This window comes from Trichosurus vulpecula, chromosome 3, assembly GCF_011100635.1.
Source record: "Trichosurus vulpecula isolate mTriVul1 chromosome 3, mTriVul1.pri, whole genome shotgun sequence".
Taxonomy (NCBI): Eukaryota; Metazoa; Chordata; class Mammalia; order Diprotodontia; family Phalangeridae; genus Trichosurus; species Trichosurus vulpecula.
In genome coordinates, this window is record NC_050575.1 from 161,431,858 (window position 1) to 161,714,752 (window position 282,895).

General features: G+C 44.9%; 11 protein-coding genes and 1 non-coding gene across 28 annotated transcripts in view; 6 read left to right on the forward strand and 6 right to left on the reverse strand.

Moving 5' to 3' along the window:
• Positions 1 to 5,823: 5,823 nt before the first annotated feature.
• Positions 5,824 to 10,297, reverse strand: NAIF1 (nuclear apoptosis inducing factor 1). The gene is made up of 2 exons (XM_036748367.1): positions 9,513 to 10,297; positions 5,824 to 8,225 (listed from the first exon to the last, which is right to left on the reverse strand). The coding sequence occupies exons 1-2, from the start codon at positions 10,009 to 10,011 to the stop codon at positions 7,753 to 7,755; spliced, it is 972 nt and encodes a 323-aa protein (XP_036604262.1). The 5' UTR covers positions 10,012 to 10,297; the 3' UTR covers positions 5,824 to 7,752.
• A 901-nt stretch (positions 10,298 to 11,198) lies between these two features.
• On the forward strand, positions 11,199 to 45,084 carry SLC25A25 (solute carrier family 25 member 25). 2 transcript variants are annotated; one of them, XM_036749313.1, is made up of 10 exons: positions 11,199 to 11,438; positions 37,262 to 37,388; positions 37,538 to 37,625; positions 39,264 to 39,375; positions 40,251 to 40,409; positions 41,319 to 41,471; positions 41,757 to 41,864; positions 41,985 to 42,152; positions 42,442 to 42,592; positions 42,699 to 45,084. In XM_036749313.1, the coding sequence occupies exons 1-10, from the start codon at positions 11,199 to 11,201 to the stop codon at positions 42,881 to 42,883; spliced, it is 1,491 nt and encodes a 496-aa protein (XP_036605208.1). In that variant the 3' UTR covers positions 42,884 to 45,084. The 2 variants fall into 2 exon arrangements, with proteins under 2 accessions (XP_036605208.1, XP_036605210.1); XM_036749315.1 differs by lacking the exon at positions 11,199 to 11,438 and adding an exon at positions 33,581 to 33,836.
• A 25,369-nt stretch (positions 45,085 to 70,453) lies between these two features.
• On the reverse strand, positions 70,454 to 78,304 carry PTGES2 (prostaglandin E synthase 2). The gene is made up of 7 exons (XM_036748428.1): positions 78,018 to 78,304; positions 76,165 to 76,359; positions 75,804 to 75,862; positions 75,136 to 75,285; positions 73,309 to 73,509; positions 71,790 to 71,907; positions 70,454 to 71,137 (listed from the first exon to the last, which is right to left on the reverse strand). Exons 1-7 carry the CDS (start codon positions 78,273 to 78,275, stop codon positions 71,009 to 71,011), a joined length of 1,110 nt encoding a protein of 369 aa, XP_036604323.1. The 5' UTR covers positions 78,276 to 78,304; the 3' UTR covers positions 70,454 to 71,008.
• Positions 78,305 to 81,868: 3,564 nt separating this feature from the next.
• C3H9orf16 (chromosome 3 C9orf16 homolog) lies at positions 81,869 to 87,345 on the forward strand. Of its 2 annotated transcripts, XM_036748048.1 has the most exons (4): positions 82,125 to 82,212; positions 82,356 to 82,589; positions 82,767 to 82,836; positions 86,730 to 87,345. In XM_036748048.1, the coding sequence occupies exons 2-4, from the start codon at positions 82,491 to 82,493 to the stop codon at positions 86,918 to 86,920; spliced, it is 360 nt and encodes a 119-aa protein (XP_036603943.1). In that variant the 5' UTR covers positions 82,125 to 82,212; positions 82,356 to 82,490; the 3' UTR covers positions 86,921 to 87,345. The 2 variants fall into 2 exon arrangements, with proteins under 2 accessions (XP_036603944.1, XP_036603943.1); XM_036748049.1 differs by lacking the exons at positions 82,356 to 82,589; positions 82,767 to 82,836 and having other exon boundaries at positions 81,869 to 82,212.
• A 611-nt stretch (positions 87,346 to 87,956) lies between these two features.
• On the reverse strand, positions 87,957 to 112,797 carry CIZ1 (CDKN1A interacting zinc finger protein 1). Its single transcript, XM_036752799.1, has 16 exons — positions 112,647 to 112,797; positions 112,009 to 112,117; positions 111,188 to 111,303; positions 100,661 to 100,818; positions 99,320 to 99,455; positions 98,329 to 98,395; positions 97,570 to 97,628; positions 96,639 to 96,712; positions 94,206 to 94,388; positions 93,003 to 93,133; positions 92,270 to 92,357; positions 91,378 to 91,491; positions 91,057 to 91,224; positions 90,362 to 90,431; positions 89,797 to 89,918; positions 87,957 to 88,420 (listed from the first exon to the last, which is right to left on the reverse strand). The coding sequence occupies exons 2-16, from the start codon at positions 112,113 to 112,115 to the stop codon at positions 88,085 to 88,087; spliced, it is 1,929 nt and encodes a 642-aa protein (XP_036608694.1). The 5' UTR covers positions 112,116 to 112,117; positions 112,647 to 112,797; the 3' UTR covers positions 87,957 to 88,084.
• Positions 112,798 to 126,295: 13,498 nt separating this feature from the next.
• Positions 126,296 to 189,280, forward strand: DNM1 (dynamin 1). 11 transcript variants are annotated; one of them, XR_005009902.1, is made up of 22 exons: positions 126,296 to 126,691; positions 145,047 to 145,120; positions 145,455 to 145,604; positions 145,881 to 146,084; positions 146,189 to 146,287; positions 146,376 to 146,536; positions 157,387 to 157,529; positions 157,757 to 157,892; positions 159,156 to 159,223; positions 162,575 to 162,713; positions 167,227 to 167,313; positions 167,694 to 167,764; positions 168,169 to 168,220; positions 168,677 to 168,688; positions 172,015 to 172,128; positions 177,779 to 177,888; positions 178,279 to 178,390; positions 179,387 to 179,398; positions 179,856 to 180,026; positions 182,290 to 182,505; positions 182,834 to 183,049; positions 187,938 to 187,986. XR_005009902.1 is itself a non-coding variant. In XM_036750613.1 (22 exons), the coding sequence occupies exons 1-22, from the start codon at positions 126,531 to 126,533 to the stop codon at positions 188,005 to 188,007; spliced, it is 2,607 nt and encodes an 868-aa protein (XP_036606508.1). In that variant the 5' UTR covers positions 126,296 to 126,530; the 3' UTR covers positions 188,008 to 189,280. The 11 variants fall into 11 exon arrangements, 10 of the variants coding, with proteins under 10 accessions (XP_036606508.1, XP_036606510.1, XP_036606512.1 ...); XM_036750613.1 differs by having other exon boundaries at positions 182,290 to 182,531; positions 187,935 to 189,280; XM_036750615.1 differs by having other exon boundaries at positions 182,290 to 182,531; positions 187,938 to 189,280.
• A 1,077-nt stretch (positions 189,281 to 190,357) lies between these two features.
• GOLGA2 (golgin A2) lies at positions 190,358 to 208,275 on the reverse strand. 4 transcript variants are annotated; one of them, XM_036749325.1, is made up of 27 exons: positions 208,073 to 208,225; positions 206,300 to 206,422; positions 205,590 to 205,670; positions 201,773 to 201,889; positions 201,423 to 201,466; positions 201,236 to 201,299; positions 200,263 to 200,322; positions 199,996 to 200,076; positions 199,046 to 199,084; positions 198,851 to 198,913; positions 198,681 to 198,774; positions 198,417 to 198,523; positions 197,973 to 198,031; positions 197,474 to 197,615; positions 196,371 to 196,460; positions 196,169 to 196,276; positions 195,943 to 196,030; positions 194,715 to 195,052; positions 194,153 to 194,266; positions 193,312 to 193,536; positions 193,156 to 193,231; positions 192,794 to 192,879; positions 192,372 to 192,584; positions 192,178 to 192,280; positions 191,842 to 191,948; positions 191,508 to 191,676; positions 190,358 to 191,393 (listed from the first exon to the last, which is right to left on the reverse strand). In XM_036749325.1, exons 1-27 carry the CDS (start codon positions 208,118 to 208,120, stop codon positions 191,167 to 191,169), a joined length of 3,066 nt encoding a protein of 1,021 aa, XP_036605220.1. In that variant the 5' UTR covers positions 208,121 to 208,225; the 3' UTR covers positions 190,358 to 191,166. The 4 variants fall into 4 exon arrangements, with proteins under 4 accessions (XP_036605220.1, XP_036605221.1, XP_036605222.1 ...); XM_036749326.1 differs by having other exon boundaries at positions 194,715 to 195,049; positions 208,073 to 208,166; XM_036749327.1 differs by lacking the exon at positions 205,590 to 205,670 and having other exon boundaries at positions 208,073 to 208,275.
• SWI5 (SWI5 homologous recombination repair protein) lies at positions 208,172 to 225,793 on the forward strand (the record flags this gene model as incomplete). The annotated part of the gene is made up of 5 exons (XM_036749864.1): positions 208,172 to 208,548; positions 209,104 to 209,152; positions 218,055 to 218,176; positions 220,547 to 220,641; positions 225,400 to 225,793. Coding segments are annotated over 5 exons (708 nt in total), but the record flags the coding sequence as incomplete, so codon positions are not given.
• A 2,916-nt stretch (positions 225,794 to 228,709) lies between these two features.
• Positions 228,710 to 248,033, reverse strand: TRUB2 (TruB pseudouridine synthase family member 2). The gene is made up of 8 exons (XM_036749329.1): positions 247,900 to 248,033; positions 243,765 to 243,896; positions 240,222 to 240,296; positions 239,238 to 239,299; positions 237,855 to 237,936; positions 236,238 to 236,310; positions 233,048 to 233,184; positions 228,710 to 232,511 (listed from the first exon to the last, which is right to left on the reverse strand). Exons 1-8 carry the CDS (start codon positions 248,006 to 248,008, stop codon positions 232,240 to 232,242), a joined length of 942 nt encoding a protein of 313 aa, XP_036605224.1. The 5' UTR covers positions 248,009 to 248,033; the 3' UTR covers positions 228,710 to 232,239.
• Positions 248,034 to 248,116: 83 nt separating this feature from the next.
• COQ4 (coenzyme Q4) lies at positions 248,117 to 257,829 on the forward strand. Its single transcript, XM_036749330.1, has 7 exons — positions 248,117 to 248,221; positions 248,377 to 248,604; positions 253,039 to 253,135; positions 254,240 to 254,342; positions 255,992 to 256,121; positions 256,845 to 256,938; positions 257,140 to 257,829. The coding sequence occupies exons 2-7, from the start codon at positions 248,388 to 248,390 to the stop codon at positions 257,324 to 257,326; spliced, it is 828 nt and encodes a 275-aa protein (XP_036605225.1). The 5' UTR covers positions 248,117 to 248,221; positions 248,377 to 248,387; the 3' UTR covers positions 257,327 to 257,829.
• A 7,832-nt stretch (positions 257,830 to 265,661) lies between these two features.
• On the reverse strand, positions 265,662 to 265,754 carry TRNAR-UCU. The gene is made up of 2 exons: positions 265,718 to 265,754; positions 265,662 to 265,697 (listed from the first exon to the last, which is right to left on the reverse strand). It is a non-coding gene; the product is annotated as a tRNA-Arg (tRNA).
• A 484-nt stretch (positions 265,755 to 266,238) lies between these two features.
• Positions 266,239 to 282,895, forward strand: part of SLC27A4 (solute carrier family 27 member 4) — a 17,387-nt gene continuing 730 nt past the window's right edge. The window contains exons 1-13 of one of the 2 annotated variants that reach the window (XM_036748017.1): positions 266,239 to 266,374; positions 268,809 to 268,975; positions 270,890 to 271,284; positions 271,991 to 272,149; positions 273,857 to 273,926; positions 274,024 to 274,115; positions 274,354 to 274,463; positions 275,523 to 275,732; positions 276,044 to 276,170; positions 278,324 to 278,461; positions 279,658 to 279,822; positions 281,806 to 281,952; positions 282,434 to 282,895. The exon at positions 282,434 to 282,895 is cut by the window's right edge and continues 730 nt beyond it. In XM_036748017.1, the coding sequence (XP_036603912.1) occupies positions 268,815 to 268,975; positions 270,890 to 271,284; positions 271,991 to 272,149; positions 273,857 to 273,926; positions 274,024 to 274,115; positions 274,354 to 274,463; positions 275,523 to 275,732; positions 276,044 to 276,170; positions 278,324 to 278,461; positions 279,658 to 279,822; positions 281,806 to 281,952; positions 282,434 to 282,591 (1,932 nt within the window). In that variant the 5' untranslated portion in view covers positions 266,239 to 266,374; positions 268,809 to 268,814 and the 3' untranslated portion in view covers positions 282,592 to 282,895. Of the gene's footprint in view, positions 266,375 to 266,434; positions 266,626 to 268,808; positions 268,976 to 270,889; positions 271,285 to 271,990; positions 272,150 to 273,856; positions 273,927 to 274,023; positions 274,116 to 274,353; positions 274,464 to 275,522; positions 275,733 to 276,043; positions 276,171 to 278,323; positions 278,462 to 279,657; positions 279,823 to 281,805; positions 281,953 to 282,433 lie in introns of those variants that run through there. The other variant, XM_036748018.1, reaches the window with a different exon arrangement.

The window sequence follows — 282,895 nt, forward strand, 5'->3', positions numbered from 1 at the left end:
TAGAGGATTCCCAGCATCAAAACTCCTTTCGCTAATATAGATTGATACACATTGGTAACTATCTGTAACATCATGTTTTAGAAAGTTGCCTGTCTCACTGGGAGGTTGAGTGACTTAACCATAGCCAAAGAGCAAGTATGTATCAGAGCCAAGACAACCTAAGCCTTCCTGACTCTTAGTCCTCTGTCCACTATGTTTGACTGGTTTTCAATAACTGAAAGTGATTTGAAAAATGTCAAGTACCATTACCCAAATCCTACCAGTCCTTCCTTCCAGTCGCCCTTCAATGACTTGCTTAGCGCCAAGTACATACTGAGAGTGTCCTTGTGTTTTCTAAAAAAGAGAGGAGTAAATTAAGGCTATAAGAATCTTTTTTCCAGCTTCTTCTTGCACTGCCAAGTCTAGCCATTGTTGGTGCTTCGGGATCTTGCCATATGCATTCTTTGCTCCCCTACCTCCACTCCTTTTCATCCATGGGTGGCCGGGTATTTGGCCAATACTTCTTCCAGGTCTTGCACCTACCTAAGATTGGGATACCATCTGGGAGTAACTCAAGACAAGCCTCTCCTTCAGGGGCTGAGTTCTTTGCTTTCGCATCAAGCAAGGGAGCTCCTACAACTTTTCTGTAGGTGAGGGGTGGGGCATGAACAGCATTGCATTCCTTACACCTTTATGGCTACCTGGGGTACATGGGGAGTTGAGGGAGGGCCAGCACCTCTGTTGTGAGGACTGTCGAGCCCTTTTCAGGGTTGCTCATCCACCTTTGGTATCCACCTGTCTTCCAATTTTCACCCGTGGCTCCAGGAAGCCATAGCATGCTCAGGGCTGTGGCCACACCCTGGTAAAACTATCTCACAGACAGGCTAAACCAGGCTGAGGGTAACTGACAGACCTCAAACTCATCAGTGAGGTAAGGGAATGTCTACCCCAAGCATATAAAGACTTCCCCCAGCTGGAATGGGCAGATGGGAACAATTTGTTCCAACAACCATGACAGCTGCTGAAGCAGGTGCCGTGATGTACTTAGAGCTTGGTTGGGCATCAAAGATGCCAAGGTCATCCCGCTGCATCCCAGGCCATCACCAGTCATCCTGATTTTTGTCTTGCCATTGGACTTTGATGACTCTGAAGAGAGAACGAGGCTGATGACTTTGCAACTGTGCCTCATTTAAATCCAATTCACTCACAAGTCAGGATACCGAGTCTTCAAAAATGAAGGACAAACAACTTACTTTGGAGTGTTTTACACAAAACACCTTCCCCCCTCCCAACTGAAGGACCAAGATTCAACTTTATTGTTTTTGCTCAGTGTATACTGGAGACTGACTCAACCCATCTTGGAGACAGGGATCCTTCTTGAGATCCACCCCATGAGTCAATGACCTAGGCTAACTCTGAGTGACACAGCAGAGTCAGCAAAGTTCTTTTGGTGGTTTTCCACCTACCCTCTAGAGCACTTCAATGAGATGTCAAGGAGATCTAAGTTCTAAAACACATTAAGAAGATTGTCACCTTGGAAAAAGTCTTCTCCCCAAAGTCTTCTCCCCTCTCCTGGTTCAATTTTCACCTCTATGCAGATGACTCCCAAATCCCCATATCCAGCATTCATTTCTCGCCTGAACTCCAATGTATTTCCAGCTGCTTATTGGCCAGATGCCAAAGTGATATTCCTAAAGCACGGATCTAATCATGCTCAATAAGCTCCCTGGGGCCTCTAGGATCAAGCACAAATTCTTCCATTTGGCATTAAAACCCTTCAAAACCTGTTTCCAACCTACCTTTCCAGGCTTATTATACATTACTTCTTTTTATGCATGCTACAAGCCAGCCTTCTTGTTGGCCTTGCTGCTGTTTTTCACATGCAAAATTCAATTTCCTGTCTGTATGACTTTGCACAGCCTTTGAGCAGACCTGGAATGCATTACCTCCTGACTTTTGCCTCCTAGAAGCCTGAGTCTCATTCAGAGTTTGGCTCAAATGCTACCTCCTGCATGCTGCTACTTTGTATTTTTTGTTTATATATTCGCATGTGTATATATGTTTGTATGAATCTATATGTATACACACACACACACACACACACACACACACACACACGCATTTGTGGTTTTTACCAGATACAATATAAGCTCCCTGAGGGCAAGGACTTTCAAGGTCTTTGTAGCCCCAGTCCTTCGTATGGTGCCTGACATTTAGTAGGCATTTAATACATGCTTATTGATCAGTTAGCCTTCTCTAACTGGATGTCTTCTTGGCACCTCAAAATCAATATGGCTAAAACATAACTCATTATCTTTCACCCCCAATCTCCCTAATTCCTGACATACTTCTTTCTGTGGAGGGAATCAGCATCCTTCCAGTCATTCAGGTTCAAAACCTTGGAGTCATCCTCTACTCTACCCTTTCCCTCATTCTCCATATGCAGTCAGTTGTCTGGTCTAATCAAATCTATTTCCACAACGTATCTCACATCTGATCCCTCTCTTCCATTCACACCACTAGTCACCTGATTTGTTCAGAACCTCTTCCACTCTAGCCTGTAACACTGTGATAGCTTCCTAATTAGTCTGTGTTGCAGGTTGGGACTGACACAGGTCAGTCTGATGTTTCAGGTAAAGATTTGGAACAAACTGATATACTCATGTACCATCTGACTAGTAACAAAAGATTTATTTAGACATAGGAGAGAAAGTATATTCGGGAAGGATACAGCAACACTGAATCAGTTGGGAGCAGCATCCCTGCCTGTGTGGTGGCCACTGGTGAGAATCGTGGACTGATTTTTCTCCTGTGCTGGATTTTGCACATAAGCTACTAGGAAGTTATATTCTCTTGGCCAGTCAATTCATAAGGATGGTTTCAGCACATCTTAAGGAATAACTAGCTTAGCCTTTGTGGCCTATGGTCTTAGGATACTGCTCCTGCTGTAGTTTTCTGTTCTCCAACATCTACTCTCTCTAATTCATCCTCCCCATAGGTACCAACTTAACAGTCATAGGCACTTGAAAAGGGAATTGATCAGAGGAGCCCCTAAACAATTTGATGAATCCTAAAATCAACTCAACAAGACACCTTCAAGTCTATGCCTGAAGAGCAACTTCAGTGAAAGTAAATGTGACCTTCCTGAGAGGACATCTAACAATGGAGACCTCTCTAATTGGTTCCTAATGACTATGACTACCTAAAGGAGGTTGACTGAGATTTAGAGGGGAAAAGACTCTTGTTGGAAAAATCATTCCATAACCCATCGATTCCCCCACCCCCCCGATAAAATCCGGCTGAAAAGTGGCTCCAGCCCTTTCCCTCAGGCATTCTCTCCTTTGGACTTTCAGACTTGAATGTTGAAAAGGAAGGAGGCAGGGATGGCTCTTCTGACAAGAGTCCATCCCTGCTCCCTCTCAGGTATCGATCATCTTGGGGATAGTCACAGTCACTGGAAACCAATCAGATGGGTCCTCTGTATCCTCTCAGCAAGGAGTCGAGGCACATGTACCTCCAATGGAGGAGCCCTTCAGACAAAGGTCTGTGCTTAATCTGATCAGACTGATTGAAAGTCTCATCAAATAGATCAAGGGCCACCCAGATCAACCTGCCTTACATGTACTTGACCCTGTTACTCTTGTATTCAAGAAACTTCAGTGGTTCACTACTGCTTCCAGGATAAAATACAAATTCTTGTTTGGCATTCAAAACCCTTCACAATCTGGCTCCAACCTATCTTTTCAGAGTTACTGCATCTTAATACCCTTTGTATACCTTTACATTACACCCAAATTGTCTTTCTTGCTGCCCTTGGGACATGACATTCTATTTCTCACCTTTGCAGACTGTCTTCCATGCTTGAAATGCTCTTCCATCTCTTGGAATCCCTCCTATATTAAAGGCTTGGCTCAAATGCCACCTCCTATCTAAAGCCTTTCCTCATCTCCCCAGGTGTTAGTGGCTCTCACCCCTCCAAAAAATTACTTGGCACATATTTTGTATTTACTTATCTGGGGATGTATTGCTTCCCTTAGTAAAATGTAAGCTTCATGAAGGCAGATATTATTTTTATTTTTTGTTTTGTTCTTGTAGCCCCAGCTCTTTCTGTAGTGCCTGGCACATCATTAAAATTTGGTGAATTAAATTAAATTGAACTTGGGCCTCACTTTTCTCACCTTGTAAAAGGAGGGACTTGGAGTAGATGTCTAAAGAGCCACCTAAGCTCTAATATCTATCTTACCTATGTCCTTAGATGAAAACATGACAATAACCATGTAGCTATAATAAACAGAGAAGGTCATTCATTACCTGATGAAACTTGCCATTCCGGTCATGTTTACTAGGCGGCAATTGCCAGTTTACTGTGGGCAAAACTGGCCAGATTCCTGTGAGGAAGCCTGTTCTTTAGATCTTTACATTCGACTTTTAAAAGGAGTTACCCAGAGGTCTTCATCTGTGAAACAGTGGTCTTGTTTCTGCCTTGGATTCTTTATCGCCCAAAAGCAGTTGGTTCTCTGGATACTCTACCCTTGTCAGCATGAAGTTCCAGGTAAGCAAGGTCAAGTCATCAGGCAGCAGTTCTGTCTGGTCCTTTTCAGAGACCAAAACACGAGTATCACCATGCCAAGGATGGCGCACCGCCAGCAAGTTGGGGATAAGCAGAGCACTTTGAGGGATAGAAGAGACAATATTGGATGGATTTTTTCTCTTTGGCCAGTCTTGTTAAAACTCCCTCTCTAGCTTCACCTTTCTGCAATGCTTCTTCCTCAGCCTAGTATACCAGTTTTTACCTCAGTGTATGATTTTAATCAATGTCAATGAAAATTTATTAAGTGTATAGAGGGCGCTATGTAAATTGCTGGGGCAGAGAGGAGATGAAATACATTACAATCACTATTCTTGTGAACAAGACACATTGGAGATGGTCAGCTTTGCTTTGGGGGTAGCTTTCCAATGCAATCTAGAGAGGAAAACTCAGGATGGGGAGGTCAAGATAATACGTTCGATTATGTTCAACATAGTCTAAGAAGGAAAAGTGATAACATGGTATGTTTCAGAAATGCTTCTATCAAGATAATGAAATATTTACTGAATTGAATTTAATAAATGAATGTCATTGATATTCTCTCTAAATGGAATCTACCATAATCTGACTTTTCAATATGGAGGCCAAGAGCAGAGTAAGGCATTGAGAAGAAAAAGCAACTCATCTGGAGGCCTTCAGTTTATCAACTCCTCGAATTTCCTCCAGATTATATCAAATCTCATCAGCACCAAATTCAAGGGCATACATCTGAATAACAGGAAGTGAGCTGATGATGACAATGACAATTACTTTATTGAGGCTGGAATTCTTCTAGAATGACAGGTCAATGTAAGAACAATTATTCATAGCTAGCATTAGACCTTCATTCAGACTTTTAAAAAATTTTTTTCATTATAAGCAATGATAAGGGTACTTCAACACAGTAAGGTGGAAAGAGCTCTGGACTTGTAGTTTGAGGTTCAAAACCTGCCTCTGCCATTTACTATCTGGGTGGTCTTAGGCAAAACACTTAATCTTTCTGGGCACCATTTCCTTCATTTGTAAAATGAGGCAAGTGGACTAGAGAACCCCTAAGATTTCCTTTAGATCTAAATCTACATTCTAAGATCCTTTAGCTGTTTAGGAGAAAGACTCTAGGGAATTAGGCATTAAATACAAACTTATTCATCATTCTATGCAATCTTTTCTAGGGATACACCAAAGAGATGGCAAGTTCTTAGCAGATCTAACTTCACAGATCCATTGTTTAAATCCATGACTATTTTATATGTGAACAATAAGTAAGCAGAGAAGCATTATGTACAAAAAAGTGGGCTTTTATTATTAAAAATACTTGGAAAGAACTAGTCCAAGTGACCCCAGAAATCTTCTTTGTACCCAGTCAATTGGATCAGACACAATACTGGCTCAGACTTCAAAAATGGGTAAAATCCAGCTGAGCTCTCCTGTGTATAAATGTTCAAAGAGGCCACTGCAGTTAAATCCTGATGGAGCTGCTGGTGCCATTGCAACCAAGGGCTTAGGGGGTGCTATTAGTCACCCATATCTTCAAAAACTTTTCTTGTACCTCCATCAGTGAGCCCAACTCTTTACTGGGACTACATACATGGCTCTGCAGAAAAGCCATCAGCATTACAGAAAAATAGAACTGGGGAATGGGGGGCAAGGGAGTGTCTCTCTTGATTGCAATAGCGGAAGTTAGCAATTCTAAATGCAAATGCCCACAGAGGCAGCATCTTCCCTTTGTAAAGCTAGGGGCTGGTACCTTGGGTTGCAACCATGGGCCACATCTGGTCAAGGCACATACAGTGATACTGCCCAACCTTGTTCATCAAAGGTGACATGGGCTTATGTAGCTGCAAGGGCCTCAGTGATAGGTGAAAATTTAAAAACTAAACCAAAAACAGCCACTCGATTAGAATTAAACCTTCAAAATTTACAGTGGCTCCTGAAAATAAGGTGAGTAGATTCAAAGGACTGAATAATGAAGTCCAACTCTAAGTATTTCAAGGTACTGTCTCCTTTCCAAAAGGCAGGGATTTTCTCAATGCAGAACAGTTTTCAAAGCAAGGTTGAGATGGTCAAATTTCCAAGAATCCAAAAGTTCTGTTCTTCACAGTAACCTCACCCTACTCTTCTCAGTGACTCAGTTCAGTGTCAATCATAGCTTTGGATTCATCCCAGCTGGAGCCTGGATATCTTGCAGCAATACTATGGAGCAACTTAACATTTTGGGGATAAGTGCTCCAGAATAATGCTGCTACACAGTTTCTCTGCATTTAACTTCTGAGGGTTGAAGGAAATAGAAAGGAGAGGGAAGAATCTGCACTGCAGATCTGTATGCGTAGAAGTGGACATGTCTGATGGAGCCCATTCAGCTGTAGTCAAAAATTTAACACAGGTCTGAGTAAAGGCAATCCCTGAAGGCTAAGAGTTGAGAGCTAATGATCCTCTATTCCTCTGCTTATCTTCCCCAGCAATTACTAGTACAGAACCTGAGCCTGGAACTAAACATACCACCCAACTAGAGGATGTTGGAAAAAAAACAGGCACCAGAGGAGTGGTGAGAATCTGGAAGACATGTTGGCAACCAGAGACACTCCCCTCCAACTGAACCCCTCCTGAGCAGCACTGGTGGAGTTTAGCTTCAAGTCATCAGAGTCCTGGGGAAACTGAGCAAGGGAATCTGCTGTCCTGTGGGAGAATACATTACTAAATTCCCCTGGGGACCTAGGCACAGTGAGAAGAGGGTGCAATTTCATCCTCAATCCCAGTGATACTGCCTCTTAGAGGATAAAGGTGGTATTGCACAAGTGTCAGCACCATTATCATCATCATTCAAGATAGCAACACCTGGGATTCTCACTCTTTCTGTACTACTTCCAGTTATGACCTTCTAGACACAAGATCAAGTCACATAATGTTCACACAGCTATGCCTGGTCCTTGGAAAGGAGATGCCTTGGCCAACCAGTCTTCCAGCTCTTGGGATAACAGTAGCAGGCTTCATAGAGAAGGCAACTCTGGTTCCAAGAAGCTCAATAAGTTCCACATCCCAACTTCCTCCAGTTCTCAAACACATTATGCACCAAGAGCATTGAATTCCTATCTAATAGGAAGTTATCCATGTAGTTTATCCTATCCTAAGGACAACCATAGGACCTGCCTGAAATACAATAGAGAATCCATTCAGTCACAGAAGAGGGAGTTCAATTAATCCTAATGTCATTGGATAAGACTATCTTGTTGTCCATTCTGGGTCACCTGACCTGGATCAGACGGTGGAGCAGGATTTGGCGTATTGCTCTGCAGATATCGGCGGAAATCTTTAATCATGGGACGGAGGATCTGGATGAGGACGCTCAGGGCTGCCTGGGTCCCTTCCATTGCTTGGGCCTGGCGCTCCTGAGCACAAGCCTGTACCTCTTGTGAACGACGAATCATCTGCAGGAGGTCGTTCTGTTGTTCTAAATGCTGGGCAATTTCCTTTACGTGTAGGTTGGTGACCCGCTGCTCCTGTATGAGTTTGGCTGAGTTAAGTGCAATACGGCTTTTCAGTGCTTGAGGCTTGACAGATACATCAGCCTGGTGGGCCATCATCTCCACAGGTGCCTCAGCAGTCACTGTCGTGGGTGTCTCTGTTGTACAATACTCTACCACTCCATCCTCCAAAGTATGATAAGTGGTCTCAGAGGGAACTAAAGGATAGATTAAAAAAAAAAGTCAAAGGACTTCTAGGAAGATTAGTATCTGCTCCCAAAGTAACCAGCTGGAATTTAGAACTGTATAAGAAATGACATGTTTGAGGTGAGGCCACAGAAAAGAGTCCCTTAGTAGGGGGAAAAAGCTAAAAGGTGACTAAAAGTTTTTATGGGAACAGGAGATAAAATAAAATACAAAGTATAAACCTCATCCTAGGTAGATTTATTGTAGCCCTTCTTATCAAATCTCTCTTGTGCCTTTTCCTCCATCTTTTTTTATGGGAACAGGAGATAAAATAAAATACAAAGTATAAACCTCATCCTAGGTAGATTTATTGTAGCCCTTCTTATCAAACCTCTCTTGTGCCTTTTCCTCCATCTTTTTTTTTTTTCTAAGCAGAATATGGAAGCCAACATGATTATTTGTCAAGACGAAGGAAGCCACAGTGGTAGTCCAATTAACATACAGTAAAGGATACTGGGTTGAACCAGTTGGGTAGAGGATCTAGGGAGGCCAGGATGGCATACAGTGATACTCTCTTATAGCTTCAATATTTATGACTAGTCCATGGAACACACATAGATCACTGTTCTGCTCCCTTCCTAGAATAAAAAACAGTCATCAACAGAGAGGTTAAATGACTTGTCAAGGATGTGTCAGAAGTTAGATTTGAACCCAGGTCTTCCTGACTCCAACCCCAGCACTCTATCTACTATACTTCCTCTAGACATATGAGAGGAAACGGAGGTCCAAGAAAGGACATTGTAAATAGTCACTAGACCCAAGTGCCCATCTATAGTGGAGACCAAAAGAATAACCACAGTGGGCCCTTAAAGCAGCTGGCATTGAAGTTTTGGGTTCTTTTTAAAATCAACAACCCTTCCTAAAGAGCATCTAGCCAAGCTGCTTAGGACTTCACAAATGTGGGAAAAGGCCTGGATCGACAGTCAGGAGACTAGGATTCTAGACCCAGTTCTGCCACCTTCTGCCAGGACTTTCCCTCTGTGGGCCTCTTGTTTCCTCTTCTATAAAAAGTGGGGTGGTTGGACTGAATGACCACTAAGTGACCTTCCATCCTATTCTCTGTCCTGTTTGACCCAAGGTCATCAACCTTAGCAGGACATCAACCTCTAATGGCCAGTTTATCCTCTTCTGTAAAATTAGGTTGTTGGCCTGAATGATGCTCTACGGTTCCTTCCAACCTTGCCATGCCATGATGCTATGGCTTCCCAAAGACCCTTCCCGCCGACCTCCTGCCCTCCAAGCGCTATGGGGCCACTCACTCTGTGTCAGGGTGACAGTGGCCGCAGCTGTGGCTGCCCCTAGGGCCACGGGGTGGATCTCAGCTGCGCCTGGCAGGCTGATGATGGTGGCCTCACCCAACAGGTTACAGATGCGCTGCTGCATGGGGGTCAGCAGGACAGGGGCCACGGAGGGGCCGGCGCCTCCGGGGCCTGGGCCAGGGCCACCGGGGCCACCCTCCTCTGGCCCGCCAGGGGGCTCACTGCCCTCCACGGCAGCCCGGACCTGGGCCACTTTGCGGCGGACCTCGGTCTTCAGGTCCGACCACTTCTTCTTGACCTCGGGCAGCTCCCGGCGGCATGTGGCCACGGCGTTGACCCGCCTCAGGATGTTGTGCCAGGCTGCGCTTTTGGCTGCCAGGGGCACGCCTGCGTTGAAGTGGTTGATGAGCAGGTGTTTCTGGCGCTCTAGCTCCTCCACGATGATCTCTACCTCACGCTCTGAGAAGTTCATCTTCCTCTTCTTGGCTGGTACCGCCATGGCCTCCCCAAAGCCCCCTTCCCCAGCTCCCACCTACTCCTCCTCTTCTTCGGCCTGCCGCCCCCAACAGGGGATGGGCCTCCCCTGCCCACTGCCAAGGCCTAGGCCCAAGCCCAGGCCCTTGACAACCTCCGGCGCTACGCAAAGTGCGTACGGCCCGGCTTCGGCCGCCCGAACCTCCGCCAGGGAGCTGCGTAATGGCTTCCTGAATCTGCCTCTTCCGCCGGGGCGTGCGGAGCTCTCCCTCCCTCCCCTCCCCGCTGGGGCCGAGCGCCGGCTCTTCTCCAGGGTAACCTCGCGTGCCGGTTGGACACGGCGCGGAGTTAGCTGTTCCCATTGGATAGTGTCACTGTCCGTCACGATTGCGAGCCACCCTACTCCTAGACTTGGAAGGTTCATTGGTTAGTAGTCATGTCAATCGAGTTAGGACGCCATGCCTCCTGTTTTATCCTGCTTCTCTATTGGATATATTTTCTATCATTCATTCACCAATGTTCCGCCAGCTTTCTGGATTTGTCCATTTTATTGGAGGACTGCGATGTTAGCGTACAAAATTCGGACTGCTTCAGGGATTATTGGCAAAGGTCCATGCCAATTTTACCCTTGGTCCCGCCCACAATCGTAATTCTTCTTTGCCATTGGTTTTGACGTTTGTTACTCAAAAGATAGCGGCTTCCAGCTTGGAAGCTACTCTTTCTCCTTCGTTTACTTTTTTTCTTTCTGCAAGTTGGAATTTTCCTGGGGCCAATCCATTTGCTGATCACGAGAATTCGACCCATTGTTGAGAAAAGCCCACTTCACAAACCTAGTCAGGCAATTTGGAAACCCCACTACTGTTTGAATCTCCCCCTAGCAAAACCTTACGCTTATTGGGCCAGACTCGGGGGTGGGGCGTCGACCCCTGGCACCTCCCCCTAGACCCCGCCTCATGCCGGGATAGGGGTTGGTGATTGGTCGCTGAGGCTGGGTGGGGAGGAGGTGAGTTGGCGCGGGGCGGGGCTCCCGGAAGCGCGCGAGCAGCCTGTCGGAGCCCGGCCCCGCCCAGCCCGTTTGCCGGCGCTTTTTCACTTGAGTAGAAGCCGGCGAGTTCCTCCAGGCGCGCGCGAGCTGGGGCCGGGAAGCCGATCCCTGCGGTTTCTGTCGTCGCGCCCCCTCCCCCCCAGCCCCTTCACCTAGCCCAGCACCCGATGGTGAGCGACGTGCTGTGTCGCTGCGTGGCCTCCCCACCGGCCCCCGGCGCCGCCCCCGCCCAGTCGCCAGCCGGGGACCCGTGTGGCGGCGCGGTGTGCGGGGGTCCTGACCATCGCCTCCGCCTCTGGAGCCTCTTCCAGGCGCTCGATGTCAACCGCGACGGCGGTCTCTGTGTCAACGATCTGGCCGTGGGTCTGCGGAGGCTCGGCCTGCATCGCACCGAGGTCGAGCTCCGGGTAAGGATGCCGCGGCCTGGGGCCGTCCGGGACCCCGAGGGGCGAGAGCGGGCCCTTTGTCTCCGGCCGGGAGGAACCCGAGGGTGGGAGCCGCGGGTAGCCGGAACTGGGGCTTCCGGCGGGGGGCCGGCACCTGGGAGCTTTGGCCCCGCTGTCGGGTTTCCGGCAGAAGACGGTCGCCGGGCTTGGGTCCCAGCGCCTCGTGAGGCATTTCCTCTACGCAGCTGGAGGGAGTCCCCGGGAGGGACTGCGAGGCCAGAGGCTCGCGGGGGTTCATTCTCGCTCCCGTGGAGATGTCTCACAGACAGCCTCACGACAGCCCCGAGTGTGATTGCCCCCCCTCTGATTAAAAGAAGAGCGGTGATTTCATCGTCTGGGGGCCCCGTCCACGGATGCAGATCGTAGCTTCTTGAGTAGTTGCTGCGGCTGAACAAGATAGCATCCCCCACCTGTTGGCCCAGCCCTTGGTGGTGAACCTCTCCAGGCTTAGCCAGACTGAGGAAGCTCGGAGTGTAGATTGGAGTGTGGGAGTAAAGACGGAGGAGGAACCTGAAGCTCAGAAATGGCTTGCCCGTGTGAGCGAGAACTTGAATCCAGATCTTATGACATCCTGTCACCGCGGAGGTTTGAAGCTGCACCACCATGCTGGCCGTCTTTAAACCTCGATTTCCTCATTGTAACATTGCGAAGTTCTTGCTTGTATTCAGGGTGTAGTTGTGAGGATGTAATGAGACAAGTGTGTGAAATCACCGTGTTGTGTTAGCTGTTATCATCCAGGGGGATTTAGGCTTGTGTTTGAGAGCTAGAGCTCTTACATATACTGAAAATGGGATTCTTCCTTACCCTTGCCTTTGTGGTGGTGGAGTTGTGCCTGGTACTTTACCAGAGGTCTTTTTCACCGCTCTGAAAACTCCCTTCATTTAATGTGAGGTCACCTCTGGTTGCAACAGGGAGTAAGTCCATCAGTATTAGTTCAGCAACCTATTTCTGAAGTAGTTCTTTTGTCCTAGATATGCGTAGAACCATTAGTGAATTATTTATTACCAGATGTTTGCTATAACCAAAATGAATTTAACCAAATGGGTGAGGTGTGCTTCTTTTTAGGATGACTTTTCAATAACGAAGGCTATTTTCAATACTTAGGATCAGCTTGGATGAATTTGTTCTAGCTGAAATCTGAGATAGTAATTAGTCCAAGAGACATGATGCCAAAAAAAGATCAATTTAACATAAAGAGGTGATAGAATTGAGCTCTTTCCCCGGCCTGCTGATGACATTGACTGTCTAGTTATATCAAGGGTGCAGTCAATTGGTGCTTGTAGTGATATCTTCCTGAGAAGAATAATACTTTCACTACCTGCCTCACAGAGTAGTTTTGAGAAAAATGAACTTTAAAATACTTTGTCAATGTGAGTCTATATCCATTTCATGTTGTCAACCAGTAGATCTGAGTCATTTGTCAACAGGAGGTAAATTATATTTTTATATTAGGATTTGTGGATAGCTGCTATAATAAAGGTCAAGATGTACTCTTAATTCAAAGCTTATTTGCTATCGATTGTAATCTATATCTTTTGGCAACTAATTTCCAAGGGTAAACAGTGCAAAAAACCTTCCATAATTTGTATACTCTAGTCAGTTTTCTTTTCCAGAGCTGAAAGATGTAGCTGAGCCAAAATCATGCCCCATAACTTACATGAAACTATTCTTGTATTAATACCAACTGTGTATTCTGAAAGCATTTGTGAGTCACAGCTACAGATGGGTTAAATTGTAGTACAAGAGAGCTATTGAAAATGATCAGTAATAGACTGGAGAGCACAGAATATGTTTTTATCTTACTGTGTACCAAGGTACTATGATAGATTTTTAATAAATATTTGTTGGATTTATGAGTAAAAAAATTAAAATTAGCCTTTAGGCAGATTTTCAAATATCAGAGAAAATATCAGCTTTGTAATTGACTGTGCAACAAGAAGAAATTTCTGTGCCATATTCCTCTTCCTCCTCCGTCTCTGCCCCCTGCCTTTTATTTTACATTATTCCAAAGCGTGTAGTTTTAGATTTCTACTATGTTGCAGTCTTGTATCCAGAGATGAAAAGAGCCAGTCAAGAGATCATGGGGTTGGGGTGAAATGGGCAAATTCCTATAGAAGTAAAAAAACAAAAGTAAATTCAACAGCTTCTGAAAGCTGTTTAATGTGATCTATTCAAGAAGGTAGGCTTGGAATAGGAATCGGTTGTGAGGGCTTATCAGAATCAGTGAATCAGTCCAGGCCTTGTGACTGTACTCTCTTGTCTGTGTATTATAGCAGCTTGTGGTAAGTTTTCTTTAAAAATAAACCCTGGGACCCATCTTTGTTGCAGAAGAGATTTTCAAAGGAAAATTGCTTAAAATGGAAGTGGTCAGATAAACTTGTGGCAGCCTGCCAAGGAAACTTCTTTGGAAAGGGAATGTAAGCAAAGAGCCTTTTCTGGAACAAAAGGAGGGAAAAGGTGGGGAAGGAGGTGTAGAGAAGATTTTTTTTTAAAGATGATTGTCTTGAGAAACTACTACATCAAAGGATAATTTTAACATTTTATTATGCTACATAATTGTCACCTTCGTTGGACCAAACCAACTCTTGTCTTGTTTGGTAATAAATTCTTCCTTTATGTATTAATCTGACAGGTAAACCTTTCTAGGCTCCCCTAATTTGCTTATGGTATCATCCTTTATTGTCTAAATCATGTACCCATTTTGGCCTTGTCTTGGTATATGGTTTGATAACCCTTGTCTTAAAACACATTTAAAGCATTGCATTAGTAACTAGTCAGTTAGAATAAAGATATAAAGGAAGGGATCTAGGACAGGCAAACAGGTTTTGCTTTTGAATTGGACCTTTGAAGGCTGGGTAGAATTTCAGCTGACAGATAAGGAGTTAGGAGGGGTAGAGGAAGGAAGGGGATTCCAGGGTATTGCGTAGCCTCAGTAAAGTATGAAGAGGGGGGAAGGTGGTATCATAATTTGGAAAAGTAAGCTAGAGCTAAGTTATAGAGGGCTTGAAACGTCTAGCCAAGAAATTTGAATTTTATTTACTAGGCAGTGGGGAGCTATTGAAAAGTTTTGAGTTGGAGAATATACAGAGATATGTTGTTTTTTTTTAAGAGGCCTAATCTGGCCAATTTTAGCATAGATGTAGAGATTTTGGAAGGGACCTTAGATGTCATATGGTCCAACCAGTTTGTTTTACAGATAAGTCTTGCCTAGAGCCACATAAATGGTGAGTGGCAGAGCCAGAATTCTAACCTAGGCCCCCTGACTCCAAATCCAATACTTTTCTACTATAGGAAGTTTTGGAGGCAAAAACAAATTAAGAGACTATTATAATGGTTCAGATGAAGAGCTAATCAGACCTGAATAGGATGGTAATGATGGAGAGGAAAAGGATAGACTTGAAAGATATCAAAAATTGACCACTGACCAGGATTAGGTGGTAGGAAGGAAAGAGTGGAAAAGATGACCCTAAGGTTTGGAGCAGAGGTAGCTAGGAGATTGTATCATTAACAGAAATAGGAAAGTTGGCGAAAGAGAAGCAGTTTTGGGGGAAATGGATATGACCCAAACCTTTATTCCTGAAAATCTATATGATTTCTGGTAATAGATCAAAGAACCAGCAAGCCATTCTGCCCTTGTTCCTCTCCTTGACCTGAGCAGTATAAATGGAGCAATTATCTATTGACACAGATAGTTAGAAGGTCTTTATGTTAAGCCAGTGTTGCTTAACTTAGAAAAAATGTTGGACTATATACTGTGGACATAAATTTGGTAATGAGAGGAGGGGAGTATATAACCCCAATCAGCTGGGATTTTTATATAATAATTGGCATTTGTATGGTACTTTAAAGTATAAGAGGTCTTTATGTACACATGTATCAAATTTATGTCTCAAATGAAATAGTTGATTCTCACAACAATCCTTGAGATAGATGTTGGCGATTATTCCCATTTTATATTTGAGGAAACTGAAGTAGAAAGAAATTATGTGGAGGGGGGTGGAGCCAAGATGGTGGCTGGAAAGCAGGGACTTGCCTAAAGCTCTCCCCCAGGTCCCTCCAAAAACCTATAAAAATGGCTCTGAACAAATTCTAGAGTGGCAGAAGCCACGGAATAGCAGAAGAAAGCAGGGCTCCAGCCCAGGACAGCCTGGATGGTCGCTGGGTAAGGTCTATTGCATGAAGCTGGGAGCAGAGCCCAGTGTGGGCCGCACCAGGAGCAACCAAACCAGGAGCTGGGCAAAATAGGCCGTAGCATCCTGAATCAGTGAGCTGTGGCAGTTACCAGACTTCTAAACCCACAAATGCCAAAGACAACAGAGAAGGTTAGTGGGAAAAACTGTGGGGACTGAGTGGAAGGAGTTTGCGGTTGGCCACCACCCCAGGGACAGCAGAGGTGGTGCAGCTCTGAGGCAGCTTCCAGAGCTACAGCTGCAGTTGCTTCCTGCCCCAGGCCCACCTGGTAGGAGGAATTAAGTGGGGGACCAGAGTGGGAGTGCAGAGCCTGCTTAGATCTGAGTCACGGTCTGGGTTGGCGATTCTTGGGGGAGGAGGAGCTCTGGTGTGGAAGAACTTGCTGTGTAGAAATAGCTCTGAAAACAACAGCGCAGCCCCTCAAGCTTGGGACAAAGTACTCTCTACAAGCAGTCATACCCCAACGAAAAACTCAAGGGTCAAGTAGTTGGCTTGGAACATGGCCAGGCAGCGAAAACAGACTCAGATTCAGACTCAGGCTTTGGAATCTTTCTTTGGTGACAAAGAAGACCAAAACATACAGCCAGAAGAAATCAACAAAGTCAAAAAGCCTACATCAAAAGCCTCCAAGAAAAACACGAATTAGTCTGAAGCCATGGAAGAGCTCAAAAAGGATTTGGAAAAGCAAGTTAGAGAAGTGGAGGAAAAATTGAGAAGAGAAATGAGGGTGATGCAAGAAAACCATGAAAAACAAGTCAATGACTTGCTAAAGGAGACCCAAAAAAATACTGAAGAAAATAACACCTTAAGAAATAGACTAACTCAAATGGCAAAAGAACTCCAAAAAGCCAATGAGGAGAAGAATGCCTTGAAAGGCAGAATTAACCAAATGGAAAAGGAGGTCCAAAAGACCACTGAAGAAAATACTACTTTAAAAATTAGATTGGAGCAAGTGGAAGCTAGTGACTTTATGAGAAATCAAGATATTATAAAACAGAACCAAAGGAATGAAAAAATGGAAGACAATGTGAAATATCTCCTTGGAAAAACCACTGACCTGGAAAATAGATCCAGGAGAGATAATTTAAAAATTATAGGACTACCTGAAAGCCATGATCAAAAAAAGGAAAACTCCTAGGAATATTGTCACCAAATTCCAGAGCTCCCAGATCAAGGAGAAAATACCGCAAGCAGCCAGAAAGAAACAATTTGAGTATTGTGGAAACATAATCAGGATAATACAAGATCTAGCAGCTTCTACATTAAGGGATCAAAGGGCTTGGAATATGATATTCCAGAGGTCAATGGAGCTAGGATTAAAACCAAGAATCACCTACCCATCAAAACTGAGTATAATGCTCCAAGGCAAAATATGGATTTTCAATAAAATAGAGGACTTTCAAGCTTTCTCAGTGAAAATACCAGAACTGAATAGAAAATTTGACTTTAAAACACAAGAATCAAGAGAAGCATGAAAAGGTAAACAAGAAAGAGAAATCATAAGGGACTTGCTAAAGTTGAACTGTTTTGTTTACATTCCTACATGGAAAGATGATGTGTATGATTCATGAGACATAAGTATTAGGGTAGCTGAAGGGAATATATATGTAGAAATAGAGGGCACAGGGCAAGTTGAATATGAAGGGATGATATCTAAAAAATAAAATCAAATTAAGGGATGAGAAAGGAATATATTGAGAGAGGGAGAAAGGGAGAGATAGAATGGGGCAAATTATCTCACATAAAAGTGGCAAGAAAAAAACAGTTCATTGGAAGGGAAGAGGGGTCAGGTGAGAGGGAATGAGTGAATCTTGCTCTCATTGGATTTGACCTGAGGAGGGAATAACATACACACTGAATTGGGTATCTTACCCCACAGGAAAGAAGGAGGAAGGAGATAAAAAAGGGGAATGATAGAAGTGAGGGCAGATAGGGGGAGGAGGTAATCAAAAGCAAACACTTTTGAAAAGGGACAGGGTCAAGGGAGAAAATTGAATAAAGGGGGATAGGATAGGATGGAGCAAAATATAGTTAGTCTTTTACAACATGAGTATTGTGGAAGGGTTTTGCATAATGATACTCATGTGGCCTATGTTGAACTGCTTGCCTTTTTAGGGAGGATGAGTGGGGAGGGAAGAGGGGAGAGAATTTGGAACCCAAAGTTTTAAAAGCAGATGTTCAAAAAGAAAAGTTGTTTTTGCATGCAACTGGGAATAAGATATACAGGCAATGGGGCATAGAAATCTATCTTGCCCTACAAGAAAGTAAGGGAAAAGGGGTTGGTGGGGAGTGGGGTGACAAGGGAGGGCAGATTGGGGAACAGGGCAATCGGAACATATGCCATCTTGGAGTGTGGGGGAGGGTAGAAATGAGGAGAAAATTTGTAATTCAAAATCTTGTGGAAATCAATGCTGAAAACTAAAAATATTAAATAAATAATAATTTTAAAAAAAAATCATGTGATTGGTAGATAGGAAGAAAGCAAGCATTTGTTTACATGCCTACTAAGCACCAGGCACTGTGATAAACACTTTACAACATTTGATCTTCACAACAACCTGAGAAGGAGGTACTATTATTGTGGGTGTTTTGTTTTTTGTTTTTTGTTTTTTTACAGTTTTGCAATTGAAGAAACTGAGGTTGACACAGCTAGTAAGTGTCTGAGGCCACATTCCAACTTGGTTCTTCCAGACTCCAGGCCCATTGCTGTCTTTGTTGTGCTAGGTATCAATCTGAGGCAGGCTTGGAATCCACAATGATCTGTTTGCCACAACATAGTGCATCTTATAGAAGGATGACTGATTTGTCCCCAACCATATCACTCTTTCTCCCTGAGTTCTTTAGCACTATAACCTCTACCACACTCTAGCACTTAGTTTTGTTTTTTTCCATATATTTTTTTTCATGCACATCCTTTTTTTCACTTTGACTAGATTATAAACTTGTATAATGGTCAGTGTTGATATCTTTGGTGTCTCACCCAAGTGTAATAGTGGTACATATCTCAATAAATACTTGACAAAATTTAGGTAATCAACGTAGACTATGAACGTACTATGTAAAGTACTATATTAAATGCTCTGGGGATATGGAAGAAATAGAAGGGAACTGCCCTAGCCTTCAAAAAGCTTTTAGTTTATGTAGAAGCTCAAAATATGAAAGCCAGCATTGTGTAGTAGAAGGAATTTTGGACTAGAGAGATCTGGATTCCAGTGCTGGTTCTGCTACTAACATGCTTTGTAATTTTGGGGCAATTCACTTAAACTCTCTGTGCCTCATTTTCCTTATCAATAAAATAGGTATAGATAACTCTTATTACCTACCTTTAATTTTTCACATAGATATTTAAAGCCTCAACAGAGACTTTATTTGGAATAATTCAGTGTGGCCAAACCATAAACTATTTGCCATGGATTTTTTTAGTCTGATGTGAATTAGGCAGGTTGTTAATTATATACCTTAAGTAGAAAACTTTTTGGGTTCATCATCAAAGTGAGATAGCGAATTTAAAATGAACTTGAAGGATGCAAATTTTGTGAACTATTTATATATCCATATTCCACCACAACAGGCAGTTAGGTGACCCATGGATAGAGCGCTATTCTTGGAATCAGGAAGACTTATTTTCAAGACTTCAAATCCGACCTCAGACACGTATTAGCTGTGTGACACTGGGCAAGTCACTTAACCCAGTTTGCCTCAGATTGCTCACCTGTAAAATGATCTGGAGAAGGAAATGGCAAACCGCTTTAGCGTCTTTGCCAAGAAAATCCCAAAATTGGGGTCACAAAGAGTTTAACAACTGAAACACTTGAACAGCAACAAAAATTTTACCGTTACCACCCATCTCCTCAATAAGAAGAATTTCTTTGTTTATCCTATTAGATTGTCAAGAAAAAAATGTTTGAGGCTCATAAAAAGCTTACTTGTCTCAGAAATGCCAATAAGTATGGTAGATCCTACTAATTAAGTGGAGAGTTTAAGTGTTATAGCATTGTACTGTATTCACAAGAAAATCCTAACTGAATGCTTAATCTGTTTTTTATAAAGTTACTTGTGATTTGCTAAAGGATGTCATCCAAACTACTTATTTCAGAAATTCCCTGGATAAGTCTTCATTCTTCATTTGTATAAAGAAAATAGATGGGAGAGCTTGTAAGGAAGCAAGCGTGAAATTGGAGACTAGTCTTCATTCATGCTGTTAAGTAAATTCTGCTTTTGTGCTGTTGTAAGTCTTTTATTTGGGCCTAGACACAGACCTTTCTCTACAAAGAAATAATAGTGCTTATCAACTTAATAAATATATATTAAGTATTTATAAATAAATATATAATAAATAGTAATTTAAAAATTAAGGTAACAGTATCAATGACAAGAAAAACATGACGCTGGTTGAAAAGTATTGAAGACACTTATTAAACTGATCGTACTATGTTTAATAACTTTGTTTCTAATAAGGCCTAACTTTCATTAAACTCACCAGGTTTTTTTTGTTGTTGTTTTTTTTTTAGTGAATTGAGCAACAGAAAGTCTTAGTAGGTGTCTTAACCAGATACACAAGAAGAAAGTAGCACAGCTAGGTGGCACAGAGCACCAGCCCTGGAGTCAGGAAGACCTGAGTTCAAATACAGCCTTAGATGCTTACTACCTGTGTGACCCTGAGCAAGTCACTTAACCCCAAGTGCCTCCAAAAAAAGAAGAAAAAAGAGCCTGAACCTGAATTTGGGTTAGGTGGTGGTTGTTGTTTTTGATCTCTTGAAGATGTATTCATTTCTGAAAATCTTGAGATAATATTTATGACATGCTTAGCACAGTACCTAGCACATACTAGGCACTTAATGCTTCTTTCCTTTCTTATAGAAACCCACTGGGGAATGATCTCAAGGGGCATTATGCTGGTGTGATACAGTGTGATCCAGATCAAACCTAATGTCTTCCTAGTGAGTTTGTGTTTTTATAGAACTTTATCTCCTTTTCCTCATTAAGCTTAAGAGTCTATAGACTCTTCTCATTCATTCTCATTAGACTCCTGTGCCCTCCACAGAATGTCCAAAAGAGATTTGAAGACCGTCTAGTCTGATTTTTTTATTTTTCCGGTAAAGATGCTCAAATGTTAAGTGGCCTGTCCAAGGACATATAGCTAGCGGGTGGCAGAGCTATAATTTTGGGGAGTCCTTTCCACTTTTCTTCAAGGCTCAATGGACTCATAGTTAGAACTTTAAGAGTTGGAAGAAATGTTTTAATTCATCTAGTCCAACCTGGAACCCCTCACTCCCTTACAGGAGTCTTTCTACAGCCTTCTGGACAGTCATTCAGCCTCTGCTTGGCTTAAACTTAGTTTTATGGGCCTATTGTGTTGTTAGATCACTACTTTTGTTAGAAAGTTCTTTGTCATAATGAGCAAAATCTGGCTCCTTAAAGCTTCTATCCATTAGCCTAGTTTTGTTTTCAGTAATCACATAAAAGAAGTCTCTTCTCTCCTCTACTTGATGGCAATCCTTGACTGACTATCTAAAGGACTCTGTTGTCTCCTCTTAGTTTTTTCTAGACTAAACATTCCCATTTAATTCAATAGTTTCTCCTTGACACGATCTCCAGACCTGTTGCTATATTGGTGTCCTTCCTGGACACGTTGAAGTTTGTCATTGTCCCTCTGAAAGTGCAATGTCAAATATACATCAAAAAGACCAAAGAAAGAGGGAAGGAACCCATATATACAAATATTTCCAGCAGCACTTGTAGCAGAGAACTAGAAGCAGTGGTTTCCCATCGGCTGAGGAATGGCTGAAGAAAATTGTGGTATATGAATGTAATAGAATATTATTGTACCATTCAGAGAAACCTGGAAGTCATGTGCGAAGTGATGCTGGGCAAAATGAACACAATGAGAACAATTTGTCCAATGACTACATTATAACTTTTGGAAGACTTAAGAATTCTCATTAATGCAGTGGTCAATTATAACCTCATGCCTGAAGCAAGCTTCCCACCTCTTGGCAGAAAGGTACAGAATGAGTGGCGCAGTGAGTAGAGCACTGGCCCTGGAGTCAGGAGGACCTGAGTTCAAATCCAGCCTCAGACATTTGATATACTGACTAGCTGTGTGACCTTAGGCAAGTCACTTAACCCCAACTGCTCTGCCTTCCCCCCTCCAAAATAAAAAAAAGAAAAGGTACAGAATGAGATGGACGTTTTCAGACGCAATCATTGTGTGAATTTGTGTTGCTTAATGGTACAAGGCGGGGCTTTTAGGCAGAAAGGACAAAGACTTGTTGGGAGTAGTGAGAGGCATGCTAAAAAGAAATAAAAACGCCAGTGAAACATTTAAAATATGTAGAAGAGATCAGAAGAAGGTCTAGAAGAGGACAGACTGCCAAGGCAGTGTCGGTACCATTTTGTTAAATTTCATGTATACTCTAAAAAGAAACCAGGCTATGTGTTGTAGAGATTCATGGCTTCATGTATATCTTTTTCCATTTTCTATTTGGAAATGATGTTTGTCAAGTTCTTGATTTTAGAAAAGAACATTTTCAAGTATGCAAGGTCAAAAAGTGAACCCAAGACTCACATATTACCCCAATTTGCAAAATTTAGGATAAATCAGAAATGAGAAATTTGATAGTGTAATAAATACAGAGTGAGTAGGCGGTGGAGCTGGGATTACCATTAGAACCTCTCTTACAGAGGGACAAACTCACAGGCAGATCTTTGGGGCTGAGGGAAAGGAAAGTAAAGCTAAGGACCTTGTAGATAAAAGAAAGGTAAAAATACCTTCAAACCTATGAAGCATTTTGAAAAAAAAATAGAGTGGAGGTATGATGTAGCATTATATATCACTGTAGTTTACAAACTGCTTTCTAATCAATTTTTATTAAAATTGACATTTAAATGGCACTTAGTGTTTTCAGAGTGTTTTCTGAACATTATCTCATTTGATCTTGCCAACCCTGAGGTGGATGGAATGAGTATTACTCCTGTTTCATCAATGAAGATTCAATAATTAGTGAGCATAACCTTGAGAGCTAATAGCAGACTCTGGAGTAGAGCCCAGCATTCCAGTCTCCTGATCTAATATTCACTCAGTATACCATATTGCTTCCTTACTTTTATGGGAATAGAAGTATAACAAAGCATAAACTGCAAACGCTCATGAAATTGATTTTGCTCATTTATAACACAATAGCCTGTGCAAGCCTAGTATCCTAGCCTTGAAATCTCACTGTAAAGCTTTCAGGAGTTCCCAATGATATTGGACAAGAAACAGGGAATAAAAGCAGCTGACTGAGGAATCATTCCTATGTAACAAGTTGGAAATACCCCACCAATTCATTGTCTTTTTAAAAAGATGAATTAAAGACTTAAAATGGCACTTTCCTTTCAAGTAATAGATGAACAGTAAAGGCAGCATGAGCAAATTTCTTATCTTTGTTCAGTTCTTGGCTTGGGTTTTGCGGGAAGCTTAGAAATGAGATGAGTCATTTGCTCATTTTCTACTGAAGCTGGATTGGGGAAACTGGAGATGGTGGCTGCTCTGTTCTCTTCGACTGTATTGGGAAGAAGGCAGATACCATTAGAGGCAGTTCAATAGACTGCTGGAGTGACTTCCTTCCTCTATCCCCGAAGCTTTCTTTGCTCTTGGAGCTTAATATGACACTTCTTACTGAAACACAAAAGAAAGCTGTGTTCTTAGTATGAGGAAATTCACAAAACTATTTAAATACTGGGAAAGTACAAAGATAGTTTGCCAAGAATAAGAACAAGCTATTTGCTTAATGCTTGCCTGTGGGACTAAAACAAGTGAATAGTCCTGTTGGATGGAGTCAGCCACAGTGCTGGGCTCCATCACCCACTTTGACTTTGTCTCCCGAATGTGTGAAACACTAGGCCAGTCACCGAGTACATCATTGTTGAGATATCTTCAAAGAGCTGACAGAGATTTCTAAAACTAAAAAGGATCTCTATTTGACCATTCTAGTTTTACTGAGAAAACCAAGTCCCAGAGAGGGGAATTAGTCTGCCCAATATCACACTGCTGATTTTGAGCATTGATTATAAAAGAACTTGTACATTAAAAAAGAATAGTCTTCATTGGATTGTTTGGTGATGAATTTGTGGACCTTGCTTAGTTTTTTTGTCTTGTTTTGTTTTGTTTTTGAAAACTCAGATCTGGTATGTGTTTTATTAGCCAGAACTTTTAAAAACCTAATCTGTACACAGTAGGCTACACATTTAGCTGCGTAGCTAAACGATTACTTTTAGAAGTGTGTTTTACAATTGTATTCAAGTAGTTAGTTTTAGATTTCATTCTCCTCTCGTTGGACAGAATTTATTTGACTATTCCTAATCAAAGTTAGTAGGATTTGGTGAGTTGCTATCAAACAACTTTGACAAATATCCACAGAAGGCAGTCTTTGCTGCAGTTTCACACATTTGCCTCTTTTTCCCCCCATACTGGAGTACTTCCTCTGTGTTAGAGTAGGCAGCTGGGGAATGCTGAATTCACATTTAGTGATTCAGATGCTCTCAGTTTTACTATGAGTTCCTCAAACCAGTGTTGAAAACTGAAAATATTTAGTATGTTATTAAGCCAGTAGTCTGTTTCAAAGAAGCCTCAGCAAGTACATCCGATAGGGTAACAGCTGTGGAAAGAGTGAATATAGAATCGAGAGACGAGTCCAAACCCTGGTTGTAGTATTGCCTAGCTGTGTGACGAGGCAAGTCACCAAACCTTTCTGAGCCTTTTGCTTCATATATAAAATGACAATAATACTTTCACTGCCCAGCTCTCACAGAAAATGATTGGAAAACCTTAAAGTGCTGTGTACAGTGAGTTGTGACAGAGGCAATTTAGTTTTCAAAATAAGAACTCTTTTGGCCCCTTCAGTTGAGAAAAATTTGGCTGACTCCATCGAATGGGCAGTTGGGCTGTGTCATGCTCACCTAATAAGCATATATATACCTTTTCCCCTGACAACTCAAGCAGACCACATTTCTAACTCAAAGAATGCTTCCAGTGATAAAAGGGAAAAGATAGAGGTTTGACCAATAGCAGATTCTTGATTGAGCAGAGAAATAGGATGTCTGAGTTCTGTTTCCTTAGAATTTGAACTTCAGTATTGCTTCAAATTTCTCTAAACGCCCTACAGATTGTGTTTTCTCTCAAATATGGGTTGATTCTAAACATTTGGTACCTCAGTGAGACTAGTTCTTTGCTGTTGAGTATGGATTGTTGAAGAAATTAATGATTCTTTGAGAAGTGTCTTTGCATTTTCTTATTAATTTGCCTTCTGTTCCAGCTACAGGAGTTCTTTACTGGAAGTTTTCTTCAAAGCTGGACTTTCCAGTTTCACTTCCTAAGACAGAAATATATCAGGGAGTTTCACCTTTTCCAATACCAAAGTTTTAGCATCATTGATTTCCTGGTTCCCTTTGTGGTGAATGGAGCATGTGACTGACTCCTCTTCATTTTTTCTCCAGGAGGATGAGTGACCTCACGAGGGTGATATCTTGACTTGCAAGTGAATTAGATTGAAGTGAGGCAGAGCTGTGCAGCTGTCAGCCTCACTCTCTCCTCCCAGGTCTTTTGAGTCTGGTGGCAAGATATAGATCAGAGTGACTGGAGATGTGGGCTGAATCACTTGGGCAGGAGTTGCTTTGCTCCTTGAAACTTTGCATATGTAACTCTTGGCTGTTTGTAGTTGCCCACAGTCCTAGAAATTAGAATAGAAAATACTGCTTTACTTCTATGAATTGCATATGCAATGAGGTATGCCTCCTGATATGTGTCCATGAAGTTAATATTTACACTACTTACCTCCATTTTATGATATATCCTCAGTGATCTAGCAGATTACTTATCTGAAGAAGTTAAACACTTTATAAATGGCCCTTCAATTTCCTATGGATATTTATGGTTCCCATTTATGTAGTACTTTGCAACTTAGAAAGTAGTTTACTCAAAACAATCCTGTGAAGTTCTTATTGTAAATAGTAGTAGCCTAATTTTATGGATGAGAAGAGAATAAGTGACTCTCAGGGCCACGCAGTAAGTAGTGTCTCAAGGATAAGATCTTCGGACTCCAAGTCTAATTGCTCTTCCTTCTTGCTTCCTCAGGTATTGCTAGCCTTGCCAACATTATAAGGTCTTTAAAGAAAATCACATAGTTTATTTTTCCTATTCATGTCAGGATTGATAGGGGCTTTTTACTTTTTTCTTTAATAGATTAGGAATTGAATCATATTTACCTGCTCTGCAACCCCCATATTTATTTTTCAATTTAGCCATATACAACAGAGCTGTTACAAGGAAAATACTTTGTAAATTGTGTAAATGTAAACTATGTCTATGTGCTATGGAAATGAAAATGATTATTAATTAATAAATGTTTGGTGACTATTTCAGCTAGTTTGTTTCCTGACTTTATAGTATTCACTACCAACTAAGAAGTATTAACCTAGTGTTTACTGTGTATCTAGTAAAGTTAAGGTTTTGCAAGTTACTGTAGTAAAGCCATATTTATATATATATATATATATATATATGTATATATATGTATATGTATATATGTATATATATATTATAAAGCATTATTATATGCTTTGACTCTGAGATGTTTTTAATTGATAAGTGATCAAAAGAAAACATTTGGTCTGCTTGCCCCACTAAATTTGATATTTCCATCAATAGTGTAATGGGTACTATGACACTAAAAAAAAATTAGTAACACCATGAGGCAGAGATAGAACACAAAATGTTTTTAAGTAAAAAAAAAAGTAAAAAAATATCCTAAAGTGTATAGAATGGAGCATCCTGTATCTTAACAAAATTGAGTTTCATATTCTGATCATGGAGACAAATCAAACACTAGCAGCCTGTCAAAGTTTCACCAGACTTTACCACATCTTGAATTTTTAGACACTAGATTTTTTTTTTCTACTACTATATTGGAACTACCTAGTTTCCTGACAACTTCTTCTAAGAATTAGATGAATATATTCCATGTATCAAATGCATGTACTGAATATGATAACAGCACTTTCAACTTTTATCAGTGAGAGATAGGCATTAAGGCATTTGGCTTGCTTTCCCATCCTTGTACTAGACATCTAGGAATGTGTATGAAAGCCATGATAAAATAGTCACTTTGACATCGAGAGATTTGTGCTCCAAAAGAAGTTGACCATTGCATTTATGTATCAGTGTGTTAAGAAGCAGATGGCTAAACATGAATTGCTTTTAGAGAAATGATTATGTTTCCAGTATTTAGAAAGAACTGTGTGAAGCAGCATGTAGGATGGCTCTCCAGATAAATATTACCAAAGAGATTCCACAACGAATGCTAGGATAGATCCCGAGTCAAGTTGTAGGGAGTTGAGTCTCTGCTAGTCATTCTCCTTGTCGATTCTTTGAGAACAGAACCTCATTGGGAGGTTGCAGGCACCACTTCCCTGCAGAATTGTTAGACTGCATGCAGGAAATCATCCGGCTGTGCACTCTTGTGATTGGAGGACTATTGCTGGTTTGAATAATGAACATGTTAGTGTCGGTAGAGGGGATTGGCCAGGCGCTGCTGCAGTGAGAATGCAGGCTGGATGCTCAGGTCTTCAGCTTGTCTGATCATTAGTTGATCTGGGGACAGCTGGTTAATTGGGAGCACTAAGTGGCTTCTATCACAAGGAAGGTTGTTTTCTTTGCCTTTTTTTAAAAATAAAGCTAAGTACTTTATCATCTTTCACCTGCAAGGGTAGGTTTTCATCTTCAGCCTTTTTGTTTTTTGGTGGTTTTTTTCCCAACAGCCTGGTGAAGCGTCTTACAGTAAGCTACTTCTCAGGCCAGGCACGACAGCAGTAACAGCAAATTTGAAAAGGGAGGAAGCAATTGCTGAAAGCATAGTTTCTTCAGCCTTGGAACTCCCAGGTCAAGTCTTTTCAAGCTGCTGTATAGCCTGTAACATTTGGTATTGTGGCCACATCCCTCCTTGAAAGTGAACAGTCACCAACTGCGGAGTTTTTCTTGACTGGGAGATTGGAGGGAGCAGTGATGCTGCAGATGCTCTGGCATTTTCTGTCTAGTTTTTTCCCTAGGGCTGTGTGCCAAGGCTCTACAGAGAGAAAAGATAATGAAGCCAAAGGCAAACAAGATTCTGCCCAGGGAGACCAGGTGTCAAACCTGTTGGGGAAACAGGACAGAGGGGCTGATTCCACGGAAAAGAGACCAACCATTTTACTAGTGGTTGGACCTGCAGAGCAGTTTCCTAAGGTAATGGCAATTCTGAGAGACTTTCCTGAATAAGAGGAGGAACTAGGGGCCATTTCCATGAGAGAAACCATCTAGGGAGGTTTGAGGCTCTGTGTGTGGGGGAGAGGGGCGTGTGTGTGTGTGTGTGTGTGTGTGTGTGTGTGTGTGTGTGTGTGTTGGAGGAGGTTTTCAGCAGAGAAGGAGAACCAATCTGAGGTAGAAGTCTGTTCATTAGGAAATTTTATAGCTCTTGTAAAAACTTGATTCTTCCAAGACGAACATATATATAGAAGTAAAGAAGTTGCTTTCAGTGGAAGCTTTGCCTCAGGATATGCCAGTTCAGCCCTAAAAGCCTTTTTAAAGTCCTGTAAAAGTATCTGAGTGTCCTAACCCATCTGAATGAGGTGGGGTAGCTGGAGCCAAAATGAGAATAGATTGTACTTTGAATGTTCAGTCTGAACTGGAGCTGAGGAGATCAGTCCTTAATTTTGTGTATCATAAAGGTCAGACTACCCTTGTCTTGGGCCTGCAGAAACTGTCCTCATCTTTAAAATCTAGGAGAAGAATAAAGGGATTAAAAGGGGTGGAAGGCTTCTGGATATTGAGATCCTCAGTAGAAAATAGTCAAGACAGTAAGATGCCAAGTCTGTGCTGAGAGCTAGTGATCTTTATAGAGTGTGGTACATCTGTACTTAAAAGCAGCTTAGTCATCTGTACATTTAAAACTATTAAGTGGTTTGTAGGACTAGGTGTTAAAATTGGCAAGTGATACAGGTTCCTACTTAAGGTAGCAAAATCCATGATCATTTATCTATTTGCTGAACTTTGATTTTGAAAAACAAATAAAATGCTTCTTTGACCCAATACTAAGTCAGGCTGAGAAGGAAAGGGGGTTTTGCTCTGTTAGAAGTGAAGTCATAGCCACCTCTCCCTGTGATGACTTTTGATGCAACAATTTTGCAAACAAATAGTGATTCTGAGGCAAAATTCTACCTTTCTGTTTAAATTGTGAGTTAGTTAACTAGGAAAATTTGATGGAGTTTATATGATAGTTTTGATCATATTCAAGCAATATGCCTTTTGATTACTGGAAGAGGTTAAGAACATAGTAGTTGTGTTATCTTTTGTGTAGTACTTTTGTCTTCATGGTAACCTCAGATGCCTGGCTAGCTGACTTTTTCAATTTACTGATTTTTCATTACTGATTAACTTCTATTCCTATAACCATAGTAGAACTTTATGCTTCTGCTTATACTTATATTCTTATACTTGTGCAGAGAAGTCCTTGTACTTTGTGAAACTGGAATAGTCAGAAAAGAGCATGAGTTCCACACTTTTTGGAAGGGGGTGGGGGTCGTGGGGGTGTGGTTAGGGAGCTGAGGGATTTGCTGAACTGGAGAGTAGTGAATTTGGGTTCTGGAGAGGCAGGGCTGGATTTAACTTGTATTTTTAACCACCATATCCCAAAAGATAATTTAAAGGAAGTAGGAAAGTGGCACGTTGGAGTTACAGAGTCCTGTCAAAAGCAGAGAAATCTAGAATAGAACTACTATTGCCTAAAATTTTCCCTTGTTGCCTGTGTATATTATGAGTAAATCTGGAAGTAGTTTAAGGTTGGGCTGTATTTTATGTTGCTGTGCCTTCTGGGGTCAATCAACCAACTTGAACTTTCCCAGAGCTCCCACACTTGGTAGTAGTAAGTACTGGGTATGGTACATGTAACATGAATATGTTAAAAAAAAAAAAAAGCCTTTCATCTCCAAGCCTTAGTTTCCTCATCTCTTTGTTGAGGGTATAAGAATAAATGATGATTTCTAAGGTAGCTCTAAATCTAGCTCTAAATTCTAGTTCTAAATCTCATAAATCTTTTTTAATTGATGAATTATATTTCAACATAGTTAAGACAAACCAAAAACACACACACATATGTATATATGTATATATATTCCCATAAACTAGTTTTAAAAAAAACTGCACAAAAAAGTGTTTGCAACAGATAGTTTATGCCACATTTACTTTTGTCATTTATCTTTCCTTAAAGGAAAAGAAGGTTCTGTACTTTAATTTTAATAAGATAGGACCAGCATTGTCTATTGCTAAATCCCATGATTCTATGAACACAAATTCTGTTTTACTTATAAACAAAGAGACTGGTAACTTTTAACCTGAGCTTTGCCTTTTTATCTTTTCTATGAAAAGAAGTCTCTAGAATGTTGAATGAACATTTATAGAAAAGTTCACATTAGTTCTTGGGGTTTAGAACTTCCAGAGACATTACTGTGCTTTGCTTCTTTTGCCATTCCCCAACTCTCCCCACTCAAAAAAACTGTTTAAATATGTTTGATATTGAATCTTTCTCATCTCTGAAAGCATTTGCCCCAGGAACTGTTCCAATTTTTCTCTATATCTTTGTCTTACAGTTAATCCTCAGTGGGGGGAAAAGCAGTTTTTCTGGAAACAGAGACGTTCTCTGTGGCTTTGGAGTGTTTTAATCCTGAAGGGCTGGCTCTCTTCTCAGAAGCTTGAAGAGTTCGCTTATTGTGTGTCTAATTGCTAAGGGTAGGCTGGTGTCATTGGAAACGCAGCACTGTGCAGTCATGGTAACTCGGTCATCAAATGATACTGCAGCTCTGGCAGCGAATGATGTGGGTTAGCCTTAAGGGTAGGTGGAGCTTGAACCAAGCCGATGGTTTGGCTCCTTAACTAATTAGTACTTCCGGAATTAAAGTGAGTCATTGCAAATTGGGGTGGAGGGGGGGGGGTGCTATTTGACCTTAACCTAATACTCCGAAAGCTACCTGTACCTGCCCTTTTTCTTACATGTGATATTCTGTCACATGCCTCACTGGTATGTGCAAAGGCAGTATAGCAAGTAGAAGCTGCTAGTGACATTAATTGGTCTGGGGGTGAGAAGATACCTGTGGGATAAATTACTGGTTTATAGGCCAAAGGAAATACACAGCTGAGCTCCAAGGGTATAGAGTTAGTATCATTGTTGGAGGAGCCTATTTTTTGATAGAATAAGCGTCAGAGGAGACTGATAACAACATAGTAAATTAAAGTAGAATATGACAGGATAGAGAAGAATCAGAGATAAGACAATTGGGGAGGAGTTATGGTTAGCTGGAATCTTGGCAAGATTAAATTTGGGTATGAATTGTCAATAATGGAATGTAAGTTCTATTTTTGTCTTCCTTTTTGTCCCTATTGGATATATGTAGAAAAGCTGCTACCATTTTTTAATCTTAATTTAAGTTTGACACTTCACCAAAACCCTTGTACCGCACAACTCAAATGACCTCTTACAAAGTAGCATTTTTTGGAAAGGATGTGTTTCGAAAGCTGGAACATGCCTTGTTGCTAAGGTTTCTGTAACTATCTTGCAGGCAGTTGACCAGTAAGGGACCCTATTCTGTTCTGAATTCTAAAATCCTTTCTTGGCAGTGCCTGGTCTTTGGCACTGTGACATGGTTGGTGTAATAGAAAGCGTACTGGACCGTATTATAGCCCTGAATCTGATGCTAACTAGCCCAGTGGCCTTAGGTAAGTCATTCCCCCTCTGGATTTCATTTTCCTCATCTGTAGAATTAAGGGATTACTCTTAAATGGATTTCCAAGGCACTTTACACTTCCAAAATTCTGTAGGGTTTTTTTTTTTAAGTACATCAGTTTGTTTATATGAACATTCCTTTCTGAAGTTTATGAAAATGGAGTTCAGAACTAGTTGTGAAGCTCAACAGCATTAGTTGTGAAAACAAACACAATGGTTTGTTCAAAAGAATACCATAGCACTCACCCTGAACATTTAAGCTATTGTGTAATGGAACCCTTCTATAAAACAGGTCCTTATAGGAAACTAGGCTTTAGAGCTAGAAAGTACCTGGGGAGCCATTTAGACAACTGATTTTTGAAGGAAAGGAGACTTTGCGGATGAGATGAATGCCCCCTGGCTTCCATTTTAACATTCCGACCTGTGATACATGTGCTTTTTTTAAATAATACATTATATTGTAATTGGAAAGGCATAAGTTCTTTTTTGGAAGTGAATTCTTATTTGGTATAAGTTTAATATGTAATCTTCATAATGCAGAGGTACAAATTTTATTTCTATAAGGTACAGATTACATATTCCAAAACAGGCTTGTTTTGATTTTTTTTTTCAGATGAATTTTGCAATTCTATCAGAACAGAGTTGCCTTTTATTTACCCAAACTATTTGAAGCAAAAATTTCACTGGGAGGTAACCCAAACATCTTCACGTAGATGTTTAAAATACTTTTTATTTTAGCAAACTAAAAGAATCCATTTAAAATTTTAACTCTTTGAAATTATAGTTATTGATTTCAGTTGTTGCCATTACAGGAATTAGATTATATTAAAAAGCACCACAAATGTGAACAGTTTCTCATTGATCTTCCCATTATGTGTAACTCAGTGGGATGAAGCGTACACACATCTGTCTAAAGAAGGAGTGGCATCGTTTCCGGTTGATGACATCATCTCTAATTCCTCCAGGGCCTTTCCTCTCAAGTCCTCAGAGCACAGAATCATTCAGATCTGCAATCTTCACCCAAAAAAGGATGAACTATATAAATAACTTTCCCCCACACTGAATTATTTAAAATGTTCTGTGCTGCAAATACAGGCTTGGAGCCTAGAACTCTGTGTCTTATATTTTTAGGCCACAGCTGGCTTAGATGATTCTGGGGAGACAGCAAACTGGAATGCCCCCGAATTCCATCATCACAAAAGCCATTTGTGTGTTTAGAGTCCTTGCATCCCCCAGGTAACTTTTTAAGGGTTGAGTTGTTTGTGATCTCAGGTTGGGGGTTTCCAGGAGGACTCCTGGAAGAAATTTGAAGTTCTGTAGGGACTAAAACTTAGTCCTTTGCAGGGTTTCTTTGGACCAGGAGCCAGCCTGAATTCTCCAGGAATGAATGCTTTAGGGTGACTGGGGCAGGGTAAGTCTCTAGCAACCCACTAGTGTTTTCTCTCTGTTCTAAGCATGAGATATTCTATCACGAAACTAAAATATGTAATAATAACGATTTTCTAGGATAAGTTCAAACTTTTCCTTAAACTCTGCTATTATGCAGTAAATTAAACTCATTCAATTAATGATAACTATACTGGAAATTATCAGAAGAAAAACATCCACTGGTCTTTGAAGCTTAATGTGATGGTGGTTTTTTGTAAGAACATTGTGTTTAAAAAAAAAAAAGAGTTAATTGACCTAGGCTGTTTATTCATCTTGGGGACTTGGATCTAGGTAAAAAAAGGTTAAAAAAAAAGGTTTACTTAAATAAAAGACAATAGATCACATCAGTGCTTTGGATGAGAAAGAGTTAATGCTGGGGAAGTAGATGAAGACTAAGAGACAGGCTGTTCATTTTGGGGATTGGGACATAGGGTAAAAAAGGTTTTCTTAAATAGATCACATCAGTGCTTTGGATGAGAAAGAGTTAATGCTGGGGAAGTAAGTGACGCAAAACTTACCCTGTACAAATCTAGACATTGAGCAATCTTTGGAAGGGTGTTCTTGTCATCAGGTTAGCTTTCATTGGCTGGTTGGAAAGGATTTACTGCGGACTTTTATCAACTAAGTAAAAGGGCAGGGTTTGAACAGCCAATGACAGCTGAGCATAGATAGCTCAAGCATGAGTCTCACTAGACAGGCACCGGCATTTCCATTCTTCATTCTGAAACTTCTCTCGGAGGATTGTTAAGCTGTTTCCTCCTTCAGTGGCTGAGCACCCAAGCTCATTATCAAAATGCTGTGCCTGTGCCTCTATGTGCCACTGATTGGGGAGGCCCAAACAGAGTTCCAGTACTTTGAATCCAAGGGACTTCCTGCAGAACTTAAATCCATCTTCAAACTTAGTGTCTTTATCCCTTCTCAGGAATTTTCCACCTACCGACAATGGAAGCAGGTATGTATGCATCATCAATTTTGGAAGTGAAGGGAAGAAATTAAGTGTTGGGAGAGGGGAATAACTTTTGAGGTGAGAAGGCAAAGGTAGATATAATATAAATATAAGGGATACAGTTTGCTTAAATGAAAGAATGTATAAAATACGAGACTTTTTTTTCAGTTGGGTTGGGCCAGCAGCCAGTTTCTGTTCTTTGTCATCAGAATGACTAACTTCCATGTGACTTAACTAGGCAGGCAGGAATTTCGGGGAAACCAACCTTTCATGTAAATTAATCCTAGAAAATAAATTATTGTGCTCCAAGTGATTTCCCTGGAATTGAGATACATAGGAAAAGGTCTGGGAGTAGCACCACAATTGCAAAAAATCTGGGTCCTTTTACAATTATTTACAGAAACAAAATACCTGAAAAGGTTAGTTTGAGGCTTATTGTAAAATACTATTTTTCTTTTGAAAATATTATTTATGTATTTTTAGCATTTTTTTTCTTTTTAAATTTTAAGGTCCAAATTTTCTCCTTCCCTCCCACCACCTCCCTCACCCACCAAGTAGGCAAGTAATATGATCAGCTGTACTGTATAGAGTTTTAATGATTTGTGTGATCCTGCTTCTAGTCACTTTAACTTTTTTGTGGAATCTTATGGCAAGAATGTTTTTCCTTACTTAGCACTTAAAAGCTTTCTTTCTCCTTCAATTTATAATCTAGCCAAGGGTAACGGATACGTTTGGTAGTTGGTTAAGTGAACTCCTAGTATGTCATTGGGAACTTGTCTGTCAGTATCTTGAAGCAATAGCATATATAAGAAACAACTGTTTGTTTACTGAGCGAATGAATGAGAATATAAACATCTGCTTGTTACTCATCCATCCTGTCAGACCTCATCATGATAGATTTAGGTGAGCTAGGTCCATTTGTAACGATTTAGTGTTGATGTCTTTCTAGAATAGGGTCTTTCTCTAAAGATAAAGAAACCCAGCCTCTCTCCAAAAAAGTGAGTAAATAATGAAGGAGCACCTTGGGTGATTCCCTTTGCACCAAACACCTGCCACCTGGATTTATTACCAGATTTTCTTGCTGAGATGGAGGTTATAACAGAGAGCCCCATTCCCGTAGTGTGCATTATGGCTTATGAAGTACTTTCCTCTCAACAAAGCCCAAAGTTAGGTTGGACTTTTATCCTCTTGTTACAGATGAGGAAATTGAGGCCCAGAAAAGTAAAATGACTTGCCCAAAGTCTTATAGCTAAGAAATGGCAGAGCCCAGACTTGAAAGACTCAAATCTGTTAATTCTACACTACAGGAGACTGGAAGTGTGCAGATACTACACCTAATTGTTTAAAACAGAGAAGCAGAGTTGTTTGGGAGCATTTTGAAATGAGCAGTGAGACATGGTCTGAATCACAATTGTCAGCTTAAGGAGATAGTGTTTTCTAGCACTTCATGGGATGCCTCAGTGCAAGCACTGAAAAGTTCTGTGGATAAGGTTTGCCGCTACCCTTGATGGAATCTAAATTCCATCTGGCCTCTGCTCTAAATCTAGTGCAGTAACCCTAGACGCATTGCATCACTCTTGGCTGGGTGAATGACTATAGACGCAGATAATAGCTGAAGTTTATAATAGCATCTCCTTGCCACCCCAGCTCATCTGCATTTATTCTTTTGGAAGAGTTTCTAAGAAGTAAGTGTCTTCATCAGCAGGGAGTCTTTTCTGCACCTTTAATTGTCTGTGCAGTCTTGTTGAGCTTTAGACTGGCTGCCAGAGGGAAATTAAGAATTGACTGTTCTAGGAGAATAAGCCAGCTAATAGGTTGACTAGCTTCAAACCTCAACTTTAAAAACCTGTTTCTGGTACTAATTTTCCAGTTAATGTTTAGGTTTAACTCTTAAGGAACAACCATTTATCTGTCTGTCTGTCTTATCTATCTATATATGTATTTTAGTGATGCTTGGCTCCAGGAGGTATGTTTCAGGGCCAGAGCAGCCTTTCAGGAGGTGCCACAAATTCCTCTGTGATCATCCTGCCACATTGGAATCTCTGTGATGTGTTCACTAACCATCTAAAAATGAATGCAAATGCTGAGTGCAGATAGCTTAACTTCACAGTAAGCTAAAGGCATTTGAAATCCCTTACTTAGCACATATAAGCTTCCTTTCTCCTCTAATTTATAATCTAGCCAGGCCAACTGATATGCTTGGTAATATGTCATTGGGAGCTTGTCTGTCAGTATCTTGAAGCAACAACATATATACATACAAACGTGTGTTTACTGAGTGAATGAGAATAAACATTTGCTTGTTACTCATCCATCCTGTCAAACCTCAGTATGATAGATTTAGATGAGCTAGATCATTAGTACAGGTGTCCTTTGGGAACAGGGAGGGGAGGGCCAGGAGTTATTCTTTCTCTAAAGGCAAAAGAAACCCAACCACTCTCAAAAAAAAGTGAGTAAGCAGTGAATCTTGCAGGAGCACTTGAAACACATGACTATTGAAAGGTTCTCTGTAAAGCAATATGAGGTTCTAATGTTTCTAAGGCATCAGTGAGATATTACCAAGTACAGTTCCCATAGCAGAGCATTAGGCTTTTAAATACCTGGCTGAGAGACCTGATATTACGTCCATCGTTCTTGCCTAAGATTAAGTACTGGCAGTACCATTCAACACATGCCTGGGAATGCTCCTTTTGGCCTCCTAAGATTGGGCAGTATCTTAGCCAAGCAAGAATTGCCAAGGTCCAGCAGAATTTTTAATTCCTCCGTGTTGGAGGGGGTAAGGAGGAAGGAGGAATGGGGAACCAGACTAGATTCTTCTTGGGCTAATTCTGTTTCTAAGGTTGGGTTAAAGAGAGGAGAGTTCCTTTCCCTTGAGGCATTCAAATTTGCTTAACTGTATAATCTCAAGGTCCAAGTCTAAACCTCCCATGGCTCTGTGGACTTGTCTCTATGAGAGCTTCTTCCCTCCTAGGAGCCGTACTAGGGTCAGTATAAAAGTACATAGCTGCCAGGTATCTAACTCGCTAATACTGGTTGTACAATAAGTTGGCCTTCAGGTCACTTCAAAGAAACCTGTACTTTTCCTTGGTGCTCTGTCTTAAGTTTCTTTCCCATAGTCTGTTCTCTCTTTTCTTTGCCTGTGAGGAACACAGGCTACATTTAGACAGTGGATTTGGGAGAGGTTGGCCAGAACTTGGTGACTTGTGTTTTTCATCTTAAGTAGTAGCTTTGAGAAACTGACAGGATTCCATAGACTGAATGAAGCTGTGCCTTTAAAGGAAGAAGCAGCATTCCCTGATAGCAGGGTAGTCCAAGTGTGCTATTTGGCCCAGCATTTCGCACTGATAGGTATTGCATGTGGCGGGGCACTGGGTAGGAGGTATTGAAGTGTAGTCTAGCAAAGGAATAAAACCATACTTTTCCCCCCACAGAAAATTGTAAAAGCTGGAGATAAGGACCTGGATGGGCAGCTGGATTTTGAGGAATTTGTTCATTATCTTCAAGACCATGAAAAGAAACTGAGACTTGTCTTTAAGAGCTTGGACAAAAAGAATGATGGTAAGTCTTAGGTTCATCATATTGGCCTAGTTAATAAACACCATTGCTGACCAGGTTGTTGGCACAGTTTCCACCTGGTATGCTTCTCTGCCCACCCCATTTGATTTTCTGGACATTTGTTCTTAGCTCACTGGCTTTTATTGTTGCAGGGCGCATTGATGCTCAGGAGATCATGCAGTCCCTGCGGGATCTGGGGGTCAAGATCTCTGAACAGCAGGCTGAAAAAATCCTTAAGAGGTAAGTAGTTAACCAGCCTCTGAATTCAGTTTAACACATGTGTGACAAAAATAACAAAAGACTTGTTCTGACATTAACCCTCCCTGTAGTTGTCCTCATGTGTTCTGACTGTAGCACCTTTCCTACTGCCACTCAATATCTGTTCATCTGTACTTCGACTTTTCATGATTGAAAAGAATGAATAAATAAGCCTATCTTAGAAGCAATCACCTCTTTTAGGCAAGGGTTATTGTTTGTGGGATCATAGAGTTAGAACTAGAATAGCCCTTCCTGGAAACCTAATCCAGCCCTCTCATTTTACACATGAGGAAGTAGGCCCAGAGAGATTAGGTGACTTGACCATCCATGGTCACATAGCTAATAAATAGCAGGGTGTGTCTTCTGACTCCAAATCCTTCACGCTTTTCACTGTACCACACTGTTGGGAGAAATCCTCAATAACCTAGAGCAGCGGTGGGGAACCTGCTGCCTTAAGGCCACATGTGGCCTGTCTAGGTCCTTAAGTGCAGACTTTTGACTGAATCCAAATTTTTCTTCTGTAAAATTTGGATTCAGTCAAAAGTCTGCACATCAATCAAAAGGCCACACTTAAAGACCTAGAAGGCCCCATGTGGCCTTAAGGCCACAGGCTCCCCACTGACCTAGAACGATTCTGCGTGTTACTAGTGAATTGCTTGACCTGCACACAAAGTAGGGAAGACTAGTTGTGAAAGGGGATTGCTTGGTCACATGAGGGGTCTTTGTGAATGTAGTGATAAGTAGTGTTTTGATACCATAAGAGGAAATTGCAGCAGAAGAGATTTAAGTTTCTTCCCAAAGAACTGAAATGTTAACTCTATTCATGGTTAAGATTGTTTTTTATTAGTAATGGTAGAAATTTCCTTTCCTGTAGAGATTTATTAGGATAAGCCATGATTTTTCTGTTGTGATTTAGTTGCTGTCCTACCTGGAAGCAATTGAAAATAATTTTAGTCAGCCCAATGACTTAATAGTTCTTTTGTTGCTAACCTCCCTCCATGAATCTGGAACCTACAACTTTGAGAATCTCTGTAGAGGCTGCCTCAAAAATCTCCATGGGATTTTAAGTGTTAATAGCTATTAGTTAAGCTTTTAATAGCTATTAAAGCTTAAAACTCCAAGGAGACTTTTGGGACAGCCTATATTAGTTGCTGGTAAGCCAGAATCTAATAGCAAGTCATGGTCCCTGAGGTTGCTGCTCTGGAGGGGAGGTTATCAGGTTGTCCACGATTTCTACACTGTTATCTGTTACTGTATGCTTGCCTCACTAACATCCACTAATGGGCACTTATTTGTACTGTTTTTTCCTCTCTCCTTTGCATCCTACCCTTGTCTGTCTGTCAGAATACGAACGGGCCATTTCTGGGGCCCTGTCACCTAGTAAGTATTTGTGTCACCTTGGTGACTGCCTTCCCTACCTGTTCTGTATGAAATCCTTTCATTTACCTTGAGTTCTCTTTCTGTAAGATTTGGGATATAGAGCCATAGGTCTTTTCTGGACCTTTCTTTGTGGTATTTGAGTTTGCCGGGGATGGTGGTGGAGGGGGTGTTAACTAACAGATGTAGCTTGTTGACGTAAAGAACTATTTCATATTTGCGCTTTTTGTTTTTGTCCTATAGCATGGATAAAAATGGAACTATGACAATTGACTGGAATGAATGGAGAGATTATCATCTTTTGCATCCAGTTGAAAATGTTCCTGAGATCATTCTGTACTGGAAGCATTCCACGGTACAGTCAATAACTCTCCTGGGTCGTGATCTTTATTTTTCCAGCTTAGTCTTAGTAATCCATGGTTTACATGGTTACCTTGATAAATGCTTGCCTTCTGCTTGCTCTAGTGTGACTTTTTTAAAAGTTGCAGGTAGAACTCTCCAGTGGAGAAGAGGGTAAAAGAGCAGATGATCTGGTTTGCAGGGATTGCAGCTCTAGAAGTCAGCTCAGAGCTGGCTTTGCCTTGCTCTGTACCCTGCCAAGACTAGAAAGTGATATGCACGCATTAGAGCTTCAATGATATTTGCTTAGGGGTTGCATAATGTTCTGCTAGTGTGATCTGGTTACATGTCAAGTTTCAGAAATTTTCCTCCCCACTGCACTTTGATCTGTACCTTTTGGACATTTTATCTGAGTTATGGGAATCTCAGGTAACCCATCTAGGAGTCCTAGACTGGAACATCTTGATATATTTATAATTGTTCTTAGCCTCTGGGTGTTTTTTTTTTCCTAAATGAGTTTTTAACTCTATAATCCTGTGATCTTCTATGACTATTTGGAGTATATCTCCAAAAAATTTAAGCACTTAAGAGAAGTTCTTTCATTTATGCTTCTTATATCTGAGCTGAATGGAAGGATATAAGTTTAGAGAGAAGAAAAATGTGTTGTCTAATCTCACAAATCAAGTAACAAAAATAATAGATCAACCTGGTGAATGACTAAGTTAGCCTTACGTCCTCATAAATACCAGGAAGAGGTACTTTGGTACTATTGAGTAATTCATGACTTGTCCCTGTTTGAGAAATAGAACAAGAGGGTTTGGCAGTGACATCCTTGAAAGAGTTCTGCTTGTGAGTGATCACTGTTTTGTCTTTTGTTGTCTGTCCTTATAGATCTTTGATGTGGGAGAGAACCTAACAGTCCCTGATGAGTTCACAGTGGAAGAAAGGCAGACAGGGATGTGGTGGAGACATCTAGTAGCCGGAGGAGGAGCAGGGGCTGTATCTAGGACCTGCACGGCCCCCCTGGACCGGCTAAAGGTGCTCATGCAGGTATGAAGAGAAAAACAAGCCTAGGAAATCCCAACACTTGCATCTGTGGTTAGCTTGCTGCTTTGATCCCATGGTTTCCTTGCCTAGTGAAACAGATGGAAAGGGAACTCTTGCCTCAGACAAACACAACATTCCACCTGGGTCTGAGGGAGATGTGGCTCATAGTTGATTTAATTGTATCTGAGTTATTTAAGAGCTAGTTTGAGCCATAGGACTTAGGCCATGAGTGTGATGATCACATGGTAGTGTCAGGAGCCTTTTTCCTTTGGCACCTCTTATGCAGGGTGCTAGGAAAGGAGCAGATCTTCATCTGACCCAGATGCCACCCAGATCAGTGGTTTTGGCAGAGCCCCTAACTCCACGTTGACAGGACCATAGAGAGATCACCTAATTGATGTCAGAGGAAGAATTGCAAAACTGGGTTGTGAGAGGACAGTATGTTGGACTTTGCTTGGTGTCTGTATTAACAGTGACCCATTGGTCTCTTGTCCTCCATCTCCCCAGCCTCTTACTCCCTGTTTATTTTCTAGCACCTTGTGTGCTAGAGTCCACTGTGGGCACAAGAAAGTCGTCATTTGCTCTATTTTTTTCCCTTGCCCTCTGTTCCTCTTCTTTGAAAGTCGGTTAATGAATAAAAATTAACTTGCTCTCTGTCATTTTGAAACAGAAGTGCTTGTTGGGTCTTTAGGATATTAAAATGGGGGAAAGTTCATTGAGCAACAACAAACATTTATTGATGATCCATGTCCAAAGTGCTTTACTAGGTGCTATCAAAAAATGAGTAAGGCACAGCGGGTCCTTGTTGCCATAGGACTTGCCTTCCCTGATCTTTTGTTGTACAAAAAAGAAGTCATCTATCTGATGATAAAGGTCTATGCCATTGGTGCTGACCAATTTTTCTTTCCCCAGGTCCATGCTTCCCGTAGCAACAACATGTGTATTGTTGGAGGGTTCACACAGATGATCCGAGAAGGAGGGGCCAAATCTCTCTGGCGTGGCAATGGCATTAATGTCATCAAAATTGCCCCAGAATCAGCTATTAAATTTATGGCCTATGAGCAGGTGAGGATTGCTTCGTTTCAAGCACAGTCAGGTGACAAATGTGTCTCGAGTACCTAACAATCTGAGAATTTCCGCAACCTTATACCTACCTACCCACCTAGAACATGGAGTAGAACCTAGCAGGCCCCTTCCTCATCTATAAAATGGAAATGACTGTATTGGAGTAACTAGAACTTGGCTGTTTAACCCAAACTGGTTATGAGAAATCTATAGGATGAGGACTGAGGTTGGGTGTAGATCTTCTTAATCCCTCAGTTCATTTTTCATCTGACTTCTTTTTTCCAGATCAAGCGCCTTGTTGGTAGTGACCAAGAAACACTGAGGATTCATGAGAGGCTGGTGGCAGGCTCTCTGGCAGGAGCTATTGCCCAGAGTAGCATCTATCCTATGGAAGTAAGGAATATTTTTGTCTATGTGTGTGGAGATGGGAGCAGTGATGTTGGTCTCTAGAACAGGGGGGTGGTGTTTAAGGAGGGAGCTGTCCTGATACCAATGCCCTTTTGCTGTTTTTAGGTCCTAAAGACAAGGATGGCACTGCGGAAAACAGGGCAGTATTCGGGCATGTTGGATTGTGCCAAGAAGATCCTGTCCAAGGAGGGAATTACGGCTTTCTACAAAGGCTATATCCCCAATATGCTTGGAATTATTCCTTATGCAGGAATAGACCTGGCTGTCTATGAGGTAATTGACTGCACAGCTATGATGGGGGGAAGCTGATTTTTTTTGCTCTGACCTTTTTTAAACCCTGGGGCAAATTTAATGCCTGTTGCTCTGGTGCCCTCTGGGGAGGGACGAGTAAAAGGGACTAAAATCTGTTTCACTCTGAAGTAATCCAGAAGAGAATCTGGGACACTTAATATCTCATGTCAAAACAACTTATCTATAGTTTTGTCTTGAATCCCCCTCCCCTATAATCTCTTCTCTGACATTTAGTGGCTTCTTGACTCATTCACCATTCTTTTTCTTCTAGACACTAAAAAATACCTGGTTACAACGGTATGCAGTCAACAGTGCAGACCCTGGTGTGTTTGTCCTCTTGGCTTGTGGTACAATATCCAGTACTTGTGGTCAGCTGGCCAGTTACCCTCTGGCTCTTGTGAGGACTCGGATGCAAGCCCAGGGTAAGAACACTTCTAGCCGCCAAAGAAATGCCACTGGGGGCCCAGAGGGCTTTGGGAGGTACCCATGAGAGGTCTCTAATGTTTCAATTACTTCTTCTCATTCAAGCTTCAATCGAGGGAGCCCCAGAAGTGACCATGAGCGGCCTCTTCAAACAAATCCTTCGGACAGAAGGAGCATTTGGCCTGTATAGAGGCTTGGCCCCCAACTTCATGAAAGTGATCCCAGCTGTGAGCATCAGTTATGTGGTATATGAGAACCTGAAGATCACCTTAGGGGTGCAGTCTCGGTGACGGGGAGGTTGGCTCCGGACTGTTGGACTTAAGGATCTTGGGCTAGAATCCCAGGATGTATAGCCATCTCATTCTGTGAATGTGTCAACACTAAGCTGACTTAAGCCAAGCTGTGAAAACCTCAGAATGTGTATGAGACATAGAAGAGGCAGGGGGAAAAGAGGTCTGAGCCTTTGGTTGACATGTCAGTCTTATTGTCCCAGATCTCATTGTAGACCCCTGAGAAAACCCCATTTGTTCCCTACAAAGCCTCCCTCAGGGGCCTAGGGATGGGAACAGGACCTGGGGCTTTCAAGTAAGGAGAGAAGTGCTCCCTGCCATGCCTGCTGAAAAACAGTCTTGGGAACTGGCTTACTTCCACCATCTTGCACTAAGCAACCAAGCTATTTGTTCCAGGGTGTCTAAATTAACCCTCTGGTTTGCTAAGGGTTTTCCCTTTTCAGTCTTTGCTCACTTCCTATTTGCTGTTTTAATTCTTAAAACACACTGTGATGGGACGGTCTATTTATCATGTATGCTCCCATGGTGAGAAAAGATTTAACCTTGAACTTCACCAATAGCATTTTCCAATGTACAGAGTAAAAGCTGCCCTGGTTCCTGCAGGAAAGAGAATGACCAACTTGTGTATTTGCTATAAGCAGAGCACCTCCCTCATCCACGAGACAGTTAAATGAACAGTGAACTGGTGCCCTGCATGTTTGTGTGCACGGCAAGGGTGGGTAAGGTTAATACCTTATCTGTCTTAACAGCCTCACATCATAATGCATGACTTCATGAGTAATATTGTTCAGTCCTTGGAACGGAAGGGTTTCTCCTCCCTGCTCAGCACCCCAAGGTGCCCCGAGCTGGCTCCCAGGCAAGAGCTGGGCCAAGTGTCCACTCAGAGCATAAGCCACTCTCTCCGAGAAGTCAGTCTGTAGCTTGGGATTGGGAAGGAGACTCTTTGGCCTGATTCTCTTCCCTGATGGGAGTTTGAGGCCTTAAATTCCGATGGAGTTGGAATAAGAAGTTTTACTTCATCAGAAAGAGAAATAGATGTGCAAATTCATCCTTTGCTTCTTTTACAGAGTAGGAAGAGGAAGTGGTAGAGGTATTATTTCTCTGACTACATTAAAGTCTGTTTTGGGTCAGGTTTCTAATCTAAAGCATTCTCATCCAACTCCTAATTGGGGCAGAAAGGGATCAGCCTCACATTCCACTGAAGCAATGTATTATACTGCTTAAAGCATATTTATTTTGTATTTATTTGAACAGAGTTATGTCCTAACTATTTTTATAGATACGTTTAATTATTAGCCTGTCCTATTTAGGTTTTTTTTATCCTTATTTATGTTCATGGTTGATTGCACCTTCTTAGCACTGTGCAGCAGCAGGAAAGCTATGGGGAAGACCATAAGCACGTGAAAGGAGCCCCATCATTCCATGTAGCCTGTGCTGTCTGCCTTAGGTCTACGAGATCAATCAGGAGAAATTTCTTTCTAGGCTGGAGCCTGAGGATTGTGAATGAGAGAAATAGGATCATGGTGGGGGAGAGACTTTCCTTTGGTGTCAGAGTCTAGGCTTGCTCTCCTGGAGTAGTGCATGTGATTAAAGAAGGGATGAGATTGTGTGAATGATAGACAGTTGGTGTTAGTGGGCACAAAAATTTATTTGGAGAGAAGGAGAGTGGGGAGGGAGAAATCTCAGGGATTTCCAAGATGAAAATCCAAGTAATTTCCCAGAATCAGGAAGAATTTCTTCAAAAATATTATTTCTGTTTGAAGTGACTATGACCTGACTCTCCAGGTACATGTGGAAGAAGGGGGAGCCTTCTAGTAAGGGAAGGCTTGGTTGGCTGAATGGGTAAGTGGGAATGGTTTTGCGGCTTGTCTGCCCCAAGGGTAAAATGGGCCTGTCCCCTTTCCATTCAGACTGACGTACCCCACTTCCTGTAGCCAGGAGAACAGCTGCTTTTTGGAGCCTTGGGTCTTGCTGCTTCCTTCCTCCCCCTTCTTGAAATAGTGGTTGCAAATCATTTGACTAGACAGTTGCACTTTCATTCCACCGGTATGGCCTAATGGGAAAAACACAGGATGCAAAGATCAATGCAAAATTACTGTCTTTTTAGTTATAACTGGAATTTGTCCAAAAGCAAAATTAAGCAACACAACATGGAAGTTTTCACTTAGAACAGCCTTCTAATAAAGTTATTTCAATGCTGATCTGTGGTAGTTCTGATTTGCGGCTTGGGGAATTTGAACAGATTTGTATATTCAGCAAGTTAGTCATCTCTGTCTTACTAGCCTGTATTCTTGGATTCTCTCCTTAGGACCCAATAGACATTTACTTTGGTTACACTGACTTTTGCACACGTGTAGCACATCACGGACATACACAAACCTCACTTGGCCAGTCTAGACCTGGAAGGACTAGACTGGGAATTAGGAGGCCAGCACTGTACAAAAGTCACTCTGTTCTCTGTGTAAAATTGAAGTGGTAGTAGTACCCCTATTTGTAACACTCTAGAAATAATATTCCGACCACTAATTCTTGACAAACAAGGCTCTCCTCACATTAGCTCCTCTATAGATGGGCAGTTGCCTAAGTTTTACCAAGGCCCTTCATACACATACCAGGCCAGTCCATGCTACAGTCCTAACCCCTTGGTTAGTTGTAGATCTCTAGTAGGAACATTGAGTTCTACTTTTTCCCTCTGCCACCCCTAAAATTCCATGGATGCCTCAATTCTGCAGACAGCCTCTTCTCTTTTCTTCATTATCATGGCCAAGTCAGGTGTATTCTCTCCTAGGTATGACAAAATCCTACTTCCTTTAAGTCCCCTTAATCCTGTCTTCCTGGGTAACCATCCACAAAAATTTGGATTTCAGGTTTGGGGATGGTGTTTCCTTCCTTTCTTAGGTATTTGGAAGGGGGCCAACTCCAGTCATCCTGATCTGTATCTGGCCACTGGACCCAGATGGCTTTGGAAGAGAAAGTGAGGCTGGTGACTTTGCACAGCCCTCCCTCACTTAAATACGATTCACTTGCAAGTCATGGCATCACCTCCCTGATGTCATGGTCTTCCTCTTTGAGAACAAAGGACAAGCAACAACAAAAGTATTTGGAAAGAAATCTGAACCAGGCCTAGCAGCAACCAAACCTTTATTTTTTGTTACGTCCTGTCTGGGTTTTTCTTAATAACATCTTCCTGCTTTCTGTATTGTGCCTAGAGCTTGTTCCATAGCCTCTAATGATCAAGTTACAGGGCTAGGCCATGTAACCTTAGGCTTCAGCCCCATGTCATACATGGAGGAGACAAACTGGGAAGCAGTTGGTAATTTTTGCAGCCCTTGCCTCCTCGACAGACCAGTCAATCTGTAACATGCAAATTCCATGGGATTAAGCACAGTCTTTGGAACAGATTGTTTTATCAGCTGTCACCTAGCGATAATCCTACTGCAGATTTCAGACAAACTTTTTTTGAGTACGAGATATGTTCGAGGCCCTGTACTAGGCTCTGGAATGTGGGGGTGATGTTACAAGGGTACAGAAAATGCAGGCATTCTCCCACGAGCCTACATAGTGCCTGGGACCACGAGGGGAAGATGGATCTCTTAGTTGGTGCTTAACCTGAAGTTCATATATGAATGAAGGAGAAAATGAATGAGCATTTATTAAGCATTTAACTATGTGCTAAGCACCGGAGGTGACAATGATGGCTTACGTTTGTATAGCGCCTGAAGGTTGGCCAAGCACTTTACAAATACCTCATTTTATCCTCACAACAACCCTGAAAGGGAAGTACTCTTATTATCCCCATTTTTACAGATGAGAAAACTGAGGCAGGAAGTTAACTATTACCCAAGGTCATACAGCTAGCATCTGAGACAAGATTTGAACTCAGGTCTTACTGACTCCAGATCCAACACTTTATCTGGCAATAGAGATAAAAACAGCCCTTGCTCCCATGGAATTCACTCTTAACTGGGGGAGACAGCGTATAAAAGTCTAGTTGTAGGGCAGAAAGAAAAGCTCAGAAGTCCTGAGGGTATTGTAGTAAGGCATTTGACATGGCTCAAGTATGCTTAGCATCAGTGTATACATGTAAGTGAGGTTGCCCCACATATAGGTGTTAGTGTTGACGATACAGCCAAGTATAGGAAGTTTTCTTCTGATGCCACTGCCCCCTGTATGGGCACTGGAGAAAGAACAGGTGAACACCATTAAGTGCGTATACAAATATGAAAAAGATGCAGTTCCTGCCTTCAAAGATCTTTCATTGTACTGGATACCAGGGGCTCATCTGAATTTTGGTCTACTAGGTTTCACTTTCATTCTAGGGTATAAAATGTAAGATTATATCACATTTCATAAATTTATCACAACTCATTTGTCCTCATTTCCCATTAAGATTCTTATGTCCTTCCCTATTTTGACCCAAAAGGCAAACATGCTTACACGTTATAGAATACATTTATTGTATAAAATTGAAATTTAAAAAGATACAGTCTTAAAACTTCCAAGCCTGACCTTCCATTTCTAATGAGTTCTGAACCCCTAACAGTTTACAACTTCACTTTTGCTGAAGGGGGCAGATGCTCCAAGACATCATTGGCAGAGAAAAACTATCAACAAATTACCCTCCCAGCATCACAGTTATAAATAGGAGAAAAAGTGACGGCCTTTATAGGTGAATGGCAGCACCTCTCCAACTCTGCTCAATAGAGCCGTCAAGATAAGCTCTGAAATCGAAGACCCCTGAGAGATCCCTCCTAACTTACCTGACAAGTTTACCATACATTCTGCTTCTCATGCAATGTTTTCCACATGTTTCAGTGACTAAGCTTTCGGGGGAAATTTCCTACTGCTCTGTCTCTGTCAGCATGATCACCACCCAACCTCCACCCAAGGCAGGCTCAAAGCTACAAAGACTCTCTCCCTGAGGCTTCTCTGGCATCCTCACCCATGATTGTCCTCACCTGTATGATATTATAAAGTAATTTAGGTCCCTTAGTCACCACGGCAGTTGATAACCTTCCCACAATTCCTCATACCCTCCAAATAATCTCCTTATCTTGTCCCTCTCTGGGGTTTCAAAATAGAAACTATATAAGGAGCATTTGAAGAAGACAGGGCTGCTAATTGCTGGTGATCATGTCAGTGTTCCATCACCCACGAACTCTGCCCTTCTTCCTTTCCATGCTATAGCCTGGCCCTTTGGAACTTTTCCTATTCAAGGCTCCCACTTCCCAACTCTGACCTTTGTAAATTGGGGGGAAAGGATCTGGATGATTGAACATGCCAAGGCAGGAAGGGGGAAAACTAGGGAAAAGCAAGACAGCCTGTGGGGGAATAAGGGTGAAGGGGGCCCAAAGCTGACCTGTGGATCTCAGAGAAGCAGGAACAAAGAAAGACAAGTCAAATCACGGTCCGTAGAAACGAGATGCTAGACCTTGGGAGAGAAGGAGGTCCCGATCATCAAGACCAAGGCTCTCATTTTACATTGATGGAAACAGAATCAGAGAGAGGTGGAGCAAACTGCTAGAGGTTACATCAGGGTTCAGTCTGTGTCTGTCTGTGTGCATGCACGTGCATACGCATGTATAAAAAAGGTGATGGACATTATTACTACTTAAGCTTTGAGGAACTATGTTCTCTAGTCTCCCACTTTCTTAAGGAAGAGAGAAAGAAGAGAATGAGACTTTCTGTGGTCATGCTGGAGCATTTCCCCATGACCACCCTGCACACACACACACACACACACACACCCCCTCCAAACCATGCATCAGGCCTGACCTAAAAAGCCCTTAGTCACTGTGTCAGTATGTGAATGTACAAATTCCTCAGTCTGGCACTCAATGTCCTAACCTTCCTTTCCACCCTTATTTCCTATGGTTCCCCATGAACATAATCAAAACTAACTATTCACAATTTCCTGGATATATCCTGTGTTTTCCTTCCTCTGCACCTGTGCTCATTCAATTCAACAGATATTCAGTGGTGCCACATTCAAGGCTCTGTGCTAGGTGCTGGTGATACAAATATAGTAGGCATGCTACCCCTTTCCCCTCCGGAAGTCTGAGAAGGAGAAATAGATTAGTGATCTAACCACCAAGAAGGCAGACAGATCCCCACATCCTGGAAATTCTTCCTTTGCCCTCAGGAAGACTTCTATTCAGTCTTTCAGATTCTCTCATTCAGAGAATGAGAGAGCCTAGCTGAAACCATGTACCCCATAGCCATGCTGGCCAGAAAACTGTCAGCTACTGTGCTCAGGCTGACAATTTTAAGCATAGCTGGAAAAGCCTGTGCCTTCAGTAACCAGGGAGAAATCTGGAGACCGGTACATGTTGCTCAAAGTCAGAAAGACTTGGGTTCAAATCCTGATGCTTATTACCCTAGTTGTGAGACCCTGGACAAGTAATTTTTGCTCTATGAGTGTCAGTTTCTATATCTATAAAATGATGGGGTTGGGCTAGAAAGCTAATAAGATCCTTTCCATCTCTAGCTGCATCCCAGGAATTTTGGTATGTTGTCCTATCATCCTCATTGTCTTTCTTTTTTGTGTGATTATGTTCGTTTATTATTTTTTGTAAATTTTTTTAATTTATTTTTTATTTTATGAAATGAGAAAAGGAAAAAAAGAACGTTGCCATGTTCACAGCAGACCATAAGATAGGATTTAATGTGAAACAATAAATTTCCATTTCAAGAAAATCTATATAATAAATACTATGCATTGTTTTCAAAGCTGCCCAGCTTTTCTTTACTTCCTTTTTTTTTCTCATCACGCCAAAGTCCTTTGCACTGTCAAACGCTTCAACATCAGAAACAGCCGTGATTTTCTCAGTGAAAATGACATTGAAGAGGCATGGCTGTCTGTTTTGCTGCTACCCCTTAAGGACCATGAGCCTTTTCCATCTGACTTGCAGCTGAAACCTTCCATGTGTGGCTTTCCCCCCAAGAGAATGTGAGCTCCCTGAAAGCAGGGACTGTCTTATTTTTTTCTCTTTGTATTCCCAGCTCTTAGAACACTACTTTCCTTATAATAAACACTAAGTAAATGCTTCATTAAATGTCTCTGTGCCCTAATACATGGTTAATTTTTGTAAAAAGGTCCTTGAGCGTACACTAACATCTTAGACTGTACATACACCAAGATAAGTTTAAAATGAGTACGTGATATAGATATAAAGGGTGACAGCATAAGCAAATTAGTAGAATGTGGAAAAAATTACCTGTGGGCCACCTATGGAAAGAAGAAGAATTCATGACTAAATGAGATAGAGAAGTTCACAAGAGGTAAAATCAATAATTTTGATTGCATAAAATTTAAAAGTTTTTTAAAAAACTAATTAATTTAGTTTTAGTTTTGAGCATTCACTTTTATAAGATTTTGAAATCTAAAATTTCCCCCTTGCTTCCCTCCTCCCTCCCCAAGACAGCATGCAATCTAACACGGGCTATATATGTACAATCCTATTAAACATATTCCACATTAGTCATGTTAAAAAGTTTTTGTGCAAACAAAAGCAACACAGCTAAAATTAGTAGAAAATCAAGAAACTGGGAAAAAATATTTTTGTATAAAGTTTCTCCGATACAGGTCTCGTTTCTAAGAGGAACTCAGTCCAATTTACAAGAATAAGAACCTTTCCTCGATTGATAAATGGCCAAAGGACATGAATAGGCAGTTTTCAGAGGGAGGAATCCAAGCTATCAATAGCCATATGAAAAAAAATGCTCTAAATCATTAGAGAAATGCAAATTAAAGTAACTCTGAGGTACTACCTCACACCTCATCAGATTGGTTAAGATGGCAAAAAAAAAAAAGAAAAGAAATGCTAGAGGAGCTGTGGGAAAACAGGTACATCATTATGCACTGTTGGCAGGGTTTTGAACTGGTCTAATCATTCTGGAACACAATTTGGAACTATGCCCCAAAAGCTATTAAACTGTGCATAGCCTTTGACCCAGCAATAGTCTTTGACCCAGCTAGTAAGTCTATTCCCCAAAAAGATCAAAGAAAGAGAAAAAGGTCCCAAATGCAGAAAAATATTTATAGCAACTTTTTGTTTTGGTAAAGAAATGGAAACTGAGGGGATGCCCATCATTTGGGGAATGGTTGAACAAACTGTGGTATGTAGATATAATGGAATAATATTATGCTGTGTAAGAAATGATGAAGGAGATGGTTTCAGAAGAACCCAGGAAGACTTGTAAGATGTATTATGCAAAGTGAAGTGAGCAGAAACAGGTAATACAGGTCATAAAACAGGTAATTACATGTCAGTAATATTATATAGATAATCAATTTTGAAAGACTTAGCAATTCTGATCAACACAATGACCAATCATAATTTCAAAGGACTCGTGATAAAACATGGGATCTTCCTCTAGATAGAGAGCTTATGGATTCAGAGTGCAAACTGAAGCATATTTTCTTTTTCTTTTTTTTTGGACAGTGGGAGACACATGATCAATGAGGAAATTTGTTTTGCATGACTACATATATTTGTGATTGGTTTTGTTTTTCTTACTTTCTCAGTGTGTGTGTGGGGAAGCAGAGGGACAGAATTTAGAACTGAAAATAAAACAAAATTGAATTTTAGAAATAATAATAGGTACATAAATTTATGAGTAATACATGTGTTCTTTAGTGGACCCATTTAGAAGAAGCACGTTTTTTTAGCACCAGTTTCTACAGCAATTTGTTCAGTTCTATATTTTCCCTTTCCTTTGCTTGTTGGTTAGATTTATACAAATCTGAGAGAGGGACAGTAAAGTCTCCTACTATTATTGTGTTACTGCTTATGTCTTCTTGTAATTCAGTTAATTTTTCCTTTATAAATTTGTAGGTTATATTATTTGGTGCACATGAGTTTAATACTGATATTGGTTTGATTTTATGGTTCCTTCCTGTATAACAAAATTTCTTTCTCCTTTTCAATTTCTTTTGTCAATTAGTGGGGTTTTTTTTCATTTTCTCACCTTTTTCTAGACAACATTTCTTTCTCTTGCTTTTTTCATTAATTCTCTTCCCTTTCTGTCTCTTTTCAACATTCATTTAAACATATTTCCACATTAGTCATGTTGTGAAAGACCTTTCTGTCTATTTTAAAGCTTTTTTCTTTAACTCGTGGTCTTTTTACTTATTTATAGCTTCTTTTGTTTCTTTGTATTCTTCTGGAATTAAACCTTCTAAAGTACCAATTTTGAATTCCCTCTTCTAAAAATTTTCTATTATTGCCTTGTAGATCTTCTGTCTTTTCTGTTGTGTTTCACTCATAAAAATGTCCATTTCTGTAGGTGGTGAGGATAAAGTATTACCCCATCACAAAAATTTGCCTGTGTCCCTGATAATATGGTACAGTTCTACCCTCTGCTATACTCATGATGACTTTCTTTCTCATTTGCCATGGAATCTTATTTCTGGGCCCATGCTCTCACCCTTTGAAGGCTAATTGCCCTCAGGAACTCCAATTTCCTTTCTACTGAGGTAGGATATTGTTCACAGAGACACTATGCTTTCATAGTAAGTGGTCTCTCAGCACCAAATCCTGGCAGATTATGCCCATTGGAAGATCCCATCTTCCACTGCAGAATATCTCCCCACACACCTATGGAAATTTTTTTTCGGTGGAACCCTTTTACCATTAAGTCAGAATCTCCACCATTTCAGTCCCTCCCTTTGCCCTTCTCCTGTATGCATGCTTCTTCTGAAGAGATTATAGGAGTTATTTTCCCCCTATTGCTTACCTTTGATTTGATCAGGATACATTCCCCTCTGTCTACTACCTCTTCTCTCTCCTTTCATGTAACCTCCCATTCTGCAGTTTAGTCATACAGAATACATTGGATCTACATAAAAATGCAATACATCCAGGGGGAGTTGTGAGGTTTAGTCCATGGTGTTTCAGGCCTGTTCTTCTAATGTCACTTCATAAATTTACAAATTATACAAATTTACAAATTAACTTACAAATCAAATAATCCACATATCTGGCTTTTTTTAAAAGAAATGCTTCAAATGTCTTTTTTATTAAAGGTTTATTCTTTTTTCATTTATGATTAGATTCAAGTATAGAGTATATCCTTTAGGGTTTCATTTTGAGTTCCTTTGTTTTTTGGAATATGTTATTCCATTCCCTTTTGTGGTTTCTGGTAGGTACAGAATAGTTTTACATTCTTATAATTTCTTTTTCTTCATATATTAATGTATTTTTCCTGGTTTTTTTGCAGAATTTGTTGTCACTGGAATTGTTAAAATTTCACTATTGCATTCTTGGACTTTGCAGCATAAAATTCTTTTCTGGAGGAAATCTATGGATATTTTCAATTACTGTTTTGTTTTCTATATTCAAAAGTTTGGGGCAGTTTTCTTATATTATTCCTTGAATTATGACATTCAAGCTTTTCAATTTGCCATGTTTTTCTGGAGGGCCTGTGTGTCATATTCAGTCCTTTTCCATTGTGTCTGACCTTTTTTTCTCTTTTAAATTTATTTATTTTTAGTTTAAAACATTCAGTTCCACAGGTTTTTGAGTTTCAAATTTTCTCCCCCCCCCATTTCCTCCCCTCTCCCCGCCCCCAAGACGGCATGAAATCCAATAGAAGTTCTACATACACCTTCACACTAAACATATTTTCACAATAGTCAAGTTGTAAAGAAGAATTATCACCAATGGAATGAACCACGAGAAAGAAGAAACAAAACAGAAACAAAAAAAGAGAGAGCGAGAACAAATAGTTTGCTTCAATCTGCAATCAGACTCCATAATTCTTTCTCTGGATATGGATCACTTTTTCTGTCATGAGTCTTTTGGAGTTGTCTTAGAATTGCTGAAGAGAGCAAAGTCTATCAAAGTTAGTCATCACAGATACAATGTGTCTGTAATTGTGTGATGTTCTCCTGGTTCTGCTCCCCTCACTCAGCATCAGTTCATATAAGTCTTTCCAGGTTATTATGAAGTCCGTCTCCTCCTCATTTCTTATAGCACAGTAGTATTCCATTACATTCATATACCACAACTTGTTTAGCCATTCCCCAGTTGATGGGCATCCCTTTGATTTCCAATTCTTTGCCACCACAAAAAGCTGCTATAAATATTTTTGTACATATAGGTCCTTTTCCCACTTGTATGATCTCTTTGGGACACAGCCCTAGAAGTGGTATTGCTGGGTCAAAGGTATGCACATTTTATAGCCCTTTGGTCATAGTTCCATATTGCTCTCCAGAATGGTTGGATCACTTCATAACTCCACCAACAATGTATTACTGTTCCAATTTTCCCACATCTTCTCCAGCATTTATCACTTTCCTGTTTTGTCATGTTAGCCAATCTGACAGGTGAGATGTGGTACCTCAGAGTTGTTTTGATTTGCATTTCTCAAATCAATAGTGATTTAGAGCATTTTTTAATATGACTATAGATATCTTTAATTTCTTCATCTGAAAACTGCCTATTCATATCCTTTGACCATTTATCAATTGGGGAATGACTTGTATTCTTATAAATTTGCCTCAGTTCTCTGTATATTTTAGAAATGAGGCCTTTATCAGAGACACTGATTCTAAAAAATCTTTCCCAATTTTCTGCTTCCCTCCTAATCTTGGTTACATTGGCTTTGTACAAAAACTTTTCAATTTAATGTAATGAAAATTATCCATTTTGCATTCTGTAATGCTCTCTATCTCTTGTTTGGTTATAAATTCTTCCCTTCTCCATAAATCTGGCAGGTAAACTATTCCTTGCTCTTCCAAATTGCTTATAGTATCAGTCTTTATATCTAAATTGTGAACCCATTTTGACTTTATTTTTGTATATTGTGGAAGATATTGGTCTATGCCCAGTTTCTACCATACTATTTTCCAGTTTTCCCAGCAGTTTTTGTCAAATAGTGAGTTCTTACTCTAGAAGCTGGACTCTTTGGGTTTATCAAACAGTAGATTACTATAGTCAGTGATTATTGTGTCTTGTCTACCTAGCCTATTCCACTGATCAGCCACGCTATTTCTCTTTGTGACCCCACTTGGGGTTTTCTTGGCAAAGATACTGGAATGGTTTGCCATTTCCTTCTCCATATCATTTTACAGATGAGGAAACTGAGGCAAACAGAGTTAAGCAATTTGCCCAGGGTGACCCAGCTAGACAGTGTCTGAGGCCAGATTTGTACTTGAGAAGAGGAGTTTTCCTGACTCCAGGCCCAACACTCTATTCACTGCACTGATGAGGTTAAAGAAAATGATGAGGTAAAGGGAACCATAGGTTTTTAGGGGTACTCAAGACCCCAAAATACTGACATGCCAGGGCCTGCCAAATGAATTCAACTCAAGCCTTCTCACAGCCAAAGAAAACAAAGTTTATTAAAGATTCGCCATCACGGGTAGTCTTATTTGTGACACCTGTTTTCACAAGCGGTCCGGGTTCAATCTATTGAGCTAGATTGAATCTGAGCGCCTTCATGGAGGCAAGATGGAGATTATATACAGAAAGATTGTGGGAGGGTTCTAGGGGTGCTCAACCAGTCTGGGGTGAGTAGAGGAGGGGTTTAGGGAGGGTCTTGAGGAGGAGTCTAAGGAGGATCTTGATGGGACTGGGGTGACTAGAGGTTTAGACTCCAGGAAACAAGAGAATTGGATTTTGATGGGATCAAGGGTGAGAAGCAGCTGGACCATAGAGGGCTAGGCCAGGTAGAGATTTGGGCCTAGATTATCTAAGGCTTATGGCCTCAGGGGAAGGCCAGATCTAGTGGGAAGATTCAAGGAGAATTCAAGGGGGTTCCCAGGGACTGTATCCCAGCAGGTTCAAGGGGGTTCCCAGAGACTGTACCCTCATCAGCACCACCTAGCTGCCTTCTGGAGAGGTCTTCAAGATAAATATGTTTTGCTTGTATCAAGATCATATTTACTTTTAAATTGCTTTTTATTTCTCCTCTTCTACATTCTCCTTCCACTTGAGCATATCTGTATTTCTAGTCAGTTTTCTCACTTCTTTGGAATGACTTACCACCATGGATTTAAGGGGCCTTTTTCTACTTATTATTTCTGTGGCATAGGCCATAAATTCTGCCATTTGTTTCCCTTTAATTTCTTCTTCCAAGATTCTAATTCCTCTCTTGAATCATTCAGGAGCTTCTTGGATGTTTTCACACATTGAGATGTCTTGGCAGCCATCTTCCTTTCCATTTTAATATCTTCTTTATCTTCTTGTATACTAGGTTTTTAACTGAGCTTTCTTCCTTCTACGATCTGTGGTGGTTTTAGTTTGTTGTTTTGCTCCTTTTACCACCCTTTTGTTCATTTTCTGTCTCCTTCTCCTTTGATTTCAGGTACCTGGAAGCCATACCACAAAGCTATCTCATCCTTCTCCCACTTTGGGAATTCACTTTTCACTCTCCTCACTCTCTGTCCAAAGTGACTTCTGAGTGGATAGAACCGGCCCTAACTAGATGCCAATCTCCTTTCCTTTGGACCTGGTGTAGTCCTGCCCATATACTGGCCCTCTGTCCCAGTTCTCTCTGTCCTCTGGCTAAATAGTGCTGCCCCAAGCAGAGTTCACTCCCATCTTCTTCTACTTCCACCTCCACAGAAAGTGAGTGAGCAGAATCGAAGTCTGTTGCTTGTTGTCACACAATAAGTGGGTGAGGGCAGGGGCAGTATGCTAGCAGAAACTACAGTATCAGCAAGGAAATTGCTGAATGGATCCTAGAACACATGCCAGTGGGTAGAGTTGTGTGCCCTGCCAGAGTGTGGGGGACTAGAGAGCCTTCTATGGATTAGCATTCTCTGTTATTAATTCACAAAGCTGTTGCCTTGTTAGGTTTCTTACTGTCTTGACCTGTGCAGACAATTGTAATTCTTCTACCTTTTGAACATAATTACTCTTCTGGGGGACTGAAGAAAATGCTTAGTTCTCTATTTTGTTGGTCACGTGACCCAGAAGTTCCTTTTCCAACTCTAAATCAATAATCCTCCAAATGTCGGAGGGGGCGTAGGAATATAGATACACTGATACACTTTTGGTGGAGATGTGAACTGGCCCAACCAGGCAATTTGGAACTATACCCAACCATACTCAAAAAGTAATTAAACTGTGTGTACCCTTTGACCCAGCAATATTACTACTACATCCATATCCCAAAGAGGTCAAAGAAAAAGGAAAAGGAGCTATATGTACAAAAATATTTATTGCAGCTATTTTTGTGGTAATAAAGAATTAGAAAGTAAGGGTATGTCTATCAGTTGGGGGATGGCTGAACAAGTTATGGTATCAGAATGTGGTGGGAATACTATTGTGCTGTGTGAAATGATAAAGGGAATGGTTTCAGAAACCAAAACTTGTATGGGAAAACTTGTCTGAACTGATGCAAAGTGAAGTGAGCTGAGCCAGGAGAACAACCTATAGCAATATTAAATCAGCTATGAAAGACTTAGTAACTCTGATCAATACAATGACCCACCATAGTTACCAATGAATGATGAAAAATCCTATCCATCTCCAGATGGAGAACTGATGGATGTGAATGCAGACTGAAGCATTTTTTTTCCCTCTTTCTTTTCCTTTTTTTCCCCTGGGACATAGCTAATGTGAATTTCGTGTGACTTCATACTTGTATGGGTTTTGTATTCCTCGTCTACTCAGTGGATGTAGAGGAGCTGAAGGGAGGCAAAGAATCTGGAACTGAAAATAAAATAAAATAAAATAAAATTTTAAAAAATAAATAAATCTGTGATCCTCTGACCCTCTGACCAGTGTTGCAGAAGACAGCAGATGAGAACAGATTAAGACTGAACGGGGAACTTGTGAAAAATGTCACTAGAAGGTGAAATAAAGAACAAGCCCATTTTCTCTCTTTCTCTTTCCTTCCCTTAGAACAATTACCTACCTGATTCCCATCCTCCGAAGTACAATCACTCAATGAGTGTTCACTTAGCACTGCTCCAGTGAGGCACAGTGCCTACCTTTAATCTTTCCATGACTTTCAGGTGCTGGGGAGACTGGGAACTTCTCCCTAGACCCAAGGCTGGTCAAGATGCTTGAACCAATCAGCACGAGGCAATGAGGGTTGAGGGTACCACAGATTAGCTCTTAAGATTCTCCTTAATTTTTTTTGCACAATAAAAATAGAGTGTGGACTCTACATGGTGGGGTCATATAGAGAGTTCTATAATTGTTATAATTCAGAGCAATATACCATTTTCTTTTCTCCTAGAATAAATTTCAAATCTAAATCACCAACAGGGCTGAGCGGGAATTTCTTGTCTAAGTATTCTCCCAGCAGCAGCAGGGCCAGTGGCTTAAGTAGAGCACCACCTGGTGGACAGACTATATATTACACTCCCTTTCTAGTTGAATTGACAGCTCCCTTTTCTGTGGACTCGCTATGTGGTCCTTCTCAAAGAAGGACTGATGACATCAGGAGGGTGATGTGTTGATTTACAAATTAATTGGACTTAAGTGAGGTAGAGTTGTCGAAGTATCAACCGTACTCTCTACTCCAGAGTCATCAGAGTCCATTGGCAAGAGAGGTTAAGACAACTAGCGATGGCCCCAGATGCAGTGGGAGATCTTGGCCTTTTTAAGCTAAGGTCTTTCCTAGGTCTCAGTTTGTCAGAGGCAACACCCATTCAGTGATTTAAGGCTTTTGGGTCTTCCTGTAGACTTGCAGAAAGTAGAGCTCACAACCTGCGTGGATTCCTATCGTTATCGCAACACTTCCATTGTCAGCTGGGAGACCCATAACATACATATGCAACCTTAAGTGTGTCACACAGAGACAAAAAATGGAATTGCTGCCCTCAATTAGTTTACATTTTACTGAAACACATTTACACAAGTAAATGCCAAGAATGACCTCCTACCACCTCCATTTATGACATCCTATTTTTCCTCTCTAAAGTCTAGCTCAAAGGCCATTTCAGCCGTGAAACTTTGTTGAATTATCCCAATCCATGGCTGAATTTCTCTCTGATAAAATACCATAGTCCTTTGTACCTCTTTTATGAAACATAGCATGTGCTGCCTTGTATTGAAGTTAATTATAGTAACATTAACAATACTTTATTTTTCCATTGTGTGTTGCTGTTTCCAAAGCACTTTTACTTCCATTATCTCATTTGTTCCTAACCAATACCCTTGTCTGATGGATGAGGCAGGAATGATTCTGACTCAGACACCAGGGCTCTTTCCACTTCACCGAATGCTACACTCTGTCACTGCAGAGCAGATTACTACAGGGGACTAGACTAAATGAAATCAAAGCTAAAGTCCTTTCTAATTTTTTAATTCTATGTTTCATGTTCTAATATTATTAAATATTCTATATACACACATAATATATATGTGTGTGTATAAAATCCCTCCCAGATCTAATAGTCTGTTAACTCCCCCACTTCCCCCCTGTGGTCTGTGACACAGCTCTTTCTTGGTTCTCCTACATGTCTGGTGACTTCTATTTAGTTCCCTTGGTTGAATCATTATTTCTGTTCCACCCAAAAAGCATGTGTATTCCCCATGATTCTATTTTGGGCTTTCTTCTCTTCTTTGCTTGGTGATCTCATCACTTCCCATAGGTTCAATGACCATCTCTACCAATGATAACCAAATATACCTTTCAAGCCCCATTCTCTTTGCTGAGCTCCAGTCTCACATCGCCAGCTTCCGGAAGAACATCCCCACCTAGATGTCTATTGTAAATTATCTTAACCTGGGAACTGAGAACTTTTAAATGTATATATACATATATACATATTTATAACTGTACCTCAAGATGTTTGCTTTCCTTTGTAATCTTACATGTCTTATGCATTTAAAAACTTTATTCTGAGAAGAGATCTATGGGTTTCACCAGATAGCCAAAGGAGTCCATGACATAAAACAAGTTAAGAACCCCTATCCTACTGGTATTTCAAACTTATCATGTGAGGACTGAGCTACATGACCAACAAAATGGAGGACTAGACATTTTTCCCAATCCTCACAAGAGATAAAGCAAATTCAACTGTTTCTATGGTCTCAGACTACCAAGAGCTCTAACAGACCAACAAACTGAAGAATGAATAATAGAAGACTAATCTCTAAGGCTCTCAATCAGCACCTCCTCCCCCACTGGACACCTTGTTCTGGCTAGGCTACACCAACCAATTCATGAGTTTGCAACACAATTCAACTCTGACCCTCCTACCTTCCCTTGAACCTATGTAAGCAGGGAGGGTGCTCTGCCTGAGACTACAATGTGCTATACTGCAGCAGTGCTCAGTCAGAGAACTGAGGAACAAAGAAAACTAGCACAGAGTGGTTGCATGCGAGAAGAGCTACACCAAGCTTGATGGAAAGGCTGAGACATCCCCCTCTCCTCAAGCCAGTTCTGTCCTCTGCTGGAGGCAGAGATAAGGGCTGGTGAAAAGAGAATTTCTTCATGTCAGAGAAGGCTGAGACATCTTTGAGGTCCAGCTTCTGAGGAAGCTTCCATCAAAGGGAAAAGTCAGAAAGTGGGCAACAGGGGAGTATAAGGAAAAAAAGACTGAAAGACCAAAGATCTCAGGAGAAAGAAAATTCAAAGACCTTGAGCACAAGCAAATAAACCAACAGGGAAGATATTGATAACAGAAGGGAACATGGTTCATACATCTCTGAATAAATATTTAAGACAATGGAAAATAAATCAGTATTTAATGAGACAGAGGACCCTATGCCCAAGAAATCAGGGAATCACATCCAAATGTTTCCAAATAGTTCAAGAGAGAAATAAGAATTGTGAAAACAGAATGTATGACCTCTTGTTCACAAGAATAGAAAATCAGACAAATGGTAAACTTCATCAAAGAAACAAAAGAGAGATTAATTAATTGGGAAGGCAAATACAAAGCAGTGAAGAATGACCTCAAAGAAAAAAAGCAAAAAAAAAAACCATTAAAAAAGTATGATCTCTATACAAGCAAAATATAATGATTTGAAAGACAGGCTGTGTAGAGGCAACCTAAGAATTATAGGTCTCCCAGAAGAACATGACAGGTCAAAAAAACATGAATACCATAAAGCAATAAATAATATAAGAAAACTGACCAGAACTTGTGAACACAGAAAACAAAGTGCTTATTGGAAAAATCTACAAATTGCCTCCAGATACACACACGCACACACACACAACCTTATGCTACAAACTCTAAGATAAATAGTGGTTAAATTTAACAGTTCCTATGGCAAACAACAAATCCTGCAGACAACCAGGAGAAAGCATTTAACACAACCCTAGGAATAACAGAATAACAGTGTGGCATAACAGAAAGAACACTACCTCTGAGTCAGAAGCCCTAGATTCAAATCTAACCTCTGATCCTTACTGCCTTTGTAATTGCAAGTCAATTAATTTTCCTGTGCCTCAGTTTCCTCATCTGTAAAATAAAGGAGCTAACCTTGATAGCTCCTTTCCAGCACTAAATTTATGAGTCTGAGATCCTAGGATAGCTTATTTAGAAAATCCCAGAGAACTCTCTAAAATCAAGAGGATTACTAGTTTCACTAAAGGGACAGACCACAAAATGAATCCACAAAACCATCAGCATTTCCATACACAACAAAAACTAGAAGCTGAAAGAGAAATTCCATTCAAAATAACTACAAAATGAATAAGATATCTGAGATTTAATCTACCAAGATACACTCCAGATATATACAAATATGGACTACAAGTATAAAACACCCTCACAGAAGTAAAAGAAGACCTAAATAATTGGAGAGATATTCATTGTTCATGGTTGGGCCCCATCAATATAAGTATGGGAAAATCAGAGAAATGTTAGTAAATCTTTAGGTACTATTGCAGGAAGAAGAGCCATGGGAACAATAAATATATCTGGTACCAGTAATAATGTAAATGAACACAACACTGAAAGGCAACCAAACACAGGTTAATTGTGAAGCCTATGAGTCTATGCAGGCAGATCTTTTTTTTATATTCTTCTATTTTACCTTTGCATCTATTTTCCAGGGAATAAAAGCAGGTGGTTGAGAGAAAGTAACCCAAATGTTAAAGTAATGAGTGTGTATTGCCGAATGTCATGCTGTCAGGCTTTTAAAAAACACTGATTGGACTGCTTGGTGGCATCCTGTCCAAGGTTCCCTCACTTTCTTTCTCTTGAGGTCAAGTAGGGCCATGAAAGGCTGTGACTTGTAGGAGCCTAATCCAGGAGAAGGGAGAGACCGTATCTCAAATTACTGAGCTGAAAGGGGAAGAGAAGATGGGGGAAGAGAAAGAGCATTTATATGATATGCCTCCTGTGTGCCAGGCACTGTGCTAAGCATTTCACAAATATTATCTTACTTGATCCACACAACAACCCTGTAAGGTAGGTGCTGTTTTTATCCCCATTTTATTGGTAGGGAAATTGAGGTAAATAGAGATTAAGTGATTTGCCTAGCATCACATGTCTAAGCCTGGATTTGAATGAAGGACCTCCTGACTCCCAGATGCACAGTGCATCCTAGCTGGATAGGAGAGGCAGAATCCTTGGGAAAAACTGCTTCCTGAGCTAATGGGGATATAGCAAGACTTCCCATTCCACCACTTTATGACTGTGATATTAGGGGAAATGAACAATGGTTCTCCTCTGCCAAAAACTTCTGGGAAATTTTGTTCCCTTGGGTGTGAGCTCAACTATAAAAGCTGGGGTGGCTACAGCCTGCAGTGGAGATGGCTGACCGGAGCAGCCTGACAGAGCCCAGTCTTTTATGACTCTGACTTTCTAATTCTGATTTCTTGTATGATTTCCTGTACTCTAGACTCTACTGAAAATGTTTCCCTTGGGTCACAAGAAATAGGAAAGAAGATAGAAATCTTAATGGGAAATGAGGCACAAGCCAAGAGGCCTAGATGGGAACAAAATAATGCCCCAAATTTGTGACAAGCTTGTGGAATGCTCAATGAAAGTGGAATTCTACCTTTTAAACTCCAGACCCAGCCTAGAGGAGCCTAGGAGTTCCTAGGCATCAAAGAGACAACGGGGAGATCCTTGGTTGCTGTTGGGATGATTTCCTAAACTCTTTGCAAGCACAGCATTATGGGGTCATAGATTCAGAGCTGGAAGAAACCACAGAAGCCAATTAGAAGCTAGTTAGCTCAACCCCTTCATTTTACAGAAAAGGAATTGAGCCCAGGGAGATCAAGTGACTTGTCCAAGGTTCATCAGGCAGGGAGCTTCAGAAGCAGGAGCAGGAAGAACTCAAGGTCTTAGACTTAGAACAGGTTCTCTTTCCACTGTCCCACAAGGCTTCATAACAGTCTTTTACCTGTGACAGATCCCTAACCACTCTCCCTACTTTATGGGTGTTGTATACTCTACCCCAGAGGTGTCAAACCCACATAGGGGATGAACCAGATTAAAATGTAATTGAGAAATATTTAATTAAATAAATAAAAATACAATAAAACATAGATAATGTCAATAGGTAGTTTTCTAAGTCAATAGGGGTCCTTATATATAACTTAGTGGCCCTCTTTTCTATTTGGGTTTGAAGCTACTCCACCCTACCTTGTGCAAACCTCATTCAAGTTGTAAGGATGAATCTCAGTCCCAGAGCTTAGATGATGAAACATGCCGTCTGTCACCTGAATTAACTCAAAGGCAGCCAATATAGCAAAAATCATGATCGTTAGTCAGGACAAGGAGTTGTGAATGGAATTCTATGAAACAGCAGGTGCTGGGGAGGCTGAAGAGGGGGCTGGATGCAAGGTTCTTATAAAGTATTTGGGCAGAGGGAGAGGTGCTGCAGGTGCAAAGGGCTTGGGACATTCTGTGGTTTCACAGGTAAATTGTTTTGTATAACAACGCAAAGTCCATAGAGAAAGCAAGGGAATCCAGAAGGGGAGAGTTTAGGACCATTTGAAAAATGGTCTGAGGCTAGGAATGATAATGTCTATTCAGCCTCAGGCAATTCATAGATCTAGAAATGGGGACAAGGTTAGATTCAGTCAACTGTGTTTGACACCTTCCATTAAAGTGGGGGGCTATGAGTGTGGAATGTGGTATACCTGGCCACATGGTCACTGGGGCAGTTGATTTTACTTAACTGTTTTCCTTCATTATAAAGCACAGTTCAGTGGATTTGGGGAGAGTATATCAGGAAACGAAAACAAAAGATAATCACTAATTTTTTTCCCGATTAATATAGAGTAAGATAGCCCATTACCATGATTATACCTATCATAGCTGAGTGATTGTACTTAATTCTGTTCTCTGTTCTTAAAATCTTTTGTTTTCTTCCAGTTTCAGCTCAGCCACAGTCCTCTATTCATTCCCTGCTAATTACATTCTATTTCTTTTCCATTTAACCCTTATTATACTTACTTGTGTAGATGTTACTTGCTTTCCCTACCTTTCCCTCCCTGTCCCCAATTGAATATAAGCTCCTTGAGGGCAGGGAGTTTGTTTTTTGTCTTTGTTAGCTCAGGTGCCTAGCCCAAGGCCTGGCATATATTAAGTATTTCATAAATGTGTATTGAGGGACAGTTAGGTGGCACAGTGGGACAGGTGACTGGAGTCAGGAGGACCTGAGTTCAAATTTGACCTCAGACACTTACTAACTGTGTGATCCTGGGGGTCACTTTTAACCTCATTGCCTAAAAAAAAAAATAAGAAACAGATGTTTGTTGAATATCTTCCACTAGCCTGGGAATTTTCCCAGTATTGATAGGGGACATGTGGTCAGTGCCCTGGGAGGTCCCTCTAGACATAAAGCAATCCCAACCTTATATGACCCATAGGGAGGATGAAGGAGAAGGGAGACAGGAGAGGGATCAAGTAGCCTAAACTTGCCCTGGGTCCCTTGACCCCTGGCTCTGGACTTCTATCTACAACAAGAGAACCACTTAAGTTTCTTTACAGGGAAGGACACCATGCCCTATTACAAAAAATGAGGGGAGTAGAATCTGGATAGACCCTACCTCTTAGTAGATGACCTACTTTAATGAGAAAACTGTTGCTTCAGTATATGATGAAGACTTGATCCTTCTCCCCTCCAAAGTCACACTTTTAATCCCATTTCCTCCTTTCTCCTCCAGGAACTTTCTCCATCATTCCCTCTTCAGATGGGGTGTGTGTGTGTGTGTGTGTGTGTGTGTGTGTGTGTGTGTGTGCGCGCGCGCGTGCGCGTGTGTGTGTATGTGTGTGTGTGTGTGTGACATATACCTACCCTTTTTAGGGCCGAGGGCTTCATACCTCTTGTGACCAAATTAGCAAAAGGGTATGCGCCTTCCTACAAACATGCTTCTTCTAATCAAACTTCCCTTCCCTTAACTAGCTTCACCTGAGGCCTATTAAGGGGATTGATGGGTGAGGAAGATCTTTAATCACATTAACACAACACCATTGGCATCTCAAAATCTACTAGAGTCCAAAATAGAACTCCTGTTTCTCCTCCCCCACCCCCATCCAGTCCAAATCCATTCTTCATTGAGGGAAACGAGGGGATTAGGACAACAAATGGTTAATTGTGGGAATTGAGTGAAGGACACTGACTCCATCTCCCCCCTCCCACTTAATAGTATTTTATTTTTTCCAATTACATATAAAGATAGTTTTTAACATTCACTTTTATAAGATTTTGAGTTCCAAATGTTTTTCTTCCCCTCTCCCTCCCCAAGAAAGCAAGCAATGTGATATAGGCTATGCATGTACAATCACATTAAACATATTTCCACATTAGTCATGTTGTGAAAGAAGAATCAGAAAAAAAGGGAAAAACCATGAGAAAGAAAAAACAAATAAAGAGAGAGAGGAAATAGTATACTTTAATCTGCATTCAGACTCCATAGTTCTTTCTCTGGATGTGGATGGCACTTTCCATCATGAGTCTTTTGGAGTTGTCTTAGATCATTGTATTGCTGAGAAGAGCTAAGTCTATCAAAGCTGGTCATCGCACCATATTACTGTTACTATGTACAATATTCTGGTTCTGCTCACTTCACCCAGCATCAGTTCACATCTTTCCAGGTTTTTATGAAATCTGCCACTCATCATTTCTTATAGAACAATGTTCTTATAGAACAATAGTATTCCATTACATTCATATACCACAACTTGTTCAGCCATTCCCCAATTGATGGTCATCTCTTCAGTTTCCAATTCTTTGCCACCACAAAAACAGCTGCTATAAATATTTTTGTACAAGTGGGTCCTTTTCCCATTAGTATGATCTCTTTGGGATATAGACCTAGTAGTGGCATTGCTGGATCTGGATATGCCCTTTGGGCATAGTTCCAAATTACTCTCTAGAATACACTCTAGAATGGTTGGATCAGTTCACAATTCCATCAACAATGCATTAATGTTCCCATTTTCCCGCATCTCCAACATTTATCATTTTCCTTTTTTGTCATATTAGCCAATCTGATAGGTGTGAAGTGGTACCTTAGAGTTGGCTTAATTTGCATTTCTCTATAATCAAGTTATTTCAAGTATTTTTTCATATAACTATAGATAGCTTTAATTTCTTCATCTGAAAACTTCCTGTTCATATTCCTTGGCCATTTATCAATTGGGGAATGACTTGTATTGTTATAAATTTGACTCAATTCTCCATATGTTTTAGAAATAAGGACTTTATCAGAGATACTAGCTGTAAAAATTGTTTCCTAGCTTTCTTTCTTCCTAATCTTGGTTGCATTGGCTTTGCTTGTGCAAAAACTTTTAAATTTAATTAAATTGAATTTAATTAACATCCATTTTGTACTTCATTATGTTCTCTATCTCTTGTTTGGTCATAAATTCTTCCCTTCTCCATAGATCTGACAGGTAAACTATTCCTTGTTGCTCTCCTAATTTGCTTATAATGTCACCCTTTATGACTGCCTCATTTATGGAGCTAGCTCAGTTTCCTTCTATTAAATTATGGGTCTAGTCCAAATTCTGTTTTGTGAGAAAACTTTATTCAATGATGGGAATTGGGAGAAAACCTTATTGCATTGTTTGAAACTACCCCTGCACGGCTGGGATGCTGGACCACTTCTACCTGCTGCTTAGAGACCTTAACCAAGGACCCAGGTTATGCTGACCAGAAACCCAACCAGATCCAAAGATTGATGCAAGGAGTCTTCTCACAATTGTACATCTCAAGCAACCCGTATGTCTTATCTGAAAACTGGCCCCACACTGATCAATCAGTTATTGTTTCTATGTTCCTCTGTTTACAGACACTTTGGGGAGTGGGACACCTCCCTTTCTGATTTTAGGGAATTGCACCTGTTTGCTCTCCCCCTCTCAACTTGGCCTTTTAATTAATTGGCCTTATTTAATTAATTATTTTTAATATATAAAAGTGTGTCTCTCCCTGTATTTGGAGTCCAGGCCTAATCAGAAGAGTCTGGTCCTGGTTTAATGTGCTGGGGCAGCTAGGTGACCCAGTGGATAGAGCACCAACTCCGAAGTCAGGAGAATCTGAGTTCAAATCTGGCCTCAGACACTTAATAGCCGTGTGACCCTGGGCAAGTCATTTAACCCCAACTGGCTACACCAAAAGAAAAAATCTCTAAAAATATTCTCAGATCAAAGCTTCGTTTCCTCAGTCATTTCATCTTTCACGTATCACATCGCCCAAAATTCCCTATTTCCTTCTTAAGACACCACCATCCTTCCAGTTACCCAGGTTAGCAATCGTGGAGTCATCTTTGTGTCTTCCCCTTTAATCTTTCCCCCCCCATACCCTATCGGTTACCAAATCTTGTCAATTTGGTCTCCATAGTTCTTACCGTCATCTATTCCTCTCCACAAAATAAAGAAAACAACACAGTCCTTACTCTCAAAATAGTTACAGTTCAGGACGAAGTAAAATCTTGGTTCTGGAAGACCAGACAGTGTGGCCCACTTCCCTCTTCTCTGTAGATAAATTGTCAGGCAAGTCAACAAGGATGGAAGAAAAAATGCTTCCGTCTGCACAGAATATGAGTCCATCAGCTCTCTCTCTGTAAGAAGATAACGTGCTTCCTCGTGAATGAGTCCTTTGGAACAGTTAGGCATTGTATTGATCAGAGTTATTCTGCCTTTCAAAGATCATCATGCCGTTATAGTGCTGTAATCATATTGCTCTTATTATACAAATTATTCTGGTTCTGCTCATTTCACTTTGTATCAGTTCACACAAATCTTCCTGGGCTTTTTCCTAAGAGAGTTTCAAAGGAGTTGCTGGGGAAAGACTGTGGTGTAAAGAAAAAAGTAGTGAATAAAAATTCTTTTAAATTTTAAATGAGGAGGATCTTCTTCCCCATAGCTGCAATACCTGGTATGGCCACCTGGTGGGAGCAGTTCTGCGTGTACATTGCGGGACTGGGGCAGGGGTGTGGTGGGGGGGACAGCCGCGGGCGACGCAGTGCTCAGAATCTGTCCAGCTCAGGGTACAATGATGGGCTTTTATCCTGGCTCTGCCTTCTCAGAATGTGGCCACAGAGGGGCAGCCCCCAGCACAGCTCTCAGACTTTGGTAAAACTTGGGAAGCAGTGTGGGTGTGATATTGAACTTGGCCCCTGGAGGAGAAGGCAGCTGCTGCCCCTTAAACAGGCTTCCTGCTGGGATAGTTGGAGGCTCCAGGACAAGATTAGGGAGGAGGGTGGTCTGAGTTGGGAAGTGAGGGGAGAGAGAGACCAAGACTGAGACAGAGACACACAGAAAGACAGAGGCAGAGGGAGAGAGGTTCACACAGCAAGCAGAATGGGAGCTCCAGGTCTACAGATTCCCAAGCCAGGGCTCTTGCCATTTTCCCAAGCTGTGCTCCATGTCTGAGACTTATAATTACAGAATAAATTACATTCAGGTTTTATAGGTGAGCCCCTCCATAGATGGTATTCCCTCCATGGGTGCAGATGACCACATGTCCATGTCCATGCCTGCTTGTCATGTTTTTCTAGAAATCCCACCCAGACGATCTCCTGGACGATAGTACACAGCATAGGCCTTTCTCTGGGTCTTTTTCAATGGCGTTGGGAGGAGTAGAGCACAGAGCAGGGTGTTTTGGGGCCTACTCCAACTAGACTATAAGATTCAATTGTGAAATGTTCAGCACGAGCATTTAGACCTCAGAAATGGGCAGTTCAAATCAGGGCTTGATTTATTGTTTCATTGATTATCTAGACTTAAGAAAGTGTTAATAGTGCAGGTGAAACTTAAAAGTGTGTTCCTACGTGCTTTTGTCTGAGAGGCTGATGGTTAAACATTTCCAGAGTACACCCTTTTATTGCTTGAGCTCAGCAATTGAGTGAGAGGCTCGGGGAGCAAAGTCATAACCAGAGTAGTAACGTTTGGCTTTTAGAGAGGGTTTTAAGGTTGCAAAATGTTTTACATCCATTATCTCATTTGAGCCTCTGAGCACACACCTGTCTTGCCGCCCTTTGCTCTTGCTAAGGGACCAATAATACATTGGTGGGATATTACTGGGGGTAAGCCACAGACTACTTGTACCCATTAATTAGACCCTCCTTGATCTCCGGATTATGTATACCTTGGATTCTCTGGAGAGCTTTGAATTTGCAATCACATAGCAACACTGGGGAAAGATTTGCTTTAAGAGAAGGGACTTTGTTCTGGGGAGCAGCCAATTGTTTAAAAGTACTTTGCAATTTTCCACATTCATTCTAGCCCATTCTCTTCCTCCAGTTCAACTCCAGGCCCAACTCATTGTCCTTCTTCAGTGTTTGTCCCAGACTGTCTCAAGTCTCTCCCCATTCCAATCTGTCTTCCATCCATCTGCCAAACTAATTTTCCTTAAGAATAGGTGCTACCCATGCCACTGATATGCTCAATAAACTCTAGTGGCTCTCTGTGACCTCCAAGATCAAACAGAAAGTCACCTGGCATTTAAAGTTCTTCACAGCCTGGCACCTGCCTACCATTCTGTTACTCCTCTCCTCTGCAAACGTCCTCCAACACAACGCTCTATCCGGTCCCCATGGCCTTATAACACTGGTTGTCTCTCACGCATGGAATGACCCTTTCTTACTGCTGCCTTAGTTTCTCTGTCTTCCTTCAAGTCCCACCTTAAATTCTACCTTCCATAAGAGACCTCTCGGTAACCCTGTGCCATCTCTCACTCCCACACTGCTAGCACCTTCCCTTCTGAGATTGCATCCCACACACTCCATGTTGTCTCCCCAATGGAATGTGAGCTCCTTGAAGGCAGGGACCCTTCTTACCTTTCTTTGTCTCTCCAGCACCTACAAAAGTGCCTGATAGTGTTTACCCCCAATTGCCCTGCCGGGAAGGCATTCCTCCCCTTCCAGAAAAAAGAGATCCAATGGCAGCAAATACCTACTCCCCTTAATGTGGCTTATGATCCTCTAAGCCAGAGGCTCTTAAAACAATTATTTTTTTTGATAATGGTATTTCTATTTAGATGGTTTCCTTTTTAATACTATGCATTTATTTATGAATTTAAAACTATCACTTTGAGAACAGGTCTATAGGCTTCCCTAGCCTGCCAAAGGGGTCCAGGACACACAAAAAGTCAAGAACTCCTGCTCTAGGCTCAGCTTAGGATTTTAAAATGTAAAAGACTCATTTGAATGTTATATTTCATAATTCCAACATAAATCTGGGTCACAGCCTTGAACAGCAAACCATTTCTTTATTGCAGACACGACTCACAGTTGAGAAGGCCTCCCTCCCTGACCCTCTGAGTGAGGGCAAGGAGACCTGGGCCACAAGGAACCACCTGACCCCCCATCCAGGGACCTTGAACTTCCCAGAAAATGTCCTCTGAATTCTATAGCTGCTCCCTCAAGGTTCCAGGGCCCTTGCCTGCTCTTTCCCTCCCAGACAGTCAAGAGTCCAGAGAAAGACACCAGGGCAAACTGGGAGAGGTCCCTGAAGCCCTCAAGGAAGACTAGAAATAAATAGTGAAAGTCCAGGAGCTCTGAGTAGGAATCTCAACCTCCCTGGGATCAGGAGCAGCCCTAAAAAGGATTCTCTGCTCATTCCCCAGCTCCCCAGGCCAGGGCTCTAACAGCCTGCCCAGGCTCAGAAACGAGCTGGCTCAGGGTTCGATCCTAGGGAGCTGGATGAGGGAGGGAGAACTTCACGCACCTCCCTGCTTGCTGGCATAGCTCTAGAATCCACAGGTTCCTTATACTCAGCCCTGATGGGAGGGAAGCACCAGGGAGTCAGTAGTTTCCTTGGGCTTTAGTAATGGCTTTCTCCACTCGAAGGTACCAGGGCCCAATTCGAGTGTGGCACATCATGTCCTCAAAGGCCTCCAGGCCCTCCATCACACGTAGCACGCCGTACACTGCCTGGCAATGGGAGAGAAGGAATTGTTACAGGGACCCTGGGTCCCACAAACAGCCCAGAGGGACACAGAGTTTTTAAAAATCCCAACCTTGGGGGGCTCATTTTTCAGTCCCAACACTAGGCCTGGAGGGAAAGGGAAGCTGGCAGTGAGACAGGGCCTCAGGAAAACTAGGGTCACAGCGCAGGATGTCTAGGCAGGGGTCCTTTGGAAGACACTGAGACATAGCCCTGGCATGGGAGCTGGGACTTTTTCACCCCTTACCAGGGATCAGGAAATAATAAGGCAGATTTTTCAAGTGCTTTAAGAATTATAAATCACTTTCCACAACAATCCCACGAACAATCATCTCCATTTTACACACGAGGAAACAGGCTCCAGAAAACAGAATGACTTGCCCCATATCACGCTACTATTAAATCAAAGGCTTAGAGGCAGAAGGGACCTAACAGCTCAACACCCTCATTGTATGGAGGAAGAAACTGAGGCTCTGAGATGTTATGTGACTTGTCCAAGGTTACCTGTGTGTCCTTGGACAGAGGTGGCTGAGCTAAGATTTGAACCCAGGTCCAAATCCAGTACTGTGAAAGACTGGGATAGGGGATCCTAGGCCAGAAAATCCTCCCACCTCTCCCGGTACACCCCAAGCATCTCACCAAATCAGCAAGGTTGGGCTCCTTTCCTCCCATGAAAGGCCTGTCTTCGCCAACTGCTGCTACCCACTGGTTCGCTGCCTGGTACAGGTCCTCTCGGACATCATCTTGGAGGTGGTGCCTGCGGGGCAGGAATGCCCTCTCCTTCAGCAGTCCGTCAGAGAGGCCTCTCAGAGGAAGGGTCACACCCTACCATCCCAGCCCTCACCATTCCTCTGATGAGAGGAGGACAGCCCTAAGCAGCTCACGATAACACACACAGCTGGAAGGTGGGTGTGTGTGTGATGGGGAGGAGCATTTCTCACAAATGCAATCACCTTGTGGCTCTTTGGGCTCATGAGTGGAATGAGGGGCATTAGGGCATAGGGATCATGGGAAAGATGTGGGGACAATACTGGACCTGGAAGGAACCTGAGATTAGCAAGTCCAACCTTCATATTTTATAAAGGAAGAAACTGTCCCAAGGAGAAGTGAGTTGCCTCTGGTCACATGGTGAATTTGCAAAGACCCCAGGTGTCCTAACTTCTAGGCCATGGCTTGCCACAGCACATATTAGAGCAAGGTGGGGAAGGGAGGTGGGTGGGAAAGGGAGGCACACTTCTCCCTGTTATGGTCCTCTGCTCTGATCTAGGATGAACAAAGTGGGTGACTGTACTTCCATTGTTTTCCCCAGCATTGTCCTATCCTCAGACCACTGTGGCCCTCCAGCTCCTTCCAGGAACTGGGAAATTAGGGATTGAGCTGTGCTGTGAGGGCAGGCGCAGGATTCTCCATGGGACAAGCTGCCTTCTTTTCTAGCAAGGATTCCTAGTTACAAAGATTAGGATGCAAACAGAAAACTGGGAAACAAGTTTTACAGCCAGCGTCTCTGATAATGGCCTCACTTCTAAAATATATAGAGAACTGAGTCAAATTTATAATACAAATCATTCCCCAACTGATAAACAGTCAAAGGATATAAACAGTTTTCAGATGAAGAAATTAAAGCTATCTATAGTCATGAAAAAATGCTCTAAAATACTATTGATCAGAGAAATGCAAATCAAAACAACTCTGAGATACTACATCACACCTAGCAGATTGGCTAACATGACAAAACAGGAAAATGATAAATGTTAGAAAAGATGTGGGAAAATTGGAACACTAATGCATTGTTGGTGGAGTTGTAGACTGATCAAACCATTCTGGAAGGAAATTTGGAACTATGCCCAAAGAGCTATAAAAATGTGCACACCCTGTGACACAGCAATACCAGTTCTAGATTTGTATCCCAAAGAGATCATACAAATGGGAAAAGGACACACATGTACAAAAATATTTATATCAGTTCTTTTTGTGGTTCGGATCCTCAGAAGACTGGAGGGCATGCGTCCCTCAAAGATCTCCATTCTGGAGAATAGGAAGCCCTCCTGCCAATCACCCTATTTCCTGCTTAGGACTCAGGCCACAAAAACGACCTAACCTGGTGACAAGTGGAGACTTGGCGCTGACCTTCTGAAAAATCTCTGGTGCCCCTGCTTACCTGCTCTTGAGTCTCTTGCTGATGATGAACATGGCGGCTGCACCCACATACTTGGCCACTGCTCCTTCCACGACTCCAAACTTGCCTTCACGGACAATGTAATCAAAGGAAGCCAGGGCTTCAGTGGGAGTTCGGTAGACGTTGGGCGAGATGAGGTGCACCAGCCAGTCATCCGCCCACTGTCGCCACTTCATTTCCTCCCTATGGGGAAATATGTATGTATGTATATATGTATGTGTGCGTGTGTGCGTGTGCGCGTGTGGCTACAGGCAGCTAGGCTGTGCAATGGATAGAGTGATGGACAGATCAGGAAGACCTGAGCTCAAATCCAGCCTCAGACATCAATTAGCTGTGTGACCCCAGGAAAGTCACTTAACCTTCAGTTTCAACTGTAAAACAAGGCTAGTAACAGCACCTACCTTGAATGGCTGTTGTGAGGATCCAGTGAGATGAGATTCGTAAAGTACTTAGTTCAGTACCCAGCACACAGAAGGCAGGCATGATAGAAATGCTTATTCCCTTACCCTCGCCCTGTGTGTAGGGGAACGGTGATGGAGGCTCAGTCCCTCCCTGGGGCCAGCTCAGCTCTGTTGCCCTTTTCCTTCCGAGGTTCTGTAGCTGGCCACTCCATCTTTTTGGGGGGTGGGAGGGTGGGGCGGGCAGGGATGGTAAACAAGAGGGTTCTTGGTAAGACAGGACTTATTTTAAATACGGGACAGCCTTCCCAGTAATGAGGATAACAGCTAGTGTGTATATAGCACTTTAAGGCTTGCAAAGTATTTTATACATGTTAACTCATCTGATCCTCCTGGGAGGTTAAGTGCTATTTTATAGATGAGGAAACCAAGGCAAACAGTGGTTAAGTGACTCACCCAGGGTCACACAGCTAGTATCTGAGGCTAGATTTGAAATGAATTCTTCCTGACTCCAGGACCAGCATTCTCTCTATTGTAGCCATCTAGGTCTAGCCACCTGGCCTAGGGAGATACCACCAACCACAGAATCAGAGATGGAAGGCCCCTTCATTTTATAACTGAGGAAGTCGAGGCCCATCAATGTGGGGTGGCTTAGAAATGTTGTGTTCAACTCTCCACAACCCCCTTTGGGGTTTTCTTGGCAGAGATACTAGGGTGGTTTGCCATTTCTGTCTCCAGCTCATTTTACATGTGAGGAAACTGAGGCAAACAAGGTTGAGTGATCCGCCCTGGGTCACACAGCTAGGAAGTGTCTGAGGCCAGATTTGAACTCTCTAAGAGGAGTCTTCCTGACTCCAGGCCCTGTGCTCTATCGACTGCAGCGTCGCCTAGCTGCCTGGCTTTGAAATAGCCCTGCTCTAAACTGGCAATTAGAGATAAAAAATAAGACTTAGAACTGGAAGGGCATTAGGGCTCATTTAACTCAATCACCTCATTTTACAGAGGAGGAAACTGAGGCCCAAAAAAGGGACCTGCCCTGAGATGGTCAGCGGGTCAGCGGCGGAGCCAGGCCCAGACTGCAGGGCTCCTATTCTTTCTACAACATCACACTGTCTCAGGGGCTGCAAGGTGGCGCTAGTGGACAATGACCTGAGTTCAAATCCAACCTCAGACAGTTCACGTACTAGCTGTGAGGGACAAGTCACCTAACCCTGACTGCCTCCAGAGAAAGAAAGAAAGAAAAGAAACCCCATCGCCCTGGGTTCTTGATGCCTCTAGAGGCCCCTCCTAGCCCTCCTGTCCCAGGAGAGCCCCTTCCCCAACCATCCTCTCCTCCTGGAGGCCTGGGTGCCTTGGGCCACCAAGGAGAGAGGACCCTTGTCCTCAATCTCTCCACCTCCTCACAACTCACTTCTGAGCTTCCTTCCCACTGTAGAGATGCCGGCTTTCCTTCTCATTCAGCATGAGCCAATATTTATTGCCAAACTCAGTCACCTCCTTTCCCTGGTCATTCACTGCCTTCAGTGGTGGGTAATAGGAGATGATTTCCTCCAGGTTCTTCCTAGAGAATCAGAGTCATCGGCTCACCTGCTGCCCTCCCCACGGGCTGCTGCCCCCTCCCACAGGAGCCCCTGGGTGGGTCACCCTCCCTCCCAAGCCAAGTACCTCCCCTGTGTCACCAGCCTGCTGTTCTATCACCTCCCTTGTCTCTGGACCACTATGAGTAACTCAAGGTCACTGGGGGAGATGTGGGGCGGGAGGATAGTTTATAGCAATTGGCTCAATTTTAAACCCATGAAGGATTTTTCCAGTGGACCTGTTCCCCATGTCTGCAGGTAAAATGAGATGAAATACATACAATAGGAGGGACCTAGCGTAGGCACCCAGAAGGACCTCCTAACTCAAGAGCCATGGAATACCAGAACAGGTGTGTGAAGAAAGTTGTCCCATCCAGGTTCCCTGGACAAACTTTAATGCCTATGTTCACCTCCATCCCACAATGCAGGTCCGAGATGGATGAGATGACCTCCAGAGTCCCTTCTAGCTTACAGACTCTATGGCTCTCCAAAGGCCCCTTACCCAGACACCAGGTACGTCTTGAGTGCGCTAATGATCACGGAGGAGTCGTTAAGTTGCTGCTAAAAAGAGAATTACCATCTACTTCAGGGTAAAGTTGGGCTCTACAGGATCTCAAAACATTTTATAATCACATAGTCTTGATCAGAGAGGTACGGATCAAGTGGGAAGGGAAGGGAAGATGGGAAGAGTGTCAGGGGTCAGAATAAAGGTCAGAATTCTGGGAGGGGGTGGGTGAAGGTCCTAATACCTTCAACTCTGAGCTATCTGTCCCCACACCAGTTTTATGTCCCACAGGGATATGGAGCCAAGAGCCCAATTTTGGCCCAAGGAAATGGGGGTGGGAATGGACAGGACCACTTACTAGTAATTCTCCTTCCTGGGCAAGCAGGATAGGCACCTTCCTGTAGGAGGAGAATTTAATCTCCTGCCTCCGGACAGGGTTTACCTCCACTATCTCATACGGCAAAGCATGGAAGTCCAAGAAGGCTCGGACCTTGCTGCAGAAGGGGCAAGTCTTGTACTGGTACAGGGTCAGCTGCAGACGGCCCTCAGCAAGCTGTAAACAGGAGACAGTGGTCTGTTAGGGAGGGGACTCACTCTGAGACCAATTCTGGGAGGGCATGCTTTCCCAACAGCATTTCTTTATAGGAGAAATTGGGTTAAAAAGCACATCTAAGGCAGCTTCGATCATGATAACAGATATATACGGGAAAGGAAACATCAGGGCTCCTTTTTGTTTAAAAGCAGTGTTAGTTTTAATCGCAGCATAGACCCATGGATATCCTATCACAATCACAATTGTAAAAATCTACAATCTACTTTCGGGTGTTATTTCCCTATCTTGCACCCCCTTGAAAGCTGTACACAATTATAAAAAATTAGACCATGGCTTCCTAACCTCCTTTGTATCGTAGATCCCTTTGTCAGTCTAGTGAAACCTGTTGACCTCTTCTCAGAATAATGTTTTAAAAAATGAATAAGATCACAAGGGAAAGCAATTATATTGAATGTGTTCAAATGCATAAAACACATAGGATTACAAAGGAAAGCAATCATATTGAGATACAGTCACCAAGATATTTTTAAAAATCAAAAAACAAGTTCACAGAACCCTTTATAGGCTCAAATGACAGCTATTACTTACAAGTTGTATTACCCGGAATAAGTTACCTGAACTTTCTGGGTGGAGTTTCCTCTAAAACGAATGGGTTGGTCTAGATTGTTTCTAAGGCCCTTCCCAGCTCTAAACTATACATTCTGATTTCCCTCAATACCTTAACTATTAGAATGGTTGAAACAGCAGCCAAAGGGAGGTCAGAGGGAGGGTAGAAAGATGACTAAGGATGTGGAGGTTTTGCTCAACAACCAAATTCTGCCCCTCACTACCTTGGCGACTGTAGAAGAAACAGGAGTCTTTAGATTTTATCTCAATTAGCTTCATATGAGATTTAGCATCATCTGACAAACACCCCTTCTTCCTCCTCCTTATTCACATGGTCCAGCTCTGAGCGCTGGGAAAATCCCACCATTGTACACCTTACTCCATCCCCAGGAACCGAAGGAAGGGAGGGGAAGGAAATAATAGGTTTGGCTAAGCCCATAGTTCAGGTTGGCTCTTCCTGAGGAGGTTCTGGGGGTCCCCTCCATCTTAGGCGTCGTAAGACCTGAAAGAACTTGAGATCAAGTCCAACCCCCTAGTTTCACCAATGGGAAACCTGGGTCAAGGGAGTGGACATGACTCACCCAAGGTCACTCACACATTGAGGTGGTGACAGGACTCAGGCGTCCCGACCCCCGAGTTGGTGCCTCTGCAAAACACAGAGCGAACCTGGGGGCACGGCTGGGACTTTAGCCTAGCAAAGCGTCCCCCCTACACCAGAAGGTGCTTCCGGGAGGCAGGTGGAGGATGGAGAGATGCTAGTGGCCAGCTCGGACCCCGAGGTGAGGCGCTTGCTCAAGGCTGAGAGCCGAGAATGGAGTGCCCCGCCCGCCGCCGGCTCGCTGAGCTAGGGGGGCCCGCCTGCCCTCCCGCCTCCCCCCATTCTCTTACCTGGGGGACCTCGCCTGCCCCCTCCCCACTCTCTCCCTTGGGGGACCCGCCTCCTTCCCAACCTCCCCGCTCCCGGCGCTCTCACCTCCGCCTCCCCCCGCTCTCTCACTTGGGGATCCCGCCTCCCCCCCATTTGCCACCCCCCCCCCCGCTCTCTCTCTCACCTGGGGGGCCACCTGCTTGGCCAGCTGCTCCTGGGACTTCAGACGGCCCCGCACAGTGTGGCCGATCCCCAAGGCGCCCCCAAGGGCCAGCGCAGCCACCCCCAGCAATCTCGGGGCCCCCTTGGGTGCCGCCCCGGGCCACCGCCCCGCCGCTCCGGAGATCCCGGCCCGGCTCTGGCCAGGGCAGCAGCCCAGCTTCCAGCCCACCGGTCTCGCATAGCGCCAGCTCGCCCGGACCGCAGCCACGGCCACAGCCATCTTGACTGCGCATGCGCTGCAAACTCTAGGCCGGCGGGCTCGAGAACCAAAGGAAGCTTTGACCTTAAAGGGACACTCTGGGCACTGGATTTGGCCTCAGAAACTACAACGAAAACGCCCCGGAAGGAGGAGGGGCCCGCAGAAACTGTCAGGGGCTGAGCTTCCAATTAGGGGATTTGGTTAAAGACCCCGTCCTGCCGCTGCCGGGGCGAGAACTGAGCGCTAGCCCTTTGCCAGAGGAGCACCGCAGTCTTCCCTAGTGGAAAACGGGCAGAGGATTCTGGGATCGCCAAGTCCCTTTTAGCGCCGAGATCGACCACCCGTAGAACTGCAGCTGTAGAGCTGGGAGGATGACCTGGGGGTCGTCTAGGCCACCCCTCCTCCACCCCTACTTTAAGTAGAGGAGGAAGCCAGCCCAGAGACTTGTTTCTGTCATTGGTCCAAGGTCACTCTAGTAGAAGAACTAGAACCCAGGACTTTCTTGACTTGAATAGTAGGGCACTAACAGTTGAATGTAACCAGTACTCAACCATCGAGGAAAGAGTTTGTCCTTCAAGATAATCTCCTAGACCCGGGGAGTAAAGGCCAAATAAGGGTCATGCTGGGGCAGCTAGGTGGTGAGTTCAAATGTGCCCTTAAACACTTACTAGCTGTGTGACCCTGGGCAAGTCACTTAACTCTGTTTGCCTCATTTCCTCATCTGTAAAATGAGCTGGAGAAGGAAATGGCAAACCACTCCAGTATCTTTACCAAGAAAACCCCAAATGGGGTCATGAAGAGTCAGACATAACTGAAGCAACTTAACAAGGATAACCACAAAGTGTCATGCTAGTTAGAAAAACGTTGATTCATTTGTCCACTCGTTCATTGGCAAATGTATATTAAGCATCTACCGTTTGCTTGCCAGTGAAGATACAAAAAAGATATTTCCTGCCCTCAAGAAGCTTACCCTTCTCCTGGGTACATAGATAAGTATAAATATCATGGTAGAAGAGGAATCCTGGTAAATGGGGCAGGGGTGGGGGGGGGGGGTTAGGATAGACTTCCTGTACAAAGCAGAACCTGATTTGAGTCTTGAGGGAGTCTACATTCTACCCTTGGGGTGAATGTGCATCTCAATGCAAAATCTCAAAGTCCCATTTTCAGCCTTGTCATTTATTTCCCTGGACATACCTAATCCTCTCTCTAAGCCTTGGTAGTTTCCTACCCTGTCTCCCTCCCCATCCCCCATCCCCAGTCCCCAATCCCCAGTAGCTCATACTTATGGGGTGCTTGGGTGCTTGAGCTTGAACCCTAATTCTAATAGCCTCTGCTTGGGTGCCTGTGCCCGAACCCCAGTTCCAAAACCACATCCAGTTCTAAAATCACATCTCTCCCTAGCCTCAAAATACTGTCTCTCTAGCTTAAGGGCAGCATACCCCAGCAACACACTTATCTCTACTCCTTTCACAGAAGGCAGCTGTGCTGACTCCCTGCGTGCTGATAATTGGCTGTGCACTGGGTCACGACCATATTCACTACTTACTTAGTGATATGTATCCTAGATATAGTCAAATGTATACTCTCTTACATTTATTTTGTCTAACAAGACATTTGATGAAAGCAACCTAGATATTCCCAGTCAGCCCTGACTGATCGTTAACTTAGTGAACACAGTCAAAACCACACCTCCAGGTTGCCCCACCTTGGGCTATTTCCCAGTGAACTCTGGGTAATACACCTGCACAGTAGATACAAAAAGTGCATGTTCCTTTAAGAACTGACCACCCCTTAACCACTCCCTAATCCCACCCCAAAACACCTAATTGACATGTTTCACTTCCCTGCACCCCTCTAAGGTTACAGTTTCCCTAAGAATTCTTGCCCGCTGTAAAGCATAATAAATCTTTGCCACCTTGATTTAAAGAATGCTTGAGATCGTGAATTCATTCTGGATGGCCTGACCCTCTCTAGTACTCAGGTCCTTGAGGGGCACTCCCCCTCAACCGGGAACTCCAGTCCTGGGAACTTTAGTTTTGGGATTCCTGAATCCCTGGTTTTTTCCCCCTTAACAATACTATGCTGTTGCCCAGGTGAGACAGGAAACCATACCATGAAAGTTACTCAACCTTTGTCCTCCAACCCTTTTCTGCAGTAACACAGCTTCTGTGGACAAATAACTGACTTTAGGTCATTCCTCTCCCTAGAAACTCTCTTTGAGCTCTGTGCTATGGAGAGGGGTTGAAGAGAAGGAATAGGAAGCTGTCAGAAGCCACAATGCTGGTTTCCAAATTCATAGTCTGGCAAATATTGAACATATTCCAAGTTTCCATTATCTCTTTTTTTTTTTGGCAGGGGTGGGGATGTGGGGCAGGCAATCAAGGTTAAGTGACTTGCTCAGGGTCACACAGCTGGTACCTATCTGGGGTCGAATTTGAACTCAGGTCCTCCTGACTCCAGGGCCAGCACTCTCCATCATCTCTTCTATTGATTTTTGACTAGGGAAGGATGAGGGACAGTCAGGCAGAACTTTTGGTGGAGGAGAAGCTCTGGTCTACAGTAGGTCTCTGGGGGAATCACCAAAAGGCAGGAAGCATGTCCATATATGCCTCTATCAAAACCCACCACCCTCCATCTCCCAGCCCAGAGCTCTAAAAGGACTGGGCTATCCCAGCCAAAATAAGTCCTGACTTTTGACTATAATGAGTGTTCCTTTCACAGGCACAGTTCTAATCACAGTTTACAAAGTGACTTACAATTGTTTCATTAGATCCTTAAAACATCTCTGTGAGAGAGGCAGGGGAATAGAAAATGGGGGTCAGACAAGGCGAAATCCTTAGCTTGTCACACTGCTAGTGAGTGTATGTGTGCTGGGGATCCAGGCAGCAATGTGAACCTCCCACCTCCAAGTCCATTTGCCACCAAACCTGTTTAAGGAAGAGCATTACTCCATGAATGCCAGCCCTCCAGAGAGCTGGAGTAGGGGCCCACCCAGGCTGATACCAGTCCTGCAGAGCTGGAGTAAGGGCCCACCCAGGCTGATGCCAGCCCTGCAGAGCTGAAGTAGGGGCCCACCCAGGCTGATGCCAGCCCTGCAGAGCTGAAGTAGGGGCCCACCCAGGCTGATGCCAGCCCTGCAGAGCCGGAGTAGGAGGCCACCCAGGCTGATACTAAGCCTGCAGAGAGCTGGAGTGGCACCAGACTACTCCTCTGTCTTCTGGGGAGGGCCGGCTGACCCAGGCAGAAGCTCTGGAGTGGGAAATGTTTAGGTTTCCTAGGCAACAAATCTCAGACTTGCCGGGAAGGAGGCAGAGTGGGGCTTCATTTCAACTAAGTCGGTGGGGGCTCCCAAAGACTCCAAACTCGGCCTTAAAATGCGTGCCTCTTTCCCCACATAGAAGCAAGAAAAAGTTCACACACCACTTAGCTCCAGGTAGCGCGAGAGACACCCGATTCCCCTGGTTTTGCCCGCCCGCCGCTCAGTTTCTTCCTTTCTGCGACCAGAAACGAAAACTTTATTTCCAGGCCGGGCTGGGGACCTTTAAGGGCCCAATCAGTTTGGATGAAGCCCTTCTGGAGCATTAACTAGGGCTCGCCAGGCCGGTAGCCCTCTGGGGTGCGTGCCCGAGAGTCTTCGCCTTCAATCCTGGCTCCCGAAGGCCTGAGGCCCAATTCCCTCCCTAGGGTGACTGATCCTCGGATTTCTAAGGCTTGCCGGCGGACAGCCTGGAGGCAGGCCCCGCCCCTTGCCCGTCGTCCCGCCCCTTTTCGGAGGGGGCGGGGCCCTGGGTTTGCGTCACGTTCCATTTGTAGCCCGCAGAGTTCTAGGGATTGTCTCGGCTTTCCGCGGCTCCACAGTCAATCGCAGCCGCGGGCTTCAAGATGTCCGGCCCCAACGGGGACCTGCCCATGCCAGTGGAGACCAGCGTCGAAGAGGACGACTGCTTTGGGGAAGCAGGTAACTAACTGGGTGAGGAAGGTGAGCTCTCCCTTTACGGGGCACTACTTTGCAGGTCGTCCGTGGGAAGGATACTTAAAACTAGGGGACGGAATGTGGCTTTGCCCTTCTAAGCTCCCCCACGTCCTGCCCTGTCACTCCAGGTGTCATTCCTCGTCCTCCACGGGTGATCAGGAACGTGGGCTCCTCTGCTCCCTCCTTGCTTAACAGCCCATCCCCACTCTGAAGTGCCCGGGGTTCCCGGTCTAAGTAGGACCTGCTGACTCTGGGGTGGAAAGATGGGGGAATCCCGGAGTGGGGGTCTGCCACTTCCCGTTTGGATTGGTCCCCAGCCAGGACATAAAGAAAGAACACCAGGGGCTCTGAAGGGGCACAAGGTGAGCTTGGATCTACTGGGGCCTTGGGGAAGGCTGGGAGTTTTTCTGCTGAGTCAGCTTTACCGGAAACCGAGGCGTGCAGACCTTACCCCCGCCGCCCGGGTCCTGCGGTATTAAACGTGTGATTATCAGTCGTGGACATTTGGTAATCTCAGTGTTCAGGTTCTGATTTTCTAGTGGAGGGAGACGCAGCATCCGCACGAAGCAAAGCCCAGCGAGGACCTTAAGCGGCCGCGGGAGTGGAAAGGTTGGGAATTCAGCGTTTCTCATTTCTCTGGGGTTGGCCAGAAATGCTTCCTGGAAAAAGTCGGTGGAGCTTAGCCGCAGGGGAAGGGGGAAGTGCCGCAATGTTCTTCGTTCATTAAAGGAAGAACCTGCCTTCAAGGGGACTTCTGACTGCGGTTGGGGAGAGAAATAATTATAATTCAAAGGATAGATAAGTGCTTTAAGGTATTTGAAGGAAGAGCAGGGAAAGGCTTATTGACGAGTAGGCACCTGAATTTTGACTTGAAGAAAGTTGGGAGGGGGCTTCTACAGGAGGCAGTCAGAGAGTTTGACCTCAGGAGTCGGGAAGTCCTGTGCTCAAATTCAGCCCCAAATGTTGACAGCTCATCACTTGATCGCTTTCTGCCGCAGTTTACCCATCTGCGAAATGGAGGTAACAGTAGCATCGACCTTCTAGGGTTGCCGTGGGGATGAAATGAGAGCATATTTGTGAAGGGCTTTGCAGACCTTACATCGCTGTATAAATGCTAGCTATTATCTATTATTTTGGGCACAGGTGACGGTGTGATACAGAGACAGGAGAGCTAGACAAAACCAGGGCTCTATGGTAGTCTAGTTAGGCTGGAACATAGAAGGGAAAGTCAGAATGGAAGCCAGATTGTGGCAGGCTTTAAATGCCAGGATCTAAAGTTAATTTCTTCTTTGATAGGAATCAAGGAGTTAATGACGATTTTTGAGTAGAGAAGAATGATCCTGGAGGTGCATTAGGAAATTTACTCACTCCGGTAATGGTGTAGAAGATGGAGATAGAGAGTGACCATTAAAACAGGCCAGGCAGGAAGAGATCAGGGTCTGACGTGGGTGGCTACAGGGGGAGACAAAAAGGGCAGACATGTTTAGAAAGTAAAATTAATTAGATCTGACAGCTCTATTGAAGTATGGAATGATTAAAGGCAGTAGTGAAACGTCATTCCATCCTGTCTTCATTGGAGCAGAAAGTAGCTGGAAGATAGTGATATGTTTAAGTGCCCAAACCCATGGTCCATACCCCATGGAGAAAATTATAGCTTAAGTGAGTCTTATTTCCAAAAGTTTGTATTATGATTTCAGAATTTCTTCAAAGCTCCCAAGGATCGTCATAAACCAACATTTCCCTAGAGAATTAGAAGAGTAGGACAAGTCATTGAAAGATTAACTCTGATGGATACAGTGACCAACCATGAGTTCAGAGGACTGATACTTAAGTGAGCTTTGAACTGTAGCTGCAGAACACGACATCTGTTTTCCAACTCGGCCATTGTGTTGATTTGTTTGGCTTGATTGGAAGGATGAGGCATCATTGCGAAGTGAGTGATTTTTAATCAGTAAATTACACAAAAAAGAATAGGACAGGAGACCCAGTGGTTGTCAGGAATAGTCTTGGCTGGAGGCAGGGAGGGCCTTATTAAACAGCTCGAAGTGAGGCAAGTAGTAATGGTGAGTTTTTCTTGATTCTCTGAGACCCTGTAGGTTTGTATTTGTGGCTTTGGAGAGAGTATAAATGATCTTTCCAGTAGAGGGGAACATCAAAGCTCATGAACTTGAGGTCACTGGTATTGTTTGACCCTGGGATAGGCCCTCCTTCCCAGGATGCTAGTGCTTCCTAAAAGGGGCAGTAGTTTAGATGCTAGTCCTTCACTCACCAACTCTAGATGAGGCTTTTTCCAAGTCCCCCTTCCCCCACACCCCTCTACCTCAGCTCCGAAATCCTTTTCAGTTTATTCATGGTAAAAATACTGTTGGGAGAGAAGTAAATAGTGGGCACTTCTGTATATTGAGACAGGATAAAAAGAACAATATGAGGTTCGGGAGTCAGAAAACTGGCCACTCATTGTTCGTGTGAACTGGTAGGTCTTGCCATGGGACCACAGAATTTGGAGCTGGAAAGGACCTTAGAAATCATAGGCTCCAACCCCCTTCTTTTACAGAGAAGGAAACTGAGGCAGGAGAAGTTACCGAGGAGAATGACCTTTCAAGGGTCTAACAGGGTAGTAAGTAGCAAAGCTGGGAGTCAAGTGCAATTCCTGTGACTCCAAATCCATCCAGTCTTCTTTCCAGTTGTGCCACACTGCCTTCAGTTCAGCTCTTTGAATCCAAGTACTTTCATCTGTAAAATGGGGATAATTCTACCACCTCACAGGTATGCTTGAGGTTCAAATGAGAAGATGCATGTGATGGTGCTTGAGTGCTGGAAAATACTGTCCAGATTTTTTGTCATTTCTATTGACCTATTTTGTCATTACATTATCTTCATTTCCAAAAACATCTCTCCTGTGATCTCCCCAGAGAATCATTCCATGTAACAAAGAATAAAAGAAGGAAGAAAAGTAGTTTGGCAAAACTAGCCAACACATCAACTGAATCCCACAGTATAAGCAGTATTTCACCCCCACAGAGGTACATTTGTTTCTTTCTTCTTCCGGCCCAAGCTTGATCGGCATGATTACATAGTGTTCATTTCTTGAATTTGTAGTCATGGTGCTTTCCATTTACACCGTTTTAGTCATTTTGCATGTTGTTTTCCTGGTTCTGCTCCCTTCACTTTGCATCTGTTCATGTCTTCCTGGGCTTTGAGTTCTCTATATTCATTATTTCTTCCAGCACACAAGTATCTATCACGTTCTGATAGCACTTGTTTGGCCATTGCTCAGTCAATAGGGTAAGAGAGAGGCTGTCTTCTTGTTCCTTCTTTGAAGAGCGGACTTTGGTGCCTGAGCAGGGACTTGTTTGAGAGACACTAAAGAGCTGGGAGCCAGGCTGGGGCTGCCTTATAACCACCACCTAATGTAAAGACAAAGGTCGGCGTGGGTGCCCAGATTTGGGAGGAGGATACATGATAAAACAGGACTCCATCCCTTGCTGGAAAGATGTCATCCAACAAGGAAAGCATGTTGGACTTTGGGGACAGCCCTGGGTCTTTGGGGAATAGCAGCTAGGTGGCACAGTAGATAGAGCACTGGGTTTGGAGTCTGGAAGACCTGTATTTAAATCTGGCCTCAGATATTTAGTAGCTGTGTGACCTTGGGCAAGTCACTTGTTTGCCCTGCTTTCATCATCTGTAAGATGGGGATAATGATAGCACTGACATCCAAGAGTTGTTACGAAGACCTAATGAGATATTAATTGTAAAGTGCTTTAGCACAGTGCCTGGCGTATACAAAGCACAATATAAATGTTAGCTATTTATCATTATGGAGGAAGAAATGAGCATACTCTATCAAAGTTAACAGTAGAATGCCCTTCCTCAGAAGACAGTGATGTCTATCCCAGTCATCACTGGGGTTCATAAGGATCATAGAGTTAGAGCTAGAAAAGCCTTGAGAAGCCATTTAGTCCAACACCCTCATTTTAAAAGCAAAGGAGCACTGGCTGAGATTAAATGATTTTTCCAAGGTCATACAGGTAGGACACAGTAGCAGAGCCAGGGTTCAAACCCAACTCCTTTGACTCCAATTGCAGTTTTTTATATTATGCCACATGAACAGTGTTTATCTTTTCAAAGAATCATCATCTTATTAATTTCATTTGATGTTCACCAGGAAATTAATACATTTGAATTAATAATCCTTTAAAGCAGGCTAGGTAGGCATGATTTTACGGAGAAGTAAACGAGCTTAGAGAGGGTGAGAGCCTTGCCCAAGGTTGGAGAGTGTAACTACCACAGAATGGCATAACTAGCACTGGAACCCAAGTCTCCTGAGTCCCAATGCCCACGATGCAGACTGATTCCTGGTACTATAGGGGAGACAAGGGATGATGGGAAACTAAGGGAAGGTCTTAGGTTAACCTCAAAGGATGCTTTAGGGCAGGGTGTTGGCAGGTGGACAGTAGTGTCCTCACCCTCTACCCACAGAAATGCTTGGTCCCTTCTCTTAGAATATGCAGCCATCAACTCTATGCTGGACCAGATCAATACTTGCTTGGATCACCTGGAGGAAAAGAATGACCATCTTCATGCCCGGCTCAAGGAGCTGCTGGAATCTAACCGGCAAACAAGAGTGGAGTTCCAGCAGCAGCAGCAGCAGCAGCTCAGTGAGGGTCCACCTTCGGCTAAGCCCCACCAATAGGCCCTGGGGGCGGCTATCCCCTTATCCTCCCCTTTCCACAGCAGCCTCGGAAGCTCCTGCCCTGGAGAAGGCATTTCCTGGGTGAGTCAGTGGCTCCTAAGTCTCTTCTTAAAGGGACAAAGATGCTTCCCCAGCCCACAGGCTATGAACACCATCTGGACAGCCACAGAGACCCTGTTAAGCTTGGGTCTTAGTCTGTCATCTCCCTCGTTTGTATCTCCTGGTCCCCGGGCCCAACCATCGGATTTAATCCCAGAGGACCACCTAGGACTGGAATAGCTGCCAACCTGAGGGTAGGAGATTGGTTGATTGAATCCAGTTACTCCAATCCCCATAAGGTTAGGCTCCTCAGACCCGGGGTCGGAGTTTGGGAGGGGGACAGGGATCAGTTGTCATTAAAAAGATGTCTTTCACTGTGTCTCTTATCTACTTTGACTGTCATGCCCTAGACTTTATTCCTTAAAAGGCTCTAGTTGTGATTCTGGTCCCTAGACCCCTGGGTCAACATGAGGCCCTTTGAGCTGGAGTTCACTTTAAAGACCATGCTGTCCAACTCCATCATTTTACAGAAGGGTAAACTGAGGTCCACGTAACTCGGATCAGTTGAAAGAATTACTGAGCGATGTTTAGCCTGGATAAGAGAAGACTTATGGAAATCATGAGGTCTATCTTCAGTCATTCAGATGGTTAGAGAGTTACATTTTCCTTAGACCCCAGAGGTAAGAACTACCAGTAATAGATAATTGTGGAGGGGCAAATATTGACTCCACTGGAGAAAAGACATTGTCAGTCACGAGCTAGATGGCCATTGGTCAGGAGTGTTGGAGTAGGGATTCCTGCTCATGGCTGGCTGGCCCCTGGTTCCTTCTAATTCAGATGTTGTGATAGAAGTTAGTCCCTGGATCCCCATCCAGTGAACTCTCCCCCCAGCTAACTAATACTAATGGGTACACTTCTTTCTGGGGTGTGGGCAAGTTGGAAGGACACGGGAAAATAGCCACTGAACCTTTGTCCTAAGGAACAATTCACATCACAGTGAAACACTAAACCACAACTCTTTATTGGTCTCTGAATAAAAACAGCAGCTTCTCTTCTTCCACTGATCTAGTTAAATGTCCCCCCCAATGACTTGTCTGCTGCCCAGCTGGCTCCCCCAGGGCCCTCCTATCTTGGCTTGTGACGAGTAGAGCGGCGGCAGGGCTCGGGGGCTGGCACTCTGCCTTTGGCTGTAGTGACCACTTCCTCTCCCTCATTTGGCTTCCTGGTGCCAGGCTTCTCCCCACCGCCAGCTTCATTGGGGATCTGGACCCCATCTGTGTTGTCAGCATCACTGGGGGCGTCCAGGCCCCCTGACTTACACTCAGCTCCTGGGGGCTGGGCCGGCTCCTCTTGTTGCTCTGAACCTGAGGCTCCTGTCCCTTCCCCTGCTAGGGTGTTGAGGGGCTCACTTTTTAACTTGGACTCTGGGACTGGTCCAGGGTTCCGCGCTGCTCTGTATCTCTAGGAAGAGGGAAACAAGCATTATCACTAGCCTGAGACATTCTTTCCTTATGTGTGACATCTGGAAGCTTTGAGTTTCTACCTTTGGACCTCAGGGGCAGAGAGAAGGTAGAGACAGCTGTGGAGAAAGCTGGAAACCTGTCTTCTGGGCCTGACTTGACCTCGGGCGTGGCATGTGAACTTCGCTTACTCACTTAACTTCGGGGAGCCTCAGGTGTCCCATTCCTACCTCCTAGACATCCATAGGCTAAGTTCTTGGGGCACAGTAGTCATTTCTAGAGAATGAAAGGATCATATGATCATACATCTAGAGCTCAGAGTGTGGAGCTTGTGTTAGACTTGGAAGTCAGAAAGATGTGAGTTTGAATCCTGCCCCCAGCACTTAATGAGCTGTATCACCCTGGGCAAATGAGGTAACCTCTCTGAGCCTCGGTTTCCTTATCTGTAAAATGGCAACAGTGGCACCTACCTCAGAGAATTGTGGTGCAGATCAGATGAAATAACATGAAAGCGCTTTGGAAACCTCACAGTGCCTTTCGTCCAAAGCCTTCCCCATCATCCCAGTGAGGAAAAAGAGGCACAGAGAGGCTCAGGGAATCAGGGGACCAAAGCTCCCTGGGGCAAGATCCACTTTTTAGGCAGCTGCCACCCAGGCTTGGGACCTAAGCCCCTGCAGGTGGAAGCCTTCCCATATGTAACACCAAAAGCCAGGTGGATCAGAGAAAGTGAGGGTAACCTGTTTGTCTAGAACACTCTGTTGCTGGGTCTGACAAGTGGAAAAAAACTGGACTCAGACTGCACTAAGGCCATGAAGCTGTTGGCTCCAGGCCCCCGACTCTTGTCTCCACCGCCCACCCCTCCACCCCTACCTAGAGAATGAGCAACTTTGGCAGCAAAGAAAATAGGAATCTCCCTCCTTCCAATATCTCCAGAATCAGAGGGTTCCAGTCCCTCAGTTTTTTACCCCTCAGTTCTTGCTTAAAGCTAAAGGGACTGGGCTAGGTCTCTGTCTCATCCTCATTTATTCCTCTCTCATGCCTCTGAAGCCAGGGCTGTGCAGCTAACCACTACGGAAGCTGGATCAGCACCAGACGAAGCTTACTACCCCAAGGTCAGGGGCAAAGTCTGGAACTGTTGCTGAATCTGAGGCAGTGGAATGGGCTCCAGGGGTTGATGAAAGTTGCTGGCCTAGAATAAGATCCTCCCATGGGGACTGCATGAGCCCATCCCTAATCACTAAGCCTGATAGATGGGGGTGAGAAGAAAGGAAGAGGAGAAGAAGAGATTCAAACCCAGGCGAAGACACAGGACAAAGATGGGGGGGGTGGGGAGCGGTGGGGATGAGGATGGGCTGGGCAGCTAGTGGAGGGTCTAACCTGAACATTCTCAAAATGCATCAGGGACTTGCAATGGGCAAGTCGGGCTCCTGAGCTGCTGTGGTAGAATTTGTGGCACAGCCGGCAAAGATAGCCCACCACAGGTACCAGAAAATCCAGGCCTGCAAAAGGGGAAATGGCAAGCATCACTGACTACTCAATGAGATCCATGTTTCCTCCCTTGCACCTCCCCCTCCTCCAAAAAGGTAGAAGTCTCGGCTCTGAGAATTCCCAGCAGGTGGCAGGATAGGGTCTCCCTGGGGCCATATACTGTGTATAATAGGATACAGGGAAAGGATCAAAGAAAGCTAGGCATGGCACAAGTCTTCCTGTAACAGCAGAGGAAACCTAGAGAGTTTAGGGTTTGAGCCACGTGTAGGGAAGCTGCAAAACCTCTGGATCTGAGTGAGAAGGGCCGCCATGTTGCTTTAAGGTCAATGCTTTCCCACAGGTCAATATGATACACTCAGCTCCCAGAACTTACCTTCCAGAACAAAGCCCAGAAGGAAGGCCTGGCTAAGGTGAGAGCAGAAGCTCATTGCTCAAGATGGGGAGAATGACTTACCATACGTCTTGTCAGGAGAGTATTCCTCTGGGCCTTTCCAGTCATCTGCAGACACTTCCTTTGGCCCCACCTGGCAAGAATGCTTGAGTTGTAAGGGGGACAGCCCCTGCCCTGTTTGGATCCCATTCACCATCACTCAAACTAGACCCCATTAGGCTCTAGGTTTTTCTTAATCAGAACCCCAGGCCTTCAAGTGAATCAAGCTCAGCAGCCCTTCCTTTGTTCCCAGTGATCTGTGTGTGTGTTGGAGGGAGGGAAGGAGATGGAAAAGGAGAAAGAGGAAGAGTCAGTCTGGGTGACTAGACATGTATGTTCCTTTGGGCTGTCTGTAAACACCAGAAGTTACAATGTAGGCCTTGGAAGTATGTGGGTAGGAAAAAATTTCAGAGGGCTGCTCAGAGGAGAAAAGCCAACATCCCACCCACTCCTTGAAATTACACAGCAACCCCCTTGTATGGATGCTTCCATTTCCTGCATCTGTCCCTTTTTCATATATGCCCTCGTCTCCCTACCTTCACATCACAGGACCCTAGATTTACAGCTGAGAAAGACCTCCGAGGTCATCTGTCCACTCCTCGTTTTTTCTTGTCCCCCACCCCCATTCACAGATGAGGAGGGGAGGGCCAGGGCCTTTAAATGACCTGCCTGCCCAAGATCACACAGGTGGTGCCCTTTGGGCATGATTTCCCTGGTACCTGCTTGGCCTCCTCGCCTTCTCCCACTGCCTCGCTGCCTTCTTCCTCTTCTGCATCTTCCTCCTCATCTTCTTCTTCCTCATCCTCTTCAAAACAACCTACTGCATCCACGGTGATGAGTTCCTCCGCCTCTTCAGGACTGCCTGGCTCCTTCTCTCCAAGCCGTGCCTGCCAGAAAGGACAGGGACCCCTTCAGCTCTTGAGGACCCCAGCTCAGCACAAAGACACCAGTGAGTGGTCCTTTCCCAGGAAAGGGGCCTAAATTAACTTCTCCTTGCCCCAGCATCTAGGAGGAAAAGAGGCCCTTTCTCCCTTTCTTACCTCCTTGGCTTTTTGCTTGTGTTCCGGGGATTTCATATGTTCCACAAATTTTCGGGGAGTCTTAAAATGGCGACTGCAGGCGGTACAAAAAGGACGGAGGGAGTGTTTGGCCAGCTAGGAGGAGAAAGGAGAGGCCTCTTAATATCTCAGGCTGTGGGGAGGACTGATCCCTTACCCTGGGCCTAATCTGTCAAATTCCACTAACGCCAGTGCCCACAATCCTCTCACCTGTTTTCTCTTCCAAATATGTGGTCCCAGGTGGACCTCCCAAACTTATTAGCAAAACATTCTGATGCACTGTGCTCCAAACTAAATGCTTTTCATGCATTTAGACACTAAAAACTGCTCTCCACCTAGGAGACATAGCCAATAAACACTGCTCGAATTTGGGACTGGATTTGGTCAGAAGGATATCAGACAAGGCAAGAAAAAAGAGCGGGAAAAATCCACAAAGCAGAGTCGAGAACCAGAGATACTGAGAGCAAAGGACTAAAGCAATTTAGGGACTGTATAGGGCAAAACTAAGCCTACCAGCAGTGGCCCAGATCATAGTCATAGTTATCCCATAATATCAGATGTTAGAATAAGCAAGCTAAAAAGATTACATCATCTAATCGAACCCGCTATTTTTCTTTCTAAACAAATGAGGAAACTAACATCCAGAGGAGTGATGTGGACACACAAGGGACCCTTGTGAGCACCCCTCACCACACGCAGGCCACATGCCTCTTCTCTGACAAGTGGGAGGGTTCTCTCCCCTGCCACCTATCCACCCGCTGTGCCAAGGAAGGCTGCCGAGTACAATAACAGCACAGTCTCTTTGGGCTAGGCCTGTGTCCTCTTGGCAGCAGCCCCTGGAGGCCTTCCAACACAGCAGTTCTGAGCCTTGTACCTTATGCTCCTGGGTCCTTCGATGCTTGATCAGATCTCCCAGGAAATGGGTCTGACAGGTATTGCACCACCGTTGGGACTGGGGTTCCCTGAAGAGGCAAAGGCAAGTTCAGGCCCAAGAGGGGACAGGGCAGTGCACTCCCCCCTTCTTGGACTTCCCTGGCTACCTCAAGCCCATACCAGCTCTTTTCCCTCTCCCCTGGAAAGCAGCTCAACACTGTGCCTGCTCCATCTGGAAATATAAAGGCTGAGAAGGGGTCACCACTGAGGTCTATGAAGTCAGGAGTAGCACCAGCATGGGAGTGGTCAACAGATCCCCAAACATTAAGGGGAATGTTCATTTGAAATTAGAGCAAGGTAAAGTTAAGTGCTCCTTGGTGCTTCAGTCTCCTCACCTGTGAAATGAGGGAGCTGGACCCAATGATCTCTAAGGATCCTTCCAGCACTAGCCCGGGAGTCTAACCCAAAGGAGGGACTCAGGATCTAGGGTAGGGAGATACCTTGGAGATTATCTAGTCCAACCTCATTTTACACATGAGGAAACTGAGGCTTCCAGAAGTGAAATGGCTTGCCCAAGGTCAGACAGACTTGCTGATGGTGGGATCGACCCTGATGGAAGATGATGTTGAAGGGCTGGCCCTACCTTCCTGCCTCACCTCCGATGCTTGGCTTCTGGCTGCCTGTGACCATACCCCATCTCTTTCAGGAGCCTACCAAAACTGCCCTGCTCTTACCCATCTCTTTCCGCAAGGGCACCCTGTTCCCGATTCGTGGGCAGCAAAGACAGGAGGCAGGCGTTACTCATGTGCTGAATCTCCCCAAGCCGCTGCTGATGCTGGAGCCCGGCCATATGGGCCTGGAAGTTCTGCCATGGGAGGGAATGCCAGCTGTGGAGTTAGGACCTGACTCTGGGCCAGAAGAGAAAGGGCAGCTGGGAGAGGGACAGGACCTCAGGGACACTGGGGTCAGAGCTTAGGAGGTGCAGCTGTTAACCTAGGCTGGGATAAAGCAGGGGTCCCTTAGAAGGCACTGGGACGGTTTACCTTGGAGGGCCTAATGAGCATGGCCTGGCAGACTTTTTCTATCCTCTTCCAAGGGTCAGGAAATAAGGCACATTTTTCAAGTACTTTAAGATTTACAAAATCACTTTCTTAATCCTGTGCACAATTATCTCCATTTTATAGATGAGGAAACAGAGGCTCATGAAATTAAATGACTTGCTCCAGGTCATGCTACTAGTAAATGAAAGACCATTAGATTCAGAGCAGGAAGGGAAGGGACCTTTAAGGTTCTCTGGTCCAATCCCCTCATTTTACATTTGAGGACATGGACTCAGGGAAGTTAAGTGACTTGCCCAGGGTCACACAAGCAATAAGTGACAGAGCCAAGATTTGAACCCAAGTCCTCTAACTCCAAATCCACTTTTCTTTCCATCTTTTCTGACTCCAAATCAGGTATTATTTCTTCTACACACTGTTGAAAGGTCTGAGCTTCTGAAATCACCTAGGAGTTTGGCATCCTGGGACTCTTGCTCAGGCTATTTTGGAGAGCATCCCGGTCCAGAGAAACTTGATGGTGAGACTGCAGGGCTTGGACACAGGTGGATAGATGTATGTGACCAAGAGGTGACAAGGAGAAGAGGCAGGCCCTCAATGGAGGATCAGAGAACCTGGTTTTAAGACTCAATGGTAACTAGTCTCATGACCTTGGGCGAGTCATTTGGCCTCTGAACCTCAGTTTCCTCTTCTGTAAAACTGCAATAATACCACCTACCTCCCAGAGCCACTGTGAGATATACTAGGTGTGACATTCTGCTAACTGCAAAGCCCTGCTGCCCCTGTGTAGGAGCCATGGTGATTATCCTACCAGGCAGAGGCAGACCCCATGGGCACCCTCATGCCCATTTCTCTGGGTACTTCCTGCCCAGAGGCTCTTACCTGCTGGTTGACGCAGTTAATCTTGCAGATGTAACAGAAGAACTTTAGGCCAGGCTCTGGGCCAGAGGCTGGAGTGCTGCCATCGCCCAACCGTGGTCCAGGCTTTGGGGCAGTTGTACTGATGGCTCGGCTTTCACTGCGCTGCTGGATTGTCACCTTCAGAGAGCTCCCTGAGCTCACCATCTGGATATGAGAATCACCAAATGCAAAAACACAAGAAGGGGAGAGCTGAGTCCCAAAGAAGGCAGTTTGCCTGAGGTCACATACAGACTTGGTGGCAATGCTGGTACTTAAAACCCAGTGAGGGAGACCAGGGAAATAGAAAAGCAAGGGTACCTTGGTGGAGTGAAAAACAAATGGGGGCCCCCAAGTGTGATCTCTTGTACTTGGTAACTGTGGTCCCCCAATCTCAGGCTCTGAAGTTTCCCCATCATCATCCTAGGCACCTTCCTTTCCTATTCTTGTTCACACTTCAGCCACACATCCCTTCTCTTTATTCTCTCCTATCGCCATACTCATTTGGATAGTAATGGTATAGGGAGAGGCCTAGGATGGGATCCATGAAAGATGTGCAAAAGTCCTGGATCTGCTAGGACCTCTGTGTGCCCTATTTTTAAAAACTTTTACTGACGTTCTTTTTTTTAAACATTAGTCACTTCCCACTGACTCCTCTGACCTCCCCCTGCCCCAACCAAATACAGGTCTCCCTTGCAAAACCTAAGTATTATCAAGCAATACAGAACAAATCAACACAATGGACATATCTGATAATGTCTGTCTCTAGGCCACGAGCTCTCTCCTGAGTGACAAGAGACACCTTTCCCCATCAGGCTCCTGAAGTCCTGACTCAGGGACTTTCTAATCCTGCCCCAGGAGGGCAGGTAGCCCTCTCTTTCCTGACAAACAGGTTCCCAATCTCAGAGTCATCATTGACTCTTGCCTGTCCCTCACTGCTCACATCCAAGCAGTTGACAAGTCTTATTCATTCTACCTTCACAAAACCTCACCCATTAGGAACCTCCTAATCTATCTCCCCGCTTCCAATCCATTCTCCATACAGCTGCCAAAATAGGTCCAACAGACCTATAGGTGTGACTTCCTCTGCTCCAGAACCTCTAGTGGCTCCTTAGGGCCTCCAGAATAAAATATAATCTCCTGTGCTTGGCTTTTAAAATCCTGGCCCTAGCCTGTCTTTCCAGGCTTACAGAACATTACTCTTTCACATACCCTTCTTTTTAGCCCAAATGGCCCAGCTGCTGACTTGCTGTTCCCCAAAACATAAAATTCCACTCCCAATCTCCAGGACTTCATACAGGATTTACCCCCCCCACCCCCATTCCCTCCTCTGAGCCAGCTAGGTGCACACACAGTGGATTAAGCTGTGCACTTGGGAGTCAGGAAGCCCCAAGTTCAACTTCAGAACCTCGGACACATAACTAACTATGTGACCCTGGGCCAGCAACTTAACCTCTACCCTAGTTTCCCCAACTGTATAATGGGGATAACAGCACCTACATCTCAGGGCTGTTATAAGGATCAAATGAGACAAGATTTGTAAAGCTTTTAGCACAGTGACTGGCACGTAATAGGTGCTTAATAAATACTTATTTCCTCCTTTCCTTCCCTCATGTCTGAAGTATATTCCCTCCTCACCTCTAGCAGCCATAATGTCTAGTTTCCTTCAAAGCTCACTTTTCTTCCTCCCTCCCAGTTGCTAGAACTCCCTCTCCTTTCCTTGTTTGTTTCCTTCTCTAACTCAGTTGAAACTGTGTTATTTCTCCCTAATAGAATGTAAACTTCTTGAGGGCAGGGACAGTTTTGTTTTTGTCTTTGTACCTACCCTCAGCACACAGCACACAGCAGGCTCCTAATATTTGCTGAATGAATCTTGAATGAACTCAGACAAGTCATTTCTCCATCTCCAGAATAGAGAGTATAACCTGCCCTGCTGACTGCCACCTCACAATGCTAATGTAGGACTCCAATAACAAAATGGATGTGAAAGGGCTCCCAATAGTTAAAAGCCCAGTAGGGATGCTCGAGACTGTTTATTTTTAGACAGGAGAACAGTTGCAAGGGATTATCATCATAAAAGCATTTCTAGCTCTTCAGGCGAAAGGTATGGTAAAAATACCTACCTCCTCCGGCCCTCACATCTGCACAGCAGCACTTCCATATGCCTGATCTTATTTGAGCTTCACTAACACCTTACAAGGGAAGCAGGTCAGGATTGTTCCCATTTTATAGAATAAGAAACTAAGGCTAAGTGTCAGCACCGTGAAGACTAAGAGAACTGGCTCAGTTCGCCCCCACCCTGGCATTAACATCCTTTCCCCCAGCCTCACCAGGGTCCTGGTGATATACCAGCCTGGAAAGCAACAGCTTGGCACCCACCCACCCTCACTTCTGCTCAGCCTGGTTCTACCCACTCACCACTTCAAGGCTTTTGGGCTCCTCGGGGACTTTCCAATCCTTGCTGGTGTCTTGGGGGTCTGCTTCTGCCGCTTCTGAGAAGTAGAACAGTCAGCATGGCAGGGAGACTGTCCCTTGCATGTGACCGGCATCCCCCTGAACGCACCCAGGAGCATGGCCCCAGGCACTGTTTCTCATCCCTCCCCATCACACACAGTGAGCAAGGTCTCCTGAGAGAATGCAGGATGCAGAGAGAGGCAATGCAGCCCCCAAAGACTCTGGAGCTGGGGGGGGGGGAGGCATCCTTTCTGGCAGCGAACAACCTAGACGTAGGTAGAGCCTGCCACCCTTCTCCAACAGCAAGACTGTCTGAACAAGACCGGGAGTGCCAATGGAATTGAGCTCAGCGGGAGGCAACAATGAGATATGGCAGCCAAAAAAATTAGCCTGACTTAAGGCTGTACCAAGGAAGGAATCCATGGTTCAGGCCTAGAAGTATCCATCCTACTCAGACTGCCTCCAGAGACGTGTTCAGTTTAGGGCACCAGATTATAAAAATAATAAGGTAAAGAGCATCCAGAGAAGAGTGACCAGAATGGTGAAGGGATGGCAAATACTTAGCAAGGGGGAAAGATGACTCTGAGGGGGCACAGTAGCTGTTGTGTGACAGGGGCTGGATGGATTTGAGCTACTTGGCTCCTGAAGGCATCACAAGTGTAAGGCAGGGGAGTTGCAATGAGGTAAATTTAGGCTTAAGGTTAGGAAAAAGCTCCTGACGATTCATGACCCCAAAATGGACCAGGCGGCCACAGCAGGGAGCAGGAGGTCTGGTCTTCAGGCAAAGATAGGGTGACCACTAGTTAGGGAATTCTTGTATAGGTCAGAGTTAGACTAGATGAACTCAGAGGTCATTTCCAATTCTGCAATTCTGACATCCAACCCCAACACTCACGCTCTTCTTTTTCTGTGGTCAGGCCAGTCTCCTCCTTGGGGTCTGTGGTATCTTCCACACTAGGAGAAAAAGGAAGACAGCGTTAGGTCCACTAGAATAGACATAGTCACAGCCCTGGTGAGGAGGGAGGGGCCTTGAGAGATTACTCAGTCAATTCCTCATCAAAGACCAAACCAAAACTATGTAGTAAGAGAATCTTTCAGAAGAGAAAAGTTTATACCTCCCTTCAGCCACCCATTTTGAAACTTAAAAACAACCTTGTCAAAAAGTCCTCTCTCATAGCCAATCTAAATCCTACCACTGCTATTTAGAAATTGATTCTTTCAAAAATTCACTTTGCTCTTAAGTTCACCATGGAATGGGTGAATGGCCTATGCCATTCCTGAGCTCAACCCCCTTTTATTTATTCAATGTCAGAGGTTTAAGAAATAAAGGATCAGATCAGTCCAAGGATAAAGGGTTCCTTCTCCTATAAATTTTGAATTTCTTTCTCTTCCACCTCCAAGCCTGAAGTCAGACCCTTTCTTGCCCCAATATTAGAGCTGAGGGAGGCTGCACTGACCTCTTTTGGCCACTAGGTGAGAGTCAGATGCCAGTTCAAGAAAGCCAAGACCAAAGCGGAGCTGAAATCAGTTTGCCAGCTCTGTTGTCCTAGTCCAAAGGGATGAGAGCAGGCCTAACATCCCTCCTTTACTATTCCAATCCCATCTGCCCTCAGGAGAAGAGAGCAGTCAATCTGGTGATTTCAGGACATGTTACCTCTTAAGTCTCTTGGCCAGAGGCTCTGAGCTACCATCATCCCTGGGGTCAGGGGGAGTCTGTGGATCTGTGGAAGAAAAGGCCAGAGCAATGGGTTGGGCTGGGGAGGGAGAGCTCAACAAGGCAGTCAAGTCTCTTAGTCAACAAATACTTCCTAAGCAAGTATCTACTGTACACCAGCCATCTGCTAGATTCTGTGAGGAATACATAGGTATAAGGCCGTCTTTGCCCAAAAGAATGAAGGCAGTGTCCATGAAACATTTTAAAAAATACAAAGAAGGAAGCTCAGAAGGATGCAAAGACAATCAGGGAAGTGTTGGTACTCCTGTAATAAATTCAATATATACATTAAAAAATTTTTCGTTTAAAAAAATACATAATATAAAGAAACCCTTACATAATTAGGGTTATAGTCTCATGTGCAGCCTTCTGTTGTTCTTTGTATACAGAAATGTTTGTTTATAGACATTTATCAAGTTATAGTTTGTTTTAAAGTGAAAAGGGGCAATCTTTGTTCTTAATGGGCTTACAAAGACAAAGCTAAGCAACCATACATAATAGAGGTTTATTAAATTATCCGTTGGTTGGTAGACCACTGGTTTAGCCCCTGCTACTGCCCTAGGATTCTGAGTCTTGGGATCCCAGATTTAGAGCTGGAAGGGGCCTAAGAAATCATCTAATCTAAATCTTTCATTTTAGGGGTGAGGAAACTGAAACCCAAAGACATGAAGCAATTGCTCCCAGGACACAACGGGAGTTAGTAGCAAAGCTAGTGTTGTAACCCACATCCTCCATTTACAAATCTCCTCTCAAGTTCAGAGTTAGGGGGTGGACTAGGCAATAAGCTCCTCAAGGGGAGAGGGTCTTATTCATCATGAGTCTCCTGTACTCACCACAGTGCATTATATACAGCAAGCACTTAATAATGTTTGGAATCTACTTGCGTAGGATGCTCCTTTCTGCTAGGAAGGGTGCCACCCTCCCTCCTTACCTTCTGGCAAGGTGGTCTGTGAGTCAGCCTCCTCCTGGGAGGACTCTGGAACATCTATCTTCTCATCCTCACTGGGTGTCTGTGATGAGGAGCCCAGCTCCACATCTTTCTTCTGGTCAGGACCCTTCAGGGATTCCTAGAAACAATTACTCAGCCTTAAAACCAGGCGCTTCCCCAGTACCGACAATACGACCTGGGCAAGTGGAAGAAAACAGCCTTGGGCACCTAATCCTTGGGAGCTAGGTAGCAAAGTAGATAGATTATTGGTCTTAGAGTTGTAACAACCTGAGTTCGAATCCAGCCTAGGATGCTAATTGGCTATGTGATCCTAGGCAAGACACTTAAAACTCTCTTAGCCTCAGATTCTTCATCTGTAAAATGGGGATAATAAATAGCACTCAGCTTACAGGGCTATTGTAAATATCAAATGAGAGAAGATACATAAAGTGCTATATAAATGCTATCATTATTTTATATACACACACATTTTATTATTATTACTCCTGCAGGGCCCTGGCATGCCTCACCCTCAGAAGGTCCCAGGAAAGACTGGCTCTTGCATTTCTAAAACCTGGACTGCCCATGACTTGCAAGGAAATGTGTTTTGCATGACCACACATGTATAGCCTTTGTCAAATTGCTTGCCTTCTCAATAAGGGAGGGAGGGAGAGAATTTGTAACTCAAAATTTGCAAAGGGAATGCTAAAATTGTTTTCACATGTAATTAGGGAAAAAATTAAATTAAAATAAATAAAAAATCAAACCCAGGCTGCCCCAGATCCAGGCTGAGTAGAGAAGGCTTACACTCTGTCTCACATGAGGGGTAGAGACTTAGACCTTGCTCCTCAGCCTCCTGTTCCTTCTCCTTGTCTATCCAACCTTCCTCCTTCCTAACCACTCCCTTATCACCCCTTCCAATGGCTCCTTTCTGATGTGGCAAAAGCTGAAGGCGCTGGCCTTTCTCCAGCCATGTATGGATCAGGGATTTCCCTTTTAAGAGCTCTGATGTACAAGAGGGCCCCTTGCCCCTCCAGATTTGGCTCGCCTAAAGGTCAGTCTCTGGGAGGAAGCTATTATAACCCTTTTCCATCACACATCTCTGGGCCCTAGGAGTCAGGCCTGGAAGGGACCTCTGGGACAATCTAGTCCAACCTTCTTATCTTACAGAGGTGAAAACTGAGGCCTAGAGAGAAGTGACTTAGTTACTGGCAGATCCAGGATGAAACCCAAGTGGCTTTCTTCTCAGCCCAGTGTTCTCTTCCACTAGTTGGAGTATACACTTGTGCCCCCAGCCCTCCAAGGAAAGGACTGCCCATCACCACATCCCTGGCTTCTGCTTACCTTTCGATAGCCCCGGTTCTGCCTCTGGAAAGGGAGCCCTGGGAAGCCTATGCGGGCGGGTTTGAGTGAGACACTGACGGGTGGAGGACCTAGGAGGGAGTGTCGAGTAGCCTGGGGGAAGAAATGCTGAAGGCCAGGAGCGGTCATGTTGAATCTGCCTGCTGACAGAAAGGAATCACAGCCAGTTTAGGGAGACCAGGGTCTAAGGGTCAGGCTCCCTGAAGGACAAAGATCCAGGATACGCTTCTCCTGGAGGCCAAGAATAAATCATTTCAGACTCAATTCCTGTCCCCAGCCTGTCTGTCCCTCTTGTTATCAGGGCAAAAATGGAACAGTAAAGGCTACTTAAAGGTTAAAAAAATGATGAAAGGAGCAGGAATAAGGCTGAGGAGGCACTCTAAGGAAAGCCTCCCTGGTGGTGGTGAGAGGTTGGTGGACCGGCTCCACATGCCACTGGGACACAGCTAGGAGAGGAGCCACCTTTCTCTCCCACTCACCATCTGGTCACCTTTCCCCTAGCTACCCGAGGAGATGGGGGGGTGGGGTGGGGAAAACTTTATCTCCTCAAAGCAATTACTAAGTGACTCACTCCCTGTGCCTGGCACAAAGGAAATGACAAAAAAGTCTTGCCCACTAGGAGCTTTTCACACTTAGTGATACCAACCCAACCCACCTGCTACAGAGCCTTATACATAGTAGTCTCATAATAGAGACTTGTTGAATGAATAAGACATTCTTGTCTCCTTCTCTACCACAAAAGCACTCTTTGACCTTGGAGAAGTCACTCCCCATCTTGGAGCCCCAGTAACTACCTCTGTAAAATGAGGAGGTTGAGGCAGATGATTCCTTCCAGCTCTAATGTTCTATGGTTCTGATTTCCATGAGCAGGTTGGAAATTCCAGCTGGTCAGACATGGGCTTACCTTCCCCTCCCTTTTGTCACAGGTGATGGGTCATGGCTACACCCTGAATTTTTCATGCAGGTATTGAAGTACACCAGGAACAGGTCACCCAGAGATCAACTTCTCAGATGGCAAGCTTCCTTCTCCACTCCCTTCCCACAGGCAGGAAGTGATAGACGTTGAGAGGGAACCGAGTACAAGGTACGGACTCAGCTAAGCTAGGCAGCTACGTGGTGCAGTGGATAGAGTGCTAGGCATGGAGTCAGGAAGACTAGAGTTCAGATTCAGCCTCAGACGCTGGGCAAGTCACTTAACCCCTATCTGCCTCAGTTTCCTCAACTATAAAGTGTGGATCATAATATCACCTTCCTCCCAGAGTTGTAGTGAGGATCAAATGAGGTAAGATTTGTAAAAGCACTTAGCACAGTAGGTACTTAATAGATGCTTATTCCCTTCCCACTCTCCTGACTCCTATACACATCCACTTGCCTCCTCCAATTTCTGGAAAATGAGTATTAGGAGCTCTCCTATCTCAGCGGCACTGTTAGGCTGGAAAGGACAGAGAGGGGAAGGTGGAATCAGTTCTTCAGGTAGGATAACCAAGGCACAGGACAAGGTAGCGGGAGAAACAACTGACCCAGAGTCTCATAGGTAAATCTGGACCAAAGGCACATTCAGAATCTCCCAGGTATTTTGCCTTGAACATGTTAAGATGGTCTTAGCATCTCATGTATGTAAAGAGCTTTGCAAACTTTAAAGCACCATAGAAATGTCAGCTATTATTGTTATTTCAGTGACCAATCAAGCCCCATGCTTCGTTAGGCTCTTCTAAGGTTCTTCTAATTCTAGACCCCTCTCCCCCAACATTACACTGCTGATCTCCTCCAACCCACCCCACCCCACCCCTTCCACTTCTGCTAGACACTCTTTCCTCTCTAGGTATTTTACCCCTCTGCATTCTAGATTTTTTTTTCTACCTGTCTGGCCACTCTTCAGGTTGCTTTGTTAAGACTGCCCTATCCCACTAAACCGCCCACCCCCACCCCTCTAGCTTTGGGTCCCACCAAGACTCTCTTTGTTCCTCCTTTCTTGATCTCATCAGCTCTCATGGGTTCAATGATCATCAATGAGTCCCAGCCCTAGTCTCTATATGCAAGCCCTCATCTCTCTCCTGAGCTCTAGTCCCAAATCACAAATGCTTTAGGGTTGCAGTGTTTTAGAGCTAATGGGAGGAATCTTGGAGGTCATAGTTTTAGAGCTATAGGAAGGAACCTTAGGAAGAAACCTTAAGAGATCAACAGGTCTGATCCCAGGTAAGAAAACAAGGTTGGAGAGGTTAAGTGACCTGTCTAGGGTCACACAGGCAGTAAGTGGCAGAGCCAGGATTTGAACCCAAATCCTCTTCTTCCAAATACAATGCTTTTTCCATGATACCATACTGTTCTAACTGGATGTCTCATGTTCCTTAGGCATCTCAAACTTGACAGGTCTAAAACAGAACTCCGTGTTTCCCCCCAAACTAACCATTCTTCCTAACTTTCTTCTTCCTGATGACAGCCATGCTGATCCTTCTAGCCATCCAGGTTTACCTTGAGGTCATCTACCAGTCTTCCCCTCTCACTGTCCAGATATAAATAGTTGCCAAGTCTTATCTAGGATAACCTCCAAAAATGTTTTCAATATGTCCCATTCCTCCACAAAAACACCATTTAGTCCAAGTCCTCTTAACCTCTGCTCTATACTTCAGTAGCTTTGTATTGCTCTTTCTACATTGAGTCTTTATCCTTTTTCCTCCTCTCTCACTTTCCTCTTTCCTCCATGCTTCCCACAGCTACCAAATTTGTATTCCTAATGCACAGGTCCAAACATATCACTCCCTCTGCTCGAAAAGGCCCCGTGTCCTATTACATTTAGGATAAAATTCCAACTCCTGTGTTTGGCACTTAATGCCCTTTACAATATGGCTCCAGCCAACTTTTCCAGGCTTGTTGCATGTTCCTTCCTTTCATGCATTCTATATTTCAGCAAATCTCACTGCCCACTAAACTGCCATTCCATCCCCTGGCTCCCTGTCTCTGCATGGTTGTCCCCCATGCCAATACTGGTGTTACTCCTTATTTCCTCCTTTTAGAATTCTTAGCTTCAGAACTCACTATTTAACAAAAACTGCTGGGAAAACTGGAAAACAGTATGGCAGAAACTAGGCACAAACCAACATCTTATACTCTATACCAAGATAAGGTCAAAATGGGTACATGATTTAGATATAAAGGCTGATACTACAAGCAAACTAGGAGAGTAAGGAATCGTTTACCTGTCAGATCTATGGAAAAAGGAAGAATTTATGACCAAACAAGAGACAGTGAACATGGTGAAATGCAAAATGGATATTTTGATCACATTAAATTGAAAAGTTTTTGCACAAACAAAGCCAATGCCATAAAGTTTAGAAGGGAAGCAGAAAGCTGGGAAACAATTTTTACAGCCAGTGTCTCTGATAATGGTTTCACTTGTAAAATATATAGAGAACTGAGTCAAATTTATAAGTATACAAGTAATTCCCCAATTGATAGTCAAAGGATATAAACAGTTTTCAGATGAAGAAAGTAAAGCTATCCATAGTTATGAAAAAATGCTCTAAATCACTATTGATTAGAGTAATGCAAATCAAAACAACTCTGAGGTACTACATCACACCTAGCAGACTGGCTAACATGACAAAACAGGAAAATGATAAATGTTAGAAAAGATGTGGGAAAATTGGAACACTAATGCATTGCTGGTGGAGTTGTGAACTGATCCAACCATTCTGAAAAGCAATTTGGAACTATGCCCAAAGGGCTATAAAACTGTGCATACCCTTTGACCCAGCAATACCACTTCTAGGTTTATATCCCAAAGAGATCAGAAAAAAGGGGAAAAGGACCCACATATACAAAAAAATTTATAGCAGCTCTTTTTGTGGTGGCCAAGAATTGGACACCGAAGGGATGCCCATCAATTGGGGAATGGCTGAACAAGTTGTGGTATACAAATGTAATGGAATATGTTGTGCTAGAAGAAGTAAGGAGCAGGCGAACTTCAGAAAAACCTGGAAAGACTTTTACGAAGTTAGGTGAAGTGAGCAGAACCAGGAGAGCATTGTACATAATAACAGCCACATTGTGCTATGACTAACTTTGATAGACTTGGCTCTTCTCAGCAATGCAAGAATCTAGACAACTCCAAAAGACTCATGATGGAAAATGCTGTCTATATCCAGAGACAGAACTATGGAATCTGAATGCAGATCGAAGGATACTATTTGCTCTCTCTTTTTGTCATTTTGTTTTGTTTCTTTTTTCTTGTGGTTCCTCCCATTGGTCCTAATTCTTCTACACAACATGACTAATATAAAAATAGGTTGAATATGAATGTATATGTAAAGCCTATATCAGATTGCATGCTGTCTTGGGGAAGGGCGAAGGAAGGGAAGGGAGGGGGAGAAAATTTAAAACTCAAAAGCTTACGGAAGTAAATATTTAAAACTAAAAACAAATAAATTTAAAAAAAAAAGAATACTTAGCTTCCCTCAAGGCTCAAATTCTCATCCCCCCACCTGTTTCAGGAGTTCTTTTCCTGACAGCCCTTTTTCCCACCCCCTTGAAATTATCTTTTTTCTATTTTGTATTTACTTTTCAATAGCAATAGTTTCCTTTTGGTTTTTGTATTCTTTGTGCTTAGCACAGTGGCTGGCACATAGTAAGATCTCAATAAATACTTATTGGCAGGTAAATAACAAGCATTTATTAAGTGCTTACTGCTCCAGGTCCTGTGCTAAGAATGAGGGATACAAATAGAGGCAAAAAGATAGTCCCTGCCTTCTAGAAGCTTACATTCTAGTAGAGAAGACAGTGGAAAGCTGGGGATATAGAGGGGGTTAGGGGGTACCTCCTCTATAGAGGAAGGTAGCAAAGCCCAGAGCCCTGAGAGTCACAGTTACAGCTGAGAGGGCAATGAAGTATGGCCAGCCCTGCCAAAGAAACTCCCCAATGGCAACATAGTGGGGGATACTGCTTGCCAAAGGCCTTTTGATTATATGTCCCTTGAAAGCAGGGACTGTGGCTTCAGCAACTGAACTTATTAAGCACCACTACAATCCAGCCAAACTGGTCTTCTTGTTCCTCACATAAGATACTTCATTTCCTATCTCCATGCCTTTTCCCTGGTCACTTCCCCTGCTGGCATGCATTACTTTCTCATCCCTGTCCCTTAGAATCTCGTTTCAAATTTCAAAACTCAGCAAAAGCACCCCTCCTTCATCTGGGGTGCTTCACTTGGGATCCCCAGATTTGTTTATTAAGTATTTCAAGATGTGTACTTCGATATAATTAGTTTCCTTTGTAATCTGATGCATTTTATTGTATGCATTTAAAAATACTTCTGAGAAGGGGACCATAGGTTTTATCAGACTGCCAAAGAGAATCCTTCACACACACACACACACACACACACACACACACACACACACACACGAAGATTAAAAACCCCTATTTTACATGAAAACTTTGATCCACCCTGGCAGCTACTGCCCTCCCCTAAAAAAATTACCTTACATTTATTTTGTGTATATACATATATCTCCCTTTATATATAGAATGTAAGCTCCTTGAGGGCAAGGCCTATTTCTTTTTTGTCTTTTTATCCCCGATGCTTGGCACATGGTAGACTCCTAATAAATGATGTTGATACAGAGCACTGTGCTAGTGCTGGAAACATACAAAGTTTAGATAAAACCAGGTCTTACCTAGTAGGGGAATATGAGACATACAGAGATACATAAAATACAAAATAATATATAAGAAATGCATTAGAGAAGTGCAAAGCCAAATGTTTTGTGAGATCCAGAAGGGAAAAGCCATTACTCATTTGGAGATGGGGAGAGCAATTCAGGGGGGAAACTCCAAGGAGAGGACAGCATATGAGGTAAGAATTCAAGATTCGTAAGCCCAAAACATCACTAAGAGCTTGTTAAGTGTCAAACCTACAGGTTTTGACAATAAAGACATAAGACAACAACTCTAAAAGTACTGTGTGTTCTTACTAGGCACTAACTCATTAAATTCCTGAACTTTTCACTCTTCCCTCACAGGTGGAGACTTGATACGTAGGCTTGTCAAAACACCAGCCACCAACTACTAGGGTTAGGGCCCCAAAGTTCAACACTAGATCCCCTAAAAGTCCTTAGGAGAATAACAACCATGCTAAGGAAATTGTGCTATGTGGACAAATGGCATATTTCTGTGTCTTAAGAAACAACAAATGTGAAGAATACGGAGAAACATAGAAATACTTTTAAGAACTTACGCAAAAAACCAAGCAGAACAAAAAAAATATACACAATGTTTACAACAATGTAAATGGAAAGAACAAAAAAAGAAACCATGTAATTATAGTGATCGAGCTTGGCCTGAAAGAGATGAAAACATACCCCTTCCTCCTGTCATTAGAGAGGTGAGGAGCTATGCGTTCCCAGTGTACATCCTATCAGACTCAGCTTGTACTGGTGGTTTTTGTGCAATAGCCTTGTTTTCTTTTATCAGCTTCCTTTCAATTCTTTGTTGCCAGGGATGGCTCTCTGGGGTAGGGAGAGGGAGGGATATATTTGGAAATGAAGGTCACATGAGAACAAAAAATAGCAATAAGAAAAACTTTAAGGATAAAAGATACTCACATTTATATAGTACTTTAAGGTTTGCAAAGAACTTTCCTTATAATAACCCTCTGAAGTAGATGTTATCTTCATTTTACAAATGAAGAAAACCATAGAAATAAATGGACCTTTCCTTAATATAGTAAGTAGTATTCTTTAAATCCAAGAGGAAACACATATATGTAAAGGAAAAAGGTTAGAGGCTTTTCCAGTAAAATCAGAGGTAAAGTAAGGATGCCCATTATCACCACTACTATTTAACATAGTGCTAGAAATGCTGACTATAGCAATAAGACAAGCAAAGGAAGTTAAGGAAAATGAGGCAATAAGGGAATAGGCAAAGAAAAAACAAAATTGTCACTTCTGCAGTTGATATGATGGTATATTTATAGAACATATAAGAGAAAGCTGAAAATTAAATTAAATAATTAATAACTTCAGCAAATTTATAAGATATAAGACTAATCCACATAAATCATAAACAGTGGTATATATAACTAACAAAACCCACTAGAATGGAATATTCCATTCAAAATAACTATAAAAGCTACAAAATATTTGGAAGTGTATCTACTAAGATTCACTCAAGATTTATATCAATCTATTTATAAAACGACCTTTGCAGAAATACAGATATAAAGAAACTAATTGCTCAGACAGTTTACACCAATATAATTAGAATAATTTTATAATAAGAATTAAAATACTACATAAATTATTTATTTAGTCCTGTACTAAACTCCCAAAAGAGTATTTTATAAAGCTGGAAAAAATAATAATGAATTCATATGGAGAAACAAAAGGTCAAGAATCTCAAGAGTAATTTTAAAAAGTGGAAAGAAATGGAATCTACCAGTACCAGATCTTTAAACTAGACTACAAAGTAGTAATCATTAAAATGATTCGATACTGGTTTAAAAAAAAAAAGTTGATCAGTGGGACAAATGAACTACACAAACATACAGAAGGAGAGGAACCCAGCAGCTTAGTGTTTGATAAACACAAAGATCCCAGAAAGTAGGATAAGGACTCACTATTTGTTAAAAACTGTCGGGAAAACTGGATAGCAGTCAGGTAGAAATTAGGCTTAGACCAGCACTTCGCACCACATACCAAGATAAGCTCCACATGGATACATAACCTAGATATAAAAGGTCACTTCATAAACAAATTAGAGGAACAAGGAAGAAATTACTTGGATCTATGGATAGGAGAGGAGTTCATGACTAAACAAGGGTAGAGAGGATTACAAAAGATAAAAATGAATAATTTTATTTACATAAAATTTTAAAAGTTTTTTGCACAAACAGTCCAATATAACCAAGATCAGAAGGAAAATCTTCACAAGTTTATATGATAATGATTCTCTCATTCCCAAGTTACAGAAGAAAGAGCCATTCCCCAATTGATAAGTGGTCAAAGGATATGAAAGAGCTCTCAAAGAAAGAAATCCAAGCTATCGATAGCCATATGAAAAAATGTTCCAAATTACTAAAAATGAGAGTAAAGCAACTCTCAGGTTCCACCCTGCATCCATCAGACTGGCAAAGTCAAAAAGGAAATGACAAATGTTGGAGGGAAAACAGGCACATTTATATATTGTTTCAGGAGCCATGAATTGGTCTAGCTATTCTGGAAAGCAATTCGGAACTATTCCCCCCAAATTACTAAACTGTGCCCACCTTTTGACTCGGCAGTGCCACTACCAGGTCTATACCACAAAAAGATCAAAGAAGAGGAAAGGGTCTTATGTGAACAAAAATGTTAGTTCTTTTTGTGGGCCAAACACTAGAAACTGATAGTTAAACAAATTATGGTATAGGAACGAAATGGAGTATTATTGCGCTACATGAAATGAAATGGACAACTTCACAGAAAACCAGAATGACCTCCATGAACTGATGAAGTAAGCATAACTATAACCATCTATACAATGATAACAACATTATAAAGAAAAACAACTTTGAAAGACTTTAGAACTCTTTAACACTATGATTAGCCACAAGTACAAAAGAATGAAGATAAAACATGACACTAACCTCCTAATAGAAGACAGGAAAAAAGGAAACATTTATTAAACACCTACTATGTGTCAAGCGCTTTAGGAATATTATCTCATTGATCCCCTCAATGACTCTGGGAGGTAGGTACTGTTATTATTCGCATTTTACAGGTAAGAAAACTGAGGCAAACAGAGGTTAAGTGACTTGCCCAAGGTCACACAGCTAAAAAGCATCTGAGGCCAGATGTGGACTCAGGTCTTCATGACTCCAGGTCTAAAGCACTCTCTACTATAACACCTAGATATCTCTAATCATACACATTCATGATTAACATTCTCACCCACCCCCACAACCCCACCCTGCCTAGAATATCCTTTCTTCTCTGTTATCTCTTCCTGTCCTTTAAGACCAAGTTCAGGCTCCATCCCTTCCCTGAAGATTTTCCAGACAGACCCCTTTCTCCCTACCCTTCCACCCCTAACAGTGTCCAAAAATTTCTCCATCTCTGGAAGGATAAAAACAACTCTAAGGTTCAAGAAACACTTTACTTACACACATTATCTCATTTAATCCTGACAATAACCTGATGAGGGGGGCACTACAGGTATTACTCTTCCATTTTTACAGATAAATTAACTAAGGCTCAGAAAGATTAAGTGACTTGCCCTTGACCACAATGTTTGTGAAAGGACTGGATCCCAAACTGTGCTATACCGTAACACTTACAGTCACTACCACTCCAATGGATCTCTAAGCTCAAGTACATGGGTACCTTTCTTCTCCCTAGCTCATCCTTCCTATCTTTCACATTTCTACCCCTATTGGTGGTGGCCTCAGTCAACCATGATCTCTAGGCTTGGCTAAAGCCAAGTTTTACCGGACTGCTCAGCCAACTCTTCCCTTAGTCCTAAGGTTTAGGACCTCCTCCTATCTCCATTACCAGTTCTGGAGACAAAATCAAATCAACCATTATCACTTCTGGAAAGGGTGTGTCAATCTATGGCTTCACTCCCCCTTCCCAGTAACTTTCCAAACCTAAATGTCACTCCCTTGCCAAGATTCCCCTATTAGTGTGGGCTTCTCCAATTAGAATTTAGCTCAAAAAGGGCTGGGATGGCCTTCCCTTCTGTATTTATTCATATCCCCAGTGCTCGACACAGAGTAAATGCTTAATAAAGGTTCTTTGTTCATTCCTGCCCATGGCACTCATTAGACATTTAACAATAAAACAAAGCAGGAAATATCTTTTTGCATACATGGGGTGTCACCCCAAATAAATTGTTTGTTCCTCAAGGGCAGGGAGTATTTCCTATCCTTCTTTGTCCCTCCAGAGAAAAAGAAACAATCTTCCCATAAGGCCAAGCAGCAACTGGAAGCTTTGACAGTAATTCACAGGAAATGATTTGCCATCTCACTAATCAATCCCTTAAATCTACCTACATCATGAAGAAACCCTCCAGAATTGCCCACAGAACCAATGCTATAGGAATCTGGTAGCAAAATATCCAGCTCAACAATGACTTTATAAAACAAAATGCTTTCTGCAAGTCACTCCCATTAAATAACACTTGACTGAGGGATTTGAGCTTTTTACAATTCTTTAATCCAGTGAAGCAGCAATAGCCCTAGCTCCTTTCCTCTGCTTAAAACTCCACATACACAGAAAAGGGTTGGATCACTCCTTCTCTCCTCTTAGGTTCTGAGAATCAATTCAGTATGGAAAGGATGGGCAAAGTCGACTGTTTCCTCTCTAGCTCCTGGCATTCTGGAAATGTAATATCCAGCTATAGTTTAAGAAAATTTCATGACACTCATACAATGTGGAGATCCTGAATTTTGCCTGGAATTGAGGCTCTACTGAGAACAGCCAGAGCAACAAACATTCACAGGGGCCTAGAAGAGGGGCTGGGATTGGGCAGTAGGGTTTGTACCTTGCATGTGTTGCATCAGCAGGGCTCTCTGCAGCATGGGGTTCGAGTTGAGAAGGGAGGCCTGACCTGTGGCACGGAGGTTCAACATCTGCTGCTGCTGCTGTGGAGAGAGCCCCCTGTGTACAAGGAGGGGAAAGGGTAGGAGAAGATTTCTGTGGTGATCCTCAACAAACAGACTACCCCTTCTCTTCCCAGGAGCTTTTAAGGCTCCTCCCTGCAACCTAGCAGAGAGAAAAGCAGGGCAAAGGAGCCCAATACCTTTGGGAAAGGAACAGAAAAGTTAGGGTGGAAGTTCAAGAACCAACTTGGTACTAGGAAGGTAGAGTGGATTCAGTTCTTCCCATTCATTCCCTGCAGAAAAGGGCCCATGCAAGGTCATCCCCAAACACCAAAAGGTCAGTGGCTCTGAGCAGTCTGTCCAATGAAATTATGATCTTCGAGGAAGGACTGAATGGGGAGTTGGAGTACAGAGATTAAAAACTTTGTCCCTGGAAGGCTTAGCCCGGGGAGGTTAGTACTAGGCTAGGTGGGAAGCCTAGGGAAACTTGGGGTGCTGGACTAGCAGAAGGTGTTTGGCTGTGGAGGCAGGGTAAGGCACAAGGGATTGGGCCCAGGTTTCTAACACGAGAAATAAAATCCTGGGGCTTCCAGGAACAGACTGAGAATCTTGGACTATCATGCAACACCCCCATTAGACGAGAAATCAGCCCCAGCCCCTGGAAAGCTGCAGAACCAAGATGGGTCTGGGGTTTTCCGGGCTAGCCCCGCCTTCTCGGGCCCGGGCAAGCTGGACATCCCCAACCTCGAGTGATGGCGCTCACCGGCCTGCGGAGGGCGGCGGCGGATGCTGCTGCTGCTGCTGCTGCTGCTGGATGAGCTGTTGGATCTGCAGCAGCTGCTGCTGGAACTGGTGCTGCTGGCTGAACATCGCTGTGGGCCGGAAGGGGTGGGGGCGCATCAGAACCAGGGGAGCAAGAGAGGGCGACTAGAGTGTCCACCCGAACCCTACCCCCTGCTTCAGCCTCCTACAAAAGCACAGCCCCCCACTCCCCAATCCTTTCATCCCCGCCACCCTCAGAAGCCCTTCCCCAAGTTCTTCCAAACCCTTCAAGCTCTCCATTCCTATTCTTTCAAATCCCCCTGATTCTAGAACCCCAGCAACCCATTCTCAACTTCCCCGAATCCCAACTCCATTCTCTCCACCCCACGACCCCCTATACCCAGTCCCGCCAAATTCATCCTCGCCCTCCCACCCGCAGCCCTCCGCAAGGCTCCTTGCCCCACCCCCAAGGTCCGATCTGCTTCCCAAAGCATCCTTGTCTCCCGCAAAGGGACAAAAAAAGAGTGGAAAAGGGCAAGCTCGAAGAGGCGAGCAGTCCCGAAATCGCAGACTCGAACTGAACCCCTCCCTCATTCCGCCCCCTCCCCCCCCCCCCCCCGTCCTTCCTAAGGGACACACCGGCCGGGACAACTCCCCTGCTCCGGGCCCGGACTCCTGGGTCTCCGTCTAGCCCGGCCCGGGTCCTTCTCGGCCTGGGATCCCAGCTCTCCTTCCTGTCTCTCCCCCTCCCCAAGGTACAATCCGCAGCTAGGGGGAAAGAGGCGGGGTGGGCGGGGGAGAGGCAGGGGGCAGCTCCTTCAGTAGGCCGGGAGGTCCCATGGCCGCCGCGGACCCTCCCCTTCCCCTCCCCCTCCTCCTCTCTCTTGTCCCTCCCGAGAGCTCACGGGGAGAGCTTGTGGGGAGGCGGCCGCCTCACCTACCTCCCCGGCTCCGAGAGGCTTTTCCTGCATGCTCCGCGGAGCGGGGGGGAGGGGGCGCGAAATTAAAGTAAGTCAGGGACCCTAAAATCTCTGATACTCGATCCACAGGCTCTCCAGATCTCTCCAGAAGCCCGCCTCCCCCGCCCCCTTCACCCCACCTTCTTAATATGCCTTAGGGAAGGGGGAGGCAGGAGCCATCTGCTCCCGGGAGGTGGGAGAGAAGGGGGAGGAGGAGTAAATGGCGGAGGGAGAGCAGCAGATGGCCACAGGCGGCTCGTTCCGCTTTCCCAGAGAGTTCTCGGTACCTGGGGCAGATGGCCACGGTCTGACTAGGGAGGAGGCAGGGCCTCAGTCACGGGCCGCTTGGCCCCGCCCGGTGACCTGCCGCGGTCAGGTGGCGGAGGGAGAAGCGCATTCGGCCGGTTCACCCACCTCCCGCCCCGGTCCCGCGCGCACGCGCGAGGACACACGTCTAGGTCCGTGTTTGAGTGTCGGTCCGTGTCTCTGTATCTCTATCTCTGTTTCTCATTCTGTGGCAGTGTGGCACACGCACACGGGCACACAGAGTCTGTTTCTCTCCTGTGCCTCTCTGTCTCTGTCTCCATCTCTCTTTGTCTGACTGTCTTTCTGTTACAGGCACTCAAAGTGTGTGTCACTGTTTCTCTGTGTCTCTATCTCTATCTCTGGCTGTCACACGCACATGCACGCGCACACTCACCGAGTTTGTCTCTGTCTCTTTGTCTGATTCTCTGATTGTCACACTCATGAGCGCGCACACCGACACATACATAGAGTCTATCTCTCTGTCTCTCCTTCTCTGCACTCACACATATACACACACATAAAGTTAAACACAGTCTCTCTCTTTGTCTCTGTCTCTCTGTCTCTGTGTGTGTCTCTCTCTCTCTCAGACACACACACGATGGCAAAAGCCTCAAACCGAATCCCCCAGAAGGCCCTTTCTAGGGGAAAATAACGTCGGCTTAATCCTCAATATTGGCACTAAATTCTTGCTCCGGCACTATGTTTTCCAGCCAAACGGATTTATTTGCTAACTTGCTGACCTCGAAAATGTGATGCTGTCTCTTCAGTCTCTGTGCTTTTCTTTGCTGTTCCCCTGTTCCTGGAATAGATTCCCCCCTTACTTCTACCTCCAAGAACCTCTAGCTTTTTCCTAGTTTAGCTCTAGGGCTACCTCAAACCGCAGCTCTCTCAGATTCCCTCCTCCTACTAGTTGTTAGTATCCCCTGAAATTACTTTGTATCTTTGTCATGTCTAGCAAGGTCTTCTACACAAAGTGGACACTTGATACTGGTTTCTCGAATTGAATTATAATCATCGCCAACAACAGACATTTATTAAACCCAAATTATGTGTAGGGCAGTGTACTAGGCCCAGTCTCTCATACGATGTCTTTGATTGATTCAAGGAGATACACAGAGCTTGTTCACAATCAGCTCTGTTTGATTTAATCCAAAAAAGTGCTTGTACCTAATCAAGGCATCAGAGACAGACAAAGCCTGCCCTAGAGTTTATCAGCCAATTAATCAATGAACATTTATTAATCGCCTGCTATGTGACAGGCACTGTGCTAGACAAATACATTGGCAGTTGGACAGATAGGTAGATAAAACATTTATTAAGTATTCCTTATCAGCTAGGTACTATATTAAGCACTGGGAATCCAAATTTAAAAAACAAACACACAACAACAACAGTACCTGACATTAAGGAGTTTACATTCTAATGGGAATAGACAACACATAAAAGGGAGCCAGGAAAGGAGGAAGGTGGGGAAGGATAAAAATCCAGAAAGTCAGGAGGGAAGCTGAGAAAGCAGTGAGCATGAATGGCCTAGACAATTCCTGAAATTGTGGTCCTAGGTAAGAATTCACAGGTCAGAGGAGGGTACTTCACTTTTCGAAATATATATGTGAAAGGTAAAAACAAAATCACCATGTTTTTGCTAGTTTCTTTGGCTTTCTTCTGTGTATGTTTAATGCCTTATTGATTCTTTCTTGTTCTTGTTCTTGTTCTTGTTCTTCTCCCTCTCCTTCTCCTTCTCCTCTTTCTCCTTCTCCTTCTCCTTCTCCTCCTCCTCCTCCTCCTTCTTCTCTGCCCCCCCCCACCCTTTTTTGTATCTCTATCACTACCCAACAAGTAAAGTCAAACAGCCCTCCTCCTACCTATGTGACCAATTCCTCAGTTTCCTTTGCTGGATCCTTCTCCAGATCATACCTTCTAACTGTAGATGTCTCTGAGTGCCCTGTCCTGGGCCCTCTTCTCTTCTCCTTCTATACTACTTCATTTGATGATTTCATCAGCTTCCATGGACTTAATTATAATTTCTATTATTGGTAATGATGATTATTTGTTAATTTTGATTAATGATTATTCAAGCTAATGATTCTCAGATCTACTTCTCCTGCCCCAAACTCTCTGCTGAGGTCCAATATCCCATCTCCACCTGCCTTTCAGACATTATGAACTGGATGTCCAGTAGACATCTTAAACTCAGTATGTCTAAAACAGAACTTATTTATTATCTTTCTCCCTAAACCCTCCTCTCTTCCTACCTTCCATATTACAGTACAGGGAAAAACCATCTTCCCATTCCCCCAGGGTCATAACCTGGGAGTCATCCTGGATTCCTCACTATCTCTCAACACCCTCCCCCCCCCATATCCAAGCTGTCCCCAACGCTTGTCAATTTCACCTTGACAATGTCTCTCAAAGCCCCCTTCTCTCCTCTGACACTGCCACCACTCTGGGCCAGGCCCTCATCACCTCACACCTGGCTTATTGTCTCAAGTCTCTCTCCACTCCAATCCATCCTCTATTCAGCCACTAAGGAGATTCCTAAAACACAGGTTTGATCATGTCACACACACACAAACACACACCATTCAATAAACTCTAGTGGCTTCCTATTACCTCTAGGATAAAATACAAAATGCTCTGTTTGGCATTCAAAGCCTCTCATAACCCAGCCCCCTCCTACCTTTCCAGGTTTCTTATACTTTACCCCCTAATACATACTCTTTGATCCAGTGACACTGACCTCCTGGCTGTTCCATTAACAAGACACTCCATCTCTTGGTTCTGGCAATTTTCTCTGGCTGTCCCCCATGCTTGGAACACTCTCCCTTCCCTTCTCTACTCTGACTACTGACCTCTCTGGCTTTCTTTAAGTCCAAACTAAAACCTCATCTTCTACAGGAAGTTTTCCCTAATCTTTTTTAATTCTAGTGCCTCCCTTCTTTTAATTAGTTCCTATTTATTCTATATGGTTTGCTTTGTATATATTTGTTTGCATGTTGTCTCCAACATTAGATTATAAGCTCCTTGAGGGCAGGGACTGTCTTTTGCCACTTTTGATATCCCCAGCACTTAGCACGGTGCCTGGCACAAAGTAGGTACTTAATGAATGTTTGTTGATTGTTTGAGTATAGTGAGAGAGCATTATCCTTGGAGTCAAGTTGAAATCTGGTCTCAGTTTCTGTAAAATAAGGAGTTTGGACTCATTGGCCTCTAAAAAGTCCCTCTCAGTTCTAGGTCTCTGATCATATGACCACAAATGAACATAGTAGCCATTTCTGGAAAAACAGTCATTCCGCATCTCTGATCTATCACCTCTCTGCCAAAGATTAGAGACATACTCCATCTTCATGCTTTGGAAGCCATCCTTCATCACTATATTGATTATGATTGTAAAGTCTTTCAAAGCAGCCTTCCTTTACATCATAATGGTCATCGTATAAATTATTCTCTTGGTTCAGCTCATTTCTCTCTACATCAATTCATACAAATCTTCCCAAATTTATCTATCACTTCTCCTGGTATAGTAATATCCCATACCATTAATATACCATAACTTGTTCAGTCATCGATTGAGTATAGTGAATAGAGCATTATCCTTGGAGTCAAGTTCAAATCTGTTTTGCTATAAATATTTTTATAGACAAGGGTCTTTTCCTTCTATCTTTGACTTCCTTGGAGCTTTTCTGTCCAGCAATGATATCTTTGGGTCAAAGAGCATGTTTAATAGGTTAGTGACTTTGCAGATATAGTTCCAAATTGTTTTCCAGACTAGTTTGACCAATTCACAGCTCCACCAACAGTATATTAGTATGCTTTTCCTCCTACAGTCTTTTGAGTAGTTGTCGTTTTTTTCATTTTGTCATCTTTGCCAGTCTGTTTGTTGTGAGGTGAAACTTCAGTTGTTTTCATTTGAATTTTCCTCACCAATCATGATTTGGAGCATTCTTTATTAAGCTTGTCGATACTTGGCATTTCTTCATTTTAAAATGGCCTATTTATGTCTTTTTGTAAGAGTGTGTGCCTTTTGGTAGTTCAGTGGTGATGTGACTAGAGTTTTGGGCCCAGAGTCAGGAAGACTTGCATTAAAATCCAGCCTAAGATACTTCCTAATTGTGTGATCACTGGCAAGTCATTTAATCTCTCTATATGCTCTCCTTTCCTCAACTATAAAATGGAGATGATACTAGCACCTGCCTCCAAGGATCGTTGTGGGGATCAGATGAGATAAGATTTATACAGTGTCTGACACATAGTAGGCACTTAATAAATTCTTGTTTCCTTCTTTTCTTTTAGACTTCAGCAAAGTTGAAGGTCTTAAGCACAAAGGATAGAGACAGTGAAATGTAAGATTATTCGACCTTCATTCTAGAAGAGGACCAATGACAGGAGGGTGATGTCTCCTCCTGCAAGTGAATTGGATTTAAGTGAAGCAGAGCTATGTGATGCCATCACCCTCACTCTCTCTTCCAGAGTCATCAGAGTCCAGTGGCATGACATAGATCAGGATGACTGGAGATGGCCCCAGATGCAGTAGGAGACCTTGGCCCTTTTAAGCTAAGGTCTTTCCCAAGTCTCAGTTTGTCTGAGACGACACCTATTCCGTAATTAGAGACTAGGTAAGAATTGAGGCAAAGATGCCCTAGTTTGCCTTCACAAAAGAATGAATCTGGGAGGAGAAAATGACCTATTATTGGCTAACCAGTGAGAACCAGAGTGATTTGGGTTTAAAGGCATAGTCAAGTAGCTCCATTGGAATCCCAATGGGTTTTATGGAAGCCTGGTTTTTCAGAACTATATTTCAAGAAATCATGAATGGAAACTACATGAGACAAAAAGGATAGTTGTCCCAGTGAGACATAAGGGTGAAGTCCTATAAGTTGTGGTGGAACCATTCCTAGCCTCAGTTGCATATGAATAGGCCAGGCACTCCCTGAGAGACTACCCCTGAGAGAGACCGTATGTACACAGGGCATAGAATACTTTAGTAATTTTTCTCTCGTTATTTTCATACATCCATGGGTTATTGTCTGGTTACATCCTATCCTGCAGAGATGAAGATTTGGCAAATATATAGGATAGCTACCATCAATTAGGGTGAGGTCTCTCACTGAAGGAACCCAGACCTGTACATGGAAAAATTGTTTAAAACTCTTACTCCTACCTCCTGCTTAGAAGATAACAAACCTTAGAACTGAACAATTTTCATAACTGTGCAATTTGAGTAAATGCCAAGAACTAACTGAGTCAGAAACACAGTAGTCAGAGCTCAGAAACTAAAGGAGTAGGTGTAGCCACCCACAGGGTTAGCCCTAGAACCAAAGATAGTAGTCACCCTCTGGGGTTCCACCCCTTCAGTGTGAGTATTGAGTTGGGAAGGAGGGAGTTGTAGGGGTGGCACTGTTACAACCTGGCTACTTATCTATTGGAAAATGCCCCTTATCAGAGAGGGGTTTTAAGAAGCGGAGGGGAGGAGGGAATGTATTCAAGGCTCTATGCAAAGACGTGGAGATTGGAGATGAAGTGTTGCATGAAGCAGCAGCAAATTTGTCTGGAATGTGAGTTAAGTGAAATAACAAGCGACAAAACTGGTCAAATAGCCTAGAGCCTGATTGTTGAGGACTTTGTTGAGGGTCAAACATTGGAATTTGTATTTTGTATGTTGCCCATTGTGAGAGAACAACTTTGGTGCCTTCCAGCTTCCCTGTATCTGACCAATTCTGATCTCCTCTTTGGAAACTCCTGGGGAGCTCAGGTGTCCAGATATGAAACAAAGGCAAAGTAGGAACACCTGCTATGTTTGCTTTAGGAACATCACCTTGGCAGCTGGTTGGAGAATGGATTGGGGAGGGGAGAGGCTGGAAGCAGGGACACCAATTAGGAAGCTTATTGCAAGAGAGAAGAGGTGAAAATTTGAACCAAAGGGGTGGATGTGTGTGAGTGGAGGGAAAGAGACCAATGAGAGGAAGATGTGGAGGTAGAATCAAAAATACCTGCCAATTCATTGGATATGGAGGTTGGTGTGGAAAGGTAGAAGGATTCTTCTGAGATTTTTAAACTTGAGTGAGTGACCTACACGTAGATGAGGAAGTAAGTATAGGAAGATAGGTAAGTTTAGAAGAAAATGCCAAAGGTCACACAAATGGCAAGGGTCACCCAGCTGGTGAGTTGATGGTAGAGCCATAACTAGGATCCATCATTTTACTTGACTTCTAATTGGGTGCTTTGGCCACTATTTCCTATAATGATCCCTAGTTTTTACCAGGGCTGAGACCCTAACTCTGATCTTTGGAGAAAAAATGTGTTTAGCCTTCGTCTAAGGATAGTCATTTCAATCAGGCTCAAAAATCTAAGCAGGTTCTTTCAGGTCTGCTTTCCATTTTCCATTGATGATTACCATATTATTCTTATTATAAGAATAACAATAGAGTCCCTTGCTAAGGGTATGCTGGAGTCAGCTAATACCTGCTGGTGAGAGCCATTGTTAACTTTTCAGCATAAACATTTACACCTTAAAAATGGGCAAACTTTACAAATCAGGGCTTGATTGTTTTGTTGATTGTTTAGATTTATGAAAGTGATGGAGATGTTAAGAATGCTGAGTCATCTTAAAAGTGTGTCAGAGATACATTTTTTTCCTCCAGTGAGCTGGTTATTAAATATTTACCAGGCCAATCTTGACCTTTCCTTTCATAGAGCCTTTTCCCTTTAAACAGTCTCAGAACTGCCCCATCTCAGTTAGCTCTTAGCGCCACAGTAATTCTGCTACAGTAGTTAGAGGCAGGTATTATTTATTAGTGGTCTTTTGAAACAGGCATATTTCTGGCTTTCAGAATCTGATTCAGATACCAGGCAGAAAGGAACTCCCCTCCTCCTACGTCCCAGATTCTCCTCCTTCTGCTGCCCAGCTCTTGGTTCCTCTTTGCAGTCATTTTTCAGTTTAGACATTTCAGTGCAATTTAGATAGATGGAATCTTAACCAGAGGTAAATGTTTAACAGCCAGCTCTCTGTACACAGGACACACTCTTAAGTTTCATCTCCATTACTCACATTTTCTCCATTAGTTTCTTAAGCATAGACAATCAACAAACCAATAAATCAAGCCCTGGTATGTAGCATTTGCCCAGCAAACCACTGATTCAACATCGGTAGCCTGCCAGTCATAGCCCTCCATAGTCCCGCCCCAGCCTGACTTACAACCTCTCTATTCCTTTTCATGAGGCCTCTACTCCAGCTAGGGGTCACTTCCCCTTCCCTTTAATATGTCTTATTCTTCCCTGCCTGCTTGCCTTTGCTCAAGTTGTGCCCTCTGTTTATGCTGTCCTACCTGTTTCCCCATCTACCTAAATCCTACACATCCTTCCTCTGAATGTTACTTCTTCCTGGAAGCTTTCCAGGATAACCTTAGCCAAAAACGATCTTTTGTTCATCTGAGTGCCTATATCACCTGAACTATTGGTACCACTTGTATAACATTCATATCCTGTAAGTGATCTTTCATTCCTCTCCAAGTAAACTCCATGGAGGTGTGGGAAGAGGAAACAGGATAAGGCTCAGAATCATAGAACATTAGAACATGGAATCTAGTAGAATATAAACTCCTTGATGATAGAGACTGTTTTGTCTTTAGCGCAGTGCCTTGCATGTAATAGACATTTAATAAATGCTTGTTCTTTATTTCATTACATACATATAAACATGTATATATGTATGTGTATATCTATATGTTTTGTATACATACATACATATGTGTGTATATAGCTAGATGCCATAGTGGATATAATGCTGGACTAGGAATCACAAAGATCTGAATGCAAATTCAGCCTCAGACAATTATTAGATGTGTGACCCCGTTTAAGTCACTTAACCACTGTCTGCTTCGTTTTCATCATAGCACCTACTTCCTCCTGAGATTTTGAGGGAAAAATGAGATAATATTTGTAAAATGCTTTGTAAACCTTTAAGTTCTATATAAATACTAGCTATTGTGAGACAGACAGACAGACAGACAGACAGATAGATAGATAGATAGATAGATAGATAGATAGACAGAAAGACAGATAGTTGTTCAAGGTCTGAAAGGCTTGTTGCTACATTATAAAGACAGGAATAGAACCAGCTGGAAGAAAATGACCTTGCCCTTTAAACTTAGCTTCATACTTGTGTAGGAGGGCTGCCCTGGAATCCTGGCGACAATTTGCCTTAAAGTTTAAGTTCAGGCTTGTATGTTGAGTTTCCTCCAAAACAGGGATATAGAAAGGTACTCAGTGTACAAGATGAGTTCTATATGGGGCAGGTAATTTATTCCTATAAACAAAACAGAACTGCTAAGCATAAAACACTCATAGTCATTGACTGAATGACTTAAAAAATAGAATTCAACAACTTTTAATTACTGATATGAATTTTCTTGGAGGCTGATACTTAAACCTCATTAAAACATAAAGCAGTTTATAGGACTGCTAATAAGGCATTTTATATTTCACTTTAGTTCCTGCACTGTCCAGATAACTCCCAGTACAGTCTGCTGGTAAAAACAGACAGACTTGGACCAAAACTCTTGTTAGTGGTGGTCCTCTCTAAGAGTGTTGGAGTAGTTGCTTGGGACACCTCCTCTTCTAACATTCAGTTCTACGCTAATGGTACCTTTAGAAGTCCTGAACTCTGCAAGGTCACCTCCAAACGTGAACACATCTGTCTCAGGATAGGTACTCATTCACCTAAGAACAAGAAATAAACACAATAGTGGAAAAGCAGCCAGGGTCCCAAGCAAAAGCTTGGCCAGTTGAGTTGTCCTGTTCCCCTCAGACCCTCTTCCCTTCCCCATTTCTATCCCCCCCCATAAAAGTTATATGGGTGTGGTTGCCATGTTGCTGGGATGGAGAGAGCTCAGCCCTTCTGTACCCTTCCTGGAAGACTCAAAGTTGTAATATACTACTTGGAGAATAGAAGGAAACAGCTGAGCCAGAAACTCTTCTTTTAACTGATACAGTTCCTTCCTCTCCTGCAACTAGCATATGACCAAGGGACTACTGAGGGCTTGCTACTTCATGCCAAAATACCAAGTGTTTCCAGTATTGGGCTAGCATATGGATGGAAATAAGCCCCAGAGCGCCAACATGATCAACCAGAGCCAGGAAGGGTAACTAAGCATATTCCATAGTATGGCCCCAGAGAAGAGAAACTAGATTTATATAGGCTCTAATCAGCTGACTTACTCTTCTAGGTTCCAGAGACCTTGACCTCTAGAAATGAAGACTTTAGGAGCTGACAGATTCCCACTCTGTATGTGAAGAAAACAGCTGAGGTTTTCTTTCCTAGTCTGATGACTGCGTGTGAAGGCCCTCCCTTTCTAAAAGAGACGTGACTGAGGATCTGAGGGCTCAGCTAAAAGAGTTGGCTGAATCCATTTTTCTTATGGAAGAGAGATAGCATCTCAGATGAGAATCCTAACTGAAGCTTGGGAGAAAGGAAAGGGGAAAAGGAAGAAAAGAGAGAGATGGGGAGCACTAAAGATGTGATGCCCAGGGTCAGGTGCAGAGAGAGTATTGTGGTTAAATCAGCAGAAGATATTGGCAGCTTGGCAGCATCCCTCTGCAACTCCATTGCCCCTCCATTTTCTGGCTATGCTTCTGAGCTTTAATGTTGAGTAGACTTGGATCCATACCAACTGGAGGCCAATTTCCTGGTAGCACCATGTTCAAGAGGGCAATGCCCCAGGGGCTAATAATGACAACAATAATAATAGCTAGTATTTACATAGTGCCTACTATGTGCCTGTCAGGCATTGTGCCAAGCACTTTATAAATATTATCTCATTTGATCCCCACAACAAACCTAAGAGGTAGGTGCTATTATACCCAATTTACAGTTGAGGAAGTGGAAATGAACAGAGATTAGGTGACTTGCCTGATGTCATAAGGCTACAAGTATCTGAGGCTGCATTTGAATTCAGTCCCAGCATTCTATCCACTGTACCACCTAGCTGCCTCTGCTAACTAGTACTTTGAATGGATTGGCAGCTACATGACACAGTAGATAGAGTAATGGGCCTGGAGTCAGGAAGACTTATTCTTTTGACTTCGAATGTGGCCTCAGACACTAGCTGTGAGACCCTGGACAAATCACTTAACTCTGTTTGCCTCAGTTTCCTCATCTGTAAAATGATCTGGAGAAGGAAGTGGCAAACCACTCTAGTATCTTTGCCAAGAAAACCCCAAATGGGGTCATGAAAAGTAGGACATAAGTGAGCAACAACTTTAAATGGAATTGAATGTAAAGTGCTAGAAGGGAAGATTTTGTAGATCACATGGCTTTGACCTTTTATTTTACACTTGCTGAAGATCTACTACAGTGTTTCTATATCTCTTGTCTCCTCCTCTAAACTACCTAGCACAATGTCGTGCACCCATTAAGCATTTTATAAACACTGACTGAATGAATACTTCATCTGATGGACTACATACAGGACTGACAGCCACCCAACAAGACTCTGGCGCAGCTGTCTAGGAGCTTCATAAACAGGCCACCATTGAAGCTGTCACAGAAAAGGAGTGGCATTTCCCTGTATGGATATGCACCAGAATTTATTTTGCTGTATAAATGCACAGTACAATACTTGTGAGTTTAGTCTCTAACATCTCTCAGAGAATTTTCTCCATTCTTATGTCAGAACAAAGTAAAAAGTTAGAGTCATTTTTAAAGATAATTGGCACCTTAACTGATATTAAAATTATACCCAGTACTATCTCAAGTACCTTTCCTTCCCAGTCTGACTGGGATTTCACACATACCTCCCAGGGAAATGGAGTCATAGGGTAGACAGATGGCTTCCCACACAGCAAGTTGGAAGCCATTTAGAGAATAAAGGCCTGATCTCTCCAGCACACAGGATCTCTACTCCTCTGCCCTTAGCCCTAGTCTTGTCTCAGCACACTGTGACTGCCTTGGGGGGAGTCTCAGAGGGCCACCAGCCAACTCAGACCTCCATCTTTCTGATAGGAAGCCCTGGGAAGAAGCACAATGGGTCCAGAGGGCTTGCATCTCTGACTATCGGAGTTGGAAGGAATAGCAGATAGCTATCTGATCCGACACCCTTATTTTATAGACCAAGGTGGAACAACTAACAAGTTAAACAAAACAGCTAAGCCTGAGGCAAGTTTTCATGGCAAGAACCTGGTCTTCAAACCCTGGTTCCATCTCTGATTCATGGTGTGTGTGTGTCTTTGAGCAAATTGTTCAGGCCTTCTGAACAATTCTTCTCACAGTCCTTCTCTGGACATTAGAATCCTTATATGCTGTTATAAGGTAATCATGCCAATCTACTTTCCAAAATGGAAAGGGAAAGAACCGTAATTGTGGAGTCTAAGGACCACTACTAATACCCTACTTCTATGTTGGACCTTGCAAAAGGCACTGTCTTCCCAGGACCTCAGTGTTCTTATCTTTAAAGTAAGGGAGCTGGTATACCCAAAGGGCTATAAAACCATGCATTCATACCCTTTGACCAAGCAAAACCACTACTATGTCTGTATCCCAAAGAGATAAAACAGAAAGGAAAAGGATCTATATGTACAAAATATTTATAGCAGCTCTTTTAGTGGTGGCAAAGAATTGAAAATTGGGATGATTTCCATCAACAAATTGTAGTATGTGATTATGACGGAATACTATTGTGCTATAAGACATGATGAGCATGATGCTTTCAGAAAAACCTGGGAAGACTTAGACAAACTTGATAACAAACTGAAGTGTGAAGAGCCAGGAGAACATTGTATACAGTAACAGCAATGTTGTAATGATGATCAACTGTGAATGACTTAGCTGTTCTCAGCAATACAATGATACAAGATCATTTCTGAAGGACTTCTGATGGAAACGGCTATCCATCTCCAGAGAAAGACATGATGAAGTCTGAATGCAGATCGAAACATACTTTTCTTTACTTAATATTCCTGGGATTTTTTTTGTCCTTTTTCTTTCACAACATGACAACATTGAAATACGTTTTTCATGACTGCACATTTATAACCTATATCAAATTGCTTATCTTTTCAAGGTGGGCAGGGGGAAAGGAAGAGAGTTTGAAACTCAAAAATTTTGTAAAAATGAATGTTAAAGATTGTTTTTATATGTAATTGGGGGAAAAATAAAATATTGAATAAAAAATAAGGGAGTTGGAACAGATGGCCTCTGAGGATCCTTCCAGCTCTAGGTTTATGATTCTATGATGATAAAATGGAGTGAATATGAATCAGAAAGCAGAATGTATAGCAAGTATTTTCTGAATTTTTAATTAGAAGAGGGTCTAGAGAATGTGGAAAGATTAGCACTTTATCCTCGGTGAGGCTTACCAGTCCTCTCCTGCCATTTTGTATCAATTAACAACACCCACTGCATTCATTCATCCCCTAGGCTTGGTTGCTGTGAGGGAGGCAAAGATGAATAAAATTCGGTCCCTGCTATCAAGGAACTCACTGTCTAGTAAGGGAGATAAGACACGTATAAAAAGATAACTGACAGCACAGGAAAGAATATACATGTCAAATGAGTATTATGGAGGCCTCAGAGGAATGATAGCTCCCTGGGGGCCGGAGGAAGCAGGGAAATCTTCACTGAATGGGTGGGAATTGAGCTTATTTAAATGGTGGAAGCTTAACAGATGGAGATGGGGGAGAGGGTGAAGATATTTAAGGTCGGTGGGGGTGGAAAGGGCGTAGAGTAGGACAGAGGTGATGTGACTTGCCCCCAGATCACATATACTAGAAGCCGGGTCTTAGAGGTAAAGTGAATTCCTTTCCCGTTGACTTGGCCCTCGTTGGAGGGTATCGGTCCAGAGACCAGGTAACCAGTACCTTTAAAAAGAGGGCTCTTTCATCGCCCACATTCTAGAGAAAACTACAATTCCCGAGATGCCTCGGCACTGGCGCCTGCGCAGAGCGAAGGAGCCTCCCTCGAGCTCTCTCGCTCCCTCTGGCGACGACCGCGGGTCAGTGCGGGACTCCAATCCCCGTGGGGTGGCTGGGCTGCTTGAGAGCCGGGCTGCTGTCGAAGCAAGCAGTAGGGTTAAGCGTCTCTGCTGCAGCGGGAGGGAAAAGACGCAGGAGCCCAGACCTCGGTGGGGGCGGGAGAGGAGAGCCAGGGGCTGTCCCTGCCGCGGATCCGGTGGCCAGCAGCCTGCAGTGAGCTCAGCGGACTCGAAGGAAGCCGGTACCGGAGCGGGGAGCCCCCGGAGGGGGTGCTCTGGCAGCGGCTGCCGCAGCAATGGGGAACCGTGGCATGGAAGATCTGATCCCGCTGGTCAACAGGCTGCAGGATGCCTTTTCCGCCATCGGCCAGAATGCCAACCTGGACCTGCCGCAGATCGCTGTGGTGGGCGGCCAGAGCGCGGGCAAGAGCTCGGTGCTGGAGAATTTCGTGGGCAGGTAATAAGCCGGTCGCGGTACCCAGTCCGCGTAGCCCAGGAGCCCTCCCCTCCCCGCCCCAGCCGTGCCCTTCCCGCAGCCCGTCCCGTCTGCACCCGCCGGGCACTGCGCTTAGCCACGGGCCACTGCAGCTAGTCCCTCACCCCCGTCCCCTGCGTCCCCGAGAGGGGCATCCGCGCCTTTGCACAAGGCAGTGCCTCTAGCGTGGGCTCAAGGTACCCCAGGAGTGGGTAGTGCCTCCTAAGGTGGGCACCAGACGTCCTCTCCCGCCCCCTCTCCCTGCAGTGGGCAATGCCCCTTCCCCCCTCCCTGCGCCGTCTGTGCGCAGCGCAGCGGAGGGGGAGGGGGAAGACTTGGACTGCGGGGGCCAGCGATGGAGGGGGGGCGCTGGATGGTCGGGGTAGAGCAGCTTCTCATCTCCTACTGAGCAGCAGGGAAGGGAGCCCTTGGGCTGCGAGCGGTCACTCTGTCAGGCTGGGAAGGGAAGAATGATATCTATCCATCTCTGGCAGCCAGGGTAGCTTTGCCCTCCCGGGCTCCCCTTAGGAGCCGGAGAGGGGTAAAGGGGGTGGGGGTGGGGGTAATGGAAGAGGAGGAGGGGTGGACACGACCGCGGAGCCGAGGTTGAGAGATGACTAAGGCTGGGAGGCAGGCAGCCCTTTGGGGAAGGGTGGGAGGAAGGAGAGACCTGGGAGTCTGCAGGAGCCATTTGAAGCATCTAATCACTCATCCGAGTCCAGGGAGGCCTGGACAGAGCCCTAAGACTGATAGGGGAGACCAATGACACTCTCTCTCGGCTTATGGAATGGAGGAAGGAAGCAATGACCTCCCGCCACCCCCCCTACCCCCACCTATACACCAGGCTGCCTTGGAGACAAAGGGCCTGGGCTTATGTAACTATTGGGAAGGCAGAAGGTCAGACCCCGGCTGGAGCCCTCTCCGTACCCAGTATATTAACCTGTATGTCTTATGGCGTGGAGGGAGCTAATGGGATGACAGCACTGGTAAAAAATTGATTGGTGATTGGGCTGGGGTCATTGGTCTCAGGATCTTCCTTTCAAAGGAAGAGCTGAGGGGAGGGGGGATTGTCTCTCCATGCTCTCTCTTGCCTAAGATGCAAATTATGTGGACTGTAGAGATGAATTCCGAAGGAGAAGGCTGCTGTCTGGTCCTCAGTACAGGTGGACTTGGCTGCTACCTGTTCCCCTCCCCCTTTCTAATGGCTCCCTCCAGCCTCTTCTCATCAGCATCTTCAACATCACTTCCCTCCCCTCTCTTTTCATTAGCAGCCCAGTTGGGCTCTCATTCTGTGACTCTGGGCTTCCAACCACAATTCCCTTCAGATGACCTTCATGGATAGCACTGGTGTGGCCTGGACTGTTAGCAGGGGATTGTAGATGGGGAAAAGATACACACTGCTACGTTCAGTCTATATCTTTATCCTCAGGGACTGTCTGAGGAGCGTCTGTCCTCCCTCCCCAATGTTGATTAAATCCAGAAAGGTTAAAGCTCCCTGCTAGTCCCTGTCTGAGCTCAAATAAATCCCATTTCCTTTACAGTGACCCTCAGGGGAAGAGAGGAGGGAGGGGGTCCTTCTGCAGAGGAGCCTCTGTACCCCAGTGAAGAAAGCCCTGATTCTGTGAAAGCCCCCTTTTCTCCCCCAAAAGGGCCCAGACTAGGCTGGATCAGTAGAGACCGACAGCTCCTTCCTTGGCCCCCAAGGAAATTGCCTTCTGCAGATTTCCCCTGGGCTCATGTGACTCAAGAGCTGCAGAGATATGGGCTAGAGAGAGGCATACACAGATGATCTGGGTTGTTCCCATATCCTGGGTTGGGGGGTTGAAGGGGTCAAAGGAAATATCTTAGATCTTCCTTTGTTCTTCCCATGACTGCCCTGCCCCCACTCCAAAGTATATTACCATCACCTTGTAGTCAAAGGTTTCCAGAGAAGCAGGTGGCCCCAGTGGTGTACATGGTACAGTGATGTAATACTTCAGGTCAGCATGGGGAGACACCCAGTACATACAGTAAGGGTTGGGGCTGCCCACTCTGGGTAGGGGCCAGAGGGGGTAATAAAAACTCACATTTAGATAGTGTAGTAAGGCAGTGGTTCTCAAGTGTCTTCTAAGAACCCCTTTCAGGGACTCCTCAAGGTCAAAATCGTTTTCATAATAATAAGATATTTTAGTTTTTAAGGCAGTAGATACGGATCGCCGTAACCCACATGAACAGAAGCTCTTTGGGAGGGGCCCTCAATCACTTTTAAGACTGTGAAGGGTCCTGAGACCAAAAAGCTTGAGAGCTTCAGCTCTATCGCATAGGGAATGTTGCACCGCCTCCCTCCATGAGGTAAGTGTGTTTATTGTTATCCCCATTTTACAGATGGGGAAACTGAGACCTGGGTTAAGTGAAGAGAAGATGAGGAGGAAGAGGAAAGAAACCCAAGAATCTCAAATCCATGAACAGATTTTGAGTGTTTTCCTCTAACTCTAGGAATAACACCAACAAATCTCTACTATTTGCTGGGCTCAGGGCTTTACAATTGTCTCATTTAATCCTCATGAGAGCCCTGTGTGGGGGAGGGGGGTTATCGCTTTTATCACCCCCATTTTACAGATGAGGAAATGGAAGCTGTGTGACTTGCCCAGGGTCACCCAGCTCTGAGGCAGGATTTGAACTTGGGTCTCCCTGACTCCAGGCCCAGTGCTTCACCCTCTGCACTACCTAGCTGCCCCCAAGTAAATTCTCAACTCGTAGAGGGTAGTGACTTGTCCAAGGTTACATAACCAGAGCTGGGGATAGGAGCATAGTTCCTATTCCTCCGTAGGACTGGCGGCTGATTCAGACCCTGGATTCTGGCTTATCCTGTCCCCTCTCTGGTTCCCAGGTCGTGCCTGCATTTCCGCTCGATGTCAGCGGGCATGGGCTGGTCCTTGGGGTTGTGTGCATGGTGATGGAGGCAGGCTATGAGACTCCCTTAGGACCAGCTCTCCCTTCCTCCCTCCTCCAGGGAGGAAACGAGGGATGTAGCAGAGGAAACAAGCAGTTCTGGATCTGATTGAGATTCAGGATTCTAGAATCCAAGACATAGGATCAATCTTTTAGAGCTAGAAGGGTCATCTCCTTCAACCCTCTCATTTTATAGATAAGAAAACCAAAGCCCAGAGAGGTTTAGTGATTTGTCCAAGGCCACACAGGAAGGGGCAGAGTCAGGATTTGCACTCGGGTTTTTTGCCCCAAACTTAGTATTCTCTCCACTTTACCACACCATGCAGAGTTGGGAATATGGGTCAACAGCTACCTATCTGCATATACTAACGAGATCATCATTAGAGGCTTTACTGTGTAGGTGGGCAAACTGAGGCATGGAATAGGGAAAACTCTGTTTTATCTAGCCCATCAGTGGCTGAGCTGGGGACTGTGACCTTCTAGCCCAACATACATATTATTTTTGTCTGCCTACTCCATCGTCTAGCCTCACGCCTTCTTCCTGCTAGTGACAGGGGTTGGGGCCCACCTTTTCATGGGCTGCTTAAAACATGAAGCAAACTGTAGTTATAACCCAGAGATCTGCCATCTCTCCCTTCCCTTCCCCCGCCCCCAGCCCCGACCCCAGGTAAGGACCCCACCCTGCACTCCTCTATTTTGCTTTTCTTTCACCTGGGTCTGGGATGTCTGAGAGTGGATCTGGCAGTTTATTCATCAATCCTAGTACTGACCTGACATTCAGTGATCTTCCTCTGATTTCCCCTGTATAACAGAGAGCCAGCCCAAACATACACAGGTATGGTATGTCCCTTTGGTGACACGTTGTGTCTTCCCTATGATTCTGTGAAGCAGATTTTCCCTTAGTCTTGGGACAGCTCAGGATAGGGTGGCATGGGCTTTAGAACAGCCTACCTGGGATGGATCTTCCCAGCCAGTGTTGGGACAGAGAATGAAATGGCTCAAAGGCCCCCTGGAAGCCACAGCATAGAAGGCCAGCAAAAAAAAAAAGAAAGAAAAGAGAGCTGCCCTATACATTCAGAGTCAGAATGCAGAGAACCAGCCCAGAAACTGGGTTCCGTTCCTAAATGAATCTGTTTCCTCTCTTAACTCCCTCCATCCTTTCTAGAACTGGGATAAGAAATCAACTGTCTTTTTTCTGGCCGTGATGGTGAAAGAAGAGAAGACAGATGTATGGAAAGAGAACTGATCACGTTAGGCTAAGCACCTTCTGCCCTGTCCAGGTGAAAAGCCCGGTCAAGGTTCAGAGGGGAGAGGTCATGGATAGCTACACTGGTCTGGGAGGGCTTCATGGATTTGACTCCCTTTGGGCTTTATCTCTGGGCCCTCCAATACAGCCTGATTTGGGGGGAATTCCTTAGCTGGGAAATAGGTCTGCTCAGGCTTAGCTGTATCATGAAGGACCAGGTCCTGTTTTCCTTCCCTGTCAACCCCAGCAACTAGATGGTCCAATCAGAGAACACATCCTGACTCCCCATACCTTCCAGCTCATGTTGCAGCCATGAGAAATATACCCTGCATATGCTTTACTACTATGGATAAAACATACTTGGCACATGCACTTGGAACATGCTAGGGGTTCCATATGCCTACTGGGCATTCACATGCTTAACACACTCTTAAACATTAAGTACACATGACCAAATCTCTTCCCTGCCCCGAGTAGAGAGAAAAACACACATGAGCACACAGGAGACCTATCCCTCAGATGGCTGGGTCAAGGAAAGCAGAGATGAAAAATGACCCATGGAGGGCAAGGACCCCAAGGGAAGTGGAGCTGATCAGAGACTGATAGGAGAGCCATCGAGAGAGTCAAGTTTCTTTAGGCTTGGCTAGGGTCATTGGGGCCAGGAACGCAAGGAGCTGGGAGGAAGGGAGGGCCTAGGGCTGTACCAGCCAATGCTCAGGAAGGGCAGTTACCCAAAGGCATTAAGAGGCCTTCTTGGGCCCTCTGCCATCCTGAAGACTGGAACTGTACACAAAGCCCTCTGTGATGCCCTCCATGACCCTGCCCCCCACCCCCTATCAGCATCCTCAGCTCTCACAAATAGCACCAGGATGTGTCTTTTGGGGCTAGGGTGGGAGGCAATGTTTTTCCACCTCCAGTCAGGCCTGAGACACAGAATGGAAGAGAGACTTTTCTTTCCAGATTCAGGTATTCTCTTGATCTCTACCTTGTACCCTTGAACTTAAGGTATTTAAGCACATAGTAGTGCATAATAGATAGGGCGCTAGACTTGGAGTCAAGAAGACCCGAGTTCAAATCCCACTTCAAAACTTATTAGCTGTGTGACTGTGGGCACTGGATTAACCTCTCAGCCTCAGTTTCCTCATCTGTAAAATGGGCATCTTCTTCTTCATAGCATTGTTATGAAGACCAAAGGAGATAATATTTGTTATGGTTTGTAAACCTTGAAGTGCTGTGTAGATGTTCACCACTTTTATTTCATGGTTACGTATAATACATGCCAGTCCACTGATGTATAGAAGTTAACACACAAACACATATAGTCACGGTCAGAGTTAAGAAACTGTTAATCCTTATCCACATCTGTGCCCACATGCACATGCACATATTCTCTTCAAAGGCTCCTCTTCTCTTCCCACCTGGGTCACAACCACCTTTCCCTTCTACTTCGTTGGTCCTATCGGCAAAGGGGAACCAACGGAGCCCAGGCCATTTGGATACCTAGAGTCATAGGAACTGGAAGATGTGGTCAATAGAGTCCTGGGCCTGGAGTCAGGAAGGGTTTGAGTTCAAATCTTGCCTCAAGTACTTATTAGCTGCAGGGCCTGGTAAGTCATTTGAGCTGTGCCTCAGTTTCCTCATTTGCAAAATGGCCATAGTAATACCGTCTGTCTTCTTGGGTTTTTGTAAGGATCGAATGAGCTAACACTTGTAAAGCGTTTCGCCAGCCTTAAAACACTATATGAATTCTAGCCACTGTTACCAAGTCTGGCCTGTTCATTTTTTTTGGATGATGACTTTGTATTTATTATTTCATCCAAGAGAAATGAAAAGCAATTCTAGTTAGGCCTTTGCTCACCAGAGGAGCATGTGGCCATCGTCAGGTGCACGGATGTTTTCAGCTATCGCTATGGGGAAGTAATTGCTTCCCTCTTAATGACTGGATGTTTACTTTGCAATTAGCCACAGAGTGTCCTGTTTCTAGACTGTTCATTTTACAGATGGGGACACTGAGGTCCAGAGAGACCACGATAAACCAGCACCCCCAAGTGGGAAATGGACAGTTGCTGTGTGACCTTGGGCCAGTCACTTCCCTTTCCCTGGGCCTTAGATTCCCCATCTAGCAGATGAAAGGGCTGGACTTCTGGCTCTATGATTCTCTATCCTGAGTACCTTTTAGGTACCCAGGCCTATGGCCTATGTAACTGAAGATGGGTAAGCATCCTCTTTTTACAAAAAGAAATTTTGATTGCTATCTTTTGGATTCACAGATTCCCCCACCCCTGCCTTCCTGCTGTATGCTCTCACTGCAAAGGCCTTGTCCAAAGTAGGCCTCCATCTTCTTCTCCTCCTCATGCCCAGGCTCCCTCCTCCCCTCTTTGTCCCCCCATCAGTGAGGCACTCAGCAAATGGAAGCTTGTTTGGATGTTAATCACAACAGAGCAAAAAGCAATGGAACATTATGTAAAGAGTGCTGGATTTGTATCTAGAGGACCTGGATTGGAATGGTGCTTTTGTTACCCCCTGTGTGGTGACCTCGGACAGGTCATAGGGTAACCTCTTTGGTCCTCAGCTATAAAAGGAGGGGGTTAGATTAAGTGTTTTCTAAGGTCCCAAGGCATCTGAGCCTGTGAAACATCATTAAGAAGGAAAATTGTATGTAACTACCCAAAGAAACCATCCCACAAATGAATGGGCTGTTTGAGGGTCTTTTGGGGGAGGAGAGGGAGGTCTATTTTATAGGCTATTTTTACATCATCTGCGTGATCATTACGCCTCTACTGGGGTAATCCTACCTGGGGATTGTTGGGAGTTAGATGTAAAAGGGTCATTTGTGGAGGGGTTGAGGGAGAGAGAATGCCTAGCATATAGTAGGTGCTTAATAAATACTTGTTGACTGTAGTTTAAAACTGAGCAAGGAAAGGATTGGGAAAAATTGTCCCTTTTTCAGTCAGTCTAGGGAACCTCTCTGAAGAGGAAGTATCATGGAAAACACGCAGAATTTGGAGTCAGAGAACCAGGATTTGATCCCAGATCTACTATTTAATGCCTGTGTGAATTGGGTTAAGTCACTTAACTTTTTGGGTCTCAGCTTCTCATCTGTAAAATGAGGAGGTTGGAGTGATTGGCTCCTGAGTTCCCTTAGAGCTCTAATTTGTGATCTTATGACTCAGTTTCCTTATATGTTAAAGTGTGTGTGTGTGTGTGTGTGTGTGTGTGTGTGTGTGTGTGTGAGAAGGTAGGGGAAGGGTGGGAGTTGGGCTCTTCCCAGCTTCAATATTTGACTAATCTGTGGGAGGTAACAAGTTATTATGGAAAGACCTCCTATTGTTGTTCAGTCGTTTTTCAGTTGTGTCTGACCCTTCGAATTGGTAAAGATACAAGAATGGTTTACCACTTCCTTCTCCAGCTCATCTTACAGATGAGAAACCAAGGCAAGCATGGTTAAATTACTTGCCTAGGTTCACACATCTAGTAAGTGTGTCAAGCGTCTGAGGTTGCATTTGCACTCAGGTCCTCCTGACTCCACTGCACCACCTAGCTGCCCCCGAGCCTCGGTTTCTTAATCTGCAAAATGGCAGTATATACTACATACACATCTCACAGGGTTGTTGGGAGGAGGAAATAAGATGATGAGTGTTAAAGGGCTATAGAAACGTAGGTTATTGTCTTTATTGATGGCCAAGGCCGGAAGGGCAAAGTAGATCAGGCCTCAGGGCAGGGGCACTGTTTCCATCTGTCTCCTGGGACCGTGAGGGTATGGCACCAAGGATCTCTCCAGTGGTCTAAAGCAGGAGAGAAGGTAATCTTGGTGCCAGGGTGAAGGAGAGGGTCTGGGAACGCGCATCTGTGGGTTCCTTTCAGACTTAGCTCTCCTGTGCTTAGTTCTCCCTTGGTAAATTTCTTTGAAGGATCTTCAGGAGGGAGAATGGAAGCAAAGGTGGGGGGAACCCAAGTCTAGCAACCCCTGGGAAGAGAGAAAGAGGAACAATTAGCAGCTTCATCTACCTTTGACATCCCTAGTTATTACCGTGGGATTTTTATTTGTATTGCTCAGATGCGTCTGATCTTAATGGATTGATAGAGGAAAGGCATTATTAGCTAAGGACAGTGCATTACAATAGATCATTGCTGTGTGAGGAGGAAAAGCCCTTGGCTTTCCAGGGACCTGAAAAGTCCACTCCTTGAATCTTTGCCACAATATGATGAATGACTAGTGTCCTGAAGGCCTGGAACCAAATAATAATAGCTGACATTTACATAGCCCTTTAAGGATATAAAAGGATGGATATAGGCTCATTTGGTCCTCAACAACCCTGTGAGGTGTTATTAACCCCACTTGCAGATGAGGAAACTGAGGCCGGAGGAGTGTGAGGAGAGAGGTTAAATGTTTCACCCAGAGGCCCACAGCGGGTAATTGTCAGAGGCAGGGTTGATTTGGGAATACCTGTTATCTCCTGAATCAAGTCTGTAATTGTTCTGTCCTGTGCTGGTATGTACCAACTCAACCGTCAAGATGCGACCTAGAAAGAAGGATTGCATCATATATTTATTTATATGAGGTTTGCTATGCTTTCCTTACAACAACCCTCTAAGGTTGGTAATGCAAGGATTATAATCTCCATTTTACAGGTTAGGAAACTGAGAGCTATAAGAGATGAAGTCTAAGTCTAAGAACACAGACCTCTTAAGTGTCTACGGCAGGATTGGAACTCACTTCTCTGTAGACTTTAAATTTAGGACACTATCTCCTAAGTCATGTTAACTCCCCACACATAGGCTCTTTTACTGATTATATTTATGACATTGATATAATAAATATAATTAGAACAGTGGCCTTAATAGCAGATCAATAGATTCTCATCTAAAGATGGTGGTTTCATCTTCCTTCTAATGGATCTCTCAGGGCATGATGTGTAGAGAAATCCTTTCCCTAGGACAAAATGCTGAAACCTAGTACTGTGTAACTCTAATGACCAAGCTTGGTCCTGGAGAAGAGACAGGAAAATGACCCTCTTCCCTTATTTGCAGAAGTGGGCAGAGATGTGGAACATTGCACCTATAGGGTGTCTCCCAAGTCTCAGGGTAGTTTTAAGCTTAATAAGCTGGCCCACCAGACTTAGTTGATATGGGGCTTAGTTTTTCTGAGCTACTTTTTCTCTCTTTTAAAATCTTTGTTACAAGGGATGGCCCTGAGTATTGAATTAGGGGAGATATATAGATATAGATGGAAATGAAGGTGATATAAAAATAAAAGCTGCCTATTTTATTTTGAAATGTATTTTTATTTCATTAAATATTTCCCAATTGTATAAATATTTTTCAACATTCATTTTTTAAAATCTTGAGTCCCAAATTCTCTCCCTCCTTCCCTTCCCTTACACCTTGAGAAGGCAAGTAATATGACATCTATTGATTATATATATGAAGTCATGTAAAACATATTTCCATAATAGCCATGTTGAAAAAAAAGCAAGAAAAATAAAGAAGGTGAAAAATAAGATGCTTCATTCTGCACTCAGAGTTCATCAGCTGTCTCTCTGAAGATAGACAGCATTTTTTATTGTAAGTCTTTTGGAATTGTTTGCATCAGTGTATTGATCACAGTAAACAAGTTTTTCACTGTTGATCATTATTACAATATTGTTGGTACAGCGTACAATATTCTCCTGGCTCTGCTCACTTCAGTTTGCATCGGTTCATATATGTCATCCCATGTTTTTCTGAAACTGTCCTGCTCATCATTTCTTAAGCTATCCATTTAAAAAAATCTTTTGCCCCACTGGTCACTTCTCCCATAAGCCAGACATGTTTCAGCATCTGCAGGCCCAAGTCAGTTGCCTATGTGCTGCACATACTCAGAAACCAATCTCTTCCTTTGACATCCCTTTCCTTGCCCCCCAACATTTTTCCCTGTTGCCCTAGGCTGAGAAAACAGAAGCCTGGGGTAGAGGTTGCGGGGAGGAAGGGTTCATGGACTTTAAGCTCAGTGTGAATCAACAGTATAGCATGACAGCCAAAAAAGTTAATATTATTTTTGTTTGTGTTGAGAGAGAGGCATAGTGTCCAGAATGGGCAAAGTCACGATTTTGCCTTCCCTCTGCCTCGGACAGACCACTTAAAGTATTGTGTTTAGTTCCAGACACTCCAATTTAGGAAAAACATTGACAAATTGGGCTTCATCCAGAGGATGGCAACCAGAATGGTGAAGGGCCTGTACGGGCCACCCCATTGACCACAGGGTGTGCAGTGATGTTGGGCCTGGAGGACAGGAGATATAACAGTTGTCCTCAGTATTTGAGGGACTGTCAGGCAGAGACACTGGTCTTGCTCTGCTCAGCTTTTGAGGGCAGAATGAGAAGCAGCAGGTAAAAGTTGCAAAAAGACAGATTTCAGCAGATGAAGAGCTATTTCCTAACCACCACAGGGGCCCCAAAGTAGGATGGGCTGCCTCAAAAAGGAGTGAGCTCCCTATCCCTGGAGGCCTCAAGGCAGAGGCTGGATGACCATTTGTCGGGGCAGATCTCTGAAGTTCCTTCCACTTCTAAGGTTTAGTGACCCTTTGATATGCCTATACAGCACCATCCGTTCCAGTTCCTCTCCCTCACTCACCCTAACTCAGGACTGCCAACAACCACCTCCCCTCCCCTCCAAAAACACCCCTTCATCACAACATAACTTATGTTTTTATTCAAATCCAACACTGAAGGAGTCAAAGGAAGAGGCAGCTTTCTTTTGAACAGTAGCTCCTGCCTCATTTTTCTTGAATTCCAGTCCAAGAAAAAGTCAGGCAGTGGTTCTAAGAAGGAAGTTGAGTGCCGATATGTGTTAGTGTCGAATTTGGCACAGGAGCTCTACCATTTCTACCAGGCTTCTGTGAGCTCGAGCTTGAGCTTGGAAAGAAATCAGCTAACAGGCAAGTGTGACTTAGAATGGAAATGGGAAATGGGGCTTCTCAGCCAGCTTCTTCTGCCTGGTGTTCTAAACTTGTTTCTTCCTTCCTTTCCCCTCTCCCCTAAGGGAGGGGGATTTCCAGCAGAACAGCCCCACCTGGGAGAGAAGAGACCTTGACGTTCCACCCCTAAATGGGTCTTCTACTCCTTTGTTAGGGTATGGCTGCAAAAGTGAGGCAGACCCATTCTTAAGGTTAGAAACTGTTCCTGAAATCCATGAGACCAGTGAGTCAGACATACCCACAACCATCCCTCCTGGGGAAGACGGGGGAAAAGAACACAGAGGGATTTGTGAATCCAGCCAACCACAAATTCCTCCCATCCTGTCTTTCCTCGGGGGAGACCATACCCACCCCATTCCTCTAGAGCAGGAGGGCACCTTTGTGATCATTCAATCTGCTTCTTTTCCAGTTGTGGAAACTGAGACCCAGAAAGGGAAAGTCACTTGTACAAGGTCACCCAGAAAGTCTGTGGAAGAGCCAAGGCCAGAACTCAGCTCTCTTAACTACCAGGCCAGTATTCTTTCTAGACACAAGACTGTCCCGCCCTTAGCAGCCAAAACTCCTTCTCCTCCACAACGGTCTACCTTATTCATATCAAATCCCTCTGTTCTAGCCTTCCCAATGCAACCAACCTCAATGCGATGGGGTAATAACCAGACTGCATTTAGTGATCTCAAAGCACCCAAAGGAGTCAATACCTTTCTCTCTTTTCCTCTTAACCCCAAGCTCTCAGGCATGGTTAACATTGTTCCACAAGCACTGGAGCCCCTGGAAAGAGTCATTAAATGCTACCTGTTCACATGGCAGTGCCCCTTTTGGTGGCCCATCTGTTTTGAGCAGAGGCTATAGGACAGAACAGAATAGCAGCTATTGGGGTCACTGGGCTCCAGATCCAGCACCTGAGCCATGCTGGGCTTGTTTCTATTACCTCTTTTTTCCTGGGTAGTTTGGGGATGATGGAGATATTCCCTATAAAGTGCTCTGAGCTCCTTGGAGATATCATTTTTCTCTTTTTATGCCTGGTGTGTGTTTGAGGATGAATCAGCAGATGGCAAGGAAATCACTTTCTCAATCTCCCTGTTCACTTTTTACCATCCCCCAATCTTACCAGCCCTTAATAATGAGAGCTAGCGTTGCCCCATCCACACTCTCCCACACCTCTGTCAGGGGCAGTGAGGAGGTGTCTGGTGGGGGTGGCCACTACTCTCTGGGTGCCCTATTATTGGCTGTCCCCCATGTCCAGCCTCTGATGCCATCAGGGAGGGAATGGCACCCCTCTGGCATACTGAGAGAGGCGGGTAAGCTTGGCAAGCTCCCTGGACGCATGGTAGGAAGCCTGCCAGGAGGAGTCGAGGAAAGGAGGAATAGGGAACTAGCTTTATTGAAGAGTGGTCAGATTGTATCTCTGGGAAGGGGAAGGAACCACAGAGATGGACTGGAAATAGGAAACAGGAGTTTCCCATCTCTGACCACCCAGAGCAGAGATTGAAGGAACTGGGCTGAGAAGTAAGACCCCTGGGTTCCAGGATGCCCCACGGAATCAGATGAGAGCTGGTCCTTAGGGAGGCACACCCAGAAATCTAGGAATTAGCTGTTAGGCTCTGCTGCTGTTCCTGGCAACCCACTTTGGCCTCTTTGAGGCAGCTTAGTGGCACAGTGGGCACGGAGCCAGGAAGACTGTAGTTCAAATTCGGCCTCAGAAGCTTAACTAGTTGTGTGATCCTGGGCAAGTCACAACCTCTGTCTGCCTCAGTTTTCTCAACTATAAAATGAGAATAATAATAGCCTCTATCTCCCAGGGTTGTTGTGAGGATCAAATGAGAAAATATTTGTAAAGTACTTAGCACAGTGCCTGGCACATAGTAGGTACTTAATAAATGCTCATTCCCTTCTTTGTCTGGAGTGTAGTTAAAGAGAAATCAGAGCTCCTTTCTGAAGGAGAGTTACTCTGAGATAAAGAATCTGCCAGGCAGAACAGCATCTAGGACCCCGACCTAGAGAAACTCCGGACTCTTCTCCTGATCTTCCTTCCCCTTTCTGGGTCTTGGTTTTCCCATCTGTAAAGTGGGGTGGTTTAACTAGAATCTGAAATTAGAATATTAGAGTCAGAAAGAACTTTGGAAATCATTTGGTCCATCCCTCTTATTTCAGAGATAAGAAGCCTCATTCCCATGCAGGAGAAATGACTTGATCAGAGTCGTATAGTTAATAAGGGACCTTCTTTTAGTTCTCATAGTTTATCTCATCTCTCTCTCTCTCTCTCTCTCTCTCTCTCTCTCTCTCTCTCTCTTTCTCTTCTCTCTTTCCCTTCTTATCTCTCTTTCTCTCTCTTCCTCTTTCTCTTTTCTCTCTTCCCTCTTTCTCTTCTTTCTTTTTCTTCCTTTCTTTTCTCTCTTTCTCCTCTCTCTCTCTCTCTCTCTGTCTCTGTCTCTCTCTCTCTCTCTCTGTCTCTCTCTGTCTCTCTCTCTCTTTTTCTCTGTCCGTCTGTGTCTCTGTCTCCCTCCCTCTCTTGATGTCTTTTGTTTTCATTATCACACTCATTTCCAAATATATACCTTCCCCTTTAGCTACCCATATGGTCTTCCCTTATAACAAAGATTAAAAAAGGAAACGGAACAACAGTTCAGCAAAGCCGACCAATACATTGACTAGGTTTGACGGTATGTGCAATATTTTACATCCATAGTCCCCCACCTCTCCAATGAAGAGAGGGAGGTGCATTTTCTCAACTGTGAGTCTCATTCTATGATTCTCATTCTAAAATTACGTGACTTTGACTCACATCCTTGAATTCCGTGACTCTCCCCAAGAGCTTGGAGGAAAGATAGAGAGTTCTTTTTGGACCAGTGCCTTGAAGGTTTCTCTGACTGTCACCTAGAAGGATGGAGAGGCCCAGACATTACCGACTATGCATATATCATATTCTCTGCTCCCTTATAGAGAGCAGTGATTCTCACTGGGAAATTCCTGGCCCAGGCTGTCCCCCTGCCTGTAATCTCTGCTTCCCTTTAAGCTGATTGTCCTTTTAATAGCTCAGGTGGTAGGCATTACCCGAGAGAACCAGGGCCTGGGGGAAGCCTCAGCTTCCTGGGGACAAAGGCTCTGAATATCTAGCTGGACTGAGCACCCTCTCTCTGAACCCTGCTATGTATACCCCCTCTCTTTTTTTGGTAGGTTTGAGGAGGCAGTCAGAGCCAAGGCATCTCAGAGTCCTGTTGTCAGGGTGAGGACCTGGATGTCTGAGTGTTGGGAGGTGAGATATTAAAAAATAGCAGAATTGAGATCTTGGGATAGAAGATGGGACTATGTCCTGCCCTCCCCCAATCTGTCTGTCTATCCATCCCTGCTGAACCATAGAGCCTCCAATCTAGGCTTTTCCTCCCCCAGCTCCTAGGACCAGGGAAGTCTGCTGCCATCAGGCTGATCTATTGGTTCAGAGTAGAGGTGGGGGAGGTGGTGGAGATCGGTTCCATTTCTGGGAGGGGGGAGTGCTTTGTGGTTTTCTTCTTCTCTGGGCTTGTTTCCATGGGAACTGGCTGTTGCCATGGTGTTGCTGGGCGAGGAGCTGGCCAGGTGGGGGTTCCGCCTCTATGTTAGTAGAGGGTTTGGGGGAGGGAACTGATGAGTGCACCTCCATCTGGGGACTCCATATCTCCCTCAGCTCATCTTCCTGCTCCCGCTTAGGCCATGACATTTGGTCCCTCTGCCTTTATTGGACTGGTCCCTCTCATCTCCATTCTTCATCCCCTGCCTGACAGAAAGAAGCATTATTTTTCACTGTCCCCTATAGCTTTCGGATATATGACTCTATGACTACCTTAATAAGTCTGTTTAGCTATTCCAAAACAGGATGCCTTTTCTCTTCTGTTTTTCCCTGGTCCTCTCACTGACAGGTGGACAAGCCCCCCTGCCTCCGCTTTCTCCTGATCTTTCCTCCCATGGTTTGGTGGAGTCTTGAATTCCCTTCCCTCTTTCCCACCTTTTGTAGGTATGGAAACGGTGCCCAGAGCAGGGCTGAGGTGGAGCTGAGGAGAAATCCTTCCTAGCTTCTTACCCCAATCCTCGAGGTAGACAGAGAATCTTTGGTTAGATGTAGATGTGGGAAGCAGGTATATCAGTGCACACCTAGGCAACCCATCCATCGACAAGGATTTATTAATCACCGACTACGTGCCAAGCACTGTGCTAAGTTCTGAGGATACAAAGACAAGTCAAACCATCCCTGACTTTAAGGAGCCTATATTCTAAGGGGTGGGTGGATGGATCTAGGGACTCAATATAATAACTCATATTTCTTCAGTACTTTGAAGCTTACAAAGTATTTTCTTCACAACAACTTTGTGAATAGGTGAGATAAGTTTTACTAGCCGCATTTTATAGTCACTTTCTCTCTTGCTAGAGAGAGTGATGCCTCAGATGAAATGCCTCGGACACTTATTAGCTGTGCAACCTTGGGCAAGTCACTTAACCCTGTCTGCCTCAGTTTCCTCATCTGCAAAATGAGCTGGAGAATGAAATGGCATCTCTGCCAAGAAAACCCCAAGTGGGGTCATGAAGAGTTGGACACGACTGTAATGGCTGAACAACAACAGAGTGATGCATAACCTGGGTGCCCTACTGGTACCCACACTATATCAGGAAACTAAAGCTCAAGCTACACGCTTTGGGCAAGTCTTTTATCCTCTCTGGGCCCCCAGGCAACTCTCTGAAGACTAGAAATTGCCTGAACAGTTGAAGATCTGGGCTAGTGAAGGGAGTTTCCTTATCTTGAGGAATGAAATCACAGGTCTGGACCCATTCAGAAACAATAGCCCAGAGAATATAGTGACTAGTCTAGGGTCATGAAAGCTAGTACATGTGGAAACTGAGAGCAAAAATCATTGTTTTGGGGGCAGCTAGGTGGTACAGTGAATAGAGTAACGGCCCTGGAGTCAGGAGGACCTGAGTTCAAATCTGACCTCAGACACTTGACATGCACTAGCTGTGTGACCTTGGGCAAGTCACTTGACCCCAATTGTCCTGCCTTCCTCCCTTCAAAAAAAAATCATTGTTTTCCAACTCCAAGTCCTCTGCTCTTCTCATAATTCCATGCCTCTCTTTAAGTGGGCATCTTGTCCCTATCCCCCACTGCCTTCCCTTCCATTCCCTGTCTAAGGAAGGACAGTCCATTTTTGTAGCCCCTATCACTCGTGACATAAGCTGGAGGAAGAGAGCCTCTGTGCCTGGGATGTGCCTACCCCGTCCTGGCACCCTTGGGACACTTGGAAGTGGAACCTTGGATGAAACTTGTGACTTCCTGACCTGACACCAGGCCTTTCCCTGTCCTTACTACCTCCCACCCCATCTCCACAGTCCCTGTGTACAACTGGTGGTGTGTACCAGCTGAGGAACTCAGGGTTCCACCCTCTAGACTCTGAATAGAGCAGGGCCTGCTTTTTAGGACACAGCTCCTGTCTGTCAGCTTCCCCTGAGACAATTCTCCTTTCCAGCCCTTGCTGATTCATCCGGAGAAATCATGGTGCCTTCGCTGAGCCCTGCTCAAGTGGGTGGGCAGGAAGTGGGGGTGGAGAGGGGACCACACTACTGAGGCAGGCACAGGTAAACAGGCTTGTAGCCTACGGCAGCATGGTTTATAGGACAGAGTTGAGACATTCGGGATTCCTGGGTTCTGTTTGCCCCTCTGCCACTCAAGTCTTTATGGCCCAGACAATTTACTTCACCTCGGTATCTTGTTCTGTCTATGACATGGAGGGCTTGAACTAGGTGATCTGTAAGGTCACATTTGACTCTAAAATTCCACGTCTCTGTCATCTTGTGACTTCTTCATTCCATCAGCCTTGATAGCTACTCTATTCCTACCCAAACTCAGCTGCATCGCTGCTGCCTCGGGATAGTCTGATGGGCCAGGCTCAGAGGTTGGAGGAAGGGAGGGCTGAAGGCAGGAAGCCCAAGTCAGAGGGGTGTGGCAAAGGATTGAAAGTCAGCAAAAAAGACAGGGAGTGATGAAGGACTGAAAGTCAGCAAAAAGACAGGAAAGACCAAAGAAAAATGGGAGGAAGAGGAAGTGGTATAAGTCTGGGGCACCTTTCTCTTGTCCTGGGCATCCGGATTGTGACTCTGGAACTGCAGAAAATACAGCCATCCCTCATTCCCTGCCATATCCAGGACTGAGAACTGACAGGGGAGGGGAAGTGAGGAGACCCCTTCCCTTTCCCCAGGGTGGTTTGTGCTTGGTGGGCTTCATTAGATTTTTGGCTTACAAACTATGACTAGTGGAAGTCCATGTGCCTTGGGGAGTAGAATACTTCTGGTGTATGATCTGCGATTCAGTTTCCTCTCTTTTTCATATTATTTTTCTTAATAAATTTTTATTGATATTTTCTGTCACTTACATCACTATAGTTTTCCCATGTATACCCTTCCCCTCCTATTGAGCCAACTCAGACTCAGTTTCTTCTTGTTGACTGGAAGATGTCAGGGTTCAGGTCAGGATTCTGTGAGTCTATTGATAAGCAGCAGACACACATAAGAGATACCTGGGAAGCCCTGTCATTGACTGTAACCCATATCTTCTTGAAACAATCAATCAGTCATTCAAGCATCTACTATGTGCCAGGCACTGCTCTAGATACTGAGGATACAAAAACATGACATAAAATGTTCCTTGCTCTTACAGAGCATCCATTCTACCAGGATAAACAACATATACACATAAAGAAATTAAAAGCATATAAGGTAAATTAAAAATAATTTCAGCTGGGAAATAGGGAAAGGTTTCTCTTTGCTGGTGGCACTTGAAGGGATCCCTGAAGGAAGCTAAAGATTCTAAGAGATGGAGGTGAGGAAGAAGATGTGGATAGCCTGTGTAAAGGGATGAGGTCTAGAGATGGCATATTGGGTTTGGGGAGGAGCAAGCAGCTCTGTTCAGCTGGACCATTGAGTTCATGAGAGAGTAATGTGTAAGAGAGATCTGTACCCATTTATACTTTTTATGGTTGGCATTTCCTCATTATTTTTTCTCTTTTTCCTACCCCTTCTGCTGTTATGGTTTTACTCTGGGCCAGGGTGGAGGAGGGAAGGGTCCTTTCTGGAAACTGGTTGGATACTCAGGTGTTCTTGGAGCAGTGATTCTCAGGATGGAGTATACCCCTTGGAATAGATGAGGGGAGACCTTTGCCCTTCTCAGACATCCTTTTCTGATGTAGGGACTTCCTGCCCCGTGGATCTGGTATTGTGACCCGCCGGCCTCTGGTCCTGCAGCTGGTGAATGCCACCACAGGTATAGGCTATAAGGGGTGCCCTACCAATCTCCTAGTCCATACACTGAAATAACTCAGACTTGGATTCTCTTGAAACTCAGCTGCCTGGGTGTTCCTTGGAAGGTTTGGGGTGGAGGCAGGGAAAGGATCATACCTTAGCGTGGAATATATCTTGCTGGGGATGGAAGAAGCTAGGAAACTAGTGTGATCCTCTAGAGGAAGGCTGAGGGTGGTACTCCCCTGGGGAGAGGAGAAAAATGCATGTGCATGGGGTGAAGGGACTGACGATGGGAAAGGAGGGATGATTCCAGGAGCCAAAAGTGACCTTCTCATCCACTCTGTGCCCTGGGACAGAATATGCTGAGTTTCTCCACTGCAAAGGGAAGAAGTTTACAGACTTTGAGGAGGTCCGGCTTGAGATCGAGGCAGAGACTGACCGTGTCACTGGCTCCAACAAGGGCATTTCAGCAGTGCCCATCAACTTGCGGGTGTATTCTCCACATGGTGAGAAAGTGGTTTAGGAGGGCTGCTGCCTTTGGTCTCTGCACCTACCCCCTTAGGAATCTTCCCCCTGGGCTCCTTCCATTTTCTGACTTCTGCCTTTGGCCACACCTAAGTTAGAATCTTCCCTGAAATGTACATCTTTTCTCACTCTTCCCATGTCTTGCAGTCCCCCTTTTGCAATGTCCCTGGGCTTTGTCCTTCTAATGATTTTTCCCCTTGGCCACTGCTCTCTCCAGTTCCCCCACTGATTCCATCCTCTTGACTGCCCCTGTCCAGTGCTGAACCTGACCCTGGTAGACCTTCCAGGAATGACCAAGGTTCCAGTGGGGGATCAGCCTCCGGACATTGAGTTCCAGATCCGTGACATGCTTATGCAGTTCGTCACCAAGGAAAACTGTCTCATCCTGGCTGTATCCCCTGCCAACTCTGACCTTGCCAACTCTGATGCCCTCAAGATTGCCAAGGAGGTTGATCCTCAAGGTAAGACCTGGCCCTATCACTAGACGGGAGGGTTGGTATACCCCATCCTGGTGATGCCAAGGTGGGAGCTGAGAAAAACTGACATTTTCATCTTCTCTCCTCAGGACAACGTACTATAGGGGTCATCACTAAACTAGATTTGATGGATGAAGGGACCGATGCCCGAGATGTTCTCGAGAATAAGCTGCTGCCCCTGCGGAGAGGTAGGGGTATTCCCTTTGTGCCCTGTGGAATGATCCCTAACTCAGGGGGAAACTGCATGACCTTTGATGTCTGAACCTGGTCCCACAGGCTACATTGGAGTGGTGAATCGGAGCCAGAAAGATATTGATGGCAAAAAGGATATCACAGCAGCCCTGGCAGCTGAACGAAAGTTTTTCCTGTCTCACCCATCTTACCGCCATCTGGCTGAACGCATGGGCACACCCTACCTACAGAAGGTCCTGAACCAGGTATTCAGGCAGATTATTAGGGACCCTGGGTGGGTGGGGTAGACAGAGGAATCTGGTGGTACTGGAAAGTGACCCAGGACATTCAGGAGGTGAAAGTCAGGGACTGTAAGCCAACATAGTTTATTTATGTGAAAAGACAGAATATATTTGAACTAGCTAGCTGGGTGACCTTGGGTAAGTCTCTTTCTTCCCTTCTCTGGGGCCTAGCTTTCCCATCTGTTAAATGAAGAGTGGGATTGGTTGGTCTTTGGAAGTCTCTTCTAGCATTAACATGCTGAGACTCTGTGACTCTTGTAGACCCTATAGCATTTCCTAAGTCACTTTCTCCTCTTTTCAGTTAGAAACTCTGGGGTTTGGCCTGCCAATTTCCCTTCCCAACTACCACCTGCCATTCTTCTATTCAAGATTCTCTTCTTCCTGTTCCAATCACTTTAGAATAGTATGTAGGTCTGTAAGCTTCTCCTGTCCCTAAAAGCAATAGATAGTTGCACTGAGGTCTAAAAAAGTGTTTTTACTATTAGTGATTACAGGAAAACAGAACATGAATGATTCAAAGAGACTGGAAATAGGAAAATAATCTCTTGAAAATTCTCCATAGTTCTCACTGGAAAATCAAATGGAGCTGGGTCTCCTCCGTCACGTCCTTCCCTGAATCTTATTTTCTCTCTAACTTTGCCAGATCCTTGATTTTTCTCCTTTTAAAACAATGTACTTTTTGTTTAAATGTCATTTTAAATGTATTTTTAAAAATTCTTAACTTAACAAACACCAAAATCCCAAGAGCTTTTTCATATACAAAGGTCATAAAAGAGGAGTGCATGTGAAATCGTGAATCTCTATTTCATTTGACTCATTTTTTAAAGTGTGCAGTAAATTCAATGTTATTTTCAGAGCTATTCTGCTTCTCTTTCCTTCCTTCTGAACTTCTTATCTGTACACTTAAAAATGTTGTCACTTGCTTATTTTTTATTTTTCTTCTTTATTTTGGCATCACTGCACCCTTTCCTTTTAAATCCCCCCCCCAATTAAAAAGAAGAAGAGAAATCTCTTTTTAATACTTAATCAGTCATTCAAAACAAACCCCCAGCATATCCACATCTAAAAATATACGTGGCTTTCTTCACCTTGTGTTTATCACCTCTCTGTCAGGAGGTGGGTAACATGCTTCATTAAGAGATAGCTAGGTGCTATCCCAGTGGATAGAGTGCTGGACCTGGAGTCAGGAAGACCTGAGAGACACTTCCCTCAAAGCATCGCGAGGAAGACCTGAGTTCAAATTTAGCCTCAGACCCTACCTGTGTGACATCCCCAGGCAAGTCACTTAACCCCAGTTTCCTCAAATGTGAAATGGAGATACTATTAGCGTCTACCTCCCATTGTTGTGGATCAAATGAGATAATATTTGTAAAATCTTTAGCATGGTGCCTGCCACCTGGATAAATGCCTGTTTCCTTCCTTGTTTCCTTCTTCCATCAAAGGTCCTCTGAATGGTCATTGCAGAGGTCTTAAGATTTTTATAGTTCTTTTTCTTTACAAGATTGTTGTCATTTTATAATTTGTTCTGTTTCTGCTCACTTCACTCTGCATCAGTTTATACACTGTGTACGTAGATATACATATATACACAAAACACACATCTATACTTAGATGCATATATGGATATAGATAGAGAGATACACACATACATATATATGCATCGCTTTCCTAGAATCGCTGAAAACATCTCTTTCATCATTTCTTATGGTGCAAACATATTCTTTTACGTTCATATACCATAATTTGTTCAACTATTCCCTTATTTATGGGTACCCCTTAGTTTCCCATCTTTTTCTTTTAATCCCTTCCTTTACAACCTTCTAAATTTGAAGTTTGTTTTGCTTTTGATTATGCAGTATTGTCAGCCCTCCTAATATCTCCCCAGTATCATCTGCCTTCTTAACCCTCCCTCCTTATTCCTGCCTAGTTCTCTGTTGAATGTGATATATTTTCTATATCAAACTCTCTCTCTCTGTGTGTGTGTGTGTGTGTGTGTGTGTGTGTGTGTGTGTGTATTCAACCTTCCTTTTTCCAGGTCAGATAAGGGTGAGGTTCATCTGATACCTGCCTGCTCTCCCTGCCCCTTCATCCATGTTTGTATACTCTTTTTAAAAATTAGTTTTTATTTTATTTTTAGATTTATATTCTTTTTTTTCTTTCTTTTTTTGGTTACATTTTAAATTTTGAATTGTCTTCCTCTCTCTATCCCCACTGCGCACTAGAGAAGGCCATCATTTGACACAGATTTATAAATATATGTAAAAGCATACTATGCACACTGCTGCTTATCGTTTCTTCCTCTGGAAGTGGATAGTGTCTTCCTTCATGGGCCCTTTATAGTTGATATGAGTATTTGTAGTACTCAGAATAACTTGATTGTTCACAATTATTCTCTGAACAATACTGCTGTTACTGCATAAAGTGTTCTCTTGGTCCTACCCACTTCACTTTTCATTATTTCATACAAGTCTTTCCATGTTTTTCTAAAATCAACCTGCTCGTCGTTTCTTATGGCGCAGTATAGCCCTCCCTCCCTCACATCAAAGTCAGCTGCAAGTCATGTCACCATTTCCCTGATGTCATGGTCCTCTTTGAGAACGAACAACAAACACAACAACAGTGCAGTGATATTCCATCATAATCATATACCACTTTTTTAGCCCTTTCCCAGATGGACATCCCCTCAATTTCTGGTTCTTTGCCACCACAAAGAGAGCTGCTACAAATATTTTAGAACATATAGGTTCTTCTTTTTCCCCAATCATCTTGGGAAACAGACCTCATAGTGGCATTGCTGTGTCAAAGGGTATATACACAGTTTTATAACTCTTTGGGCATAATTCCAGATTGCTTTCCACAGATTTATACTCTTTCCTTTCCATCACCTCCTCTCCCCTTCCACCTCCTACTAAGAAAACAGGAAAAACAAAACCCATTACAAACATCTATAGTTAAGCAGTGGATAGAGCGCCAGGCCTGGAGTCAAGAAGACTCACCTTCGTGAGTTCAGATTTGGCCTCAGACACTTACTAGCTGTGTTACCCTGGGCCAGTCACTTAACCCTGGTTTCCTCAGTTTCCTCATCTGTAAAATGAGCTAGAGAAGGAAATGGCAAATTACTCCAGTATCTTTGCCAAGAAAACCCCAAATGGGGTTGTGAAGAGTCAGACACGAGTGAAATGACTGAACAATAGTCAAGCAAAACAAATTCTCACATTAGCCATGTCCCAAAAAATGTCTGTCTCAACATGTACTCTGAGCCCATCACGTCTCTAGCTGGAGGTGGTAGCATGCTTCATCATGAGTTCTCTGGAGTTGTGGTCGGTCATTGTGTTGATTAATGCTCCTAAGTCGTCAAAGTTGTTTGTCTTTACAATATTGTTGTTATTGTATACGTAGTTCTTATGGTTCTGCTCACTTCACTTTGCATCAGTTTTTGTATCCTCTTCTTCTAAAATCTCTCAATTATGATAAATAATAAGTTCCATTTATGCCTTTCCCCTTTCTATCCTACTGCATTCCTTTTACCTTTCCTTTTCTTTTCCCTCCTAAAACTATCAGAAGGGAGCCAGTACACACCCAGGTCCTCTGTTTGTTTAACTTGCTCTGTGTCCTTTGAAGACATTAAGTTTCTGAAAGAGTACTTGTTTTTTCTCCTTCGGTTAAAATATTAGCTCCTGGGGGCAGCTGGGTGGTACAGTTAGTAGAGCACCCACCCTCAAGTCAGGAGGACCTGAGTTTCAAATCCAGCCTCAGACACGTGACACACTACCTGTGTGACCTTGGGCAAGTTACTTAACCCCAATTGCCCTGCCTTCCCCCCTCTAAAAAAAATTAGCTCCTCATTGTCATAGAGCCCCTTCCAATTGCTTACATAAATGTACCTTTCTGGGCTTCTCTCGACTCTTGTGTATGCCTTTTGACTATTCAACTCTGGTTTTTATTCTATTAATGTCCATTTTCTATCTATAGGATTTTACTCTGTTTTTCTGAATAAATTAGTTTTGATTTCTAGTCTATATCTTTTTTTTTCTTTTGGAATATTGTACTCCTAGATCTCTCTTTAAAAGTAGAAGCTGCTATATCTTGTGTGATCCTGACTGTGGTTCCTTGGTACTTGAGTTCTTTCCTTCCAACTACTTGCAATAATTTTCTTTCATGTTGGAGCTTTGGATTTTAGTCATGGAGTTTTTCCTTTTAGGATTTCTTCTACAAAGTGATTGGTGCATTCTTTCTATTTTCATTTTACCTTTTAGTTCTAGTAGATCTGGGCATATATACCATATACATGTATGTGTATGTATATATACACATATATGTATGTACATTTTACATATGTATATATGCATATAGCAGATATCTTACATTTTCTTATATTTTTTAATCTTTTGATTTTGTTCTAATATTTCTTTTGGTCTATAGAGACATTAATTTCTGTTTGGACTGTGTCAGTACTATATTTACTTAGGTAAAGCTTATCACTTTGTTTTCTAAGATATTTATTCTCCTTTCTACTTCTTTATTTCAAAACTTTATTTTCATTTCTTAAAATTGGTTGCTAAATATCTTCTAGATATTTATGTAGTCCTTGTAGAAAAATCCTTTTTCTTTCTCCTTTGAGTCTCCATTTCAGTTGTTATGAAGTTACTTTCTTCTAGGTTGGATCTTTGATTATTTCTGGATCGATAATAATTATTTATGGTGGTTTTTGTCTTCTTTAGCTTACTTATCTCTCCTGACTTGGAGCTTTGTGTCAGCACCAGGCTCTGCCTTCTTCTGTGCTTTTGGGTGGGATGGTTGGCCCTGCTTAGTTTTGCCCTGGGTCCTCTAGGTTCCCATGCTGACTGACTTAGCACTCAGAGTTGTCTCCCAGGGTAGGTTTGAGTCTCTCCTGTATCTTCGAGGTTCCGAGCGCTAGACCTCCAGGGCCCTCTATAGTAGAGATTTTTAACTTTTGTGTGTGTGTGTGTGTCATATCCTGTTTGGCATTCTAATGAAGGCTATGTATTCCTTTTCAAGATAATGGTTTTAAATGCGTAAAATAAAATATATAAGATTACAAAGCAAACCAATTACATCAAAACATATTTTTTAAAATATTTTTTAAGTCCACAGACCTTGGGTTAAGAATTCCTGCTCTATGGCACCTTAGGACAGAATCCCGGGCCTAGAATGGCTTGATTTGAGCTCTGCTTCACCTGGGACTAGTTGATGCTACTTCCAGTCACTCCCATGGTTCAAACCTGCTTTTGGGCCACACTGATGCTTTCTTGTAGGAAGCCCCTGCTTTCTTGCTGCATTGGCCATAGAGCCTTGCAGGCTTTCCAGTGGTATCTCCAGTTTGGTATTGTATTTGGTAAGGCTGGGAGGCTTCTACCTTGGCTTTGTTTGTTGGCCTGTATCCTAATTCCTGTGAGCCTCTGGATGACTTTTTGTGCAGTTCGTGGTAGATGTAATTACTTACTATATATAATTTATTGAGGATTTCTTGAACGTCATTCAGTCTGGTGCTATTTTTATGTTTCTGCTGGAGTGAGTGTGTGGAAGCTGGCCTCTTTGCCTCTGTTCAGGAAGCCATCTTAGTCAGAAATTAGATTCCTTTCCTTTTTCCTTGGAGTTAGTGCTCTCGAGTCCTTGTCACCCTCCTCCTTTTCCTAATGAAGATTTTCCGTTTCATTCCTCCTCCTACCTTCCCTCTCATTCCTCTGAAGACCGTAAGACCCAGGTGTGCACAAGCATTAACGTAGGTCCCTGGGTCTACAAAAGACTCAAGTGAGATTCATTTTGTCAGGGAAAACTTCAGACGGGTCTTGTCCATTTCAATATTTTTTCACGTGAAAAGTTATGATAGATTGTTCCCTGACCGGGAGTAAGAGCAAACACAGCGAGCGTATCACTGAGCCAAGTTAAGAACACTGCTCACTCAAAAGCCCATCTTCTATCTTGAGTAGAGCTGGGATAATTTTGTAGTTAAGGATGGACAAGATGATCTCCCAGGGCTCTCTAATTTCTCAAGACCAACTAGAGATTTCCTTCCTATTAGGTCTCATGGAAGTGGGCTGCAACACAGTCAGGTTGGGGAGCCCCAAGAGCAAGGGCCCTGGGAAGGAGTGACCTCTGGGCCCCCACTGTCTTGGATCCTAAGGACTCCATACCTAGGCTCTAACCTACTGTCATCATCCCTCTAATATTCAGTCTCTCCTTATCTATTGGCTCCTTCCTTGCTTCCTACAAAGATACACATATCTCCCAATCCTTAAAAAAAAATCTCATTAGATCCCACCCTCTCGGTTATCCTATCTCTCTTCCCTTTATCAGCCAAACTCCTTGAAAAAACTATCTACACTCAGTACCTTTAGTTCCTCTCCTCTCATTTATCTCATTTTTAAAAACTATTATTTTTTAATTCATTTTTAAAATTTGGAACTCAAAATTTTAAAAAAGAGTGTTAAAATAAACAAATAATAATTTTTTAAAAGTCGATTTTCCCCCAATTAGCAAGCATTTGTTTTCTCTCTTCCCCACCCCTTCCCTTCCACTCTGGGGAAGGGGGAAAAACACCCTAGTACCAATTGACATATGTTTGTAAAGTACTTAGCATGGGGCCTGCCACATAGTAGGTACTATATAAATGTTAGCTATTATTATTTTTTAATTAATACATACAATTAAGCAGAACAAGTTCCCATATTGGCTGTGTAAAAAAAAAAAAAGATACCTCATTCTGCATATTTAGTCCATCATTTCTCTATCCGGAGGTGGGTAGCATTCTTAATTTAAGTCCTTTGGAATCAGGGTTGATCATTTAGTTGATTAGAGTTCATTTTTGTAATGCTGTGGTTATGTATAAATAGTTCTCCTGGTTCTGCTCATTTCATTCTGCATCAGTTTGTACAAGTTTTTCCAGGTTTCTCTGAAACTGTCCCCTTAATTGTTTTTTATAGCACAATAGTAGTTCATTACAGAAACTGTAATTTGCTTAGCCATTCCCAAACTGAAATGCATTGGTTTCCAGTTCTTTGCCACCACAAAAAGAGCTGCTATAAATACTTTTGTATTGAAAAGGACATATAGGTCCTTTTCCTTTTTTCTTGTTCTCTTTGGGTTATACACCTAGTAGCAATATTGCCAGGTCAAAAAGTATGCACAATTTAGTGACTTTTTAGGTATACTTCCAAATTGTTCTCCAGAATAGTTGGACCAATTCACAGGTCCAACAGCTCAGGACCCCTCCTCCCCAGCTCCTATTAAAGCAGCTATCAGAAAGACACTCAGAAGCAAGGGAATCAGTCCCAGCTTTATGAGAGCCAAGAAGTGGAAGGCAGGATTCTAGAGGTCACTCGTGCTCACTGCTCCCAGAGGCGGGGTGAATGGGCCTGGCGCCTGCCCACCTGCCTGGGGCTTAGAGGTGCTGGCCCACCAATGGCAATACATGTATGCAAAACAGTGCATCTATGTGCTAATTTTGTCTTCCATGTTTGTCAGTTTCCTTTTTTTTTCAACTTCCTAATCTGATAGGTAGAACCTCGGTGTTGCTTTAATTCGAATTTCTTTAATTATTAGTAATTTGGATTGGTTTTTTTTATATGATTATAGATACCTTGGACATATTCCTTTGACAACTACTTGTTCTTATCCTTTAATTATTTATCAGTTGGGGAATGGCTGTTGTTCCTATAAATTTGAAACAGTTCCTTATATATCTTAGAAAGAGACCTTTATCAGAGAAACTCACTACCGGGATTTTTTCCCCCCAATTAACTATTTCCCTTCTAATCTTAGCAGCATTTGATTTTCTTGTGAAAAAAATTTTAATTTTATATCATTTCAGTTATCCATTTTTATCTTCTGTGACCTTCTTTATCCCTTATTTGGTTAGGAATATTTTCTATTTCATGTATCCAAAATGTGACTTTTTATATCTAGGTTATAGTCATATGGAACTTGTCTTAGTGTTATACCGAGAGCAAGCAAGACATGCCACGGAGTATAAGTTTTAAATGGAGAAGTTTATTAGCCAGTGTCCGTTTAGGGGCAATTGACAGCCCAAATCAAAGCGGCAGGAGCTGGGGTGAAGACATAGTATTTATACAGAAAAAAAAGATACAGTGGTTAATTATCTCTTGAAGTTTACATATGTAAACTTCGGCAAGCCTGTACTTTTTATGACCACGATAAAAGGAACCTCCTGAATAGATTGTAAATACAACATATCAGATAGCTGACAAAGTGTCAACTGAAATTACAACCCAGAATCTCTGTGTCCAACTTGCCACAACTCCCAAAACATGGTAGGCTCAAGATAAGGCAGAAGTCATATAATTCAAGATAATGTCTAGGGCCGAGGCTTTCATCCTTAATGGCCATGATGCTCCAGCTTAGTCTGTTGACGCAAGATAGAGACATCTCTGAGCCCACTCAGTTAGACAAAAGAAGACCGTTAGGCATCAGGTTTTTTCTAGTTAATTAGCTTATATTCCTTAGAAAAGTCTTGGGGGCCCAAGGATACTTGCTGAACACCAAACAGCAGGAACTCAGTCTGTTTTTCTTATGCAAACTGGAGTTTTGAGTTAGGGGCTGGGGGCAGGGCTTTTCTAGCAATAGCTGGCTGCTCAGGCATCACATTAGATTATGGTAGAAGTATTGGTCTAACCCTAATTTCTGCTAGACTGCTGTCCATTTTTCTCCATGGTTTTTCATTAAATAGTGAGTCCTTATCTCCATCACTGGGGTCTCTGAGTTTGTCAAACAGTAGGCCACTGGATTTTTTTGCTTCTGTATGTAGTGTACCTAATCTGTTCCAGTGAATGACTTCTCTGTTTTTCAACCAGAACCAAATAATTTTAATCATTACTACTTTGTCATATAGTTGAAGATCTGATGCCACTAGGCCTCCCTCCTTCCCACTATTTCTCATTGTTTCTCTTGAGATTCTTGACCTTTTGTTCTTCCAGATGAATTTTGTTACAATTTTTCTAGTTCTATACAGTAATCTTTTGATGGTTTGATTAATAAGTGAATTGATTTAGGTCATAATGTCATTTTTATTATATTAACTCAGCTTACTCATATGTACTTAATATTTCTCCAATTACTTAACTTTTCCTCTAATTCTCTTCTAAACCTTCTGTAGTCTGTCTTCTAACCTCATCCTTCAACAGAACCTGCTTTTTTCAGTTACCACAGTCCTTTTAATTGTCCAGTCTGATTAATTGCCCAATCTAATGACCTTCTCTCAGTCCTCAGCCTTCTCAAACTCTCTGCAGCCTTTATTGCCGACCCTCTCCTCCTGGATACTTTGTCCACTCTAGGTTTTTGTGACACTGCTCTCTGTCCTCTCTTTCCTCCTACCTGTCTGATTGCTATTTCTCAGTCTGCTTTGGTGGGTTTCCATCTAGGTCTCACCCACTAGCTGGAGGTTTCTTCCAAGGCTCTGTCCTAGGTCCTCTGCTCTTTTCCCTCTATACTGTCTTGTGTGGTAATGTCCTCAGCCCCTATGGATTAAAATATCATCTCTATGCAGATATTTCCAGATCTATATGTTTAGGCTTCATCTCTCTGCTGAACTCCAGTCCCCCATCACCAACTGCCTTTTGGACATCTTGAATTACACGCGCTATAGATATCTCAAACTCAACACATCTAAAACAGAACCCATCTTTCTCCCCAAGCCCTCCCCTCATCCCAACATTCCCATTACTGTCAAGGATAATGCCATCCTCCCAGTCACCCTGATTTGAAATCTTGGTTTCATCCTCAACTCCTCCTCACTTGCACTCCCCGCCCCATCCAATCTGTTATCAGATCTCATCATTTTTACCTTCTCAACATATCCTGAATATATCCCCCTCCTCATCGTCATAATCATTTTCTGAGTAGTCTCTCTCCACTTTGATCCATCCTCCATTCAGCTACCAAAGTCATTTTCTTAACGCATAGATTTGATAATCCCAACCCCCTACTCAGTAAACTCCAGCGTCTCCCTTCCCTTCCTTTCTCTTCCCTTCCCTTCCTTTCCCTTCCCTTCCCTTCCCTTCCCTTCCCTTCCCTTCCCTTCCCTTCCCTTCCCTTCCCTTCCCTTCCCTTCCCTTCCCTTCCCTTCCCTTCCCTTCCCTTCCCTCCCCTTCCCTTCCTCCCTCCCTCCCTTCCTTCCTCCCTCCCTTCCTTTCTCAGTCAGGGTTAAGTGACCTGCTCAGGGTCACATAGCTAGTATCTGAGGTTGGATTTGAACTCAGGTTCTCCTGAGTCCAGGGCTGGTGTTCAATCCATTGTGTCACCTAGCGGCCATTCTTCCTACTTTTCTAGTTTTACTTTCTTCTCCCATCCATACACTCTATAATCCAATTACACTGGTCTACTTAACCGTTTCTCACACACAACACTTCATCTCCCATGGCATTCCCATCGCATGTCTTTGCAAAGACATGACTATACTCCATGTCTGGAATGCTTTCCCTCCTCCCTACCTCCTCTTGGCTTCCCTGGCTTCCTTCAAGATTCAGATCCAAGTTTTACCTTCTGTAGGCTTTTCTCAGTTTCTTATCACCTTCCATTGCCCCAAGATTATATCTCTAGCTCTGTCTATCTATCTATCTATCTATCTATCTATCTATCTATCTATCTATTTATCTCTTTTATATGTATCTAGTTATTTACTCCTCCATTAAAACATGAGCTCCTTCAGGACAGGGACCCTGTTTTTGCCTTTCTTTGTATCCACAGTTCGTAGCATAGTGCCTGGCACATAGAAAATGCTTAATAAATGTTTATTGACTTGCTGACTTTAACCCTTTCCCCCTCTTCTCTCTGAGTAGCAACTGACCAACCATATCCGGGACACACTGCCTGGACTTCGAAACAAGCTTCAGAGTCAGCTGTTGTCTATCGAGAAGGAGGTGGAGGAGTACAAGAACTTCCGTCCTGATGACCCCTCCCGCAAGACCAAGGCTCTGTTACAGTAAGTAGCCCCAGTCTGCCTCCCCTGGATCCCTAGCTTCTCCTCTCCCATCCCAGGCTCAGTCTCCCCTTCTGGTCTTACTGACTGACCCCCCCCAGCCTCATCTGATGTCCCATCATTCCATTCTCCTTCACTACAATTGTCTGGTCTGAAACCCACCCAGCTTCAGTTTTGTCTATGGCCCCAGATACTACCCCTTTCCTCATTTTCCTGTTTCCTCCTTCCAGGATGGTCCAGCAGTTTGCTGTGGACTTTGAGAAACGGATTGAGGGTTCGGGTGACCAGATTGACACCTATGAGCTGTCTGGAGGGGCCCGAATCAACCGCATCTTCCATGAACGTTTCCCATTTGAGCTGGTCAAAGTAAGTTCACTCCCAGTGAGGATGCCTTCCCTCTTTGAGCTTGACCCAGCTTCACCCAGACTGGCATTCCAAAGCCAGGAAGGAACTTTAGGAAACAGCCCATCGAATGTTAGAGCTGGAAGAGCCTTGGGAGCTTATCTAGTCTGACCCTCTCAATTTCCTCCTGAAAAGACTTAGGCCTAGAGACAGAAAGGGACGAGCTAAAGGTCTCACAGATGGTAGAGCTGGAACTTGGAACCTAAGACTCCTAAACTTTAATCTAGCACTTCTTCCACTAAAGCACACCGGCTGCCTAATGCTCGGTCCCCACTCTCTGCAAGACTGTTAGGCGATCTGCTTGGACACGAGAGTGATTTTAATGGGGTATTTAAGGGGGTGGGGGAAACCATCTCACACATATAAAATGGTAACTAAGCCCATAAGGCAGTATGTAATAAGTGCCAAAGGATGCTATTAAGAGTTCAAAGGAATGAGAGAACATGGTAGACCATAGTTCACAGAGGAAGAGGGATTTGAGCTAGGTCTTAATGGACCAACGTTACTATTCAGGTGTTTTTCGGTCATGACTCTTCATGACCCCTTTGGGGTTTTCTTGGCAGAGATATTAGAGTGATTTGCCATTTCCTTCTCCAGTTCGTTTTATAGATGAGGAAACTGAGGCAAGCAGGGTTAAGTGACTTGCTCAGGGTCACATAGCTAATAAGTGTCTGAGGCCAGATTTGAACTCAGGAGAGAGGAGTCTTCCTGACTCCAGGGCTGGACACTCAATCTACTGGGCCATTTAGCTGTCCTTGAGAGACCAATAGGACTTTGCTAAGTGGAGAGGAAGAGGAGGGCCTTCTTGACCCAGGGACAGTATCTTGTGTAGCTAGAGTCAGAGGGCCTAGGAGGGTCATCCTGCCTCTGCTGATTACTCTCTGTGTGACCTTGGGTAAGTTGTGTAAATTCTCTTCACTTTAGTTTTTTCATCTTTAAAAGCAATAGTTTAAGCTAGATGACCTCTATGTTCTTCTAGTTCTAAGTCTATCAGTCTTTAATTTGCACTGGTAAGGCATCTCTGAGACATGTCTCTCCAGGACAAGTAGTTGTGGCTAGAATTTAAGTCCTAAGGTCCTGGGTGCCCAGGATGCCAATGGAATGGTCATCCTGGTGGCCTTGACTATGTCCCATGGCCAGATAAAGGGGCTCTTTATTTCTCTTACCTGTTGTTTGGAGGGTCTGAGAAGCCCTCTGATGGGCTGTCCATTCCTTCCCTTTGTACAGATGGAGTTTGATGAAAAGGAGCTGAGGCGGGAGATCAGCTACGCTATCAAGAACATTCATGGCATCAGGCACGTAGAGGGATGGGGGTGGACACCTGAGGGTCTTGGGAGTCGAGAGGATATTGCTTCCTTTGACTGGCTGCTGGGAGAATGCTGGGGGGAGGGAGGTTCCAGGGACCCTGGATCACATTGAGCCTGGGGAGTTCACTTTGGGCATGTAAGGGAATTGGGAAGGAAGATACATCCCAAATAAATAGTCCTTTTTCTTCCTGCTGCACTGGGAGTCAGGATCCCTTGCAGGAACTTAGTTCTTGTCTGGGACCCTAGTCACACCAAGAACACTGATTTAATAGAATCAGAATTCTGGAAACTTCTAGATTTTTCTGTAGCCCCTAGAACTTATAGACCATCTAGGATAAGTACCTCATTTCATAGATGGGGAAACTGAGACCCAGAATAGGGAAGTGAATCACTCAAGTTCACATAGCCAGACAGTAGCAGAATCAGGATCAGATCCTCTAGCCCAGTGTTTTCTACTATATTATGCTCCTTCTTTCCCAGTTCTCCCCAGACCCAATCCTGAGGAAATGAGATGGGAGATGTCAGAGGTGGAAGAAGAATATGAATTCATCTTTCACCCTCTATCTTGACTTTTCTTCTTCCCTCCCTGTCCCATCCTGTCCCCTTCCCAGCACCTTCCTCTCAAGTGGTAAGAGAAAGGAAAGGGCCTAGGGAGGACTGAGAGTGGGTTGTGCAATCTCTGTTGGGGGGGCCACTCATGAGTAGTCAGAGGGGCTGGGCAGGACCCCCCCACCTCCAGGATGTGGGGCTACTGAGGTATAGAGCTGGGGAACCTGTGGCCTGGAGGCCACATGTGGCCCTCTAGGTCCTTGGGTTCAGACTTTGACTGAATCTAAACTTCACAGAACAAATCCCCCTAATGAAAGGATCTGTCCTGTAAAACTTGGACTCAGCAAAAGGCTGCACTTGAGGACCTAGAAAGCTGTATGTGGCCTTGAGACTGAAGGTTCCCCACCCCTGTACCTGGAAGCTCAGGTTGCTTTGAGCTCTTTGCAAGTTGTGCTGGCTTCCCTAGATCACTGGGATAGTTCTCTGCAAGAATTTCACTCAAACTATAGTCAGGCCAAATCGGGCATCTGTCCCTAGAACACGAGTCCTAAGCCTGCTGGAGAAAGCGACTGGTTGAAAGTTTGCTGTGAACACGGGGAGATAGAAGGTCTGCTTATTCCTCCCCCTGGAGCCCACCCATCTGACAGTGTTGGGGAACCTTTGCTCAGGCCTCAAAGTGGAGTTCCAGGACACTCAAGCCACTTGGGGGCCCCACAGGGATCTTAGGGATCGGTTATGTCGTTCTTGGGGTCATTGGGGGGCAGGGTAAGGTAGAGAAGTCATTGCTGCTTCCAGTCTCCCTTATTTCCTCTCCTGGGGAAAGTGCTAATTCCCCCCATGGGGCCCAAGCTCTGTCCTAGCCTCATCTACTCGTTTTTGCTTCCCAAGCCAGGGCCCATAGTTTCCCCTCTTTAGGCTCTGGCCCTGGGATGTGCTGAGTCCCTGTTCCCAAGAGCTAATTGTTAAATTTCAGTGTGAGCATTTATACCTCAAATCATCAAAGGCTATAAATCAGGACTTGATTGACTGTTTTGTTGATTGTTTAGTCTTAAGAAAGTGATGGGGGCAGCTAGGTGGCGCAGTGAGTAGAGCACCGGCCCTGGAGTCAGGAGGACCTGAGTTCAAAGCTGGCCTTGGACACTTGACACATGCGCTAGCTGTGTGACCTTGGGCAAGTCACTTAACCCCAATTGCCCTGCCTTCCCCCCTCAAAAAAAAAAAGAAAAAAAGAAAAGAAAGTGATGGAGAAGATGTTAATAATTTACATTAAACTTAAAAGTGTGTCATGTTTACACTTTGCAATCCCACCCTGGAGCTGGCTGTTAAACATTTAACTACACACTACATCTCTTCATCTGAGTAGGAGTCAGGGAAAGGAGGGCATTCTTGTTTTACTTAAGGATTAGGTTCCATTAGGAGCCCATATTTACATATAATCTGCATAATATCCATTCTTCCTCTTAAGACTAGGAAATGCCCTCATAGAATGATATTCGACTGGTTCTGGTCCAAACTGAAACCCCTCATTTGATGGATGAGGAAATGAGGCCCCAAGACGGGTCTTAAGAAACCGATATTCATCTACAACTTAAGGTTTGCCAAGCACTCTCTTTATAATGACCCATAAGGGAGATTCTCCTACTTTGTAGATATGGAAACAGGCTTTAAAAAGTCAAGCAACTTTTGTCAAGGGTGAGACAAAATTCAAACTTAAGTCTTTTGACTCCCAAGTCCCACACTGTTTTTCACTAGAATTTCTTCTCAATATCAACCAGCAAGTTAGCAGCAGAGCAGAAGCTCAACTCTTTTTTGGGGGCGGAGGGGGGGGGGAGGCAATCAGAGTTAAGTGACTTGCCCAGGGTCATACAGCTAATACGTATCTGAGGTCAAATTTGAACTCAGGTCCTTCTGACTCCAGGGCTAGCGCTCTATTCATTTCACCACCTAGCTGCCCCAAGAACTCAACTCTTTGTTTTTAATCTTTTCAAAATTCCCAGTTTTTCTCCTCCATCTCCTCCTTTCCTAAAGTACCTAACTCCTCTTAAATCAAGTTGGGCTAGTCAACATGGACAAATGACTCTATTTGTGTGACCTTAATAGCAATGCATAAGGAAGTAGCAGTCCCAGAATCAGAATATCAGAGCTGAACCATTGGGACAGAGAATGTCAGCTGAAAGGGACTTAGGAACACAGAATGTCAGAGCTAGAGGGACCTTGGAACAGAGAATGTCAGAGCTGGAAGGGACTTTGGGACAGAGAATGTCAGAGCTGGAAGGGACTTAGAAACACAGAATGTCAGAGCTAGAGGGACCTTGGGACAGAGAATGTCAGGGCTAGAAGGGACCTTGGGACAAAGAATGTCAGAGCTGGAAGGGACCTTGGGACAAAGAATGTCAGAGCTGGAAGGGACCTTGGGACAGAGAATGTCAGAGCTGGAGGGGACCTTGGGACAGAGAATGTCAGAGCTGGAGGGACCTTAGGACAGAGAACGTCAGAGCTGGAGGGACCTTGGGACAGAGAACGTCAGAGCTGGTGGGACCTTGGGACAGAAAATGGCAGAGCTGGAGGGACCTTGGGACAGAAAATGGCAGAGCTGGAGGGACCTTGGGACAGAGAATGGCAGAGCTAGAAGGGAGCTTAAGTTACCTCATTGGCCAAGAGGGTGGAAGGGTTCTGCTAAGGGAACGTATACAGTGGTGGTGGGGGGAAATAAGCCCTTTCTCCTCTAAGTGGGACCCTGTTTGTAATGCTATCCCCTTCTCCCTGCCCTATCTGCCCCTGGGCTTTTAGAACGGGGCTGTTCACCCCTGATATGGCTTTTGAAACCATCGTGAAAAAGCAGGTGAAGAAGATCCGAGAGCCCTGTCTGAAATGTGTGGACATGGTCATTTCGGAGTTAATCAATACCGTTAGACAGTGCACCAAGAAGGTAACCAGGCCACAGCATGGTGCCAGCCTCCCTCTTACCCGCCTGTATTCCCCCTTCATCCTGCACTGCAGCCAGATGCCCACCTTCACTCCCACACCACCCTCACCCTTTTCGGTAGCATGTTCAGACCCCTCTGGGGTATGTGTGTGTGGGGCAGCTGGGTTGATTGGGGAGCAGAGACAGACAGCTGTGGACTGCCCAGCTTTAACTCTATTGGGACAGAAGAACAGGGCCAGCACTTTCTGGGCACTTCCTGTGCCCAGGAATTCTTTGGGGCCCATAGAACTAAAGGGCCTGAACTTGAGATCATTAATCTGTTTGGCAGGGAATGAACAGCTTTTCTGATAACTACCTCTAATGGGGTGAGGCTAGCATCTGGGATTCAGAGATATCTGCACATCAGAGACTTTGCTGTGGGAAAAAGATCCTTGGGTTGTCAGTGGGCACTAGCAACGGGGCAGCTGAACCTCCTCTAAGTGCCCAGCACATGGGAGCATCTGTAAGAGAGGGAAGGGGGAAGGGGACAGACAGCAGGGACACTAGACTGGAGGTGAGCATCTGGAGGGGCCCTGAGCTGTAGCTAGAGGTGAGGCAGACTTCAGCTACTGGAGCTTTTCTATAGAGAAACAATTCTAGTGGGTATGCACAGACGGGAGAGGCTGGAGGTTTCAGAATAAGCTCCCAAAAGAGGGAACAGAGATCTGGGGACTGCCAAGTGCCCCAGATCCCCCACTGTCCTTCCTTCTTACCCCTGACCACCATTCAGACCCCCTGCCTTGTGGACCTTTGCTTCTCTCCTTTCTTTCCATTCCTGCCCTCTTTCCTTCCCCTCCTCTCTCTGTTTCTCCTCCTCCATCTCTTTCTATTTTTTCTGAGCTGAGGACTCCAAGGCCCAGGGGGAGGTTAGGAATATCCCATGGGGAGAATGGGGATGAGAGGCGCTGTAGCAGGTTCAGATAGGAGAGGAGGACGTGGAAGGTAGGATGTAAGATTTGGCAGGTTGGTGGTATGTGTGAAACCTGGGCAGCACCAGTTGGAGCCCAGGAAGACCCAGGGGGGCAACACTGAGAAGGCTGGTACCTGAGTAGGAATATAGGATGAAAGGCTAAGAGTTTGCAGAAGGTACAGTCCTAGCTCCATGGAGACCCTATTTGGTCTTGTGGAACCAGACGTGAACGGTTTGGGTGGCATGGTGCCAGTGGCTTCCCAGGACAGGTGGGTGCACTCCTGAAGAAGCCTCTTTCCTTCAGCCCAGTGGCCTCCCCTGCTGCCCACCACAAAGCCCACAAAGCCCCCTGGTACTTGGTAGCACCTGGGGGGTGGGGCGGGAAAGATGAGTCTCATTTCTTACCTTTGCCTTGTGTCTCTCTTTCTCTCCCCCCTCTCTGTGTCTATGTCTCTCTCTCATCCCCTGTGGCTCTCCCTCCCCCCTAACCTCCCGGCCTCCCTGCTTGGTTCTGTCTCTCTTTTTCTTCCTCCTGGGCCTGCTGGCTGGGCTCCTCCCCGGGTGCAGAACGGGGCTCTTCACACCTGATCTTGCTTTTGAAGCCATAGTGAAAAAACAGGTGCAGAAGTTGAAGGAACCCACTCTCAAGTGTGTGGACATGGTAGTCAGTGAGCTCACGGCCACCATCAGAAAGTGTAGCGCAAAGGTAAAGATGGCGGCCCGATGCCAGGCCTCATGTGCTTATGCCCCCACCCTGGGCAGTCTCCTGTTGCCGCCGCCCCCATATGAGGGGCTCCTGTGCCCCTTTGTGCTGACACTACACTCATGCCCAAGTGTCTCTGAATGCCCATTTGTTATCTTGTACACCCACACAGCCCCTCTCTGCACACTCTTCCCACTTGGCCTGGCTAAAGAACACCCTTACCCACACTCAAACCCCGTGGCACCCTGGGGCCTGTGCCTACTGGCATCTGCCCTCTCACCTGCCTCCCCCTACCTCCATGCACTTCCCACGGCTCCTAGTGACTCCTGCCCAGCAGATCCTGGCACAGAAACAGAGAGAGCAGGGGCTGGGGGCGCTGCCCTCAGGTGAATAATTTCTGTCTTCCTCATTTTCTTTTTGCCCCTCGTCTCTCTGGCCTTTCAGTGCAAGGGGGTGGGATTGGGGGTGGAAATCACATTAAGGGGAGCCTTGAGCCGGGTAGGACACTTGGTGGTAAGAGGGACAGAAACTCTCTGGTCCCTGGTTTTTGAGCCCTAAACTCTTTATCCTTGGAGACGCTCCTCTGCTCCCATGTCACCCCACCCCTACCCTGCCAGTCCCCAAATGGGACCTGGGCCACAAGGGACCAGGAGAGGGAGCCACACACCACTCCAAAGGGACTGGCCAGGACAGCTGGCCCAGGTTTCAAAAGGAAATCCAAGACTGCCTACGGATTCCTGAGTCAAGGGCAGACCTGTATTCGGTGTCCCTTGCTCCTGATAAATAGGCTTCCATACCTCCATCCCAGGGGCTGAGGATCTTGGTGGGGGGAAATGTCCTTTGAGTCATCAAAGGCTTAGGTGAATGTGCCCGTATTTTAAAAGTCCCAGACTTAGCCTGATTTTGCAGCTTCCCCCACCCCCCCACGCCCTTGGCACAGCCCTAGATATATGTCCCACCAAGAAAACCCCAGCCTTCCCTAGTCATGGGGAAGTGGGTGGGAGAGGAGTTGGTTTGCGTAGCCTACCACTGGTGCGCTCTCTTTCTCTCTCTCTCTCTCTTTCTGTCTTTTCTGTCTTCTCTTCATTCTCTGCCTGTTCCCTCTCTGAACCCCTGCCTGCTTCTCCTCAACCTCTGCCCTCAGCTTGGCCCTTCTCTTTCTTTGGCCTCTGCCTGGGCAGGGCAGCCCCAATCCTCCTAATTCCTGACATGGAAAGAAGGTTTGGGTGGCAAAGATGAAAGAATCTTGTATGGGAAGGGGATGTGTGAGGGGCTAGAGCTATGACACAGCAGAAGAGGCGGGCATGGTTAGCTCTGGGGCATAGGCAGGACCCAGGGGTAGATAGATGGAAGATTCATTTGGTAAGAAGAGTGAGCCAGCCCTGTTATCCTCAGCTTTTCACCCACTATTTCACCCTCACAGTATGGCATTGGCTCAGTGACGACCCCTATTCCAAATGAGAAGTGATGGTCAATCTAAGTAGGATTAGCTTTGAGAGCCCCCATACTCTGCAGGGCCTTCTCCCCCTTGGGGGCTGGCCCAACGTGCTAGTGGCCTTTGGAGAGTGGTCTGCTCACCTAAAGGGACAAAGTAAGGGTTTATCCTCATTTGGGAGGTTGCCTAGGCTTTGGGTGAATGTGCCCAGAGGAGGAGGGGAAAAGGGACCTGCTCATAATGATGGAGGCCTAGAGGCTTCCCCCTTCCACGACTGCCCCACCGCCATCCCACGTGGTCCCATTAGCATATTCTTGCCCTTGCTGGGCCCCAGGTATCTCTAAAAACTGGGTTTCTCTCTAGAGTAGCTATATGCCCTGTTTCCTTAATGGAGAAGAAAGGGCTGAACCTGAGGAGAGGACAAAACATGAAGGCTCATGGGTCTAGAGCAGAGGATAGGTATGTCTTATAGGAGAGCTTATAAGGCACACGTGGGCCCTGCCTATAGGTGCCATCTGACTACCCTGCCGAAGGTGTTCAGGGACTCAGGGCATTTAGAATAGGGGCATGGGAAGGAAGGAGAGGCAGTGGCGGGCAAGGTGTGATAGAGTTCATGGCGAGGGCTGACGCTTGAGCCATGTCCCCATGGGGGTACTGCCCATGCTGCTGGCACCCCACTTGCGCATGTCCTGCTCCTCCCACCCCCAGGCTTTGGGTCTTCCTCTACACCTTTGCATGTCCTAGGCCCCCAGCTCTTGCATGTCCTCTTGTGATTGACAGTTACCCCTGTCTTGTGCCCATGGCCCTGGCTGCTCATACCTCCTGGCCTAGGCTGTTATTGATTGGAATTGGGGAGTGGTTCCTAGTCTGATTCTTTTCCCCAGTGCTTCCTCAACCCTTGACCCACCCTTGGCTTCAGTCTCTGGTCTGTATGTTCTCCCTCAAGGACCCCACAGGACGTAGGTGGTACTAAAGCCACTTTGCATGGCGTCAGTTTCCACTCTCCCTCATAGACTTCCTCAGTCTAAGATGGAAATCCCTAAGATGGCTGCTTCCAAGATGGCCACCAAGGAGGATGCTGGTTTCGGAGGTGTTTTTCCCCATGGGTTCTGTAAACCACCCCTCCATTCTCCTCTCCTAAAATGTCTTTGGGAGACTCTATGATGAACCTGGCACTTCACTTTGCCTTGGGATGTCGCCTTTGAAGGAAACATCTGCCTTATTCCAGCTTATTCCTCTAGCTCAGAGCCATCTAGCTATACCCCCTCCCCCACTGTACACTTGGGGTCTAGCCCCACAGGCACAGTGTTACCTAAGACAGACATTCTGCCTCAGGCCTGTCCCCCATGCCCATCAGGCCTTCCAGGGGGCACAGGGACATCCATGTCCATGTTCCCCTTGTGTACGTGGCTTTCTCCCCTGTCCCCAGCTCCAGCAGTACCCCCACTTGCGAGAAGAAATGGAACGCATCGTCACCACTCATATCCGTGAGCGAGAAGGGAAGACCAAGGACCAGGTGAGGCCCTTGCCAGTATCTCCTTCTCCCTTGGCTTCTACTCTTCTCCCTTCTTTCCACTGTGTTTTATTCTCTTGTACCTGAAATCTTCCCTTTCTATTCCTGCCCTGTTTTCCATTTCTTCTGTCTTTGTCTCACCCATTTCAGTACCTTTCTACCTCTCTCTTATCTTTCTTTGTCCATCTTCCCGTCTGTCCTTCCATCCCCTTCCTACCTTTCCACTCCACTCCATCCCTCCAAAGTCTTTCTTCTGTCTCTTTCCATTTGTCCCCTTCCCATCAGTCTATTCGTCCACCTTTCCATCTGTCTTTTTCTCTTTCCTCTCATTCATCCCTTTCTACCTCCATCATTCACCCTCTGACTTCTGTGCTTTCTCTCAGGTCATGCTTCTCATTGACATTGAATTGGCCTATATGAACACCAACCACGAAGACTTCATCGGCTTTGCTAAGTGAGTATTCCCCATCATCTGTAGGAGGCAATTGGCCTTTTACTTTGACCTGGGCCTTGACTACCTTCAGTCAGTCATCAAGCATTTATAAGTGCCTTCTATATGCCAGGCACTGGGCTACATGGTGTGGATACACATACGAAGAGGAACAATCCCTGCCCTCAGGGAGATTACTTTCTACTGACATACCAGGGAATGATGCTGGGTTGCAGGAGGGGGTGGACAGTGTTGGGGAGTCTCATCAAAAATCAAAGATGCACTCCATTTAAATCCTTTGAGTCTCATGCCCATGACACGGAATGAGAGAGGAGATCAATGAGGGCATCTGAGGGCATCTAACTCTGAAGAGAAGGCATGAGTTCTGAACCTCAGGCCTAAGGGAACTCCTCTTTTTTCCCTGCCAGTGCCCAACAGAGGAGCAGCCAGATGAATAAAAAAAAGACATCAGGGAACCAGGTAAGTGGTACCTATTTCTTGTCCTGCCAGGGGATGGGATCTAGCTTGGGTGGCTCCATCCCTAGAGCCTGGCATCCTCAGATACTCAGAGGGCATCAGAAATTTGGGACCAGAAGTTTCCAGACTGGTGGGTGCCCTACCCCAGAGTTGGTCCTTGGACTCTCAAGCTTTGTCACAGGGACTCCCCACTTTTTAATGGACCAATTGTCAAGTGCAGTCAAACTGGATAATCATAGCCCTAGACTGTGGGCCAGAGAGTCCAGGGCCTCCTTTGACCCAGGATAGCACCAAAAGGGCCCCTTGCCATGGCTAGTCAGCCCCAGGGAGAAGTTTAGGGTCTGGGAGCATGGCCTAGTGGCAGCCAGCAATGTGCCCTCTGACTGGGCAGCTCTCAAGTAATGGTCTTTCCTCTCTCCCCGATGCTCCATGGCGGTTGCTATGGTCACTTCTTTTCAGGACGAGATTTTGGTGAGTATCAGGACTGTCACTGTTTGGGGTTGGGGGGGATGTGGGGGACTTGTTTGGGGGAATTCCATTTGTGGGGAGGAGGAGCTAGGAGACAGCATAGTTACTGTGTGGCACAGGCCTTTGCCCCACCAGGGGTGTTACATCCCTATGTTTCCATCCAGTGCTCGTTGTGCTGGAGAAGGATAGAGAACAGGCAAACAACACCTTTACTGAATCCCTTGTGTGTTCCTAGGCCTGTGCTAGGCACTGAGAGACTTGGTAAAGATGTGTACAAAAGGGTCCCTGCCTTTAATAGTAATAACGAGTCATGGCTCTATAGTGCTTTAAAGTTTTCAAACCATTTTGCATATATTAACACATTTGGAATTTACATTCTGCTGGGGAGTGGGGGGGAAAAGACATAAAAATATGAAATGATAGATACCAGGTTAATGCAAGAGGTCCCCCCCATGTGCTGTGTTGGGCAGGTGCCCAACTGAGAGGGCTGGGCAAAAGGTGCTGCCACATTAGGAGAAGGGAGAGGCCACCAGGCCTCCAGGCCATCATCTATCAGGCCACCAGGCTTTGTTAAGGGGATGAAGTTGGAGCTAGGTCCCAAAAGATGGCTTGACTGCAGCTAGGAGAGAACTGATAGCCAAAGAGGAGAGACAGGACAACATGAGGTGCATCTAGGAGGGAGCCCGGGCTGGCTTTATACAGGGGAAGCTGGAGAAGATGTGGCTGGAAAGAAGGCCTGGGATGCCGTGTTACGGAAGGACTTAAATGGGGAGCCTGTGCCTTCTCCCTCATGCCACAAAGCACGGCACCTTCTCAAAGTCACATGACGCTCGGATGAGAGGGTTCGAGCCCTGGGAGGCGCAAGTGTCAAATACACTTGAGGAAGCAGGCTCAGGCTTGCCCCAGGCCACATGACCAGTGAGTGGCAGGGCTAGAGACACCATCCCTAGCGTCCTGCCACAAAGCCTAGCACTCCTTCCGCGGTCGAACCCTTCTTAACTAACATACGTTGATGAGAAGTCTTGATGGCCTGGGTCTGGGACTTGTTTTCTTTTGGGGATCATTCTTTCCCCTTCCCCTAGGGGTGCCAGTGAGAAAGAACAGGGCACAAGAGAAGCACTTTGAGTCTCTAAGAAGAGGCTGCAGGAACCTGAGGCCAACTTTCATTTATTGAAGGTCCTCCTCTCATCATTAGAGGAGAGGGTCCTCCCCCGAAGATCCCTGGGGGCTTTCCTACCCGCCCTGGGACTTTTGGGTACTTTCCTGTCTATGGGAAAGTACAGACTGTCTTGAATATATTAGTGAGAAGATGAGGTGGGAAGTAGGGGCTTCTCCAGGCAGAGAGAAGGGATCTTGTGCACTACAGGGTCTCACTTTCCAAGGGCTGCCATTAATTGCCTTCAACTGACCTGAAAGAGACTGAGGGCTAGCTGGGCTTGCCCTCGGATACCTTCTGCCAACCTAAAGTGAGAAATCTATCCCTTAAGCCCCCCCCCCAACCCCTGCCAAAAAAAGAAAAAGAACAGATTATAGGTTCTAACTCCCTGAGCCAATATATATAACCCATTTCTAGATATAAGGCAGTTTAACTCAATTCAGTGAGCATCAAGCATTTTCTGTATAAAGACTAGCATTCAGAGTCTAGTAGGGGATGTGACACCTATTCAGATTGGACAAAATAATACTTGTTGCATATATAAGAAAAGTTCAAAATAGATTGCTGTGGGTTTTGAGGGAGGAGTTTATTGTCAATGGGGAGGGGAGCAGGAAATAGGGGAAGGCTTCATGGATATGGTGGTATTTGAGCAGGACTGAAAGGATAGCTAGGTTTTCATATTGGATAGAAGGCGGGGAGGGCTGGGTTGAAATGGGGAGAGAGGAGTAGGGCATTCTGGGAGGTGTGTGTGTGTGTGTGTGTGTGTGTGTGTGTGTGTTTGCGCTCGAGTGCCTGCGCCCGCACACTCGCTCAGTGAAACACCAATGGGCAGTGGTGACCTTTCTTGAGATAAAAAGACTTCCATGCCTAAGTAAATATGTATCACAATATATCCTCAGCATTTAGCCCTCAGTATACAAATGGATCAGGATTAGGGTTGGAGGAAGGGGAACATATGGGAAAGGAATCAGGTCCCTTAGGGTCCCAGGCCTTGGTTCCTTCTCCCTCTCCCATCCACTACCTGACTGCCTCCCCCGCCCCACCCCAATGAGTTCTGTTATAAGAAATTCTAAAGTGAGATGACTTGGGGACAATCTCTGGCCAAGCCCTTGGCCTCTATTTCTCCTCTACTCAATCTTTGGGCAGATCATGTTTCTGTCTTAGGAACGTAGAATCTTAGGGTCTGAAAGTATCCTGGATGTCATCTACTCCAACCTCCTATCCAGTGCAGGAATGCCCTCTACAGAATCCCTGACTGGTTGTTATTCAACCTCTGTTTGAGCGCTTCCAGTGATGGGGAACTCATTATCTCATGAGGCCAGCCCTCTTTACTTCTAGCCAGCTCTGATGGTTAAAAAACTCTTTATTACAAGTTTAAACATGCCGCCTGTGATTTTTACTTTAATGGTCACCAATCTCTATGAAAATCTTGGATAGGCATGACTTAAACTAGATAGTCCTCCAGTAGCGGGGATGGGACAACTCAAGGGCATATTTTGAACTTCATGATTCAGCCTTGACTGAATGAACACAACCTACTATAGGCAAAGCATTGTGAGCTTTCTAAAAGTAAATACGATGAACCTCTCCAGGAACTTATAGCTTAGAAAGGGGGAGTAGACATCAATCACCCGAATCACTAATAGTGCAGTGTTTGGCAAGTGTACTCTGAAGGCTGTGGGTTCCCTCTTACTGGAGGTTGTTAATGATGGTTCTCTGAGGGATGATGTATGAATTAGTCTAGATGGTGGCAGAGGCCTCATCCACAGTGGAGATCTAATACCAGAGACAGACAAAGGCCCCCCCGTCTTGAAAGCTGGTGGAAGGTAAAGAGAATATCCAACTGTGGGGATCAAGGAAGGTTTCATGACAGTTCTGGCCTTGGAGTTGGATCTTGGAGAACTAAGTTCATCTGGAAGACGCCTCAAAGGCCATACAGTCCATGTGTCCTTCTGCAAATGAGCAAACTGTGTCCCAAAGAGATAAAATCACTTCTAGTCGTTTAATCACACAGGTAATAAGCTTTTGAGCTATATTAGTTTCTCCTCCCTGGTGTTTATGGCCCCAGCTCCCTCTGCTCTCCCTTTCTGAGAATCTTGACAGGGCTAGAATGAGTTCCCCCTCTCTCTTCCCTTCCTCATTGATCCATTTCTGCTCTCTGGGGTACCCACAGGTGATCCGGAAGGGCTGGCTGACCATCAACAACATTGGCATCATGAAGGGAGGCTCCAAGGAGTATTGGTTTGTGTTGACAGCTGAAAACCTGTCCTGGTATAAGGATGATGAGGTGAGTACCCACCAGTGGGGGCCTGGAGACTGTCTACCCAGAGGGGCAGGACACAGGATATATTCCCTATGTGCCCACAGCCTCACTTCACCCTTTAGGAAGGGCTGTAGCAAGACATCTTAGAATCATGGCATCTTAGAGTCAGACTAGAGATTATCTACTCTAAACCAAGGCTTCTTAAGCTTTTTCCACTCATGACCCCTTCAGCGCTTCAACTGTGGGGTTGCAGTATATGGGGTTGTGACCCACAGTTTAAGAAGTGCTGGTCTAAATCACCTGTGATGCCACTCAGCCCCTTGGCAGTGCCCAGTGGGCTTCCCATCTGATGAATCTTGAGTGGATATAACTCTTGGGGGTTCCAATAGAAGAACCCATCCTTGCAGGTCTAGGTGGTTAGCTGGGGCCCAAGGTTTGGACTATACAATATTAACTTGGGCTGCGGGGGAGAGCCGGGTGGCAAGAAGGAATTGGTTTCTTTCCAGGGCAAACCTTCCTTCTATATATCCCCAAAACCCCTAGAGGAAGGGTTGAGGGGCAGGGCCTAGAAAGAGAACATAGAGAACTCCAACAAACCTTGGAAACATGAAAACACTGACAAAACACTTGGAAACTTGTGTAGCGAGGCCTGAGGCTGTGTGTGCCAAGTGGGAGGGAGATTGAAGACCGTTAGAGACAGGCTAATCAGGGAAGCCTTCTTGGAGGAGGGAGGGGGGTGCGGTTTGAGCTGGGCTTTAAAGCATTCAAGTTAGCAGAGAAGGAAGGGGCAGAAGAGGGCATTCTCTGTTGCAGGGGGCTGAAGGGGCCACTGGAGATAGCTGGTGGAGAGGGATTGCTCTGCCACTCTTCACCCCGAGCCCAGCTGCCTTCCTGTTTTCCCAGCTTCAGGGCGTTCCTCTTTTGTGGCCCCATAGGCCCATGACACATATGAGCCTAGCACCCTTGTTAACCCCTTCCCCCCAGCCCCCTCCCACACCCAGTGGTCAAGGATCTCCACAAGGTTCCACCTCCTCCACTTTGGAAGGTTGGAGCTGTCAAGACTTCCTCAGTGGCCCCTATACAAGCCCCCCTCCCCCTTGAAGGACCAGACCTCTCCCCCATATCTCCCATATCCCTGCTTTTGCCTTTGGGCTCCTTTAAGAGCTTGGCTGCTTGGCTCTAACATCTGGATTCCAGAGGTGACCGGGAGGAGTCCCGAGAATGGGGGAAGGGGGGAAAACTCATGGTAATGAACTTCAGCTGGCAAAGAAGTGGGGAGGAGTTTGGATGGGGGAAAAGGAATGGGTCTTTTTCATCATGTGGGGAACTAGGAGGAAGATGGGGTGTTTGGGGGAGAATCTCTCAACAAGAGATGGCAGAAAAAGAGGGTTTTTGTATTTCTGATTCCCTTAAATTCTCGTCATTGGTTTTTGTCTTCTTTGACCCCCTACCCTGAATCTACTCATTCCATGATGTGTTATTTCCCTATTTCTTCCTCCGGGGTAGGGCGGTAGTAGTTGGCAGTCACCCCAGGGAGGCCTCCCAACTCCCCTCCTTGTGGGGGCAGACTAGAGGAGGTGTCTGGGCCTTTTTCCCCAGACAGCTAAGCTCCAAAGCCCCCTTAAAAAAGGGATAGAGACAGAGGCAATATAGACAGACTGAACTGACTGGAGCGGAGGGGGGCAGGGGTATGTGTGTGTGGATGTGTGTGTGTGTGTGTGTGTGTATCTTTCCTTGGGTCTTGCCATCAGAGAAAACACCCCTGGATTGCTTTAGACCCTTGCTGTCTTAGAGTACAGGGGGAGGGGGTACTGTGGGTTGGAAGGAATTAGCCTTCATTTGAACAACAGTACTTTGTGGCTCTGGGCCATGCAGAGGGCCCACAAGCATGTGTATGTGAGTGTGTAGATGAACCTGTGGGATAGTCAAACACCCCAAACCCGAACCCCTGCCCGCCTCCCTCCAGCCCCCCTCCCAGGATTGTGTTGGACTCGAAAGGGTATGATGATAGCCTGGGTGTGACTATATGGCACACTATTGGACAGCTCAGTGTGTGTGTGTGTGTGTGTGTCCACATGTGTACATGCTTGAGAGGAATAGTAAATGAGAGTGTGTGTTTGGGGAATGCTTCAATGGGTGTGTTTAGGGTGTGAGTGCATTTGGGGGAATTCTCTGTGTATTGGGTGTGTGTCTGATCGATGAGTGTATTTCTGTGTTGAGGGCGTGTATGTGTGTGTATGTATTTGGAGTCCTAGGTGTTTTAAGTCTGTAATGGATGTCTATGTTTTGGGAAGGTGGATGTGCTAATATGCTCATGAGCATGTTTGAGAGTATGAATATATGTTTGGGGGAATATAAGTGTGTTTTGGGGGGCACGAGCGTGTGGAATGTGAATATGCTTGTGGGCCAGAATGTGTTGCGACTGCCGATGGTGTGTGTGTACTGTGTTGTGTTGGAGTATTTTTGTGTGTTTGGGATGAATGATTGGGAGTATTTGGTGGTGTAAGTGTATGATTGGGGAAGGGCATGAGTATGTATTTGTGAGTGACTGTCCAGTCAGGGGTTCATTCTTCATTACCTCCACCCCCACCCCTGGGTTCCATGGGCAGCACCTTCTACTCTGCCCTGAGAAAGGGGTTTTTTTGGGGGGGGAGGGGGCAGGAGGGGAGTAAAAGGGAGAGAAACTATCTCAGAATGAGGTAGCCTTGTAACCAGCAGCAATCTACCACAAACCTAGCCCATTCTTAGATACCTTAACCACTCTTTTGGGAGCTAGAAATACTCTCCAACTCCCCACCCCCACAACCACCCCAAGCTCCAGGGCATGTCCACTGGGCTCCATCATTTGCCTTCTGGCTCTTTCCCATGCATGCCTCCTTCCCTCCTCCAGTGGCTTCTCCCATGGGCAGCTCAGCTCCATGCAAAGGAGAACCCTTGCCCTCCCTGGACCCCCCCCCACCATGCGTCCCCCTTCTTCCCCCCCCCACCTCCTCCCTGATCCAGTAGTGAAGGGAGAAGAGATAGGGAGTCTCAAGCATCTGGTGGGAGGGTGATTCTGGCTCCGATCCTCTCTCGTGCTGTGCCGCACAATGCCACCTCCATGCCCTCGGGCACGACACCGTGTGTAGCCCAGCCCAGCCTAACCAATGTGCAGACTACTGTACAATATTGGAGTCCTGAACAGATAGTCTAAACACTGGGTAGACGGAGTGGAGTCTGTGTCCTTCTGTCCCGCTGTAGCATCCGGCCAGGGTGGCGGCGGGCAGGCGGCCGGAGTCCCCCTGCGTCCCCTCTCCCCTCCTCTCTAGCCCCCCGCTACTACTGCGGCGGGCACACTCTGCAGCTGCCGCCGCTGCCGCTGCCGAGTCTGTCCAGTTCTCCTCTGGAGTGCGGACGCCCCCTGAAACCAGGTCTCTGTGATTTGAGCCCCCTCTCTCCCCGCCCCAGCCGCAGGGGCCTCCCGCCCCGTCGTCCCCCCTCCACTCCCAGCTCCCCTTCTGTCTCATTTGACGTGGCAGGGGCGAGCTTCGAGCCTGAGAAGGAGGGGCCTTCGGGAGGGGAGCCCAGGGGCTGGGGAGAACAGGAAGTAAGAAGGGATAAGGTTGCTGGCGGGGAGAAGAGGCAGTTTCTGTACCTTGGTGTCCAAGCCCAGAAATAGAGGGGATCCCGACTGGCGGCAGCCCTGGCCTCCCCCCTCTAATGATTCCAGATGTTCTCTGAGCCATGTGTCCCACTTCCTCTCCCTCCCTCTCTCCCTCCCCACACCTCCTCCTCCTCCTCCTCCTCCTCCATCTCCTCCTCCTCCTTCTCCTCTTCCTCCTCCTCCATCTCCTCCTCCATCTCCTCCTCCTCCTCTTCCTCCTCCTCCTCCTCCTCCTCCTCCTCCTCCTCCATCTCCTCCATCTCCTCCTCCATCTCCTCCTCCATCTCCTCCTCCTCCTCTTCCTCCTCCTCCTCCTCCTCCTCTTCTCCCCCCTTGCAGCCCCACAACTCTCTCCTCTTTGGGGCTGCCCTGCCCAGGATAAAGAGAGCTTTATGTGAAATTGAGGAGGAACTGGTCACTGGGGCCCAGGAGCAAAGGGGGGAATTGGAACTGGCCAGACAGGGAGAGCTTCCAGTTACCAGTTACCGTATCACTGCATGAAGGATGGAGGCAAAAGGGACAGTGATCTCTTCCTCCCCCTTCTACCACCCCTCCCTACTGAGGCAAATGAGCCTTTGAAAATATTTTCAGCACCTTCTGGGGAATTGGCCTAGGTCTTCCAAAAGGATTTCCCTCATCATCTAAAACTTGTAACATACACCAACCCACCCAGCAGAGACATGCCAACACACAGGGACTCATATGTGCTTCCGCCACCAAATGCCAGTACTCATAAATCCATAAACACACTAGCCCACCCCATTGATCTAAGCCAGACTCACTACATTTGCCAAGTGGCATGATGGGGAGGTGGTCCTTGGCCCTATCACCCAACCAACCAAGTCTCTGTCCCTAGGACTCCATTCCAGATTTTACCACACACACACACACACACACACACACACACACACACACACACACACGACTCACAGACACAAGACACACAAACACAGTTACACCCTAATCTTATACCCACCACTACAAATTTGTACACCCACTTGTTTACATACCTCCCTCCCCTCTACATACACACATTCTTGCACCCTCATGCACAACACACACACACACACACACACACACACACACACTCTGACATAGAGCCTCTTGATTGCTAACACATGGGCTGGGGGTTGAGCCAGCCCTTTGAAGCTGGGGGCCCCTGGGCAGGCTGCTCTACACCCCCCCCTTCCTGTCTCAGCACTCAGGAAATGAAGTCAGAGGGCTGATCTAAACCAGGTCCTATAGCCCAGAGCCAGGGCTGTGAAGGGGTGAGCTAGAGGGGTGGCCAGAGGACTGGATGAAGGGAGGAGAGCCTCAGGAGGGCCCTGATCCCTCATGTAGCCCTTCCTCATTTGGAGTTGGGATAGATCTTGGAAAGCCAGTAGCTGGCTTCAGGCCACCCCTGTAGAGAGTGGTAAGAGTGGTCTCTCTCTGGGCTGCTTATGTGCCTAGCTGGGCTATGGATGCCAACACTGACAGCTCCTCATCTCCTTCCCTAAGGAGGATGGACTATAGCAGGGGGTGTCTCAGACACAGCTTGGCTTTTCGGGCTTTGGGGCTGTGGCCTCTGACTTCTCCCTGGGAACAAAGAAATGCTGGACACTGCTGGGGCTGTTGGGCTGGTTGACTAGAGGAAAACATGTAGCCCCAACTCTCCTTTTTCTCCCCTGGATTCCTCTGCCCAGAGAAGGGCACCGCTAAGGGACAAAAGGGCTTATACAAATTAGGAAGTGGCCTGGGACCACCTCCCACCTCCCATGCACCCTCTCTTCTCCCTCTCTCAACTTCACTCTTGTGCCCCACTTGTGCCCCCTCATCTCACCTCAGGTTGGCATTATCTTGGAGAAACTGAGTGGATGGTGCCCTCTGGTGCCCACTTGGGGATATACAAAAGCTGCCAAAGTGAAATCTTCAGCTAAGAGCCAGGAACTGTCTGGGTCAGGAAAAGGATCCCTCCCCAGGGAGCATTCAGCATGACCCTGGAGTTAACCCTCTACTATCTTAACCCTGTACTATCTTCTCCATTTTTAGGAGAAAGAGAAAAAGTATATGCTCCCTGTGGACAACTTGAAACTCCGAGATGTGGAAAAGGGCTTTATGTCCAGCAAGCATATCTTTGCCCTCTTCAACACTGAACAAAGGTATCGAATGTCATGTATGCCCAGGCACCTAGACAGTATCCCTCCAAGTCTTGCCTTCAGGGAGCTTATCACCCCCCCCCCCAAAACACATGCAAAGAACATGATAAATGCATGGGAGATGCACAGTGCTATGGAGCACTTTGAAGGAGGCATCATTCCCAGTTTGGGAGGGTAGGAAGGACTGCAGATAGCTTCACAGAGCAGCATGTACCTTGGGCTTTGAAGGATGTCCGGACACTGTCTTTTCTCTCTTGGATAGGACAGAGGATGAGAGTGATTGCATCTTAGATCCAAGTGAAGGAGACCTGAAAACTGAGACTGGGAGCCAGGAATCCTGGGTCTCTTCTACTCACTATCTGCCTGGGGTGGGGATGGGGTGTCATTTCACAGGAATGTCTACAAGGATTACCGACAGCTAGAGCTGGCCTGTGAAACTCAAGAGGAGGTGGACAGTTGGAAAGCATCTTTCCTGAGGGCTGGGGTATACCCAGAACGGGTTGGGGTGAGTCCAGGTTTCGTGGGCAGGGAAGAAGAGACTTACGACCCTGCTTCCCTGCTTGTAGAATGTGAGGGACCCCAATGTTCCATCCTGTCATAGTGAAGCCCATCTGGGAGGTGCCTCTCCTTTGGGCCAGAACCCTCTTCAGTGTCCTGAGAGTCCCCACTTGCCAAAAAAATCAGATATCAAGAGACACCTGGCCCTGCCTTTTACCCTACTGTCCCCTTTTTGCTTACCACCCAAGGCCTAGGGCCTCCGAGGTGACAGAGCTATCCCTGTTGGCCTCAGAAAATCCCAAGGTAGTAGTGGTGGGAGCCAGGGGAAAGGGAAGGAGTTAAGCAGCCTATTCTCTGGAGAAAGAGAGAATTCCTATCTCTCTATAACCTTTCCCCTTCCCTGACTTTTGTTTTTTGTTGCTCCTCCTTTTCTGTCCCAAACAGGGCAGTTCTTTAGGTTTCCTCTAATCTGGAAGCAGTTTCACATGATTCCCACTTCTCTCACAGCAACATATGTCCCACTTTGATTTTTTTTTGATATTTTCTCCCATGAACTATTATTTCTAGCATTTTCTTAAGTGTCCCTCTCTTAGGACCACTACCTCTGCCCCTCAAGGAGCCTCCCATCCTTTCCTTTAGACCAAGCATTCTTAGCCATCTTTTTTCTGTTTCATGGACCCCATTGGCAGTCTGGTGAAACCCAGACTTCTCAGAATAAGGTTTTTAAATCATTGAGGAAATGCTAAATTTTAAATTGAGGTTTAGTAAAAATAAAGATGTGTTTGTTGGGTTTTCCCCCCAATTCAAGTTCCTAGACCTCCCTGAGCTCTCTCCACAGACCCCTTGGAAGGGCTGTGGAGCCCAAGTTAAGAACCTCATTAGACCTCTAGTCTCAGGGTATCGCTGGGCCACTGAATCTCTCTCCCTTTGCTGTGTTTCTTTGTTCCTGCTCACTCTTTTGTGGTCACCTGGGCTTTGGCATTGCTTCCCAATGGTCTCACAGGACAAGGAAAAAGTAAGTACCTCTGGAGATTCAACAAATATCTATTTATTAGTATATGTCAATATACTGTCAATAAACCTGCTAGGCTGCTAGGGGCTGGGTATGGGTAGGATACAGAGGTCTTCTTACAAGGCAGGGTCCTTACCCCCAAGGAGTTAATGATCTGGCAGGGGTGATGAGAAATGTATTGGGATAAGTATGATAAAAATTAGACTATAAATTCATAGACGGATTACAAAGGTCTATGAGATCAGATGAAGGGGAAAGTAAGGAAGAACTTCCCGGAAGAGATGGAATTTAAGCTGAGCCTTGAAGTTTGCCCAGATTCTGTCCTCCCACTTGCTGAGTGTGGGAGATGGGGCTGAAAGATAGGTGCAGCCTCAACTTCTCCGAAGTGAGCCCGGGGGCAGTATGAGGGTGAGGGACACTGGTAGTTCTGGTATGATGGACTTCCCCTCTCCTTTCCCAGGCTAGTGAGACAGAAGAGAATGGGTCAGACAACTTCATGCACTCTATGGACCCCCAGTTGGAAAGGCAGGTGGAGACCATCCGCAACCTGGTAGATTCCTACATGGCCATCGTGAACAAGACCATCCGTGACCTCATGCCCAAAACTATCATGCACCTCATGATAAACAATGTAAGTCAGTTATAAGTATTGGGGCTTTAGTTTAAGGAGGGTTTTGGTGTTGAGTCATTTCAGTCATGTCCGACTCTTTGTGACCCCGTTTGGGGTTTTCTTGGCAAGGATCCTGGAGTGGTTTGCTGTTTCCTTCTCCAGCCCATTTTACAGATGGGGAAACTGAGACAAACATGTTTAAGTGACTTGTCCAGGGTCACACAGCGAGTAAGGGTCTGAGGTTTGAACTCAGGAGGATGAATCTTCCTGATTCCAAGCCCAGTGCTCTATCACCGCACCCCCTAGCTGCCTACAGAGGGTTAGGGAGATGAAATCCTGACCTTAGAAAAACTCCGGGTTTCATTGGGAAGATAATTCCTGTGCCCTTGGAAAGTTCCTAATTTGATGAGAGAAGGAGAAAGAAAAACAGGTCATAGGGCTTAGAGCTGAGGAGAACTTATAGAAACCTTCCTGTCCACCCCCATCCCATTTTATAGATGAATAAACTGACACTCAGAAAGGGGAGTGTGACTGTTACACTATTAGTAGATAAAACTAAATGTTCTGACTCCAAATCCAGGGCCCTTCCACTACACCACAGCTATCTCCTCAGGCTGCATTTCAATAACAGGACACATTTATTGCCAACACATGAAGGGAAGCAACACCTAGCAAAGATGGGTGTCTGTTCATTTATGCACAGCTGCTCGTCATGTGATATGGGCAACTAGATGGTAGAGTGGATATAGCACCGGGCCTGGAGTCAGGAAGACCTTGGTTCAAATCCAGCCTCAGACACTTCCTAGTTTTGTGACCCTGGATAAGTCACTTAACCCTGTTTGCCTCAGTTTCCTCATCTGTAAAATGGGTTGGAGAAGGCAATGGCAAACCACTCTAATTTCTTTACCAAGATCCCAGAGAGTTGGACATGACTGAAATAACTGAAGAATACCAACAGCACATGTATTTATGCTGAGTTTGTGGCCAGGGCTCCGGATTTTCTCTCTGGTCAAGGAAGTATTCTTGTCCTAGCATCCATAAGAGAAGGCTCTGGTGGTAGCATGAGCTAGGTTGCCAAATTATCTGCAAATATTCAATCATTTGTGTCACATCCTCTGTGACTCATTGTCTCAGCGGTGTTCCCATAGATGTGTAGACCTATGTTGCTGTGGAATGGTTTCTCAGACCTCTATAGCTTCACACAAATCTCCATTTCAAAATACTTTCTGTACATCTTCTAGAGCTGAACTTATCTTTAAGTGTTTCTCAGCTTTGCTTTAGGACAAGGGTCAGCAAACTATGGTCTGTGGCCAAATTCTGCCCATCCCCTGTTTTTGTAAGGCCTGTGAACCAAGAGTGGTTCTTACATTCTTTCTTGCTTTAGGACATCCCCACTTATCTGGGGATGTGGGTACACCCAGGAATCCCAACTCCATTTTTTCATAATAGCCTTCAACATATCTATGCTTCAGCTAGCTACGTCTTTCCACAGTTGCCTTTAACTCATTCATATCATGAACAAGAACACACACACACACACACACACACACACATCCATCCATGACCTCCTACTCCTAACCATCTTCTCCCTTTCACCTTTCCCCCATGCCCCTCTTTGGAAAGACTGTCTGTTTGATGTGGTCTCTGACCCATTGTGGATGCTAGTTTTCCCATCCATAAAAGGAGAGGATTGTACTAGGGCTTACCATCCCTCCCAGCTCTAACTTTCATGTTCTAACACCCCTCGACTGGGACATTCTCTTACATATACTGTATTCTCAGGTTCCTTCCAGTTCTTACATTCGGTGTTCTATGAGCCTCTGAAAACTTTTTGCCAAGGTGGTAGAGTGCTCAAGCTAGTATGGTGATAGCTAACATGTATTGCACTTCAGTTTGAAGCTGGCAAGGTGTTTTACATGTTGTTTGATTCTCCCAACTCTGTGAGGCAGCTCACAGGAGGTATTACTACCTCCATTTCAGAGATGAAACTGAGATGAGTTAAGTGGTTTTCCCAGGGTTACACTGCTAGTAAGTATCTGAGGCAGGATTTGAATTCGTCTCCTCCATTCTATCCTCCTCCATTGCCCTACCGGGGCCTCACTGACCATCCAGTCCAAACCTTTCCTTTTACAGATGAGAAAACAGAATCAGAGGGAGAAGTGCCTTGTTTACTCAGTCCTAGTGGCATGTCAGGTGATATCTCTGGGACAGGCTGGACTGGCTTTCCGCGAGCCCCAAAGCCCTGCCCCTTCCCAGGTCTTTGTGTGCACCCCTCTGCTTTCAGACCAAGGACTTCATCCACTCGGAGCTGCTGGCCAACCTGTACTCGTGCGGGGACCAGAACACGCTGATGGAGGAGTCTGCAGAGCAGGCCCAGCGGAGAGATGAGATGCTGCGCATGTACCACGCCCTCAAAGAAGCTCTGGGCATCATCGGAGACATCAATACCACCACCATCAGCACGCCCATGCCGCCGCCTGTGGACGACTCCTGGCTGCAGGTGCAGAGTGTACCGGCCGGACGCAGGTACCAGGGGCGGGTCCGGCCGCCCCCCAACCCCGACCGACCCCGGGGCAGGAGGGAGGCGGGCTTTGGGGGCTCCCTGCTGGAGCTAGGGGGACGGGCTCGCCCTGGACCTGGGATGCGGGGTGGAGCTTGTGCAAAGAAGGCGGGATGGGGAGGAGCAAGCAGGCGGGTGGGAGGGGAACAAAGGCGGGGCTCGCAGACCGCTAGCCTGGAGGTACGCCACCCGCCAGTCCCCGGGTGCGTTTGCTCCGGGGGTGCGCTCGTTCACCTTCCCTTTCCTTCTCTCTGTGCGTCCCCCGCAGGTCGCCCACGTCCAGCCCCACCCCACAAAGGCGAGCCCCCGCCGTGCCCCCAGCCCGGCCCGGCTCCCGGGGCCCTGCTCCTGGGCCTCCGCCTGCTGGGTCCGCCCTGGGGGGGGCGCCCCCCGTGCCGTCCCGGCCGGGGGCTTCCCCTGACCCCTTCGGACCACCCCCTCAGGTGCCATCAAGGCCCAACCGCGCCCCCCCGGGGGTTCCCAGGTGAGCGGGGAGGGGGGAGGGCGGTCTAGGGGAGGGAAAGTGCCTTGGGGTCCCCACCTTTCTGGATACAGGACAGTGAGGGCAGAGTACCATTTCTGGGACTTCTCAGAGGTCCTGATGCACGGGGAGCCCTTTGCACCCCGGGCAGCAGCTTCACGCCCAGAGGCCAGGGAAGGGTTTGGCTTCCAGGTAAGCAGCAGAGCCTGTTTCCCAACCACACCAGCAGGGTCTGAGGAAGGCAGCAGAGTTCTCCAGTGGGCAGGAAGCAACGGCCTAGAAATCCTGGGGGCAGCTTGGGGGGCAGGGATGTAGTTAGAGGAGGAAAGCTGCTAGCCTGCTGAGGAGGAAGACACAGCTTTCAATCTGCTATAATCATTTTTCACCCCCAGTAGAAGGGCTGGAAGGTGGGGGAGGGGTGTTGCCTGCCTGGCAAGGGTTCAGTCAGGGCTGTTCTATGCCTTCAGCCAGTAGAAGCAGCCTGAGGCCCACCAGGCCTTGTAATAACTCAGTGGGCTGTGGATCTGGGGTCTTGGGTGCATGGCACTTCCTCACCTACCTTCGCTCATCTCTGCCCTCCTCCCCTTGCCCAATTCCTCTGTCTTTTCTCTGCAAGCTGATCTTCTCATTCCTTTCTCTCCTCCCCTCCTCCACTATTCTTTATACCCTGGTCACAGGGCACCTGTGCCCATCCCCATCCCTCAGTGGATGAGGGGGGACATTGGGAGCTGGGCACCCCTTAGGGTTGCCTTGTGCTTCCTGCCTTGGATCAGAGGTGCTAGGGCTGTGTTCATTACAGCCCTGTGAGGCACCTTGAAAAGCTTCTGCCTCCCCGCTATGTAGAGAATGAGCGACTTCAGTCTGAAGTCAGGCCTGGTGAGGGAATGCTTCAGCATCCCCTACCAGGAAGGAAGAGCCTCATTGTTGGTGTTTCTCCTCCTGCAATACCCCCTCCCCCAGTTCCCTAATGTCCTCAAGTCTTATCAGCTGCTCCCATGGCCATCTCTGTTCAAATACCTGGCCTGCCTTTCGGGTCCCCTAGAGCAAAGGCCATGGCTGTATGCAGTGGGGAAGCTGTGTGGTGCCTGCGTGGGAGTGCACATGTATGAGTGTACGAGAGAATGTCAAGAGTGTGTTTTCATATGGAAGACTGGGAAACAGGATGCCTAGGTCATCCTTCTGCTAACAGGCCTTTGAGCATCCTGAAAACACTTTTTCCTTACCCGTTCCCTAGCATGTCCTATACATAGGGAAAGAGGTTCAAAGTCATCTATTATGTCTTCCTGTCTCAGACCTCCTTTTCCTAAGGCAGGCCCTCCTGAAATCTAACTTTAGTCTGATTTCTTTTGGTTCTGTTCGCTCTAAGGAACCAAAATAAGATCAGCACCATCAAGTCATAGTCTGGAAGGCTGGTTGGAGAACAGTAGTAGCCTGTCTGTGTCCCATCAGGAGCTCAGGAGCTAATCATTATTATCCAAGAATAATAATGATTAGCTCCCCAGGAGCTAATACTGTTAGGCAACTTTAATGATTATCTAGTCCAACCCCCTTATTTTATAGATGAAGAAATTGAGGTCAAGAGAGGTAAAAGTATTGGCATACAGTCACTCAGCTAAGAAAGTGATGGAGATGGAATTCAAATCCAGGTCTCCTGACCTCAAATCTAAGTACTTTTCCTCCTGTTCCATGCTACCCAGTAGAAATCAGATTTTTCCTTGGGGTAAAAAAAAAAAGAGAGAGAGAGATAGAGAGATTAGCTTCTCTCTTTGGCCCATGAAGAACAAAGGACAGGTTGTTTGGGACTGCAGGAGGTCAGAAAGGGCTGCAGACCCAGCCTCAAGGCAGTGTTGTGAGCTAGGAGTTGTTTGTTGTTCCCTTAGGTGCTATAGTGAATACAGAGTTCATACTCTGACCACAACCCCATACTTAAAGAGTTCACGATGTGGCTAAGACATATTTAACAATTAGAGTTCAATGAAGAGCCAAGAGTGTGGTCCAGACCAGAAGTACTATAGGAATTCAGAGAAAGGAGAGATTTCAGGGAGCTGGAGAAAAGTCTTCAAGGAGGTAGGATTTAAACTAGGCCTTGATGGATTATGAGGGGAGAAGGAAGAGGGGGGAATGGAATGAAGAGGAGCAGAACAGTAACTAGGGTAAGGCCATTGGAGCTTTGTCCTCATTAATTAAACAGTAAAATCTAATTTTAAAAAATGCAAAAAAAATTTTTTTTAAAGTAACTTAGAGGGCATTGATAGCGCTGTCCTGGAGATGTATTTCTTTTCCTGTCCACCCACAGTGGCCAGCCTTTCAGTAATATAGAAAATCCTTAGTATCCTGGAGCCCACCTTCTCCCCCTTGGAAGTTGCACCTTTTTGCCCTGCCCCCTCCTCCAATTCCCACCCTATCAGAATCCAGACCTCCAGTATATAGAAACTTCATCCTCTTTTAGGGACAAGCTTCCTACCTAAGGCTGCATGCCATGTGCAAAAAATTGCTAGTCAAGGCTCTAAGAATGAGGCTGGAGAAGGCCTGCTTAGACAAGGGTACAGAGGCAGAAATGAGAAGGGTGTGTGTGTGGGACAATGAGAAAACTAGCCTCTTCAGAGCAGAGGGTGCGTGTATGGGAGGATCTGGGTACCAGTTGGAGAAGTGTGAATTTACAAAAGGCCACTATTTTAGGATCTGGAGCAGGCATATTTCCCATTGTCCTTTGGGAGGGCACATCTTCATACAGAAGGCATGGGGTCATGCAGTTGTCTAGCCAGATGCAGCACCCCAGGAAAGGCCCCTTTCAGAGGTCTGAACCTATAGCTTGGCAGCCTCTGGCTGGGGAGCCTGGAGCTGGACATCATTTCTGATGGGAGAGCATCACCCCTGCCCCGTGCCCTGAATTGCCCCAACAGGGCTTCCTAGATCCAGTAGGCACCGGAGAGCAAAGGGAGTGGTTACTGGGAGTCCTATGACAGATCAGGGCCTGGGGAGTATGGGTTGGGGTGCGTGTCCCTCTGTGAGCACACCTGTGGAGCATTTGCACATGCCTCTGTGTGCCTGCTGCTCCTGAAAGGGCAAGCTTCTTTGTTGTGAGTAGGCCCACGCGTGTGCTCCTGTGTACCTGCTGAGTGGATGCATGTCTGGGTCCCCTGCTGCACGCGCAGGCTAGTGAGAGCAAAGTAAGGGATTGCGTGGGTGGAGGGGGTAAAGGAAGAGATCCTGGCATTCTTGTGGGCATTTGTGTCAGCGTGTGCATGCGAAGCTGTGGGCCTCAGTGCATGTGTGTGCACGTATGTTGCGCGCGCGTGTGCGTGTGTCTTCCCCTGCCAACAGCCCAGCCTGGCACCTTGCATTGATCAATGTGAACTGCCCTGTTGATTTCGTGTTGTCTTTCAGAATCACTATCAGTGACCCCTGAGGACTCCCGCCACGGTAGGTGCTGGTCTCCCCAGCCTGTGCTGCATGAATCAGTGTGTCCCATCCTCTGCCCCCTGACTCTTGCCAGCTCCCTGCCTTGGGAGGGGCCAGCCACAGAGGGCCAGGCAGAGGGCATGGAAGCCAGGCTCCCAGCTCCAAACAGATGTCCCACCCAGTCCCTCCTCCAGCTCCAGATCTCTTCTTTCTACCCTCTTGGCCCTCTATGGGCACTACCTCATCACTTCTGACTCATTCTCACCCTTCTCAGCTGTTTGCCTACTTTCTGGGTCTCAAAGTTTTGGTGCCATGCCCAGTGAAGGCAGGGCAGGCAGGCACCCCCTTAGCTGAGGCAAACAGGGGCCTCTGGGAAGCTGTCAAGGCCAGCATAAGCTCTGTGCTTTAGGGATTCCTCCTGTAAGGTCTTTCTGGTGTCAGAAGACAAAGTGTTGGAAGAGTGTGGTGGGGGCGTAACCCCAGTGGCTGAGAGGTCGTTTGAGCTTGGGTTTCTGGGGAAAGCTTGATTCTTTTGGGCTTGGCTCTGAGATGGAGACATACCTCTCCACCCCCCTTTTAGTACCCTCGGATCTGGAATAGCAAAGTACCTGAGAGCTTGTGATCTGGGCTCTAGAGTGTTTCTAGGATATAATACTCTTGGTTCCAACTCGTGTTAAGCATCTGAGCAGTGACTCTGGGAGGCAGTAGCAACCCCAGGTGGTGATTAAAAGGCCGGGAGGTTGATGCAGAAGCACAACTAGCAACCCAGATGTCCCAGTGCCATTTTGGAAAGCTCCTGATCCCTTGGAGGCTGCCGTTGGGATTCACTTTAACTTAAGATCGCTTGGACAAACATATGAGGGGCGATGCCCATGGTGTTAGTCACTACAGGCTCTGCACTCCCTTGCTCATTTACCCTCTCTTGTGGATACCATACTGCTCTGTTAGTTGTACCAGCTGTAGTCTCCAACCCCAATCTTGACCCTGAACAGAATGATTATATTGAGACCCTTCTATTCTCGCTAGCTGTTACCAGAGACTTGTAGGACTCCTTATGCCCTTGATCCAGTTCATTTAGGCTTATTGTTGTGTCTGCTGCTCCAACCGAGCCTCCACTTACCTACTGGTATCTCTTATGCCAGTGCCTGGGTGGGTATATGCCATCAAACCAAGGGCAGCTTTCTCAGCCCTGGTGTGGTACTGTTTATAAACCCAGGGACAGACACATCCTTTCAGGTTGCCAGAGGGCAATCAGATCCTTGCCTGGGTACCCTGTGGGATAACCAGCAGTTGGAGAAAAAGGGAGCAGCAGTAGCCTAAGCTCATGGGCTCTGCCTAATGACCTGGCCTGGGAATTTTCCTGACTACCTCCTGTAGATGTCCCAACCAGGGCTTTTTGCCCAGCCAAAAACTGAGCAGCTCAGAGCACCAGTAACCTCTCCTATATATTTGTGCCCCACTGACTCTTAACTCTGCTTCTCCCCAGCAGGAAGGGCCCGGCCTCACCTACGCGACCTGCTGTCCCCCGACCGGCTGAGCCTCCCCTCTTAGACTTATAACCTGGAGGCCTGTAGGCCACTGGCACCCATTGCATGATCACACTAAGGGAGGAAACTTTAGGTTCTCTGACCCTACCAAGGAGGCTGTCATTGCCTGAGGGGCCAGATACATCCTCAGCCAGCTGCCCCTGGAGCCTCACCTTTAGACTTAACCCTCTTCAACCAGTGTTTTCCAAGCTTTAAATCCCTATTCCCAGCTGGATGCTGGCTGGGTGGGGTAGAAACCACAGGGACGGATGGCAGGGGCCCTCCAGGCTCCTTCAGGTCAAGCAGGGTTAGGTCTGGGCCTGTGGGGATGTAGGAGGCAGAGCATGCGATCAGCAGCTTCTGGTGTGGTACCTTGGGTGCAGTGAGTGTGTGAAGTGGAGTGTATGTATGTATGGGGCAATGGCTCTTTGGTGGGGAGGGTGGGACCCAACTAGCCTCTTCTCCCATCTCCCTGCTAAAGCCCACATTCTTTGCTAATTCTGGGTGCCCCTACCTTCCCTTTCCATTCTAGTGCTGCTTCTCCTTTCTCCTTGCAATCCAGTTCCCTTTCTGTCCTGTTCAACTGCTACAGATAGTGGGGTGGGAAAGGGTTTGGTCACATCTATGGTTTTCCTGCCTCATCAGTTTTCTTCCCCTCCTTTTCTCTCTTCAACTGCCAGCCGAGCGGGTCAGGCAAGTCCATCCCGTCCTGAGAGTCCTAGACCCCCCTTCGACCTATAACCAGCTCCCTACTCCTCGGTGACACCCTGTCCCTAACCCTCTTACTGCTGTTCTGTGACTGATGGTGGCTACCCTCCCAAACTTCTTCATGATTTGGTCTGTCATAGTTGTGAGCTGACATATATCCAGGTGTGACATTAACGAAAACCTGTGCTCAGAAAATGCCCCCTCTGTGGTATCTCTCCCACCCAAAACTTCTATAAATATCTAGGAATACACACATACATATATATAATATATATATATGTAATATATATATATATATATACACACACATAGGAACACAACCTTGCTCAGGTTGGAAGTCAAACCATCTGCTGTCCTTGTGGTTTTGTTGCCCAAGTAGAAGGGGATGTTGTTGCTCTGGATTCCCCACCCCCAAAAGTGTTCCATCTGCCTGGATGTTCCTTGAGCCTCACTGTCTCACCTGTGCCTGGATCGGCAGGACACTCCCCCTTCCTGTGGATGTGTGGGTGCTGTACCAGTGACTGCTACAGTTCTGTCACTTCTATCTGTTGCGCTGTCTCTTGGCTGAGAATAAAACTCATTTCTGTATGACACCAAACTTGCCTTGGTTGGGCTGCTATCTCTACTAGGTGGCTGGGGGGAGTGACGTCTAGGCACCAGCTCCCAGGGTGAAAAGGAAGAAAAGAAGTAAGGTAGCACCATGTGGTGATTTGGGAAAGGAACTGGGCTCTTGTCTTCTCATCCAGCACGTGTGAACCCTTGTAACTGTTGTGCTCCATAACAGCAGGTTCATCTGCCAAGAAATGAGTGAGAAATTCTTCCAACCTAGACTTGAAAGAGGAATCCTGGCTCTGGGCTTTTTTGGAGAACCAGGGACTAGCATGATATAGCTGTAGCACCATAAAACAATGAGTAGAAAAAGCCTTTCGCCTGGAGTCAGAAGGCTTGGGTTCTGGCTGTCACTGATTTATTGTGGGACCCAGGATAAGTCACTTCGCCCTTCTATAAAATGATGGGCATTGGACTAAAGGGTTTCTAAAGTCCCTTCTAACTCTAACATTTCCTGATTGAAGGCCTTTTCTGGTCCAGGGGTTAAGCTGGGCCTCTGGCAAGGATGGACTCATTCTGTAGGAAAGGCATGTGCAGGACATTTCATGAGAATGTGCACCCAGGGAAATTTTTTTTTTAAGGTTTACAGAATGGAATGAATCCAATCACAAAGGACATTTTAACTTGTCCAACTAAGGAAACAAACTTAATTGTAAAGATTAACTAAATTTTACTTAAACATAACAAATTTAAGGAATGACAATACCACTTTTTCTGGGGGAGACATTAAGGTGTGCCTCAGGTACATTCTGTATCCATGCCTGTCTCTATCTCATATGGCAATAAACCTACCATGCCAGAATAACTTCTCCCTTTGCTGGCTAGGCCCCAGAAAAGAGACCCATGGCAAAGCAGTGGGTAAAACCTAGGTGCTAACAGGGAAAAAAGGAAGGCAGCAGGGTGCCCTATGTTACTTGAGGTGAATGGAATTAAGGATAGAACAGCTAGACCCATAGTGAGCACAACCTAGGGCTAATATGGTCAGAGAAAAGGCGGGTAGATAAGAGTCAGCTAGAAGTCCTAATGACAAATTAGCCTAGGAGCCACAGGGCAGGAAGACACAGGATTGACAACATTGGCTGAATTCATTTATTCCGAAAGAGAAAAGCAAAAGAAACAGGAGTCGAATCACCCAGGAACTAGAACCCCGTCCCCTCTTCCTTCCCCTGCATTGTGCCACCAATAAATAGTTTCCCCATTTCCCCAAATAATTATTAGAACATTGCTCCATGTTAAACCTGTCCTGCTTCAACTCTATCATACAGGGTGGTAGCCTGCTCAGGGGTGTCTGCCCTCTGTTGGCCCACCCCCCAGAATATACAAAATGTTACAGAGATACAGTATGTACACTCAAGGGCCACAAAGCTTGCTCCTTTGCCCAGTGGAGCCCCTGCCCCTTCTGCTGCCCCATCCCTTTACCCACTGCAAGCCTTTCTCACCCTGATGCCCATGAAAAGTGCTGTCTACTGCCACCCCCACCCCGAAGGACCAAGATGAGATGCCAACTTGGATGAGGTGGTACCTTCTTGCCCCACACCCACCAAGCACCCCCAGCCACTCCCTGTCCCCCAGAGAGGTAAGCCAAGCCCCAGGCCTTCCAAACAAACCGCCTTTATTCAGCCACGGGCTCTCTGTTTTGGCTGGAATGAAATAAGATTCAGGCCTAGGGAGGGATAAATGGCCCCGTGGGGTAGGCATCAAGGGACCCCCACGCTAGCCTGTGCACCCTCCCCACTCCAGATGCCAGGGGTGGAGAAGGGGACCATCATTCCCTTGAGCCCACCTAGCTATTCTAGAGTTGGAGGTGGGGGAGAGACAAAAGGTCCTGCTGCCCTTGGCTCAGGGCCCAGTCCCCTTCCTCCCATCACCACACTGCTAGATCACCATGATCTTGACCTCATCATTCTCGTCAGCTCGGTAGAAGAAGGGGATACAAGGGTTTTCTCCCAAACCCCCTGCCCGGTCCCTGGGGTTCTGGATCTCCCGCAACAACTGCATGATCTGTTGGGCTGTGGGATCATCTGGACGAGGCTGGCTCAAGGGGGGCTCGCTCACAGCAGACACAAGCTCCATCTCATCTGCCAGGCTCACTTCCCGGAGGCCTGGGAGAGACAGGGTTTTAAGATACTTTGGCAGCCTATAACTCACCCCTGTTGCTATTCTATTCTTAAGCCCAAGAGCATGCTCCTGTATCTGCTTTCCCATGTTCCGCTCACCCTCTTTGTCAGGAGGACTGAGATCCAGGTGGCCTTCAGGGAGAGGGTTGGGGCTGCTCTCCCCAGCAGGCCCTGAAGGTGCCTGGGTGACAGCCAGGAACTTGTTGAACCACTCATTTCGCTCACCCACTAGCCGTAACACCAATTCCTGAAGTTCTAGAAGCTTCATCTGGCAATGGGAGAGGAGAAACTAAGTTATGGGGCTCATGCTGGCCTAACTCCACTTCCCTAATCTAGGTATGGAGGTGGACAGAGATGCTGAGAAAAAAGAGAACTGGCTGGGGTCCTGAAGGGAGACCTGGCTCCTCTTCTCAGGGAGGCAGAGTCTGCTAACCTTCATCTCCTCTTTGTCCTGGGCCAGCCGGCTGATATATTCCTCTTTCTCCCGATGTCTCTCCTTTAGCACAGCTCTCTGGCTCTGGTATAGTGCAATGTATTCACCTGGGGTGGGGACAGGAGGATGTCCCATTCAGGTGAGATTCTTTAACACCCTGGGCTCCTTAATAACCAACATTTAGCCTGCTTATGTCACTCACGCCTACCTGGCCTCCCTCCATACCTATCTCCCCTCTCAGTCATGTCTGTCCCCTCCCCCATTGCTACCTAGCTTATTCCTTCCCCCCACGCCCCCCATCCTTCTTCCACTTCTGTTTCCAATGCCTCTCCTCACCAATGGTGTCTGTTTCTCCAGAGAGCTGGATGCACCGATGCTCCAGTTCTTCCACTCGTTCCTGCAGATCCACTTTCTCCTGCATCAGTTCTGTGAATCGGGCCTAGGGCCCCAAAAAGGGTCAGCTCCTCATGGCAGGAACTGCAAGCTTGGGTTCCTCCCTAACTCTCCTTTCTGCACACCTTGACCCTCACCTGCAACTTCTCCATGGCAGCCTGAAGTGCCTGGTACACTTCCCTGGGCACACTGTCCCCACTCAGCACTGGAGAGGAAGGACTAGGCTGTTGCTGGGGCCGGGCCACCTCCCTCGCCAGATGCCGGCACCGTAGGCGCTGTTCCTGTAGCCGCTGCCACAGCCGACTCCTCTCTTCTTCCATACTTGACAAAGCTGAGTTCAGGAATGCCACCTGGGGCCAGAGAGGCAGGAGTGTGGGAGTGGGTGAGGAATACCAGAAAGGGCAGCTTTGAACAAGGGCAGAAAGGACTGGGGGGGAAGGCTAGGGAGCAGGCACCTATTAGAAGGTAGGCAGTCTGATGGGCTTGGGAACTTTAGCTTGAAGTAGGGGGTGGAAGAACGTATCTCAGAGCTGGTGGACAGGGAGAAAATTATGCTCACCATGGCCTCCCGACTTTCAAAGTCCTCTGGGATGCTTAATGCTGGTCGAGGAGCATCTTCCATTTCTTCTTCAGCCAATTCATCTCCTGTTGGGGGTAGCCAGAGAGGCAACATGATATAGTAGGAAGAGCACTAGACTGGCAATTAGTGCCAAACAGGGTTCTAATCCAAGACCTGCTACAGAGTGGCTATGTGCCATTGGGCAGACTGCTTTATCTCTTGGGGTTCCAAGTTACTTATTTGTATGAGGGGACCAGAGCAAGATGGCCTCCAAGGTTTCTTCTAGCTCTACTGGTCAATCTATGGTTCTAGGAAATGTCCCCCTTCTGCCATCTTGTAGAAGGAGCATGGGAACCCCTCACCTTCCCTGGGTTCTGGCGTAAGGCTGAGCTGGGCCTGCAGCTGCTGGTTTTCTTGGGTAGCAGCCTCCAGGCGCTCCTGTGCGAGGGAAGGGATGATGTCAACCTTTGGGTCTCCCACCCCCTTCCCCTTGTGAAGGGAACCAAAGGCCCTCTCACCTGAGTCTGTAGCAGTTCCTGGCGGGCCAAGTCAGCTGCTACCTTCCCCTGCACTTCCTCATGCTGCAGCCGGTCCATAAGCTGGGTCTGCAGTAGGAACTGCTTCTGAAGTTCATCCTTCTCAGTGGCCAACTGCTGGTAGGCTGCCACATATTGCTGCAAGTGGCCCAGGTACTGATCCCGCTGCTCCTGTAGGCCTTGGGCTTCCTGGCTCTTCAACTCCATCTATGAGGGAGCACTACTGAGGTCCAGCACCCATTGAGCAGTGGGGGTGGGAGGCCCTGTCCACAGCCCTGTCCAGCCTGACCTCCAGTCTCTGGCCTTGTCTTGGATGGAGCCCTCCTAGGGGGCAGTCAGACAAATGCCCAGCTCTTTCTCACTTTTAAAGCCAGGGAGGAACAACGGCTGAGCCAGCTTTCTAGAGAATGTCCTTCACTGCCCTCATGGTTTAACAACCCTCCAGAAACTCAAATATTTCTCACAAAATCTATAGCTTCTAGCTCCTCCCCATCTGTCTTCCAAGGCTTTGCCTCTTCACCCAGCCTATAGCCTATATTTTCCCCACTCCCAATACAGGCCTCATTCCCCCCCAAATCATCCTGTCCCTGCCCCAAGATGGAATGAGATTCATTCAGATACTTCTGACCACCTTTTGATTACAATCAACACTTTTGAGTGCCTATATAACTGAATGGTGCCTGTGTGTGTATATGTTTGCTTCTCTCTGCCCAGCTAGCCCCATCCTAACAGCCAGTTATAACGCTCCGCATGTCCAAAGAACCCTGTTTTCCCATCCCTTCCCAAAGGATGCTTATCCAACACGGATGATACGAGGCATTACCGTCTCCTTCAGCTCCCCCAGCTTTTCCTGTAGCTGCCCCAGCTTCTTGGCAAGTTCCTTCTTGACGTGCTGCTCTGACTGCAGAGCACTTGTCACCTCCATATTCTCATTGGTCTGGAGACATGAGAGGGATAGGAAGCAGTCATTAGTAATCAAGTGCCAAGTGAGCCCACAAAGGAAGGTGCCACATAAAGGTCACTGAGGTTGGCGTTGAGTCTGTTGTTAGATTTGGCAACAGATAAGGTTTGAAAACAAACAAGGTTCATCAAGGAAAAGTTCCCAGAGGATTGAGAGGTAAGGGGAGTTCATGTGTGAATAGGAGAGCAGACTAGGAGCCAGGAGACCTGAGCTTTAGTACTGGCACTGCCACTTACTAGCTGTCTGCTCTCGAGGAAGTTCCTTTTCCCTTCTAGCCTCAGCTTCCTCTCTAAGACAGGAGTGTTGAGCTAGATAAGTTTCTTAAGATCCCTTCTAGAACTAGTGCTCTTTAACTCCATGGCTTTCGCGTGGAAGGAGGGATGAGCAGAAGGCGGGGGGCAGGGGAAGGGGGAGGCCCACATACCAGTTTGACAAAGCCATTCTGCAGCTCTGCCAGCTGCTCCTTCAGCTCCCGGTTCTGGGTGAGGGCCCGGCTAATGGTGGTACGGTCACTCTGCATGCTCTCCAGGATCTGTTCCCGTTCGGCTGCTTGCTCCCCCCAGCGCTCAGCTGCCCGTTCCAGCTCCAGCAGCCTCTCCTCCTGCTCTCGGTTTAGGCGGCTGAGACCCTCATTGTCCTGTACCTGGGCTCGGAGCTGCCCTGCCAGACCCTCAAGCTCCTTCCGAAGTCGCTCCGCCTCTTCTTGCAGTCTTTGCTCTACCTCTGAGGGACCAGCTGGGGGCTCTGGGGCTGGGATCACTGCTAGCAAAGAGAAGCATAAAGGACTTCCGATTGCTCGCCATCCTCAGGCACATAAGACCCTACATCACTCCTTGGCCCTCAGGTCCCACTCCTTGCTGCTTGGGGTCTGGCTGGAATGAGACAGCCCAGCATCCAATTGTCACAGTCCCTCTGGGACATGTCAGAAGGGATAAGGGCTTAGAGCAAAATCTGAGATAAGCAATAACTCTTAAAAGTACTTTAAAGGATCCCCTTAAAAGTACTCTAAAACTCTCAGTTTTTTCAAATAAGATTTTCATTTATTTCATTCTTATTCTCACAACCATGTTTAGTTGAAGAAACTGAGGCCTAGAGAGAAAGGGCTTGCCCAACATTATACAGTCCACTGGTAGAAGAACTAGAACTCAGGTCTTCTGACTCTTCGCTGAGATCCCTAGCCAGGTGAAGCCAAAGATTCTACCAGGTCAGAATCTTTCCACCTGGCAAAGTTATTTAAGAGATATTCTTTAAGTTCAAATACCAAACAGCCTGTGATAAGGCGGCAGTTAACAGAGATACAGCTTTCCTGTCCTCAACCCTAAAGAGAATGGCTGTGATTCTAAATGGAAAAAGTCCATGGGATTCCTGACTGGAATACAGAGGGACAGTTGGATGCTGGGCTGATTCCGGCCAGACCCCAAATTTCCAGTCTTTGAGGTGGGAGGGCTCCCTATGCCCCTCTCCCATCCAGAATTCTAAGGGCATTGTCACCTGCCAGCTATAAACAAGGATGGGGAAAAGCCCACAGAGAGCACAGCACCCTAACTACCAGTGCTTTCGATGCTTCCTCCTGACAAAAAGTCTCACTCAACCATTGTGTCATGCTTCCCCCACCCCTGCCACCCTCCCCTGGCTTTTCTAGCCAGGCCTACCAGACTGGCTCTTCAGTTCAGCCAAGCTGGTCTCTAGCTCCTGCACCTGGTTCACACTGTGTTCCTTCTCCTCCCCCAGAATCCGCACCTGCCCACAGCATAGTAAGGAGAGATGATGAAGGGAGGAATGAGGATATGAAGTTTTATTTCCCCTAACCCTCACCTTCCCTCCACTCCCAAGCCATCCCCTTTTCGCAAAGTCCTCAGATTCTTCTGAAGTCCCAACCTGTTCTGAGAGTTGCTGCACTCGCTGTTGCCAGATAGTGCCCTCCTCCTTCAACTTCTCTGCATACTGGTCCCTCTCTGCCTGGAGCTGCTGCAATGATTCCAGTAGCTGGGAGAAGGGAAGGAAAATAAGGTGGAGGGGGATTGCCATGGGCAATGCTAATCACCTGGGAATTAACCTTCTTCATCTCTGTCCTACTCACCTGGCCCACATGTGTCTCCAGTTGCATTCGCTCCTCTAGGGCCTGCTGCAGCTGCTGGTTACTATCAGGGGCACCTGACTGACTGGAAAACTGGATGGAGAGGAATTAGAGAAGGTCAGATCCAGGGCCACTCTGAGATGAAGGATCAGTAGTAAACCCCCACCTTATAACCTCTAAGTCAGGTGGAAGAGAGACCCAACTTAGAGCTTATGAAACAGCCCAAGCTACACAGCTAGTCAGTGGCGGACTATGAACTGCATCTAGACAGCAGCCCATGTGAGAGACAGGAGTTTTTACAGACTGAAAGCTTGATGAGTCAGCTATGTGGCACAGCAACCACAAAAATGCTCATATGATCTTGGGTCGCATTAACAGAAGCGGGGTCCACAAAGAGGGAGTGCAGGGCCCATTGTACTTGGCCAACATATGGTGTATTATATCCAGTTCTGGGCACCACGTTCTAGGAAGGGCACTGACTAACTAGATCAAGGGTTCTTCTCTTTATGTCACAGACCTTTGGGGCAGTCTGCTGAAGTCTCTAGACCCCTTCTCAGAATAAGGTTTTTAAATGCATAAAAGGAAACACAAAGGAAATCAATTATAAAGAAATACAGTTAGTAATTCCAGATTAAGAACTTCTGAACTACAGCACATCAAAAGGATGGCCACAGGGTGAGGGGACTTGAAAACATGCCACAGGAGGATTTGTTTAAAGACTCGGGGATATTTAGCCTGGAAAAAAGAAACTGAGAGGGGATGTGATAGCTATCTTTGACTCAATAAACTTGGTCTCAGAGGGCAGGACCAGGAGAAGTGAGTCAAAGATAATGGGAGGCAGATTATGGCTCAATATAAGCAAAACACTCAACAATGACAGCAGTAAACAATGGAATGGGCTGCCTCAGGAGCAGGGAAGTTCTCCATCCTCCAACTAGAGGCTTTGTCTAAACGACCTGAGGTCTGCACCAAAACTTTAGCTTCTGTGATCTCCAGCTTCTCTCCTCTAAACTCTGCTGCTCAGTGGAAACCCCAGGCCCACCTCAGAATTCTGGGGCTGGGAGGCTTGGGTCCCCTGGAATGCCGCCCCCCCCCCCCTTCATTACCTGTTGCAGCATCAGCTCCGTCATCTCCAGTTTCTTGTGCAGCTCCTCCACCTCCATCTGCGTAGCTGCCTTCTCTGCCACCAGCACCCGGAGCTTTTCTTCTAGTTCTGAGTGCTGCTGCTTCAGCTCCTCGCTGCTCTTGCTGGGACAGGCACCAGCGTGGGGTAGGAGAGAGGGGTGTCAGAGGCCCACTGGAAACACATCACCACCCTCCACAACCTCCCCAAAGATTCGCAAAATCTTGAATCTTTGAGGCCACTGTTAATATTATTTATTCCTTTATTTCACAAATAAGGAAACTTAGGCCTGGATTGGGGCAGAGACCCAAGTCATTTATTAAGTTCGTGCCAGAACTAGATGGGGGCTCCTTAAGCCCAGAGCTCTTGGAACACAAGGTTTCTGCCTCTAATGAGGTTTCAGTCAGTCTTTCCCATGAGGACTAAACTCAGTCCAGAGCCCCTGAGACCCCCTAGTCTTCTCTGTCTGCTACCCCACTGACCTGTGCTTGTATAGTTCCAGTTTGAGGGCATCCCGCTCTTTAGTTAACTCCTTGTTATACTGCAAGAATAGTGAAGGTGGTCAGACAGCAGGAGAGGGCAAAAACTACTTTTTATTCATGCTAATAATAAAACTTCATATTATAAAGTACTTCATATTCATGAACTTGTTGGAATCTTTTAAACCCAATAATGCAGATGGGATCACGTTACACCCATTCTATACACGAAGAGAGAGACCCAGAAATTAAGCAAATTTTTCATGGTCACAGAGACGTGGAGTGCCCCAGATGAGATTTGAGAATCCAGGCTGGTTGATTCCTAAACCTAGTGCTATTTCCAATAGGCCACACATTGCCTACTCATCCAAGGACCCAGTTCTAATAAGCTGCTCAGAAGGAACAAGAGACTCACACCACCTATTGAGGAGCAAGAATTGGAATTACCCTGTCAGCCTGCTTCTGCTGTGTGGACACAGAAGAAAGTGTCCGCTCCAACTCCCCAACACGCTGCCGAGAGGACTGTAGGCGGCTGGCCAAATCTTCTGACTCTCCTAGAATGAGATGGGGGAGGAATAAGAGCAGGGTTTCCTTCCAACTCCAAGGTGAGAAAAATACAGAATGGAAAAAGATGGCAGAATCAAGGAACTGCCCAACCAAGGGAGGGGCCCTTTAGAACAGCAGTTAGTGGGGACAACGACCCTCTTCTACCTGATTTCTGGCGGGCAGCCTGCTGTGTGTGGGCCAGAGCTGTCTGTAGCTCTGTCTTCTCTGAAACAAGAATCCCAATGGTCTGGATATGAACCTTTTAAGAAGAAGAGAAGAGTAAGAGGAGAATTTCTATGGGATAGCAGGAGTTTTGTCTTATCACATCTACTTACCTGAAGCTGTTCCCTCAGGGCTCCTTGTTCCTTGGCAAATTTCTGCTCAAACTCTTTCTTCTCCTGTGGAAGAAAGGAGGAAATCAGTTACCAGTAGTAGAAACGTATTGTCAAAGAAGCCCTTATCACAGGGGGCAGATGGCAGGTCTGCCAAGCTGCAACAGGCCCTAATCTAAAGGTGCACAGTCATTTTACCTTCTCCAACTGATCCAGGGCTTCCTGGTTCTGTTGTTTCTGTGGGAAGAGCAAAAACAAGCTGTTGTTCTCCTAGGAAGCGTCTGGTGTGTCCATACTCCCCAAGCCACTGGAGAGAGAGAAATACTGGGGAAGAGGGCGGGTGGAAGGAAAAATTCCCAGGGCCTAGACAGATCTACACTGGACCCTTCTTTTTTCTCAAGAGTCCTCTCCTCTGGGGCTTTCCAAGGGAGCAGAGCTTACTGAATATACTATTCCACCTAGGAGGCCAGCATGTAGATAACAGACTGTCCATTCTAGAGGATGATCACAGGTACTTCTAGAAAAGCAAGCCCAGATATACCTACTGCTTACTGAAACAGGAACTGAAAGAGAACCATGGAACCACAAAACTAATTTAGAGTTGAAGGGGAGGGGCTTTAGATAATCTAATCTGAACCCCTCCCATTTAATTTTTATTAGGAACTTAACTGTCAGTAAATACAAACATAAAAAAAGATTAAAAAAGAACAAGAGGATATACTCCTCATTTTACAGAGAAGAAAACTGGAACCCAGAGGGTTGAAGTGTCTATAGAAAGTCACAGTGCTGCCATGCAGAGGCCCACTTTCAATCAAATGCTCTTTCTACTATACCCTAATACCTCCCAGAGAAGTGGGAGAAGGGGCAGGTAGTAGGAGGATCTAGGGAGCAATTTGGGGGAGGGAGGGAGATGTTAAGAGAGTAGCAAACAGAAACAGCCATGCCACATGCTCAATGCCTTGGGAACCTTACAGTGGAGAACTAATCCCCATTCTTTTTGGTTCCTTAGCTGAGGCCACCCCCAAATTCAAAGCTCTCTCCCTTGTTGCAATAATGACTGGGATCTTGCTCTAAGGCCCCTAGGGAAGACTAGAGACTTAGATCAAGGTAAGAGAAGTGGTAACCAGGAGACCATGCTGGGATCTTACCAATTCCTCTATCTTGCTACCGAGCTGTTTGTTTGTTAGATTGCTGGAATCCAGGGCTACTGCTAGCTCTTGATACCGACTCTGAGGCGCATGCAGAGAGGAGGAAGAAACAAAGGGAGGATTGGGGGAGAAGTGGAGAGAATAATCATTAGGATGGGGGAACAGCTAAAACAGTTTTACTGGGTCCAAGGCACTCTAATTCCCACCATCGCTAAAGATACGAGTCTAGTCTTTAGCCTAGCCCAACAAAGGCCCTGGGCCACTTACCTCCAGGTCCTTCATGTTGGTAGAAGACACCGGCCCCTCCCCATTGATATAGGATGTGGACTGGAAGAGAGAATTTCAATTGGGGTTTTCCTTGACCTCAGTATTCCCCCACATCCTCTTTCTTTTCTTCTCTACACACACACACACACCCCTCTTACATTGATCCCTTCACTCTCCAATGCATCAGCCTATTTCTTCTGGCCCGTATATTCTTTTCCCAACTAAACCTTCTAATCTACTCTCCCCATACTAACACATTCACAAGGTTAAAAGTGAACTAACATGGAGATCCTCAGGTTCAGGATTTCTTAGCCTGTGGTCCATAAACTTGTTTTTTTTTAAATATTTTGATAGCTATATTTCAATATAATCGGTTTCCTTTGAAATCTTATGAATTTTATTTTGTTCACTTAAAAATATCATTCTGAGAAGGGATCCACAAACTTTACCAGACTGCCAAAGGGGTCCATGACACAGGAAAAAGTTAAGAGTCCCTGCTCTAGTCTAACTCCTTCATTATACATCCAGGAACGTGACGTTAATTGACCAAGGTCACACAACTACTAATAATAGCTACCACTTACACAGTGTTTTAAGGTTTGCAAAGCACTTTATACATGTTCACATAATTCATTTGAGCCTCACAGCAACCCTGAAAGGTAGGTGCTATTATTATCCCCATCTGACAGATGAGAAATTAAGTGGCTTGACCAGTGTCACACAGCTAGTAAGTGTCTGAGGCAGGATCTGAATTCACGTCTTCCTGACTCCTTACTGGACAACCTAGTTGCCAGTGAGAAACAGAATAAAAATATAATCTAATTTCCCTGACTCCCTACATAACACAGTACTCTACATCATAAATACTGATCACCTTTACTGTGTCCTATCTAGTCCTGCCCCAAATTTCCCAGACCACACTCTCCTTCCCTGCCTGCCCCCACATGCCACCCTACCTCAATCCCCACGCTACCTGGGAAACGAGACCATTGAGTTGTTCTGAGATCTGCCGTAGACTCTCAGTAGAAGACAGAGATCTGGAAGACATGCATGGAGAAGGTTCAATACAACTGGGTGGAAAAAAGAAGGGCACAGAGAATAAAATAACTCAGACCCCCAGACCTGTGTCTGGGAGACAACCGCCTTCAACAGACACTCACTTGCTTTCATCCATAGGACTTGGACCATTCTCAATGTCACAGTTCTGTTGGGAGGGAAATAAAAAAGGTGGGGTCATGTAACTCTGTTACAACTACCACTTAGGGACAGAATGGGCCTTGCTAATTCCAGCATCCCCTCCTTCTTATCCCAAGGGCAGCCAAATGGGATAGAAAGCCACAGACTTGGGCTCACTTAAGCCAGAGGAGTACTTCCCTTGACTCTGGGCGCCAAGCTACCCAGGGAAAGGGAAGAGGGGAGACTCCCAAAGGAGTATACGTATCAGACAGTTACAACGCTGTCAGGGACAAAGTTGAGATGACGAACAAGTGGGATGGTAAGGAGCACAAACCTGAGGCGAGGCCATGCTAGTGGGGCAGGGGGGACTGGTACAGGGGGTATGGGCACTGCCAAAGGGCACGGTGACATCTGCAGGCAGCAGGGCAGGAGCAGCACTGTCTCTGGATGCCTGTTACAGAACAGAGCAAGGGGGTTACAGTGACATGCAGGGAAGGAGGACACTGGCAGATCTCTAGGTAGAGATGGGATGTGTGGTAAGGGAGGTGGTGAAGGGAGAAAATGAGCAGATGCTTTTCAATCAGGAAATGCCCCTTGCAGTAGTCAAAGTAATGGCTGCACATTCCAACCCAGGATCTGTGATGAGGCCCTGTCCATTCTGTCCTCAGGTCCCTCCACAGGGGCAAATGTGAAAGTGCCAGAGTTCAGAGTAGGGACAGCACAATCACCTTTACGTACATACCTTCTTCTCTCTAGAACCCTGATAAAATGGCAGCAAAAGGCTCTAACCTCTCTAGCACTTAAAGTGCTAGAAAGGAAGGGCAGAATGTAGGCAAAGGAAAGAGACTACTTTCCAAGAAATCTAGTTTGCTTTCAGGAGTGACCCTGGCTCCTTTTGGAGCCCACCCTCTGCTGACTGCCTGGTAGTGAATCTCAGGGACGATGAAACGGATGCAACCATGCTTGGCAGCCCTACTTCCTATATCCTCTCATTCTGAAGCTATTTTTCTGGACCCAGGTCTTCTCAGAGAGAAATTACCTAACTAGAGTATTGAGAACAAACTGCAATTATCTCACCACCATCACCCAAACCTCTCCTCTCCAGAAAGATCTTTTCAAAGAGCAACTCCAGGTACAAGAGAATAATCACTGCCCAAGTCCACCCCAGGACTCTCAGCATTTTGGAGATTTCAGATCTTCCCTCTCTGAGGCAGCAGATTCAGAGCACTATTATAGATGGAGACCTGGTGTCCTGTGGAATAATGAACAATCCCCTTGCCTTCCCTCACCAGCTCTGCCCAAGCAAGCTTCAGCTCTGAAAGAGATTTAACTCTAGGTCAAAGGCCAAACAACTACTCATTTTATGTTAGGAATCTAGTTGGGCTCCAAGGGGGCCCCACCTTCTTACAAGCTCATTGGGAGCAGAGAATGAGATTGCCTTTATCCCAACCAAGTCCAGGTTTGGACAGAATTAGGCAAATGTATGTTTGTCTGGGGAAGGGAAAGGAAAAGCATTTTTCTGTGTGGAAGATGGAGGTGTTCCTTTGAATTTCCAAACCCATTTCACTCTCCTGATACAGAAGAGCATGGGGAAGACTCAGTAATGGGCAAACAGAGCCTTCTGCCTGCTTATTTCCCTGTGCTACGATCACTGCCCCTTGGGCCCAGTTTTGCCCTGCCATTTCCTATGATTTTTGTTGCTGATTAGCGCAGATGGGATGCTATTCATTTTACAGATAAGGAAAATGAGTTCCAGAAAGGCTAAGGCTAAGGACCTGAGCCGGTACAGGTGCAGGCAGGAAGTGGCAACACTGGGATTCAAACCTAGATCCCCTGACTCCAAACTGAGTGCTTTTTTCACTGCGCCACTAAGTCACTCTGTATCTGTAAAGGATGGTTAAAAATGTATTACATATGTTTCTACTTTTTCTTTCCCCCACCAAAGTTTCTAGAAAGTTTACAACTTTATCTAGGATCACCCTGACTTGATGTTCTTGGGAGTAGAAGATATAGGAAATGAGAAGAAAACTGCTAAGGGCGAGGGGAAGAGAGGAAGAGAGAGAGAGAGAGACAGAGACAGAGAGACAGGGAGAGAACGAGAAAGACAGAGAGAGAGAGAGAGAGAGAGAGAGAGAGAGAGAGAACAAAGGAATGGGTGAGAGAGAGAGAGAGAACAAAGGAATAGGTGATCTGGTATTTCCAGAGCTCTCATAAAGCCTTTCAACTCTCTCCAAGCATTTTGACTGTACCTGTCTTAAACATATGACCTATGTCATGTTCTACTTTGTGGTACAGTCACTTGTGTATAACTCCAATCTTCCCTCCCAGTCCATCAGTTCCCTGAGGGGGTCATGTCTTATTTGATTTTTATCTCCCTCAGTGCTTTGAACCATGCCTTGTGGAGGAGAGGTACATAATACATTTAGAATGAATGAATTCCCAAAAGGAAGAAGAGAGAGGTGGCTAGGAAAGGAGGCCAAGTACCCAGTCACAGAATAAATCTTAGTAATCAACTAGTTCGACCTCCTTCACAATCTGTATTAATGAACTCAGGCCCAGAAAATAAAGTATCTTGGTTGAGATCACACAATTCTTTAGTGGCAGAGTTGAGTTTGAACCCAAGTTACCATACTCCTCTATACCAGTGGTCTGTCCTCTAACACTACACTGTGTCTTCCCCAAGTAGACAAGATAAGCCATGTTACCTCTTCCTGCCTGGCCACTTAGGTGTGAGAAATTTTGAAAAAACTAAAATACCAAGTACTTCTCTCTTCCTCATCAAAGCCAACAGTTGGCTTTCTCCATCCCTTCACCCATGACCATCAGAAACAAGATCTGGCCCCAGTTCTACCTCATTTCTCATATCTTTTCTTGGGCATACTGCTGCAGAAAGAAGTGCCAATATCACTTCCTGATGTGGATCACCTGCCAGCTGGTTTGGCAGAAGAAATCCAATGTCCAGGAGGTAAGACCCACCACCCATCCACCTTCCAACTTCACCTCTAGGGAACAGGCTGAAACCAGAGTTGGCAATCCCCCCCACCAACAACAGCTTGATCTGACTTCCTGCCCAATCCCTGAGGAATCCTGCCAACTGGTATCCCAAGTACAGCTGGTAGTGCTCATCAAGGCCAAGTAGGCAGTTTTCTCAATCCCACTGGGGCATCCACTCTACTGCTATTTGGGCTGCAATCCAAAGGGGGCTGTTCTCTGGAATCCCCTGACAATCTAGACTAGGGCAGCCATTTACCCAATCTTCCTCCATTCCTCTGATCATTTTCTTCTGTTCTTTAGTATCCCTCCTCTTCTAGAAGCAGCAAGAAGTACACTGCCTCATTTCCAAGGCTTTCCAGCCCTCTGCCCACTCCTACATTTTTGTATCACAGCATTTCACCCTGCCCACCCAACATGGCTCCTTCTCCTATGCTTCTCAACCATTTCTTTATGGGAACCTTTTCAGGCACCTCAAAAAAGGGAAGGGACTCCCCATTTTCTACATAATTCTCAAGCTTAGTACCCTTCAAAGGTTATTTAAAATATTCCTCTACCTTGAAGCACTAAACCATCTCAGACAGATCATCTAGCTTATTCTTTTTTTCCCCTTTATCTAGTCTATTCCTATAATAGCTCTTGGAGCTCTTACAGAGCAGCACTTCTATCCACCAACCTGATTCACTGTCACACCTTCCTTCCAGAGAAGATGGTCCCTCCTAAGGTCTAACCTAAATCCCTCCAGTTTCAATATAAATCTATCTTCTCTTTCTTTATACCAAACAAAACTACATCTGTTAATTCTCAAAAACCCAACACTTCTTCATCCCACCCAAGCTGGACAGATGGTTTGAGGACAGACCTAGGGTATTTCTTACACTTTGTATAGTGACCAAAAGAACAGAAATTTTCTGAAGATTCCTGGCTCTACCTTTAGCTACAAAACGCATTTTACTTCCTCCTAGATAACAAAAGGGTAGAAGAGGGAGAAAAACAAAACCAACCAAGTAGGTAAATATGAAGGAGTAATCAGGCTGCCATGGGTTAATGACAGCAACAGAAAAATAAAGCAGGAGGTCATTCCAAAACCCGGAGAGGTCTTGGGGGCATGCAGAGCTGGGAAAGCAAGCCAGTGAGAGGGGACCTCGGCACTGTCTCACCTTCCGCTTGTCCAATGGGGGTAGCGCTACCCCATTGGAACGGTTAAGGTCGGACACCAGCACCTTCAGAATGTCCTGAATCTACAAGAGGCGAAAAGGGAGAAACAAAAAGGGAGGAAGAGAGAAAAGAGAGGTGGCTTAGAGGGAGGAGATAGAGTTGGGAAGGGTGGAAGGGATAGGCTTGAGGAAATGGGGGTGAGGATGGGGACTGAAGGTGGCTAGGGTGAGGACGCAATCCAAAGATAGGGGTTGGGGATAGCTTTCCTAACATCCACTTTTGGCCTTGCTGTGGTCCAGGCCATGTTAATATAATCCAGATGAGTTGGAGAGAAGTTCACAGAATCATAAAGTCCTAAAACCATAAAGCTAGAAGTACCATCTAAGATTACCTAGTGCATCTCTTTTACTTCTTTCAAACTGAGGTTCAGAGGAGTGAAGTGACTTGCACAAATCATACAGTGAGTAGCAGAAATGGGACAAGAACCTAGATTTCTTGATTTCCAATTTCCAGGTCTTTCTATTATATGACTTCACCTCCACCAAGACTTCACTAGTATCTCTTAGAGGGAAGGGCAGGTGGGTTGGTGCTGTTCTCATTTGCAAGGCTTCTTCTGGGGATAGGGGAAAACTGTCAGCTGAGTCAGGTCCCCAGCTCAAACATCACCCCTTTTCTCCATCTTTCCAAGGGAGTGTTTCTAGTTAAGACTCACATCCTCGGGAGAGTGTCGGCCACCAGATGGAGGAGTCTCAGGGTTATTGCCATCTTTTGTTTTCCTTTTCTTCTTGGCTCCTGCTGGGGCACTGGGGCTGGTTTTCTGTTGATACTCCTTCAACTTCAGAAAGGAAAAGGTTAGGGTTGGAAATGGTAAGGGTCATGATCCAGGGTCCAGTATAGTGTAAATTATACAATAAGGTGGGCTCAAGAAGAAAGCATGTTGTGGCTGGGAGGTCAAACAGCTAGGTTTGGATTCCAACTTTGCCCAAAAGCCTTCTAGGCGCTGAGAAATGATTCACAGCTCAGATGCTCAGTTTCCTTAATAAGTCATACTTCCGTGGTGCTTTTAAGGTTTACAAAGCATGTTCCTCAGAACTAGTTGGTAATGGGGAAATGACTTGCCCAGATAATTAAGTGTAAGAACCTGGACTCAACCTCAGGTGTCCTAACTCTAAGTCCTTTGCTACCCCTCAAAAGTAACTTTTCTCCCAACCCTAATAGAATTCCTCCCATTTTAAGTCCTCTTCATTCCCCCAATAGATGAGCATATATTATCCCAGAGGGCAATGAATGAAAAGGATTGTGGTTCCAGGAATTTAGGAAATAAGTGTGGTGAAAAGCTGAAAGAAAAAACCATGGACCTTTCAAAAGAGTCAGAGTCTGGGCAGAAGCTCCTCTCATTCACTTTTCAAACATGTTTTGAGTCTTTGAGAACATAAGAATCAAGTAACTGGATAAATTTAGGATATTACTAGTCATCATTATCATCACCATCAATGTTAGGTCTCTGAATCTACACAGTGATGCAGGCATTCCAGGTCTTTGGGCCTCCTCTGAAAGTGTTCCCAAGAGACTCAAGAATTTCCCCAGAGGTAGTAATTTTAAAAATCCTGTCCATTTCCTAGGCCAGAAGGTTATAATGACAACTTGGGAAGGGGGATGGTTACCTAACCTCATTCCAAATCCTCCCTACATAGTTACTCCAAGAGAAACGATTATCTACTCCCCCCCATAATATTACCCCCACCCCACTTCCAATCCCCACCACCCCTAATTCTGGAAGCCCAGGTCTGGGTCTGAGGCAAAGGGGAGTCCGATGCTGGGGGTTGGAAAGGGTGTAGCACAGGGTGGAAGAGGTTTGGGAAGGGCTCCGAGGGAGGAAGTCCAGGAAGGCGTCGGATTCCCACAGAGCGGGCGGGGCAGGCCTAACAGCTGGCTTGCCCAAGCCTTCACCTTGGGGCCCCTACCAGGGTATCTGGGTTTTGGGGAGGAGCGGGGGCGAGGGCCTCCAGGGGCGGCGGGGCGAGGAGCGGGGCATCTCCCTCCAAGCACCAGCTGTATGGGAAGGGGGTAGGCATTTTCGGGAGGCCAACAGCTGGCTCTGACGTCACAGACCCGGGGAGAGGGTGTCACGGGCCCAAAGTCACCAAGGGGGCGGCGGGGGAGAGGCGTGGGGCGCTAGGGATTTGAGGAAGTCTTGGGGGGGGTTCGGGGTTCGGAACCTGTGGGGTTCAGGAACGGGGACCTGCGGGACTGGGGACGAGGACCCTGACTTGGTCGAGGAAGGAGACTGGGGGAGGGGGCCCTCGGGGGAGACCCGAGGAGAATCAGGAGGGCGATCTGAAGGGATCCGGAAGGGGATCTGTGGGGATCTGAGGGAACCAAGGAGAGGCTGGATCCGGGAGGGGGTCTGTCAGGGTCCAAGCGGCGGGAAGGGAAGGGGCGGGGCCGAGCCCGCCGGCGTCGGGGCCGTCTCAAGAGCGTTTACCTTCTTTTTGGCCGCGGCCAATTTGCTCTGCCGGGTCTCGTCCGCCATCCCGGGCCGGGGAGGGGGAAGGCGGGGGGGGCCACATCACCGTGATCCCGGCAACCACCGCGGCATTCCATCCGGCAGCCACCGCGCCGCGCCCGCTCCTCCCATAGGGAGGGCGAAGGGCGGGGTCGGACAGCTCCGCGCTTCCCAGCGTCTGCGCCTGCGCCAGCCCCGACCACTCTCGCGCGTCGCGCGCCGGGTCTTGCTGGCTGCTTGGCTTCAGCCTGTCCTCTCTTCTCGAGGTCACGTCCCGCCTGCCCCCGACTCTCCCCGACTCTCCAGGCTCTTCTTCGAGAGCGCGCTCGTCCTGGTCCGGGGGTGAGCCTCAGTCCCGCCGCCGCTCCGCTCCACTCCACTCCCCAGGCAGCCCTGGAGCCCCGCGCGCTGCAGAGACCCTCGGGAGGGGAGCCCGGGACCCCGGGCCTCCGGAGGTGCGGAGAGGACGAGACTCCTCATAGACCCCTCCTCAAAGATCCGACACCCTTCGGAAGACCTCAGCCGCTTCAAGTCCGCTCAAAACTTAGCGCCTAGCACAGTGCCTGGCTCATAGTGGGCGCTTGTTCTTCCTCCCCCTCCCCCGCCCCCATCATGAGCACCTTCAGAGACCTGGTTCCTTCTAAAGACCCCACCCCTCCTCAAAGATCCTACCGCTTCAGAAGCCCCTGTCTTAAAATAACGACTCCTCCTTTAAGAGACTGGCCTTCAGTGAACCCCATCAGAAACCTCATCCCCTTTCAAGAAACCAACCCGAAGACCCAACCCCTTCCATTGACACCTCTTTTCCCAGAGACCCTCGGCCCCTTGGGGATACTCCTTATGGACCTCTACCCTTTAGAGTCCACCTTTCCTTAGTCTCTATCCAGTTTCCCTTTGCCACCTGTGCTCAGTCCGGAGGGTCCCCGAGCTCTCAGGTAACCTTGTAGGTTCTCCCCTCTTCCCACGATCCCTGGGTCCCTAACCATCCGTTTTCCTTGGTTGCTTTCCAGGGCGCGACTGGGCCTCTCCAAACGCCATTCGGCAGCTTTTCGATCCCCTGTGAGTATGTCTGCCATCGCTCATGCTTCTTCCAATGACTCCTTCCTTCTTCCCTTCCCTCCTCCCTGTGCCATCTCTGTTTTCCCTCCTGCCACACGGGCAGTGTATGTTTCCCCAATCTCTCTGGGCCTCCTCAGTTACAGCGCAGCAGTCCTTTTCTTGATCGATCTCTTTGATTCCATAGCAGACATTTTCACAGCATTTTTTCCCAAACCTTACCTTACCTTACCTTTCCTTTTCCTCATGCCTCCAATATTTCCTTCCACCTTCACTAGATTTATGCTGCCATAGTAGGTGTTTAATAAATGTCTGATGAATTGAATGACTTACTTGCCTCCTACTTGACTAAGGTGATCCAGGCAGGATATCTGATGTTATTTCATCTAATTTCCTCTACCTCAAAATATTTCTGTCTCTAAATATGTTTTCTCATCTTCACCTGACTCAGATGAAGTCCTGTCCAAAACTAACCTCTCCTGTGTCTTTTTTCTGCTTTCTTCAGGACCTTTCTCCGTAATTTCTCCCTACAATCTTTTCCTCCCAATTGATTGCTTCCCCTCTGCCTTTAAGCACACAGATCTCCCCAATCTTGGGAGAGAGGGGAAAAACAAACAAAAAACTTTTTTTGATCCTACTGCCCCCATTAGTTACTTTCCTGTTCTTTCTTCCACTTCTTTGCCAAGCCTACTCGCTACCTTCATCACCCACTTGCTCTTTAACCCTTGGCAGTCTTATTTCATACTTCTCCAGTGACCTTTTAATTGGCAGATACAATGGCCTTTTTTTCATCCTTCATTCTCCTTTACGTCCTTGCAGAAATTGATACCATTCTCTACCACCTCCTTAGAACCCTCTCTTCCCTCTTCATGAGTCAGTACTGTTCTGCTTTTTTCTTTTCTTTTTTTTTCATTCTGCTTTTGCAACTACTTGACTATTCATTCCTCTGGCTCCTTTCCTTCAGTTCCCTGTTCTCCTCTTTTCTCTTTCTATACTTGATAACTTACTCTGTGGCTTTCAATTGTCATTTCTTTTGCTATTTGGTCAATACTTCTGTCGATGACTTTCAAATTGGTATCTCTCATTCTGAGCTTTTAGATGAGTTTTACATTTCTAGCTGCCTCCTGGATATTTTTCCATTTGGATGTCTTGCTTCCATCTCACTAGTGCATCTAAAAGGATCTCATCAGTGTCTCCTTGTCAAAATTGCCCCTTCCTCCTGACTTCCCTATTTCTTTTTGCCATTTTCCATGTTTGAGAAAATGCAGAGTCATCTGTGATCTTTCCTTCTCCCTCACCCCCATGTTTATGAGATCATGTATGTTCTTCTTTGTATTGTCTTTCCTACCTGTAACTTTTCATTTCCATGTTCAGGTGCTTACCACTTCATTCATGAACTATTGGCCTCCTCCCTCCTTCCCTTACCAGTCTTGCCTCTAACCCGCCATGCACTGCCATTTTCCAGGTTAATTTTGCCAAAACACATCATGTTACCCTCTAGTTCAAAAACCTCTAGTAATGCCTAAACAGCTAAAAGTTCAGTTTGATACTTCTGAAATAGAGATATAAGACTTCATACAATGTGGCCTTGTTCTACCTTGCTAACCTTATTTCTAAATGCTTCTTTTGCTCTGGTCATACAGCCCTACAAAATGCCAAGTTCATTCCCAACTCTGTGGCTATATTCACACCATGGGATGTCCCCTCCTTTCTATCAGAATCCTACTTGTTTTTCTGTTTTAAAAAGTTATATAATACCCTGATTTTGATGTAATTTCAATACAAGCTGGGTTAAATTGTTATTTTTATTGATACATTTTAAAAAAAAATCAGAATCATGGTGGCTAACATTTACTGGCCCCAGGCCATTCTCCTTCCTTTCTCAAGGCATTCAGTATCTGGCATATCCTTATATCTCATGATTTATCCTCAGGGATGCTCTCCATATGTACCTTGACAATGAAAAATTCTGATGATCCTTTTATCATAACATATCATTCCATCTCTTCCTATGCTTTACTCCTCCTAAATCTATTCTTCATCTCATAATGATCTCTGGTCCATCCATTCTTCAGTACTTTCTCAACTTTGATCTTATAGTTAACCAGTTTGACTCCATTTTGCCCTCTAATTTTGATTTCCTTGCTCCCATGTCCTGTTGACAATCATGCCTTGCCCAAAGTTAACCTGCCTCTTATGCTCCTACTTGTGACATTGATCAAAGCTAGAGGCACCACCTGCCTCTTATGCTCCTAGTTGTGATACTGGACAAAGCTAGAGAATATCATGCAACCAGGCTGACTGGATACATTAATAATTTATATTATCTAACCTTAATGGGGCACTCCCTGTAGCAAAGCAATCCTTTTACTCCTCCCTAATTGATGCTTTATCCCACTTTGCATAGAGGCTGTTTCATATTTTATCTTCTTTCCTCAAACCTCCCATACCTCCCCTCTTTCCCACCCTCTCAGCTAAGGATTTCAACTATTTTTTCATATAGTTTTAATATTTTTATTTTTTAAAAATTATATTTTACATTGAATGTTGGAGGGGATGTGGGAAAACTGGGAAACTAATGCACTATTGGCGAAGTTGTGAACTGATCAAACCATTCTGGAGAGCAATTTGGAACTATGCCCAAAGGGCTATAAAACTATGCATACCCTTTGATCTAGTAGTACCACTGCTAGGTCTATATCCTAAAGACATCCCCCCAAAAGAGAAGAGGACCTATTTGTATAAAAATATTTATAGCAGCTCTTTTTGTGGTGGCTAAGAACTGGAAATCAAAGGGATGTCGATCACTTGGGGAATGGCTAAACAAAGCTGTGGTATGATTATGATGGAATGTTATTGTGCTATAAGAAATGACAAGTAGGAAGATTTCAGAAAAACCTGGAAAGACTTGTATGAACTGATACAGAATGAAGTGAGCAGAAGCAGGAGAACGTTGTACACAGTAACAGCAGTACTGTTTGAAGAACTATGAATGACTTAACTGTTTTCAGCAATACAATGATCCCAGACAATCCCAAAGGACTAATGAAGCATACTATTCATGTCCAGAGAAAGAACTGTTATTGATTGAATACAGACATGCTAGTTTTCACTTTCATTTTATTTTATCTGAGTCTTCTTATACAAAATGACTAATACGGAAATATTTTATATAATTGCACATATACAATTTATATCCAATTGCTTACCATCTCAGGGAAGGGAGAAAGGGAGGGACAGAATTTGAAACTCAAAACTTTAAATAAAATGTTATAAAATTGAGAAAAATAAAGTTATATTTTATTTTAACATTCGTTTTTAAAATTTTGAGTTCCCAATTCTCTCCCTCCCTCCAGCCCCTCCCTTTTCTATTAAGAAGGCAAGCAGTATTGTATTAATTGTATATGTGAATTCATGTAAGAAATTTCCATATTAGCCATGTTGTTGCAAAAAAAAGTGAAAAAAATATGCTTCAGTCTGCATTCAGAGTTCATCAGTTCTCTCTCTTGAGGTGGATAGCATTTTTCTTTGTGAGTTTTTTGAAATTGTCTTGGATCATTGTATTTATTAGGGTAGCTAAGTCTTTCACAGATTCCTGTCTTTATACTATTGCTGTTAACCTGTACAAGGTTCTCCTAGTTCTGCTCATTGCACTTTGCATCAGCTCATATGAGTCTTCTCAGGTTTTTCTGAAACCATCCCCTTCATAATTTCTTGCAGCACAATGGTATTCCATCATAATCGTATATCACAACTCGTTTAGCCATTCCCTAATTGATAGGCGTCCCATCAATTTCCAATTCTTGGCCACCACAAAACAAGCTTCTATAAAGAGCTTTGTACTGTAAGTCCTTTTCCTTTTTCTTTGATCTCTTTGGGATACAGACCTAGTAGTGGTTTTGCTGGGTCAAAGGGTATGCACAGTTCTGTAGGACTATAGGACATAGTTCCAAATTGTTCCTTTGCTGTATCTTCATCCTTGTTCCTCCCCATCAACTGTGGGTATACCCTAGGGCTTTCTTGTGCTCTTTCCTTTCTTCTCTACATTCTCTTGCCTGGTTAAATTGACAAGTCTTATGCTCCCATGGGTTAAATTGACAAGTCTATGCAGATGACCTCCAGATCAATATACTCAGCTCTAATCTCTCTCCTGAGCTGAAGTTTTGCATCACCAACCTCTGTGGTACATTTTGAACTGTATTTTCCATAAGTATCTCAAACTCAACCTATCCGAAACAGAACTCATGATTTTTTTCTCCCCAAACCCACCCCTCTTTTAAACTACCCTAGAGGGTACTACCACTTATCCATCACCCAGGCTCACAGCCTCAGTGTCGGCCTGGACTCCTAGCTTTTACCTCACAATCTTCTTGTTTCTTTCACTGCACCTTCCCTTGCATATCTTCCTTTCTCTCAGCCCATCACTCCAGTTCAGACCTTCATCACCTCTTGACTATTAAAATACTCTCCTTTGTACTGTAAGTCCTTTTCCTTTTTCTTTGATCTCTTTGGAATACAGACCTAGTAGTGGTTTTGCTGGGTCAAAGGGTATGCACAGTTCTGTAGGACTATAGGACATAGTTCCAAATTGTTCCTTTGCTGTATCTTCATCCTTGTTCCTCCCCATCAACTGTGGGTATACCCTAGGGCTTTCTTGTGCTCTTTCCTTTCTACCTCAAGTCTCTGCTCACTCCACTCTATTTTCCCTCACAGCTGCCAAAGTGATTTTCTGAAATTACAGGTCTGACCATATCCTCCTTTTCCCTCTCCTCAATAAATCCTAGTGATTTTGTATTACTTTAGGGTCAACTTTAAACCCTTTTGTCTGTCACTTAGAGTTCTTCACAGTCTGGCCCCTTCTTATCATTCCAATTTTCTAACACATAACTCCCCTCCACAGTCTAGTGCGGGGGTGGGGAATCCTTGGCTTTGAGGCCACATTTGGCCCTCTAGGTCCTCAAGTGCAGTCCTTCGACTGAATCCAAACTTCACAGAATAAATCCTCTCAATGAAAGGATTTGTTCTCTAAAATTTGGACTCAGTCAAAAGGCCACAGCCAAGGACCTAGAGGAACCTTGAGGCCACAGGTTCCCCACCCCTGGTCTAGTCAGACTGGACTACTTGCTGTCTCTCACACTGTACTCCATCTCCCTTTTCAGTACCTTTGCACTGGCAAACAGTAGATTGTTCCCTCAGTCATCATCTTTTTAAGCTTCAGTCTCTCCCTGTCATCATCTGGCTCCTTTCCTGCTGCCTACAAGCATGCCCAAGTCTTCTCCATTCTTAAAACCTTTAGTAAACCCTGCTTTCCTCTGAAGCTAAATTTCTTCCTCCTTTCGAAGCTAAATACTTCAAAAGAGCCGTCTAAATTAATCTTTACTTCCTATACTTTGCTTTTGCATTTTTCAGGCTTTTGCAGTTTAGCTTCTAAAGTCATCACTCAACTGAAGGTGCCCTCTGTCCAAAGTTAGCAGTGGTATTTTAATTGCCAGATCTGTAGGTCTTTTTGTAGACCTTACCCTTCTTGTACTCTGCAGCATTTGCAAGTGTCGACCTCCTTCTTTTCCTGACTCTCTCTTTGGATTTTTGTGACACTATTTTCTCATGGTTATCCTCCTACCTGTCATATCTCTTCAGTGTCTTGCTGGCTCATCGTCAATATCATACTTCCTAAACAGTGGGTGTATTCCAAGAGTCTGTCTTGGGCCCTCTCTGAGTGATCTAATTAGCTCCCATGAGTTTAATTGTCATCTTGTTGCAAATGCCTTCCAGATATTTCTTTATCTGGGATCTACAGCTGACTTCCAGGCCTACGTCACCAGTTCCCTATTGTTCATTTCCTATTGGATATCCCGTGGGCATCTCTCTCAAACCCCAGTGTTTCCAAAAGAAACTCATTATCTTTCCCTCAAAACCTCCCACCCTCCACACTCTCCCATTTCTGTTGAGGGCACCATTGTCCCTTCCATTCTTCAGGGTTTGTAGCCTTGGTATTGTTCTTGCCTCCTCACTGTTTTTTACCCCACTTATCTAGTCACTTGCCAATTCTTGTCATTTCCACCTCCACAACATCTCTTGTACTTGTTGCTTCCTCACAATTCACACAGCTACTGCCGTAGGCCAGACCATCACCTGGACTATTGCAATCCCCACCAAGGTCACTAGATCTGGAGTCAGGAAGACCTAGGTTCAGATTCCACCAAAGGTATTGGCTGTGTGACTTAACCTTTCTGTGCCATCTGTAAAATGAGGTACTTGGGCTCGATGGCCCTTTCTGTCCTTTACAGTACTAAATCAGAGATTCTCTGGCCATGGCACTCCTTTGCTCAGTAAACGCCAATGGTTCCCTTGTCCTTAAGATAAAATAAAAATTCCTCTATTTGGCTTTTAAAATCTTTCACAATTTGGCTTTAACTTACTTTCTAACCTCATTATATATCAGTCTCCTTCCTGCCATCAGCTTATACAAACCTCCCCATTCATACATTTATTGTTTCTTCTGGTGCAATGCCTTTCCATTGCATTCCTGTACCATTGTCTGGCCATTCCTGCTCGTTCTTCATTTGACCACTGTAGCCCATGGTGATCTCATACTCTGTAACATATGTGTGGGTGTGTGTATGCATGCACAAATATTAGTAAATGAATCTCTACTGCTCATTTGGTCCTCATATTTTAAATATCTTTTTGTGGGTATGTGTCTTACCCTGCCTCCAGTGTGAGCTCCTTGAGAGAAAACCCTTTCCTCAGTAAATGCTTGTTGATTGTTTGATTGTACTCAGTATGGAAGAGCTACCTGAGTTCCTGGCTGTAGGTCATAGGACCATAGATTTAGAAGGGAAGCTCAGAAGTCACCTAGTCTGACTCCCTTGTTTTAGAGTTCAGAAAACCTAGTCTTAGAGAGCTTAAGTGACTTGCCCCCCCTTCTGATGTCTTCTCTTTGAGATGACTTTCCATTTACACTGTATGGGCCATTTTTAGATGATGTCTCTCCCTCATTAGAATGTGAGTATATTTGAGGATAAAGACTGTGTTTTTGCCTTTCTTTGTATCTTCCATGATTAGGACAATGCCTGGCCCTGGTAACTTAATAAATGTTTGTTGACTGGCTGATTGACTGATCCTTAGATCTGGAAAGGAAAGTCCAAACTCCTTAGTCTTCCCTTCAAGGCTTTCTACAGTCTAGTACCAACATACCTTTGCAGCCTTACTTCATAAAACTTGCTTTCATACATCCTACTTCATCTATACTGAATTACCTACCATTTCACAAACATGCTGTTCTTTACTAACCTACCTTGCTATCTCTGCTTTTAGAAAGTCATCCTTTAAAACCTGGTTTTTGGGGGTGGGGTGAGCAAGAGTAAGTCGTTGAGAATGACACTTCTGAAGCCTAGGTGACTAGGAAGATTGTGGTGAGCTCAATAGCAATAGGGTGGTTCAGAAGTGGGGAGTTTTAGGGGAAAGATAATGAGTTCAGTTAACGCATGTGGAGTTTTAAGATGTTTATGGGACAACCGCTAGGTCTGTATCCCAAAGTGATTTTAAAAAAAGAAAGGGAAAAGGACCTATTTGTACAAAAATATTTATAGCAGCTCTTTTTATGGTGGCAAAGAATTGGAAATTGAGGGGATGCTCATTAATTGGGCAGTGACTGAATAAGTTGTGGTATATGACTGTAATGGATACTACTGTACTATAAGAAATGATGAGCAGGATGATTTCAGGAAAACCTGGAACGACTTATATGAACTGATGCAAAGTGAAGTTTTCTTCCACAAAATGACTCATATGGAAATAACTTTACATGATTGCATATGTATAACCTATATCAGATTGCTTACCATCTCAGGCATAGGGAAGGGGAGGAAGGGAGAGAATTTGGAACTCAAAAATTTTTTAAAATGAATGTATGAAATTGTTTTTATATGTAATTGGGGAAAAATAAAATATTTTATATATATGCATATATATACATATACATACATACACATATGTTTATGGGGCAACTAGTTCAGTAGGCCATTGAGATGTATCTAGAGGTTAGTAGAGCGGTTAGAGATGATAAGTGAATCAACGTTCAATGTCATGTTCTATTTTGTAGTATAGTTTGTGTGTGTGTGTGTGTCTGTCTGTCTGTCTGTCTTTTGGCCCATTATAAACTCCTTTAGATTCATGACTGTTATTTATCGTTTTACCCATTAGCATCTCCCACAGTGCTTGACATCGATCATCTAATCTCATCCTTTTTTGGGTGAGGGAATTGAGGTCCAGAGAGATCAAGGAGATATGCTAGATAATCTGTGGCAATTCATTGAAAGCCCAAGGAATAATTCCAGTATTCTTTGTCAAGAAGTAGTTTTTCCTATTCTTCATCCGGGCTATCTTCCTCAATTTCTTCTGAATCATTCTTGGTACAGGTTCCAGGGGCCTGCTCTTTAAACCTTAAGTGTCCCACTTTCTTATTTTTCCTCCAAGCTTAGAGATCTACCTCCTTCATCTCCTCCACCCCACCCCACCCTTCAAGAGGAAAGAAGGGCTAAAGAGAAAGTGAAGTATTGGGAAAACGCTAATCCCAGCCCTTGTTACTTGGTAAATAGAAAGGTAAAATCTTTCTAGCACTTCAGGTTTTACAAAGTCCTTTGTCTCCAACAGCCCGGGGAGGTAAGTAGTACAAGCTGAGATAGAGAAGTCTGAGGTTCGGGATGTCAAATGACTCACCCAGGGCCACACAACCAGGAAGCATGAGCCCCAGACCGAAGGCCTTTCCGTTCTACTGCACTGCTCCCTGCAGGATAGAATTGGAAAGAGAACCCAGGAGTTCAGTTGCTGCGGCTACCAGGGGCCGATCATATTGACTGATAGGTAGGTCAGTACTCACATCTTTTCTCCTTATGCTATTTAGGTGCCCACACCCAAATCTGGCCAGGCTGATGAGACCAGTGAGGATTCCCTACGACTGGAAATCCAGGAGCTAAAGCAAAAGAGGGACACTTTGGATCAGGAGATCTCCCAGTTGATGGCTGAGTACATTTCTTACTGAATTTGTTGTGGAACCCTTTACCTGTGTCTGAGATTTGTTAAAATACCGTGGTTTGAGGACCCAGTATATACAAAACATCATGTTAAGTATTCAAGGGGTATTGAAAGAAGGAAGAATAAGTAGCACATGTGTATATCATTTTACAGTGCATAAACCTCATATATGAGCTCACAGAACCCCAGTAAAGTTGGGTAGTATGGGCCTTATTTTCCCCCTTTTACAGATGAAGAAGCTGGGAATCAGACAGACTTTCCCCACATTTCATAGCTAATACATGGCAGAACCAGGACTAGAACCTCATTCTTCTGACTCCACAGGCAGCCCCCTGGCTCCCTTGCCCTGTTATACCATGCTGTACTATACCACATGACCTCATCCTTGGGGAGTTTCCAGTTTATGGAGAGAGGACCAGCCCCTGCCCATGGGGGAACAGCATGGTGCCATAACAGGGCTAGACCTAGCACTTGGCTGTAGAACTAACTAGTTTTATCCAGTCACACCTTCATTTTCCTGATCTGAGGAGGAGGGGGTTGGACTAGATAAGTTTCATTTAGCTCAAAAATTCAGCTATTGAGCTGGGATGTACACACCTGAAAAAGATCTTAAGAATGCTTACAAAACAGCATCATCAGACATATGGTTACAAGGCTGATTGGTAGGAGTTAGATTGGCATGAGTTTCACTATCTTTGAAGTGGTGGATTGAGGACTTTGCATTTCTAGAGTTTCTCTCCTCTGTAGAATTCATAGAACTACTTAAGACTTCAGAGAGTCTTTAGGAGAGAGATCACAAATTTTGAAAAACAAATCAATGCCTTAACCTGTACTTTAGTAGCCTCTTAAGACCCATATTATTCCCTCCACCAAAAGTAAGAAGCCTGTAGTTCACTTCCCTCTTGTTACAACAGTAAAAGCTAGAGGGGAAAGGTGGAATAGGGGGCGGGAATAAAAAGAAGAGGACTTGCGTGATAGAAAAGGCTACATTTATCCCCATTTACAAAGACACCCCCACGTTCCCGTTTGAAGTTCCTGTTATTTTAGTATATATGATCTTCATGGAACTCTCTCCCAGCTTCTTGTTTGATTAACATTGAACATGATCAGCTGCCTAGATTTTGCTTGTTTGAGTAGGAATTGACATTTACATTCTGTGTAGATATCCTTGTTTATGTTGTGTTCTCTGAAGGACACTTCTTATTTTTTTGAATGTTTTATTTTGACACAAGTTTCTTCCCCCCCCCTCCCCAAACACACACACATTGAGACTGATCTTGTCACTTTCATTTTTTGTCATTTACCAGTTGTTAATAGAAAGGAAGAATCTATCCTTTAATATTAATAATTGTGTGCCAACATTGCTCATTGAATTTGAGCCACATTTTGTTGCCTTTCAGTGTCATTTTTTTACTGACATTGTGTTAGTCACTGTGTACATACAGTTTTTGCTATGCTTCTTTCACTTAGAGTTATGCTGCCTGGACCTTCTCACACTTCAATGAATCCTAAGAATGATATTCATCATTCTTTATGGCACAATACCATTCCATGACATTAATATAGTTGCTTTGTTCAGCTGTTGTCCAGTTGTTGGGCATATGTTTTATTTGCAGCTTTTTCTTATTGCAGATAATGCACTTAAGAATATATTTGTTACATACAGATCTTTTCTCATTGCTACTCACCCACCTGAAGCATAAATCCTCCAGTGTGTGCCCTGTGGCAGACTATTAACAGTTTAATCACTTTTCTTGCATAGTTCTAAACGGTTTCTCAAAAGAGTACCACATGGTGGAAAGAATGTGGGATTTGACCTCAGAAGATTGGAGTTTGAATGTGATCTGCCGCTTCCACTCTGTGTAACTGTGGCCCAGTCACTTCACTCCTTGTTTCATTTTCCTAGTTATAAAATGAAGAGGTCAGACTAAATGACCTTTCAGTTCACAGAACTTTTGAGTTCTCTACAAGTAGTTAACTAGAAAAGTGCACTGTCTCTTCCCCCCTCCCTCCCCCCAACTTTTTTGGTCCTGCATACCCCAGCCTGATTTCTTTGCTGGATGATAACTATAACTCACATTTCTATAGCATTTAAAGGGATTGCCTCACTACCTTACTGTAAACATTATTAATCCCATCTTATAGGTTAGAAAGCTGACGCAGAGAAGTGGCTTGTCAGTGGTCGCACAGCCAGTAGGTGTCAGAACTGTGACTAAGTCCAGTGCTTTATTCAGTACCACTAAGCCCCTGTGCACGTCAGTTCACGTTAATTCAGCAGACATTTGTTATTCTTGATTGCTGTTGCAGCCTCTAATCGTCATATGGTTTTTCATTGTCTACATCTCTTTCTGTGTTTCTTAGAGGCTATGTTGTATCTGAATTGGAAGACCACATTTCCCTGCTCCATGAATACAATGACATTAAAGATGTGGGCCAGATGTTAATGGGAAAATTAGGTGAGTGGCTGGAAGTTCCCAGGCTTCAGAGAGACCACCTCTCTCCCCCCCACACCCCCTGCTTTCATACTCCTAGGGTATCCCAATACTTTCAACTGTGCTGTCACAGCTTTGTGTACATTCTTATAACTCCTTGTCTCAGACTCACTGATCAACTCCAGACATGTGGAAATAGCTAGGCAATTTGTATTTTGGTTCCTAAACTCCCTTATCCATGTGATTGAAATGCTTGCTGTGAGAGTTGCCAATAGGCTGTGACAGGTGCATGTAATTTCCCTAGGACCCAAATGGAGATAGTTTTCTGATAATGTCCCTCCCATCCACCTCTGGTAGATAATTGGCGTATTTTTATCCATCAGGCTCTATATGGATCATTTGAGAGATTCTATTTGCCTTCAAGTTGCTAACTTGTTAATGCAGCAACATCAAAAATAGAAGAACAGCCCTTTGATGTTTAATGATCCATCTCACATCTACTAAAAATCTCCTTTTCTAGAAGCCTTTATTCATAACTCAGGTGACTGTCTGGGATGACTAGGTACAGAGGGAAGATATAGACATACTTTTAAGTTCTTCTTAAATCCTCTTTTTTATTATGAAGATCAACAGAAATTTCAATATACAAAAAGGTCCATATACAAAGCTGAACTTCTTTTACATGTGTTTTTTAAAGTATGTATTAAATTTAACAAGGTAGTATTTATTCAGTGTTTTATTCATGCTTTTTTTTAACATCTTCATCACTACCCACAGACTCCCCCCAAAAATAGAAGTTCTCCATTGTTATAAATAAGTATAGACAGGCAAAATAAATCAACATACTGGCCAAGTCTAGAAATGGATCTACCATTTTGTCCATTATTTCTTTGCCAAGGGTGAAGAGGCCTGTTTCATGAAGTCTTTCCTCTTTTTTTTTTTAAGTTTATTCTATTTTTTTTTTGTTTGAGAGGAGAAGGCGGAGCAATTGAGGTTAAGTGACTTGCCCAAAGTCACACAGCTAGTATGTATGTCAGGTGTTTGAGGCTGGATTTGAACTCAGGTCCTCCTGACTCCAGGGCCAGTGCTCTACTCACTGAGCCACCTAGCTGCCCCTGTCTTTCCTCTTTTTCTTTACATTATGGTAGTCCTGTTCATTGTTGTGACCCTACTCATCTCACTATGCATAAGTTTATGCAAGTCTTCCCAGATTTCTCTTAATTCTCCACAGTCATAATTTCTTATGATGCAATAATACATTCGTGGACCATCACTTGTTCAATCATTCCCCCAAATGAAGGGCATCCAGTTTATTTCAAGTTCTTTCAAGCTCCTTTCCAACCTTATCTAGCATCTTAACATGTTGCACACACTCACAGGGATTTCAACAGAAATTGAACAATTTTTCATATGGTTGTTTGCAATTCTTCTCTTAAGAACTGTTTGTTCATATCCTTTGGGGGATGGCTTAAGTCTTAATATACTGTATTTGCCTTAGTTCCTTATATATCTTGGTTATCAGATATACTTGATGAAATTTTTTCTCCACTGACCACTTCTGAAAATAAAAAAGTAGGTCAGCAAAACAGACTATATACAAATGTATTTCATAACTCAGTTTTAATAAACCATAGAATATAAATTACTTGGGAAATCTCTATTTGACAAGAAGTGCTAGGAAAACTGGAGTTTGGCAGAAAGTAGGTTTAGATTAACATACAACATACCACAATAAGCTCAAAATGGATAGGGGACCTGACTTTAAAAAAAAAATCATTAAAAAAATAGAAGAGAACCAGATTAGGTACCTTTTCACAGCTATAGTAGGAGGAAAATGATGTGGGAAATTCTCCAATTTTCACAGAACTGTCCTTAGGGACCTATAGACTTCCGGTAACACTCAATAAACAAGTGGGCAGGTCTTCTGACCATGATCTAAAATGATTATTAGCTGAAAAATTGTTCCAAATAACTAATAATAAAAAATGAAAACCAAAACAACTCTTAGGGGTTCACCTCACACCCAGCACATGGCAAAGATGATAAAAGATGGGAATGGTCAGTGTTGGAGGGCTTTTGGAAAGGCATACAACAAAAACAGTTAATTAGCTGTGAATTGGTCTAACCTAGGGCTGGGGTACCTGTGGCCTTGAACCCATTTTGGTAAACAGTTTGAATTATGCTAAGAAAGCGACTAAAATGTTCATACCCTTTGATCCAATATATGTCAGTGATAAAAAAAAAAGGTACCATATACATCAAAATATTTATAGTAACATTTTTTTAAAAAATATTTTTTTAATCAGCAAAAATTCACCTTCTTACCCTCCTAATCCAGTCCCCATGCTCCACCCTCACCCCTAATTGAAAATGAGAGGAAAAACCAATTTTTTACATTTGGTTACATCCAAAAAAATTTGTCTCATTCTGTACTGTTGAGTCTACCTCCCTATCAGAAGGTAGACACAATGTTTCATCATTAATCCTCTGGAATGGTCATTACTCTGGTAAGAATTCCTAATTCTTTCAAAGTTATTTGGCTTTACCATATTGTTGTCATATAAATTGTTCTCTTGGTTCTCTTCAGTTGATTTTGTATCAGTTCATAAAATGTTTCCATTTTCTCTGCAACCATCTCCTTCGTTATTTCTTTAAAAAAAAATTTTTTTTTGAGGCAGTTGGGGTCAAGGGACTTGTCCAGAGTCACACACCTAGTAAGTAGCAAGTGTCTGCTCTAAAGCTGGATTTGAACTCAGGTTCTCCTGACTCCAGGGCCCATGCTCTATCCACTATGCCACTTATCTGCCCCTCCATTATTTCTTAGAGCACAATAGTATTTCGTCACATCTATATGCCATAATTTGTTTATCCATTTATGGGCATCCCCTTAGATTTTTTGCCACTTCAAAAAAAGCTACAACATTTTTGTATATTAGTTTGTTTTGCCTAGGGTTAATCCTTCCTTCAATCTATCTTCCCTCTAATTCCTCCTCCCCTCTTTTCCCCTTTCTCTGCTATTTTCTTCTTGAGCAGCAGCATTTTTTGTAATAGCAAAGACCTGGAAACAAAGTGCCTGCCCATCCATTGCGGAATGGCTGAACACAGTTTGTATGTTAACGTGATGGAATAAAATGGCACTGTAAGAAACAATGACCATGAAGAATACAGAGAAGCAAGGGAAGAGAGGAAGTGTGCAGCAAAGGGAAGCAAGCAGAACCAGGGAAACACTATGCGATGACAATATAAAGAACAGTAAGAAAGTGGAATGTTACGAAATTATGATGAACGTGACAGATTTGTAGCTTCGTGTACAATGCTTTCCTGTTTTGCACTATATATGGAAGTGTTCATCTTCCAGCTTCCAATTTAGTATTTGCTACCAAAGTTCAAAAAAATTATAACGAACCACTTAACCGCAAAGGGAGATTGAGGAGGCACTTCCTGACCTTGGTGTGGGGGACAATACTACATGTAACATTTGACTGGATGTGTGAGTTTGGGTTTTTTTGCCTAATTCTTTATTATATGGGAGAGATCTCTGATAAAGAGAGAAGGTTAATATAAAAAAAAATAGATTTTCTTTCTTGCATTTCTTGGAGCATGGCTAATGTGGAAATGTATTGTGCATGATTGCACATATTTGTAATAGGTTTTGGTTTTTGTACTTTCTCGATGGGGAGGGAAAGAAGAGAGAATTTGAATTTGAAAGATAAAGTTGGGCATCATCAAAGACTTCTCAGAATAAGAGAATGCTGAAGTATAGCCTCTCGATATCCGTGCATGGATACAGATGATCTGGGCCCATCGGAAAAATAATGAAGAGCATGGAAGTTGGTTTGACCTTGTAGGAAAGAGTTACAGGGAAAGATGAAAGAAGTGAAGAATGTGAGGGCTGACAAATGGAAGTCTTGAAGCTTTAGGTGAAATGTCTGAATGTGACAGAGGTTTGAGAAGAGGAGTTTGTAGTCAAAATGTCAGGTCATTTATAGTTCCAAATGTTCTCCTCCCTGGCCCCCCCACCCACCCAAGACAGCATGTAATCCAATATAGGTTCTACATATACCTTCACATTAAACCTATTTACACAATAGTCAAGTTGTAAAGAAGAATTATAACCAATGGAATGAATCATGAGAAAAACAAAACCAAAAAAGGGGAAAAAAAAGAGAGCAAATAGTTTGCCTCAATCTTCCTTCAGACTTCATAATTCTTTCTCTGGATGTGCAGTTTTTTCCATCAGGAGTCTTTTGGAGCTGTCTTTGAACCTTGTATTGATGAGAAGAGCCAAGTCTATCAAAGTTAGTCATCACAGATACTGTGTGTCTGTAATCATGTATAATGTTCTCCTGGTTTTGCTCCCCTCAGTCAGCATCAGTTGTTATAAGTCATTCCAGGTTATAATGAAATCTGTCTGCTCCTCATTTCTTATAGCACAATAGTATTCCATTACATTCATAGACCACAACTTGTTCAGCTATTCCCCAATTGATGGGCATCCCGTTGATTTCCAATTCTTTGCCACCACAAAAAAGCGGCTTTAAATATTTTTGTACATATGTTTCCATTTCCCACTTGTATGATCTCTTTGGGATACAGCCTTAGAAGCAGCATTCCTGGGTCAAAGGGTATGCACATTTTGATAGCCCTTTGGGCATAGTTCCAAATTGCCCTCCAGAATGGCTGGATCAATTCACAACTGTCAGGTCATTTTTGTGCCAGGATTTTGATAGCATCTTCTTTCCCAACTTCCATTTCTCTCATGACATCATTCTGCTATTCTAGCCAGCATCAGAGGTGTCACCACCAAGGAGCTATATCCTGAATTTGATCTGGACATGAATGACTAAGCAGAAAGGTGGATTCCCCTGCATCCTCCTACACTACTAGGTGAAAAGCCACAAGGAGAGCGTGAAGATGAAACCTACAAGATTTCTAAGAGAGGCCATCATGGCTGAAAAAGGACTCATAAGTGCCTTTCTAGGAAGGCTAGACTTATTTGGAAGGGAACATGGGGGGAAGGGGATGTGAGGGGTGTGTGTGTGTATGTGCTTGTGGTTGTTGAGGCCATTTCTCCGCTCTACAATCCTTTAAATTCTGAGCATTTCAGATAACTTATCACTAGTATTCTTGTATTCTCCTTGCATGTATCTATATATAAAAAAATTCATTTCCCTCATCCATAGCTTTGGAATTGTTATTGATTTGTGTGATGCTGCTTGTATCTTCAAACTCATAAGGTCTTAGGTGATGGTGAATAGGATTTGAAGGTGGGTAATGGGGAAGGAAAGAAGGGTTCCTCCCTCCTAGTGAGAGAGAAAGTGTTCCAGTTACCAATTGCTTGTAATTTTCCAGTCATAAAAGGCAAAAGTTTTATTGGTTCCCTACACTGTGTCACTTATCCTTTATGCATCATAATAGTGAAATTAAAGTGGAGTCACTTCCCTGGGTGCAGCCCCCATCTGGCCAAGTGTGCCTTCCAACATTGATGCTCCCCCCCACTCCAGCCTCCTCCTTGATGTGTCCTTGCCTTGGTCACTTGGAAAGCAGGTGGGGGCAGGGCATCTCCAAATGGGAGGTGTCACAATTCCTCATTACACCAGGTGGTAAAATATTTTCAGGGAGCATTCTAATGAGTGCCTACTATGCATAAAGTGTTTGGAAACTTGTAGCAGGGGCCCTGTCCCATTTTCATTCCTTATAAGAGCTGGGGAGATTGAAACTAGGAATTGGATCTTGGTTATACTTCCAAGAAACTACTTGGGAAATAAGCTAAAGTAACAGTTCTGACTTCTTGGGCAGCAGCTCACCTACTCTTTGTGCCTCTCACATCCTTACCGTCCCCATGAAAAGCAAAAAAGTCTGAGTAAAATGCCTTTTGATCCACTATACACTCATCTGTCTGAACCATATTATTTTATATTACAGGGAACAAGGTAAAGGAGATGACAAAATAAGGGAAATAGAAGAAAAACTTAAAAGGCAGAATAATCTAAAACTTTCGAAATTTTACCTCAATTCCTCTATCTACAGGTAGTCTCCCTTACCTCACTAGACAGAAATGTTCAAATCCCATTTGAAAGCATCTTCTCCAGGTTGGGGGGAGCAGTGTAGTAACTCCATAACCAAGTCAGATTTAGCATTCAGCACAAAAGTCAGCCATGTAAATAGCTTCCTTCTCCTTGTCCCTCTTCTCTGGCTGGCTGGAAGTCCTAAACTCACAATGACATATTCTACCTTTATACTTTGGATTAGCCAAACATACCATCAGAAGGCACCTGTAGATCATCAGTGGCTGTAGGACAATGACACCTTAGGTAAAACCCTTATTCCTAGTAGCCAATCCATTTTCCTGAATCTCTAGAATATGTTCCCAATTACAGGTGCAGCAACAGGCATGGGCCGCTGGGAGGCAGTATCACCTCAGGGACAAATCAAAGTCCTTCAGTGAGGACTGGAGCAAGAAAGAGTTCTCTGATGCCTTGATCATAAGTCTACAAAGGGTCAGCTGAACAGCCTTGCACAGGAAAGTCCAGGCAAGGAGCTGGTAACATGGCTGCAGGCTTTGTTTTCACTTTTGCAAGGGAAGCTGTTTTATCCAGCAACCGCCCCTTGCCATCTGAAGGGAGCAGTATTTCCAGGCAGCAATCAGGAGATTTGCATTATGGTCTGAGCCACGGATCCAACTGTTTTAATATTTTAGTATGCTAGGTATTCTGGATAAAATTTTCTAAAGACGAAGTCTCTGCCCTCAAGGAGTATAAAAGGTCTTAGGAATTCCAGATTCTTAAGAGTTGGGAGAGAGAATCTCTAACAATGAAAAGAATGTTAACCCATCTTAGAGCATTTTGATAGAAGAAATAAATATCAGCATGTTGCCCAGATGCCAATTCCTACTAGTCCTTTGACAGAGAGGACTGTCCATCAGAATATGTTCCTGAAGAAGCAAAAGGGCAGGGACTATGCTTTGTTTTCCTTTTGCAACTTACAGTTTCAGAAAATTGCCTAGAGCACAGAGATTGTAATTGCTGAGTGCAACCAGTGCGTCAGAGGTGAGACACATCTGGGTCTTGCATTTGAGGCCAACTCTATCCATTATGGCACACTGTTTCTTGCACATGACATTTAAATGTTTTTTGGATTTGACTAGCTGCCTCTTTAAACAGAGTGAGTGAAGACTATCATAAAGCAAAGTCCTACTTAAGCTTTCCTTAATGTCTAGGTCTGGAAGAAGTTCAGGGTGAAGGTCCCACATCTAGAACCTTCAAAAGTACTGTAAGGAAGCTGCCTGACTCAAATGTTTTCTGTTGGCCAGAGTTTGTGGGAAGGGTTAACGAGGGTGCAGACACCTGGAGGGTGAGTGGGAGCAGTGAATCAGGCTAAAGGTTAAAATTACAAACCAAAATAGTCAGCCATGTAACGAGCACAGCGTTCCTCCAGAGAAGGGATTTTGTCTCTAGTTAAGTCACCATTGTCCATAATGGAAAATTTATACTTCCATGCCAAATACTAGGCATCCAGGTACTACAAGGTCAGGAGATAAGCAGGTTCATACTTCAACCTAATCATCTGCCCCATTTCTCCCAGACCTCAAAACCCTATGCTTAGCATTCTCAGAAACTTCTGACTTAGCTGTCAGCTTTTTCCTCCAATCTATGAAAGTGGATCAAGCAGTAGGTCTTTTCCTGGCCATCCTTGTTAAGGTTCTTGTGTGAGAACTGGAAGGCAAAGTAAATATAGAAAGAATCCACTGGTCACCTCCTGAAAGATGTCCCAAAATGAAAATTCCCAGAAATGTAAGCCAAAATTCCATTTCCAGGTTAAAAAGAAGGAAAAAAAAAATACTGTAAGCATCCAAAAGGAAAGTTTAAGTACCTAGAAATCACAGGATCACACAAGATTTGGCAGGTACCACTACAAATGAGAAGAGTTTGGAATACCATAATTCAAAAGGCAAAAAGTAAGCTTACAACCAAGAATAACAAACACAGAAAAAAAATGGGTATAATCCTACAGGGAGAAAATGGAAAGACCAGAACTTAGGAGAAACTTTAAAATGTAAACACAAAAGTTAAAAGTAAATGCATTTTAGAAATTTTAAGAGACTAGAAAAAAGTGCTTGCATTTTAATAGGGGGAGAAGTTTCTTGTGTTTACTCCAAGTTCCCTGCTCATGATCTTGAGCACAAGGCATGTTTAAGTTCACAATTATATAGTACTTTATGGTTACAGAGTGCTTTCCATACATGTTAAATCCCCTCAAACTATCACAAATTAAATTTAAACACAACTTTATTCTATTTAAAGAGCAAACTTTTGCTAACCCTCAACCCAACATTAGCCAACTTGGATCAACTGTAGATAGATAACTTTCTTGGTAAATAGTCATTTCAGTCTTTCCTTGATCCTTAAACTGTGCAGGAGGAAAACTGCTCATTGCTAGAGATGACTTACGCTGTTTCCCTTGCTTCTTTATCCACCTCACCAAAAAAAGCAAACCTGTCCAGCTGGTTTGTTAGGATAAGGAACACGTCTATTTTGCTTCCATTGGCACTTATTTGAGAATCCATCTAACTTCACAAAGAGGGTGAGTTTAGCCACTGGGACTTCTCAAAGTATCCCAGCTCTTTCAAATGTTGCTGATACCAACCTTACACTTGTATAGGTAATCACATATATTCACATACATTATATCCTTTGATCCTCACAATAACACTACGAAGAACATAGGACAGGCGTTAATTACCTCCATTTCATAAATGAGGAAACCAATGCTCATTCATATTTGGCAATTTGTCCATGGTTATATGACTCACAAGTGACTAGAGCACAGGTTTTCTAAGCTAGGTTTTCTTCAGAGTGCTCTGGGAAAGGTAACTGTGACACCAACTTGTATTACTACATGCAAAATCCTTAGGCAGAAAGGAACCTAGAGATCCATCTAGCACCCTGCTTCCCCTTACCCACCCAACAGATGGTACTCAAACATCTCCTGCAAGGATGATCCCGTCACCTCCCTTAATAGTAATGTACCATTGTCTCACAGCACAAACAGGAAATTCTTAGTGATGACTAATATCAATCCTACCTGCTGATACTAAAACCACTTCACTTTGACCTAGCCATCACTAGAGACAAGGAAGAGCTCCTTGCTGTCCTTTACTTCTTTCCTTTGGTGAAATGTGCAGCAACTATTGTCTAGTTGAGGGGCCAGGAAGGAAGATTTTGATAGGACACAGGAGTATGATCCATCAAGGGCATGCATGCTATTTTGTGTGAATGCCATGCAGACTGTGGGCCCTGGGGGCTCCTGTTTTCTTTATGTGGGGCCTTAAGTTAATAAGCATTTATAGAACACCCATAAAAACTGGGCCAGAAAAAAATGCTACCTGAGAGCCAAGATGAGAGTGAAGGGTGAAGGGGAACAAAAGTGGAAGGCTCAAAGCATAGTTGGAGAAAAACACCTGAGGTTGTGGGGTAAATGAACAAGCAGAGATGTGTGACAGGAAAGAACTATGTGTCAAAGGTTAGGACTGTGCCTCACATTTCTTATGTAATTACAGCAGCCAGCACAGTGCTAAGCATAAAAGTGCCCTGAAATTAGTATTTCCCTCCAATGAAATGCTAGTACTTGGTACTTCTCTTACTATACCTTCATGTATGTATTGTATAAATTACCTATATCTTAATCTATCTATCTACCTATCTATCTACATCTTATTCCCCTTCCCTAGACTGTAAGCTCTAGGGAATGTCTCATCTGAACATTACCTACAATCGAGTCAAATGCTACCTACACAGAAAGCACTCTACAAATGTGTAGGGGTGAATGAATGGTAGGTACTCAAAAAAAAATGTGTTGACTGAAAGAAATCTAGGCTGTGGTACATGAAAGGGTGGAAATTCAATTCTATTCAGCAGGAATTTTTAAATACCCATTATATGCAAGCTGAGGGATACACCTGAAATGGAGCTTTCTAAAAATTAGCCATCCTGGCAGAATAGAAATGAAGGAGAGAGAAGAAATTAACATCCCTAACCCATCCCTGAACCCAAGTTGGGCAGGGAGAATCAAGGCAGGAAGGCAGTATCTGACTTGATAATCCATTTGGGTTTTATGGGAGTTTGTATTTGTTGGAAGTAGAACATATTTCCAGAGAGCAAATACTTTGGTTTGCTTAACAAAAGGGGTGGATTCTGGAGGGGACAAGGGTGGTATGAGTAATGATGGGTGGAGCTGATGCTTCAAGTTTATCAGCAAGGTTATTACCATTCATTGTGACCTGACTATTACTAGGCAGAGCCCATGCCTGCCTAAAAGGCTAGGGTGCTAGAAGCTCCTTACTAGCCCAGACTAAGGCTGTCTCTGATACCTAGATATATAGTAGCGTGGAGGGGTTGAGATTGGGGAGAGGGAGGATGAAGAGTCAAGGCAGGAGAAAAAGTGTCTATTTAGAATTTCAAAGTCCCTTCCTTAGCAGGGTTTTCTAAACTCCAATCTCTTGGTTGTTTAAGCAACATATAACAAGCTCTGCAATCACCTTCCTTTTCACCTCTAAACTAGCCCCATCCCCACGGTAACATATGAGGCCCAGCCCTTTCTGAGTTCAGGTAAAGTGACAAGCCAAAAAGTAATGCCCAGATCTCTGGAAGAGGGTTTTAAAAAGATCACCTGTGCAGCTCGGCCTTTCACCCAGATATCCACCATCCTAAGCCCAGAGCTGTTAGAAAGTGGTCTTGGGTTACTGTTAAACAGCAGCGCCTAACCCTCATACACCGCTTCAAAAGTTTACACAATTCTGCACACACAACCTCATTCAATCCTCACGATAACTGTGGTAGGAAATACTTATCATAATTCTTATTCTTTTAGTTGAAGAAACTAAGACTCAGAAAGGTGAGGTGATTTACCCATGGTCATCTAGCTTGAAAATGGCAAATCTGGATTCAGCCTGAGGTTTTCTGACACAAAGTCCAGTGATCTTTCCCCCACAACTACCCTGCCTAGAGATACAGTGGTCAAGGAAGTAGCAAAGAGATAAAGACCTGGTTTCTATTTGATTTCCACAAAACCGTATCTCAGTTTTCCCCCTCTGTAACAAAAACCAGGACAATCTCAGCTATTAAATGCTCTGGGTTCTTCAGAGAAATCTCAGTTCTTCCTCATTCCTCCCTCTCAAGACAGGTTAGAAGAGGTCCTGTGAAATCTGTGTAAGCACTAAAGAATATTAGTTCCTCCTCTTTTGCTATCTGTCTTCTCACTTTTTCCTGGTGTCTCCACCTCTCTACCACCACTTTCCCACTGATGTCGGCAAGATTCCGCCAGATTCACCGAGGCAGCCAAGGATACTGCTTCAGGGGCCCCCTTCTCAAATATGTTCACTAGACCAAGAACACCAAGTCACTTCCTTACACGAAAGCCGGGGGCAGGGCCTTTTACTTACTGAATAGACAAAGATCATTCTTAAAGTTTCACTAATCTTCTTCCTGGCAGTACATGAACTCTAACGTGGAACTCCCACACCATTGCAGCACCCTCCCCTGCTGTTCTTTCCTAAGGCTGTGTGCCTCATCCTGCTTAGCCCCTGGGGAAAGTTTACTTGAGTTTGCCCGTGACCTGGATCTGTTAGTAAACAGGTTGTCCCACAGGATCTCTAGGGCACAGTGCTACCGTCTGGCACTTTTCTAGCTCTGCCTCTATTCGGGGTGCTGCTTTCTGGATTGATTTCTGAATGCTGTGCATGTCCCACTGTGTCCGCAGGAGGGCATCCTCCAGGGTAAAGACCCCATCTCGAGTCCGGCGCACCTGGGTACAGATGGCAGCTGATTTCAGTTCCAGTCCAATCTCATGCACCAGTCGACGGAGCAGCTGCTGGGTTTCATGCATACACTGAATCTCTGTACCAGGGCAACAGAAAAAGAGTTAAAGAGAAAGGAGTGTAAGCAAGGATATAAGTGCAGGAAGCAGGGAAGAGGAAAAGCAATCCAGAAGAGGGATCAGGAAGAAAGAAGGAAACTGAATGAAGCCAAAGCAAAAGAGAAATTCACTGAGGGAGCTTTGACAACAACATGAAACACCATCCAACCCTGGGAACATGCCTCTAAATATAACCTTTGCTTGCTAAGAATCTGCATCAAAGAGTGCGTTGGCATGAGATATGAGAGCATTTGTTCTGTGAAGTCTGTTATCTGGAAAGGTCCTAGCACTGGGGGTGGGAAGAAGCTGGAGACCCTAAGAGCCCCAGTGAACTGCTATGGCAAAGGATGATGTTGTGAAGCCTCACAGCTCTGCTCAGACCATCTGGGTTTGTTGGAAAGGGAGTTACTGTCACTAAGGATTGAGAACTGTCTTCCAGGGTTACCCTAGTGGAAGCAGAGCCCTAACATTCTCCTACTCTCATGCTATCCTGATTTTCCACTCTTCCAAATCCTACCTAAGAGGAATTCAGGAGGAGCAAACTGGAGACATCGGATTCCTGTAATTAGCATTGGACTCTTGTCCATGGGCCGGATTAACCCTTTCACAGCCATTTCATAGGCCTCTTGAGTCTTCAAGTCGAGATTGGAATACCTGGGGAAAAAGATGACAATTTTTAATGACCACCTCATAAAAGCCTGGAATTCAGTTGATCTCTCTTCCCATCCCTAACTCCAAATGGGGTTCTCTTGAAAGCTGTCCCTTGCCCTTTTGCCTAACCAAAAAGAATTTAATGTCATGAAGGGCCAGGTAGATTCAATTTAGCAAATATTTATTGAGCAACTACAAGGCACTTTGAAGGATACACAAATGAAAAGAAAAAATCCCTGTCCTTGGAGTGCTAATAATCTAGTAGGGGAAGTAAGATGAGGCCACTAAGAATAACACAAGGTAGAATATGATATGGGATGTGTCACAGAAGGCATATGCCTCCTATGAAATACGACTCATTCTATGGGGGGAGAGATCACATCTGGCTGAAGGGAAATCAGGAAAGGCTTCAAAACAGACTGATTGGGGCTTTAAAGGGTAAACTAGATAGGAGGGCATTCAGGTAGAGAGAACAATGGGCAAAGATGGCATGTTTAGGGAACAGAAGTGTTTTAGCTTGGCAAAAGAAGTTATGGGAGATATGGCTGAAAAGGCAGTTTAAAGGCATACTATGTGGGAACATAAATACTTCCTGAGTATTCACACTCAGGATTACTTTCATTCTCAGAATACTGAAAAATCTTGGCTTTTCCTATAGGTCAGAGGTGTCAAATTCCTGGTGAGTGCCTGAGCAGCTCAAACCAGATTAAATGTGTTTGGGAACTGTTTCACAAAATAAATAAAACTGTAACACAGATAGTGTTAATTTGTCAATATGCAGCACAAGGATCTGTTTCTATTTGAGTTTGATACCACTGTTATAGGCAGCGGGGACCCAGTGAACATTTTTCAGCAAGGGAATGACGTGATCAGAACTGTCTTTGGGGATGATTAATGTGGTATTTTATGAAACATGAATCAGAAGTAGGAGAAGATGGATGATCAATTATGATCCTGTTGCAATAATATGGAATTCTGGCTGTCATAGGGGAAAGAAGATGAGACGACAGATATGAAATTCAATAAACATTTATTAAGTGGATACTATGTACGAGGCACTGTGACTACAAAGGCAAAAAAAGAAAAGGAAACAGTCTGCCTTCAGGGAGTTTACATTCTACTGGAAGGGATATACCTGTATACTGATGTATATATACAAAGAAATTCCAAGAAAGGGCTAACAACTAGAAGGATAGCAGACATCCCTGGAGCCAGACTATAGGACTTGGCAACTAATCTGATGGAGGAGTTGAGGGAGAAGTCATCCATGACTCCCCAGGTTTCAAGATACACAGACAGTGGCGGTGCCGTCAATCAAAATAGGGAAGTCAGAGAGTGGTGCTGCTTTGGGGTGAGAGGAAGGCGAGTACTTGGGTTTGGGGCTTATTTAAGTCTAAGATATCGGCAGGACATCTAGTGGACATATAATTTGGGAGTCAACTGTGTAGAAGTGATAATTAAAGCCATGGGAGTAGATGAGATGACTAAGGGAGAGAATGTGGAGAAAGAGGGAGTGACAACAAAACCTTGGTGTAACGTCTTGGGTTAAGGGTCAGTAAGAGGGCCATTGTAGAAGTCAGAGAGGTAGAAAATCGGGATCTGTAGAATCCAAGGCACAATATGGAATTAACAGAAAGAAGAGGGGAGTAAGAGTGCTACAAAGAGGTTAAGGAAGATGAGGGCTGAAAAATTTGGTAGTGAAGAGGTAACTTTTTTTTTTAAGACTAGGTCTCCCCATCTTGCCCATGGTGGAAGTGCAGAACTACTCAGTTAGATTCCACTGGAACAGGAGCTCTGACCAGTTGTTTTCAATCTCAGTGTCCCCCTGCTCCAGGGATCTCACCAGAGTAATGCTGGACTTGCAGCCGACATGTGATCAGCTTAGCCCACAGCTAAGGGTATTTCAGAACTCCCAAACTCAAGAGATCTACCACCCTCATCCTCCCTGGTAGCAGTTATACAGGTGTGCACCTGGCTCACCAGTAACTTTGCAAAGAACAGTAGTGGGGGGACTGTTTACAAATGTTAGAGAGGGAGTGAGTGAAGTAGAGGAGGTAATGATAATGAAAGTTCAAGGGTGTAATGAGGTTGAGGAGATTTGCTGTTGTTCTTGTTGAGGACAGAGGTCATCTAAGCATCTATGCAGACAGAAGGGAAAAGTGGAGAAGTGATGAAAAGTGGCACACATTTCTGGACATCACCACTGTGCATTCCTTTTGCCTGACTATACTTACTTGATATGAAATTTTTTTTTCCTTTCTCATGGTTTTTATTTGGAATGCAGGTCCGGACAGAGAAGGGGGTTGCAATAGTGAGGGATGAAAAAAGGTAAGGGACATTGTAATTTTGTAAAAATTTTAAAAAAATTAAAAAAAATGCAGGGGCAGCTAGGTGGCACAGTGAGTAGAGCACCAGCCCTAGAGTCAGGAGAACCTGAGTTCAAATCCAGCCTCAGACACCTGACACACTTACTAGCTGCGTGACCTTGTGCAAGTCACTTCACCTCAATTGCCCTGCCTTCCCCCCTCCAAAAAACCAAAAATGCATAGAAGAGAAGGAAGCAGGCAAGCAGGACAACTGTGGTTTGAAATGGAGATTTCAAATGAAGGTTTCATAAACAATCCTTTTGGTGTTTTGCTGTACGTATGAAAATATCCTTTTTTGTATTTAAGTTCAGAATAAAAAATATTAAGTTTTTTAAAAGGAAGAAGACTTTTTTCAAAGAAGTGAGGGAGGGTCCTACCCAATGATGTTAACACCTATGACTTTTCAGCAAAGTAAGAAGCGGGATCATCTGTTGAGCAAGAGGACTGGGGGTGCCAGACCTGGAGGAGAGTGGGAAAGCTCTGGGAATGGCAATGTGAGAAATCTGATAGAAGGTCACGGTAACCTCCCCCAGAGGGGGGAGAACTTCAGAGAACATACAGGAAAGTCGGCCCAAGACAAGAACTGTAGCCAACACAACATGGGTACTAGTTACAGACTACATGCCAGCCTCTCATTTACTGCCTCCAATGGGAAAGGGTCGGGGCAGGCAGTCCAGTCTTGATACTTACATTACCAGGGCCTTCTGATGAGAGCCTTGGATGACTGCCAGGATTCTGCTGAGCTTCTCAGGGGTCACATGATCTGGGAAAGCCAATGAACATTAGAGCAGAATCATCTGCATGGGGTGGAGCAAGGGGAAACTACTCTCAACCTGCTCAGGCCACGGTCTCTTTCTTTATACATTCTCAAATCTCCCTCTTCCATTTCCCTCTCGAACCTCTAGAGTGGGCATGCACCATGGACAAAGGGAAGAGTTGGCCCTCAGGAGCAAACAGACTCTGCTGTACCCATACCAGCCCTCTGGCACATTCTTGGGATGCTCACACCTTCCCACATAGCTCACCCATTGGGAGCTGGGGCCCTAGTATGGTGACTTGGAGATTAACAGAGTGATTCCTTCTCCCTCCCTCAGGGCAAGTGGGGTGATAGCTTTGTGAAACAGAGCATTGGCCAGCAGAGAGGAGGGGTTCTCCAGCTGATGCTAAAAAAGGCCTAGCATATTTACGTGCGGCCCCCTCCCATTAAATTATGACATAATCACCAGGTGAATGAGTAAGGCTACCAGAATTCCACCCACATGCCTCCTTGGGCTCCATGTTACCCTAACGTGACCTCTCTCCTTTTAAAATTTGTTTTAAGCTAATTTAATTTGAATAAACACACTGGGAGAGTCCATGGTTTGATCTGCCCTTGTTCTGTACCTTTATATCAAAGGTGCTGGCAATAGATGAGCCTCAGACCACTGGGGAACTAACTGGGCAGATGTATCTGCTGCCAGCATCCAAGGGTTAAATCACTGTGGAAGTCAAGAGTGGTGTGCTTAGGATACAAGAATTCAGACCACTACTTGGTTGAGAAGCAGTCCTTCCATGGGGCTGAACAAGAGCATTTCAGACTCCTAGAACCTTAAAGTGACAGAGGGCCTTAGGGGTGCAGACAGCTATGAGATCAGTGCAGGAATCCCTTCCACAGCATCACAACTCTGTCATAAGTAGGCATCCTGTTTCACTGTCAGGGATTCTTGCTTATTAGAAAGTTCTGGGGCAGCCAGGTGGTGCAATGAGTAGAGCACTGGCGCTGGAGTCAGGAGGACCTGAATTCAAATCTGACCTCAGACACCTGACACACTTACTAGCTGTGTGACTTTGGGCAAGTCACTTAACCCCAATTGCCCTGCCTTCCCCCACGCAAAAAAAAAAAAAGTTCTCTTATATTGAACCAAAATCTGCCTCCTTGACTTTTACCATGGGTACTAGCCATGCCCTGAAGACTCCAGAGGGACACTGGGATTAAAGATTTTAGAATGAGAGGGGATCTAGTCCAACTCCCTCAGTTTAAAGACAAGAAAACCAAGGCCCAGGGAGGTTTTAGGTCACACAGGCAGTCAATACTAGAGTCAGTCAGGATTGGAACCTGGGTCCTCAGATTCTAAATTCAGTGTTATTTCTTCCATCACAGGAATTTGCTTACTGAAGCCTCAAGCTATGCTTGACCTCCTCTACTGAGCACGAGCTCAGGAATTAACCTCAGAGAGATTCCGGAGTCCTTGCAGAAGGACTGGAGACATCCCACAAACAACAACCCCAAGTGTATTTCCTGGTCCCTGGGCTCTCATATGCTCTTACCATAAGTTGTCTTTTCAATGAGCCTGCCTTCATCAGAGAAGTCATCTGTGGCTTTGCCCAGGAGCCCACGAACTGTGTAATCCTTTGAGAAGGGAGATGGGGAGCATCAATTTTCTCAGTCTTTCAAGAGGACCCCATGGAAGCAGCTCAACTGAACCCTGGAACTCTGGAATAATCTAGATAGCCACTGCCATGCTGACTAAACACCACAAAGTCAAGGGAGAGAGAAGCAAGTCACCCACTAGTTACTATACACCCACAGGATGGGACAGTGAAGCAGGCCATCCAATGAATATTTACTGTACACCCACAGTTGGCTAGGTACAGAGCAGTATAAAGGGCAATCCCTTTACTCAAAAGTGTGTACTCTTTGCTCCTGACCAGTTACTTCTTCTGGTGCTCTTTGGCCTCCCTACTGGGGCTTAGTTTCTAAGGAGCACCACCCATGTGTGAGGAGTAAAATCAAAGCTAGGAAGAGATTTAAGTCCTATGAAAGTCCTATGAAAGGTGGTCCTTCCCCATTGTTAAGCCTGGCATTCAAAACCTTCCACAATTTGGTTCAAAACAGTCTTATCTCTTGATGTTCTCCTTCATCAATTCTCTCCTCTCACCAAACTGGCCCACTGTTCTCCAAACATGTTGCACAGTGATCCTCCACACTAGCCTTCAATAATCTCCCTTCTAAATCCCATCCCCACCCCACCCCCATCCTTTAAGGTCCAGCTCGACCCACCTCTTACCATAAGCCCTTCCTAACATACAGTGACCTCTCCCTCCCTGCTCTGAACTTCAGCAGGGCCTCTCTGTTCCATTCGATGGACTATGATGGATCTCACACACCCTCGCTACCTTACAGTATCTTTTTCAGTATCACTCAGCTTTTCATGTACATGTGTCTTATCCACAGCAGGTACTGAGTAAGTAATCTTTGAATGAGTAAATGAATTATTTTAAGGTTCTTAAAGGCAGGGACTAGGTCTTCTGATGTTTTGTAGTCCTTATAATACCAACCACACGGCTTCTCACACTACAGGTACTTCATAAATGTTAGTTAAATAATTTATTCTCCAGAGGTGGGATGAAATCCTTTCTTCCAGGTTCCAGGTATAGATGAGAGGCCATCTGACCTATTCAGCTGCTGTAGCCTGAGGTACTGAGGTTCAGGCCTTACAGGAAGAAAAATAATAAGCCTTCACCTCTGGACCACCCCTTGTACTTTACAAGGAATTTCACAATCCATTACCTTTGCAGATTTGGTAGAACAAGAATTATGATCCCTGTCCATGTGACAAATGAAGAAATTGAGACTCAGAGGTTAAATGATTCATTCCAGGCCAGAGGCCACGTAGCTAATCATTAGAGCTAAGCACCCCCAGCAAGTACCTTGGTGAGATGGGCATTGTAGATGTCCGTGAGAAGCTTGTTTCCATGTCCCACGCCAAGCACTGAAAGATACCAATTTGACAGTTCATCTCCAGCGCTCACCAGGTCCTTCTGCCTGGGGGTTTCCACCTTTGGAATAATTGTCCAATAGATGCCAAAGCTATTGAATCAGGGGTTCTTGCTCTGATCCTTCCTTGATTTTTTGCCTGTTCTCTTAACACTGTTGTCCTGTCTATAACAGAAGGGCAGCAAGTATATAAGATTCTGGCATAGGATTTCTCTGGGCAAGTTCTGGCCTCAGTTTCTTGTTCTGGTTGAAGAAGAAAATTTCTCCTAATCCCTCTTGTAGAGTGAAGAAAAAGGACAACAAAATGAGATCATGTCTGTCCAGCCTGAGTCCTACTGGGGGGTGGGGGGGCTGGGAGAAGTGCAGAAAAAATACAAAGAACTGACTGTGACTGGACCCATCCAGAGGATGTAGCCACTGACTCCACAGCCACAGACAGCACAGAAGCAGCTGCCAGCTGGCTCTTGTCCTTTTGAACCAGGCACTGTGGTTTCTAATGACAGATATGTCCAAGTGCCTACCAACAGGACCAGAACCACATGTTCACACATCGTAAATGTGGTCTTTTATTTCCTGACTCCTGGCCCTTAGACAAGTCCCAAAGTTTCAACTATCCTAACTGACCTATACCCTCTACCCTATTATATCAAACACCTGGACTAAAAGAGGGTCAGGGAGAGAAATTGGAACATCAGAGCAATAAACAAGGAATGACTGTAACAAAGATTCTCAGAAGAACTTTTTTTAGGCCTTGACACAAAATTTCACACTTCTATGGGGGGGGAGGGGGTAGGAGGGATAGTTATCCTGCCCCTCTTCCACAGGGCATTTATCACTTGTTGATCCCACCCTCCAAGAAACCATGCAACTCTCCCATGCAGAAGCCATACAATCCAAGTCATGCCAACCCTACTTACCAAGCACTCCAGATGACTTGATATCCAGCCGGTGACCTACGCCCACCTTCATGCTCTTGTATTTTGGCCCTCTCACTGGAAAGAGATGAGATATGTGAGGTCCCTGGAGTAACATGGCAATAGCATCTCTGGGGCCCAAGAAGAAAAAAGAGCTGTTTGAAAATCACTGTGGATTCTGGAAATAAGTCTAGGTTTGGAATGGGGCAGGATCACATAGTTTTCCTTTTGGTCAATTTCAGTCAGGGACTCTGGTTTTCAAGACTTATTTGCTTGAAATATTTTGCTCCAGAGAAATCCAAATGAGGAACAGTTTTGGCTTACATATCCCATTAGTGTGGGACATAAAAAATCTGTTTTCCCCTCCCTGAAGACATAGTCATTTCCTTGAGCCTTGGGATGGAACTGAGCTATGATTGCCTCTAAGCATATCACCAGTAGGACGGGCAAAATATAATTAAGAGAATTTTCCTTGTACACAAAAGGTTCCCAAACTAACTCTGGCCTCAAAGAGTAAATACTCCTAGTAAGGGATGGCATAAATCTTGTCACCTGCCCACATGATTGCAATGGTTGGAATGAAAGGCTCTGAAAAGACTCAAAATATGACTCAAGTCAGGACACCTATACTCCATGTCCAGACACACCTTCATCAGTGGCCCTGGACCTACCTGCAGGGCAACTTAGTATTTCATCAGAGAAATGACAAAGCAGCACGCAAGTGCCTGTACTTCTAGAGCAGAGGCTGGCAAACTATGGCCATGCCTGTTTTTGTATGGCTAAGAATGGTTTCAACAATTTAAAAGTTGTTATTTAAAAATGTCAAAACCATTCTTAGCTCACAGGCAATACAAAAACAGGTAGTGGGCTAGTTTTGGCTTGCAGACTATAGTCTGCCATTCTAGAGCACGAGGGGAACAGTGTAGATACAGCCAGCAGGGCCATAATAAATGACTTGGCATCATCGGGATTTTCCTATGTATTTACTTGCTTACTTTCTATTTACTTATCTTGGAGCAGCAAAGAGACAGATAAACAGATTCAAAGTCAGAGAACCTCAGTTCAAATACTAAATTCTGTCACTTACTTCTTGTGTAACCTAACAGTAGGTCACCTTTATCCCTACAGATCTCCACTTCTTAATCTACAAACAAATCTAGGTACATCCAAAGTCCTTTGCAGCTATAAATCTGAGACTTTGGATCCTCCTTATCCCACAACCCTTAGAAATTATCATCCAACAATTTACTCCATTACTCTGGTCTTAGATAATGATGGTGTTTCTGAAACTATGTATCTACTATAAATTTATCCTATCCAACCTCAATGGGGCCATTACTGCTACAAGGAATCCTTTTATTCATCCCCTACGGGCTCCCAAAGATACTAGCCTAGCCTCTTGCACTATATGTATGTATATGTATGTATGTATATGTATACGTGTGTGTGTGTGCCATCTATATACTATAACCCTATATGTATGTAATCTATATACTATAACGATATATATATACTGGGCCTATAATTATAGGAAACATTACATTTAGGAAATTGCAGAGTGCTTTCAATCATCCCCAGCTTTCTGCCAACACCTCGACAGGCATACCTGATTCCATCCCCTCTCATCTTCTCAAGCAGATCATTCCCATTCTCATTTCCTTACTCTCTTTAAATTTTTCATTTCTCCCTACCTACTTGTTCCTACCCTGCTGCCTATAAACATGCCAAATTTGCCCAATCCTCAAAAAATCTTCACCAGATCCTATCAGCCCCACTTCTCTTCCCTTTCTCAGCCAAACTCTTTGAAAAAGCCCTCTACACTTGGTACTTCCAATTTCTCTCCTCTCATTCTCCTCCAAACTCTCTGCAATGTGGCTTCTTATCTCAACACTCAACTGAAACAGTTCTCTCCAGAGTTACAAGTGGCCTCTTAATTGCCAAATCTAATGACCTTTTCTCAGCCTTCTTGACCTCTTTCTAGTATCTGACACTACTGAACACTTTGTCCTCTCTAGGTCTCATGACACTGCTCTCTCCTGGTTCTCCTCCTACCCATCTAGCCATTCCTTCTCAGTCTCCTTTGCTAGATCTTCATCCCTGCCCTCACCCCATCCCCAACTGTGGGCAAACTCCCAAGGTTCAGTCCTGTGCCCTTTTCTCTCTTCTCTCTACACTCACTCCTGGTGAACTCATCAGCTCCCATAATTACTCCATACAGATCATACCCAAATCTATAAATCTAGCCCTAGTTTCTTTCCTGAATCCTAGTTTCAACACTTTTCACAATTTCCCTATTATTGTTACGGATACCTTCATCATCTCTGTCACTCAGATTACATACAATCTCAGGATCATCATGCACTCCTTACTTTCACTCATCTCATATATTCAATCAGTTGCCTAATCTTGTCATTTCTGTCTCCATATCTCTCTTGTACTGCCCTTTTCTCTACTAACAAGACCACCATCTTAGCTCTGGATTTCATCACATCTCACCTGCACTACTAACATAACGTTGATCTCCAGACCTCATACCCCTCCTTCTCCAATTGATCCTCCACACGGCCATTAAATGCACCCTCTTAAAGTGCAATTCTGACCCTGTTACCCCCACCCCTACATTCAACAAGCTCCCATGATTCCTTACTACCTGTAGAATTCAATATAAGCTCTTTTATTTAGCTCCTAAATTTCTTCACACCTAGCTCTCTTAGTGTAAGAGACACACACAGACACATACACAATGGTCCTGCCATACTGGCCAAATTACTGCTCCATACACATGGTACTCTGTGCTTTTCATTGGCCATTACCCACCCTCAAACCCCCAGTTCCCCTGCCCAGTGCACTCTCTGAAATTCACTCCACCATTATCTCAGCCTCTTAGGTCCTTTAGATGCCTTGAAGACTCAATTCAAGTGCTACCTTCTATACGGTCCTTCCTGAACACCCCCACCAGCTAGGTCCTTACTTCCTTATACTACCTTGTATGTACTTATGCATGCACATATGCTGTCTCTCCCATGAGAGCAAGAGCTCTTAACCTGAGGTCCACAGATGCCCAAGGGCTCTGTGGAGACATTTCAGGGGTTCCATGAACTTTAACGGGAAAAAGTGTATCCTTATTTTAATGTAATTGTTTTCTTTTGTAATCCTATCTATTTTATCTTATGCATTTAAAAGAGTATTCTAAGGTGTGATCTATCTGTTTCAAAAGATTGCCAAAGAAGACTATGACACCAAAAAGGTTAAGAACTTCTGCCCTAGGATGTAAACTTTCATTTAAAAAAAAATCTCATCACCAATGACTGTTACGGTCTTATAGCTGATACATTGCTTGCCTTCTCAATAGGTGGGGGAGAGGCAAAAGGGAGGGGATTTGGAAAGTTTTTTTTTTAAATGTTAAAAACAAACAAATAAATCCCTCCCCGGAAAAAGAAAACAACAACCTGTCATGGTTTTCTGGTAGGCACTTACATACTTGTTGCACTGAATTGTACTGCAGTATGGAGGTGAACCCACGGACAAGCCCCAGAATCATCTTACCTAATGGGTGCTCAGAAAGGACTGGAACACTAGTGGCTGTGAGGGTCAGTTCTTTCCCTTCACTTCCTTCTATGGGCCCAAGCAGGAATCGGATGTGCTCTTGAGGGGTATATTGCTTCTGTGAGTTAAGCCCTGGAAGATGAGTAGCGTAGTATGAGGCACTAGAGGAAAATAAAAAAGATGATGTAGTCTGGACTTGAGGAACTAGTTCTGGGTCTGGGGGCTATTCTAACCTTGGCCAAGCCACTTCTAATACCAGGTTCCTGTTTTCCTGCTAAATAAGGGAAATGGAATAGAGAGGACCTTTGAGAGCCTATCAGTCTAATTCAGAGGCCAGGAACAGTTCTCAGTGGGGGAAGCCAGAGGTAAGGTCATGAGCAACTTAAGCAGTCCAGTGACTGCTAGACTTGGAGTTGAAACCTCAAGTGTGAATCCTCCGTCAGGCACGTACTAGCTGTACGATCCTGGGAGAGTCACTGAACCTCTGCCTTCCAGGGTTTCCTCATGTGTAATATGGGGATAACAGCACCTGCCTCACAGGATTGTTGTGAGAGCTAAACGAGATATCCTACGTAAGTAGGAAAAGTTTGCAAACTTTTAAACAGCTAACATAAATGCTGGCTCTAAGGGAAGTAGCGTGACCGAACGCCTGTGGAATGGTTTCCTCGTCTCTAAAAGAGGGAATGGGGAGATTGGCTTATCGGATGTCTGCTACCTAAAGGTCCTACTGGTTCTAAATATGATCTTAAAATCTAGGGCTCTGGAAGATGGCGGCTGGTAAGCAGGGAATAGCGTGAGCTCTGTACCGAGTCCCTCCAAAAACCTATAAAAAATGGCTCTGAACCAATTCTAGAACGGCAGAACCCACAAAACAGCAGAGGGAAGCAGGGCTCCAGCCCAGGACAGCCTGGATGGTCTCTGGGTGAGGTCTATCCCACACGGAGCTGGGAGCTGGGAACGGAGTGGAGCAGAGCCCAGCCTGAGCGGCGTGGACCAACAAGACCAGCAACCGGGCAGAGCATGCCCTAGCGCCCTGAATCAGTGAGCTGCGGCAGTTACGAGACTTCTCAACCCACAAACACCAAAGACTGCTGAGAAGGTTAGTGGGAAAAGCTGCGGGAGTGGAAGGAGTTCGAGGTTCGGCTTCCAGCCCCGGGGGCAGCGGAGGTGGGGCAGCCAAGGCTGCTGTTGCTTCCGGCTCCAGGCCCACCTGGTGGGAGGAATTAAGTGGCAGATCAGAGCAGGAGTGAAGAGCCTGCTGAAGATCTAAGCCCAGTTCGGGTTGGGGGTTCTTGGGGAAGGAGCAGTGCTGGTGTGGCAGAGCTGGCACCTCCCCCCCAAACGTGGAACATAGAACTCTGTAGTCTACAAGCAGTCATACCCCACTGAAAAACTCAAAGGTCAAGTTAGTTGGCTGGGAATATGGCCAGGCAGCGAAAACGCACCAAGATTCAGTCTCAGACTTTGCATTCTTTCTTTGCTGACAAAGAAGACCAAAACATACAGACAGAAGAAATTAATAAAATCAAAGAGCCTACAACAGAAACCTCCAAGAAAAACATGAACTGGTCCCAGGCCATGGAAGAGCTCAAAAGGATTTGGAAAAGCAAGTTAGAGAAGTAGAGGAAAAATTGGGAAGAGAAATGAGAAGGATGCGAGAAAACCATGAAAAACAAGTCAATGACTTGCTAAAGGAGACCCAAAAAAATACTGAAAAATACACTGAAGAAAACAACACCTTAAAAAACAGACTAACTCAAATGGCAAAAGAGCTCCAAAAAGCCAATGAGGAGAAGAATGCCTTGAAAGGCAGAATTAGCCAAATGGAAAAGGAGGTCCAAAAGACCACTGAAGAAATACTACTTTAAAAATTAGATTGGAGCAAGTGGAAGCTAGTGACTTTATGAGAAATCAAGATATTATAAAACAGAAACAAAGGAATGAAAAAATGGAAGACAATGTGAAATATCTCCTTGGAAAAACCACTGACCTGGAAAATAGATCCAGAAGAGATAATTTAAAAATTATTGGACTATCTGAAAGCCATGATCAAAAAAAGAGCCTAGATATCATCTTTCAATAAATTATCAAGGAGAACTGCCCTGATATTCTACAGTCACAGGGCAAAATAGAAATTGAAAGAATCCATCGATCGCCTCCTCAAATAGATCCCCAAAAGAAATCTCCCAGGAATATTGTCACCAAATTCCAGAGCTCCCAGATCAAGGAGAAAATACTGCAAGCAGCCAGAAAGAAACAATTTGAGTATTGTGGAAACCCAATCAGAATAACCCAAGATCTGGCAGCCTCTACATTAAGAGATTGAAGGGCTTGGAATACGATATTCCGGAGGTCAATGGAGCTAGGATTAAAACCTAGAATCACCTACCCAGCAAAACTGAGTATCATGCTCCAAGGCAAAATATGGATTTTCAATAAAATAAAGGACTTTCAAGCTTTCTCAGTGAAAAGACCAGAACTGAATAGAAAATTTGACTTTCCAACACAAGAATCAAGAGAAGCATGAAAAGGTAATCAAGAAAAAGAACAAGAAAAAGAAATTGCAAGGAACTTACTAAAGGTGAACTGTTTTGTTGACATTCCTACATGGAAAGACGACGAGTATGATTCATGAGACCTCAGTATTAGGGTAGCTGAAGGGAATATGCATACATATATGTTTATGTATATATATGGGTGAATGTGTATGTATGTATATATCTGTGTATGTATATATATACACATATATATATATATATATAGAGAGAGAGAGAGAGAGAGAGAGAGGACATAGAGTGAGTTGAAGATGAAGGGAAGATATCTAAAAGAAATAAAATCAAATTAAGGGATGAGAGAGGAACATACTGAGAGAGGGAGATAAGGAGAGATAGAATGGGGTGGATTATCTCGCATAAAGGAGGCAAGAGCAAGCAGTTCTGTGGGAGGAGGGGAGAGGGCAGGTGAGGGGGAAATGAATGAACATTGCTCACATCAGATTTGGCCTAAGGAGGGAATACCATACATACCCAATGGGGAATCTTACCCCACAGGAAAGAAGAGGGAAGAAGATAAAAATAAATGGGGGGGGATGACAGAGGGGAGGGCTGATGGGGGTGGAGGTAATCAAAAACAAACACTTTCGAAAGGGGCCAGGGTCAAGGGAGAAAATTCAGTAAAGGGGGATGGGTTGGGAAGGAGCAAAATATAGTTAGTCTTTCACAACATGAGTATTGTGGAAGGGTTATACATAATGATACACATGTGGCCTATGTTGAATTGCTTGACTTCTTAGGGAGGGTGGGTGGGAAGGGAAGAGGGGAGAGAATTTGGAACTCAAAGTTTTAAAAACAGATGTTCAAAAACAAAAAAAATGTTTTTACATGCAACTAGAAAATAAGATAGACAGGCAATGGGGTGTAGAAATTTATCTTGCCCTACAAGAAAGGAAGGGAAAAGGGGATGGGAGGGGAGTGGGGTTACAGAAGGGAGCGCTGACTGGGGAACAGGGCAACCAGAATATATGCCATTTTGGAGTGGGGGGGAGGGTAGAAATGGGGAGAAAATTTGTAATTCAAACTATTGTGAAAATCAATGCTGAAAACTAAATATGTTAAATAAATTAAAAAAAAAAGAAAAAAAATCTAGGGCTCTGGGAAGCGGACGGTGGGGGGAAACTTGTATGAGGGGCTGGGGGGGGGTGGCGCTGCAAGGGGCAAGGAAGGAAGAAAACCAGGAAAATATAGACAGATTAGATCATTAAGAGATTAGATTATTAAGAGTTTACCACGTGCCGTACACCGGGCTAAGCAGATGACTCCAAAGCATGCTTACTGCAGAGAGGAGTGGATGGCCACAGATAAAATCTCTCCCTACCAGAGAAAGGAGGAGAGGGCGCTTGGAGAGGGTGGGCTGGGGAGGACCTTAGAGGTCATCTAGTATAACCTGCTCGTTTTAGAGATGAAGAAATTGAAACAGAGGGGGAGCGCCTTATCCAAGATCACACAACAAGCCTGACCCATAGTTGGCTCTTATTAAGTGCTGGTAGTATTAAGTGAAGTTAGCGCATAAAGCGGGTCGTGGAGGAGAGGAAAGGGACTAGGGAGGGGTACGAGGGCCAACGAACGGAGTCATTCACCCTTCAGGAGCTGAAACTCCACAGTGTCTCGCAGATGTTTCCAGTGCAACCCAGGCGGCTTGTAGACTGCGAAAAGCCCGTGAAGGCGAGTTGGCCCCAGCCACCCCATGCTCCCATTCCCTGAAGAGACCACCGGAAGTGATACAACCAGCGTCCAGGAAATGAGGTCCCTCGCTGGGCGCCGCCATACTCCTACGCCGGAAGTGGTACTTTCTTACTGTCCCGAAGAGAAACATGACTTAGGCCGAGAATAGGACTGGTTCAATTTGGAGATAACAAGAGCCATTGGCAACGGAGATTGCACCTCCTCTCCAGGTTTACGGTAATAGAGTTCTCTGAAGGGTCGGGAGAGCCCTAATAGAACTAGAAAACAAGATATCTGCGAGCCGGCGAGCGCGATCGAACTAGTTTTGGCCTCTACGCGGCTCCGTCGCAGCTGATTGGGAGGCGGATAAATTTTGCCCTTTCTTCCTTTAGGGGCTGGTGCCATGGCGACGCCGCTTCGCCTGCCTCGGCTCCTGGGCCTACTACCTCGATTCCGGCTCGGCTCCCGTCGCCCCGTTTCGGACTCGGCGGCTCTCCCCGGCGGCCGCAGTACGGGCCTGGGCCTGCTCTACCCAGGCCACATACCCACCAGCCCACTACAGAAGGCGCTGCTGGCGGCCGGAGCCGCCTGCATGGCGCTCTATGACCCCTACCGCCACGGTGAGCCTGCCCGGAGCGACAGCTGACCACGGAGGTCACCGCCTCCACCCATCTCATTGTGCAGATGAGGAAACGTAGGCTCAGAGGCTAAGAGACTTCCCCGAGGTTACACAGGAAGTGCAGGGACACCTGGCATTCAAACCCAGCTCCTCCGATTCCAAAAGGGGAGCCCTTTCCCCCACTTTTTCACGATGCCTTGACCCTTACCCTGCTGACCTTCAGCCTGGGGAGGGGTTGAGCAGATTCTTGTTTAAAGATGAGTTCATCCAGTCCCTTCAGTGGGGAGATTAGGTCGCAGAGAGCTAGCTAGTCGATAGCTAGGTGACCCCTAGGGTCAGGAGCAGAGCCAAGAGAAAACGTCCCGATTCCCGGTTCATGACCCTTGCAGGGTCACTTTGCCACTAGGTGAACCCTAGTGCCCTGGCGGGGATCCCGGTCTTCCTTCCTCCACCCTCTCCCTCCCTCGCCAAAAGCCCCACGTTTGATCCTATTCCAATGCCCTTTCTCCTCTATCAGGTCCCACTTTTAGACCTGGGAGGGGATGCAGAAATCTTCTAATCTCATTTTGCAGAAAAGAAGTCCCACCCAGAGAAAGAGAATGAACTTGCTTAAAGTTAGATAAGTGCCCAAATATTTAAGGGCATTAGGAGCAGAGCCACGATTTCAATCCTAGTTTTCTGCTTCCCAATCTAATCCTCTTACCACTATTCCAGGTGGCCCAAGGTGAAATAGAGAAGCAGTGGCTGAGCCAGAACTGTAGAAATCAAGTCTGTTGATTCACACTTCAGGGTGTTTTCTGCCGCTCATGATCACTAAAGCCCTGGCCTGGCTACTGTGGTTTGTTTAATATCTTGTTCTCCAGGATAAAGCCTGTAAAATGAGGAGGTTGGTTTCAAATGACCTGAAAGGCCCCTTCTGCTTCTAACATTCTGACTCTGTGCCTTCTATACCCCTCCTACTTTGCTTACCTTCCTTAACCCCATTCAGTGTCACTCATTTGTGAGGTTCCTCCCCACTTTAGAGCTTGAAGAGGCCTTAGACATCTCATTTTATAAAAGAGGAAACAGACCCAGAATTGAGATGTAATTTGCCTAAGGTCACATTTTTAGTTCATGGCAGAATCAGGACCAAATTTCAGGTTCCCCAACTTCTAGTCTAGGGTACTGTCAGATAACTCTTGCCTTATTTAATATCGTGGTAGGCAGCCTTCTGCCCTGCTAACACTCATCCCCAAGTCCCCACCTGACCTCATCCAGTGCCTTGAACTTGATAGAGCCCTAGCACCTTTAGAACAGGATGGGAACCTTTAATGTCCCATTTTACAGCTGAAAAAACAGACCTAGAGAGAAGGGGAAGTGATTTGCTCACAGTCATACAGTAAGTAAGTAGAAGAACTGGGCCTAGAACCCAGGTCTTGTGATTCACTGTCCATTCCTCATTATAGAAGCCCTATTTTTTGGGACCAGCATTTTAGTTTGCTCTACTCAGGCTTGCCTCTCTAACCACAAAAATCCATTTGCCCACTTTGATAATTAAACCTATGTAATCTCAATACTTAAAAATGTTTATTCTTAGTTGGGAAGAAGGAAAAGGAGGACAGTTAAAATTATATATGTGGTACTGATGAGGCGAATTTTAAAACAAAATTATACTTTAGAGCTGGAAGGGGCCTTAGGAATCATCTAACCCAGTCTTGTCATTTTGTGAAAGATCATACTGAGGTCCAAAAAGAGTGACTTTACTGAAAATCGCACAGGTAGTCAGTTGCAGAGCTTGGATTAGTTAGTAATGTTAATCTGTACAAAGACTCAGACCAGTGAAGTAATTAGGGTGGCCCAGGGGTTGACAGGACCCAGGTCACCTAACTCCCAGAACAGTTCTCTGCCACTACTTAATTGCTAAAGTTCTGGGCAGGTTACTATTATTTGGTGTGTTTACTATTGTAGTCTCCAGCACCCTTCTCTAATGACTGTCCAAGGCACTACTAGGTCCCATCCAATGCAACCTTTAGAGCACAAAGAGACAAAGAAGTCACCTATAACAACCTCATTTTATAGAGAATGAGACAAGAAAAAGCAATTTGGGGGAATGTGGTGCCAGATCTGGAACCTTTGAATTGCAGTCTAATGAATTTTTTAAAAATGAACTGGTACATTTTGTTTTGACAGAAGACACTTTATCATAGGGTCATATATTTGGAGTTATAAGGGACCTCAAAATGCTCTTTTACAATGAACAACCCCCCTGAAACCATTTAGTGGATGTTTATAGGAATGAGTCCTTAAATTTTAATACTATGGTACCAATATTGATTGCTATGATTCACCATATTGTTACCTCTCTACATTGACTCTACTTGCATTGTTGTAGGTATTAAATTTATTTTCTTTTGATTGTGATTTCTTTACTCTGTATAATTTCATAAGTCTTTACATTTTTCTCTGAATTCTTCAAAATTGTAATTCTTTATACATTCATACGCCACAATTTGTTCAGCCTTTTTCCAGTCATTGGTTACATATTTGTTTCCATATTTTTGTTATAATGAATAATACTGCTATGAACATTTTTGTATGTTTGGGTCTTTTCTTACAGTCAGTATCCTCTTTGAGATATAGGCCTGGTAGTGGAATCTCCAGGTCAAAAGGTATAAACAACCTTGTAACTTTTCTTGCATAGTTCAAAATTGTTTACCAGAATGGCTAAACCAATTCACAGTTTCACAACCAGTGAATTAATAATATGTTTTTCCTACAGCCCTATCAATAAATACTCCCTTTCTAATCTTTTTGTATCTTGGCTCCTCGATGGGTGTGAAAGCCTTAGGGCTTTCATTTACATTTCTCTATTTATTCTGAGGACTTTTTTAGATAATTAATAGTTTGCAGTCTCGCTTTTGGGATTTGTTGGTTCATATCCTTTAGCTACTTGGGAAATATATGTTTGTTTCAATTTGCATTTTGGATGTCATATTTTTATTTTACTTACTATAAAGATTCCCCCCAATTGATATCTTGTTTTTTTTCTAATTTGGGCTGCACTGATTTTATTTGTGCAAAAGCTTTTACATTCCTCTATTCAAGATTGTCCATTTTTTCTTCTGTGATCCTTTTTATTCCATGTCTGATTATAGTTTTTCTCTTATTCATAGTTGTGGGAGATATAACTTTCTAGTGTCTTATTTTTTTTTATTTTATGACTACATAGTTTATCCATTTAGAACTTGTTGTACAAAGCATAAGATGTTGATGTAAATTCATTTTTCACTAGACTGTTTTCCCAAGATTCTCTTCCTGGATTTATTGAGCACTAGACTTCTCTCTACACATTTGTATCTAGGTCTTGTTTATCTGATCTAATTCAGTGATCTTACTTTTTTGTTTTCTGTCGTGTACCAGGTAATTTTGAGAATTACTTCTTTATGCTTTAAGATTTGATAACACCAAGCTGTCCCTCCTGACTACTATTTTCATTATTTTATTTCAATAGCATTTAAGTCTTTTGATTTTGTTAATCTTGTTTTGTAGTTGAAATTTTGGAAGTCCTGAATGTGTGCTGGCAGGTTCACCACTTTTTGCACCACACCCTGCTATTAGATGATCACTAAGGTCCTGGGCAGGTCATACCTGCCTTGTCTGTTTTTAGTATCCTGCTTGCCGGCCCTTATCTATAAAATGAGGGAGTTGGATAAGATAGATGACTCCTTAAGTCCCTTCTAGTTCTAACCTTTAACAGCCCTATTCTGCTGACTCCTAACCAGTGACCCAAAGGGTATAAATTCCCTCCAACACTTAATATAGATTGAATTAAATTATACAATTCGAGAACAGGAAGGCTCCTTAGAGGTCATTTAATTCAGTCTCCTTATTTTAAAAATGAGGAAATTTGAGGCCCAAAGCTGCACAAGGAACTAGTGACAGATCCAGGTTCCTTGGTTGTTAGTTTAGTGCTCTTTCTACCACAGTATATTTTAGGTTTTAGGGAAAGATTCACCTCTGTAAATATAGCCTATCCATGAATCTGTCTCTACCTGTTAAAATTCTTTGTACCCTTTAAGGCTCATCTCAGGGACTGTTTCCTCCATGAGTGAATGAAATTCCTTCCTTGAATACCATCCCACCTCCTCCCACCTGAAAGTGGTATTTCCATCCTCAAAATTCTCAAATCACTTTGTATTTTTCTTTTCACTTAATCCTGTTTTGCCTTAAAACTTTTTTGTACGCTTGTCTTAATGCTTCTATTAAGTTTCTTGAAGTGATAATCAGGATCATTTTGCATCTTTATATCCTCAGTACCTTGTACATAAATGTTTGGGAGGACCTTGGCCTCTTTCCCTTACATCTTACCACAGGGTTCTACACACAACTCGGCATTTTGAATCTGCCGAGAGACTCCCCCCATTCTTTCCGCATATGCTCATTTCTGTCCTTTCAGACATGGTTGCTGTTCTGGGTGAGACCACAGGACACCAAGCTCTGCGGGCACTCAGGGACCGGATGAGGAGGGACCCCGAGGGTACCCAGATCCTGCAGTAGGTCCCCTCTTGGGCTTGGGATGGGTTTTACTTAATTGGAGGGGTTGGGGGTGGGAATAGAATGAGAATTCTGACATCCCTCAAACCAAACCCCTACTTGTAGGAGGTAGAGTATTGGACTTGAAGTCAGGAAGACCTGGGCGAGTCACTTAGCCTTTCTTGGCCTCAGTTCCTCATCTGTAAAGTGAAGGGGGTTGAACAAGATGACCTCTCTGGTCCCAGCCCTGCCCCATCCTGAGCGTTACATAAGGTATTGCTCAGTGAGCTTTTCTCTGCCTAGGAACACTACTCACAGGATCAAATCCTGATAGCTTATCGTGGAAGACTCTCTACTCCCTGCTTCCCCAGATGTTACTTCTTACACAACCTTTCTTTAGCCATACTATTATCATTTCTTGGAATGCTCTTTACTCTCCTTTGCACTTATTCTTATATCCCTTAAGGCCCAGCTAAAGTCATGCCTTCTCCCTGAAGTTTTCCCTGACTACCCCAGCCCACAGTGAGCTCTCTTTTCCGTTCTCTGAACCTCTTAAGTACTTACTGTTAGTACCACTAATTTTGGAATAATCGTGATGGCTGACCTTTGTAGAGCAATTCAAAGTTTGCACATGTGGTCTTAGTGGACCTTCGGAGCCATCCTGTGAAGTAGTTGCTGCCAGTGTTACGATTCCCATTTTACAGATGAGGAAAAGGGAGCTCATAGTCATACAGCTCTTAAGTGTAGGAAGTGAAATTTGACCCTTTCCCGACTCCAAAACTCTTTCTACTACTGTATACTGCCTTTCATCCTGCTGTTAATTATCTTTTCACATTGATACACTTTTTTCCCCAAAAGTTTCTTGAGGGTAGGGACACCATCCTAAACTTCTTTTGTGTCCCTCGACATTTATTAGTAAAGAGTCTCGCACATAGTAGCTCAGTAAATGTATATGGATTATGGCTTTCCTGCCATTCCATTTCTATCTAATTCACCCTCTCCTAAGGCCCACTCTAGCTGTCAATTTCACATAAGCTGTCTGTGTGTCACTCATGTCTGGTAATCTTATCCCACCCCTTAATTCACTTATTCTAGCTCCTGAATCTTCCCCTCTGCTCCCACAGGGAACGGCCTCGAATCCAGCTCTCTACCCTGGACTTGAACAAACTCCGGACCCTACCAGAGGGCTCCTTTGGTTGGGAGTATGCCCACTTTCTTGATGTTAATGTGAGTGTTTGTTGGGCCCTGGGGGATAATGGGAGTAGATAGAGGTAGAACCATGGTAACAGCCACAAGCCGCCACAGAAATATCCTGGGAGTGATTGTATCACCCCTGACCTTTTGACCTCAAAGACCTAGGTTTTGTCATCTGGTTGTGGGCAAATAGATCAGCAGACTATAAAAGCCTCTATCAAAGCTAAGAGAAGATTGGTAACAACATGGCCTTGGGGCCTTTCTGTGTCCTCTGTTCCCCCACTGCCTGGCAGCCATAACTGCCCAATGACTCCAGAGGAACTCTGTCCAGTAGAAGAGAATACAGGGACAGTCAGTCTAAGGGTATTAGTCCCCCACTTTTTTCATAATCATTGGGGCTGCAAAACCCCCTGACCTAGCAGCCTTCTTCTCCTAAAACCTTCTTAATCCTACATCCTATGGCTGCTCTTCATGTTAACTTTAACCAGATATCATCTGTATTTTTTGAAAACTAGAAGATTTCTCCGATTCCCCAACATTATGGTTTTCCAATCTATCTCTCTGATGGAGGGACCTGTCCAGAAAGTGTCCCAGGTAGCTATCTGGAGTCAAGGACCTGGAGAGGGCATAGCTTCTGACCCAGTCCCTAGCCCGTATTGTAGCAACCAGCTATGACACAATGGGGCCCCCAGGCTCTGCTAACCCATGGAGGATGGAACAACAAAGACTGCATGGATGTGGGAAGACATAGAGACAAACTAACAGTGAAGAGAGCAATATTTCTATCAGTACTAAAGGGAGCTGTGATTTCATCAGCACATATGGGTGATCCCTTTGGTGATTCAGTTGACGATTCCCTCATACCTTCGTAGATGTCTTTGGGAGGACTATGACTGAAAAAATTCATCCCCTGCAGAGCCTCTGTCTGAACTGAGTGTGGGAGGTGCTCAGCCAACAGGCCATCAAGAGACAACTATTTAAAGCCTTTCCAGCTTGATAAAGCTGCTGGATCCTGTGCTCAGAGGAGAACTTTGTGGACAAAATAATCCACAAAACAATTAAACAAATGAAAATACTTGTCCTGTGTGCAAGCAGGGGGTCAAGTGCATTCAGTGAAGAGGAAGCCAAACATCTCTAGGTTGAATCTGGGAGATTCCAAGCATTCAGGATTCACTTTTGGTGCTGCTGATGGATGGACATCAGGAGGTCTAGTTAGCAGAGGAGGAAGTTGTGTGCTTGTACTAAAAAGAAAAAAGACCTATGGCTTACATACACCTCATCAGCTCATAAATACCTTACTATTACCAGAGGGACTACCCTACTTCCTTGCATACCCCAGCCCTCCTTCAATTTGTAATGTGCTTCTGTGACTTTTTGTTTGTCTTTCAATGGTGCCCTTGATCTTCATTATAACTTGATTTCTCTCTCCCCCCCATTCCTATATATGAACCCTTCCTCTCCCACACAAATAACCCTAAAGATGCCCTGTATGCCTCTAACAACAGCCTTTGAGGTAGTCATACCAGACATTGCTTGCTTCTTCAAATGTTGATCTAAATTAGTGTGTGGATGTAGAGGGCATTAGTGCCAAGGACTAGTGAGGAATAGCTGGCCTATGTGGAATTGGTAGCAGAGGATTAGGAGAGCTTATGTAACTGAGTGCTGGGAGGGGGGGCTTTCAGAGGGTATCCCCAGATACACGAGCGCCCACCCGCTTTGTGGATGATGAGGAACTTGCTTATGTGATCCAGCGTTACCGTGAGGTTCATGACCTACTCCACACCCTTTTGGGAATGCCCACCAACATGCTTGGTGAGTGAGTACTCATTCTGGTGGGCACAATGCCTGGGAGGTTGGGCTGGGGTGGATTATCTGAGCATCTTAAATCCAAAGGGACAAGAACTGTGAAAGCAACAGTTCAGGAAGGGAGCCAATAGCTTGCCCTGGCCAAACTAGACACAAGAACTGAATCCTATTACAGGACCTAGGCAGGTTTGGCCAGCTCCTGATCCCTCCTCCTGGAGGCTGTGCAGCCCAACTTGAGCATCACATGAATGAATGAGCATTTATTAAGTGTTTACTATGTACAAAGCACTGTGCTAAGCACCTGGGATACAGATAGAAAAGAGACTGTCGGTGCCCTGAAGGAGTTCATATTCAAATGGGGATGAAGACTTTGGGAATTGGACTAGAAGCAGGAGCCAGAGGTAGTGCTGCCATTCCCCAGGTTCTTGGGCCTATCTTCACGTTGGTGGCAATGGGTCAACAGTTAGTGGTGTTGGAGAGGAGTGTGGGCCCCTTCTCCATGGTGATTGCTCTCCCTGAGATGGAAGCAAGGCCAGTAGTCTGGGGGTTCAGTTTCTGGGCTCTCTATAAGGAGCTAAGGGGAGGCGATGGTAGGGGATGCCTTTCCTGGTACATGCTGCTTCCTGGCTGTCAGGATGCCTTGCTGCTTCTACCATACAGTGATGTGTGGCAGATCCACCCGTAAAGACCCATCCCTATCACTACCCATTTTCTTTTCCTTTTGGCCAGGAGAAGTTGTAGTTAAGTGGTTCGAAGCCATCCAAACACGCCTGCCCATGTGTGTCTTAGGAGCTGCCTTTGGACCCATCCGACTCAGTGCCAAGTAAGTTCCTTTGTGGCCTCTTGTGTGGGTGTCCAGACAGGAAGAAGAGCTGGGGGACAGAGAGACAGGAAATGGGAGCAGAAGCCAGAGCCCGTCGGTGCCTGCATTCAGACCTTAGCAATCTCTTTACAGCTAGACACATACCATATAGGTGAAGTATGGGGTGGGGTTGACACGATGGATTCTTCTCTGTCCCCACAGGAAGCTGAAGGTGTTGATGTCAGAGCTGATTCCCTGGGCGGTTCAGAATGGCCGAAACTCCCGGTGTGTCCTCAACCTCTACTACGAACAACGGTGGGAGCAACCCATAGAAGCCCTCCGGGAGGAGCTAGGCATCACTCCACCCCCTACTGTACGGCCAGGCCATACTCTGTCCCCGAAGCTCTGATCCAACAGGTTCATGCCAACCCTGTGCCGCTGGGCTGCCCTGCCCAGGATCTCTGCGCTCTGTACCCAAGGACACCTAGCCCCAGATAAGGGGATGAAGTGAGTTCAAAAAGCGGACCTAAAGGGATATGTGTATACGTCTTATTTCCCCAAAGAGATATGGGAATAAAAGGAATCTACTTACCGTTCAGAAGAGATCCACCACTGCCGTGTAAGTGGAACTGGATGGGCTCAATACAGAGAATCCTGTTGATTTATCAGGAATCCCTGGCTCTGTGAATTTATTTAATTTACTCTCCAGTCACCCTGCTCTCCCCTGAAAGAATTCCTTCTACCTCATCTTCTCCCATTATTTCACCCTTTTTTCTACTTTTCCCTCCAAGTTCAAGAATCTTTTTGGGTGGTTTGGACAGAATGCCAGGATGTCAGCTTTTTGGATTCAGAAGGGGTGTAAGGAGGGATGTTGGTTCCATAATCTGAATAAAGCCCTCTTTTGGACCCGGACATTTGTTTCTCTTCTTTTTTGCCAGATGGCTTGCTGGCAACTCCAAGGAAAAAGATCAAGTTTTGCTTCTCCCTGTTTTCTAGGTTCTGTCTCTCCCCCTCCACCCCTGCTACAGCCATGCTAGAGGATTCAGGTGGTCTGTCTAAAGGGCACTGAGCTAATGTTTTCCTCACATGAGAGCCAGGAAGTAAAAGGGGGGGGGGGGCAGTGAAGAATATGACTGAGAACGTGAGACATCCTTTGCCCTGGGTCTCTTTTGGAATCATGTGATTACGGGACAGGCATGTACACAAAGCCAGACTCTAGCTGCCTCTCCTTATTGTGTGCCATATGGTCTGGTTCCTGCCTAACTGGCCTCTGGCTAACCTGCCTGAAGCCCTCTCAGCACTTCTTTAGAGGTTTAGAGCAAACAAGAACCACTCCTTTTTAATTAGCACTTTAAAGAAGTCTAAAATTTACAAAATCCTTTTTTATACTGTATCTCATTTAAGCTGCTAAACAGCCTCATAGGCATTACAGGTATTATTCCCATTTTACAGATAAAAACATTGAGTGACTTGCCATTGGTTAATAACTAATATCAGAGGCAAATCAAACCCAAGACTCTCCTGGTCCGAAGACTAAGGTTCTTTCCATCTTAACACACTACCCTACTTCGCACAGTGGGTGTGAGCCATACAATTAGAGAACTCATTACTCCTAAGAATTGGTACAGGAGGGTCACCCAGGGACTATATGAATCTAACTGTAAAATAGAAATAAAACCACAAATTAATGGAGAAACATTAATTGCTCATGAGTAGGTCAAGCCAATATAATAAAAATGACAGTACTACCTAAATTAATTTGCATATTCAGTGATCAGACTTCCAAAATATTTTGTAGAGCTAGGGAAAACCATAACTAAGTACATATAGAACAAAAGGCCAAGAATCTCAAGGATAATAATGAAAAAAGTGGGAAGGGTCTATCCGTACAGATCTCAAACAATACTACAAGATAGTAATAATTAAAATGCAATTGTGCTAGTTATGTAAAAAAACATAGTTGATCAATGGAACAGGCTAGGTACGTAGCATGTTGAAGTAAACAAATATAGTAATATAGTGTGTGATAAACCCTGCCCCAGTCCCTTAACCTCCATTTGCCTCAGTTTCCTCAGCTGTAAAAATCTACTTTGCAGGGTTGCGATGATCAAATAAGAAAATATTTGTTAAAAAAAATGCTTTGCATAGTGCTCAGCACTTAGTAGGTGCTATATAAATGCTTATTCTCTTCCCTTCCCCTCCTCTTCTTTTCCCAAAGATCCCAGTTATTAGGGAAAGGACTCACTGTTTAACAAAAACTTCTGGGAAAACTGGACAGCAGTTTGGCAGTAATTATTTTTAGACCAACATCTCACACTATACACCAAGATAAGGTCCAAAATTGATCCATGACCTAGATATAAAAGGTCAACAGATTAGAGGAAAAGGAAGAAATTACTTTTCAGATCAATGGATAGGGGAAGAGTTCATAACTAACTTGTGATAGGTCATAGAAGATAAAATGGACAGTTTTGATTAGCACAGTACTCTAGAAGGACTGGGCTGACAATGAGACATTCTCAATCTTGCATACCCCATCCAACTGGGAGAATTTATTTCTGATTAAAGGGTAAAGAGAATGTAGTCTAGGTGAATTCTGGCCCATTGTGAAATTTATAAAAATAAGAGCCATTTCCTAGTAGATAAATGGTCAAAGGATATGAACAGGCAATTTCAAAGGAAGGAATCAAAGGCATCAACAATCATTTTAAAATGTCTAAATCACTAATAATCAGAAAAATGCAAATTAAAGCAACTTTGAGACTCTGCCTTAACTATCAGACAAGTAAAGATGACAAAAGAGAATGACAAATGGAGGGTTTGTGGGAAAAAAGGTACTTTAGTGCATTGCTGGCAGAACTGTGAGCTGGTCTAGGCATTCTGAAAATCAATTTGGAACTATGCTCAGAGATTTACCAAACTCTACATACCCTTTGACCTATCTATATTCCCACTAGGCCTGTACCCCAAAGAAATCAAAGAACTAGGAAAAGGATCTATATAGTTTTAAAAATATAAAGCAGCTACTTCCTTAGTAGCCAAAACTTGGAAACTAAAGGGGCAGGTGTCTTTCTATTGGGGAATGACTAAACAAAATGTCATATATGAATGCAATAGAATATTATTATAAGTCAACAACCATTTGTTAAGCACCTACTATGTGCCAGGCACTGTCCTAAACACGGGGGTTGTAAAGGTGAAAAAAAAAATTCGTGCTCTCGTGGTGTTTACAGTCTAATAAGGAGACAACCAGCAAACAGTAATATACAAACAAGTGTGGCTATGTATATATATAATTTCCATTATATTTAACATATTGTACGTCATGACTATAAATACATATATGTATATATGTGTGTGGATGTGCATGTGTATAGACATGTGTATATGTATACATGTGTGTATGTGTGTTGTGTGTATATGTATATATGTGTATGTATATAAATATATATGTGTATGTATGTATGTGTGTATATATATATACTAGCCTATATATAGTGTATATATACATACACATACACATAGATAGATAGATAGATAGATAGATATACACTAGCCTACCACAGACCAAAGCCAGGAATGTCTACACACATCTGACAACAGGGAAAAAGAGACTAAAGCAGTGAATCCCAATCTCTATTCTCCCTCATTTGCAAGCAGAACATTAGCAACCTGGGAATTAGACCATGTAACAAAGTTATGTCAGATCATGCTTATGCAGTCCAGCATTCTATCGCCAACAGAGACTTCAAAGGACTAGGGGACCCTCTGATTATCCTCTGTCCTAAACACTGTATATAGACAATTATATATGATATAATATATTACAAGTATAATATCTAATCATATCTTATTATATATAAATGTATGCTATAATTATACTCTGTATGTATTATGTATAGATATATAAAATCTGTAGGATAAATTGGTTATAATTAACAGAGGGAAGGCACTAGGACTGAGAGGGATGAGGGATGAGGGTAAGGCTTCTCTTAAAAGGTGGGCCTTTTAGCTGGGACCTGAAGAAAGCTAGAAGGCAGAGATGAAAAGAGAAAGAAATCCAGGGCATGGGGAGCAGCCAGTGAAAATACATAGAGAGTCATGTGTAACTGGCAGGGAGATCAGTGTTACTGAATTGTACAGAATGTATTACCTTACAGAAGGTAAGAAGACCGTAAAGTTAGCAGGGGAGCAGGGAGTGAAGGGCTTTGAACAGAGGATTTTATGTTTGATCCTAGAGGTGGCAGAGAGCCACTGATGTTCATTGAATGAGGAATGGGAGTGTGTGGTGGGGGTGGATGATGTTGTTACTCTGGCAACTGAGTAAATGATAGACTGGATTAGGGAGAGACAGAAGGCTATTGCAATGATCCAGGCATGAAGTGACGAGGGTGGTGGCAGTATCAGAGGACAGAGAAGCATGTGTTATTAAGGTAGAATCTACAAGACTTGATAACAAACTGGATATGGGATGGTAAGAATGAGGAATCAAGGATGACACCTAAATTTCAAGCCTGGGTGACTGGAAGGATGCTGTCACTATAAGAAATGATGAAAGAGACAATTTCAGAGGAAACTAAGGAAGAACTTTATAAAGAGATGCAAAACAAAATGAGGACAATTTATACAATGATAACACTATTGAAAGACTTTAGAACTCTGACCAAAGCAGTGATTACTGAGTCTAAAAGAATGAAAATCAAACATGCCACTCAACTTAAAATTCAGAAATAGACACGCCTTTTCAGCTATTGTGAATGTGAGGATTTGTTTTGATGGAGTATGTAAATATATATTGAAGCATTTGTTTTTCATTTTTCATTTTTTTTAAAAATTGCTCAATTGGTGGGGTTGTAGTAAGAGACAGATTAATTAAAAAAAAACTTGTCACTTGAAAAAATATAAAAGATTAATATTTGACCTGGGGGGAAAATGAGTTGGTACAGGCAGGAAATGTAATTTTTTTTAAAGTTATGACAAATGTGGGGGACAAATTCCTAAAGGGATCTGGATAGGACCTCACTTTTGAGGTTGATGTCAGTGAGGATAATCAGACGGTCCCCTAGTCCTTTGAGGTCTCTGTTGGCGATAGAATGCTGGGCTACATAAGCATGATCTGACATAACTTTGTCACATGGTCTAATTTCCAGGTTGCTTATGTTCTACTTGCAAATGAGGGAGAACAGAGATTGGGATTCACTGCTTTAGTCTCTTTTTCCCTGTTGTCAGATGTGTTTGGATATTGCTGGCTTTGGTCTGTGGTAGGCTAGTAACTCAGTACCAGGTTTCCGAAATCAACCAATATTTAGTAGACCAAGAGGCCATTTAATACCCACCCAGGGCATAATTCTGTGTGTGTATGTATGTACACACACGCACACACACACACACACATACATACATACATACACATACATACATACATATTTCCAGGACCAGAGCAAACAGTGCTCCAAGTACACCAAGGAATTATGCAACTCTAAATAAATCTCCATTGAGCATGTACAAGGCCCTACCATGTACAAGGCCATACACCAATTCAGATCTCACAGAGTTTTAATTTACTTTTAAGCAATTTGAGTGAACATTGATGTTATTTCCTTGGTATAGTCCTAAATGAGAGGATTATGGGTTATTGTTACGTCAGTATGTATGACCAGGCCAAGTGACAAATGCTCGAACCCTGGAGAGTACTTTCTAGAGACATCATGATGTAGTCAAAGAACTGGACTTGGCTCTGACACAGAGTAGCTGTGTGACCCTGGGCAAGTCACTTCTTTCCTTTTTTGTGAGCCTTAGTTTTCTCATTTGCAAAATGGGGACAATAATACAGAGTTGTGAGGAAAGTGATTTATGAACAAAGTGCTATACACATGTGAGCTGTCATTTTTATAAGCTTTTTTTTTAGGCAATGAGGGACTAAATGACTTGCTTAGAGTCATATAACTAACAAGTATCTAAGGTCACATTTGAACTCATATCCTCCTGACTCCAAAGCTGGTGCTCTATCCATCGTGCCACCTAACTCCACTATAAGTAAGCTTTTAAAAAGTGTATAATTGACAGCATATTGGTGTCCAGTGCGTAGGGGATCCTGAGGGTCCAAACAAGGTGCCTTCCCAGAATTTGGGGCAGACATAAGCTTGCTCACTCTCTGAAACTGAAACAAAATAATAATGATAATAACTGAATAAGGTCAGTCATCTGCAGAAATAAACCAACCTAAGAAATATGCTGGATATAGTCTGCTAAGATTAGGGGGTTTCTTAAACAGAAAGACATCAATGTAAAACAGAGCCTATATGAGATAAGGTGTCATCTTGGAAGTTGCAAAATGCCTGTCTTAAGGAAGTATTCTAATAAGCATTGGTGGCTGAGGAGTGTATTTATAAAGAGCTGAAGAATGTCAGCATTTTGGAGGATTAATCTTGCTAAAGCATAGTTTTACTACGTTATCCCTTTGCTCAGAAATTTTCACCATCTCCTTCCTAAAAAATCTCTCAGCCTGGCATTCTAGGTCCTCCAAAATAGCCTAATATCCCACTAGTTAGTACTAGTTAACACCGGTCTGGCAGCCCTCTACTCCAGTCAAACTAGACCATTCACTGTTCCCCGAACAGCCCTCTGGTTTCTCACCATTATGTCTTTGTTAATACACACAGTTCTTGGAATGGCCTTCCTCATCCAGTTACACCTGTCACATTCCTGCCTATCCTTCAAGACCCATCTGATCACTCCAGTTAGAAGTGATCCTTCCTTCCAAACTCTCGTAGCATTTTGTATGTCTTTTATTGCTTGCACTAGCTCTCTATAACTCAGAGTATGGTGAGTCAGATATCCCCCTTAACACAACCAAGTTGTGCGAGCATTGGTCTGGTGGCACCAATGGAAGACTTGTGTAAGCAAACAAAGTTAATGTATGATCTTAAGCAAAATTCCTAGAAGGTGATCAAAGGCGGCGCCCTTCAGTCTGCCCTGATCAGACCGCTTCTGGAGTATTGTGTCCTGTCTTTGGGACTACATTTTAAGAAGGAGATTAGAAAACTGGATCATATTCAGAGAAGAATGATCTACATGCAGGGTCCAGAAATCATGTCATCTGAAGAACGCTTTAAAGCCTGGGGGATGTTTACACTTGAGTGGACTGGGCCAGGTGAGGGTGGGGGGAATTGTTATCTTCCAATAGATGAAGAGAAATCAAGTAAAGGAGAGTTTGGGGCTTATCCTATGTAGCTCCAGAGGGGAGAACTGCCCCCAATGGGCGTAGAAGCTACAAGGGAGGCAAATCGCCTACAATGAAATCAGTACTGTCCAACAATGGACCAAGTTGCTTTGTTGTCATCTTTGGAACACTGGAAATGTTTCTACAAAGGCTAAATAAGCACCTGTCAGAGATGTTGTAAAGTCAGTGCCTGCTCTGGCTGGAAGGTTGGACTTGATCTTCAAAGTTTCTTCCAAAGAAAAGATTTGCTGATTCTGTGCTGGAAGCAAGGCTGCCTAGGTCTTCTAACCTGAGTTAAGTCAAGGTCTTGGTGCCTTATTTTGTTTTTTAAATCAGGCAGCAAGTGGAAAAATAAGATGAGATTTGTTAAATATTTCTATCTCCTACGACCATAGATTTGATTTAGAGCTTCAGGGGGATCTTAGATATCATATAATCCAGCTCCCTTACTTTGCAGAGGAAGAAACCAAGTCCTAAAGAGTGGCTTGTCTAGAGTCATAGTGATAGTGAATGTCGGAGTCAGGATCCATTTTATAGATGAGGAAACTGAGGCCAGGAGAAATTAAATGACCTGCCAAAAGTTTCATAGTAAATATCAGGGTGAGGGCTCAAACCCACAATCTCCGATTCCAAAGTTCAGTCCACTATCGGGAAACTGGGTGGCTCAATGGTTAGCAGGCTGGGCCTGGGAATCGGGAAGACCTTAGCTGAAATCTAGATTCGGACACTTACTAGCTGTGTGACATTGGGCAAGTCACTTAAGCCCTGTCTCAGTTTCTTCAACTGTAAAATGGAGATAATAAAAGCCCCTGCCTCCTAGAATGGTCATGAGGATCAGTTGAGATAATCGATTTGCAAAGTGCCTCGTACTGTGTCTAGCACGTAATAGGAGCTATAGAACATGTTACTTTCTTTCCATAGCACCATGCTATCTCAACCAGAGGAGAGGTGGTGAGAAGCAGAATGGAGTAGTGGGTGGAAGGCTGGGCTTGAGCTGGGCACCTGGGCTCAAAGCACCCTTACTAATTGTGAAGGTGATCTTCTGGTAACTTCTCCCAGATGATTTCCTGATCGGTAAAATAGGTTGTTTGGAGGGCAGTGCTTCGAATGCGCTGCCTACGAGTGAATTATTGTTTCTTGCTTTAGACTCGAGACTGTAGCGTTTAGAGTTTGGGAGCAAGCTTAGCTCAATTCTCTCTCATTTGACAGGTGAGGAAAATCGAGGCACGGAGCTGGCTTTTTCGTGGCAGAGGTACTGTGTATTGTATCATTCCCGCCACGCCGCTCTCTCCAAGTCCAAACTTTGCACTAAAGAGTGCGCCCTCCGAGATCCACGGACCACGTTCACTTTTGGCTGTTCCTGCGGTGCCCGATGCTTTTCCATTGGCTCCCGGGCAGACCGCGACCTAAGTCTTTCAAAATTTGCTCTTCAAGGTTTTGCCACATTTACAACAGAACTCCCAGAGACTTTCCAGAGACTTTTAAAACGTTGGGGGGAGAGGAAAACATACTTTTCAAAACGCGACTCTGGTGGGACTCGAACCCACAACCTTTGAATGACCTCGGAAGTCACAATGCTAGAAGTCCAATGCGCTATCCATTGCGCCACAGAGCCTGCCTCTCGAAAGCAGCGTAACTTTTTCACTCTACATTCTGGATAACCTTTTCAACCCTTTCCCCACCGTCGCCCCCGCCCCCGCTTCTTCAAGCTCCTTTTTTATTTTTCTCTTTGTCTAGGGGTGCTACGTCCAGCCGGGAATGCCCCCAGCACCCGCTTCCAAAGTTTGCAAAACTTTATCCCATATACCCAGGCTTAAGTCCCGCCTTTGCACTCTTCCAGGAGAGTTAAGCATGCGGATCAAGTTCGGGAGGAGAGGAAGAGGAAGCGTGCCGCTTCCCCCCCCTCCGCACCGGGCGGTGGGTGTCATCAAAGCGGCCACCCGGAGATCCCAGGGAATTGGATCCTGGGTTCCTCAAAAGAATTCGTCCCGTCTGAGCCCAGGGCAGGGAACTAAGGGGAAGCGCGGAGAGGACTGTGGGGAGAGGACTACAACTCCCAGCGTGCACTCCAGCGTCTAGCCAGGAGCGCGCGAGCTTTGGGGCGGCTCGCGCCCGTGCGCATGGCGAGGTGCGAGTCAGTTTCCCCGTCCGCTTTGCAGGGCTGCCCGCGTTGCTGCGGCGGCTACGGCGGAGCAGGAGGAGGAGCAGGAGGTGCGGCCGAGCCCGGCGTAGCCGGTTTGTATGCCGGAGGTGGGCGGTGCAGGTGGCGGCGGAGGAGGGGGGGAAATAGAGGAGGAGGGCAAGCGGGAGGAGCCCGGCAAAGTCCGCGAGCCGCAGCCCAAATCCAAGCCCAAGCTCGGGGCTCGATCTGGCTCCCCGCTCCCGTGATCGGCTCCGGCTCTCCGCCTGCAGCTGGGCCACCTCTGGAGCGCGCGGGAGGTCGCGCCCGGGCACCGGTGCGCAGCTGGGCGGGGACGAAGCCGGGGGTGAGTTCGGTGCCCGCTGCGGGTGACCTGGAGGGGAGAACAGGAGGTGTTGGGTGGCGTCTGGCTCCACCTGCGCGCACGCAGCAAACCGCGGCTCCTCTGACCGAGCCGCGCCGACTACCCGGCGGCCCGGGGGACCGGCACACCTCGGATGGCCCCTGGGCCCCCTCGGTTCTCCAGGGTTGGGCGCCCTGGATACCAGGGGTGGGGGGCGAGCCGTCCAGGGCCCCGGGATGGGTGTTGGCCGTCTGGCTGAGCCAATAAGGAGGGTGGGTGTCGGGCGGGGCCGTTTGCAGAGCTGGGGGGGAATCCTGTAGCCTCGCAGTCTGTCTGTCTGTCTGTCTACTTGTCTGCCTTTCAGCCTCCTTGCTCTGCTGAATTGCGTAGCCCAGGTTTCTGGCTCCCTCCTCCCAGGCCCCCAGACCTGGGAGTAAATGCTGCGGGCCCCACCCCACCACAGGCCCTGCCAGGACCTGGGACAGGGATGTCCAGCCTTTCCCCAGAACCCCTGTGCCCTTACCCCAGGGCTGGTTCTTGCCTCCTGATGGGGAAAGGAACAGATAATCAGCAGACCCAGGAAGCTTCACCCACCCCACCCTGGGCCGAGGGCAGCTTCTCTGAAGGAGAAGCAACACTTTGGGGACAGGTGGTAGCATTTGGAGGAGAGTCTTTAAAAGCTTCTTAAGTATCGTTGTCCATTAACACAGTCTTCATCCCAGCCCAGACCTGGAATGGTTTGGTACCTAGCAGGTGCCCTGGTTTTAAGGACCTCACCCGCCATGCATACCTGTCCATCAGCATTTCCTAAAGTAGAGATGACTCTGGGGGAGGGGGCAGAGGGAAACAGTGCCCCTTTTGCCACCACAACCCTTCCCAGCAAGTTTATGATAGGGCAAGATTGGAAACCAGGAGTGCTAACTGTGGATGGCCAGCCAGAGAATATGATCCCACCTCTGAGGTCAGCATGGTAGGAACACCCAATCTCAAAGGTCTCTTTCCAGAATAATTCTGGCCCTGAAGACTTATTGAGTTAATATAGAATTGGGTGGGTCCTCCCCACTGCCTAGCCCACCCCTTCAGGCTTCAGATCTACTATCAGAAACGACTCTGACAGGCCCTGAGTCTTTCAGTCACTTCCTCAGTGTCTCCCACAGGAGTCGAGCCCTAACTGCTTCTCTCTGCCCTCTAGTGGTCAGTCCGGGGCACTGTGCCTGTTGGAGACACCTCCCATCCCACTTGACTTGCTTCCAGCCTGGGCTCCCCCTTTCCAGGAAGCTGCCCAAGCCACAGGGCTCCAAGACTGAAATTTTGAATAATTCCCTATGTCCCTGAGAGGGCGAGAAGCTGGAAGGAGAAGCACATCTCCTTGTGACTTTGCTGGGAAGGGACAGTGGAACTAGGCTGTACCCAGTTATCTGATGTTGCCTAAGAAGGGGCCCTTGGTGGGCAGAAGGTGGAGTCTGGGACTCGGATTCCTTCCCGAACTTTACTTTGTTGCAATCCTGGTTCCATCCGGGCCTTCCTCTCTTATTCAAGGAGATAACTCTCCTAAAAAGGATGAAAAAACCCTAAAAACCTTCCCATTTGAGCTACCTTCCCTAACCCCGCTCCCCACACCAATAAAATGCTAGCAGGGACCTCAGAGATTATCTAGTCCCATCCTAACCCCTCCACTTTACAGAAGAATGAATGGAGGCCCCCAAACTCTCTGTTTGTCAGGGTCACACAACCTAATGCCAGGTTGGATATTAGAACCCCAGCCCCTGATTTCATAACCTAGCTGCTTTTTTATGTGCTGTTCTCCCCCACACACACCCTTTACCCCATGACAAAATAGAGCTAGGCCTTAGAATCTTCCCTCCTAGCCTTGCCTCTTCCTTCCTGTGTCCCGTACCTGGAGTGATTCTTGTTCTTCAACCCCCACCCGTAAATTACATCAGGGAACATTGGGGCTTACCTAGAGGACATTTACTCAAAGTGGAGGAGAGGGAAAGGTGGATGAGCCTTTGAGTTTGAGTCACTGGACATTCTGCTCAGTGGACTGCACTCCTGGGAAAGGATTCTTGGGGAAGATGGAACTGCCCTACGATGAGGAGACCAGGGCATCTAAACAGAGGTGTGGGTGGGGAGAAGAAGCCAGGCTTCCAAGCCTTCAGGCAGTGACCAGCTCTGATGCCCCACAGGCCAGGATGCTGTCCAAGGTGTCCCTGGTGGGGGTAGCTGTGCTCTCCAAGCTGGTGCTGCAGCTGCCGTGGACACAGGTGGGCCTCTCTGTACTCTGTTTCTACCTTGCCTTTGGGGGCTGGAGGTTCATCAGGATCATCTGGAAGACCCTTGGGCGCGATATCTTGTGAGTACCTGCTCTTTTGACCCAACACCTAGGATTCTGCCTCTGGGTTCCTATGGTAACAATCTCATCTAGAGACTCCCCTTGCCTCCCAGAGCAATAGGCTTACCTTTCCACACAATATAAAAGAGTTATTCTCCACTCCCCCCTGCTTTCCCATGTCCCTTTTGGTATCTGAAGCCCAAAGATTAAAGTACCTGCCCAGGCACTCTCCTTGACTTTAGATTTCTGAGCCCTCAATCCTGGTTGCTCTGGGGGTCAGGGGATGGGTAGTTGCTGGGGTTGGCTGGGGGGTCGGGGTGGGGAACGACAACCAGCCTTGAAACCAGCATTTCCTTCCTTTCTACAGTCTGACTCCAGGAGGATACCATGGCTGCCTGTGGGAGGCTTTGTCTAGGCTGGAGGCAGCTGGTACTAGCAGGGACAGACTGGAACCAGCTTGAGACCAGTGCTTAGAGGATGGGCTGGTGTTAGGCAGACATAGCCTAAAAGGGTAAAGGGTGGCATGGAGGCCAGGCTGGATCATGACACAGCAGGGCTGGTCCATGCCAAGAGTAGTACCATGGGAATGTGTGGTTTACTGTAAGATTGGCAGAGTAGCATCAGGTATGTGCTGGCCCAATCAGAAAATGGCCATGAGAAGGATGGGGAAAGAAACCACTCAGTTGGAGCAGCTAGGTGGCATAGTGGATAGACACTGGTCCTGGAGTCAAAAGGACTTGAGTTGGAATCTGGCCTCAGATACTTTCTAGCTGTGTGACCCTGGGCAAGTCACTTAACCCTGTTTGCCTCCAAAAAAAAGAAAAAAAATCAATCAGTAAGAATTTATTATGCACCTACTCTCAGTCAACAAGCACTTATTATACACCTACTTTGTGCCCTGGGACTACAGGCACAAAAGTGAGGTAATCTCTGTCCTCAAGGAATTTATTTTCTAAGCATGTAATACCAGATGGAAAGAGGTGCCCGACTGGGTTCTACTTGAGGTCGCTACTAATTAATCCAATTAAAGAGGTCCTCTTTTCTGTGTAGGAGCATGAAAACATTGTGCCCTAAATAGAACACCTACCCCACGTAGGCTTGGCACTCTCCTCAAGTGGCCATGTAGTTGCTTTGGCATGGGATCAAGCTAGTGAGTTCTGAGGCCAGGATGCTAATACCCAGAGGGTGTTAGAAAGGCAAAAGAGATGGGCTTACAACCAAGAATAAGCTACCATGCAAAACTTGGCATAATCCTATGTGGGAAAAAATGGACATTTAACGCAATAGAAGATTTTGAAGAATTTTTGATGGAAAGACCATCCCTGAGTAGGAAGTTTGGAATACAAACACATGAGTTCAGAGAAATCTAGACAGGAAATGATGAGAGGTGATTTCATAGAATCCTGGGTAGTATGAACGGATGCAAAGTGAAATAAGCAGAAATAGAAGGATTTAAAGTGGTACAACAACAATGCAGAGAGAAACAGCTTTGAAACTAAAGAATACAATTGAACAACTAATCTCCAGAAGTCTCCGGAAGACCTGGAAATACTCTAGAGGTGTTACCCTTCTTGAAACAGAGGGGATGGGCACAAGGTAGAAAAAGAAGTGTACATTTTTTTAGACATGGCCACAATGTGGATTAATTTTGATTGTATTATAACTCTCCACTCCCCTCCCCCTTTTTGTGTTTTTAATTGTGTGGGAGAAAGGGAAGTTAATGGAAGTTAGTAATAATTAATAATAGTAATAATGATATCTTGAAGGGCCACTGTGATATTTTAAATTCACCCAAGGGAAGTTCAGCTGGTAATCATGACAAGCAGAAGTGTTTTAAAAATGAAAGTATAGAATTATATACTTAAGGGAAGTGGCATGAAGTTGATGTGGGTGTAGGACACATTCCTGAAGGGACCCCCTCCTTTCCCTTGGCAGTGCTGGGATTGTCCTGTTGAAGGTAAAGCAGAAGGTGAGGAAGTACCTCCGGGAGCGCCAGACGGTGCCTACGATCTTTGCTTCCGTCCTGAAGCGCCACCCAGAGAAGACAGCCCTTATATTTGAGGGCACGGATACCCACTGGACTTTCCACCAGCTGGACGCCTACTCCAGTGCAGTTGGCAACCTGTTGGAAGCACGGGGTCTGGCTTCTGGTGATGTGGTGGCCCTCTTCATGGAGAACCGAAATGAGTTTGTGGGGCTCTGGCTGGGCATGGCCAAGCTGGGGGTGGAGGCGGCCCTTATCAACACTAATCTGCGGCGGGATGCCCTGCGCCACTGCCTGACAACCTCTCAGGCCCGCATCCTCATCTTTGGCAGCGAGCTCTCTTCTGGTGAGCATTAGGAACCACGCCTGGGGCCCAACAATAGAGATGGGAGGATGGGAGTATAGGAAGGAGAGGAGATGTTAGAACAGAAAAGGGCAGAGTTAGAAGGGACTTGGAAAGCCCTAAAGCAAATGCTTAATTTTATAGAGAAGAAAATTGAGGCCAAAAAATCACCAGTCATTCGTTTACCCAAGGCCACACATCTGTTTTTATGTAGAATGTGAATTGGAACCCAGGGCTTTGGTTTCCCAATTGAACACTCTTTGAATGGAGAGGAAAGAGTCTGAGGGAACAAGAAGGGTGGGAATAGAACTGAGAAAGCCAGAATTAGCTTATACTAGGTTGCATTTAAGCATTGACCTGGAGGAATTGCTTCTGTTTTTCCAGATGTGGAAAGCAGCCATTCATTGCTGATCCTTGGTTTCCATATCTACATTCCCGCCCCACCACCTCCACCATTTCCCTACAAAAAAAAACCCTTGTACCCCACCCTAGAAACATCCTAGAGAAGCTCGGGTACCCATACCTCCAAATGCTAGAAGCCCCTTAGGATTCCTTCTGGTACTGTGCCCAGCATGCTGAGGTGGGGTAGGTTCTTGAGAGCAGCAAGCTGGCTCTTAAGGGAGTCACCTGAGCCCTGCCCATCCCTGGGTCTGGGGCAGGGGAGCTTCCTGAAATGCTGACTGCCCTCCTATCACCTCTCTCCTCCTAGCTGTCTGTGAAATCCACAGCACTCTGGACCCCTCCTTGAGTCTCCTCTGCTCAGGAGACTGGGACCCCAGCTCTGTGCCAGCAGGGACTGAACACCTGGAACCCCTTCTGGAGGAATCTCCCAAGAACCTACCCAGTCAACCAGACAAAGGCTTCACTGGTATGATTCCCACTATTGGACAAGGGAAAAAGCTTGGGTCAGGGCTGCCTCTCTCTTGGCTCACCAGTCGTTAATTTATTGAATGGGTCCTTATTGATCATTTAATGTATGCCTGACTGATTCTTGAATCCAAGCTTGCTTTCTCTTGTTTTCTTTCTCTTTTTTCTTTCTCTTTTTTCCTTCCTTCCTTCCTTCCTTCCTTCCTTCCTTCCTTAATTCCTTTCTTCTTTCTTTCCTTCCTTCCTTCTTTCCTACCTTTCTCTTTCTTCATTCCTTCCTTTCTTCCTCTCCCTCTTCCTTTTCTTCTTTACTCTCTTTCCTTCCTTTCTCCCTCTCCTCTCTTTCTTTTTCTCCTTCCTTTCTTCCTCCCTTCCTTTTCCCCATCCTTTCTCTCCTTTCTTTTTTCCTTCCTTTCTTCCCTCCCTCTTCCTTCCTTCCTTCTTTCCTTTCTTCCTTCCTTTCTCCCTCCCCTTCTTTCTTTTTCTTCTTTACTCTCTTTCTCTTTCTGTCCTTTCTCCCTCCCCTTCTTTTTCTCCTTTCTTTCTCCCTTCCCTCTCTTTCTTTTTCTCCTTCCTTTCTTCCTCTCTGTTTTTCCTTTTCTCCTTCTTTTCTTTCTCTCCTTTCTTTTTTCTTTCCTTTCTTTCCTCCTCCTTCCTTCCTTTTCTTTCTTTCTCCCTTTCTTTTACCTTCCTCTTTCTCCTTCCTTTCTCTTCCTTCCTTACTTCTTCCTTCTCTCTCTTTCTTGCTTTCCTTCCCTCCTTCCTTTCTCCTTCATTCCTGCCTTTCCAATTTTATTTTATTTTCATTTTTGATTTCTTTTCCCATCACCTCCCTCTTCCCCCATCCCCATTGAGAAAACTAGAAAAACAAAACCCATTACAAATATGTTTAATCAAGCAAAACAAATTCCCTCATTGGAATGTGGACATAACCACATTGGTTATGTCCAAAAAGAAGACTAGACCCTGATGTGCACCTTGAGCCTTTCACCTCTCCATCTGGAGATAGATAACACGTCTTATCATAAGTCCCCTGGAATTGTCCAGGCTCTTTCTAGCATACCTCCCTGGCCCTTCACTCTGTGAAACCTGCCTGATCACTCCTTTCTCTCAAATCACCCAACACATACTGGCTTGACCTCTCACTGGGCGCTTACCCCATTCTGCCTTGTGAAATCTCTTGTATCATGTAACTTTTCACATGCCTCTGTCTTGTCTCCTCAACCAGATTATAAACTCTTTGAAGGCAGGGACTATAAGTTCCCATGATTCCCCTCATGATGCCAGTGAAGGTGTTAGGCATGCAAAAAGCTTCAAGAAAAAAGTTTAAGAAATGTCTCCTGCCCTTTTGGGGAATCACCTGAGGAGATAAGACATATATATGTCTGGCAGCAAAAGCCTGCACATAATTATTGCCAAGTGAGGGGCATGGATGCCAAATGGAACTGGGGGTCAGAGAAGAGGTTGCTTCAAGTTCTGGTGGTCAGGGATGAGGACTCCATGGAGTTTGCCGGACTCCATGGAGCTGGGTCTCCAAGAGACAGTAGGATTCGAATAGGTAGAGAGGGAGGGTCCATTTCACTTCTGTCCTCTCCCTTCCTGGTGTGGCTCTCATACCCTGTACCCACCAGCTTCGCTCCCCCTCCCCAGCCCAGTTCTCTCATGTTCACCTGACTCCAGCCAACCATTTGTGTTCTACCTCCCCCAGACAAGCTTTTCTACATCTACACCTCCGGCACCACGGGAATGCCCAAAGCCGCCATCGTGGTGCACAGCAGGTGAGGAAGTGAGGGCAGTACCCAGGGAAGGCAGGAAGGGAACCCAGCTTCTACCAGGTGTCCAATCTCTCCCTCTGCCGACCCCGGCTTGTCCCAGGTACTACCGGATGGCTGCCCTGGTCTACTATGGCTTCCGAATGCGCTCTAGTGACATTGTGTATGACTGCCTCCCCCTCTACCACTCAGCAGGTAACCTTAGACTCTTAGGGACCCACTTCGGGCAGGTCCGTATTCCCTCTCACCTTTTGGCTCTCATGTAAGGGGTGGGAGTAGGGGTGGGTGGATGGAATATCCCTTGCCTTCCCTGGGGCTGGTCCTCTGTCTTCTGAGCCTGGGAGAGAAGGGGACTTCTCTGGAGCCTTCAGGTAGCTTTCTTTTGCTTCCCCCTCGTCCCCCACTCACCCTGGGCTCCCCCTGCACCTACCAGGGAACATTGTGGGTGTTGGACAGTGTCTGCTACACGGGATGACTGTGGTGATCCGAAAGAAATTCTCTGCCTCTCGATTCTGGGATGACTGCATCAAATATAACTGTACGGTGAGCACAGCAGCTGGAGACCTTGGTGGGGAGATGGTAGAGGGGTGGAGGGCTTGAGGGGGGTAGGGAGAGAAAGGGGGGGCTGTGGAGAGAGATAGAGAAAGAGATAGAGAGAGACGCAGAGAGAGAGAAGAACTGTCAGCTGTAGGTGTTAGGAGCTGGACCCAAAAATAACCACTAGTCCGGAAAGGCCCTTTGTGTTCTTCTGGTGGCAGCTCTTTTCAAAGTATTTTTCATCTAATTGGCCCCATTTGATCCCTATAATGTTCTCTGACAGTAGAGTAGGTAGGACTCGGCCTACTCCTTTTTCAGATGAGGGAATCAATCCATCTCCATATAGTTATTAGGGACCTTTCCTGTGCCAGGACCCATACCAGGTAGTATCTGGGAGTTAGAGAATTCACCCCTCAAGAAACTAATATTCTAGTGGGAGAGACAAGACTTTGATAAAGGGGATGGACGTCTCTGGAGCACCTCCGAAAAAAGGATTCAGTAATTGTGGTGTGGGGAGGTAGCATGGAACACTGGGTAGGAAGGAACACTGGCTGCTCATTAGTTTTATACAGCCATCCTTATTTGTGTACAAGGGAGGATTTATCTGGCAGAAGGGGTGGGTGGAAAGGTGCGTTAGTGGGCAGTGATAGAGATGTTAAAAAGGATGAGAACATCAATAAACATTTTAAAAATAGACAGTAGAAGAAAGTTCAAAAAGGGGCACAAAAAGAAATTTTGATATTACTATTAAGTTTTATATCCATTTAAAAAAACTATAACTAAAAAGAAAGAAACACAGTGTTAGGAGCATTGAAATCCAGTCCCAACTCTGCCACCAGCTTATTTGTGTGATCTGACAAGAGTGGCTTTCCCTCTCTGGGTCTTGGTTTCCCACTGTGTGAAATGAGAATTTGAATGAAATGGGCTTAAAGGTCTCTCCCAGCTCTGACATTCTTTGAGTCAGTGGCCATAGGGGAGAAGAGAGGAAGGGCCTCAGGGAGCAAGGGGATGGGCCCAGGACTGATAACTCAACCTGTCTCCCCTCCTCCCTACCCCCGCCCCCAGGTTGTCCAGTATATTGGAGAGCTCTGTCGCTACCTTCTGAGCCAACCTCCAAGAGAAGTGGAGAAGCAGCACTCGGTGCGCATGGCCCTAGGCAATGGGCTTCGGCAGTCTATCTGGACCGAATTCATCAATCGTTTCCACGTCCCCCAGGTGGCAGAGTTCTACGGGGCCACTGAATGCAATTGCAGCGTGGGCAACTTTGATAGCCAGGTCAGGGGCCCTTAGGGAGAGGATCTGGGTACATACTTGGTCAGACACTGGGAAAGATTGAAGATCGGGCAAAGGGCCTGGAGGGGGTTGGTTATCGCATAGCTGGGGGCCCATCTGACTAGCCTCATTAGATCGGATGGGGCAGGACAAAATAGAATACCAGCCCCAAGGAGAAGCATCCATGCCTCCCAAAATAGAAAAGTCCACCAGAGAATCCTGGGACCCACCTGGAGGACAAGATGAGGGAAGGAGTCACTAGGGGATGGTTGGCATCTCTAAATCAGGGTTCCTATGTCCTGGCCTTCACACAGGTGGGGGCCTGTGGCTTCAACAGCCGCATCATATCCTTCGTCTACCCCATCCGGCTTGTGAGGGTGAATGAGGACACCATGGAGTTGATCAGGGATAACAATGGCATCTGCCTTCCCTGTGGTCCAGGTCTGTCTCCAAAGATGGATGATACCAGGAGTTGGGGTGGGGGTGGGAGTGGGGGCAGGAAACCATCCCAGTGGGGCCTTAGCGAATGTGCTGTGCTGGATCTGGAGTTAGCCAATGCTGGATCCCACCTTCTCCCTGGGCCTCAGTTTCCTCCCTTTGGGGCTGGATTGGATGGTCTCTGAGGTACCTTCCAGGTCTAGATTATGTTAGATTGAGCACTGCCACAAACTCTGGCCTGTTGTAAATACTCTGTGCCAGTGGTGTCAGAGCTAAAGGGAATCAGATCCCACAGGTTGACTTAGAAAACCACAGATTAATATTATGCATGCTTCATTGCATTTTTATTTATTTGTCAAACATTTATTTATTTGTTAAACATTTCTCAATTACATTTTAATTTGGTTTGCCTTGAGTTGAGTGCTTCTGCTCTTAGGGGATATAAAAAGGATAGCCCCTGCACTCACGGAGGAAGGGGAAGAGAGAAGACACATACATTTTGTGATTTCATTGGTATAGGGAAATCCTGGTATGGACATGATTCTTTCCAATGTAGCTTGGCAACTACTCTGTAACTTACATATATAGTATATCAATTGGGGTTAAGTGACTTGCCCAAAGTCACACAGCTAGTAAGTGAGTCAAGTGTCTGAGGCCAGATTTGAACTCAGGTCCTCCTGACTCCAGGGCCGGTGCTCTACTCACTGTGCCACCTAGCTGCCCCTGTACCTTATAATCTTAGAAAATTTCCTAAGTCACTAAGAGGTCAAGTGATTTATCCCTGACCAGCTCCTACGTGCAGAGTCGGATCCTGGACCCATATCTGGCTGGCTCTCTGTTATTCCACACTGCTCCCTCTCTTCCTCTTTTTCTCTTTCTTCCTTTCCCTCTCTCTTTCCTTCCTTTCTCCCTCCCCTCTCTTTTTCTCTTCCTTTCTTCTCTCTCCATCCGTATCTTTCGATCCCTCTGTCTCATCATACATGTATACCTCTCTCAGTCTGCCCGTCAGTCCAGTCATCCATCTCTATCTAACCATTCATACATATCTATCTATCCGTCCACCCACCACTCTCTCTGTTTCTATCCAAATAGGTAGGCATAGTGTAGCTAGAGATAGATATCAATGTAGTTATATAGTATAGATAGAGATGAGCAGCTAGGGAGCACCATGGTGCATAAAATGCCAGGCCTGGAGTCAGGAAGGCTCATCTTCCTGAGTTCAAATCTAGCCTCAGACACTTACTAGCTGTGTGACCCTGGGCAAGTCACTTAACCCTGTTTGTCTCAGTTTCCTCATCTGTAAAATGAGCTGGAGGAGGAAATGCAAACCACTCCAGTATCTTTGCCAAGGAAAAAACAAACCCAAATGGGGTCATGAAGAATCTGACACCACTGAAAAATTACTGAACAACAAATAGAGATAGAAATATATAGCGAGGCAGCTAGGCAGTGCGGTGGATAGTGTTGGACCTAGGTCAGGAAGACCCGAGTTCAAATTTGGCCTCAGTAACTTAGTAGCTGTGTGACTCTAGGCAAATTCTGCCTCAATTCCCTCATCTGTAAAATGCTTCCTAGGGTTGTTGTAAAGGATAAAATGAGATATTTTCAAAGTGCTTTGCAAACCTTAAAGCACCTTATAAATGCTAGCTCTGGCCTCCTGACCCCTTCCTCCACATTCCCAGGATCACTCCTTTCCCTTTACAAACCTCCTGCTTTCCAGTTGTTAGTGTGTCTTATGTATATACGTATATATGTACGCACAAGTTAAAAGACAGCATATCCTGACCTAAGTGCCAGACGTGTGGGACACACGGAAAGTGCTGTAAGAGGTCAGAGGTGGGAAGTCACTCAGGCACGGCGTGGTCAGGGATTCCTGCGGAGGATGAGAGCTCCTGGACAACAATCCAACTAAAGATGAAGGGACCAGGAAGGGTGAGAAGCAGGGCTTGAGGAGTGCTGAGGAGATGGCCTAGCTGGAGCCAAGGGCCATGGAGAGAGGATCAGGAGGAGATGAGGCTGAGGAGGCAGGTGGATGGATGAGACATTGGGAAAGAGTCTCAAACACTGGGTTTGGATGTGGTCTGGGTGGCCTTGTGGGAGCAGGGAAGGGGTCACCAGTGGGAGAAAGCATCCCAACTGAGTTTTGATTTCCCCAGGGGAGCCTGGCCAGCTTGTTGGCCGGATCGTGCAGCATGACCCGCTTCGGCGCTTTGACGGGTACATCAATCCGGGTGCCAACGATAAGAAAATTGCCTACGATGTCTTCAAGAAGGGAGATATGGCCTACCTCAGTGGTCAGGACCCCTTTCCATCATCCCTGGGCCTCTCTGCGGTCCCTCCCCCCTTCTCCTTCACTTTCTTTTTGAATCATTGGGGGTGGGAGAGAAAATGAAGGGATTGACATCATGTTCGCCCTTACCTCTGAGATCCCTTCTTCCACATTCCCAGGACCATCCCTTCCTTTCATGAATTTCCTCCTTTCCAAAGTCATTGTGTTGAGAACTTGGGTTTTAGAACTGGCTCATTTTGTGTGTGTGTGTGTGTGTGTGTGTGTGTGTGTGTGTGTGTGTCTTGGGGGTGGGGAGGAGTTGGGGGGTCCCACACCTGTGCTTCTTCATTGGTGAAGTGATAGAGACATCAGCACCTCTCTGTACTTGACAGTTCTGAGGGTTGCCTCAGGCACTGAGAAGTTGAGGGAATTGCCTGGGATCACAAAGCTAGTATTAGTCAGAGGCAGTTCTTAGATCCAAGTCTAACGGATTCCTAATTCCCTGCCTCCTGGGGGTACTGGACAGAGGAAAAGCCAGACCTCGGTCCATTACCCCACACAACTGAAGATCTATAAAATGAGGATATTAACACTCCCCATGAAAAGTTACCGCCTTTCTCATAAAGCTGTTGTTAGCAAGTCACTTCATAGACCTTAAGGTGCTGGCTGCATAAATGTCAGGTTAGTTTTCATTTTTTCCCAAACCTATAATTTTATTGGTGTAGGGAACTCTCAGTAAGAAAATTCCCTCTCCCAATGCAACTCTGCAACTGTTCTGAAATGTGTAACCGTTTTGGTGAGTTGCCCCGAGCCACTGAGGGGTTAAGTGACTTGCTCTGGGTAAACAGGCAGCATATGTCAGAGGTCAGACTTGAACCTAGATCTTCCTGATTTGGAGGCCTGCTCTCTGTCCACTATACCATGCCTGCCTCTTGAGATGAGTATTGTTGTTATTAATTACTATTATCACTAATTGATAATAATTATAGTCCCTGAACTAAACAGTATCCCCAGCTTCCCTCATCTGAAAATGAGGGGGTTGGACTTAGGTGGTCTCTGAAGATCCTTCTAGTTCTAAATCCCCTAATTCACGGCTTTCATGAGCATAGCCCCCTCCCCAGCCCTCTCTCTGACTTCCTAGTATTTTACGGTAGGTTCTAGCAGGATACCTGAAGTCCCATCCTCCAGGCCTCACCTGCACCCTATTCCTCCCTTCCAAAGGTGACGTGCTGGTGATGGATGAATTCGGCTACCTGTATTTCCGGGACCGAACAGGTGACACATTCCGGTGGAAAGGGGAGAACGTATCTACTACAGAAGTGGAGGGGACCCTGAGCCGACTCTTAGGCATGGTGGATGTGGCCGTGTATGGCGTGGAGGTGCCAGGTAAGTGGGGAGTCATGGCTTTTTGGGCAGAGCACCACATACATACCACAGTACTTCAGTGGGGCCAAAATCTCAATGATGTGGGTGCTTCCTGCGCACCTTGTCGTCCTGAGCAATTCTTCTGTCTTTCCATTAATTCTCCTTCCTGTGGATTTTTTCATATTTTGAGGGAATCAAATCTAATGAGCATTTATTAAGCACTGTATACTGTATATATACAGTATAGCACTGTGCTAGGTGCTGGGGATAGGGCTAGGGTCTAAATCTGTGCTTTCTCTCACATAGGGAATTTCTCAGGTGAGAAATCTCCTATCAGTGCAGGTCAGCACCACCCCTTAAAGAGTTGCCTAGAGCACTGAGCAGTCAAGTGACTTGCCCAGGGCATCACAGCCACCAGGTGTCAGAAGTGGGACTTGAATCCAGGTCTTTTGGCTTCAGGGCTGTCCTCTATCCACCACATACCCCCAGGCCCCTCAAGTGCTGGGGAGGCAAAGATAAAATGAAAAAATCGTCCCCACCCTCAAGGAATTTACATTCTTCTGAGGGTATACATTACCTAGAGGCCCAGTGGTACAAAATGAGTACCTGGATTTGGAGTCTAAGGACTCCAGGACTCCAGAGGTCTAAGACCGTGGGATCTAATCCCAGCTCTATCACTTGCTTGATATGTGGCCTTATATAAGTCCCTCACACCTCTGGGCCTCAGTATCTTCATCAGCAATGTTAGACATTTGGACTCGATGGCCTCTAAGATCTCTCCCAGCTCTGAACCGATGATCCTCTGTCAGCCTATATAATCAGGTCGGTCTACACAGAGATCAAGGAAGGCTTTCCTGTAGGAGGTGGCACATGAGCTGGATGGACACCCGGGCAATAGCCAGGCCCCCTTTTCTTGGATGGCCAGCTCGGATCTTTTTTTCTAGGTATACCCAGGATATGTTTTGATGCCACCGTTTCAGCCCTAGTGTTCTGGTTAGATCAGTGGCTATTAAACTTTTGTATTTTTCTCATTGCTTCACAGGGATCTACATGTAATACTAACAAAACATTAATAACTCAGATTGTTTAGCTCCCTGAATGGCAGAACTAGGAAAAAGGGGTGAAAGATACAGGGGCACACTTTGGCTCTAGGTGATAACTGTTGTTCAGTCGTGTTCGACTCTTCATGACCCCATTGGGGATTTTCTTGGCAAAGATACTGGAGCGGTTTGCCATTCCCTTCTCCCCTAATCTTATAAATGAGGAAACTGGGGCAAACAGGGTTAAGTGGGTCTCACACTAGCTAGCTAGTAATTGTCTGAGACTAGATTTGAATTCAGAAAGATGGGTCTTCTAGACTCCAGGACTGGCACTCTGTCCCCTAGGTACTAATAACAGCATTTAGGTGGCTTTATTTTGCAAAGCCCTTTACATATATCATCTCATTTGACCGCATAATGACCTTCCCTACCTCAATAGGTCCCCATATTGTCCAAATGGCTAAGCTGAGTCTGAGAAGTTAGGTGGCTTGTCCCAGGTGCCTGAGGCCAGATTTGAACTTGAATCAAATGAACTATAATTTATTTAAAATACAAACTTCTTAAGAATGAGACTAAAAATATTTGATTGAAAAAACAATAAGAGCGTGTTCCTGTTCATTTGATGCTGGTTGGCCTAGATGGTCCCTAAGGTCACTTCCAGGTTTCTTAAGTTTCTGTTGAACTGTATTTGTTAAATTGAGGGGCCCCACTCAGCCACCTGTGTCATCCAGAATGGCCACTAGGTGTCAGGCCTATGCAACAAGCAACTCATTCAGTAGCATCCTTATACCAGCCACCGTTGATACAGTTCTTCAAGATTAGCAAAGTGTTTTACATATATCCCATCTGAATTGGTCATTTATAGGATGTTTGTCAGTTGGCCATTTAGGTGAATGACATGGGCTTTGTGGGCAAGCCTCCCAGGTGCCCCGCAGCCCGGTGATACCTGTCCTCTGTACGGCAGGTATTGAGGGTCGGGCAGGCATGGCTGCAGTTGCGGACCCCAAAGGTGGCTATGACCTGACGGAATTTGCCAAAGCACTGGAGAAGGAACTCCCACTCTATGCCCGCCCCATATTCCTGCGCTTCTTGCCTGAGCTCCATAAAACAGGTAGGGCTGAGGGTCCTGCTCTTCCTCCTCTTCTTCCCCTGGGGATTCTAGCCTGGACTTCTCCATAAGTCATTTATGAGCCCCTTCTTTCCTGGGTCTTTCCTATCTCAGACCTCCCCAACCTCATCTGCCTCCTTTACCATCTCCCCTTTCATCCAGATCTCACAGCATTCAAATACTGAATGTTAAAGGAACTGAGATCAAATCCCAGCTCTACTACTTACTACCCATGTGGCCTTGGGCAAGTCGTTTAAACTAAGGCCTCAATTTCCTTATCTGTAAGATGAGGAAGAGATGGTCCCTTTCAGTTCCAAATCTACGATCCTTACTTCTTTCCTCTTCTTCCTTGGCAAATACTTCTCCAATCTTACTCCTTCAGTTTTTGGTTTTTTTTAATACTGAGGCTGTTCTGGCCTCTCCTGTGCCCAACAAGCAGGTCCCCTTTCCTCTTATTATCTAACCCCCTTCCCCGCCCTTCTAGGGACCTACAAATTCCAGAAGACGGAATTACGGAAAGAGGGGTTCAACCCAGCTTTGGTGAAGGACCCCCTTTTCTACCTGGATACCCGACTCTGCCGCTATCTTCCCCTGGACTCCAAGGCTTATGTCCGTATTCAGGCTGGGGAAGAGAAGCTGTGATTGTTTCGATCCCTGCTCCCACTCCAGGGACTGCACTGAATCAGGGGCTGAGCCCCTGGAGGGTTCTTGGGGAACAGGGAATGGTGTCAGACCAAAGTGGGCAGTGGTAAGGGCCATTCCTCCTCCTCCAGAATGCCGACTGGGATGGAGCGAGGGAAGGCAGTGGACATCTCTGCTCTGAAATTGCCAAGTGACTTTACCGTCATCTTCCTCTACCCCACATTAGAGGTTTTCCATGAAAGCCTTGTGTCTGGGGAGCTGGAAGGCTTAGGGTAGGATGAGTTCAATCCTTCATTTTGTCTCC

What these genes read in the sequence shown, in the direction of transcription:
- NAIF1 (XM_036748367.1), bottom strand. Translation starts at nt 10,011, where the DNA reads ATGGCGGTACCAGCCAAGAAGAGGAAGATGAACTTCTCAGAGCGTGAG. An exon ending in CACTGTCACCCTGACACAGA is followed by an intron (nt 8,226 to 9,512) that starts GTGAGTGGCCCC and finishes TCTATCCTTTAG; the next exon opens with TTCCCTCTGAGACCACTTAT.
- SLC25A25 (XM_036749313.1), top strand. Translation starts at nt 11,199, where the DNA reads ATGGTGAGCGACGTGCTGTGTCGCTGCGTGGCCTCCCCACCGGCCCCC. An exon ending in TGTACTGGAAGCATTCCACG is followed by an intron (nt 39,376 to 40,250) that starts GTACAGTCAATA and finishes CTGTCCTTATAG; the next exon opens with ATCTTTGATGTGGGAGAGAA. An exon ending in AATTTATGGCCTATGAGCAG is followed by an intron (nt 41,472 to 41,756) that starts GTGAGGATTGCT and finishes TCTTTTTTCCAG; the next exon opens with ATCAAGCGCCTTGTTGGTAG.
- PTGES2 (XM_036748428.1), bottom strand. Translation starts at nt 78,275, where the DNA reads ATGGCTGTGGCCGTGGCTGCGGTCCGGGCGAGCTGGCGCTATGCGAGA. An exon ending in CCAAGCAGGTGGCCCCCCAG is followed by an intron (nt 76,360 to 78,017) that starts GTGAGAGAGAGA and finishes TCCTGTTTACAG; the next exon opens with CTTGCTGAGGGCCGTCTGCA. An exon ending in AAGACGTACCTGGTGTCTGG is followed by an intron (nt 75,286 to 75,803) that starts GTAAGGGGCCTT and finishes CTGATTCTCTAG; the next exon opens with GAAGAACCTGGAGGAAATCA.
- C3H9orf16 (XM_036748048.1), top strand. Translation starts at nt 82,491, where the DNA reads ATGGGGGAATCCCGGAGTGGGGGTCTGCCACTTCCCGTTTGGATTGGT. An exon ending in GGGCTCTGAAGGGGCACAAG is followed by an intron (nt 82,590 to 82,766) that starts GTGAGCTTGGAT and finishes CTGATTTTCTAG; the next exon opens with TGGAGGGAGACGCAGCATCC. An exon ending in GCGGCCGCGGGAGTGGAAAG is followed by an intron (nt 82,837 to 86,729) that starts GTTGGGAATTCA and finishes CCCTTCTCTTAG; the next exon opens with AATATGCAGCCATCAACTCT.
- CIZ1 (XM_036752799.1), bottom strand. Translation starts at nt 112,115, where the DNA reads ATGTTCAGCCAGCAGCACCAGTTCCAGCAGCAGCTGCTGCAGATCCAA. An exon ending in ACAGACCACCTTGCCAGAAG is followed by an intron (nt 98,396 to 99,319) that starts GTAAGGAGGGAG and finishes TTTCTTCCACAG; the next exon opens with ATCCACAGACTCCCCCTGAC. An exon ending in GAAGGACCCAGGAGCATAAG is followed by an intron (nt 91,492 to 92,269) that starts GTACAAGGCTCA and finishes TTCTCCTCCTAG; the next exon opens with CTGGCCAAACACTCCCTCCG.
- DNM1 (XM_036750613.1), top strand. Translation starts at nt 126,531, where the DNA reads ATGGGGAACCGTGGCATGGAAGATCTGATCCCGCTGGTCAACAGGCTG. An exon ending in GCTGGTGAATGCCACCACAG is followed by an intron (nt 145,121 to 145,454) that starts GTATAGGCTATA and finishes GCCCTGGGACAG; the next exon opens with AATATGCTGAGTTTCTCCAC. An exon ending in TACAGAAGGTCCTGAACCAG is followed by an intron (nt 146,537 to 157,386) that starts GTATTCAGGCAG and finishes CTCTCTGAGTAG; the next exon opens with CAACTGACCAACCATATCCG.
- GOLGA2 (XM_036749325.1), bottom strand. Translation starts at nt 208,120, where the DNA reads ATGGCGGACGAGACCCGGCAGAGCAAATTGGCCGCGGCCAAAAAGAAG. An exon ending in CTGGAACTATACAAGCACAG is followed by an intron (nt 197,616 to 197,972) that starts GTCAGTGGGGTA and finishes TGCCTGTCCCAG; the next exon opens with CAAGAGCAGCGAGGAGCTGA. An exon ending in AGGAACTGCTACAGACTCAG is followed by an intron (nt 193,232 to 193,311) that starts GTGAGAGGGCCT and finishes TCCCTCGCACAG; the next exon opens with GAGCGCCTGGAGGCTGCTAC.
- TRUB2 (XM_036749329.1), bottom strand. Translation starts at nt 248,008, where the DNA reads ATGGGGTGGCTGGGGCCAACTCGCCTTCACGGGCTTTTCGCAGTCTAC. An exon ending in GGAGTTTCAGCTCCTGAAGG is followed by an intron (nt 243,897 to 247,899) that starts GTGAATGACTCC and finishes CTCATCTTCCAG; the next exon opens with GGCTTAACTCACAGAAGCAA. An exon ending in CATCAGAAGGCCCTGGTAAT is followed by an intron (nt 233,185 to 236,237) that starts GTAAGTATCAAG and finishes CTTTTTCCCCAG; the next exon opens with GTATTCCAATCTCGACTTGA.
- COQ4 (XM_036749330.1), top strand. Translation starts at nt 248,388, where the DNA reads ATGGCGACGCCGCTTCGCCTGCCTCGGCTCCTGGGCCTACTACCTCGA. An exon ending in GAGGGTACCCAGATCCTGCA is followed by an intron (nt 253,136 to 254,239) that starts GTAGGTCCCCTC and finishes CTGCTCCCACAG; the next exon opens with GGAACGGCCTCGAATCCAGC. An exon ending in CCCACTTTCTTGATGTTAAT is followed by an intron (nt 254,343 to 255,991) that starts GTGAGTGTTTGT and finishes GGGGGCTTTCAG; the next exon opens with AGGGTATCCCCAGATACACG.